Below are 288,358 nucleotides of genomic sequence, written 5' to 3'. Positions count from 1 at the left end.
CATTTAATTCGCGACGTATAAGTCCATCCTTTTTTACACTGATATCACAAATCCAGTAACTACTTCTTCAGGCATCGTGCACTTCGGAATCCGTTCAAAAAGCTCCACAGACGTAGTGCAGATTCGGAAGCTGTTTCTTTGGCAGCGATTTGAAATCGTAATTTGTCGTCGAAGTAATCCTGCGGCAACTTTGGTTTTGAAAATTTCGCCGGTAGACATTGCTTGACCACGGTCCAGGTAATTTCGTTTATATTCACTTTAGTAATGCAGGCTGCAGCTCGTCCTTTCAAGGCGCTGGTAAGGGCCATGAGCAAGTCTATTCCGTTTAAATTTTTCTTAAGAACGATAGCTTCGGTTATATTGCACCAAGCCTTAACGTCAGATTCTTCGTCGTCTGGATTAAAAGGTAGCAATTGCGTAGAATGAGTAGTGTTAGCAGTTGGTGTTTGCTGACTTGCAAGAACCCGAGATAACAACGCCTCCATAGTGCTTAGTAACTTTTCGGCATCCGATTTTGTCCGTTGACACTCAACTGGAGCACCATCGAATCCCACTTCTGATGAAAGGCCAGGAGGGCTTTCACCAGAAGAAGGGCCTTCACCAGAACTCATTTTATTTAGAGCGGGTAGATGGGCGTGGTAAAATAAACGATCCAGTCCAAAATGTTAATTACAATTTAATAATCACTGGAGTCACAGGAATAGTTCAAATACACAGCACTTTCACATAAAAATCAACTAAGATAGTTTAAACAAAACGGCAATATGGCGGCAATCACAGCGATTCGTCATAAGTGTGTTGAACGGGCGCTGTCTCGTTTTTAAGATGGCTGCTCGCCTCCAACGACAATGACGCTTCGCTAGGTTGACAGCTTGTCAACCTGATATAGGACGGAAACGCCGTCATATATATCCATATACAATATAAGTCCAATAATATTTATTATATTATTTCAGATCTGTGTACACTACACGGATCATATTTCAATGACAACTGTTGTTATGTCAACCGCTAAATAATATTAAAAATATTGAAATGCAAATTTTAATTAATTAATTTTTAATTTTATTAATTAATTTTAAGCCTTTTAATTGTGTATAATAATTTAATGTGTATATATTTCATTAGATAATAAAAATAAGACAGTCATAACTAAGATACATATATTTAATATTCAAATAGGTTCTAAAAGAACCTCCATTTTTGAATCGTTATATTCCAAAACCGACAAGAGAATTAATGGTTAGTGTTAATTATTTAAATAATTATATGCCGTACGAAAATAAGTGAATACTTCCAAGATTTTTCCATCTATGTCTTCGAGTAATAGTAATTTATTTTTGTATTTTATACTAAAATAATATTTAATTAATTTTTTTGATGGAAAATACCGAATTTAGAATATGAATAACTAATTTTAGTTCTAATAGATATCTATTTGATATTACAATTAATGAAAAATTTTTTTTGGAAAATCCGATTTTACCTTACGAAAAAATTCCTACAGTATTGTGCACTTTAGACTCCGTTTTGTTATTAATTGCCATTGATAATATACAGACTTGTCTATAATTTCTAACAAAAAACATAGTATTAGTAATTCTTATAAGTCACGCGCAAATAAATTTACTTAACACCTTATTTTTTACAAGCAATAATATGATAAATATGAAAGTGAGTCTGTCTGTTTGTTACGCTTTCATGTCTTATCTACTCAAGCGACCATAACTATTCAACTCTCTCCACGAGTTAGAAGATACGATTCAAGTGTTCTATAGCACTTTTCAGTATTAGTACGAAGTAAATACTATAAGACATGTTACACCAATTGAATTCTTTTTTTCAAGGTTAGACCTCTTTTTTGGCGTTATCCGTGGTTGAGTTATCTGTACATCTGTTCTATGGTTACGTCATTTCGAGGTTCCAGATTCGATTCGCGACCGAGTAAGTTCATTAGTTTTCTGTGTTTCTGTATTTGGGGTACTGTCGTTATTTCTGATTTTCCATAACACAAGTGCTTAGCTACTTACATTGGGATCAGATCAGATCAGATAATGTATGTGATGTTGTTTAATATTTATTATATTTATTTATTTTTGCCCTGTAATAAAACGATTAGACACCCTTACGCTACAAACACCCAATCAAAGATAGTTTTATATCTAACAATTAGGCAGATCTTTTTTTGAAATAATTATTCCATTGAAAAATGCTTAGTCCCGTACTAACTACTCTTTTTAATATTTCCCGGGCTAAAAATAATTTGTAAAAACCTGTGCGTAATTTCAAATATCCAATATAATAATTTAAAGAGCTTATCCGATTACTAGACGTCGCGTAATGGCCCACTGACCGCGTATTTTCCAACCATTCAACCGCGTTAACTCCGGTAATAATCAAATTAAAGGCCCGCACGGACAGTTGCTTCAGGTTACAAAATATACTAATTAAATTATTGGTTTATTCGTTTAAAAATAACTGTTTTAAAAAATTCCAAAATATATAAAAGGAAAATACTTTTTTAGATGAACGAGGCTTCGGCCTGATGTGTAACAATTTTAGCCTGACTGCACCGACTCTTGTCTCTTTCTAACTATTATTGGAGCAGGGCGTATTGGATGGAAGATGCTTTTTAACGTAATCTTGGTTTCTCTCTGTTTCAAGGTCAGCCATCTCACTTTACCGAGTTATAATCACATAACCGTTTCTGTGCCTCAAATTTATGTAGTCTTCGAAAAATTTTCAATGCATTTAAAAATATGAGAGATGGTAAAAACTTATTTGCACTCACAGCAGAATACAAGAAGAAAACAACTTTGTATATCAAATGATGTACAAGTCATAAATAATTATGAATAAATTGGAATAAAATTATAATTAGAATATGAAAAACATGATAATAATAAAAGACGTAGCAAATTAGCAGAAAATAATACAAAAAATTGACATTTTATAATTATATAATTACATTAAACTTTTACTTTACACACACACATAGCAAATACGAAAAAGGTGATGTCCATTGTTCAAAAAACAGATTTTTATAAAACAACCTCGACTAGAATTAAGCGCTACAACAAAATATCAAACAAACGAAAACGAAATATTTTAGTTAATTATTTTTGTGAAGTGTGATTTAAAAATGACAACATTAAATACGTTATACGAATTCATAGAAGAATAAATTAAATTAATAATTAGAAACGAAACAAGACATACAAATATATAAGCAACATGATCTTTTGTTTCAATAATGTTCTTAATTCACTAATGCTCCTTAGCAGAATTCTAATAAGCTCTATGAGTGTTTCTCTTCTAAATCATTAATAGATTTTGATATATTAATAAGTAAACGAGTGTTTTATTTACGTAGAAGATTTTATATACATAAAATATAGAAGCTATATATAGTTGTATTGCACTTATTAAATTTGAAAATGTAAAGGTATACCCGAATATTTTATTTAGTAATATTCTTAGGAATATCTATAGTTAGACATTTAAGCTTCAAGTACTCTCTGTAACATATGCAATTAGATATAAATGAATATGATTTAAAATTGATAAATAAAAATGTATATATGCTTTATACTTTATTGTTCACCACACAGATAAATAAAAATAAATATAACAAAGATATGCCTTGATGCGTACAATTTTGGCGACCTTATCGCTACATAGCGATCTCTTACCACCAACGACGGTGTACCAGCGGTGTAGGATAGGTCATGGAATATGATACATTATGTTATACTTCTCAAAATATTGTTCATCGTAGGTTTTTATTTTCAAATTTTGAGCTACTCGGCTTGGTCCCATGAAAATTCAAAATATAATAAATAGATTTCAAAACGATCGCAATAAAGTAACATTTTTTCGTAAAAAAAATCCTGATGAACGTTGCCAGTACTTATGCATTTTAATATCATCAATTTAATGATGAAGTTTTGCAAATAGTACAGATAGCATATTTTATTCATTACTTTTGGATAAAGTAGTAACATAATTCCTGATTTTACATATTTATTCGTAATATAACGTCATGTATATACTAAATGTAATCAATTAATATAAACGATAAGTGTTACTACCGTCGAGTCGAGATGGCCCAGTGGTTAGAACGCGTGCATCTCAACCGATGATTGCGGGTTCAAACCCAGGCAAGCACCGCTGATTCATGTGCTTAATTTGTATTTATAATTCATCTCGTGCTCAGCGGTGAAGGAAAACATCGTGAGGAAACCTGCATGTGACAAATTTCATAGAAGTTCTGCCACATGTGTATTCCACCAACAAATGTGTGGAATATGTTCCAAACCTTCTCCTCAAAGGGAGAGGAGGCCTTTAGCTCTGCAGTGAGAATTTACAGGCTGTTGTTGTTGTTGTTACTACCGCTAACGCTTATTATCTTATTACACCTAGTTTCTGACTTCACAAACTTATAGTACTTCCTGCAGAAAAATATTCATTTCTATAAGATTCCATTTTTTTTTTTAAATTGACCAATCAAATCAGATAAATTATAAACTTTGATAAATGTCACATCTCTAAACTTAATGCAAGATTTTGTTCATGGTTAAAAAATGTATACTCAATATTAGGTTTTTTTGAAGATTTTTAGTAATATAAATGCACTTTATTGGCATGGTATGTAATTAAAATGATGAAATGAACTACCGAGTTTCTTGTCGGTTTATTTATAGAACACTGAAACGTGACGATTCAAAGGCTTACTTGCAAAAAAAACATTTTGATATTAATATTTCGTTTGGCTTAATGTTTTTAGTTTTAGACATCTATTTATTAATAGCGGAACTGAAATTAATAACATTACCGTTGTTTGGTACGTATCTTGTCTTCTCATATGATATTTTGATCATATAATGTTATGATAGAAAATTATGATGATTCAAGCATGAAAATTTTTTTTTATTAAAAAATGCATTTAGAAAATATATTAATAACATAATTCTTACATTTCACCTCGACTCTTTCAGTTTTTTTTTTTGCATAAAAAGAAATAAATACTCATGTTTTTTAATTTTTCCGGCGAGTGTAGCTATTATTCTTTTTTTTCATAAGAAGAGTTGGTCTATCTAATATAGGAACCATATAGTAAATAAATTTCATTTTTATGAATAGTTTTCGACTTGTGGTTTTGAGCTTTGCATATATATTTGAACTCGTACAAGTAATTTTTTTTTTCACTGGGGAAATCTTCAAAATATATTCATGTCTAGGGGAAGCGGGTTATGTGAAATTCTTACCCACTAAAACCCTTACGATGGCCATCTTTGATACGGGTCAGAGAGGCTGCCGGACCGTTTTTACATACGCATCCGCTTCCTAACTCGATCAACAGCCCCAAAATAACCACTAGATGAATAATATAAAACTTAAAATTTTGTAATTTTATTCCACAACATGACGTACTCTCTGATTTTGTTATCATTTTTGATAATTAAAAGATAATAATCATGTATCATAAGATATCAAGTTCAATTGACAGATAACCTAAGATTGATTAAATGTTCGCGAACAATAGTAAAGTTGGTGCGAGACACAAATTATAATCTTATCATAAAACTGCCAGCCAAGGAACAATTAAAACCTTAGTATAAGCCCAAAAAAATGAAAAGCCCAAATTGTGACTTCGTGAAAAAATATTGGTATAGTTTCAGAATTGAATATACAATAAATAAATACTGGTCAACATCACATACATTACTCTGATCCCAATGTACCTAAGACACTTGTAATAGAAAATCAGAAGTAACGACGGTACCATAAACACCCAGATCCGAGACAACATAGTAAAGTACTGAACTGTTCCTAAATTGACTCGGCTGGGAATCGAATCCGGGACCTCGGAGTGGTGTATCTATGAAAATCGATGTACACACTACTCGACCAAGCAGATAGTCAATACAAGCGCTTCAATTATACTTAAGTGTGTATAATTTAAACTTTCTTTGTATCATCTCAGATTTGTTTAAATAATTTAAAATTCGAGATAATTTTTCATCTGAGCAATACATTTTGCTTGTAATCTAATTCGATAACCACATGTAAAGGGTTTATTCAAGCATAAACCATGACACAGCGGTTCAATGACCGCGTGATTCCCGACCATTTTGCTACGAATACAACAGTAATCGAATTATATGTGTAGGGGAAATAAATGGTTCCGATAAATGTACCATATTTTTCAGTAAGTATTCGTATTCCAAATTTTCAAAACTATCAAAGTGTAAAATATTGTCTCAATCCTGATTTTTAAGGGGAATTTCGGAAAGGTTATAGAGAAAACAGTATAAATATTGGTATTACTTTTTATCTGTGTATAGATAAATAAGTCAGATTCTATTTTTAATATACTCTGTTGAATTATTTTCATGAACAAGCGTTTGTTAATTCAAATTATCTATTTAAGTTGAAATATATGACGAATACTTCAACACATATGTATATTTAATTGAAAGTATTATTTTAATGGCCATTATTGTAAAAAACCTTATGATTGGGTTTTTGACGAAATTTGCCGAATGTATTTCAACATGTCGAATTTTATTATCTTTGTGTTACTAAATCCTAATAAAAACTCGAATAAATTGTTAATTGAAATAATTAACGATACAAACGATGTTTCTGTATTCTAGTATTATTTTGAGTTAAGCTTGTTTCCATCGGGGTCAAGGTAACTTTTATGTAACAATATTGATTTGTTTGATATAAACAGTGAAAAATATTTTACAGATACAAGAATTAAAGAAAAACTTTTCAGAGTTGTATCCGCAGTCCATTCATCCATAGGAAGAGTGTTCTTTTCTATTCCTGAAATACTTTGAAAAATTTATATCACTCTTTAAAAGATACTTTGATTAAATATATAAATTATATTGTTAGTGTATAGATGATAAAAAATTGTCCATCTGTAGTTGATTTATTTTTATTGTATGGGTAGATGAACACGGAATGGACCACCTGATGCTATGTGGTCACCACCGCCCTTAGATATTAAGTGCCTTAAGAAATATTAACACACAAATATACATTCATGTACATGAGCACCCACACACGCGCACAAAAATTCTTCTATATTTAACCACTTTGTTTTATATTTTCTAAAGCTTGTCGCTCCTCATTAGTATCAGTTTCAATGTCAGACTCAATTATAATATAAAAACAAGTCAACATTTTCGTTTAATTATTTTAATTTTATAGCCGCAACGCAAAGGCTGTTCCGAAGCATAGACCGTGTCGCAATGAGCGATCGACCGTCTAATTCCCGACTGCTCTACCGCAAAAACTACAATAATCAAATTAAACGATTATTCTTGCATCGCTTCACTATCACGTGTAGGCAATTATTATTTAAAGATTTTTCCCTTTATAAATTATTGATTGTAAATAAAGTATATAAAAGAACAATAAAGGGATAAAAATTGAAAATGCCCCAAGTCAAGGATTTGGATTACCTGATTACTTATTCCAGACGTCGGTCTTGTTGTGACATATTAAATTAAACGACAAAGTCTTCGAAACTGAAATCTTAGTAATTCGAGACTCGTGCAAACTCTCCGTTCGTTATAACGCGTCACGTAAAACAATTCCCAACTCCTTATCCGAACCTGTGTCTGGAATACAATAACACTCACTACAATTGTACAGACTAATTAAAACTTAGAGTATTTTTTAAGAGTTTTTAACATTTGTTTTCATTTTAATAACTTTTACAATTAACAAGTCTGGTGTACTTTATCGACGCAGTGCACTGTGAAGTAGTTCCTACAGACTATTATGAAACGCAATTAAGCCCTTTAAAACACTTTAATATGTTCCCCCTAAATGCATGAGAGTTCATATTAATGCACAAAATAATAACAGTGTATTGAAGAGAAATAAAAAAAAAGTAAACATTTTGTTTTAGCCTATGACGTCATTGTTTGATTCTAACTTGATACTCACCAAAAATAATGAATGAATTATTAAAAAATTACAATATATGAATTTTCTGATAGTTCACTACTCTATAATAATATAAGCTCAACCACTTTCTTCATTGACTCACACTCTTCTTGAACGGCTTATAGGAAGATAGGGAAACAAGAAATTTCGTTTGACAGACTGTGAAGAGGAATTACACAGATACTTAAATGAATTAATTATTTGATTGTAAATTAAACTTACAACAAGTATTGAACTGCGCAATTCCATTCGTGCAACTATCTAATATAATATTTTTAAAATGGATATTGACAGCCAAGGGGGAGTTTCGATAAAAGGGAGGCAAGCCCACGTGAGAGAATTAACGTTCATTGTAAATAATGTCTCCTGCGAGATCACAACTCGGCTTTCGATGTCATCGAGGTTTTCGCCGAGCGTATGTAATATAATAACATTATTTCATTTTTATTGTAGTATGTACTATACGTGAACATATTAAATAAACTATATAAACAAGAATTTATTTTAAGTTTTAACAACTAAACTAACTAAATATCCCAATAGGTTTTTAGTTTTATTAAATTATAACAGTTTTTTTATGCAATACCGTTTTTCATAGATCTTCTTTGTAATGATAAGAATAGCAGTCTTCCCCAAACTTGTTGATTTTACCGGAATGTTAATTATTATCAATAGATTCTTAGTTCTAGTGGTGTTTACCAATAAAAGTAATATTTTTATTTTTCTTTATCGGAATACATCATACAAAATTTTCAAACAATTCTTTTATTATTTCAAAATTGAAACTACCAAAACAACAATATACATCAACGTAAAATATTGCATCGATACAACGATAATTTTATGATAATTTAACAATATTTTTAATCTCAAGTACAAACATAAGCATTATTCAAGCAAAACAATTGCATTTTTATTGAAAGGAAGTAACAAAAAACATTAACACAAAGTCGTAAATACACGACAGCGTGTTGTTAATGGCTTAAACTTAGGCAATTTGTTGAAAAAACAGTAAACGATTTCAGTACATCGAATTTATTCTGGACCACTATAATATTATGTGAACTAATTTATATATTACTCGACTCGCACCGACTTCGCATGGGAGCAATGATAGTAAATACACAATAGAATGTCTTACAACGTTCACAGTATTTCAGTCATTAGACAATAATAACTGCTGCGTCTTATATCATCACTTTAGCAACTAAAATTGTCTGTGTTTGTTACTATATTGTGCGTGCCTCTTAAATCAATTCATCTATTTAAAAAAATCGCATCAAAATTCGTTGTGTAATTTTAAAGATCTAAGCATACATAGGGACATATAATGATGATAATGATAATGAAGAACAGATATATAATATGTCAATTCTATAATATTCCCTTTAATATTTGTATACAAAAATATATAACAATTATATGTTATGCATTTGTTGTATAATTATCTCTACTGACCTGCTGCGCGTTAATGAGGAATATCTTTAGCGTTGACCTAATTATAATAACCACAAGAAGTGACATTTGCGATCAATACTTACAGATAATAAAAAAAGAAGAGCAGTATCTATGAATTAAAATATTATTAGTTGATAGGACCTTATTATTACAATTGACAGAATATATTCTTTTTAGCCGATTCAATTGTTAAAATATTATTCAAAATAACCTGTTTTTGTTTTTTCTCTTTGTTTCAAAAGGTTTTGATTACAGGAACTGCGTGCTAATGTACGTATGATTGCAAAATTAAATGCTTTGCGTCCATATGTATCAAAAATAAAAATTTACATAAAAACTTATAGTTGTCTGCAACGAATAAAGATTTTTCAGAAACATCGTCAAAGCATTATTCTCTATTCATTGCAATTTCATTTGTCCATCCACGCATACTTGAAGAGTGTAATCTGTATAAGCGGCAATGAAAACAAGCAAGCCGTATACATACTAATTTATCTTATGAAGATTAACGAGGCTTAGTCGCTATAAGCATCAGAACAACAACAAAGCTCCGAACATATAACTTTAAACATCGAACTCTAAAATATACGGCGTCGATTTTCTTACCTGCCAGTTAAAATGTATCTATATAAATATAAAAAAAAAATAAAAAAAATTGTTTTTCACAACCGGAATGTTCCTGACATTATCTAGCCAGCCAGCATAATTTAAATTATTAAATTTCGAAAACATAATTGGATGATTTTTTTAACCCATAACAGGCTAGCGTTTTGCCGTAGCCTTGGCTGATGTAAAGCATCGACACGATCTACGATGTAGCGCTCTTTTCTAGATACCAGTTAACTCTAGATTTTAAGACACCGACTTTAACTAAGGCTAAGTATTTACACTTTAGCAATGCGAATGATAATGGTGGATTCAAAACGCTACGTACTTAGGCATAGAACTCCCACCCAGTACCTATAGTTACGTTTGCCTACGCGTTCGATAGTACAATGGGGCGATTGTTTAATATTAAGTACATTACAACAATAAGGGACTAAGTTTACAAACTTCCTTGGTGGTAGGGCTTTGTGCAAGCTCGTCTGGGTAGGTACCACCCACTCATCAGTTATTCTACCGCCAAATAACAGTACTCAGTATTGTTGTGTTCCGGTTTGAAGGATGAGTGAGCCAGTGTAACTACAGGCACAAGGGACATAACATCTTAGTTCCCAAGGTTGGTGGCGCATTGACGATGTAAGGAATAGTTAATATTTCTTAAAGCCATGACTATGGGTGATGGTGACCACTTACGATCAGGTGGCCCAAATGCTCGTCCGCCAACCTACACCATAAAAAAAGAAATTACAATCATGCCCAAGTTACTGTTGAAGTGTGTGCTAGTCTTTTTAGACTAACTTTGAAATAACACAAAATTAATTTCAATAATAGCGTTGCTTGATTTGAAACAACTCCGTGTGTTTCCCAAATGAGTCATATATCAGACTTGTTGGAATCCCAGAAGTTAGCAGCGAGACAACGAGGTACCGTAACCTCTCAGTTTGATAGATTACGACCTATTTGACGGCTCTAATCAGGTTAAGTGGTGTTTTTGCTTAGGTAAGGGTGTTCGGATGAGATGTAGATAGGACGTGGTGATGGGCGCCGTTGTGTAATTAATTGCGCGTACAAATTAGAATGTTGAACGTTTGATAGCTCCGTATCCAGTATAATATAGTACAGTGTTTTTATTGAGAAATCGTTTGGCTGTTTTAATACCTGTTGTGTGCAAAATGTTATTATTGCACACAAAACGTTTATTAGCTTTTATAATATTTCATAAGAATATAACATCAAAGCACTTATTTGCGACTACTATATACATAGGTTAGCTTACTGGGTAGGTCTTTAATGAATCAGCAGTTTATGCGATACATTTTTTTTTGTTTTCTTCACTTAGAACGAGACGTATAATATTATTCATTCAACTCAGTGCACGGCTATGATTTGTACTTAAAACATATTTTTTATTTATATCAACTGCCATATAATAAAATAATATACTTAAAAGTAGCAGCTATAAAATAAGTAAACATTATACATAAACAGTATTTAAGTGTATTAAGTAAATTTTTATGTGAATTTTAATCTTACTTTTCAAAAGTTCACAGTACAGTGAAAATGTCCATTTACGAACGAAACTCGAACAAAATACTCCAAACGTACCGTTAAACCTCTTCTGAATGCACTAAAACGTAGTATCGTATTAAAATTTAATTGCAACGGCCTTTTAAATACTCGCCGCTACGTAATGACGGCGCGCGCGGCGGGAGTGTGGTTATGCCATTATAAAAACTCGAGTTTGTCGCAAAAATTATGATATGTACACGACTTAATACATGTTTCATGACTGTAATGAATATATGAAATATTTTCAATTTCGCCTATATAAATACAATCTTAGCATATATCCATATTAATATTATTATATATGTGAAAAAAGTTTGTCTGTATATCGGCCTGTCGCTTTTTCACGACCAAACCGCTGAACCGAATTTGATGAATTTTGGTAAGAAGCAAACTTGAATTTCAAAAAAGGGCATAGTCTACTTTTTTGTCTAATACATGACAATCAAAGCCCTAAAACGCGAACGAAACCGCGGGCGACTACTAGTTTTTTTATGAACGACATGGGTACTTGTAGTACCGCTGACTTACACAGGATAGTAGTAGTAACACCTAGCCTAGTAACATGCCAGCGTTAAAGACGCATAATTGCATTTACGATTGAAAAAAAGACACTGGCAGCTCGTTCCACTCCGTATGTAGACAAAGGCCCTTTACAAAGTGTCCGCTTCGATGTTAATTTTATGTCAGTATGTATCCACGTTATTATAAACGCCATCGAAAAAGTGTTGTTGGTTGAGTATTAAATTTATATACTTTCTTTTATTATAAAATAATTTAGTATTTATTCCATTTTAGTACTTAATATTATTCTATATCAAAAGCAAACTTAAATAATCAATTTATTATATATACACTAGATATTGTTTAATTTAATAACGGTAAAATTAGAACAGCTACTTAAGAACATTTTCAAATTACTGACTTACCTGACATGATGTACGCTGTAAATTAAAGAAAAATCAGGAGCTTATTAGCAGGTTTTCTTATTAACCATCGCTATTTGGCCCCACCGACCTTATCTATCGTAGCAAAGTAGGAGTAGTATAGTAGTACCACGAAAAGGTTACTAACATAAAGGTTCATATAGAAAATTGTAAAATTACATGATATATTACACCGGCATAGCAAACATGAAATGGAAAATTACAAAAATCAAGCATAAATGACAAATAATGATAAAACTATTTTATGCTTTTTACGAATTTATAAGTGTGATTGAATGTATTTATTCCATAACTATGATACATAAAATCCTGGTGTTGGTTTAGGATCGACCCGAAAATGAGATGTGGTTTCGAAAAGCAATATGAATTCAAATTTTATTCAACGACTTACTGCCAACAACGATATAAGTAAGTTTCTCCGCATATATTTTCGCTATATTATTTGAGAAAATACAATAGTTTAGGGGAATTTGAATTTGGTTAAATATTAATCGTACCAGTATCACGTCGAGGTAACTTTTATATGAAGATCTTGTGTAAACAAGACAAATCCCTTTTGATTTTGTAACAAATATATAGTCTAAACTATTATATCAATTTTCTCTACTCTACTCATCTAGACCGATGATTGCGCTTTCAAATCCAGGTGAGCACCACTGAATCTTCACGTGCATAATTTGGGTTTGTAATTCAGTTCATGTGTTAAAGTAAAGCATCGAGGTAACTTGCATGTGTCTAAATTCAACAAAATTCTGGCGTCAGTTGGCCGAGACGCCTTGACGGATCTCATTTCTATAATCAATATCATGTTACTTTGTTTATGTTAGTAACCATTTAAAATAAATAGATGATATATATAAGAACATTTTTAGATAGTAATCTCTTTCTCTCATTATCTACTTGGTATTTGAAAGAAGGAGTCGCAACATTGACTAACGAATCAACTCCCAAACTTTGTTCATTGGTAAAGTTTATGTTTGATTTCCTCTCTGAATGTATGTAACACACGCTGTTAATACTGGATTCGCATAATAAAAACAAAACGTTAACGCTTATTATTGCACCTTGAAGTATATTTTTATTACAAGATAAAAAGTTAAATTATAAATGGAGCTCACAACAACAACAATAGCCTGTAAATTCCCACTGCTGGGCTAAAGGCCTCGTCTCCCTTTGAGGAGAAGGTTTGGAACATATTCCACCACGCTGTTCCAATGCGGGTTGGTGGAATGCACATGTGGCAGAATTTCTATGAAATTTGTCACATGCAGGTTTCCTCACGATGTTTTCATGAAAGTGGCTTTCGTAGAACATTCCAAACAACGGCAGCGGTCATTCGGTGCAGAAGGATACAGGATATTAAAAGCGAGAATGGAATTTAAAAAAGGTGAACGACCTCGTCGAATACTACAAGCATTCTTTAATATTATCTAATTAATTTACTCGTTATAAACCTTTTTAAAGCAATAATTAGAACCTAAATATGAATTTAAAATTCTGTTCTAAATGTAAATGCGTACACTGGTACATATGCATTACCCACAGAATCTATACAACGGCGATTTCTCTGACACTATACTGTTTTCGACAATTTATTATCCAAAAAAAAAACAATCACTTATATGCCATAATCTAGCTCTAACAGCATATGACAAAAAATATTAAAAAAAAATGTATACGTATGTATTTCAGTAAAAATATACTTAAAATACTTACCTTAATCTCGGTGTCAAATTATTTTTTCTTTTTGCCAACGTTAACATTTCAATAAATATTCGCTACTAGCGTACCTATATATTATTTGAATATAACCTAGTTTCTACTACGAGAATTTATGTTGGAAGTAAAGGGAAATGGTTTCGTATATTGAAAATGAACGTTACCAAATTGTTGATATAATTCTACTACATATGGAAACAGCTCCTCTGTGTAATAAGATCTTTCATTGAATCTAAAACATTATTCGCTTGATGTATAATATAATCCTACTTTTTTTAAGTTCTGCAGTGAGTGTTATGCTGTAGTAACGTAGTAAGTGATTACGTGTGTTCAATAATAGGATTAATACAAATTTTATTTAATGAAGTTTTGTTTTACTTATTTTCTTATTTAGTAATGTCGGTGGCTACCGAACAGGAGACTTACCTGGCGGTAAGTGAATACCACCACCCATGAACATTTGCAATATTACGGGACTGTAGGCTATAGAATTTATAGATCGCAGGTACAATGCTGGCCTTAGAGCGGTTGCTGGCCGTTTACAAATGTATATGCACTTTTCTTTAAGACTCCCATGAAGTATCGGTCCACCAGTGAATTTAATTTTCACTGAGTGCAAGTCAGAAAATGCCTTAAAATAGAAGGCGAAATTCAGCTGCTCAACTTTATCCAAACCATTCCTCGAAAAATTACCACTAAAAATTGGTTAAAGATGCAGAATATGAATCACTCTGCATCTTTAACTAATTTTTTAGTGGTCTCTCTATGCAAAATCAAAGGGTCAAGCAGATCGGAAAAGGATTGATAATCGAAAATTTAAGTTACTTTGTCTTGAAGGAGAGTGGTCTGACGAACCCAAGCGGGGATTGATGGTAACCTAATAGACGTCCGGATAAGAAGTCATGAGATGGTCCAACAGTGGAGGTGTGTGACCCTCCAAATTCGATAAACGCGTTGACGAAGTGATCAGTCAAAATAGGCTAAACTATGAACTTATTTGTTTTTTTTTTTTCAAAAATAGTTTTTGAATGCTTACATGAATTCGCTGTCTAAACAATGTATTAGAAAATTTTATACGAAGAGTTCGCAATAGTAATAAAATATTATAATTTATTAGCTATAAATCACATGTATTGCACCCATACGGCGGGTTAGTGCTAGGACGATATATTAACAAAGAACGGGTTGCTATTTTACTTACTAAAGTTGTATACATAAATCACACTTAGACTAATAATATAAATATGAACGTAACTCCGTCTGTTTAATTTAATCAAATCAAATCAAATCAAAATAAACTTTATTCAAGTAGGCTTTTACAAGCACTTTTGAATCGTCATTTTACAATTAAGTGAAGCTACCACCGGTTCGGAAGGTAGATTCTACCGAGAAGAACCGGCAAGAAACTCAGTTGTTACTCTTTTTTAACATTTAAACATACAAAGTCGTGTTAGTTAAATACAATTATTTAAATTAGTATATCCTGCTTGGCAGTCAACAGGTAAATAAGAATAATAAAATAAATAAGAGGTATGTTGGACATAGGTTACTTTTACGTTTGTTTTGGGTATCACCGGACCAACAACCCCCAAAATGCAAGCGAACCCATAGGTCATAACTAGTGTACAACTAGTATGCAATAAAACTTTTCATACTATTTCAAATCTCAGTAAACAGGAAACGGATGTTACCTTCTTGGATTAAGTTGCTTCGTGTCATATAAGAGAATTGTCATGGTCATAGTTAGAATATGCAGTGGAAATAATGAAACGGACAAGAGGTTTTTATTCCAAGTTATATTTAGGTCATTTTTAATTTAAATATTTGAACCATACAGTAAAGTTCAAAGAAAAAACTAAAATATATCTCGCCCCGTGCCTGCTGGTGACAGAAAGAATGATTATTCGCAGAAAAAAATGGATTTCACGGAATCCCTATTTAAAGGGCTCTTAATTTTTACATAAAGTTGTATTAAATAGTATAAATAATCTAATGTTAGAGTTATTATCTCATCTCTCCTCTCTGCACTTACTTTTTTTCTTACTGAGCTACTATAAACAAAGGCTGTCTGAAAGAGATCGCAATAAGCGATGAGATCGTCTTTGCATACCATCTGTATATTTTTATTTTTTGGTTTCTTTTGTTTACTTATATGTATTTTATGTTTTATGACTTCAGAGGCAACATATATACATGCAAACACTTTCTAAATTTTAGAGTTGGGAAAAGTATAAATATAAATTCACAAGAGCACTGTAAAAAAATCCCGACGATTTGGCTTTATTTTTCGTCTAACAATAAATACAATTGAAAAAAATCAGTTAATATTTTACAATCAACACCAGTTGCTCACATAACAGTTATTTAATTTAAAAACGCTTATTATTTTATAAATTATTTTTTCTGTAAATATACATTAAAAGTTGCAATAGTTTACAGTACAGTTAATAAAAAATAAATACAGATGTAGTCGTGATGGATTGTAATATTTTTTATTTTTACATTCCAAATTTCAATTTAAATAAGCCTTGGCAATTTACCGCATAATAGTCTCACTTTTGCAAAAACAAGAGAGAACTAATCGATTATACAATTAAACCGGAAATTGTTCAAAGAATTTATAATTGGCCCAGCCCGGGGCCTCGGGATCGCTGGCCTTATAGATTGACCAATGAGGCAGTCGAAATTTATGAATAATAATAAAACGCGATTATATTTACTTTTAAATTAGTACAATCTAAAAACATTACCTGACTGGCTGATACATAATCGCCGAGTGTAAACTAATAAATAAATGGCCATGACATTTGGTGAGCAGGATCACTTTATTGAGTAGATGTCGTCTAAGAAAGGAATGATGGAAATTTTACCCCTAAGAGGATGTAAAACGAGTTGATAGTTTGTATTGAAGTCCTTCATTTTTTCAACTAGAAACATGAAATATATTTTTTGGAATACTGATTAAAATGTAAAATTAAAGCATTTCTTGTTCATATTTACCACTGCAAGATGTCCGTTTCTATAGTAAAATTCCGCAGACATTTTTAACTTTACCTTTTCGAAATTCAAATCGTTTATAAAAAATACATTGGTAAATGCATATTATTCGACACAAGATTTTGTAGATGATAAAAAAGCTGGAAATTAGTACCTGTTGACTTCCGGGCAGGGTACATTACATTCAAATATAATTGTATTTAACTAATATGATTGTATTTTTTAAATGTTGAAAAAAAAGTAAGTACAGATTTTCTTGCCGGTTCTTCTCGGTAGAATCTACTTTCCGAACCGGTGGTAGCTTTACTTAATTGTTAAATAACGATTCAAAACTGCTTGTCAAAGCCCACTTGAATAAAGTTTATTTTGATTTTGATTTTTTTGACTGAAATACATAACAATAAGTTATACAAATAGGTTTTAAGTTAACATAATAGTTAAGTCTATCTGTAAGTATATTCAACTTCCACGCGAGCAAAGCTGCAGGCAACAGTCAATTATAGATAAATTACTTTATTCGTCGACGAGTTGAAGGAAGATTATTGTTAGTCGTCACCTGCTTCATAACAAAAGTGAATATGCATATAGACAGCCGGATTACGGCCACGTATTGCCAAATTCACAAACCAAAGTGCCGAAACTTAATTAGTATTTGCAGCTGCTCACTGACTAGTGCTAAATTTCTCCTATCGTCTTACCCAGAGGAATTTACTGCTGAAAAGTAATTCAAAAATTCCTGTATGTAAGACAAGGGTCCGAGTAGTCAGCATTTTATTATCCTTTTGAATTCTTTTTTTAATAATATAAATTAAATGCATACTAAGTATTTTTTACATTTTATAATAATTCGAATAATGATTTTTCCATGTTTGAACTATATTTTGACTCAAATACGAATGAATATTTTATTCATAGGCAAAAATAATAATAAATCAAAAATGAAACTCTAATTTAAAAATATATGTATCAATTTAAATCTATTTTTTTAGATCTATAAAAATGATTAAACGACATATATAAAGACAAAGAAAGATTTTTTTAATTTGTATTCTGAAAGAAAAATGAAAATATTTTTTATTAAATAATTACAATTAATTGCGGTTATACTCCCAGGTAAATTATCATTTACAATCAAATATTGTATGTAATGATGTCAAAACCTCAACTAGTCTTAGTAACTGTAGTTATTATCTTAATTGTTCGTGTATTCTGTTACACAAGTTTAATATTTACTCGAAAGCCTAACATTACAAGGATGCTCAACCAAGAAACAAACATAAGACGCATCCATTTAATTAACTGATGAGGTATCATCAAGCAATTAAGGTGAGTGTTCTATTTGATATGGTTTATGAAGATCCTTAATGACGTATTTGCTAATGTTACGTAAGTCTGTAACGATTAGGAAAAAAATTATACAACGTTTAAATTATGCTCATTCATTAATAATTGCTTGCCAACGAAATGACATGTAAATTAAATATTTAAAAAAAACCTACCGAGTTTTTTTCGCCAGTTCTCGTCAGGTCTGAGTTAATATTTCGGAACCGGTTTTAATATAGAAATGTGACTTAATTAATCTATTATGAGAAAAAAAAGAAACGAAAAAATAAATAACACCTCACTTTATAAATATACTTAATTAGTTTTTAAAGCTAATAAATAACTAAATTAAAAACAACACGCCTTTAAAACTTAGCAAAGTTACAAAAAATCAATACCTAATCAAAAACATCATTATGAAAATAAACAATATAATAAAGCCTCTTTAAAGGCAGTGAGAAACAATACACCTGACTAATTTAAGGGCTAAAAATAGGCAATACGAGTATAACGATATTATGATATTTTGATTACTTTTACACTTATAAATGGTTCTATATTAAAAAAAAATTAAAAGCGTTCTAAAAAAATTACATTAAATCCTTTTTTCTTGTATTCTATTTTATTTTATAGAACGAAGAGGAGGAAAATAAGGACGTAGCTTTATTGGTGATTACCGAAGCATAGTTTATACCTTCCCTCTGTTAACAGCACGATTCATCCCGTCTTCGTCGTTGTAATAAAGTAGCTCTTGCTCACCGCAGACTCAATTAGCTAGATTTAGTGCATACTAGTATGTTGCTTCTACAGCTTCCTAATGTCTGTACCTAATTTCAGGGGGAGATCGACGAGCTGAACAATAACACACGTACATACGTACAGCTGATAGTAAAGCTTGTTGTACACTATTAAGTAAGGTGCAATGTTTTCATGTATAGTATATTCCAACCATAACAAGAGAAAAGCCAAATAAACTTTGGGCTACTAGGTTACAGATTATTATAATTAGTAAACATTGTAAGAAGATGTGCATTTTTGTTTTGTTAGGTGTATTTGTTAGGTAAAATATTACAAATTTCAGTTTAAGGGAGTATAGCAATCTTTTGCCAAATTTTACGAATTTAATCTATTTTTACACGATTGAAGTCTTCGAGATTTTATTTGCTACTATTTTATTTTTTTGTACTACAATGAAAAAAAATTCCATCTTTATCCAATAGACCATCTGGGTTCACGAGTTAAAATATGAGCGTTCAATATAAGCGTTGCTAAATTTTAATAAAAACTATTTGAGCGCTGCGAAACAATACCTCGACGCGAACGGTAACTACGTACATATGTATGTATGTATGTAATTGTATTTCGAACAATATATTCACAAGTCGGCGTAAATTCTCAGCTTTTCTCACAAGGGAGGGAAGCGTGAATAGGAACTTAAACAACTTTAGATTTACATCTGTCAAACAAGATTATCTGCAAAATTCGTTCTTATGACTAATCTGTTAAGGTTTATAATAATATTTGTTAATTTATTACACGAAATCGGTAGCATTTGCGCGAATTAATGTCGCCTCTTAAGCCTATTTTAGAATACGCTCATCGAACAAATTGAAGCGGATTCCTACGGGTCTGCTTTTCATATTTATAATAATATCCTTTCGAGTGTGTAATGAACTTTATTTAATTTAATGTATTGTTTTAACTTTTCTTCATTTTAGGTGATATAATTAAATACTAAATTAAAGGTGGAATATTACTTTAAATAATAGATAAATACAGTAAAATCCATGAAGCGAAAAGCAGCGTGGGAGGGAATTTGAAGGGCGGCTTATGAGATTCATAACTAGAACCGTATTTCCATTGAACATGTTATACCTAACTAAAACTTTTGCTAATAAATATTATTTACAATGTTGGAGATCGAGTCACACACCAAATAATTCATTAATTCAATCCATGTTACAAGCGGTCAAAATTATTGCAAATACATATATAGAGTCTTAAAGAAAATATTTGTAATTTTATGATGTATTATAGTTTCTCTGATATTTTTAATATAATTAATTATATTATTGGATATAACTGAGAACAATGACTTACCCTTTTCTTAATTTAAAATTCAATTCGCGTTATTGTTTTCGGTTTTTGGAGCTGACGGAATTGTTGTTTTGTTCAAAAGTCCTTAAGAATTTTGCCCTTCGGACTCGGTTTTATTACTTCGTTATGGCTTAACGTTATTCAATTGGTAACGTCATTAAAATTAATAATGGAACAACAAAATAAATTAGTAATAAATGTATGTAAAGTAAACATATTTTGTGATGAGCTAAATCTTAATAAAACATTTCACAGAGAAAATAACCGAAAGGAGAACAAAAACGAAATGTAAAAAAAAAAATATCTATGATCACGCGATTGCTATTTTTGTTTTTTTTTTAATATATTTTTTTTTTCGTCTGATACTTACGCACTGATGACTAGCCTACATCTCGGAATAACAAGCATCTTCTTACTTTGAATAAGTGTTCGTACAGTACGAAATAAATTCTACTTTGGATTTACCGCTTTAGTGTTTTAAGTCAGTTCTGGAAGAGACAGACGTGAAAAATATTTATATGTGATTCGGTTTCTAAATAAACTACCACAGGGAGTCGTATATCACTGAATTGTTTATAGTCGCGTGAACCTACATTCTCATTAAAATAGATTACACGTTTATATATTAATGGATTAGATAAAAATAGAATTTAATTGTGACTTATACTTAAAAGGGTTCTTAAGAACCCTCTCTGCCAGAACTTTGGCAATTATTTGGCACATATGTTTTTGACAATATTTTAAAACTTACGTTTTTTACTTCAATATTTATATTGTACTAGTGATCCGCCCCGGCTTCGCACGGGTGGAATTATGATACGAAATATACTACAGAATTTGTTTAATTACGACAACGTATTAGATAATTCTAAAAATATCGATGTATTTATTATATTCTAAAACCTTCCTCTCGAATAACTCTATCTACTAAAAAAACCGCATTAATATCCGTTGCGTAGTTTTAAAGATTTAGGCATACATAGGGATATAGGGACAGAGAAAGCGACTTTGTTTTATACTATGTAGTGATATTAAATATTTTTTTGAAAATCGCTGCCTGAAGTTATAGTAAAAGAAAAGATTTGACAATTTTGATTAGAGTAGTTCTTTTTAATTAACGCTAAACCACACAAGAAGTCTGTGTAGTCTGCTTAGACAGGCCCAATTCCTAACTTTTATTAACGCTGGCGTAATATCACTCCGCGTTGCGTGCGCTAATGAATTTCTGAAGGTTTTCCACTAATCAAACTTTTCTCATTTGCCATGACGTATTTCATCATGCTAAGTTCTTGTTGATGGATCGCAGGTTTCACTCGCATTCAAGATTGATTAGTGGAATGTTACCGTGATATTACTTAATATATTTTAAGGGTTATATCAAAATATGGAAAGGAATATATTAACCTTACGATACGGTTCTGTGTTTGGAAAAATTGTAATGTAGTAATTAATTTAAATTATCGATTAAAGATGTATGAACACTTCAATAATTTGTTGCAGAAAAATCGCAGTTATTGATTACTTACTGATAAAGCCAACTGGTAAAATTATTGCTTCGATTCATAAGTTCTGCTAGTTCTGTATATCTTTAAAATAAGACTGACACCGTTTGACTGATCACAATTGGCACATTTCTGGTTACCACGTCTTCGTCTCAGCAGCACATTAACTCGTATTTTTTGGTCAAACGATACGAAAGACCCGATCGAAACTTAAACAATCGTTAAAAAATATATGTCTGAGTTGACAAAATGTTTCCGCAACATTCGAATAATCGAGATATTTCGATATTAAATTCATAAAATTCAATGACATGACGCCGGTACGAAGAAGACTTCAAGGGGCGGCCATGTTTGGCGATTACGGTTATATGAAAGTAAAAGATAAGCCGTATTGTTTAGATTTATTTACTTTCCCCGAGCAAAGCGGGGTTTCATCTAGAACATTTAGATATATTCGTGTATGTTGTTGTATACATTAAAAAAACATTTATAAAAATCGTCTGAACTACGGACTATAACATAATTTAGAAACAAAACGTGAAATAATTTATACAAAATTGGTAATTAAACTCCTTAAATTCGCATAAAACGCGCCAATTTTGTTCCTTCCCTTTCTTAAAGCAAAAGTAAAAGAACACTGTTAAAAGCATAAAATCGAGATCGCTTATCATTTAAGAATTTCTTTAGAATCTTCCTAATGGAAGCCGTATAGATTTCCTTGCAATAATTTATAATAAGGAGTTAATAATACCTTCGCGTAAAAGTAGCCCTCGTAAAAAAATGGGTTCACATTGAATTTATTCCTTTCCCAATGACAAGTGAGAACGTAAAAGCCAACCCTTTTTGGGAGTTACAAAAAGGGATCATACATAAAGGAATTGTATTGAATTCCTGTGCCTACTTTTATGAGTGACAAGTGCCATAATATTTCGATAAAATGTTTTCTGTGCTTCGAATATAATATGTGAAATTATAGTAAAAAAAGGTTAGTTTCCTTACGCAGTAAAGTGGCTCAGGTGGCTAAAAGGTATGACATTTTATTTTTCATAATATATCAATAATAATATTTTTTTCCCTCGTAATACTTTTAAAATGTATCTTAGTTTTCTTATATAATAAATCACATTGCGATAAAAAGAGGAAATGGCTCCGTAGATACCACGATAATATTTGCTTGTCAAGGATGTTCTCGAATCGAATGCGGTTGACATATTTGTAACTAGTAGTCTCCCACGGATTCGCTCACGTTTTAGAGATTGATTGACATGTTTTAAGCAAAAAATAATATCATTCTTCCTTTCTTTAATCTTTCCTCCATTTGTTTCTTGGAGTTCAACTTTGCGTCATACCAAATATCATCAAATTCGGTTCAGCGGTTTAGTCGTAAAAGAGGGACAAACAGACACAGTTACTTTCGCAATTTATAATATTAATATAGATTTTCGATTCAGCGTTTATATCTCTTTCCTCTTCGAAATATTCGTAGGAAATGCTTGTTTTAAAACATACCCCATGAATATTCACAAATCATCAATGGAAAAAGATTTAGCTTATGTTTATTCGCGGTGACATCACTTTTTATTTTTCCATATATTTCAAATACGCATCTACCATATTAAAAAAACAATCAATAAGAGGTACGGAATGAAGATCCCAAAAAATCTATAATTATAAATATTGTATAAATAAATAAAAATACAGATAAAGGCTATAACATATATGAAATGACGCCATAATTCTGTCGCAAAATGGACAAGAGACTTTAGCCCAGACTTGGAACATTTACAGGCTGTTACTCAATAATACACCGATACGTTTGATTAAACGCGATAAAAAGAAGAAGGATGTCTTATTTATAAATTAAATAGTAATTTAATAAAATTACTTATAAAATATAAGTACCGGAAAAGAGTAACAACTTCTTCGAATCAGTGATAACTTTATATTTAATATAGTCTTGTGAAATGTTGTTCAGAATTTTATTGTTCCTAAGAGCCGAAGTAAATGAAGTTTATTTTGATTAAATTTGATTATTTCAAATTTACCATTATATAATAAAGCATTTGTAAATATTTATTAAATCGGTATATTAACAAATTTTATATTCGTTCTACTGAAAATGAAAGACCAGGCAAGTAATATTATGTCTATTATGGTCTCAAGACAGACAGATTAACGTATTACAATAACAATATTAGCACATACATACAAACGATTTATCAGTTTAGATTCATAGAATGTTGCGATACTTTATCCATGTATTTAGAAGTTGAAATTTGAGTGTTAATATTATATATTTCTTATTCAATTGAAATTGATTTTTTATGAACGATTCAATAAAAAATATTCAAGAAATTGGATTAGTGGTGTAAGATATCGACTATATTTTTGAATTATTCATATTCAAATTTAATTGCTATGATATAATTTATTTCTAAACACATATTTCCAATTAGGGGATCTAATGTTATGATCCTTATACCTACAACTCCATTTGTTTACAGATTTAAACAGAAACACACTACCAAGCATAGTTGCATGGTAGCTTACAATTAATATACACGAATTGTGTACACATACATGAATACACATCATAAATCATTATAAATTACACGATAATAACATTCGTTGAGTAAATTGAAATAAAGCAATTTGTAAATGTATAAAATAATGGTGCATCAAGCAAATGAGTAACTTCTGTTGGCGTCAAGTTAAAAAGTGAATTAATCACCGCTTTTAAAAACACAATGTTTGCTTTAATTAAGCCGATTACAGCGAATTGCACCGTTCAGTTGCGAGACATAAAATTAACTTTCATGTGTGTTCAGGTAGTTCTCGTTGCCGTGAAAGGAACGGGACATCGTAACATGAAGAAATAAAGGTTTTTCAATTCTATTTCAAGATTTTCGTCCTCCGTTCATATAAAGCTGATCGTTCATAGTCAAAATAGAATAGCGCTATTATATATCTTGATGCGAGGAGAAATGTCTCTTTGCCGAGAAGGTATTGGAGCTTATTCAATATTATTATGTTACTTGGTGGTAGGGCTTTGTGCCAGCCCGTCTGGGTAGGTACCACCCACTCATCAGTTATTCTACCGCTAAATAACAGTACTCAGTATTGTTGTGTTCCGGTTTGAAGGGTGAGTGAGCCAGTGTAACTACAGGCACAAGGGACATAACATCTTAGTTCCCAAGGTTGGTGGCATATTGACGATGTACGGTAATATATCTTACAGCGTCATTGTCTATGGGTGATGGTGACCACTTACCATCAGGTGGCCCATATGTTCGTCCGCCAACCTATAACATAAAAAAAAAATTCAAGTCTGATTCTATGCGGTTTGGTAGATACATATTTAGCCGAATTTTATGAATTTTATTGAAATTAGACACATGCAGGTTTCTACTTTTCATCTCTCATGCGGCTGCTACGCAATTTTTTTCTCTCAAATAAATAACTTATCAGACTTTTATTATTATTTTGTTTAGTATAATGAATATTTAACATTTACTTTTAATTAAATGATAATATCGAGTTATTAAAAAAAACTCTAATTCTGACACAATTTATGTATGATTCTTTTCAGAAGAAACCGAAATAAGATTGACTTATACTCATAAAATTTTACATACACACACATTTTTCCTATAAATATACAAACTAAAAATATACAAACTAAAAAACTTTTATCTTTTCCTAAATTGAGTTGATTAACCGTCTGATATTAACATCTATATGAAACTTTGTGATGCTATATTTGATTATCTTACTGACCCAATTCGAACGCTATCCCAATGTCGTCCCGTTGAATGCTTTCCCGAATGTTTATTAAGGTCACGACGTTTTCAGAAATGGAGATTAAATTAAGTTAATTCAATAACCGTTTTACAATGTAAATGTACACAGCTAAATGTTTTGATAATTAATTCGCATTGTAAAAGATAATTACATGAAGATAATTCACAACTGTAAATAAAATTGGCAAACTATTATAAAAAATTAGGAATGCGTAGAAGCTTTTCAATTGATTGGGAGATGAAACTGGCCTAAACATCAGTTAGGTACAACGTTTTAAAAATCAAATGATTCCGTTGCATGCGCTTAAGATGTTTATGTTTTGTAAATATCGTTTGATTATTATTACTGTACTTAAAAGTTCGGTAACTTCGAAAAGACTTGGGTAAATTTATTTTTTATAATTATATCTTTAAAAGTGTGTGTATATACACATTTTATTAATAACGTACAGTCAAGTTTGTTCCTACATTACAGACTGTGACATTACATTAAAATTACTTCGAAACACAATCACATTTTAATTAGCAATAAGATGATGTGTTTCATCCTATATGATATTTGTATGTAATATAATGCTAGTTAAATATATAGTCTAATACTATAGATATCATAACAAAGCCCATGATTTCACCCGCATTAAATTTGGATTACATGCCTATTTGATACACACGATAATTGTCTGTCTATAGCTTATCAGATTGATTAATATTTATGGTTACTCCGCTCCTTAGGGCTATAGTGCATAAGCAATCCTAATAATAGTATAACTAATGCATATATCATATTGATGTTTAATTATTCGCAATAAATAAATACAGTTTATGTTTATTGTAAAAAAAAGAGGTTGTATTATAGTCGAACTCTTTTCAATCACACGATCTTACTTGCAATTAAAGACATCATTAATTACATACATATATCAAATATATATTTTAGAGTAAAGTGATAAAGTTTAGAATGTAAGTCAGCATACAATATAAAAAGCATTTTTTTTTAACTAACGGAAGTTTAGTAACTGTCTAAAATATAGCCATGTTCACCACTATTAAAAGTTTATAAATCCTTACTTAAAAATCGTAAAACAAGTCATGTAATGCATAGTTATCCTTTTTAAAATAACAGCTTATAAAATGCATTTAATATATTCTGTATGTAAATAAAACAAAATGCGTCAGATTTTCCTAGATCAATAATTTTATTGGAATCAATACTATTTTTAGCTTCATTAAAGTTATACAGAATATTTTACCTAATAGATTCCGAGCATAAAATGGATTCGTGATATATTCCACTTCGAACAAATGCCGTTTATTTTAAACACGTAGCGGCTTCGAGAACTTTTTGTCACTGATTAGCGCAAACATTTACCTTTGACTTGTTAGCTGGTATCGCATTGATTGAATTTTCATTATTCCAATGTATTCCACCACCAACGTAAAAGTAAATACAGATGGGTAATGTTTGAACGGAACCTTGTAATTAGGCAAAGGAATCCTTCTCTATTAAATCAATATTATAAAGACACAATAAGCATTCTGATTTTTTAATTCATTACTTATTTTAATAATAATAACAATTAATTATTATTTCAGATGATATACCTATTTTTATAATAGCAGTTTACTAGTACAATAAATAAAAATAAATGCTAACATTGTTTACCGTGACTGCTGCGCCATTCCGTTGATTGCGCAACAGTGATTGATATACAAGCGGTCAAGTTTGCTGGCGATCATGCCAAGTTTGCTGTTGGTGCTGCAACTGACTTTCCACGAACATTTCCGATACAATACAGTCCTGGCAGCGCCATTAGCACCCAGCAATTCATTGTTATATTGGACTCGGACAAAAAAGGAATTACCGTGATCTGAACATAAAAAAGAATCTCCAAAAGATATTGTTTCTCAATGAAAATGTTTTCTTACAACGTCTGTGATGCTATGTCGCTTGTACACTGTAATTACAATGTTTTAATATGCCTTACATGATCATTAATATTTTTTTCTTTTTTTATGGTTATACTTTAGTTTATTCCATCTTTAATACATAATACTTACAAATATTTTTAGTCAAATAAATTATTCTAATTAACTAACAAACCGAGTCTAATTTTCATTTGCAGTATGTTTATTTTTTATATAAAAAAAGTCATACACAATAAAATTTGTGTTCGAGTTCGAGAAGATCAAAGATCATAAAATGGTTATTGATCCGTTCCTTAAGGTCGTAACTGAAAGTTAGAATGCTAACTAATAATCGAATTAACGAACTTATACAACAAACAATATCAACCACACAATACGAGGTGATAGGACTGTTTATAAGCCCATATGGGTAGATAACACGCTCTCATCACAAATTAAACACAAACAGTAATACTTAATATTGTTGTTTTCCAATTTTCAGGGTGAGTGAGCTAAGCCAAAGTAACTACAGGCACAAGATAACATCTTAGTTCTCGAGAGTGGCGCCGCAACGCTGATGTAAGAAGTAGTAAATATTTCTTAAAGCGTCGTCCCATTTGCCTTACCACTAACCAATTTAATATAAGAAGAAAATTCTTACGCTATTTAATATACATATAATATATCTAAAATATATTACGCGATAATAATGAGATATACTATATTTTAATAAAAACTCTCATAACTACGCCTAATTTACTGATTTTAAATGTTGTACTAATTCAAACCAATTTTATTCAAGTAAACTTCACAATGAAGCGTTTTTGAATCGTCACTAATTAAATACTACCACCGTTTCGAAAATCAGCTTCTAGCGAGAAGAAACGGCAAGAATCTCGCATAGTTGCTCTTTTCATATAAACAATATTTACAATGCTGTTATTTACAGTAATTAGTGTCTTATCATGGAACCCGAGCCTAACTCCAGGCGTTTCTTTCCAAAAAGTACTTTTTTAATGAACAATATGATTTATTTATTAGTCTTAATAATCTTTTTTAAATTTTGAAAATGGCATACAACTAAATAAGCATAATAATTGACATCTATGTACAGAATTACGGTTGATTTCAAATCAATTTGTGTTGTCATACTATCGCCAATTTATTATTATAATTCAATAGTATAGAATCGGAGCTTATAACGTGCTATAACTCTTAACTACTAATAAGGCTTGAATAATGTACTTTAATTGCACCGCTAAAAATTTTAAGCTGACCAAGACAATGACGTTGAAGGCTCACGACTCTTAAGTAAGTTGTCTTAGCCAATAATTGTGGGTGATCCACAATTATTGGCTAAGAAATACCCACACCGAAATATTATCAATAATTTCCGTATTTAATTTAGTGCTTGGTGGTCAGCGAACATATCGTGAGGAAACCTGTATGTTTTAGAATACTAAACATTATCAAAATCAAAATGTATACGTATTTCAATATATTATCAAAGCAAAATAAACCTGCTAAAGCAATGAATATCGGGGCCATTGTCGTAAGACACGCATAATTAACACAAGAACAACAATGAAAACACGGTGAATTATATTGGATCATAGCTTGTAGGTCTTTTGTTAGTTCCCTCGCCTTTGTGTATCAAAATAATTTATTAGCGTTAATTAATTGTCATTAATAGTCTGTCAATATTACAAAGATTATTTCAAATATGAATCAGAAGATATCGAAATATAATTTCCTATTACAGAAATTTTTTCAAGATTTTGTTTAATTAATTCGAAATTCGAAGTATATTTTGACAAAATATTTGCAATGAACAAAGAAGCAGATGTTTAACAGATAAGCCAAATATACGACTTAAGCATACAATCTAATTATGTTTTAACAGAATTACCTACTAAAAATTTATTTTTATTTCTTTCGCTAGCTGAGTATTTATAAACGAAATGAAAATATTAAATAGAATAAGTGTTCAAATTAATTAAATACTTAAGAGTTAAGTTGATTTATAGTATAATTATTGACTTAAATAATATTTTGACAAAAATAAAGAAAATATTAGTTATATATTTACACAATGACCATGCCACTAAGCATACCAGTTTCTGAAACAGTATAATGGTAGAGAACTATAGTTTCCTATAGCTATACAGTTCTCCAAACTTCCCAACTAGATAACTCTGTCTTGAGGTATCGAAATCTCAATACCAGTCCAAAACTTCACCAGCTTCGAGAATAAGTTATAAGCAATAGTCCACAATTGTCCCCGAGCTGGACCAAGTCATTGGATCCTTTTGAGGAAAAACCTAAATCTAGCATGTTCGTTCTGAAAGGCGAATAAATACTTCGAGACGTTCGCAAATCATGTTAGATGAATTAATTCAAAACTGTATAATGCATATGTAATAAATACTAAGTGACGTCACTAATTAGTAATACGTATACAAATTTTGAATTAACAATTTTAGTTCACTTTTGATGGATCCATACATTGATATAGGGATTAATCAACTAACTTTGATAGCAAGAGAAAAAATATTAATTAAAAATGTTTTTTGACATTTTTAACAGCTGTAACCAGCTTCGTTCAACCGTTGTATCCTTGGAACCTGTTTATATAAGAAAAGTATTCAAGTGAGAGTTTCATTATGTTGCATCAAAAAATAATATAACCAGAACTTCAGTATCAATCTATTATAATTAGGATTATATATATATATATATATATATATATATATATATATATATATATATATATATATATATTAATACCTGTTGACTTCCAGGCAGGATATATTAATTTAAATAATTGTATTAAATAACATGACTGTATTTTTTTTAAATGTTGAAAAAGAGTAACTACTGAGTTTCTTGCCGGTTCTTCTCGGTAGAATCTACTTTCCGAACCGGTGGTAGTTTCACTTAATTGTTAAATGACGATTCAAAAGTGCTTATAAAAGCCCACTTGAATAAAGTATACTTAGATTTTGATTTTTTGATTTTGATATATTTTTTTGATTTTGCAAAAAGTCTGATTGATGTGAAAGTATAACCAGCCTACCTCTAAATTTAGGACGACATACTTCGCTGTCTGCTTAAATGTCATGCACTGAATATCACGTAATAAAAGGCATATCACAAGACTTTTCATAATGACATGACATTTATCGTTGCGAGTTTATGGTGCGGCTTTAACATGTTTAATTTTGAATAATGGTGATGCCTACACAGTAAATTGGGTTAGATTCCAACTCTTGTGTTTTACGAAAAAAGGGATTCCAAATGGTATTATCATTCGGCCTCTGATCAAACGAATACCAATTCCATTGCAAACAATGAACCGCTGTCAAAAAAAAAAAAAATAATAAATCATTTTTTGTTAATTGGTGATAGCTGTCACCTATTTGTAAACTTTAAATAACTTTCCAGTTCAAGCAAAATAACACCATACCTATTTTATCAAGCGCTACAAGGTCTTAATCTATTAGACACATTTACCAAAAAATGTTCATTATTTATTTTATCCTGAGATTCTCCTTGATGATCTCGTTCTAAAAACTAATAGACTGCATGAATTGGTCTTGACAGCTTTTCTCTTACACTGTTATTATAAAACAGTAAGCGTGTTTAGAAAATACTCCCCTCGCTTACAATATACGTCTACATAATACGCCTGCTGTGACAAAATCTTCGGCAGAGGGTAACTTTCTTTTGTTATGGAACGGCTGCTATTCCATGGCGCCGCAGGCAGTTGTGATTCGAAATCGAAAAAATAAAATTAAATGAATAATTTTGTGGAAAGGTTTTGTGGATATATTTTTGTTTAAAAACAAAATTGTTCATTGCCTTGTGAACAGTCAGCGGTCGGGGGATAACTTTTTCTCTAAATATGTTGGTTGCTTTATACAACAAATAGGTATGCCTTTTCTGTGTTACATTTATGTTTTTTTATTCTTCTGGGCATTGAAATTTTATCCATATAAGTATAAGTTGATATAAGGACATAGTTACTGTGACGCCAGTGCTTCTGTGGTTTTTTTTAATTTAAAATATTATTATTTCAATTTAAATATAGCATACCATTTAAAGCTCAAAATAAACTTTGAAGTATCTATCCCATTCAAATATCTTTCATCTTGTACTTTGAATAGCTATAAAGATGTTTGTTATATATAAATCTTAAATTATTGTCCAATGAATAAATTAAATTTTGCTAAATAAGAAATAATACCGCATTTAGTACTTTGTTATACAATAAAGTAAATTTGTATTGTATTGTATATAGTAGTTGGTATCCTGAAGAAAACCTACATTATTCATATAATTTGTAATGTAGTAGGTTCAGCTATTTGGAATGAAATGCCAAACCATTTTTTTTATGGAATAGTTTGGCGGACGAGCATATGGGCCACCTAATGGTAAGTGGTCACCATCACCCATAGACAATGACGCTGTAAGAAATATTAACTATTCTCTATATCGTCAATGCGCCATCAACCTTGGGAACTGAGACATTATGTCCCTCGTGCCTGTAGTTACACTGGCTCACTCACCCTTCGAACCGGAACACAACAATACTGAGTACTGTTGTTTAGAGGTAGAATATTTGATGAGTGGGTGGTACCTAACCAGGCGGGCTTGCACAAAGCCCTACCACCAAGTAAACAAATATTACAAGTAAAAATGTAATATTGTTCATCTTATTGTAAAGTAAATTATCGAGTCTCTTATGAGGGTCCTTCTCAAATCTGAGGTACATATTTCTGAGCCTCTGATATATATTTGACACTAGCTGACCCGGCAAACTTCGTACTGCCATAATCGAAATGCTTAAATTAGTCCAAATGTGATATGCATAGAAACCATTGCACGCAACGAATATATAAGTGATTTTTTTAAGGATTTGCTAAATAAATATTTCTGAAACATATTCCATTACAAACTTTAATATAATAAAAAAAGTATTGCGGTATAATACCTTGAAAGTGGGCATAAAATTTTCCTGAACCATATGTGTTGCGCCAAATGATGTCATGTGGAAACAGCTGTTGTATGTTTGAATGTTGGCTAAGAAATGTTTAGAATCATTTCCCATCCCAGAAACTAAAGAGCGTAGGGGATATGGTGGTGGAACCAATTGTGGTAATTTTAATTTGCCTCCTGCACAACATAATCCAGTAGATTCACCAATGTATTTTAACGCCTTATAATATTTACAAATTATTGTCATTTAACCAATTGTTACCGATTTGTCGACACAATAATCTATTGCCGGATCATAAGGGAATGCAGCTCGTTTCAGGATCACAGGAGCACTGCGTCTGCGGGATCTCTCAATTTCATTAAGTCGTGCTCGCTTTTGTTGCGTTCGATGTGCACGCCTAAGCCTGTATATTTCATTGTCACTCACTAAAGAACGCAATTGTGACATAGCAATACAACTATTTTCTCCATCTATCTCTCTCTGGTAATCAGTGCGGTTGGCACTGGAAGTAGCTCTACGCATACTTGAAAAACTTGACAAAACTTCAATCAATCAATCAGCCCATTTTCGTCCACTCCTGGACATAGGTTTTTCTATTGCACGCCACTGTGATCGTTCTTTGGCTACTCGCTTCCAGCTCCTGCCAGCCGTCTTGCGTAAGTCGTCGCTCCACCGTGCCCGAGGATGTCCTACACTATGTTTGCCGAGACGCGGTCTCCACTCCAGTACACTTTTTCCCCAACGGTTATCGCTTTTGCGACAAATATGGCCAGCGCACTGCCACTTCAGCTTACTGATCTGATGAGCTATGTGGATGACTTTGGTTTTACAAAACCTAAGATTTATCAAACAATCTATGTACATAAAAATGATCTGATAGACAGTAAACAACTGAAGTTAGTTAAAATTAAAGTTATTTTTGTACCTCATGTGAATTAATATGTAGTTATAAAGATAGGTATAACTATTTTTTCAATTTGATTTCTGAATAACGGGGGCAACATCAAATGTTTGACAATGTAGGGATTACCCATGTTACAAAGGCATGATTATGGAGGTGAAAATGACATCAATACCGAACATTGATACTTCATGTTTATGGAGCTCTAAATATAGATGTTAATTGATAACATCCGTGTTATTTTCCGACTGGAAGAAATTCGAGAAATAGATGTAACGAACTCATATTAAGCTCACCGCATGGACCATGTATCATATTTTTAAGGACAAAGTGAAATAACTCTGGATCAAGAGTTTAATCGGGAATTTCAGCTAATATAACGTTATAGATTTGATCCGGAGTTATTTTATGTATCAGCCAAATTAATACATGTGCAATGTGCATGTAGCAATCTGCTTTTTTGCCATTGAATGGAGTACATATGGCAACGCACCTCTCCAAATATACATATTTCTACAATTAAATCCATAAGTGCTTTCAATTTCTGCCGAAAAACACGTGCTGTTATGTCATGATGATCAGTTGTCGACTGTTCATCAAATAAATTGTTTTTAATATCATCTCACTGAGGATTACATGTAACAGATCCGGTCAACCATTTTTCATACATAAGAAATTGCGTCTTGTATTATATTATTTATATATTCGTTCATATATAATGGGCAACCAATAAACGAAGATGGCAACATAGTCAATCGCCCGATATCATTTACATTAGCATCATTCGCTATCGCATCTTGCAAATGAATATATTCTTCGGATCTTAATTTTGCTTGGTTGAAACGATTAAAATTAAGACATTCAGTTTCTATTTTGGCATACATATCAACGATGTACTGATGATATAGTTTACCACATCTCGAGATATAATTTTGTGCTTGTGGACGAACCATCAATCGATATGAATAAAAACTAATGGCACTAACTTTTTTCTTTATATTTAAACATGAAAATAAACGCTGTACTTTTAAATGTTTTTTTTTTTTAATTAATAAATTAAAATAAGACGTAATATCAATTGAAACTGGTAGATGAGTGTACTCATTTTTAATTAATACTTACTTTTAATTTGACAGTACAATTTTCCGTCTAAAAAATCTCTATTAACAAAATGACCCGCCATTTATTGTTAATTCATTTGTTACAAAACATGTTATAAATGAAGAACCACTCGAGCGATTTTGTGCAAACTTCACATAGACCATCTACTAAATAGTCCGAACAAACCCTGAAAATTTGGTTTGGATAGGTGAGCCCATTCTTGAGTTATAAAGTGACATCGAAAAATGCCACTTATATTTATTTATATAGATTAGAAAAATAGATGTAATGATGTTTTAAATAATGCAAAATCAATTTTAAAACACCAATGTTTTATTGTCTAATATCGACAATCATAGAAAATCAATGATAATTCTCTAAATAAATCTATTTCTAAGGAAAAACAAAGTCGTTGTTTATATAATATTCCTATCATTTTTATCATACTTACTCACCTTCTAAACCTTCCCTGGACTTCCACCAATAATTCAAGACCAAAATTAGCCAAATCGGTCCAGCCGTTCTGGAGTTTTAGCGAGACTAACGAACAGCAACTTATTTTTATATATATAGATTGAAAAAGTAAGGGTCAAACAGCAATCTATCGTCGAATAAAGATTTTGACTCTCCAGTTAAGGATTATTATTTTATTGGTATTTGCGATATTAGATTGTTTACTAAAAATACTTTATTACTTTTTGAAGTCGAATAATATACATATTATAAATGTATTATTTATGTTATAGTTAACAAAATATTTATTTGTTTTCTTGAAAGTTATTTATATTCATAAACGTGGAACCTTTTTATGTTAACTGATAGCTGAATAAATCTACAAATACATTTAACTTACACCACTAGTGTGTTTCGAATAAGGAAATTTAGTATATAAAATATATGTATGACAGCATCTCTCAATGATTTAACTTGTATCTAACATAAAATGAAATATATTTTATTAACACATAAAATATTTACATCGACAATATTACATCGTCATTTATTAACATAAGAATTAATAATATTAAACGCTTAAATATATACTAATATGAAATAAAACTAGTTACTGTATACATCTTGACCGCGTGGAATGGTGGCAAGAATGCTAGCAGCACTTCCCCGTTGAATCGCAATTCCGATCCTCTGGGCAAAAAACGAACCAGCCCCCCAGTCACCAGTGGAAAAAATAAAATGAAATGATAATGTATGTGGTAAGTTAAAATTGGCATTAAGGGGTTTCCAGTCTGTTATTCATATTTTGGTACAAAATATTGTAACTTTGTTACAATATTTGTTGCTATTATTTTTTTTTTAATTTTAATATGACTCTTGTTAACCTATTCAATAATAATAGATAAGCTATAATCGTTTAGCAGGGTAAGTTGTAGTGTAAAATATACAACAAAATATTAATTTAATAAATTATTTTAATGTCTGTAAAATTAATAGGCGATGAGTCCACATATAAATTTAACTTATTTTGTATTAAATTGGCAGAGAAACGACGACAACGACAGACGTTAAAGTGAATAAAGCAGACAACACACAGAAAAATGTGGGTTCCAATCAGGAACACTGTATTATCATGTGTCAAATTCAGATACAAATTCAGCAAACCACAGTAACGTCGCATAGTGGATAAAGTCGAGATGGCCCAGTGGTTAGAATGCGTGCATCTTAACAGATGATTGCGGGTTCAAACCCAGGCGAGCACCGCTGAATTTTCATGTGCTTAATTTGTAGTCATCTCGTGCTCGGCGGTGAAGGAAATATTGGTGAGAAAACCTGCATATGTCTAATTTCATAGAAATTCTGCCACATGTGAATTTGTTCCAAACCTTCTCCTCAAAGGGAGAGGAAATGACAGGCTGTTGTTGTTTTGTTGTTGTTGTAGAAAGGTACTTAAAGGTAAATCAGAGTCCTAATAAGCCGATTATTAAATAACGAAAGTCAAAAACACATGACTTATAGTTCCTGATATTCGCATTAAAACTAAGCATTAACAAAAAAATAAAATAGTATTTTAAACAATATATTGAACACGTCCTTAAAAACTCGCAATGAAAATAAATATTACCACTATTAACATAGACTAAATGTACATTATCTTGGTCAATAGTAGGTTAAATATTGCTAAAATAATTAAGCATAGTTCAGTCACGATCTCGACAGCTTGAGAGGTCACGTTACTTTAATAAGGTCACGTTTTCGCAAATTACACATTAGTTTCAGTTGATATGTTTATCTAACCTAACATTTGTTACCCTCAATCAACGTTAGCGCTAAAATTCATAGAAGTTATCAGTCTGACAATATTTGGGTACGTTCACCTGGGACGATTTAGAAAACGTTTTAAACTCAACAATTTATTTACTATTTATCAAAAGTCATAACAATAATTTACATTACATCACTTTTAAATAATTATTAAACCTTCTGTTATTTTTATGAAATTGTAACTAATTAGATTGTAAAAGTATAACACCTCGCCTCATTGCCTCCACTGGTGACAGGAGGGCTGGTTCGTTTTTTGCCCAGAGGATAGGAATTGCGATTCAATGTGGGAAATGCTAGCAGCATTTCATGTCATTCTTGCCACCATTCTTGCGGTCAAGATTTATACAGTAACTAGTTTTTGTTCACATTTGTATATATGTACATATTTAAGCATTTAATGTAGTTAATTCTTATGTTAAAAAAATATTTTAATTAGATGTTATCAGTTATTCTCAATAAAATGTATACCAAATCGTAACAGTAAAACTCTATTTTTAGGTTTAGTATGACTCCCATAATTCTACGAATTTTTTTAATTGGTTGTAATCAATTAATTATTGAAGTATGCAGTTCTCCTAAAAAAATTCGTCCAATAGCATAAAAAATGTAGCTATATGCTAGTATCTTGTACTAGGACAAATAATTTCAGTGTCTCTTCCGCCTCTGTTAATCAAACGTCTCCTCTTTTTTTGGGTGCTATTAATAGGGACGAAATGCAAGAAACAGCAATTTATTTTTTTTAATTTCTATAACGGTTATTTCAGCCACTTGCTTAACACTATACAAAAGAAGTGTCACAAATGAAAGATTAGTAGTTTTCAAAGTCTAACAGAATCACTGATTTTAGAATGAAAATGGCATAAAAAAAGAACGATTACGTTTTGAATTTATTTCTAAGGCAAAGAACTGTAAACTGGAAATCATGGCTCGCCATTGCTGAAGGCACCGGAATACCCACTAAAAACAGCTATACCTGTACGTGACGCCCCGACATAGAACAGTAAACTTGTATTAACCCTAGCCATTTCCTATTATCGATATGCTATTAAGTTTTTTTTAATAATACAACCTTATTACTATTATCAGCCAAGCATGGACCAGGCCTCGGAATTTGCAAACATATCCCTTAAAAACTAGATGTTAATAGGTTTGCAGAACAGACAAAGGTACACAAAGAAAACTCGTGCATTCAATCACAGTCGGAGCACACGCCGAGCTAACAGCCAGCTCTTAACCACAACAAGTGCAACTCTGTTAAGCCAGTGTCATATTAAAAAAGGTATGCTCGTAGTTAAAACCTGTATGTAAAATATTTTTCATTTATTTGCATAAACAGCAAATCAATACCAGCCGAATTTATTTTGAAATCGGGACATTTATATACTTATTTACTGAGAATCATTTTTGTTCCAAGAAACTTTTTAACATTATAGATTTTTAGTGCAAAATATATATGTATAGTAAAAATCTATAATATTTTTTATAGCAAGGAATTCCTATTTAAATAACGAAAGATTTCATATTAAAAAATATACCGAAACAAAGAGGCTTTTTGTGTATTATTCAAATAAAGTGTAAGAACGGTACATTATGATAATAAGCCAATTGATCTCTCGTGTACTTCAATGTGGTTTATATTTCTTTGGAAGAGATTCTAACTCAGTGTGAATAAAGGATGAGTCTCTGAAAAGTATTGCAAATCTGGGACAAAAAAGTAACTTTACAATAATTTTATGATATTTTTAAAAATGGATAAAGGTCAAATCAATACGTGTTATTGATATTTCGTTAAAAGACAAGAAAATATAATGGATCTTTTTCAAAGCAACTCTGACGAACAATGACGACAAGTTGAGCACCATATGACGTTTTCGTACACCATTCTTATTCTGTCGCAACATATTATAACGAAAATAGTTATATGTATAGCAGTTAACTACGTGATATCAACATTCATATTCTTATAAATCATATTTATACAAATAACATATGTATTAAGTTCTTCAAAAAACTCGCTATTTCTGTGCCTGTAATCCGATTTTAATTGACAAGAAAAATTACTATAATGATTTTGACTAGAGTTGATTGAAATTAAATTAATATCAAATTTGTGCTTGTTAAAAAAGTAAAAACTTCATTGTATGCTTATCAATGAAATTATGTAAGAAATAACTCCATATTTCACACGTGAAATCTTGACAACCGACTCACGTTGTTATGCCATTTTATAAGTGTTGAAATACTTAAATTTTATAATTATTGTAGCCAATGTGACATGAGTTTCGAGTTTCTCCTTACAGAATAGATGCTGCTAAGCCTAATGCCAGTGTTTCTTTTATTATGTAGTTATTACTATGTCGTGAATCCGTAATGAACATATAAATACGTTTATCGAATTATTATTGTTATTTATAGTGTTTTCAGATCAACACATTAATCGGTGAGTCCATCAGGATAAAATTTTCCAAAAGAATTCATTGTAGAATGTTGATGAACACTAAGATGATTAACTTAAATACACCTACTAAAAGGCTTTGAGTTTATATGTAAATTAGTTATTTCTAAAGTTACAAATGGAAATTGACATTTGCAATTAACGAGTTAAAGACAGTTCTTAAAGATAATTTGAAAATGCATTAATTAAATCTAAGAAATTTAAGATATAAGTCTTTTTACGATTTCGCTTATTATAATTATGATGCTCAACTTAAAGAATTTTTTTTTTATATGAGCTTGACATTTTGATATTCTAAATATTAAATCAGTTTATATTTCTGATTAAAGTAAAATATATTATAACATTTTAAAAAATATATGATTACCTAAGAGGATTAAATCAGAGCCAAACTTTATTGTGGCTATTAATCGCAAACTACGAACATTTGTTTTGGCTTAATTTTATATTTGATCTGAAGTATTAATTATTAAATAAATATTCATAGCAAGAACCTTTTACTTCTTTTTTTTAATAAATATTATAATTGTTCTAATTTATAAATTTAAGTTTTATTATTAAAGCCTATTAAAATTTGACACTAATCTATACTACTAATCTTTTTTTGTTGCCTAATGTAGCAAAGAAAAGTTTTTGAATACTATAAAATGTTGAATCAAAAATCAAGTTAGGTTAGTTATCTACGATTTAATTTTAAAATAATATAATAAAATACAAATATAAATAAATTACCATAATATAACTTTATAATGCAATGTGCTTAACTTTACTAATAGTAATTATTATTTTACTTGAGAAAGTATGAATAACAGTGTAGCATTGAAATAAAATAGTCCATTTTTAAAATCTTCAGTAATATTAAGGATGGAATATATTACACTATAACTTTAATATTATCAAAGGAAGGTCTAGGAGGGTCTGAAGGCTGACAAAAGCAATAAATCACTGATATATCTTCTTTAATACTGGTCTTCTGGAAACATATGCCGAACAAAGCTTAAATAAAATCACCATAGGGTTCAAAATTCGAAGACATCCATTCTTATTTGACCCCTCGTGTAACTATGATGAAAAACCACTGCCTACCTGGTGTACTTGGATATAAATTTCACATCGCCCTAATTTATCACAATAAGGATATGATTTTTTGATGTAATATATACGAAGGCATAAATCTTATATTCAATATAGCGTCAGACACTTTTCGTGTACACTTGAACATTTTCAATATAACTTATTTATTTTCGTTTAAAACCGAATAGAAAAATAAATCATATCATATAATATATTTCGAATTTTATTTTTATTGCTTTAAGATATATTTATAAATATCTTATGGTTGGTTCTGGGCTTTTTCTTCAATTAAAGGGAATTATTTAAATAGAAAACCTCTTCGTGGAAACAGTCTGGTTTTCTTACAATGTTTTGTATTCGATCACTGTAAACTTCAAAACATTTATAACTTCACAGTAATTAGAATGAGCCATTTAATACATTAACAATATGCTATTAACCTAAGAACTCCTTCGATGTTCCATGTGCCTATAATTACTCTGGCTTAGTAGCCTATTTCGATAAGGATGTACGTGACCTATTAAACAATTTTAATGTTTTTATGTTTCAAGATGCACATTGCTAGTTCTTACATAGTTGACGACCACTTACCGCAAGCGCAAGGGAAAATTATTGATGGAAGAACTTAGTGATATCTGTGGTTAAAAATTTAAAAGGAAATTAATAAATACTGTTTTGTACAAAGATTTATAATGTCATATTAAACAAAATTAGATTTACATTTTATATCAATATATTTTATCTGTGCAATTATACATCTGTCATCTCGAGTGACACCGGGTGACACACGTCCGAAAAGCGCGGGAAAAGATGATAAAAATGGGCTCGAGGTGAAGACGGTGTGTGTGTATAGCGAGCTAATATTTAAATATAATATCTAATTTTAGTAATAAATAATAATTATAAATATTGGACAATATCACATACATTATTCTGATCCCAATGTAAGTAGCTAAAGCACTTGTGTCATGGAAAATCAGAAGTAACGAAGGCACCACCGACACCCAGACTTAAGACGACATAGAAAACTAATAAACCTTCTACATCGACTCGGTCGGGAATCGAACCCGGGACCTCAGAGTAGCGTAAGCATGAAAACCAGTATACTCACCACTCGACCACGGAGGTCGTCTAATTATTATTAAACTTTACAGATACCAAACACTTATTATTTTTTTTGGCATTAAAACTAATAAATAAAATGTAATGAAATAAATTAAATTATAATGTGATAAAATGAATTAAATTATACGAACTGTCAATGAAATACAAAAACAAAGCACGACAAACTAATTTTAACAATTCTCCAACAGTCAAACTAAATAAATAAGGAAAGAGAAGAGAAGGACGCTCGACGAGAGCCATTACAAGTCGTAACTTTAAAAATACTGTCGGCGACGACGTCCTAAGGGCCAAATTCTTATCAATCTTCTCCCCTTCGAGTTATAAAATTATTATCTACTTTCAAATTCGATTTTACGAACCTTGCGTATAAAATATGTCAAGGTTACTTTAAGTTTTATTACACGTTATTTATGTTTAATGACAAAGCAGATTTTTTAATTAGAGTTCCTTTAAATAGTTTTAAATGCAAGGCTATATGACAAAGTAAAAAGTTTAACGGACGGAAAATAGAAGAAAAGTACTGCCCAGTATTATTTGAGACGAGATGAAAACGATTGTTAATAAACTGACGAAAAATGTAACCTCTATTCTAGTAGGAGTATTATTACATTACATTACATTATTTTACGGTAATAATACGGTAAATTTACACACATGATACCATTTTTTACTGTGTCAATATTCGTAAATTTTATTAATAGAGAAATGTTCAACTGCAGGCGACGGGAACCATAGACTCCGAAAAAATATCAATAATTTCACACTAGCAAACCAATAAGCTACAAAAAAAATAATATATTTCAGATGTACATACTATTTAGTGCAGTGCAAGTATTTTTTTTTTCTAGTTCTTAACAAATGTTGTTTAAATTTAGAAAAATGAAAATCATATAATTTAAATTTATATAACAGATTCGCAACTTAGGAGGTACCCGATTTCTCAAACACAAACCTTATTCGAAAAGTAAACTAAGTACCAAGCATCAAGTCAAAAATGATTTTCCATCCAACATAAGTAAACAAAAACAGAAACAGTTTTCGACATTATTTTAACATAAGTAAAAAATAAATCAATCAATGAAAATCAAAAATAAAATGGTACGAGTAAACTATTCCTTTAACTATGATAGTTTCTATATTATTAAAATCATAGCAATAAATCAGAATACAATGTTTAAACCGTACCGATTCCAGACATTTCTTAATTTTTGCGTTCAACGTCTAGGTCTTTAAACTTTAATATTATCAACGCGACAAAGAATATTTGTCTCCGTTCTCCACCTAATTGCAAAAGTTCACTCGCTCGGCTAACTTGGTATCACATTCAAAAGTACAGCGTCTGCATTAATAATAATTAATCAGTGTTACGCAATATTTCATGTACATAATATTAATTTTAAAGTCGTAATTTTAGAATTATATGTCGTTTGAAAACTCAATTAAAATACAAATCAACATCAATATTAATTGTTCACCTTTCAATCTAGTACGAAATCCCATCGCATTTTGAAGGTTTTTCCCCTATTTAATTCATATTCGCTATTAAATAAAAACATAAGTAAGTTTATAAGATCATGCAACTTTATTTTGAGACAACAAAATTTGAGACAACATCACATACATTACTCTGATCCCAATGTAAGTAGCTAAAGCACTTGTGTTATGGAAAATCAGAAGTAACGAAGGTACCACAAACACCCAGACCCAAGACAACATAGAAAACTAATGATAATCTATATCGACTCGGCCGGGAATCGAACCCGGGACCTCGGAGTGGCGTACCCATGAAAACCGGTGTACACACCACTCGACCACGGAGGTCGTCAATTACATTATTACATTGTTTTGAAAAATTGCGCCAAGAATTGTCCATTTGTAAAGAATATTGAACTTCAATGAGAATTAGCAGACGCATATTTTAAATTATTCTAGTTGATACGAACTGATTTCAATGTTTTCTTCTACACCGAGCAAATGAAAAGTTAGTTTTTTGCGTGAGTTAACGCGTGATCTTTTGTTAAGTTACGTTTTTTAAACACTCCATTAATACTTGTGTTTAATATCCTGTGACCAACGAATTCTTATGACTAAATCACGAGATATAAACTAAGGTAGCCGGAGGTTTATGTATAAAATAAAAGATAAATGTTGACATTAAAGGACTTTCCTATCGTCATTACTTTCCCGAGTTGTAATTAAGTCTCAATATTATCAGTATTTATGACTTTCATTATCTTTATATTATTTCAGCTATTACTATAGTAATGGAAAATATACTTGCCTGCCAGGACCACATAAATTAATGTGTCCTTACTCTGTAGTATTACTAGATAAATACTAAATAACTTACTAAATAAATAGAAAATAAAAGTGTAACTTAATATATTTTGATTTATGTTACTCAATATTATTTGATTATGTTACTATATATAATGTTAATTATACAAATGACAATATTACAGAATATATAAACAAAGAAATATACATCCATTTCATAAGCGTTCGGATAATATTACACGTTGTATATATTTTTTTATTAACATACTAGCTTCCGCTCGCAGCTTCGTTCGCTTATGAAAAAAGGACGTGGAGGGTGATTGTGCATATGTAAGCGATAAATAGTAAACAATGCGTTATTGCAGACTATCTACATATGTGCCAAATTTTCATTCTTATGTTTAACTGTGGCATGAACAAATACAATGTGTAACAAACATTTATTTAACCAAACATTCATGTTTACAATATTATTAAGATTCATGTTACTCTGATTATGTATATGATAGTTATCATACATTTAATCGGGTACTTTAATAACACGCGCTTGTAAAAATAGTAATATCTAGGCTAACCGCCTGGCCACGAGAAATACGCGAATATTCGCGCGGTGCGAACGGCGAAGCGTCTTGCGAATGCAACAAACGTATAACAATGTACATACTTCGCTGTTCGCGTCGGTGAATTTCGCGTGGCCAGGCGGTAAGTTTGTTTGTGAAATTAAACTATTATAAACGTTACGTTAAATTATTATAAAAGCCGTAATGACGCAGTGGTCACAACACGTGAATCTTAGCCGAATATCACAGGTTGGACTCAAGCCAAGTACCTGAATTTTATTTACTTAATTGGTGTTTATCATAAATTAATTCGTCGAAAGTCTAATTAAATTATATTATACAGTATAAAAATAACTGTTATCATAAAAAATTAGCTTAACACTTACAGAACTCCTAAATGTAACTTAATTTGAAAAACATTAAGGAACAAAAAACCAAAGGCAGCGTAAGACTAAAGTAGTTGAATTTAAACTAATTACATTTTTTGCGCCATTCCTATAAAAACAAGTCGCCTTTCTAAGACAATCACCGACTGACCTTTTCCGATTTGCATTAATTATGTTTGTAAATGTTTATTCAATGGAATAATTAGATTTATTCGACAACTGTAACGAGTAGTAGCTTGGATCTTTTTTAAGAATAAATTGGGCCAACATCTTTTCCCGCATGATAGATACTGGTATAATCCCGGTGTTGTGAACCCACATTAAACTGGAGGTTACATTTAATATGCAAGTTCATAGTGTAAAAACAATCATTCATACATATCTTTACTGAAAAAATATTTTCATGAAAGATCTTTTTTAGTTACTTGCACTAGTAATTAAGCAAAAATCTCATTTTAATCACTTATATTTTCACAATAAACTAAGGTAAATATTTTAAATATTAATCTAAATTATGTCTAGCTTAAGGGCAATTTATAATACTTAAATTTATGTTTATTATAAGCCTTATCGTTTGTTTTCTTATTATTGTTCGAGAAGCGTTTCCCTTTAATTAATCCCTTTTATCCTAAATGTCTATGAGCAAATGACTAAAGATAGCAGATTAAGTTCCAGATTTAATTTATTTATCATGAGCATCACTACATTCCTTAGATATTTTGTAAAGATTATATTTTACGATGGTTATATTGTATGTTAATATTAGAATAGTGTAAGAAATATTTACTTTGAAAACTTTTATCTACAGAGAGTTTTTTTTAATTTTATTATAGTCTTAATGTTAAACATGTAGATTTCCATTCGAAATCAAATATTACTTTAAAGATAAATTTCCATTGCATCATATATTAAACATAAATTACGGAATTTGATTTAAAAGTGATTTAAAATAAGTAGTTATTTTAAAAACAATGCAACCACCGTCTCTATTTATGCTTCAAAATCTGTAAATACTTTTATGTATTAGGTATTAAAATGAAGAAAGTATTGGCTAAATAGTGATAGAAAATTGATCGGTTAAAGGGAAATATGTCATGGTATTTTCCATGGCGTGGATAGATGCTCCCTCTCATAAATATAACAAGGTCGTCTGTATATCGTCCATTGGTTTATACGATATCAAGAACAGTTTCCATTGCTATGCTATAAAATTAATATGATTTTATGTAAAATTGTATAATGAGCCGTACTATAAGATGGCATTAAAAATTGGTATTTTTCCATACTATTTTTACGTAATATAAAAGTAAAGAAATAAAAAAAATTAAGATATGATGTGTTTATTAAGTGTAACTCACATCATTAAAACAAGAATTTCGAATAACAATAAACACAATATTTCATTCATCACATTAAACTTGTTCATTGCATTTAAATCCTTAATAAACTAAAATATTCTTATTTCTATTTTAATAATCTCAATACAATAGGACTTAGACAAATATATAAGAAACGAGCATTTTATCTGCATGTGAACGGCTTCTGATGGCTTCGTTATTTGCTCAACTATACTTTCAACTCCTCTAAATATAAAGGAATATTCTTAGCATAAAAGACATCATAAAATAGCTTAGTAACAGCTAGCCTTTTTGCCAAACGCTAACATGTTTTGAGAGCACTTAGTTCTTTTCAGTTTTTATGTCTTGTAAAACTAGCGCAGTTTCAAATGACACTCCACGCTGTATGCACACTGCACACAACATCATACTTACCAAGACCAAGGGTTGCATATTTGAGGATAATAAAAACAAATTATTCTCATATTTAATGTATTTACTAATTATATAGTGTAAATATATTATGCAAATATGTATACGAAAGTATTATTAATAATACACGAAAGTATTCATAAGTATTACACACCCACATAAATTCCCGAGTCAATGAAAATATCGTCCGGAATCTCCGAATTTAAATCTTATCTACATACATCTATCATCTACAATGCGTATGTTAACCAACTTTTAAAAAAATTATGATAAAAATTACTAAAAACTATGTTGTGATATTATTACCTGGTAAAAAACTTGCATACACACTAAAATAATATGATTACAAGTTAAGACACACCAAAGTTATTGTAAAAAAATCGTGTTTATAATTCCGGAAATGACATTGGAAAAAATCATCATCATCATCAGCAGCCAATATTTATTCGCTGCTAGACATAGACCTCTCCAAATGGACGCCACTGGGAGCTTTGGCTTTAGCTACTTGCATCCAGCTCCGGCTGAAAATATCGTTAGGAAATCACCAAACACCAAATGAAACCAGCAATGGGACATTTACCGTTTGTTAATTTACTGAATATCCTAAAATGTACATTATATATTTTTCGAATAAAATAATATATTTAAAATAGTTACTATATATCATCTGGGTAGGTGTCACACACTCATGAGATATTTTACCGCCAAACAACAGTACTCGGTATTGTTGTGTTCCGGTTTGAAGGATAACTAACCCTAAAGCCAGCGTAACTACAGGCACAAGGGACATAACATCTTAGTTTTGGTAGTTAGTGGCGCATTGGCATTGTAAGGAATGTTTAATATTCCTTACACCACCGTTGTTTATGAGCGGTGGTGACCACTTACCATCAGGCCATTAAAAAAATTACGTCAAATAATAACTTCAATAATATAAGATAAGTTTGTAGTCTTCTGATTAATTCAAAACTTTTACAAGATTGTAAGCAAGATGTGCCATCCCTGCAAATGTAGACGATTTATTGTGGAATAAAATATTTAACTGGTCTCTCGGGAGTTTCCATAAGACAACACACGAATACTGAATCAGATACAACGCACATATCCAAACATGTTTAATATGCCATTTATAAAAATATTAGCCAATTAATTAGAAAACAGATTATGACTGTGAAATATCATCTTCATCATTTGATTGATCTTAACTTCCTATGAATTTTGAGTGCATTTAACAATAGTGCATCTTGGTATTGCTTTTTCTGATGGTTTTGTTTACACTGATCGAGTTACGGGTTGCTAAGGACTTAATATTGATTGAAAGCGCTTAACACAAAACATCATAGTTAACTCTTAAGATGACCCGTGATTTGAAATAAGTAATTATATTTTCATAACATTTGAGGTAAAAAAATGAAAATGATGACTTTACAATATAGGTACATACCGTATGTACGGCTACACTCACACACACTCACAAGCAAGCATACAATAAAATTGGGGTTGATCAAAATATGATACGCCAAATAAATATCCATTCATTCAAGGCGCTTTTCACGCTAAATTATCGGTGTACGTTAGTATGAGTCACGCCCATTCGTACAAGATGACTCCGTGTGCGTGAGATCACTAATATGAAATTATAAATAGCAAAAAAACATATAAATTACCGAACACCAAATAGATCTATTATCCTCGTTATATATATATAATGGAATCTGACGTCACTTTTGAAAGCTGATTTTTTTTAAGTATATATAATACAACATTATAGTCGTGCGTATGCAGTAGTTCTTTATTATATTCTGAGACGTTTTTCTCTAACACTGTTCTTACAAGGCCATTAATTTGACGCTTCAGACGTCGAGAGCTAATACGATTCTTACTGGCATGTGTAAACAAAGGTCCTTATAAAAGGTTCGTAGATTTTTCTAATACATAAAAATGCGGTATTTTTACCTTTTTAGGACTAATTCGTTTAAGTTTAAGACTATTGCAAATATTTTTAAACAATAATCATTTAAATTGCGATGTCTATTAATAATTTTAATAGCTTCATCGAATTACACTACATGATAGAAATACTTACGGCTTATTTTTGCAAATCTATGTCAATTTTGAGTATCATCTGCGTTAATTAATATTTATCAATTAACCTTCCTCGGTTCTTCGGGTCATATTGACCCGAATCTAATGTTTAACTGGCAATAAAAGTTGTAATTATTAATATAATTTATTACGACTTCAAGACAATTATTAATTATGTATTCACTCCATATCAGTACTGTAAAATTAGAGAAAAGTCTCTTATTTTAGCAATAAAAAGTTTTTTTCATCTTAGGTTCCTCGGGTCAATAATACCCGAGTATGAAAAAAACCCTCGGGTCAGAAAAGCCCGTGTTCGTTATCAATAATGCTTTGTTGCATTCTAAGGATATAGTTACAATTTATAAATATTAGTCAAACCTCAATCATCACTGACTGTGTTATTGTTGAAAGTAATTTGAGAAAAAATATTTGTTTACATTTGCATGCGGTTACATTACATTAGTTTCGTGAGATGGTTATTTTTATTTGATTCATTTGTTGTTTGGATCGGACGTATTCTGCTAGTGTTTGAAATGGTTCACAATTTGGCTAATTCGATGATTTCGCAAATCCTAAACTACGATATAAATTCTGAAGATGAAATAAGTAGTGAAACGGAGAATTATCTCAAACCTGTATTTTCATCTACTTTTGCATTCAATTCAAAAATGGTTCTCATTTCGTACATTCCTACAAAAAATAAAAATGTAATTCTGTTGAGCAAAAATCGCAACAAAATAGAAACACATGATTCAAAGCAGAAGAAACCAAAAATGATCATGTACAACAAAAGGTGCTGTTGACTTTCTAGATAAAATTGTTTCGGCCTATAGTTGTAAACGAATGACTAGGAGGTGGCCAATAGTTATTTTTCATATTATGATTGATATTTCATGTTTCTATGCTTACTTATTATATTGTGACACCCATCCAGACTGGAAACAGTTTCTAGAGAAATTAGTCATGGGATTGGTAAATGATCACATCGAGCGTAGGCAAACTCTTCCTCGGACAAATGCTTCACGGGAATTAGTACTACGAATACAGTCAGATGTTACCGAGACAACTAATACTTCAACTACTCTGAGTTCTAATAAAAGGAAAGTTGCAGTGTATGTCTATCTTCAAAAGATGTAAAATTCTCAAAAATCTTTAAATATTTTAAAAAATTCATATGTCCAAAACATTATGAAATTTTGTGCCCTTCGTGTTGCCAAGATAATAAGTAATAAACCAACGTATAATATAGTTGTTTAACGTGTTTTTATTCGTATTTAAAAAAATTGTTTTAAAAATTATTATATTTTGTATTTAATTCAAAACAATTACTCCATATTTTTGACATCGGGTCAGTATGACCCGAAGGCCTTAAGTGTACATTGTATTTGAAGAACCGAGGAAGGTTAAATAAATGTAATAAATATTTATTTTATTCATATAGTATATAAATTTCCCAGATACAATAAAATATTCTCAAATGACACATGTTATTTGATGTCAAAAAGTAAACGTGTAGTAATGGAAACGTCTGCTATACCATACGACATCCACTTCACAGATTAAAATGTTTTTCAATTATGATTCCTATATAGACTTGAAATAAGAGCTACAAAGCCCTGACCAGTGTCTATATTTATTTACGTTCCTCGCGACTCGAGCGCAGTACACACCCAAACTAGGTTAGAATCGCACGTGTCGGCTGACTCGATAATTATTTATCGATTTTAAAGTGACAGTGAATTAATCGTCATGGAGCCAGTGAATCTTATGGAATTAGATGGGAATAAGTTAAAAGAATTTCTCGCTTCTTTCGATCACGTGTTCTCGGATTGCGACGGTAAGTTGCGTCAGACGTGTACCGGTCGATACTGTTTGAACGTTGCTATGGGAATTAGGCTATGTTTGACTTACACAGTCATTACGTCATGTTAAGAGATAAGTAACCTCTGAAATTCGTATGAGCTAGTTTATATTTCTGATATACATTTGTCGAATTCCATTTAACGTTATCAGAACATGTGATTATTACTAATATTGCGGGCGATATGTTTTATTCAGTTTTGTTTTTCGTATCAGCTGATTGAGTTGTGACATTGACATGATCACAGTTAGGGTCAACAGATTAAATAATAAAAATAACATTCTTTATTTATTAAATATTTATGCAATCAATTGAAATATGTACGTATCATACAGAAAGAATTAAAATTGAATTCTTTCTCGTTCAACCTTAACCATAAATTCTTTATTACACTTTAATTTAAATTATATACCTAACACTTAATTTGACAAAAGAGAACCAGTAGTTTTTAATTTTTGTCAACTGGTAAAATATACTTAGTCCAAAAATGATAACTATTTAATTCCATATTTACTATCGTAAAAGGGGAAGTATTTTATAAATAAAATGAGATAATATCCCACTAATTAAAATCTTATAATTATTAACTAAATGATATTAGTCCTGCTTTAATGCTGCACAAGTTTGACAATTGAGTAATTCGACAAGCAATTATATGCTGTATAATTTTAATACCGTTAAAATAAATTCCATACAAAATGTTCAACGGGAAAAACGAAGGTATTCATAATTCCAATCAACTCAACAACAAAAAAAATGTTTTAATCGAGTATGACGCAATAGAAACATGAAACACAAACATTAGGAGGAAATTAACGTAGGAAACACACTCAATATGTGAGTCATGACCCTTTCATCGTGATGTAGCATTTTAGCAGGATAGTTCTGAGAATTTGTTTGGATGATATAAAATGTGTTGTACAGTTGTATACTTACTAGGACACGATAGAAAATAAATAATTAAGATATTATATCCTTACTATTATTACTGATACAAATGTTTACAATTAATATTTTATTTTATATTCGTGTCGTTGAAAACGTCGGAACTGTCGGAAATAGAACTTATTCGATCAGTAAGATAAATAATCGTAAATATTGATAGCAATCGTAATTACCTAAAACTCTTAAATATCATAAAGTTTTATCTAATGTATTATATTATATATGTTAATGTGATTTGATTATTTGATTTTAGGCGGTACATAAATTAATTCGAAAAAAAATATTGTGCAAATTAAACCATTCATTATAGACGACATTACTTACTTTCATCTAAATTAAAAGTAATCGAAATCTATCACAAATCCAATCAAAAACCAAATTAGACAATTACGTTATAAAAAGATATTAAATCAAAACAAAATTATATATCATGATATGTCAACTTTTCCTTTATATTAAAGAGAGAAAACATGTTAAACATCGGTAATATCGTCACTAGTTTATTATATATCATATTATCTGCGTCAGTCTTCATATGTTAATACATTTGTGCTTCTCACGCCTTTTCCATATATGTTCTAAGTATCTATTTTACTACGAATTAAAATTGAACGCAGCTCTAATTTGCACAAATTGCACATTTACACTTATACAACACAACACGATGATATTCTGTATAAATTAAATCAAAATTACTATTATAAGCCTTTTTTATTTTGTATATATAAATACTAGAATACGAGTGATAGATAATAATCTAAAATAGACAATAATCTAAATCTGCTATAAAGTGCTTCCTGATAATGTCCCACCGATAGACTACAACGTCTTCTTTTCTCTTTTAAGAGGGAGTTTTATAGATTATTTCACCTCGATGCTCCAATGTGGCATGGTGTCAAAAGCGCTGTTCCAATACGGCTTGCTGTCAAATTTATTCTTTCAGTGCTTACGTAGCAAACATTTCTTTAAAATTACAATTCATATTCCTTTATCAAGTATATATTAACAGAATAAATAAAACTCAAAAACAATTTCATACTACTTTTATTTAATAAAATACTTATTTGGGCAAATAAATTATTTGTATACAACTGTTTTTGTTAGAAATAAGAAAAATTAAATCACAGGAAGAGTAAATAATACGCAAAGTTATTATGTGATTTTGGAAGTATCGTATGCAATAATTAATTGCAAACTGCTTACAAAGCATTACAAGCAAAATTATATTTCCTGTATTTTCCTTTCATGTAATTTTCCTTGAAAATTATAAACAAAAATAGTCAATTGAATGTGAATTTTCCTTAATTTTCTATTCAGTCCTGTACTTAAGTCGGTTTCATATTAGGTTCATCTTGTTAATACTTAGTTATGACGTCATCGTCATACAAATTCCAAGGTCGTGACGTCATCTGTACTATATGAATATTTTTAAAATCATTTCCCTTCTCAGGTGTCGTATGGGCTAAAACCCCATTACCAGGCGTGGGCAAGTTCTTCGAACTGATGCAACGGCTTGGAAAAACAGTGCACTTTGTGTCAAACAATAGTTTACGAACAAAAGAAAATTATGAATCGCTATTCCAAGCGGCTGGTATTAAGAGTGGATTTGTAAGTATTTAAACAACGGAATAATTACTGCATTACTTTTTTTCCTGTTAAATAAGCCTGTGTAACAACATTCAAATCTGACATCATAAAATAATTTAGTTCATTCAAAATACTAAAAATTGGTTTGAAAGAGAAGGAAGTATCTAATGTAACTAAAACAGAAAAAAATCAATAATAATTATCTATAATAGAACCTGTAATACAGTCGAGAGAAGATTACGAGCAGCTATTAATTAATAAAATTGAACATAATAGTTAGAGGCGGCAAATAGAATAAAAAAATTATGACTATTGCAATCCAGCATATATTCCTCTGATATAAGAACTATATGTACATGAACTATATGGCCGCGTGATATACATCCGACTCTCTACATTGGTATTGTAAAAATATAACAAATTTGGCTTAATACTCACTTACGAACCTTTAAACTGATCATAATTCCTTACGCACGTAATTAGATAGGTAACAGGATAAGACGAATTACCAAAACTGATCTATGTATTATATGATGTCGTTAATTTATTTATATTACAAAAGTATGATGTCGACGTGAACCGACTATACAGAACATATTATGCAACACATCCAATGAAATCCGTCACTCTCATAATCGTCGTCCGATGTGTTGTCAAGTCCAACGCAGAATCAACATTATGTGTTTTTCAAGACACTGGGATTTATTAATTTTCCTGTGACCCAATCTGGGCTTTTAAAACAAAACTTCGAGATATCCTTTTATCACCATTAGACTAACGAGGCCCTCAACAAATCATAATATAATCTGCCTACAAAATATAATATAGCATATAATCAAAATCCTAAAAAAATATATTACTCATAATTTCAATCTTATTTTCAATACGCTTCATATAATGCCCCAAATAAGGCTTAGGTTTTGATTGATCAGTCAAATATAGAAGCTTTTGTGTCAAAAGAAAGAATGTAATAGTATATACATTATATTAATATTTGTGGGCCCTTTGTGATAGCTGATTGCCTATTTTATTATCACAACTAATCTTTGTTCGAACAAATACGGTTACATATATTTGACCACAGATATAGAATATGCTAGAGGCTACATGTTCATTAGATATGAAAAAAGGCAGCATGTCATTTTTTTTTATTTACGATGACGTCACACCAGCAAATTAATTTTTGAGCGACAAATGCAAAGATAATTATAAGAATGCAATTAGCAATGTTTATTTTATCTAATTAACATACGCGAAAACGTCAGTCTTGACTTGTCTTCAAATTATATAATATGTAAAATATAATGATAATATAAGCATTTATTCACAAACTATGGAAATACAATAGTATATTTTAATACATCTCCGAATACGCCGTCTGCCAGCTGCCAACTGCTTCCATTTGTTTCCTTCGACTTTATCAGCGTGAAATTAGAATTTTGTTATAGAAAGATTTTATCGAAATATTAATTCATATTCTAAAGAGGGAAGCGTCTTTGTGTTCCTTTTGTACGATGAACTTTCACGTTATCACCTTTTATTCATATTCCTGACATACCAGTCATAATAACAATAATAAATAAAAATATTCTTCACTTAAGTAGATACTACCGAGAAGAGTCGGCAATAAATTAAGTTGTAACTCTTTTCAGTACTTTAATTTCAGTTATTCAGTAAAGTACATTTAATTTTTTAATAATCCTGCCTAGAAGTCAATACATTGTAAGTCCAAGTTCCATGATTTAAAATGTAAAACAGTAGGTTTGATGAAAGTAAATATTTTTTAAGACTGATAAGATAGGTTCATGTTTTTATTTTCAAAATTTAGAAGGACCCGGATGGGTTATATCATAATTATATCACTTAAATCAGGGCTGTAAATATTTAAATACCCAAATGCTCGATTTAGTCTTACTGGTATATAAATCCCGGGCAAATCTCACCTCTAGAGTCCGATATTTTTTGCGGAGACAAAGCATCAGAGGTCTGTTCAGCACGACGTCTCGTCCCACACTGATTTATCAGGCGATAGACCATTAATTCAATCGCGATTTATGCGAATCAATTACGTTAAAAACATAATATGAAAAATATATTGGAAAAATAATCCGAAGATATCCTGTTTGTTGAATATGCCGATATCAATAAAAAAACACGTGAACAGCTGTGGAGCAAAACACGAATAATTACATAAATGAAAAGCTTTGTTTATCTATTTCTACTCCTCGTAATTGCTTTTAATTTTTTGCAAAACAAAGAGACAATTCTTTACATTTATTAAATTTACTTTTTTTTAAACTTATACTTTGTGGTAGGGCTTTATGCAAGCCGGCCTGGGTAGGTAACACCCACTCATCAGATATTCTACCGCTACACAACACTAAGCAGTATTGTTGTATTCCGTTTTGAAGTGTGAGTGAGCCTGTGTATCTACAGGCACAGGGGTCATAACATCTTAGTTCCCCTGGTTGGTGGCACATTGACGATGTAAGGAACAGTCAATATTTCTTACAGCGTCATTGTGTATGAGTGATGGTGACCACTTACCATCAGGTGGCCCATATGTTCGTCCGGTCACTTTTCGTATACTCAAAATTGGGTTAATATACTGCCTTCATTCAACATAACATTATGTGTATGTTGTTATGAATGAAGGGTTATATTACATAGTACATTACAAAATAACTTGCCGTCGCTAATAGATAGAAATAATGCTACCCATGAGGCGCTCTGAGTAAATTATAAAAGTAATTTGAACTGGAACTTATTTAGCTCCCACTTAGTTCACCCCAGCTAAGCTAGGTTGCCTTAATTATAATGTTTATTGTATTACCTTAATTCGTACCGCATTTGCGTATTTATAACAAACAACTTTATATGAATGTATTTTGTTAAACGACTAATTTTAACAAATTAATTTTATAATAGTTTATTCGTAAAGTGCATGATCACAAAGTATACTCGTATAAAACAAAGCTTACCGCTGTATGTCTCTATGTTTGCTTTAAAATTATGCAACGGATTTTGATTATGCGGTTTTTTAAAAATAGTGTCATTCCAGAAGAAGGTTTTTGTACATAATACATGCACAGTATAGTAAAGAAACACTGATAATTTTTGAAGTTTCTAATGTGATGTCGTAAATAAACAAATGATGTAGTATATTTAGTATCATTATTGCACCCGTGCAAAGCCAGGCGGGTCGCTAGTAATATTAAAGCGAGTATGCAACTGAGACGGAACGAGGTCGATAAACGCACTGCGTTTTTCACAATGCCCAAAATGAAATGTTCTTCAGCGTGCGTGGCTCGCATACATCCGAGCGTAATGTAGTATTGTTCGTGCCAAGCTATGTAGACATAGCCTTAGTCTGTTATATAATACAAGCTTTATTTAATTCGAATTTTAATTTAAAATGAAAGTTATGTATTCGTATTACATTGTAAGATGATCGTAGAGAGTACATTATCTTGCCCCCAAGTAGCTTGATAGCATTTAGACTTCATCGTAAGCCGAGTCCATTGAGGCGACTCTACTTCGAGAGTTTGTTACTTTTATACTCGCCCTTATATACACTTTCTTATCACACACTGTTTGAGTTGTTTTTATAAAGGGTCTATTCGATTATTCATGTTTAGTTCAATCATTTGAAGCGATTTGTATACACAGCCCTTTCTTGAATATTTATAGTAATGATTTGACATACATAATATTATCCTACGAAATATAAAAGGCAAATTCGTTATATTTAACTTGTCACAATCTGAAACAAATATTGCGCAGGACCAACATCTTAATACGCTTCCTGAGACACAGGTGTGTTAACACCGCCAATTTCCACACTCTAAATCTTTTTATCAAAATTTTTAATTAGCTCATCCTGGAGTTTTGTACATTTTAATAACGAGTTAGTGAAACTTGCGAAACATATATTCTCGACGTATGTTACTCAGTTCACTGCACAAATATGCATTTTATTTATATTATTAGGTGTACGAAGTAAATAATTAATTGTATTATTTCACTTATAAAACATTGTTACGTTGCTGATCTTGGGCAAGCTGCCAGACAACAATTCGATTTTAATAAAAATTCCTGTTTCGTACATTTATACTTGTATGCAGAGTTAATTTTGGTAATAAACATCTTATATAAACATATAGTTGGTATAGTTACAAAAATACGATGGCGTTAAAATTCAATGATAATAAAATAATATGAAAATAATGATACTAAAATATTTTATTTAATATATGAATATTTTTGTTTTAGCTTTAATTTTTTTTTATAACACAGATTATTATTTTTTTTAGGATAATCTCACAGTCCCTTCGTCAGCGATATGCGAGTATTTGAAATCAGTCAATTTCAATAAAACCGTGTATTGTGTAACATGCCCAGAGACCATCTCAGTGCTGGAGTCACATGGCTTTAAGTGCAAAGAAGGGGTAAGTCGTTATTATTTAAATTAATTACAACAAACAATTATAAATATTTTAAATTAAGATGGTTATTTTTATTATGTGTTCCGTTTGACGTCCGGAGTCCATTATGAGAGTACATCGTCTGATTTCCGCTGCAGGTCGCTAAATTTCATGACTTCCGTTTCCTACTCACGCCTACGGCGCCCCCTATACCCCTTTCTGGAACTAAACTGACAAGCAAATACACGCCGCCAAATTTGTTGCGTCGTTTTTCCAAACGAGCAGTCGTTAAAAGTTAAATAATTATAATCAACTTTCGAGATTTAAAGTAGAAAGTTATTTTAAAACAAGTGTTGTTTGTCTTCCGTTTCTTGAAAAATCAAAATAAAAAGTTAAGTGTAAGTGTAGAGGGTAGTTCGAATTCTTCGGATATTTCATCGGATTCGTCGGAAAATGAATACGACGGACCACCAAGGGAGCGTCACAAGCGTGACTGATCGCGGGATCTGAATAGGAGGTTTGACTTATTGTCACAACAATTGGTGAGTCTTGTAAATAATATTTTAACTTAGAATTATACTAATTGTAAACCGGCGATACCACCCTCATTCTTCTATGCGCCAAATTATAAGACTAACATGTCTAATCTAGCTTCAACTTATATTCAAAGTTCGGCATATACTGGCAAAAAATTTTTACGTGTGCCAGAAATAGAGGCGGGTAGTTTTGAATATTTGAGCGTTACTGTAAAAGAATCTTCTGTACCGAAAGCAATTCACTCACGTGATGACAAAATTTCCTGTTTTTATTGACTTAAGAGTGAATGAAGAACTTCGACGTCTGGAGGACTACTTTAGTCCATTACGTTGGTTCCAGATGGAACGGAGGTGTTGCTCCGTTAACTAATGCCTTTTTGGCACAAAACGAATACGTTAATACTGCCTTACAAAGCCTCGTTGACTGGTCAAATTCATCGGACGTTCAGTTTAACTTATCGATTATTATTGAAAAATTGAAACAAACTTTTTAATAATTATTCTGGTTATAAGACAATTTCTCCCTATATTCTTCAATTCATTTGCGGTAAACGTGTCGAGGTTTTTGAATTACTCCGTAGGGACCGCTTAAAGTAATTAAAGGATAAATTTAGAGAAAATACCCCCTTCTTGTGATTATATGTTTAACGCGAGTCTATTAACAGCATTTATACAAAAATATAGGTGGTATATATAAACTACAAAATCGGGTACCATCTGCTACTCGCACACGGACCATAACCTGAACCGTCGCCTTCTACTACCAATACAAAGCCATTTCGAGCTAGGGCAAATTCCAATAAAATTAAGCAAACCGAAAACAGAGATTCTGAGCAATTCCATCCAAATAACTCCTCAGCATATTTGTTGAGGGGGAGGGGACATAAAAATGCACCTAACGTAATATTAAAATTAATAAGAGGTGGTAAAATTAAACATTAAAAACAGTAACAGGAATCACATTCAACTAAACATCTCCATTGGTTCTTCCGACATTGGATGTATAAAAATCGAAGTCTAACATCACATTTAACGTGAATCGAAATGCAGAATTTAATTCAATTAAGTTTAGAACCCGCTCCCCTGACGCAGTCTTTCATATCTCCATTTTCTATAATTCCCAAGACCAATCAAGGCGGTTGAATCACTACATGTAACCGAGACATTTTCATCTTTTCCACCATCAACAAGTCCCCGATTGCTTACAACATGGGGATTGGATGGTCAAACTGGATTTAAGCCAGGCTTATTCATCTTCCGATAAAAGAACAGCACAGGAGGTTTCTCCGGATCAGTTCTCAGGGTCGTCCCCTTAGATGATTTGTCTGTCATTCGGATTAGCTGCACCGCGTATCGCGGATTTTTGCTTCAGTAACACACTGGACGCCCGAAATACTTCGCAGGAACGGCCTTCGACTAATGGTCTATTCAGATTATTATGTACTTGTACACCAGGACCTCTGTCCTGGTGTACTCTCATAACATCTCTATGTTTTGAGAGTTCAAGTAAAGATGGCTATACGTTTTTGAGCAGCCTAGATTGGTGGATCAATTGAAGATTCAATTATGACACCAGCGAGATTAATAAACTTTCTAGGAATTGTATGGGATACAAAATCCAACACCAAGTCCCTGCCCTTAGAAAAATACAGAAAATTTGTCAGAATTTGCGCGTGCAGCTTGCGACCGGCAGTTGGAACCTAATGCAGGCGCAACGCCTCGTAGGATATCTCAACTTTGCAACCTTCATCACCCACCGGGGAAGGTTGCATTGCCGAGTCCTGCAGTATCACACCAACAAGCTATCCTCGGGTATCCTAGCTTATCAAAGCAGTATCCGGACGAGGTACGTACAGAGCTGGACTGGAGGTTAGAGCACATCAGTCAGAGGACACCCATTCATCCTCAGAGAATGGCCACGAACCACGTCATCACTGACGCGTTGGACATTCAATGAGGAGCCCTTATAAGCAACGAAATGATAAAAGGGTCATGGGAACACCACCAGACCGAATGGCACTGCAATTTGAAGGAGATGTACGCAGTGAGAGCAGCCATATCCTCCAGAACAACTTCGCTCCAAGACTCGAGAATAATTCTTCAGTGCGATAACAGAACAGTTGTTTTCTATAAAAAGAACGAGGGAGGAAGCTGGTCACGACAATTGCTAGATCTGACTCAAAATCGGATGGCTCTAGTGGACCACTTCAATGTTGTACTTCTCCCTCACCACCTACCGGTACTGTACAACACTGAAGCCGACCACCTCAATGTTGTACTTCTCCCTCACCACCTACCGGGACTGTACAACACCGAAGCTGACCACTTCTCGCGAAATCACGCCGGCTCCGAGTGGCATCTCACAGAAGAAGCAACCACGAGGCTGTTCAATCTGTGGGAAACACCAGACAGTTATATTCGCGTTGCGGACAGCACACGTAGTAACAAACTATGTTACTCTAGACTTGCTAGACGCAAACGCCTGTTTTTAAGACGTCTTCAGCAGATCCTGGCACGATCGACTGGCATGGTTGCTTCCACCGTCCAATCTGATACCCAGGGTGCTAGGCCACCTCAACTCAGCATCAGGTCAGTACAAAATAGTGGCACCCAAGTGGAAGAAGCCTTTTTGGCCTCGACCTTTAAAATTCAGAGATCTGAGCAACAGTCTGGCGGACACATTGACAATGATACTGCCTGCTTAAGTCAGCAGTCTACGCTTGGAAGCTTGTCTTATCTCTGGTGAGACGCGCTGAAGGAGACATCGCAGGAGAAAAAGCTTGACGACCTCCGTGGTCGAGTGGTGTGTTCACCGGTTTTCATGGGTGCGCCGCTCCGGGTTCGATTCCCGGTCGAGTCGATGTAGATTACCATTGGTTTTCTGTGTTGTCTTGGGTCGGGGTGTTTGTGGTGCCGTCGTTACTCTTGATTTTCCATAACACAAGTGCTTAGCGGCTTACATTGGGATCAGAGTAATGTATTTGATGTTGTCTCATATTTATTATTTATTAAAATAGAGAGTCTTCGATAAGGACATGCGCCCCTAACTGAAAAAGTGTCAGGGAAATAGCATTATCTCTCGTATACATGAACCAGCAAATGGAGCTAGATACTTCGATTACCTGTATTTATCTGTCATCGAACCATTCTAATTTATAAATCAGTTATAGGATCCGTTTGTGAAACTATAATTGATATAAAAATAGTGTCAAGCCCAATAGTGAAATTCAAATCTATTTTCCTGGCAAATACCTTCACCTCCTTAATTACCTATATAGGGTGCAAGAATTTTAATTTCGCTATTTAAAGCATTATAATACAGATTGTATAGTGTGTTATATCAAATATCCAGACACATGTCACTATTTTGCTGTTAGCTTCGGGCCGCAGAGTACATGACCTTACTCTTTTACGTGTTGAAAGTGTCCATTTTATAGATAATGTACTTTACATTACCTTGCGTCCCATATTTGGATCGAAAACCGATTCATCTTCATATCAACAATTAAGTTGGACTTTCGTGGCTGCTCCTGACCGAAACATCGATGCAGTATACTGGCTATGTTCTCTAGTGCACGTGACACGGCAAATCAGAGGGAATATAAAAAATCTATTTTTAACAACCTGAGGCCTTACTAGACCAGCTGCTGCAGCGATGATCGTGGTTGGATAAAAGGTCTTTAAGCTGATTCTGGTATTCAAACATCAGCTGGAAGTTTTAGAGCAGCAATGTCATCTTTAAATTGGGTAGAAAATTACCACATTAATGACATATTAGGTAAAGGTAACTAACTGGCAACATGAGCTTTCATTTAAGAAGTTCTATCAAAAACATATTATTAATACATCAAATGCAGAGATAACTACTAAAAAATCTCTTGCTCATTATTTGATTTATGTTTATTTGAATTCATTAGTTAAAGTTATATGATTTTCTTTAATGAATTTAAATTATTTACTTAATGCCATATTTCAATTAAATAATAATTAATCACATTGTTGCGTTTTAAATAATATTTTATTACAAATACAAGCCACCAGGAGATAACAAACAAGTCTCTCATAATGGACTTCGGACGTCAAACGGAACACATAATATAAAAATTTTACCTTCCAATAAAATTTGTATTATGTTTCCTAAGACGTCCGAAGTCCAGGAAAGGTCTTCCTGGGGCTACATCCATCCATTATGAGCCAAACAATGACAAATTTGGCGGCGTGTATTTGCTTGTCAGTTTAGTTCCAGAAAGGGGTATAGGGGGCGCCGTAGGCGTGAGTAGGAAACGGAAGTCATGAAATTTAGCGACCTGCAGCGGAAATCAGACGATGTACTCTCATAATGGACTTCGGACGTCTTAGGAAACATAATACAAATTTTATTGGAAGGTAAAATTTTTATATTATTACAAATAATAACTGCGGGATATTTACCACATACGAGAAAGGAGGTAGTCGTAGGTAGACATAGAGGAGTAGTAGTGAATGGTGGTGGAGTAGTAGTTGCCCTTTCTTGTTGGGAACAAACATGATATAGTATTGTTTGCTGATGACACCTCCTTAGTTTTTAAAATTAATAGAAAACAGGTACAGTACGACGACGTAAACAATGCTATAGCTGATATAGTACATTGGTTTAGCGTAAATAATCTTAAACTAAATAATAATAAAACTAAAATTGTGAAATTTAGTACGCCAAATGTACAAAATGTAAAAGCCGATGTACTCATCAATGGGGAATCGATGAATCCAATTGATTCTGCTGAGTTTCTTGGCCTTACTGTTGATGCCAAGTTGCAATGGGGCCCCCATATTGACGGATTGGCGAGTAGACTGAGTTCTGCGGCATTCGCGGTCAAAAAAATTAGATTATGTACCGATGTTGATACGGCTCGCTTAGTATATTTCAGCTACTTTCATAGTATAATGTCATACGGTATTGTGCTGTGGGGCAATGCAGCCGCTATCCATACCATATTTGTGCTACAGAAGAGGGCTATTCGCGCAATCTACAACCTAGGAGCTAAAGAATCGTTAAGGAATAAATTTAAAGAAATCAAGATATTGACTGTTGCTTCTCAATATATATTCTCTAATGTTATGTATGTACGAAAAAATATTAATGATTTCATGAGAAAATGTGATACTCATAACATTGGTACAAGGAACAAACACAAACTTGTTACTCCTGTTACTCGACTGCGTAGAGTCAGTAACTCCTTTGTGGGTCAATGTATACGGTTTTACAACAGGATCCCAGAAAGCGTTCAAAATGCCTCTGTTGCCAAATTTAAAAAAATTATTAAGGAACGCTTGTGTGCAAAAGGTACATTATACAATTAATGAGTTTATGATCGATAGCACACCTTGGGAATGATACGATCGCCTCCTGGCTATTTCATCTCATATTAAATTGTTTATTTATATAATACATAAGACAAACAAAAAAAAAAAACCCGCTGAGTTTCTTTCGCCGGTTCTTCTCAGGTCAGGGTATTTTCTTTCCGAACCGGTGGTAGTGTTTCAATTGACCATCAATAAGAAAGTGTAATGCTTCTATATTGAATAAAGATATTTGAGTTTGAGTTACACTACTAACATTATCAACATATACCCGCAAACTTCAGTCTCGTGAACAAGACATTCGTAGATAAAATGTCGAAATATCGAGCTCCACAGAACAAAAATAAAAAACATGGTAAATATATATTAATAATTGTAATAATAAACAATAATAAAAAATATAAAAAAGATACTTAAGATCAAAGATTTTTAGTAGATAATATGAAACATATAATTTTGTTTTTAATATTTTTATTATTCACAAATATTTCATTCATAAAAAATACAACCATGTTAGTGCACAACAATAGATCTTTAATGTTTATAACTTAGGTTTTTTTATTATAAAAAATCTATGACGTGTAGAACTGCATAATTATTTAATTTAAATTAAGAATCAGGCAATTATATCAAAGTTGAATACTACGTAAACCGAATTGTAAACATCAATAATTCCCACATGGTAATTGAATACTTAACCTAATTGGCGAATCGCCTTGAGCGCTCCAGGGGCGCGAATAATTTTAAATTCAAAATCTGCTTACATTCATTACAATATACCCTACATTGTCTATCATAGCAACTATTTGCCTCAATTAGAATGTTTCTGAAAGGTATCGATTGAATTGAATTTTGCTATACCTATTGTTATCATGGACGGTGAAAATTGTATAAGGCGATGTTAATTGCAAATTAATGTCAGTTATCAGCTGACTATAATGAGAAGGTTATCGATTCTTTATTTATGGTTATGTTTCGTAATATTATCCGAATGGACATTTCACCTTCATTGTAAAAAGTATTTTGATATGTATAGTTTGAGAAGTAATATCGATAACATTTGTTAATTTTAGTATAAAATGCAAGTGAAAATATATGGCTATTATTATTTTTTGTGACTACGATAAATTATCTGGCAATTATGTAAGATTATACTTTTTATGTTGGGGCTTTTAGTAGTTTCTAGTAAAGGCTCATGAACAATAGAAGTCAAAAACTGTGTTGTACTTGATTATAATTTTTTTATTCAAGTAGGCTCATAAGCTCTTTTAAATCATCAACAGTGTTGCATTTAATTTAAAGATACCGCCGACTATTTAAGTAGAAAAGAAACTTTGTAGTTATTCTTTTTCACCATATAAATTACTCTTATTGTTTATGTCAGTAAAGGACAATTATTTTTTTATACATCCTGCCAGTAAATACTCAGTCCACGCTTTTTATCTTTAATAGAATCTTGCATTGAGTAACATGCCTTATTTATCTTTTTTTTTGTATATGAGCTTTAATTTTTTTAATAGATGTTAAAAATAGCCTTAAAATGTTGTTGTAGAAACGAACATTGTCGCCCAGAAAGGATGTATTAACTCCGCGATTGTATTCAATGTGTGGATGTATGTGTGTGAATTTGTCTTATATAACTATATGAAACAGAAAATTTAACATGAAAATGAAATACATTTTGTACATATCACCTCTATCTACACTATCGATATAGTTCGCAGTAAACGTTGTTCAATATTGCCTGAACATAAGCTGATAAGACCGAAGTAGTTGTTCCTTACGGTCCATAGTTGTGCGACTCATTACATTTTTAACTATATATTATATATACTATGTATATATTATTTACTTATAACGTAAATACTGAATGTTATTCAAGACATTTTTTTAATGAGGTTCCATATTTAACCAAATATGGTAGTCAAATTCTGAATTAAATATTACTTCAAATCCAAATTTAACATAATTTTTTTATACGTGTATATTGTATATATAAGTGATCCTCATTATAAGTAAAATGAATTATGTAAGCTATTGCTATTAAATATTTATTACATGTATAATGTTATGTATTACAGCCCGAGGTCGGTAATTATTATTACGGGGACTATATAGAATACTTAACCGATGATGAAGAGATAGGTGCTGTTGTCTTCGATAGCGACTTTAAGGTGAACCTGCCAAAGATGTACAAGGCTCTTACTTACCTCAAGAGGCCAGAAGTACTCTTTGTTAATGGAGCGACTGACAGATACGTACCTTTGAAGCCGGGGTCCTTAGCTCTAGGTATGGAATCTTCACTCTGAATATCCAGGGGTTCATTATGAAAAAAAAAAAATTGACATAAATTTTTCATATAAAATTCTGCAAGGGTTTGCTTTTTATGATGTATAAGCTCTCGTTATTAAAGATATTCTTTTTATTATGATTTTAATACACGAATAATTACTCACTCATATCGCTCGTATTTTTTAAACAGGTACAGGGATATTTAGCGATATTGTAAGCGAAGAGTCGAAACGGCAACCAATATTGCTCGGTAAGCCGGGGAAGGCGTTCGGCGAATTTGCTATGAAACGAGCTGGCGTAACTGATCCAAGCCGAGTTCTATTCATCGGTGATATGTAAGTAGGATTTGTCAAACAAAACCATATAATACACATACATATATATATATATATATATATGTGGGTGTGTGTGTGTGTGTGTGTGCGTGTGTGTGTGTGTGTGTGTTGCTGTTACTATATTTTTAGCGTTTTAACTAATAACCCCCTAACTTGTGACAAATTGGTAATTTTATCACTAGAATCATCTTAATCACACTTAAACTTACTAATAGTGTTTTAAAGTAATTATGTATAGTACGACACAAATTAGATGTAGCATCGGAGAACGCAATAGAATGAAAATAATACTGAATACTGCCGATTTACACAACCAATAGAAATAGCTCGTTATCGCGCCAATCGACGCTATTCGTCGCTTTAGATTCTCGCGTCAGAGTAAGCAAGTGCATGTAAATTGACGTGTTAAATTGACGAATATATTATGTCATATGATATTACAAGTTATTACGTTTGAGCAAAGATCATACTCGCATGAGAAATAAATATTGCTAATTTGGGATATCGTACTCAATTCGGATATGATCGGTTTTACGAATTTCGCCGATGCTACATCTAACTTGTGTCGTACTATAATTCGTTATAAAAATCGTAACCAAAATAAAGTAATAAATAACTCTTATCAATATTATTTATGAATACATAAATACTCCTTCCAAGAAATTAATAGCAATCTTATCGACGAGAAATTAATATTATTTGCATTTAAGGTGATAATCTTCAATAAGTCAATAAAATGTTCAGGTTTTAATTAAATATTTTCATGTCTTATTTACAGGATAGACCAAGATGTAGGTTTGGGTAGGGCTTCGGGTTTCAAGACTCTACTGGTATTAACCAACAAAACAAAAGAGGAAATGATGTCTCACGAATCACTCAAACCGGACTATTATGCAGACTCCTTAGGAAGCTTAGTACCCATATTGTCTTAAGTGTCTTAATACCTAGTTCCTGTTAAAGCTGAAGAAACATTTCATACAATTAATGATGTATGTTTTCCTTAAAAGTGTACTATTTCAATTTTTGCACATAATAAGAAATAGCCACAATGTATTTAATAATTGTAATTTAACGTTGTAGTTTTTAAAACTATTTTTGTTGTATAATTGTTAGTTATAATGTACCTGAGCATTTGTGTCGTATTTATTTATATTTTCAGAACGCGCTTAATGTTTATTTAAACATACAATAATTCTTAATATAATATATCGCTATTCTAGCAATCTAAATGATTAATAATATTACTTTTGTACGTATATTTTTTTTAATATGTAATTACAAACCATGTAGTAGTAAATAGTAGTTTGGTACTTTATAATTTTTTGTAACATATGTATTGTTAGGCCTTCTGAATAAACACAAAACTACTCACAAATTATACCTCCTTATCAGCACTGGTTGTGTCAGAATAAAAGATGTTTATAAATAAATACACTCGAGACTTCTTAATGCTTCATAATTATTTTAATTAAATGCTTATTACCTTATTTTATATCTTTGTAATGAAGATTGTACTACTCTAATTGTTTAATATCTTTGTGTAAGCCTTAATAAAAAATAATGCGAAATGCATTCTTTCATTTAATAATTTCTTAATTTCTGTATATTTATTTATTTTTTAGTCCTGAATAATATAAAGCAACTCACATCAATTATAACAATCCATCAATACAACAATCATAACTTAATTATTTTTGGTAATTCGGCGTTCAACATTTAGTTTCGTATCGATTCACATTTTCTGTGATTATATATCCAAATTAATTAATGTTTTAATTAAAAAAAAACCTACTTACATGAACATGTTGTGACGTAAGCAATACAGCTTAGCCACGACGCAAAAAGGATTTATGTTTTGTAAGTTTATGAAAATATGAAATAAATTTTACGACTTTTGGATACATCGGGAAAGTTCAACACTGTAATATGATAGCAGATAAATGTAATTGACAGAAATTTAACGGACTGAAAAATCGGTAAAATATTTATGATGTTCTTCATTCAAAAATCTAATAAGCTGTACGTTCTGGTGAAGACATCTAAAATCGTAAAATCGCTGATTACACCCAAACATAACACGACACGACCTTTGTCAGCTTGTAGAAAATTGCCACTCTAGGACTTTCCTTTACGGTTCGTAAAACTGTCGTTTGAACTATATTGAATACTGCTGCATAGTGCAGTGGTGCTATATTTTAGAATGTTAAGAAAGTCGACGTCCATGCGCTTTTACAGCAGTCTTGCACCATCGTTACGAAAATTAGACTTTCGAATTAATAAGATCAAAGTATGTATTTTATAGTCTCAAGTTTGTTAGGCTACCTTTAATGTTCTATAGTTTTATATACATTGACCTGTATTATTTTACCTAAAATAACTTGCTAATTACATCGTTGATGTAAAAAAATATTATAATAAGGATGATATTTTTTTTCAACGAGACGTACATGGCCAATTCGGGACGATGAGGAATAGAAAAAAATACTCAAGAAGACTCGAGTCCGATTTTAAAGCGGTGAAGATGTATAAAATAATTCAATGCGCGTCGTGGTATGTTTTTATCTACTATTAAGCCATTCTAATTAGTAGAAACAAATATCTATTTTTTTTAAATTACAGTATTTTGGAGTAGCTTAATTTTGAATATTAGTGCGAGTCGGACACATAAACGAAGAATCCCTTCGTGATCTACAGAAACGGCAAAAAAAGTCCATATAAATATTTCTACTTTCCACTTACATAAAAAAAAAAAATGTAAAAAAACGAATTTCGAACTATCACGGTTCATGAAATATAGCCTGATGACAGACGGACAGACGGATATCGGAGTTTTATTAATAATGTGGTCTCAGTTAACACTTGGATACGGAACTCTAAATAGATCTAGGAGATCTATATGATACGTTAGTATATTATCGAGTTTAAGCAGAATATTAAAACATAATGTCTAATATTGTCTTAAAACATACATCCGGTATCAAATATGTGAAGTATCACTAGAATGTTCGCTTCGACCTCTCACCGTGAACATGTCCGCACCTCCTCTGATCCGATAAAACGTAACCCAATTTTAGCAATTTTACCGCCCCTAATAAATCTACGTCACACTTTAGGAATTTTGTTTGCTCCACCTGATCTCGGATAAAATATTTAGTAGGCTACATATCACGTAGCCTTCGAAAATCTAACGCCATAAAAACATCGTTCGATAAGAGTAAAAACTATTCATACAATAAGTTTCACCGTCCGAAAAACTGTCCAGCGTTGTTTACAAATAGCCAATTGCAAAAGGAGTAGAAATACATAAATCTTACATTTAAATCCCACGCGATTTGCTAATAGCTCTGCTATTTTATGTACTACAAACAGGTCTTGATTAATATATCTCTATTTATAAAACAAAACTTTACTTCCAACGTTTCTATACAAATTTCGTTGATATTCAAAACGGCGTTTTATCACAAGCATTAATTATTATTTAAGATCATGTCAATTCATTATCAGAGCAGTTTCTTTTTTTCTTCTATGTATGGAATAGGCTGTAATTTGATTTCTTTGTAAATGTTTTAGCGTGTCTCATCAAACTACTATAGATACCAGGATCATGAATCCTGGTATATATGGAGCATACATGTTTTGCCTCAGGAACAGAGGAATTAGTGACATGGCGATATATGTATACAAAAAAATAAGTTTACATCTACGCTTAGTAAAGTAGAGATAAATAACAAGTAAAATATTCATAATATAATTTAGTGACCGAAATTGAGCATCGAAATATTTATAATTATCTTTTTTAATAATTTATGTACAAATTACATCAAATTACATTTGAATTTATAGCTGTGCATAAACTGTGTATTTTACCTGAACAAATATTAAACAAAATATCAATATCATGTTAAGCATACTGTAATTAAAACAGTGGCGTTCGGAGAAGCACGTAAGTTTGCATATAATCAGTGTATTTGTAATTAGAAACAGTTAAATACTATTACTGAGGAATTCATAATGACGAAAGGAACCAAGGAACATGGTCATATACTTGATAAAACTTGGAGTTGTTAAAGTATTTAATTTGAATTAATTAAATATTGTACTTTTGCGGCGAATGTTATTGAGAGAAAACAGGCAGTTTTTTAGAAAAAAATATTAAAGTCTCAACCCGGTAACCCTTTCCGGTTCACTACATTGCATTTAATTTAAATAATTTGGTACTTCTACTAATGCTGTAATATTACTTAATCTATTTATCCTTGACAAAATTTTACGTCGAATGAGACGTTTATTTAATTCGTTGTTATCTTTTTAATTACGTATTCTATATTTGAACATTTATCATTCTACATATAGAAAGAACAATTAAAATAAAAAAACTGCAACAGTTAACGCTCGCCAGTGACAGAAAAAAACGAAGGAATGAAAATACTTTTTCGTATCCAATACGCATTCAGATAGCATCAGCTAGTGTTGAAATGAATTTTATATTTTCGCTGAAAATATTTATCTTCTGTAGGAAAGATGTATAAGTTTGAATATTTTATAAAATTAAAATGAAATCAGATTAAATTTCTTTTTAAAAATATGTATATAATAGTTTATTATGTATTTATATAATTAATATATTTTTTCGTGGCCTTTTATTTTGAAGTACTTATTTACACACAGTTCTCTATAGCAGCAGCTATTTGTTGTGCAAGACGCGTTGACTTAAGTAACTGAAAGTTTGTGAACTTAATATATTATGTGAGATGAAAGAAACATTCAATTATATCCCATCTATGTAATTTTTTTTTTGCGGACGAGCATATGGGCCATCTGATGGTAAGTGGTCACCATCACCCATAGACAATGACGCTGTAAAAAATATTAACTATTCCTTACATCGTCAATGCGCCACCAACCTTGGGAACTAAGATGCTATGTCCCTTGTGCCTGTAGTTACACTGGCTCAATCACCCTTCAAAACGGAACACAACAATACTGCATACTGTTGTTTAGCGGTAGAATATCTGATGAGTGGGTGGTACCTACCCAGGCGGGCTTGCACAAAGCCCTACCACCAAGTACACTATGTCCATTCACAAGAACAAACACAACACACACACAAAACGAAGTCCGTTATAATACTGAAACTAAGAAGGCATTCTGAAGAGGTGTAAACGTGAATATGTGTCAGTTTCACGGATAAGCATTATTCCGATTTTGTTTATCTATTCATCATTTATACCTCATAAAAATAAACATAGTACGACCATTGACGACCTTTGTCGAGCGGTGTGTACACCGGTTTTCATGGGTACGCCACTCCGAGGTCCCGGGTTCGATTCCCGGCCGAGTCGATATAAATTATCATTAGTTTTCTATGTTGTCTTATGTCTGGATGTTTGTGGTACCGTCGTTACTTCTGATTTTTCATAGCAAAAGTGCTTTAGCTACTTACATTGGGATCAGAATAATGTATGTTGTTTCTTTGTATGTTCATTATACATCAGGTGATGTCTGTCTTTCCGTACAAACATGCCATACACAAAATACATTCTATAAATGTTGTATAAGGCTATAGAGGAAGTTGTTGTATTTCCGATTATTATTTAAAGAAAACGTTCTCGATTCCCCATATAACTAGTATCTACTTCTGATTATCCATAACACAATTGCTTAGCTACTTACATTGGGATCAGAGTAATGTTCGTAAAGTTGTCTCATATTTATTATTATTATATGTAATATAATAAATCTGTATGCATTAAAAAGAGATTGAACAGAGCAGTTTAACTTTTCTTATTTTAATCTGTTGGGTGTAGTACTGTACTCCTCGCTAGGTTATAAAATAATTTGTAATAAGGAGTAACAGTCCCGTTCCCTTCTTTGAGTATTTCTTAATCATTTTGTACGACATGTGAAAAAGTTATAAAGATTTACAAAAAATATATATAATAATTATACAATATTATATTCCACTGTTATTTTTTTCAAGTGTGTGTATATATATTCTAATGCAAAGCAGAAATACCTAGTATTATTGTCTTCCGGCTGAAGACTGACTGAATCGGTGTTTCTACAGGCACGAGAGTCATAACATTTCAGAACCCAAGGTCGGTGTTGCATTGGCGATATCAAGAATGACAAATTTTTTATAGCGATATACCGTCATATGGCCCATTTGACCCGCCAACCTATGTCATAAAAAAGAATGAAATGAACTTATGCGCTTTATTGTATTCATAAATTATTATTTCAAAGTTTATTTTATAATATACATGTACATGTATAGAAATTTCAATTATATATTACAAATATCACTAAATAAGAATATGAACGATTGCTAAAGAAATTTTATCCTACTAATCCCATATTTAAACTTGGATTATATATTTATTTTTTATTTGAATTCCCTTCAACACCGACGAAATTAAATGTATTTTCGTTTGTGTAAAGAAAATTACATGCGAAATTAGAACTAATTTAATCACCCGACATTTAAACCCATATTGTTTAGTAACGTTAGTGGTCATAAAGTATTTATCTCAAACCACGGTTTGCCAAGGGCCCAGTCCTAATCTGAATGTAATTAAAGGGTCACCCTTTTACCCGAATAACTCGCATTAAATGCGCTTGTATCTGTTTAAGTAATATTTACTTCCATCCTTAATTTAATCTTGATGAAACTAGGCGTTTAATAATTTGTCGGATTTTGTGGATAACATTTAAGGGGATGTATTATCATATCGTTTATTTCATTCAAGCTAGCTTAGTCAAGTTAAAATATGTTGGTGTATTTGATTAGAGTTCTGAGTTTTTTTTTGTCCTAAAATAAGCGTGTAACAACACATTTTAATAAAAATTACGTTATAACTAAGATCGAGTAACAAAAAAACTTTTCCAGTACGAAGTTCCACTATTGCGCTTAAAGGATTTTTTTTTTATTGAAAGGAAATAATTGAATTAAAGTATGTTGGCTGGTTAAAGTACGTGAGAATAATTATCTGCTAGAACTTTTAAAACCGTTCACAATCTAATAAGGACGAACTTTATTTACTTTACAGCCCAATTTTAGGGACAATTTGCTATGTCTTGTGATGTGAGAAGCAAATAGTGTAGATGATGATGATGATGATTTATTACGGCCATATCATTCTTTAGGAGCCCTATTAAAAATATATATATATTATTTTTTATCATTATATTTTATTGTTACAATACTTTAAAATAATTTTTATTACAGAATATGATCGTTGTAACATTCTGACTATTTGTTGCTATTTTCACAATTACTGATTTGATTTAATAACATACTGCTTACTGACCAGCATTTTGCTTGTATGTATTACAGTGTGACTTGTTATTACGTTAACTTAATATAATAAGGTTATTTAATTTACGTATCCATATATACATAAAATATTATGTAATCGCTGTTAAAAATATAAAGTCATTTTAGCACGATTAATATAATTTTCGAAACCTAATATTAAACCGATGTTGTTGTAAGCTCAAGAAACAATTTCCACAAATTTGCTTTGCATACGAACTCCAAAGCGACTTCTAGTATCAACATAAACAATCTGATAACGAGTATTTAAATATTGAATGACGTAAACTACATTCCTTGAATACAGTAACGAAAATAACTTGAAAATATATTTTTTTTATAGACCGACAGGCAGCGTCATGAAATTGATGAGTATAATCAACAATTCATGAAAATTTATTAACTAACGTAACACCTGAATCTTTCCACCTCACTCGATGTCGGCGCCATGGACAAAAATTAATTCAATATGTATTCAATTTATTATTTTTAACGACACATGTTGGTCTTTAAAAATCAAATAAGTTTATATTTGACCAATACAAGTATGATATTAAAAATATAACATCATGTTGGCTGTTTAAGTTGTACGAACTGAGAAAGTAAATTCTACCATATAAGCGTTTTTAAGTTTATCGAATTCATAGGGTTTTCTGGTCACGTTGCATAGAAAAGTTACGTACGTTCTTTGGTAGCAAGATGGCGTGTTGCCAGACGTACCAGATTCTGTGTTCGGTCTTTAGAATAATCACCAAGATATTACATATTTTAAATAGCTTAAAATGTATAATTTTGATTTCTTCCTTAACAAAAACGAACTGTCAATCTCCACATTTTCTGTGGGTACCAGCTAATTAGTCATCACTACTAATAAAATGCTGTTATGGTGGCAGTACTTGCTCTATCATGCCTTAGATAGCACGCACAGCCATTTGTCCTGTTCCTGAACTTGTTGCAATAGTCTCATATCTTCCGCTACATTGCATAATGTGAGTGAAGAAATAGAGAATATTAATTTATACTGAATATTGTGCTCTGTGTAGTTTCCCGGTTTAGATTAATTATAAAAAATACATAATTGTTAAATCCATTTGTTGTCCATGGTATCTCTGAACAAAGCCGAGATGGTTAGCTAGAACATATATGTGTATATATATTTTAAGCAATTTTGTAGCCACATGCTATGGCTCTAAATTTTTACTAGGTTTAAATAAAAATATTTTATATTTTATTCGCAAAGAAATAATAACTTTCATTTATCCGTTTATTTATGAAGACAACAGTGTCTGGCTTATTCCAACGTATTGCTTCTGTACCGTACAATAAAAATACTTGAACACCACGTTAGGGATTTATGCTTAATATAGCATTACACATACCTATTCACGATCGCAAACACTATATGGCTGCTATGGAAATTAATTTAGAACCATTTATATAATTAATACTCGCCCGTTTGTGTAGACATCACATGTGTGGAAAAATTGCAGATGTCTATTTTGTCGAAGTCAAAGTATCCTTTACTTTCAGAAACGTTTGTGCTTTTGAACTTTGAAATTTTCTTTAAGTGCCTTGGAAATGAAGAATATTCAAGTTTTGTTTGAACAAGCGAGGCGTTGAAGCTTTCATCGCTTTCGCCATCCATTGGTTATTAAGTGCTCGCGCTTTTTATTAAAAGCAACATTGAATTGTTCTTTTTTCGTAGCACTTCAACAATCTTGCAGCAGACTTCCGAACGAACTTTGTACTCGTTTTCTATTTTCTCGATATCAAAGGCGTTAAACTACTCTTCGTTCTTTGCTACATCATAATAGTATGAGATATTATTTCTCCAACAATATTAAAATTGATTATTACTTTTTCTCGAAGTATAAGACGTCAAATGGCTACTATTAACATTCTGTAATTTTTCCACTGCTGGGCTAAAACTGCTTTTTGCTTTGAGGAGCAGGTTTGAAACATAATCCACCACGCTGTTCCAATGCGGATTGCTGGAATACACTTGTGGCAGAATTTCGATGAAATAAGACACATGCAGGTTTTCTCACGATATTATCCTTCACCGCCGAACATGAGATGAAATATAAAATGCTTGCTTGGGTACGTGGTGGTATATGCTCCAATCCTTCTCCTCAAAGGGATAGGAGACCTAAGCTTAGCAGTGGGAAATTTATAGGCTGTTGATGTGAAACGTCGATGATTTATACGGATTATTCGTAATGTCTTTTTCATCTTTGGACTACGTTGTAAAATTAAATGAAATAAAATTAGAGTATTACTCAGAAACTACCGAAAAATAGCCTCTTTTCTACAAAACAGAAACTATGAAAACATAAGGCGATGTAAAGGTTGCGTATATTAAATAACGTTAAGCTATTTCGTGGTATGTTTTAGGAATTTATTAAATCTATTTCGGGTTAACCTCGCTCGAAGAGGTTTCATGCATTATTAATCTCTGTACGAATGGGTTAATCTTGACTTAAATTTCTCTTAGTCACATCAAACAAATACTTGTCAATAAATTACTAAACATACTACAACATCTAGACATTTCGAAATTTGTATGTTTATGCAAATGCAATTAAATCAAATTTACATATAAACGAATTTATGACCGAATAAATACAACACTACACGTTAGTAGATTTCCTGACATATCACTAATTTAAGAAAATTCTTAAATTAATTGAAGTAGTGTATTTAAATCGTTTACTTTTAATTGTTTTATATCATGAACTTATTAAAGACATATAACTAATAACATAGCATTCACATTTGTTTGTTTATAATTGATAAAAAATGACGCTTAAGATTTGAATTTCTAAACTCATTTTATACATGGGACAGTATATGATAAGAGCTACTTTTTTATTTTAATAATGACTTAGTGAATAGATTAGGGTATTTTTTATTCGTGACAAATAAATAAGAAACAGTTGTATTTTTAGAAATCGTGTCGTGAATCTCGATATTTATCTTATATGTCGGCGCGAAACCACGAATTTAAGAAATCACGTGTCCAGAAATTATTATTTTATGATTATTTTAATAATTTAAAACTGTTTCATTGTTAAATGAATAATTTTTAGTGAATTTTGAAATGTTAAATTACTCTGAAATATTTTAATGTTTGTAAACAACTGTTAACTTGAGTGAATAAGTCTACCCACCTATTTTTATCATAAAAGATCAAGCGCCCGCCGGTATCGACAGACTTGGTCAAGCCGTCGGAGCGATCGGACCGTCTCATATTGGAATAAATCTGAGAGGATTATTTCCTGAGTTTTATTTCATACCACCGAAGATGGTTAAAGAACGAAACTCTGACACTCGTGACGTCAGCTATGCTGACGTCATGTGTTATTAAAAACGGGCTCGGGCATGCTGCTTCGTTATATATATATATCTATAATATAAAAATAAGTCGCTGAATGTGTTGCTAAGCGCAAAACTCGAGAACGGTTGGACCGATTTCGCTAATTCTTTTTTTTAAATATTCCTTGAAGTACGAGGATGGTTCTTACGGAGAGAAAAATTCAAAAAAAAATATTTTTTTATTCACTTTTCTATACTCCCATACAAAAGATTTATATTGTGTTGATAATACCTAAAAGTCAATTTGAACTTTAATACCATACGATAAAGTTTGTGTTAGTGGAGAGGTTGGAAAACAATTGCGTATAAATATTAATGTCAATATTTGTCAATATTTATTTTTTTAATCAAAAACAAATTGTCTATGGTAAAATGTAAATTGTCTGTGTTCTGTCTGTGTTCTTCAAAAAGGGAGACTCGATAGTCCCATATTCCTACTGAGTCACGTCTATAAGCTGTTTTCAAGAGTGATCACGAACCGTCTTGCGCGAAGATTCGACGAATTCCAACCTCCAGAACAGGCAGAGATTCGGACCTGATACGCCACCATAGACCACATCCACACAGTGCGGCAGATATACAGAAGTCCCAAGAATATAATCGGCTCCTGTGTCTTGCAATCGTGGACTATGAGAAGGCCTTTGACTCGGCTGAAATCATGGCTGTTCTAGAGTCCCTGCAGCGTTGCCAAGTTGATTGGCGATATATCCAAGTGATGAGATGTCTCTACGAAGCTGCCACCATGTCCGTCCGAGTACAGAATCAGCAAACAAATCTCATATCATTGCATCGAGGAGTGGGACAAGGGGACGTTATTTCCCCCAAATTGTTCACTAATGCAATGGAGTATATGTTCAAGACGCTGAACTGGAGAGGACGTGTCATCAACATCAATAAAATATGAGACAACATCACATACATCAATGGCGAATACATCTCTCACTTGAGAATCGCAGACGTCATCATCATCGTGGCAGAAAAGCTGCAGGACCTACAACAAATGCTGAACGAGCTGGCTGATTCTTCTATGCGTATCGGCCTACGGATGAACTTGGATAAAAACAAGGTCATGTTCGATGAACATGTTCTACCGGAACCGATTGCGATACACGGTACCGTCCTCGAAGTTGTTCAAAAATATGTACTACAAAAAAATATATACTACCTTGGGCAGACTTTGCGATTAGGTAGAAACAACCTTGAAGACGAGGTGAATAGAAGAATTCTGCTAGGTTGGGCAGCGTTTGGAAAATTACGTCGAATCTTTACATCGTCGATCCCACAGTGCCTTAAGACGAAAGTCTTCAACCAGTGCGTTCTACCCGTCATGACATACGGAGCCGAAACGTGGTCATTCACGGCAAGCCTGGTGGTGGACCAGGTTTAAAGTCGATCGCATCAGAAATGAGACGATCCGCCAGAGAACCAAAGTCATCGGATTATCGGACATAGCCCACCGGATTAGTAAGCTGAAGTGGCAGTGGGCTGGCCATATTTGTCGCAGAACCGATAACCGTTGGGGGAAACGTTTTCTAGAGTGGAGACACGTGTGTCGGCAAACGTAGTGTAGGACGTCCTCGGGTACGGTGGAGTGACGACTTACGCAAGACGGCTGGCAGGAGCTGAACGAGCCAAGAACGATCTCAGTGGCGTGCAATTAGGGAGGCCTATGTCCAGCAGTGGACGGAAATGGGCTCATGGATTGGATAATAAGAAATCTGAATTTGTGATTTTTATTGTGATTTTTTAGTGACTATTAAAATAATTTTATGTGTTTTATAATTTTTAATTTTTGACATAATGTACTTATTAACTTAAAAAAATAAAAAAATAAAGAATCGACTGTTAGGCGATACGAAGTTCGCCGGGTTAGCTAGTCTAGATATATATCTCTTGCTCTTGTGTCAAAATTGTATTCGCCAAGCTGCAAATCCACTTCCTCCTAACTATTGTCACTTATCAAAATATTTTCGATATCATTTTTATTGAGCTCGTCTATTACAAAACATATTCTACAAAAACAAATAAAATAGTTTAAATAAATAAGGATATACGGAAAATGTATACACATTATTCTTCGTAATTTGTCATTCTATATTTATGATGACTCATCAAGGTGTTATAAATGTAAATGATAAATATTTACATACCAAAGAATTTGCACTAACAAAAGTGAAAAAAACACTTTCACGGTCATCATCTATACTTATAATAAATCTGTAGCGAGGTCAATTCTGTACATGAAATATTTTTCCAAAATAACTATCAGAGGTTGAAAAGGGGTCAATACTGATGACAAAAATGCTATCAGTAAAATTTTTGTCTGTCTGTCTGTCTGTCCGTATAACCGTTATAGAAACAAAAACTACTCGACGGATTTTAACGAAACTTGGTACAATTATTTTTCTTATTCCTGAGGTGGTTATAGTATACTTTTCATCACGCTACAGTCAATAGGAGCAGAGCAGTGAAGGGAAATGTCAGAAAATGGGAGAAGTTACTCCATGTTTTAAGCTTCCGTCGCGTGTACAACCTTAATGGTTAAAGCTACATAGAAATTGTGTATTACGGAAATGTTCTCCTTAAAATTATGTAAAAAATATCCTATGACAGCCTTTATACATCTTTTATGGTTGACTCACAATAACACGTGTTACTCCCAATAGCTTAGTAGTTCGAAGCTTTCTGATTATATTTGTCTATTCCTGCGTTTATAACACTCTCAATCATCCCAAATTAAAAAAGTTAACAGTATTAACTATTAAATAAAAAAGAAGCATAGAAATCGGTATAGAAACAACAAAGTTATACATGAAATACGCTAATAATAAAGCTATCGCACGTGAATACTAAATCTATATTACTATATAAATCTCTAGAGTCTGTCTGTACACTTATTTTTATCGTAATTCGTCATAAGTATTCTTTTTATGATTGACTGACATAATTTTTACCATTTAAGACATTTTTGTCTGTTTGTATGTTCTGCTATAACTCGAGAACAGATGCACCGTACATCTTTATAAAATAGGTATAAAGGAAAAACATGTGCTTGCGCAAATTATGTGTGGATGTGTATGTATGTGTGTCATCGATAAACTCAGAATCTATTTGATCGATCATTAAGATTAAATGAATAAAGAGATTATGCTATTCCAATTGATGTAACTCGCCACTAGGTAGCGCTGCGATATGAATATATCAACACCGTTCAACCGATTCTCACGAAAATAAGTACTTTTTTCACGGAGAAAGTGATTATTTCATCCGTATCATTAAAAATAACCAACCGACCCTTACGAGTATCACGATGCATTTCTATGCCGTTCAACCGATAAGTTTAAAATATGAAATAAAAAATGAAAATCATTGATCATCATTGGTACAAATAGTTTATATAAATAGAAACCACCATGCCATTGAAGAAATAAAAGATCGGAACATCAACAATATATGCGCACCGTCATCCAAAAGAGCTACGGAAACAACACACCAACAAGAAATACGTCAAGAAACAAATAGAATCCGAATTTCTACTTTGAGAGTTGCCAAAACCGGTAGTCAACGTAATGATCAATTCCAGATCGTCAAACAAGCATATTCATCAAGAGATACTGAAAAACCTGACGAGCGAGCCCAACAACAGGATGATCAACGATTAAAATAAACTAAGTCAAGAACTAGAACCAAACTCAATAAATCCCGATATGATCATTGGTTCAATGAATATAGTATGCCCATATTGTCACGCTATAGTGTTATGTATGCTACTCTACTGGCAAAATGTATCTACCACAACTGTTTGAACCATCAGAACCTCTTCTTATCTACGTTACGGGAAATACTGAGGAGTCGGAATATTTCCTTAAGCATATTAGAAATTACAATTTTTTGCTTTAAAATGACATCATTTGGAGCAACAAATATTGTACAATTCATTAATTTCGCATCTACGTTTAAAGTGTATCATATGATTGGTTCACTTCTTCCAGTATCTAAATAAAATCTCCAGTTTCTGGACATTTATTCCATGGACAACGTAGAAAAAGATTGATCTTCGATGCATGTTCAGTACCACAACTAATCGAGAAATCATCGCTAAATTTAGGATTATGCTTTATGAAAATAAATGTTTAGTTAAAGATTTTAAAACTGCTCTAGAAGGTGAAACAACAAATGATTCAAAGTCATTATCAATGCAGATAGAGCGCCATTGAATGCAGAGCATAGAAGGCATTTTAATGTTGCCGTAGCTCCTGAAGTCACAGCTGTAGTTGTCGGTACAGAGATTACAAAACGAGGTGTTGTTATCATTAAGCGACCCAAAAACAATCAAGGTGTCGCTGAAACACATCAATCGTATGACAATTATTACGATTATCCAATTATAGATGGATATCATCTCGGACTGTATCAAGATATTCTCACGACAGGCTCTGTGACATCGAAGAGTTAGTTGCATGGATTTTTTTGCATATCGTATAATGATTAGAGATAATCAATCTAACCATATCCTGAAGTGTCGTCAACTGTTTTAACAATTCATTGTTGACATGTACGCTATGAACGATTAAACTTTAATATTTTTTTTTTATAAGAATTTGATTAGATCTCGAATGTTTCTTGATTTGTTGCTTTATTATTTAAATTTAAATGAAAAATTAAATTTTTTTTTTCTGCGACTAATGCCCAGCGAAGCGGGCGGGTATAGCTAGTTTTAAATAATTTCCGCGCCAAACGAACTGTCAATTTTTAACAAACGGTATGTTGATATGGAAAGGTGTGACTGTCGCTGTGTTGCCAGTAAAAAAAAAATTAAAAATATATACAAAAATGCATAAACAATAAAAACAATGTTCTTTATTTAGCAGAACATCGTATAGTAGAAAATATTATATTAATATTTGAATATGCTAAAAGACAGCTCACAAAATTCTTGTGTAGAGTGATTATATTATAATTAATCATATATTTGATATAATAATAACCATAAACATATAACAATATCAGAAGGCAAATTTACCCATCTGCCTTCCAATGTCATAAAAATAGTAATGATAATATATATAATCAGAGTTAAGGAATTTACAGAACCATTTATACTATTCCATTTTGTATAACGAGGTGATGCAAACTTCAGTTGAGATAAAATACAAAACACAATAATATTTATGGAGAAATTAAAATGGAAACAACGGTAGCAGCTATGATAAAATCCAATAATACTGATTTTTTATAAAAATAATACGTACCTTCTACTTCTTACATAAAACCCGTTCCCTGAAAATTGGGCATATCACATCGAAACGTGGCTGATACGAACTTGTATCAATCGGTCGTCGCAAATTGCCTACCTTTCTACCCGTCTCCGCCTGATTTATAGATCACGTTGGCAGTCCTGATAGCCTTTATTTTATTCAATTGTTCAATTCTAGTGACGTATGTTCCTGATAGATTATGCAGCAATTATAATACAGCGCCACTGAATTTTGATACAGTAGAAACGCTTAAAATTTGTTAAGAGAGAAAATTAGTATATTGGAAAAATCCCTGTAGCAAGAACTTGAGATCAGCTCTTTATGTTTAATTTATCGTTACAAATTATTTTTTTCTAAAAGTATAATATTGTTACTAGAAAGTTGAACATTGGAAGTATTTTGTCGAATATATAATTTGAATAATAATGATGATAAACCCAATACTTTCCGACATTCTATTGGTTCTTTGTATTTCATTTCGTGAATGAAAAAGAAAACAATTTTATTATTATAACACATTTCCCGAGATCTTGTCAAAATGTTAGGGCGAATAAATAATATAATTTTTCGTTAATATTGAACATGAATACATGTTTTCTAGGCTTATTTTTAGACTACTTTATTCAGAGTTTGACTATTAATGTCATTGTGTAGGTAAAGTAGTAAAGTTAAGGGCTAAGGCCTTCTCTGAGCACGAGATTAATTATAGAAAAAAATTAAGCATATATATATATATATATATATATAGTGGTGCTTGCCTGGGTTTGAACCCCAAATCATCGGTTAAGATGCGCGCGTTCTAACCAATGGGCAATCTCAGCTCATTGATTAGGTATTAGATGGGAAGAAGTTGGGAATCGATTAATTTATTTAATGATTCATCTATTGAATGATTCGAAACAATGAACATATGACCCGACGGTCGTACGGTGTGAACACAAACAGTAATGGCTGTTTCAGTAATCCACATGTTCACACAATGCGTCCTATCCTACATCCTACGTTTCATTAACTAAAACAATACAAGGGTAATTCATTACAATATAAACCTCAACGGCTATCTGCCAGATAGTGTCGTTCGTTGGCCATTATGTCGATAATTAGCTATCTGCATCTCCCTCATTACTATGTCACATTTACTGTATGCAAAATTAATATATCTGCTTTAATAATGGAATGGATTCGCATTTGATTCATATTGAGAAACAGTTTTGCCAATGATAGCTTTCCATACATTTGAACTTAATGGAAATTAAAGTTAATATTGTAACAAAATAGAGATAAAAACACTAATTACGTTTTTCTTCAGTTTGTTTCATTTGGAAACGTAAATTGTGATTGATCCATTTGAAACAGCTCACTCATCAATTATCGTATGTTATTGCTTGTCAAAACTACGTCTGCTTAATATAATTGTGTCAAGTTAATCATATGTCTTCAGCCTTATTCTTGTTAATTATTATCGATTAAAATTATATGTTCGTATATAGAATAAAGCGGATTATATCTGACCCAATTAACTGCTAAATGGATATTAATATAATTGATTCGACTACGATCTATGATGGATGATTTTTTATTGAAATTCGAATTGAATTCGAGCTCAAAAGATTTCGTGAGATTGTATCGTCTTTCTTTAGTGTACCTTTGTTAATGACATATCAAATAATTATATAATGTCTACCTTTTAGTGGCGACGTCTATCTTGTCTAGACCGTGTATCTTGTCTTTACAGTGACAGCAATAAGTGACTGATAATCTTCGCATTTGTCGACCAGTAGTCCTCATCAAATTAGAAAACATTTTTATATATTTTTTTAGTATTATCATTCAACACACGCCATGCCAAGTAGTTAAATTGATTAATAATTTATTAAATGTTCAAACAATCAAATAATACAGACATGTTTTTATAAAAACTCTCATTTACTGAAAGGTATTATAAATTAATTTGTTTGAAAAGTATATAAGGCAAATGATGTTGAAAGTATTTCGGACCTTCTTGGATCAAAGAAAAGAAATAATTAAAGAATATAATTGTCTCAGCTATCACACAACCATGCTTATTATATATGTGTTATTAGTCTATTAATTTATTCGGCAAACGATGTCATACTAAAGTGTATACAACACCGTCTACGAAACGCGCTGCGTCTTCTGGTCTTATCAAAATCAAAATCAAAATAACATTTATTCAAGTAGGCTTTTACAAGCACAATTTATCAATGAAGTGAAGCTACCACCGATTCGGAAACTAGATTCTACCGTACTACAGATTAGTAGTATATATTAGATTAGGCTTCGTAGTTTTTTTTTACAGTTTTAGAACACGATGAATGTCTTCTTGTTTAGTTATGGCGGCAATTTTAAATTAATACACACTGTACAAATGTGTGCGAAAATTTTGAGACAAAAATACCTAAAACCTTCTAAATGTATGTATGTAATATCTTTATCTATTATCTATAGATCTGCGGTCTTATAAACGTATATATAACATACTCTCTTAAAATATCTACACATCTAACCAAAATTTTCTCGTTAGCGAATCCTTTTCATACATTTCTATTAGTTTTTATTCCTTTGCCATATTTATTTTTGAAATAAAACGGCATTTACAGCACATACTTATTAAATTACAACAGCTTAAAATACTAATTGCAATTTCGATATAATGAGACGACATAAAATGCCGAATATTTTTTTTATATTTCCAAAAAAGACCTGGTTTTGAGTTGGCAGTTCGTTATTTATTACTTAATTTTTTATTACGGCCAGAAAAAAAACACAATTCGTAAAAAGAACGCAATTGGAAGTTTGAAAGAAGCACTTGAAACAAAACAATGTAAGGCTTATTTATTTATTGATTGTGTAATTGACATCCTCTATTTTTTCTTGGACAAATAAGGACGTATGTATTTATTAGTTTAGGTCATTACGTTTAGTTTCTATTAATATATATATATATATATATGTGGCGTCCACCTGCTTTTGGCGTCCGTATACCGGACGCCACTTTTTTAGCCGGTGGCATTGAGGTCCTATTCATCCTAGCTAGCCGTAGTACAAAAATCGACGGAAGCTAAAAATCGCTTTAAATAGTTGCAATAAAATATTGAAAAGTTCCCGAAAAAATCACCGCGCAGGTGAAGCGCTGCCGCAGCGCGTATATCGCACACTGTATATCGAGGGGAATTCCTGACTACGGATTCGCGTATTTGGCGTCCAAAATTGCGACGTTGCCATCTCGCTCATTACTTACGCGTTACATAATACCTATTCGGTGCTTGATTATTGTTTGTTTTACATCAGTCATTTAATGTTTATAAAATATATTAATAATGAATATATGAATCCCCGAGGACTTCGTGGAAGTTTTTTTTAAATATATTACAATAATTAATATTTATATTAATTATTCATAATAATAATATAAAGTATGTCTGTCTGTCTGTTATCTTTACACGCTTAAGCTGCTGAACCGATTTAGATGAAATTTAGTATGGGGACTTTGTAGAAAAGAACATAGGATAATTTTGTCTCCAAAATTATACCCTAACGAGATAAAAAAGGAAAGTAGAAGTTTGTACAGGGAATCTATATCCGATTAACTGATTTAAATTAAATTTGGTATGAAGATAGGATAGTTTTCATAAAAGAGGGTAAAAGTTTGTACAACATCTATATCAATCGTGATTGGTATCTGTACTGTTAAATCTTCTGTTATCTGTGATTGGTAGTTTTTATTATTCGGTGTAAACAAATCGGCGTAAAGCTTAGTAACTTTGTACAGAGGCCAAATAGCCATATACGGACGCCCAATAGCTGTATACGGACGCCCAATAGCTGTATACGGACGCCCAATAGCTGTATACGGACGCCCAATAGCTGTATACGGACGCCTAATAGCTGTATACGGACGCCTAATACCTGTATACGGACGCCCAATAGCTGTATACGGACGCCTAATAGCTGTATACGGACGCCCAATAGCTTTATACGGACGCCCAATAGCTGCATATGGACGCTCAATCAAAAAAAAAAAAACAGAAATCAAAATAAAATTTATTCAAATAGGCTTTAACAAGCACTTTTGAATCGTCATTTTACAATTATGCTACCACCGGTTCGGAAAGTAGATTCTACAGAGAAGAACCGGCAAAAAACAAAAGTTACTCTTTTTCAACACTTAAAAAATACAAAGTCATGTTAATTAAATACAATTTTTTAAATTATTATATTCAGCTTGGAAGTCAGCAGATACCTCTACGCTTTTTTATCATCTATTAAATCTTGTTTCGAATAATATGCCTTTTTTACCAATGTATTTTTTACAAACGATTTGAATTTACGAAACGGCAAAGTTAAAAATTTCTGCCGAATTTTATTATAGAATCGGATACCTTGCCCCAAGAAGGATTTATTGACTTTGTGGAGTCGGAAACTTGGTGTTATAAGCTTATCCTTACTTTTAGTGCACAAACAATGATGATTACTGATTTTATCAAAGTGATCAATGTTACTGTGAATATACATAATATCGTTGTAAATATACTGAGACGCAACAGTGAGTATTCCTACTTTTTTAAAAACATCCCGAAGAGAGTATCTAGCTCCAAGATTATAAATAAACCGGATTGCTCTCTTTTGTAAAATAAAGACAGATTCAATACCTACAGCGTTACCTCAAAGTAATATGCCATATGACAAATACTGTGAAAAAAACCAAAATATACTAGACGAGCGGTATCAACCTCAGTTAGTTGTCTAACTTTTCCAAACGCGTATGTTGCAGAGCTGAGTCTTCCTGTTAGGGATGATAAATGAGGACTCCACTGAAGTTTGGAATCCAATTCTATTCCTAGATCACCGTAGTATCGGCTACATCAAGACGGTCACCGTTTATAGATATCTTATAATTATGCTTTCTAACATTGGGTAGGGTAAAACCTACACATTTTGTTTTTTGAGCAATCAAAACTAAATTATTTACTGTAAACCAATTGTGTATCTGTGATAATGGACCTTTCACATCGTCAGCAAACAACACTATATCACAAATAAATACCTTTAACATAAAAAGGATCATTTATATATACCAGAAATAGAAAGGGACCCAAAATTGAACCTTGTACGATAGCCGATAGATCGTGTACAGTACTATTTTAGGTGGTACTATGTGGCTGTATGCTACCAACTATAAAATGAAAGCACTGTTCCCAGTAATTTCATTTTATTATAAATACTATCATTTTATTATCGTAAATATGAAATTTGGTAGGTAGATTTTTATGACATACAGGAAAAATAAAACACAGGCGATAACAAATGCAACAACAAAGTAATATGATAGAGAAGTCATAATTATTCCGATGAAATTTTATGGGCAGAGCCACTTGTGCTAAGAGTGAAAATGAGAGACACGATCATATTTGCGCAAACCAAATATGAATCTAATATAAAAAATTTGAAATCGCTCAAGTTTTTCGCTGATCCTCCGTGAGATCTGGATAACAGTCGTCGGCGTAATCATGGGTAGGTATTCGTATTTAAATATTATAACATATCGGACATCCGTATATGTATAAGCCTTACGAATATTATAACAAAATAAACGTTGAACTGTTTGAACAGAACAGCGATAGGAAAAGAAAGAGAAAACAAACCTAAAGCTGGCAACGTCGCTCTTCCAAATACAGTCCATCCTGTGAGGACGCTAAATAATCGATGCACTAGGTAAATTATGATCAATATATCTAGGATACCTTAAATGTATCATCATGGTTAGGAGTTCAAAAGTGTTTGGGCATGACTGAAAGACGAATATCGTGGAATTTTTTTATATCGGAAAACAACGTATCCCAAGGACCTGGAAATCAAAAAATTAAGCAGTATTCATTAAGACATGTTAAGTAAAGTAAGGGGAACTTGGGGACGTCGTAATGATGCACCACGTGCATGACGCCAAAAAGGTTGTAGGATGTATATATATATATATATATATATATATATATATATATATATATATATATATATATATTTAAGGTATCCTAGATATATTGATCATAATTTACCTATGGCATCGATTATTTAGCGTCCTCAAAGGATGGACTGTATTTGGAAGTGCGACGTTGCCAGCTTTAGGTTTGTTGTCTCTTTCTTTTCCTATCGCTGTTCTGTTCAAACAGTTCAACGTTTATTTTGTTTCAATATTCGTAAGGCTTATACATATACGGATGTCCGATGTGTTATAATGTGTAAATACGAATCTTTTGCTTCCTACCCATGATTACGCCGACGACTGTTATCCAGATCTCACGGAGGATCAGCGAAAAACTTGAGCGATTTCAATTTCTTTATATTAGATTCATATTTGGTTTGCGCAAATATGATCGTGTCTCTCATTTTCACTCCTAGCACAAGTGGCTCTGCCCATAAAACTTCATCGGAATAATTATGACTTCTCTATCATATTACTTTGTTGTTGCATTTGTTATCGCCTGTGATTTATTTTTCCTGTATGTCATAAAAATCTACCTACCAAATTTCATATTTACGATAATAAAATGATAGTATTTATAATAAAATGAAATTACTGGGAACAGTGCTTTCATTTTATAGTTGGTAGCATACAGCCACATAGTACCACCTCAAATAATACTGTATGGCCTCAAGATCACTGTCGCTCGGCTATCGGTACAAGGTTCAATTTTGAGTCCCTTTCTATTTCTGGTATATATAAATGATCTTCCTTTCTATGTTAAAGGTATTTGTGATATAGTGTTGTTTGCTGATGATACTTCACAGATTTTAAATGTTGACAAAAAAAAAACTGACTATGACGACATGAACGGTGCGTTATCACAGATACACAATTGATTAACAGTAAATAATTTAGTTTTGAATGCTCAAAAAACAAAATGTGTAGTTTTTACCCTACCCAATGTTAGAAAGCATAATTATAAGATATCTATAAACGGTGACCGTCTTGATGTAGCCGATACTACGGTGTTCTCAGGAATAGAATTGGATTCCAAACTTAGTGGAGTCCTCATTTATCATCCCTAACAAGAAGACTCAGCTCTGCAACATACGCGTTTAGAAAAGTTAGACAACTAACTGATGTTGATACCGCTCGTCTAGTATATTTTGGTTATTTTCACAGTATTTGTCATATGGCATATTACTTTGAGGTAACGCTGTAGGTATTGAATCTGTCTTTATTTTACAAAAAAGAGCAATCCGGTTTATTTATAATCTTGGAGCTAAATACTCTCTTCGGGATGTTTTTAAAAAGTAGGAATACTCACTGTTGCGTCTCAGTATATTTACAACGATATTATGTATATTCACAGTAACATTGATCACTTTGATAAAATCAGTGTTCATCATTGTTTGTGCACTAAAAGTAAGGATAAGCTTATAACACTAAGTTTCCGACTCCGCAAAGTCAATAAATCCTTCTTGGGGCAAGGTATCCGATTCTATAATAAAATTCGGCAGAAATTTTTAACTTTGCCATTTCGTAAATTCAAATCGTTTGTAAAAAATACATTGGTAAAAAAGACATATTATTCGAAACAAGATTTAATAGATGATAAAAAAGCGTGGAGGTATCTGTTGACTTCCAAGCTGAATATATTAATTTAAATAATTGTATTTAATTAACATGACTTTGTATTTTTTAAGTGTTGAAAAAGAGTAAATACTGAGTTTTTTGCCGGTTCTTCTCCGTAGAATCTACTTTCCGAACCGGTGGTAGCTTCACTTAATTATTATTGTAAAATGACGATTCAAAAGTGCTTGTTAAAGCCTATTTGAATAAATTTTATTTTGATTTCTGTTTTTTTTTTGATTGAGCGTCCGTATGCAGCTATTAGGCGTCCGTATAAAGCTATTGGGCGTCCGTATACAGCTATTAGGCGTCCGTATACAGCTATTGGGCGTCCGTATACAGCTATTGGGCGTCCGTATACAGCTATTAGGCGTCCGTATACAGCTATTGGGCGTCCGTATACAGCTATTTGGCGCCTGTACAAAGTTACTAAGCTTTACGCCGGTTTGTTTAATAATTTTGGAGACAAAATTATCCTATGTTCTTTTCTACAAAGTCCCCATACTAAATTTCATCTAAATCGGTTCAGCAGCTTAAGCGTGTAAAGATAACAGACAGACAGATATACTTTATATTATTATTATGAATAATTAATATAAATATTAATTATTGTAATATATTTAAAAAAAACTTCCACGACGTCCTCGGGGATTCATATATTCATTATTAATATATTTTATAAACATTAAATGACTGATGTAAAACAAACAATAATCAAGCACCGAATAGGTATTATGTAACGCGTAAGTAATGAGCGAGATGGCAACGTCGCAATTTTGGACGCCAAATACGCGAATGCGCGCTGCGGCAGCGCCTCACCTGCGCGGTGATTTCTTCGGGAACTTTTCAATATTTTATTGCAACTATTTAGAGTCATTTTTAGCTTCCGTCGATTTTTGTACTACGGCTAGCTAGGATGAATAGGACCTCAGTGCCACCGGCTAAAAAAGTGGCGTCCGGTGTACGGACGCCAAAAGCAGGTGGACGCCAGTTTAAATGCATTTTCGCCTTCAGTGGACGGCCAATTGTTTGCGGGATAAATATATATATATATATATATATGTCCACTGAAGGCGAAAATGCATTTAAACTGGCGTCCACCTGCTTTTGGCGTCCGTATACCGGACGCCACTTTTTTAGCCGGTGGCACTGAGGTCCTATTCATCCTAGCTAGCCGTAGTACAAAAATCGACGGAAGCTAAAATTCGCTTAAAATAGTTGAAATAAAATATTGAAAAGTTCTCGAAGAAATCACCGCGCGGGTGAGGCGCTGCCGCAGCGCGTATATCGCACACAGTATATCGAGGGGAATTCCTGACTACGGATTCGCTTATTTGGCGTCCAAATTTGCGACGTTGCCGTCTCGCTCATTTCACTTACGACTTGCATAATACCTATTCGGTGCTTGATTATTGTTTGTTTTACATCAGTGTGTAGAAATAAACTGTTATTGAAACTTATTTAATGTTTAATAAATATATTAATAATGAATATATGAATTCCCGAGGACTTCGTGGAAGAAAATTTTTAAATATTTTACAATAATTAATATGTATATTAATTATTCATAATAATAACATAAAGTATGTCTGTCTGTCTGTTATCTTTTCACGCATAAACTGATTCAGATTAAATTTAGTATGGAGACATTGTAGAGAAGAACATAGGATAATGTTGTCTCCAAAATCATACCCTAACGAGGTAAAAAAGGAAAGTAGAAGTTTGTACAGGGAATCTATATCCGCTAAACTGATTTAAATTAAATTTGATATAAAGATAGGATAGTTTCCATCCACGAAATCATCCTCTAAGGGACTAAAAGGGGGTGAAAGTTTGTACAACATCTACAATCAAACATACAATGTATATCAATCGTGATTGGTATCTGTACTGTTAAATCTTCTGTGTAAAAAAACCGGCGTAAAGCTTAGTACTTTGTACAGGCGCCAAATAGCCATATACGGACGCCCAATAGCTGTATACGGACGCCCAATAGCTGTATACGGACGCCCAATAGCTGTATACGGACGCCCAATAGCTATATACGGACGCCCAATAGCTGTATACGGACGCCCAAAAGCTTTATACGGACGCCCAATAGCTGTATACGGACGCCCAATAGCTGTATACGGACGCCCAAAAGCTTTATACGGACGCCCAATAGCTGTATACGGACGCCCAATAGCTGTATACGGACGCCCAATAGCTGTATACGGACGCCCAATAGCTGTATATGAACGCCCAATCAAAAAAACATAATCAAAGATCAAAATAAACTTTATTCAAGTAGACTTTAACAAACACTTTTGCATCGTCATTTTACAATTAAGTGAAGCTATCAAGCTACCACCGGTTCGGAAAGTAGATTCTATCGAGAAGAACCGGCACGAAACTCAGTAGTTACTCTTTTTCAACATTTAAAAATACAAAGTCATGTTAGTTAATACAATTATATAAATTAATATATCCTGCTAGGAAGTCAACAGGTATTACACGCTCCACGCCTTTTTATTATCTACAAAATCTTGTTTCGAAAAATATGCTTTTTTTACCAATGTATTTTTTACAAACGATTTGAATTAACGAAACGGCAAAGTTAAAAAATGTCTGCAGAATTTTATTAAAGAATCGGATACCTTGGCCCAAGAAGGATTTATTAACTTTGCGGAGTCGGAAACTTGGCGTTATAAGCTTATCTTCAGTTCTAGTGCACATACAATGATTATCACTGATTTTATCAAAGTGATCAATGTTACTGTGAATATACATTATATTGTTGTAAATATATTGCGACGTAACAGTGAGTATTCCTACTCTATTAAAAGCATCCCGAAGAGAGTCCCTAGCTTCATGATTATAAATAAACCGGATTGCTCTCTTTTGTAAAATAAAGATAGATTCAATATCTGCAGCGTTACCCCAAAGTAATATGCCATATGACATATTACTGTGAAAATAACCAAAATATACTAGACGAGCGGTATCAACATCAGTTAGTTGTCTAACTTTTCTAACCGCTTATGTTGCGGAGCTGAGTCTTCCTGTTAGGGATGATAAATGAGGACTCCACTGAAGTTTGAAATCCAATTCTATTCCTGAGAACACCGTAGTATCGGCTACATCAAGACGGTTAACATTGGGTAGGGTAATAACTACACATTTTGTTTTTTGAGCATTCAAAACTAAATTGTTTACTATAAACCAATTGTGTATCTGTGATAATGCACCGTTAACGTCGTCATAGTCAGTTTTGCCAACCTTTAAAATCTGTGAAGTATCGTCAGCATACAAAACTATATCACAAATGCCTTTAATATAGAAAGAAAGATCATTTATATATACCAGAAATAGAAAGGGGCCCAAAATTGAACCTTGTACAATAGCAAAGCGATAGTAATCTTGAGGCATACAGTATTATTTGAGGTGGTATATGTGGCTGCAAGCTACCAACTATAAAATGAAAGCACTGTTCCCAGTAAATTCATTTTATTATAAACTAGCGGTCGCCCGCGGCTTCGCCCGCGTAGATAACGGTTCATAATCAGTCTTCTAATATCCCTACTGCTGATGCACGGTCACATTTGAAGAATTACTGCAACCGGCGCTTGGATCTATTGTGATAAACCTCAAATTCAGCCAGACCAACATCAGCCACGAATCTGATGAGGTTCTTAGGGTCGGAGGCCATTATGCCCTCTAAGAACCGGAGTTAGAACATTTTATAGTTCTATCTTTTATAGTTTAGGCATCATACGCAAAAAATCAACTTTTTTGGTAGATTTTTTCCTTTTTTGTCCGAAAAACCCAAAATATCTTACGGACCCTATTTTTTTTTTTTCAAAATAAAATTTAGCCTATGTTATGCGGGATTAATTTAGCTTTCGAATGGTGAAAGAATTTTTAAAATCGGTCCAGTAGTTTTTGAGCCTATTCATTACAACCAAACAAACAAAGTTTTCCTCTTTATAATATTAGTGTAGATACTATCATTTTATTATTGTAAATATGAAAATTGGTAGGTAGATTGACATACAGGAAAAATAAAACACAGGAGATAACAAATACAACAACAAAATAATGTGATAGAGAGGACATAATTATTCCGATGAAGTTTTATGGGCAGAGCCACTTGTGCTAAGAGCGAAAATGAGAGACACGATCATATTTACGCAAACCAAATATGAATCCCATTTTGAAATCGCTCAAGTTTTTCGCTGATCCTCCGTGAGATGTGTATAACAGTCGTCGGCGTAATCTAGGATAGCAAGTAAATTCGTATTTACACATTATAACATATCGGGCAACCGTATATATGTAGAAATCTTACGAATATTGGAACAAAATAAACGTTGAACTGTTTGTACAGAACAGCGATAGGAAAAGAAAGAGATAACAAACCTAAAGCTGGCAACGTCGCACTTCCAAATACAGTCCATCCTGTGAGGACGCTAAATAATCGATGCCATAGGTAAATTATGATCGATATATCGAGGATGCCTGAAATGTATCATCATGGTTAGGGGTTCAAAAATGTTTGGGCATGACTGAAAGACGAATATCGCGGATTTTCTTTTTATCGGAAAACAACGTATCTCAAGGACCTGGAAATCAAAAAACTAAGCAGTATTCATTATGACATGTTAAGTAAAGTAAGGGGAACTTGGGGACGTCGTAATGATGCACCACGTGCATGACGCCAAAAAGGTTGTAGGATGTATATATATATATATATATATATATATATATATATATATATAATAAATATATATATATATATATATATATATATATATATATATTTATATATATATAATAAATATATATATATATATATATATATATATATATATATATATATATATATATATATATATATATATATATATATATATATATATATATATATATATATATATATATATATATATATATTTATCCCGCAAACAATTGGCCGTCCACTGAAGGTGAAAGTGCATTTAAACTGGCGTCCACCTGCTTTTGGCGTCCGTATACCGGACGCCACTTTTTTAGCCGGTGGCACTGAGGTCCTATTCATCCTAGCTAGCCGTAGTACAAAAATCGACGGAAGCTAAAAGTCGCTAAAATAGTTGAAATAAAATATTGAAAAGTTCCCGAAGAAATCACCGCGCAGGTGAGGCGCTGCCGCAGCGCGTATATCGCACACAGTATATCGAGGGGAATTCCTGACTACGGATTCGCTTATTTGGCGTCCAAAATTGCGACGTTGCCGTTTCGCTCATTTCACTTACGACTTGCATAATACCTATTCGGTGCTTGATTATTGTTTGTTTTACATCAGTGTGTAGAAATAAACTGTTATTGGAACTTATTTAATGTTTAATAAATATATTAATAATGAATATATTATGAATTCCCGAGGACTTCGTGGAAGAAAATTTTTAAATATTTTACAATAATTAATATTTATATTAATTATTCATAATAATAACATAAAGTATGTCTGTCTGTCTGTTATCTTTTCACGCTTAAACCGATTTAGATGAAATTTAGTATCGAGACATTGTAGAGAAGAACATAGGATAATTTTGTCTCCAAAATCATACCCTAACGAGATAAAAACGGTAAGTAGAAGTTTGTACAGGGAATCTATATCCGCTTAACTGATAGCTGTATACGGACGCCCAATAGCTGTATACGGACGCCAAACAGCTGTATACGGACGCCCAATAGCTGTATACGGTCGCCCAATGGCTGTATACGGACGCCCAATAGCTGTATACGGACGCTCAATAGCTGTATACGGACGCCCAATAGCTGTATACGGACGTCTAATAGCTGTATACTGACGCAAAATAGCTTTATACGAACGCCCAATAGCTGTATACGGACGCCAAATCAAAAAAACATAATCAAAAATCAAAATAAACTTTATTCAAGTAGGCTTTAACAAATACTTTTGAATCGTCATTTTACAATTAAGTAAAGCTACCACCGGTTCGGAAAGTAGATTCTACCGAGAAGAACCGGCAAGAAACTCAGTAGTTATTCTTTTTTAACATTTAAAAAATTCAAAGTCATGTTATTTGAATACAATTATTTAAATTAATATATCCTGCTTGGAAGTCAACAGGTATTAACTCCACGCTTTTTTATCATCTATAAAATCTTGTATCGAATAATATCGATTTGAATTTACGAAACGGCAAAGTTAAAAATGTCTGCGGAATTTTATTATAGAATCGGATACCTTGCCCCAAGAAGGATTTATTGATTTTGCGGAGTCGGAAACTTGGCGTTATCAGCTTATCCTCAGTTCTAGTGCACATACAACGATGATCACTGATTTTATCAAATGTTGCTGTGAATATACATAATATTGTTGTAAATATACTGTGACGGAACAGTGAGTATTCCTTCTTTGTTAAATCATCCCGAAGAGAGTCTCTAGCTCCATGATTATAAATAAACCGGATTGCTCTCTTTTGTAAAATAAAGACAGATTCAATATCTGCAGCGTTACCCCAAAGTAATATGCCATATAACATAATACTGTGAAAATAACCAAAAAATACTAGACGAGCGGTATCAACATCAGTTAGTTGTCTAACTTTTCTAACCGCGTATGTTGCGGAGCTGAGTCTTCCTGTTAGGGATGATAAATGAGGACTCCACTGAAGTTTGGAATCCAATTCTATTCCTGAGAACACCGTAGTATCGGCTACATCAAGACGGTAACCGTTTCAAGCTATCTTATAATTATGCATTCTAACATTGGGTAGGGTAAAAACTACACATTTTGTTTTTTGGGCATTCAAAACTAAATTATTTACTGTAAACCAATTGTGTATCTGTGATAATTCACCGTTCACGTGGTCATAGTCAGTTTTTTTTGTCAACCTTTAAAATCTGTGAAGTATCGTCAGCAAACAACACTCTACCACAAATACCTTTCACATAGAAAGGGAGATCATTTATATATTCCAGAAATAGAAACGGACCCAAAATTGAACCTTGTACAATAGCCGAGCGATAGTGATCTTGAGGCATACAATATTATTTGAGGTTGAACTATGTGGCTGCAAGCTAACAACTATAAAATGAAACCACTGTTCCCAGTAAATTCATTTTATTATAAATACTATCATTTTATTATTGTAAATATGAAATTTGGTAGGTAGATTTTTATGAAATACAGGAAAAATAAAACACAGGAAATAACAATTACAACAACAAAATAAAATGATAGAGGACATAATTATTCCGATGAAGTTTTATGGGCAGAGCCACTTGTGCTAAGGCGAAAATGAGAGACACGATCATATTTACGCAAACCAAATATGAATCTAATTTAAAAATTTTGAAATCGCTCAAGTTTTTCGCCGATCCTCCGTGAGATGTGTATAACAGTCGTCGGCGTAATCCAGGATAGGAAGCAAAAGATTCGTATTTACACATTATAACATATCGGGCATCCGTATATGTATAAGCCTTACGAATATTGGAACAAAATAAACGTTGAACTGTTTGTACAGAACAGCGATAGGAAAAGAAAGAGACAACAAACCTAAAGCTGGCAACGTCGCACTTCCAAATACAGTCCATCCTGTGAGGACGCTAAATAATCGATGCCATAGGTAAATTATGATCGATATATCTAGGATGCCTGAAATGTATCATCATTATTAGGGGTTCAAAAATGTTTGGGCATGACTGAAAGATGAATATCGCGGAATTTTTTTTTATCGGAAAACAACGTATCCCAAGGACCTGGAAATCAAAAAACTAAGCAGTATTCATTAAGACATGCTAAGTAAAGTAAGGGGAACTTGGGGACGTCGTAATGATGCACCACGTGCATGATGCCAAAAATGTTGTAGGATGTATATATATATATATATATATATATATATTTATATATATATATATTCAACAGATTGACTCCATACTTATCCCAAATAAACGAGACATAGTTAATAATAATAATAATTCTGAACTAAGTACGAGTATTTATTTAAATTTAAATTTCAAGTCATTAACATGAAAATTGCTATTAATATTCATCATATTAAATGTTTGCTTAAACTCAAGATGAGTTTAAGCAAACATGACGAGGCACCTTTCAGAAGACGAAAGAGATAATTTTGTCATTATTATTCTTACACTGTTAGTAGTGTTTAAACATTCCTGTCAGCGAGTTTAAACTTACTTCAGTACTTTGTTGACTGCGAACAGGATGCAAACTAAAGAAAACTTCTTGTGAACTGTAAAGTCTTAAATCTTTTACTATTTATTCGTACATATATTTTGACCCTGCGGTGTTAACTGTGTTAATATAATAATTTTTTTATGGTGTGGATAACCTCGGGAACTAATGATCTGATTATAATATTTTTAAGCTATATTATTATTTTAAAACTGGTGTGAGACACTAATTTTATAAAAAAATTCTGCAGCCTATAAAGTTTTCTGGGGCCAGAGCGCTGTGCACGATCTGGCTGAAATTATGAAATATTTTTTTAAGACACTGTTTCTTTATATATAAATGAAGTACTTTAATATATTTTAAAGCTAGTAATGATTTGGTTTACTAGCATCAATTATAGTATTTTCTATTATCTCTGTTAACTTGATTCACGTTTGATCGGATTGGTTTTAATAATAAATCTATGTTTATTCCGAACAAAGGCCCATAGAGTTAATTATGAAATAACCTAAAATTATGGCATTAACTATTAAATTAAACGTAACATGCATTTTGTTATTTTACGCACAACCAAATGAATGAATAGGTAATCTGTTTTAACCCGTTCTAGTGGTTGTAATGTTCGCGTGATGTCGGCAAACATCTGGGAGGCAATTAAGAAACACGGGAACAACATCAACATCCTATATTAAAACGGTTTTATTATTTATATTGTACACGCAAGACGTTGCAAACTTGTGGATAAACTATACACGTATATGTATAGTCCACCTTATCTTAGCCATGTAAACCAAAATAAACATATGTTTTACGAAAAACGTATTTAGTGGAAAACGTTATTCTATTATAGCCTTGAAGTCAAGAAAGACACATCTGAACGCGATTGTACTTTTTTTCGTTAAGTGTACTTCTTCGTAAAACGTTTATAAATCGCGTAAATAGCTCTCTTCATCAGAAAACACCTATATCACTTTACTACAACATTCTGATTGCGCTGCGCTGATGTTGCGGTAACATCCAATAAGATTAAACCACAACACCGATGCATAAGTCCGCCGCAACAAATTAATAAAGCTTTAACGGATAGCTTATAGTATTTATTAACGGGTACAATCTATAGAATACACAGGCACACAAATATGTGGGATATTAAAATCAAATAAAACGTTTATAATTACTTCAATATTTGGAAATTTATTGTTATATATTTTAAATTGCTCAATAGTTTACTGCTTTCTCCAATATAAATAAATAAATATAAATATGAGACAACATCACATACATTACTTTGATCTCAATGTAAGTAGCTAAAGCACTTGTGTTATGGAAATCAGAAGTAACGACGGTACCACAAACACACAGACCCAAGACAACATAGAAAACTACTGATAATCTACACTGACTCGGCCGGAAATCGAACCCGGGACCTCGGAGTGGCGTACCCATGAAAACCGGTGTACACACCACTCGACCACGGAGGTTGTCAATAGTCAACATACCTTATATACTCCATTTCATCTTTGATTTGTCAGAAATTATGAACATTAATATAAAAACTTTACTACAATAAATGTTTTTTTCATTATATAACTCAAAATGAAAAAAAATAGCCCACAACATAAATAAGATAAAATAACTCATAACTTCAATTAAATAAAACGAATTATTATAATTTAGCAATGTTTGATAACTTAACAGAGCTAATAACTATACATCAAGGCATCGAATACAAGCTGCCAGCTGCTGATACCAGTCTGCTGATTCGTAATATTAAACTTGTCTTAAATAGCTACAATTGTTAAAAACTACAAAATAAAAATTACATCGCAGAAAGCTATTGTGTTTTATGAAGTAAGCCTTTTTTAATTTATGATTAAATTCTTTTTAAAATTGCAGAAAATTTTATATTAATTGTTTGAATTAATATGGTTTTCCTCAGAAATAATTGTTCATAATAATTAGTTACGATGTTAGTTAGCTGTTCTTTTTTATTCTGCTGTATTTTTATTGTGAATCATTTTTTAAACTCAAGCCGTAAAGGTTTATAGATCAATAAAAGAAAAGTTGGTTTTGTTCTCTACTAGAAAAACCGGTAAATCTCGGATCAGTATTAGACAACATAGCTAGTTAAAAAAAAATAACATTAGGACAAAGAATGACGAGAGAAAGTCTGAATGTATTAGAAGAAGAATAAAATGCCTCATAAATGCACTCACCATCCCGCACTGACGAAGGGTGGCGGAACAAGCTCAAAACACGCTACAGATTAGGAAAAGAGCACTTAGCCCAGCTGCGACAATTTAGGCTGTTATAAGCGATGTATACCACACATAAATAGACTATAAAATAATACATATATATTTGCGACACTAACATCTAGAAACCGGTTAAAGCAAAAATAATACCCTTACAATAGCAAATATAATAATCAACTTCATATAGTCTGCAAAAAAAATTAAAATCTAGAGCAAAATTATTAAAGTGAAGCTTAACGTAGTATGAGATTAAGATAGCCACAATTAATATAAAAAGGAAACTAAGTGGTAAAACTATTACAAGCTAAATACAGTATTAAGTAGAGTATTAACGTATAGATCAGAGTAATTTATTACCGAGAACGGTGTCTAATCTACCGCTTTACAGCTCATTAGCCGAGGAAGTGCAGCGCTGTGCATCAATTTAGCTATTCGCGTGAATATTCTGTCGTTTAAATATAGATTTTAGAGGATTTAGAAAAGATAATAGATACAGTAAACACTGAAGCAAGAAATGCGAGCATACATGACATCCGATCCTTCTTTTACTTATTTTTTTAATCACTAATCGCAAATAAATGAACAAGGACATAATATATACATTTTGATTTCTTAACAAACGAATTAATAAAAAAATAATTTTATGTTAATTATTCCGGCACTAAATAGCTTATTCGACTAACATTATTGAATTTATTAAAATCTTATTTACGCCTAACATACTGATTGTTGATACAAAACACAACGAATGCACGCCAAAAGTTCTCCCATGTAAACAAACAACACAAAATCGAATGTAAGTATTCAGTATAAGGTCAAAATAAATCGAATTTCTTTTAAAGAACTCAAAATAGTAGGCACTCCATTAATTGCTCCAATTCGATTCGATGCACTACGGCTGGTTCAAATTTAGGCTACCTTTAAACGTTCCCTTTGCCAATCAAGAATGTATCTTATACCGTTGACATAAGAACTAAAAATATGAGCATTTATGTCTAACTACGCAGTAAAACCGAGCTCACACGCGGGTTACACCTGGCACAAGAGCGCTAATTCTGTTAACATTTCCACGGCGACCGAAAATCGACGCGAATTGTGAATTGAACAACCTCTAGTACATTTTCCGTGTTTAAAAATAGGACGTTAAACCCAATATTCGTTATGAGCGTATTTTACGCGTGTACTTATTAAATATTCACGCTGCCAGCAATTAAATATAAATTTCTTTTTTGAAATGTTCCGATAAAAGAAAATTATTGAAATTTAAGTCTACTTACTCATAAACCAATAAAAAAACTTAATAAGTATTGAATTATCTAAGAATTCAAAATATAAAACGCAAAAATCATCGATAGCATATGTTTATCTTTTATGAATACTCAAAGCAACCATTTTATGTTTAAAAAGGAATTGGGCAAGTGCGACAGACAGCCACTGATATAACCACTTACGGTTTTCATTTTTCTATGTTACTTGTCTTACAAGATAATGCTACTTGCCAAATTTCATGTTTTAACGACTAGGTTGACTTAATGTCAAGGTCAACGGAAAGAAGCTTTGATTTGCATTGCGAATGTACGTTCGTTATATGCGACACAGAAGATCATACCTTTTGAAGCTTAATTTTTTTCAAATCTACATGGCAAATTTTAATATTTAATATTTATATCAAATTCATACTTTTACACCTTCCTGAGAAAAAGGGTCTTGACTGACACAGATAGGGGAGCACGAAGTGATCTTATAAGTGTTTCTGTTTTCCTTAGGAGAAAGCCTAAAAGGAAAGAAACTTTTTCACTTTCTGAAAAATAGTCATAAAAATTACTTTACAATGTACAAACATATTTATTATATAATACATGTATCACTTGTTTACAATGCATTACCACAGTATAGATGAAAATATTCATTGGTGAATGTTTATTTTCTAAAATATGGAACAGAATTAAATCCTCCAAATCAGGTTCGACTTTCAGAATATTGATTAAACTTTACATAACATACATTGTACAATAATTCCCTTGTACAATGCTGTTATAAATATGCAAACATTAAATAAATAAGCGCCTAATCTAATAATATGATTTCTTGAATTAATAAATAATAAGTAAACCAATTTTGCGTTTTGGTAACTATTCCATATTCCGATCCGGGAAGAATAATATTTTTTCTACGAATGTGGACATAAGGAGATATAGCTTTGTTGGCCGGAGGGTATGAATGTTCGGATTCGCTCGGTTTAGCGGAATCCCAATAAAAGTTTCTTTTGGAAATTTCACGAACCATTGCACAAACGTGTTACGATCTTGACGATAGAAATTCCACCGGTACGTAAATAACATTGTACGCTCCACGAGGGCTACATTGAGAGAAACAGTGAGATTTAAGAACTGCTCGTAAACGTTTTACCTTTTTTTTTTTGGAGAAAAATCTACGTTCCATATTTAAATTAACAAGAAAATGAAAAATATTATTAGCAACAAATTGCTTTAAAAAAAGGCATTCTGATACGAGACCATAAAATAACTTATAAATACAATGACAGAATAAAGTTAGGTAAGGTAGCTCATTTTCCAAAGATTGTGAACCAATGATTTGTCGGTGCAGTACAAGAAACAGGCTCTAATAAACGTTACACTAAAGATTACATTGTTGTTACTTACATCGACTATTACCATCTATCTTATGATCTACGGTCATCAGTGTACAATGTGCGACGATAATGACGTAATTGCATGATAGCAATGATAATAAATAAATAAATAAATATGAGACAACATCACATACATTACTCTGATCCCAATGTAAGTAGCTGAAGCACTTGTGTTATGGAAATCAGAAGTAACGACGGTACCACAAACACCCAGACCCAAGACAACATAGAAAACTAATGGTAATCTACATCGACTCGGCCGGGAATCGAACCCGGGACCTCAGAGTGGCGTACCCATGAAAACCGGTGTACACACCACTCGACCATGGAGGTCGTCATAAGTCGTAATGATGATTGCAACGACTGCGTGGTGTTGACACGAAAAGCTTCTTAATATATTACCGACAATGAAGGTTGACAACACTGCTGAGAGTGATTTTTGGATTACAGAATAACGGACCGGGACGGGTATGTGGGACTCGACCGGGGCCATAAGGGCCCCGTGCCAGGGCAGAAGGCCCTGTCCTACCCACTAAAACCTCCTCGGGTTTCCACCGTACCGCGTTATGGTGGGGCTACGGGAACGCTATAGCATACTTCCACGGCCCCGCCTGCGGCGACCGCCGTAGGGTGGTCAAATCGTTGAACGCATGCCTAAGGGCGCGCCTTCCTCCGTTGCCTCCGTCCCGTAAACGTGACGGACCCACCCGAGTCCGCCACTGGAGGCTGGGCGCCAAGAATGCTGACGCCCTGGTGGCGGCGGATAAGATGACTGGCTCCGCCACCGACCACCGGTGTATCTCCACACCTCAAAACGGTGTCCACCACGTGTGAAATGGTGGACCACCCATCCTTCAACACTCATAACGAGCCCTCCACTATATACATATATATACACATTTATACAACTATTTACAATATTTACATACATACATATTATACATATTGTACACTCCTCCGCTATTTGCCAACGAGGCCGCATAGTTCAACCCGCTGTGCTCTGCGTGAGTCTTAGCCGTGGCCGACGAGCAAGCTTCCACCTAGCGAGCAAGTCGGCCCCGTTGTCCAGGGTGCGCCACGAGGAGGCGACTGACATGCGGGGTGCATGGACGATCAAGGAAGTAATCTGACTCAATGAAGCATTAATTAAAATGGTTGAAAGAGTAGCTACTGAGTTTCTTCCTGGTTAACATTATTCTTTAAAAGTGCTTTTACACACATTTCAATATGGAACATTTTTATTTTGATCATCTGTAAATACAACTCCTAACGCAAACTTTATATTGCATACGAATACCCATTAATATTTTCATGAACTTTTAATCTTGAGTCTTTGATTGCGATGTTATCTGCGATATGCTGGCACGCTAAAATAAAATTGATACAAATTAATAATAAGATACATCGAAGGCGCGTACGACGTGTCGCTACAATTTATCTTTAAAAAGTATGGTCATATAATATGTAGGTACTAAGTTTAAATGAGAATAAAAAATAATACACAAACACAATTACAAAGTCAGGAGTATAAAGTTTTAAAGAAACCCCTAAATATTTTTATACGCGTGTTACCCTGAGAGTATGCCGCGTGTTAAATTTTTTGCCATTTTTATGCTGTATCGATGCCGCAATGCGTCGGTCATTTATTTTTATGGTAATATTCTTCTGAATTATATTTATAAAATAATACTGAGAACTTTCACATAGACTTTAAAATAAACTGCAAACCAGGCTATCAAACCATTAGTTTTAGATAATACGTTAAATATTAGGTTGGGGAAAAAGTCTTTTCGCATATAGTATGTATGAACTTGTAATAAAATCTCTTTGGCTATACCATTTGTATCTGGCTGGTTTTGGTATCATTAAAAAGTTTTAATTTTAAAGAAGGCACTTCCAAATTCAAATTAGGAATTTGTGTGATTTTCATTTGTTATTGTTGTTGTTAAAATGAGTGAATCTAAAGAAGAAATTCGATACATTTTAAAATTTTACTATAAAAAAGGTAAAAATGCAACTCAAGCCGCGAAAAAAATTTGTGATGTTTATGGACCTAATGCAGTATCTGTGAGAGTAGCGCAAGTTTGGTTTAAGCGTTTTCAAGCCGAAAATTTTGATATCAAAGATGCATCTCGCTCTGGTCGCCCTGTTACGGACAAAATTGATGCCATTTTTGAAAAGGTGGAGCAAGATCGGCATATTAGTAGTTACGATGTAGCTGAAGAACTGGCAATTGACCACAAAACGGGTTTGACTCATTTGAATAAAGCTGGGTACACAAAAAAGCTCGATATATGGGTGCCACATGAACTCACTGAAAGAAACCTAATGAACCGTGTACTCATTTGTGATTCTTTATTACGACGTAATGAAACCGAACCATTTTTGAAGAAGCTGATAACTGGTGATGAAAAGTGGATCACATACGAAAAGAACGTGCGAAAAAGATCGTGGTCAAAGGCCGGTCAAGCTTCACAGACTGTGGCAAAACCGGGATTAACTCGCAACAAGGTAATGCTGTGTGTATGGTGGGATTGAAAGGGCATAATTTATTATGAGCTGTTACCGCCCGGTAGGACCATCGATTCAGAACTTTATTGCGAACAATTGATGAGATTGAAGCAAGAAATTGAGAGAAAGCGGCCAGAATTGATCAACAGAAGGGGTGTGGTTTTTCACCATGACAACGCTAGACCTCACACATCTTTAGCCACTCAACAAAAATTACGAGAGTTTGGCTGGGAGGTATTAATGCATCCGCCGTATAGTCCTGACCTTGCACCTTCAGATTTTCATCTGTTTCGGTCTCTGCAGAATTCCTTAGGCAGTGTCAGGTTAACATCACGAGAGGACTGCCAAAACCACTTGTCGCAGTTTTTCGATCAGAAGCCCCAAAATTTTTACAGCAATGGGATCATGTCACTACCAACAAGATGGAAAAAAGTTATGGAACAAAATGGCACCTACATACTTTAGTCAATTGTAAATAAACTGTAAAAAAAACTTTTTGAATTTTCATATAAAATACGAAGAAACTTTTTCCCCAACCTATTATTATTCCAAAACAAGGGTAATTTAATCAGAGTACCAATATGCCACCAACCTTGATAGCTAAGGTCCCCTTGTGCCCTATTTCCGTGCAGTAATACCGGCTAAAGCGCCTACCAAATCGGAACACAACAGTACCAACTATGTTTGCTTGGCAAGAGAATAGGTGATGAGTGAGTGGTATTTATCCATTAATCCAGAGAGATTTCCTCAAAGGTGTACCATAGACCATAACACAAACAACTACCAAGAAAATAATTAATCAACAAATCTAATTTCATGTCTTGTAACTCTTTGGCCATTGGTAAGATTATACTAGTATTAGCAAGATCTTGGAAGGATCTTGTAACAATAGTCTATACTAGAAGACCCTAGAGAGTAAAAAAAAAATGAAATAACTTAATAATTAAAAATCATGACTCTTAGTTACTATAATTAAATGATTTCATAAATTTGAGTCTGAAACTTTTTGACACATTGTACCACTCCATACAATTATATTTACATTCTCCATAATCCACACACTCGTCTTCGTAATTTGTGCTATGAAAGCTGACCAGGACACTCCAAAAGATGAAATGTTACTCTGTGAATTCAATTCCTCAGTCATTCAGTTCCACAGAATACAAAATGGTTGAATAAAATTTTGTTTGTTTTTAACCCCCGACGCAAAAAGAGGGGTGTTATAAGTTTGACGTGTCTGTCTGTCTGTCCGTCTGTCTGTCTGTCTGTCTGTGGCATCATAGCTCGCGAACGAATGTACGAATGAAATGGTCCCCCAATGCGAAGTTTTTTTTTAATACCTACTTATACATATAGTGGCGGGGGTTTCTGAAATTTTTAATTTATTTTTTTATTTACTATTGTTATTACTTACGGTTATAGAGAAGAAACAAAGGATTTATGCCGCCTCGTTCACGGTTCTATTACTTTAGGATGCTTACCCTAATATAGAGGAATAGTTGAGTCAAACGTGCGCTCACATGTGGTTACACACTCGGAAACAATTCAACAACTTTGATGACATTTACTTTGACGTCGAATTTAACGTCACACTAGAAATACGTGTATTCAAATGTCGTCACATCTAAGCATTTTGGTATTTACAAATATAGTTTTATAACTTTATTAATTTCATCTCATATATAACTTCTAACATACATTCATACGAAAATTTCTCAATTTCAAACATACAAATTCTGAATATTCATTTCTCGATTATATCTTACGGAATAGCTAGTTATCCGTTGATACAGGTCCAGTTTATTTCTTCGAGTATATTCAAATGAATTATAGAAGTTAATTAAAATTAAGTTCTTAATATTGATCGTCCCAATTAAATTATCAGCTTAGCAAACTATTATACCATGTTGATAAAAAAAAGAACAAAATATCATCAACTTTGCTTGAATTCGATCTGCCTTACTGCTGTCAAAAAAATTAACAATGTGTTAGAAGGATTAAAACCCTGAAAAATTGGTCATTTCGGTCAAACTGTAACTGTGGTACTATATGTCATTTTTATGTCCATGCCGGCACTCCCAAATATTTATATTGCCTGTGACAATGGCGTACTCTGCATTTTTTATCCTCCCTTTCTATTAGGGTTAAGCGCCCTCGTAAATAAAAATGAGGGATTTTATTATTTCACTTACGATCGACGTAACAACGCATACGTTGTTTATAATGAGCGCTGAGTTTTCAAATTAAATTTTGTTTAATCAAAAAGTTGGTGACATGCGGTCTCAAGAGATTACGTTTTCTGCTTAATTTTAGTAACAATAAACCTTATAAATTAGGTTTTTTCTTTGGTTTGATTTATTGATGTAGTAATTATTTTGTAAAAAGGTTTGAAAAAAAATATTACAAATACTCATCATCTATTAAATTGATATATTTAAAATAAAATTTTTAATTAAGTGTTAATTTCATTAATTAAAAGTATGTAAAACTTGGATCCTTTCGATATTAGTACCCGATCCGTCATTTATAATATGATTGAATCCGAGTGTCTGTTGCAATCGATATACATACATATGTCATCTTTGCAATTCAAAATGGAAATGTAATGATTATGTAACTTATATAATAAAAATTCTGAAATCGCTGATTTCTTTCCTAAGTTTGTTCTACACGCAAAGATGTATATAACAATTAAATAGTATTATACGGTATTTTTTTATATGTTTGGAACTGATCATTTTATTTTATCTAGACATAAAATAAAATGATCGAGGGCATACAAAATTAAGTCATTATAAAACACTCAAAAGTTTCAAAAATACTGAACTTATTTTGATAAAAATTAATATGAAATTTACCCAAATCAGAAGAAAATTCTATCCTTTAGATTTTTTTCTTGATTCACCCTACAATGGTTAAAATTTTAATAATGAAGGGGGTCTTCAATTTTAAAGTTAAAAATGGACTAACAAGGATATCGGCTACGCTAGGGATAATTCACATGTACTGGTAACAATACCTTTATTGTATATAAAAATGTTGTAAGAATAAAAATTATAAACGGATTCATCAATGTCATGTAAATTCGTTATTATGGTCAGTTGTGACGCACAACACATGGATACCACGTATGGCATAGTTGTCCAATACAATTTCTTAATAAAGGCACAAAAGTTTGTGTAAAATTTTACTTTTTTTTGTTTCAAAAAATAATTAGAAAGAGATTATTTAATATCCTTAACAATTGCCTTCTTAAGAAATTTCGATTACATTTCGAAATACAACAATTTGTGACAATATGAACTAAAACTAGTTACTGTATAAATCTTGACCGCGTGGAATGGTGGCAAGAATGCTAGCAGCATTTCCCCGTTCAATCGCAATTCCGATCCTCTGGGCAAAAAACGAACCAGCCCTCCTGTCACCAGTGGAGGCAATGAGGCGAGGTGTTATACTTTTGATGAAGCTTTTTGCGCCACTACTCCTAGGGCCAAGCGTTTCGACAGCAAATGGAACAAGTAATTAGAAATAATACACGAATATTTAGTTCTTTTTTTTTGCTTCAAAAATTTGTGACCAATATGAAAAATAATAATTCCGAATCGAACGAGGCATAACTGAAACAAACCTTTAAGAAAAAGCAGCTCCTTTAGTTGAAACAAAAGAACACGTTAATTTTATTTTCGTTTGTATTTAATAAAATATTAAACGCTCCCAGGACATCAATTATTTCCTTGCATAGATAAGTTGCTCACCTCTCTTTATACACAAAGTTAGGTCTCGGGGGTACAATCAAACTTTTGAATCTCTGGCGAACTTTGAACGTATCGGAAAATAATTCGTGAACTTCCTATCGTGTAATATAACTAGTTTTGTTCCGTAGTTTTAATATAAATTAATATAAACGTAAAATGGTAGAGGTCTTTTTACTTTAATTTTAATGGTAACACATATTTAAACTGCTCCGTGTGGTCCCGGATTAGAATAGGACCTCCCCAACTCTACCCGTGGCTGTCGTAAGAGGCGACTAAGGGTTTATATTAGGGCCCGCACGGTGGCGGGTAAAGCAGCATGGACAACGAAAACCATAGGAATGATAGGGCTAGGGCGTACCCCACAGGCGACGCGCAGGGGCAGCACCGGCTCCTGTGGGAAATTGACAACGTTTGTCGCACTAAAACGGGCGGGTGCGATGTAAGGAGCGACATCGAAGTGTGAGAGAGGTAAAATTGAGGTATGCGAGTTGGAATGTAGGCACGATGTCTACAAGAGGAGGAGAGAGCCATGTTTAAACGACTTCATAATATATATGAATTCTCCGACCGGAAACACCGCTGCACTTTCAGCACATACCATTGTCCGTATGGTATGGTAGCTCATTCGGCTAACAAGATTTCTTGTCCAAGTAGTTTTGGTGACTTTTCTACAGCAGTTCTATTAATGATCACTATCATCTTACCTGCTTTTATTGAGCCCCATGGAATTACTTGTGGCTGTGGTAAGAGACCTGACTCCAGTATTGAACGCTACACGCATTGGTCGTGTCAGAATCAGTGTTAAGGAGCCAAAGACACCGCGGCAAAAGTTGAAGTGAACAAATCGCAAATATTATAAACTATTGATATATTTTTAATTGTATAAAAATCTTTATTTAATAATTAAACCTTAATTTAAGTGTACCACTTCGTCTTATTGCCTCCTCGTTTATCAAGAGGGTTGGTTATTTTATTTTTTTGCCCAGTGGATCGGAATTGTTATTCAAAGGGAACAGAAACATTTTTGGCATCATTCCGCGTGGTAATGATTTTTAACGTAGGTAATTATTTTTATTTGTATACAAATGTGACGTTAGCATTTAAAAAAAAACTTACACATAAATAAGAGCAATAATAATCTTTATACTTTTTGCTTATTCTTAAAAAAGAGCTTCTAAAAGTTTGAACTTCGCCATCAGTTTCAGGTCTTAGCTTCAGGATAAGAATGATATCGATTAATCAGCTTTGTTCCAGCTTTAACTTGGCTTCAGGAAAAAATACTTTCTCAACAACATAAAGAATTATTCACTCAGTTTTGGTCAAATTTAAAGTATAGCAATTTGTCATTTGTTTTTATTTAGGTAGTACATGATTAATAAAAGTAGGTACCAAAATCATCGCTCTTCCGATGTATAGCAATAAAAAGCTATTAATTTGTGAGAATCAGTATTAAATTATCAAAATATAATTGAATTACTTACGTTGAAATGTTTATAAGTTCTCTAATTAACATTAAGATAACTCGAAAATTTTGCGGCAAAATTTTGCCATTTCGATATAAAATTTCCGTTACTAAATCGGCAGTCGACACAACAAAGTTACGAAATTAAATATTTAATCAATCTCAACGTTATACTTCATAAATAATTTTCGTTGAAATCAAAATGAACGTTCGCTCTCTAATTTAGAGGCAACTGATTACGGGCCGTAAACTCGGTGTAACGGCTCATTATTACTACCAAAACTTTACAGGTCACCACGCTAGGGTTGTATACTGTAAATACATTGCAAGCACTGTATTAAATATTTTAATACCGTAATACTAAAATTCATACCAAGGTGTAAGATCCAGTGTTTTTGGTTTTTTTTATTTGTTTTTATGGAATAGGTTGTCGAACGAGCATATGGGCCACCTGATGGTAAGTGGTTACCATCACCCATAGACAATGACGCTGTAAGAAATATTAACTATTCCTTACATCGTCAATGGGCCACCAACCTTGGGAACTAAGATGTTATGTCCCTTGTGCCTGTAGTTACACTGGCTCACTCACCCTTCAAACTGGAACACAACAATACTGAGTACTGTTATTTGGCGGTAGTATAACTGGTGAGTGGGTGGTACCTACCCAGACGGGCTTGCACAGAGCCCTACCACCAAGAAAAGTGGCAAGAACCCTGGCAGTGAACATTATGGAAGTACATAAACGTCTCAAGTAAAAAATATGTTGCATTTCACTGACATTTTACCACATGCATAACCACCCACAATTGAATACCTGAAAAAAATTACAAACCTCCTTAAGAGAGAGAAAAGGTGTACACCTACGACCATTTTATAGACTGCTTGTTATATTCCTGAAATAGAATATTAACAGCCAACTTTCACTTGTGTATAAAATATAATATTAAACTCTATATGATTATAGTTATATCCAAAGAATACAATACTTTTCTGAAGAAAAATTGAGGAAGATAGAATAACAAAAAATATATTCGCCTTAAGAGTTTACAGAAACAGCGCAGTCAACAACAATTTGAATAAAATTTAAGACACCGAGACCAATTTTATCGAAGGTTGCCTTACTCGTCCGATCAGATCAACTGTGAAGGTTGTATAAGGAAAAAAATATTCAAAAAGTAATAATGTAAATACAGTAACACTAAATTTATTTATAATTGCGCAGTTATTTATAAAGCACCATAAACACATGACAAGTTGTAATTGTGATGATCACTTTTATCAATAACTGATATTTTTTTTACCATTATCTGTTCACTCTTTCAATAAGCACATGTTTTATTTTGAATTTATTTTTAACCTTATGACGTATTATGCCATATGTGTACCAGCCACATGATTTGTGAAAAGAAAGGCGCAACGAATAAAACCTTTTTTTTTAAATAGTCTATGCAAAGAAAGAGGAGTTGAGATGGCCCAGTGGTTAGAACGAGTGCATCTTAACCGATGATTGCGGGTTCGAACCCAGGCAAGCACCGCTGATTCATGTGCTTAATTTGTCTTTATAATTCATAATAACTCAGAACAAAACCTGCATGTGACAAATTTCATAGAAATTCTGCCACATGTGTATTCCACCAACCCGCATTGGAACAGCGTGGTGGAATATGTTCCAAACCTTCTTCTCAAAGGGAGAGGAGGCCTTCAGCCCAGCAGTGGGAATTTACAAGCTGTTGTTGTTGTATGCAAAGAAAGAGACAGCAAACTTTTTTTGCTTATATAATTAATAAATTAAATAGTGACAGCCCTGAAACTGAAGGGCAACTCGTACCGGGCCCTTGTCCGGAGTTTGATAAAACCGTCGGAACTCTTTGCTTTGTTCCTTTTACCGCGAATTGCGTGCTAGACAAACTTCCAGATAAAATTTGGAATTGGGTTAATGTGCTCATTTGACAAAATACTTCCATTACGTGCCTACCTGCGTTACTTCAAATCGTCGCTGACGTCTTTTAAAAGATTTTTTTCTGAAAAATAATTCGAAAAGAACTTCGAATTCCTTTATTCCCTTCTTTGTATTTAAAATGTATATTCAAGTAATCTATAAAAATGAGATAGAAATAAATTGATGGCGTATTGTAGACGCAGGTTTTTTTTATGATACGTATATTATCTAACCCCAAAGGCATGAAAAGAAACGAGAAAATTAGAATAAAAGTATATATCGTTATTTTTAGAGTAAGAGTGATGAGAATTCGTATTTGTTCGTTTTCTTTTCATACATGTTTTAAGCCTTCAGGGCGTAAAAAGGGGATAAAACATTATTAGGGCCATCCGCTTTTAGTTATATCGAGTTAGATTTCTGAAGAAATACCTGTTAAATTTTTATTTATTAAACTTTACCAGGTTAATATAAAAATGTACTACCGATACTTTTTTTTAACATTAAGTGCTTAAATATATACAAATATGTATTAAAATAGTCACTGTATAAAACTTGACCGCGTGGAATGATGGCAAAAATGTGAGCAGCGTTTCCCCGTTGAATCGCAATTCCGATCTTCTGGGCTAAAAACGAACCAGCCCTCCTGTCATCAGTGGAGTCTTAAACTTTTTGCGCCACTACTCCAAGGGTCAATTGAGTCAACAGCAAATTAAACTTTCAGCAAATTAATCTTATATTAGTTTGAATGTTTTGATTGGTTTGACAATTTCAAACAAATTTGTTAAATTACCTTCACATTGGATTATACAAGTGAGGCATGGGCATATGTCCTCTTATGTATTCTTAAGAATTTAAGGCATATAGTAGCCGAATATTAAGGCAGAAGTATATAATCGTTATACTATCGACCGCCACTCAATATAAAATTATACAATTGTTTTAAATTAATTACTGCATTATATAATATAGCACTGGCAATTGCCAGCCACGTTGAATTCAGCGTTAAAATTAAATGTGCCTCTAATTAATTTTGCCTTTAGTTGCTATGGAGATTTATTGGCGTAACGTGGCGTTAAAATTAAATGATTGCGGTAAATACGGGAAATCATTTAAATATAAAATAAAATAAACCATTATAACGGATCAAATATATACGCGTGATTAAGCAAAACAGATTCAATAATTGTGAAAAATTATAATTTACGACCAAGTCTGCACGATTAGCGCTGCACCTTACCTTTATACGGTCAAACATTTCCCTTGCTATGCTTCACTAATTTATAATAATTATTCAATTTTATTATTTCAATATTAAATTATTTCTCGAATTTTCCGATTAATATATATATATATATATATATATATATATATATATATATATATATATATATATATATATATATATATATATATGGAAAACCTCTCTTTAATGGGAGAGGAGGCTTTAGCCCAGCAGTAGGAAATTTACAGGCTGTTACTTTACTTTTTAGGGTTCCGTACGTCTGAATACAAAAACGGAACCCTTATAGGATCACTCGTGTGTCTGTCCGTCTGTCGCTTACAGTCAATTATCTCCGAATCTATTAGACCGATTAAGTTTTTTGGTACACCTATCAATTCCTGTAACCCAAATACAGAGGTGTGACGTGAGCAGATGAAATCTGTCTGGTCATTTTTGGGGCGGAAGGGGAAAATAAAAAAAAAAAATTCAGAAAACTGCATCGTGTGGCATATCAAATGAAAGGTCTTGTTGAGAAGATCTTCAATGTATTTTTTTGTAAATTTAAAATAAATAGTTTCCAAGTTATTCAAGAAAATAGACGAAAATTGACCATTCCCCTCCCCCTTATCTCCGAAACTACTGAACCTAAAATTTTGAAAAAAATACTGAAATTAGTTTTCTCCTTATAGATTATAGGAAAACCTATAAGAAGTCCATGATATTAAAATAACATGGTAAATCACTCAATATTCTGCGTACCAACATTTGCAGGTGGAATGTGTGGGAGAACATATTTTTTAACTCCAATGTTAAGTTTTGTTGAATCGGTTTGTAGATGAATATTTAATGAAAAAAATAAGCCCACAAGTAACATCGTACGGAACCCTCTTCACGCGAGATCAACTCGCACTTGTCGCCTTTTTTTTACTTTATGTATAAATGTATATCTTTAGAAATAAACAAATTTCTATTTTAAAAATAAAATTAATATTAAATTGAATGAAATTGAATTTAATTAACGATTTCCTATGTTTTATTAACAAGTTTCTACGTGTTTAAAAAAATATATTATTAATTTCAAAAACCTGCACGAGGTGTAAGTTCATTGAAACTGATTAAATTATAACCTGACTTTTTTTTCATTTAAACGATATTTTAACGAGTTTCATTAATAACAAATGAAATATTTATTTGTCAAAATAAGTAAGTACCTAAAAAAAATCTATACTTTTCATATAATATTTGTATCAATCAAACCTCTTTATCTTCTAATATCAAATGAATAGTTCATCTTTGCGACCATGATCGTCTATAAATTAAATTCGACTGTAATAATAATAAACTTGGTCTTTTGTTCGGAGACCTTTTACGTCCAAACAAATAACTTACAATACTACTAATAATAATAATAATAATATATAAGTAATATTGTAAGCTATTTATTAGTTATTCTTTTATTAAGTAAGATCACAGTGGCTTGCATTTGGAGAGGCCTATGCCCAGCTGTGGATAAACATGGGCTACTGATGATGATGAATGCTCGTAGTGTACATCTATAGTATTATAGAAAAAGCAAGCAGCAAGCAAGAAATTATCAAATACTTTTAATACCGCAGCAGCCAGTACTAATAATTAAATAATTTATTAATTCGTCATATAATAAATAATGTTATTCTTAAATTATTCTCTCTGTATTCACGCGTTGCTAAAATATTTTAACTGGCACCTAAGTTTACACTCCAAATCGTATTCATCGAACCATTAAAATAAAAACTCGAATATTTCCTAGATTGTACAAAAACAAACTTCAAGTTCTATGAAGGTTGAGGAACGGATGTTCAAATAACTCTTAGCAAAGTGGGAAACTGTAAACCAACGAATCATTATATCTTGCGAACATCTCTAGTGATGAAATATTAATAATTGTGTTTTTATTTCTTGAATCAAGTTTCTATTGATATACAGTCATGCTAATACAGGCATTGGTAGAATATACCTAAGCCTCAGTTGCCACTGAAACGCTGATACGCCGTCAACCATATGATTTAAAAAGTAATTTACCTTTTGCCTTTCTTCCGGGCAGACAAATTTATATCAGAAAAAGATTATAAATAAGTTCACGGACCCTCTATTTGAAGTATAGCAATATATCAAAACAGAACATTGTTTTTATATATAATATAAAATATTATGTATATCATATAAAATATTATATAAAAAAAACAATGTTAATTAATGTAATTAATCAGTAGCAACAATAATGTAAAGGTTATAAATATATTCGAACAAGAAAAAGATATTAAAATACATTATCTATACTTATAATAAATCTGTAGGGACGTCAATTCTGTACATGAAATATTTTTACAAAATAACTATCAGGGGGTGATCAGGGGTCGATACTGATGGCAAAAATGCAATCAGTAAAATTTTTGTCTGTCTGTCTGTCTGTCCATATAACCGTTATAGAAACAAAAACTACTCGACGGATTTTAGCGAAACTTGGTACAATTATTTTTCATACTCCTGAGCTGGTTATAGTATACTTTTCATCACGCTAAAGTCCATAGGAGCAGAGCACTGAAGGGAAATGTCTGAAAAACGGGAAAAAACCCCATATTTTGAGCTTCCGTCGCGTGTGTAGCCTTAATGGTTAAAGCTTCACAGAAATCATGTATCAAAGAAATGTTCTCCTTAAAATTATACAAAAAATATCCCATGACAGCCTATGTCTATCTTTTATGGTTGAGTCACAATAACACGTGTCACTCCCAACAGCTTAGTAGTTCGAAGCTTTCTGATTATATTTGTCTATTCCTACGTTTATAACACTCTCAATCATCCCAAATTACAAAATTTAACAGTATTAACTATTCCATAAAAAAAAATCATAGAAATCGGTATATAAACACCAAAGTTATACTTAAAATACGCTAATAATAAAGCTAGCCCACGTGAGTACTAAATCTATACTATTATATAAATCTCTAGAGTCTGTCTGTACACTTATTTCTGTGGCAATTCGTCATGTGTTCTTTGACTGACTTAATTTTTACGATTTTTGAAAATTTTGTGTGTTCTGTATCATTATAAATTGGCATACAGGAAAAACATGTACTTGCGCAAATCATAGGCTATCTATACATACAAAAGTATATATAGATAGCCAAAGAATGTGTTTGTATGTGTGACATCGATAAACTCAGAAACTATTTGATCGATCATTATGAAAATTGGTATGTTTATCTATTGGTTTATGGAGAAAGTAATTATTTAATCTGTATCATTAAAAATAACAAACAGATGGCCCTTACGTGTATCACGATACACTTATATTCCGATCAACCGATAATTATAAAATATGTAAAAGTAAAGTAAAGTAAAGTAAAGTAACAGCCTGTAAATTTCCCACTGCTGAGATAAGGCCTCCTCTTCCATTAAGGAGAGAGATTGGAACATATTCCACCACGCTATTCCAATGCGGGTTGGTGGAATGCACATGTGACAGAATTTCGATGAAATTAGACACATGCAGGTTTCCTCACGATGTTTTCCTTCACCGCCGAGCACGAGATGAATTATACACACAATTAAGCACATATATATAGTGGTGCTTGCCTGGGTTTGAACCCGCAATCATCGGTTAAGATGCACGCGTTCTAACCACTGGGCCATCTCAGCTCAAAATATGTAATAAAAAATGAAAATATATTCAAAAAGCATAACAACTAACTTAATTTCCGTCATATGCCAATAAACATAAAACAATCACAACAATAATAATTGTCATTTTAAAATGAGATCATTATTATAAATTACATATATGGGAAGAAGTGATTATCTGTTTTGATTATAAGAAAGTAAACAATAATCATAATTGGTAAGTATACTCTTAACTCCAACAACAATGAATTTTTAGTATAAAATGTAAACGTAAGACACATAACAAAAAAAAAACAACTTATTTATATAAATAGAAACCACCATGCCATTGAATAAACAAAAGATCGGAATATCAACAATATATGCGTAGCGTTATCCAAAAGAGCTACGGAAACAACACACCAACAAGAAATACGTATAGAAACAAATAGAATCCGAATTTCTATTTTAAGAGCTGCCAAAGCAGTTAGTCAACGAAATGATCAAGTTCCAGATCTTCGAACAAGCATCTTTATCAAGAGATAGTGATAAACCTGACAAGCCCAATTACTGGATGATGAATGATTAAAAAGGACTAAGTCAAGAACTAGAACCAATCTCAATAAATCAGCCTTCAATTACTATATAAGTTATGATAAAAATATTATGAATCCCGATGTGATCATTGGTTCAATGAATATAGTATGCCCATATTGCCACACTAAATAAACTGCTGGTATTTGCTACTCCACTGGTAAAATGTATTTACCACAACTGGTTGAACCACCAGAATTTCTTCTTACCTACGTTACGGGAACTATTAAGGAGTCTAAATATTTCCCTCAGTATATTAGAAATTACAATTCATGCTTTTAAATGACATCTTTCGGAGTAACAAATATTGTACAATACAATAATTTCGCGTCTACGTTTAAAGTGTATCATATGATTGGTTCACTTCTTCCAGTATCTAAATAAAATCCCCTATTTCTGGACATTTATTTCACGAACAACGTAGAAAAAGATTGATCTTCGATGCATGTTCAGTACCACAACTAATCGAGAAATCATCGCTAAATTTAGGATTATGCCTAAAACTCCTCTAGGTAGTGAAACAACAAATGATTCAAAGTAATTATCAATGCAGATAGAACGCAGAGCATAAAAGGCGTATTGAAGCTTCCATAGCTCCTGAAGTCACAGCTGTAATAGTCGGTAGAGAAATTACAAAACGAGGTATTGTTATCACTAAGCGACACAAAAACAATCAAGGTATCGCTGAAAAATATCAATCGTATGACAATTATTACGATTATCCAATTATGATTATGCGAGCAGAAGATGGATATCATCTCGGACTGTATCAAAATAATCTCACGACTGGCTCTGTGACATCGAAGAGTTTGATTTTTATGCGTATCGTATAATTAGAGATAATCAATCTAACCATATTCTGAAGTATCGTCAACTGTTTTAACAATTCATTGTTGACATATACGCTATGGTAGAGAACGAAGAATTAAACTACATTCGATGCAACGAATCAAAACTTCGAGCCAAAGGGTACATTTATTTACGAGATACTTACAGATGACACGGTTGTAAATGTTATAACATCGATATTTCATAGAACCGGATAATAGAGGACGTTTTTGGTGTGATACACTTTTCTAGACTATAGAAATTTAATTAAAATTTTCATCGTACCAACTTTACATCGAGATTACATCAACAAAAACATTCTCATAAATCATATCTGTTTCCGGATTCAAAAAAAAGAAGATATGATCTTGATAAATAAGTTTATGGGTGCTATGACCAATCTGCAGCCTATCGAGAACATCATTGACGAATATTAAATGAAATAATTTTAAGTATTTGATTGGATCTCGCATATTTCTTGATTATTTGTACATTGTATCAGTAAGTAATTACAAAATGAAAAATTAAAAAAATATTTTTCTACGACTAATGCCCAGCGAAGCGGGCGGGTATACCTAGTATGTTAAATATAAATATAATTTTTCTTTTGACTTTCCATATATACCTACTTACTACAATATATGTATCTAATTATTTTATCTTACGTTCACTGACATAAATCATCAGATCCTTAATTTAATAATAAATTCAAAACTTATGTACACGAAATAAGAATCAATTTTGTATTGGCATGCGGCTTACTGCAGAACCGTCAGTTGTCGACGATTCGAAATCTTTTGCAAGAACTTTTCCAACAATGAGTCATACACGTTGTTTTGTGTCTGGAAAAACTTACAAAGATATATTTGTAGTAGTAATAATATAAGTTATTTTATATATTATAACTTACTTTTAATTGCCTGATATATCACGCAGGTAATTATTTAATTGCGCTGCTGACGTTATATGATTTATTTATTTTACTTAAAATAATGGTGATTGTGAAAGTCTTCGCCAATTGTAAAATTAATATTTTCTTAATTTAGTGTATCGAAAGAAACAATCTCACTTTTATATTATTTGTAAAATGTAAATTGCAACGAATTTTGTAAATGTATTACACGAGTCTATAGAAATTTCAGTAGTGTTAACATTTGAAGCACTTTTACTCTAGAGGAACACTTAAACTTAGAGTAGGAGACTGTTTACAAAGTTTTCTAATGTGATTTAAAGTAAAGTGATAGATTATGTCCCACTGCTGGTCTCAGGCCTTCACACTTCACACTTCACACTTATCCTACGCTATTCCAATACTTTTGGCATACGGTATGTGTAAGAAATTTATATGTACCCACAAATTTTTACTAAAATATTGTTATGTTCAGTGTATAAAAAGAGCTGAAAAATCATTGTTAGTCAGTCGGTCGTTATGCTGCTGGTCGTAAGGTTCGATCCGTGAGAACCGTACATGTAAAAACGCGCATATAAAGTTATTAAAATTTGTAGTTGTGAAGTGTAAGAGTGAAAACTATGTTCAATTTGTGAATTGTGTAAAACTACGTATTGTGTAATATTGTGTATTGTTGAAGTTCATTGTATTCAGTGAGTGATAATTTATGGAGAATGATTAAAAAGTGTTAAAGTGCAGTTGGTGTTTTTATTATAACCGCTACCCTTCTGAGATTATTTTATAAATCTCAGAAGTGGGATAAAACGCGGAAAAGTACTGACCGTTGTTTCACCTACGCCTAGAGAGATGGAAAGTCGGCAATCCAAGCGTTCACTACATAAACGCCGCAAGAGAAGGCGAGAAGTTGAGTATACTAGCACGTCATCGAGTTCGAGTGATCCAGTTATAGAACGACACCGTCGTTCTGGACAGAGACATACTAAAGACGGATCTCATAATGCTGGCCGGAGTCGTGGCCGCAGTCGTGGCCGCAGTCGTGGCCGCAGTCGTGGCCGCAGTCGTGGCCGCAGTCGTGGCCGCAGTCGTGGCCGCAGTCGTGGCCGCAGTCGTGGCCGCAGTCGTGGCCGCAGTCGTGGCCGCAGTCGTGGCCGCAGTCGTGGCCGTAGTCGTGGCCGCAGTCGTGGCCACAGTCGTAGTCGCAGCCAAGGAACCAGTCGTGGGCGCAAGCAGAGCAGCAGCCAAACGCCGCATCGAACTGATGTTCAAGGTACAGATTCTACCAATATTATTTCACGCGATAGTAATAACAGTACGCAATCAGATTTAGAAAAATTTATTAATACCTTATCATCGGCTTTAACCGGAACTAATAATACAGATAAATTCCAAAATACGGTAAATACAATACCAGAATTTGATCCATCATTAAAAAACCAAACGATGTCTATGTGGTTAAATAAAATAAATGAGTGTGCTTCCATTTTTGGTTGGTCCGAAAGACAAACTATTCATTTCGCTTTATCTAGACTTAATGGTTTAGCAAAGACGTGGTACGAAAGTCTACCCTCACTTCTTTATTCTTGGTCCGATTGGCAAAATAAGTTATTAGATGCATTTCCTTGCCATGAAAACTATGGTCAACTTTTAAATGATATGCTTTTAAGGAGAGCTAGATTCGGCGATTCATTAGGAATATTTTTACGAAAAAAGTGTTCTTTTAAATCGATGTAGTATTAGTGGTAGAAAAGCAGTTGACTGTATTATTTTTGGTATCGATGATCGAACAATTAGAATGGGTGCAGAAGCTGCACAATATGAAGATCCCAATAAGTTATTAACGTTTTTGAAAAGTGTTAAGGTTACAAAAAGAGTAGATAAAACAATTGTTAATAATTCTAATCAAAGTACCCAAAATGTTAATAATAATAAGCGAACATTCCCTGAAAGACGATCTAACGTACATTGTTACAACTGTGGTCAAACTGGCCATTATAGCTCCAAATGTCTTCAACCTATTAAACGTTGCATTAAATGTCGTCTTATTGGTCATTTAGCTAGTGAATGCACAAAAGAAAACACATCTAGTGAAAATAATCAAAACTCTAATTCGGTTAATACAGGAAATAATAGCGATAAAACTGTTATGAATATAAATAGTTCGAATGATGACGAAAAATACTACAAGAAAGCTTTCGTTAATGGTGTTATGGTAGAGTCGTTTATTGATTTAGGTAGTAGAAAAACATTATTACGCGAGACCGAAGCCCGAAAAATATTGATTACGTGGAATAAAAGTAATACTAACACTTTAGTAGGGTTTGGTAATTCGAACGTCACACCAATAGGTAGTAGTGATGCGCAAATCATTGTTGACGGTGTTTCTGGTATAACAGAGATTCTTATTGTACCTGATATATTTTTGCCAAAATATCCAATGTTAATTGGTCATTCGTATACTGAACAAAGTCATATTGTCATAATTAAAACTAGTGATACTTTAAAAATCATTACTAATATAAATGAAACGCACATTGAAAAATTCGATATTAAATTAAAATCTAATGTTGTTATTAATGGATTGACAATAGCTGATGTTTATTGTGAGCCAAATTATAAAGGTGAATTGTATATAGAAGGAGGTCTAAGATTAGAACCGCGTAAAGAATATTTTGTGTTAAAGGGGTTATATACGTTTGATAGTGATAATAGTAAAATACTTATTAAATCTAAACCAAATTCAAATGTTACGTTATTACAAGGAGATACAATAGCAAGAGCATTTAAAATAAAACAAAAACCAGAGTTAAGTGAAAACGTGTTGCGTATCGAAGAAGAAAATTTATGTGAATTTGATAATACTAAAAATAATATAGAAGTTAAAGATATAATTATAGACAATAGTATAGAAAAACAATATCGTGATATGTTAATAACACTGTTAAATAATTATAGAAACTGTTTCGCTTTTAATTTAAGAGAATTAGGTTGTACTAAAGATGGAGAGCTCAATATTAAATTAACCGATGATCGACCAATTGTGTATAGACCTTATCGTTTGTCGTTTGATGAAAAAAAAGTAGTTAGGAATATGATTGACGAGATGATGACAGCTGGTATAATACGTGAATCAAATTCTCAATTTGCTAGTCCAATAATTATCGTTAAAAAGAAAACTGGCGATCGGAGATTGTGTGTTGATTTTAGGGCGCTTAACCGGAAAACCATTAAAGAACACTATCCCCTACCTCGAATCGAAGACCAGCTGGACAATTTGTCAGGTTACAAATACTTTACTACTTAAGACCTTGCCTCTGGTTATTATCAGGTACCAATTTGTGAAGAAAGTAAACATATAACTGCATTCGTTACGCCAGAAGGGCAATACGAGTTTAACCGGATGCCCTTTGGCCTGGCAAATGCTCCAGCTGTCTTCCAAAGGATTATAAACAAAGTCTTAAGCAAAACGAACTCGGATGTAGCCATGGCATACATGGATGATATTATTATTCCTTCAAAAACGGTTGAGGAAGGATTACATAAATTAAAAACTATTTTAGAACTATTAAAATCATCAGGCCTAACACTTAAATTATCGAAATGTAACTTTTTCATGACCACTGTAGACTTTCTAGGTTTTGAACTTTCCGAAAGCGGTATAAAGCCCGGTTCACAGAAAACCGATGCAGTAAAAAATTTTCCTCGCCCCACCTCACAACAAAATATTCGTCAGTTTTTAGGATTAGCTAACTTTTTTAGAAGATTCATTAAAAAATTTTCCATTATAGCCAGACCATTAACTCAATTGCTTAAAAAGGATAGTAAATTTATATGGACCGATGATCAAGAAAACGCTTTTGTTCAACTGAAATCTAAACTAAGTGAAAGACCGACTATGGCTTTATATGATCAGCATGCGGAAACAGAATTACATACGGATGCGTGTAAAATAGGTATTGGTGCTATCTTACTCCAACGATCTGGTTCGGAACCGTTCCGTGCCGTAGCTTACTTTAGTCGTCAAACTTCCCATGATGAACAACGGTTTACGTCCTACGATCTAGAAACGCTCGCGTTTATTTGCGCTTTACAACGTTTTAGGGTTTATTTACTTGGTCTAGAATTTAAAATTGTAACGGACTGTAATTCATTGCGAGCTACTTTTGAGAAACGTGACCTTATTCCCCGTGTCGCGAGATGGTGGAGCCAACTTCAAGAATTTAATTGTCACATTGAGTATAGAGCCGGTAACAAAATGAGTCATGCAGATGCTTTGAGTCGTAATCCCGTTAATAAAAGTAAAGATAATAATATAACGTTAGAAGATTCTGTCTTTACTATTAATTGCAATGACTGGCTAGCTACTGTTCAAAACACTGATCCAAAATTAAAACGTATTATTGATATCCTCACAGACAAACAAACTGACGAAGTAACTGACATAAAAAATAATTACCGTTATATAAATAAACATTTATATAGGAAAACCGATTCAGGGTTAAAATGGGTAGTTCCCAAAGCATCTAGATGGCGAATCGTTAAGCAGTGTCATGATGATATAGGTCATGTGGGAATAGATAAGGCCCTGGCAAAGATCTCTAGCGACTATTGGTTTCCAAAAATGAGGCCATTTGTTCAAAAATATGTGCGTTCGTGTCTAGACTGTGCCTACCATAAAGCTCCTGCGGGTAAACCAGAGGGGTTTCTAAACCCGATACCAAAAATTCCAAGCCCATTTCATACAATCCATTTGGATCATTTAGGTCCTTTCGTACGAAGCCGAAACAGAAATACCTATTTACTTGTTGTAATTGATGCATTTTCAAAATTTATATTGATAAAACCAGTTCGCGGCACTGATACAAAATATGTAATATCAGTATTAAAAGATATATTTTATACTTTTAGTGTTCCAAACAGACTAATATCAGATAGGGGTAGTAGTTTTACGAGTCTTGCATTTAAAAAAATCATGAATGAGTTAAATATTAAACATATTATGAATGCTGTGTCGACCCCCCGAGCTAACGGGCAGGTTGAGAGATACAACCGCACTATAACAGAATCATTAGCAGTTGAAAATAACAATTGTCCTGAAAATCGTTGGGATGATCATGTAGCTAAAATTCAGTGGTCTTTAAATAATACATTCAACAAAGGAATTGGACGTACACCGGCTGAAGTACTGTTTGGTTTTAAAATGGTTAGCATGTCAGATAGTCGTATTAACGGTACAATCAATGATGATCTAGAGCGCGTAGTAGAAAGCAGAGATTCTATCCGCAACGAAGTAATAAATCACATATCTAAAAACCAAAAATATCAAAAAGAACAATTTGATAAACACAGAAAGCCACCACGTACATATCAAATTGGCGATCTCGTTCGTATTTCACGTAATCAACCTTCGACGGGTCAAAGTAAAAAGCTCTTACCTAAATTTCAGGGTCCATATAAAATAACAAAAATATTTGACAACGATAGGTATGAAATCGAAGATACACCGATAACAAAAAAAGTAAAGGTAGCTATAAAGCGGTTGTTGCTGTTGATAAAATTCAGCATTGGGTAATGTTCGATCGTCTTTCAGAGGATAGCGATAGCAATGAAAATGATAAGTCAAACGAGTCTAATAGTTCAAGTGACTCTAAATCTGATTGTGATGTTGAATCTAGTTAATAATGAATAACGAATAAATATGTATAAATGTTTATGTAAAAATATAATTAAGGAATTGTATGAAAATTAATGTAAGATAAGGTTAAGAACTGAATTATATATAAATAATAATTAACTTGTTTATGGTTATGAATTATAAAAAAAGCGAATGTGTAATTTATAATTGATTAAGGATTTAAGATTAAATTGAGTCATGTTTATTTAATCAGTAAGTAGATTCGGTGGGCAGATTGCCCTAGAAGCCGGGCAGATTGCCCTAGTAGCCGGGCAGATTGCCCTAGTAGCCGGGCAGATTGCCCTAGTAGCCGGGCAGATTGCCCTAGTAGCCGGGCAGATTGCCCTAGTAGCCGGGCAGATTGCCCTAGTAGCCGGGCAGATTGCCCTAGTAGCCGGGCAAATTGCCCTAGTAGCCGGGCAGATTGCCCTAGTAGCCGGGCAGATTGCCCTATATGTATAATAGTTGTAGTAATTATATATTAATAATTTTAGTTATGTATGTTATGTCTTGCTGTTATTCATTTATTTATTTATTTATTTTTCTTCTTCTTTTCTTTCTTTTTTGGAAACACGAGGTCGCGTTTCGGTGCAGGACGGCCGAACTGTAAGAAATTTATATGTACCCACAAATTTTTACTAAAATATTGTTATGTTCAGTGTATAAAAAGAGCTGAAAAATCATTGTTAGTCAGTCGGTCGTTATGCTGCTGGTCGTAAGGTTCGATCCGTGAGAATCGTACATGTAAAAACGCGCATATAAAGTTATTAAAATTTGTAGTTGTGAAGTGTAAGAGTGAAAACTATGTTCAATTTGTGAATTGTGTAAAACTACGTATTGTGTAATATTGTGTATTGTTGAAGTTCATTGTATTCAGTGAGTGATAATTTATGGAGAATGATTAAAAAGTGTTAAAGTGCAGTTGGTGTTTTTAACCGACTTCAAAAAAAGGAGGAGGTTCTCAATTCGTCGGGGCCTTTTTTTTTTTTTTTTTTATGTATGTTACCGAATTACTCGAAGATGGCTGGGCCGATTTTGGCAATTCTTTTTTTGTTTGAAAGGGCATGTTTTACAGGTGGTCCCATTGTCAGGAGATCAGGATCTGATGATGGGATCTTGGAGAAATCAAGGGAACTCCTCAAATTTTATAGGCACACCTATAGTGATTTCAGTTTTATTCAAAGTGCCTTGGTCATATGCTCACGAAAAGTGACATTTGATGAAGTGGAACTGATGATGAAGACCACAACTGGTAATCAGAACCTATTAGTAAGTAACTATTTTACGGGTTTAGTTCTATTTCTTTATTATTATAACCGCTACCCTTCTGAGATTATTTTATATATGTAACGAAACGAATTATTTCCAGTCTTCTTTCATAATAAAAGCAAAGCGGTTAAAATGTTATAAAATGTTTTGTTATTGGAGTCACCTGCATCCGTAAGCGTACGTATATAAAATTGACAGCTTACGTTAGATTGGGAGTATACTGAACTTAAAGTCATTGCACACATGCTATCAATTAGGTTACATCTTACCACTGAGATAAAAAACGCCACGTGCTTGTCACGTGCTCGAACCCCTTATTTATGTTTAAACAATGATGGATTTATGATTTTATGTCAAGATTTTTTACTGTGATTTTCTAATGTACATTTGTATGTGTGTTGGTGCTATGGATACTTTTATCTGATCATATTGAAAATAAATGTATCACTTTCAGTTTACTTTGTACGATATCACTACATAGTATACAATATAACAAAGTCGCTCTCTTCCCTATATCCCTTTGTATGTTCATATCTTTAAAACTACGCAACGGATTTTGATGCGGCTTTTTTTAATACAATGAGTGATTCGAAGGAAAGGTTTTTGTTCATAATTTTTAATAGAGTTTATTTAGGACATCGCATTAAAAAGAAGTTTTTAATGCGATGTCCTATATAAACATTCTGTAGTATCAGTATTGCCCGTGCGAAGCCGGAGCGGGTTGCTAGTCTATAATAAAAAGGGTATAAAAAGACTCTTCTCTGAGTTTCAGCCATTAGTTTCCAACGAGCAATAAGCGAAATTTAATTTATAGAATTATATTGAAACATGACTTGTTTTTCAGAAAGTACAACCTATAGTACCAAAAATCGTCGGTTATCTTTAACATCCAAGACCCTTTCACGTATACATTTTACAAAAGCTTTTATATGGTAAAACTTTTTTGTATAAATACTAATTCAATTATTAATAAGCAAATCCAACAAAATATGTAATTAAAAATACCTAATATAAAATATTTGATTATAACACGGCGGCGTTACTTATTACAACCCTAGAAGATTAAGGCGGTTTTTTCTTTCTTATTACTAGAGATATAATTACCATTTACTTGGTAATAATATTTAGGTTACGAATTTTATGTAAAACAAAGTCTGGGTTCTATTTTTTCTGGGAAAACTTATATTATCTCGAGCACTAAAACAATACAAGCCTTTGCTTTAAAAATCAGGTCTTTTGTTTGATTAAAGACTAGCCATATTCTGGTAACAAAGCCGTAATTTCAAGCGAAACTTTTAATTATGTCGTGTGTGTATTTCTGAAAATTCTACCAACACCCAAAAGAGATTTTATTATACAAATAAGACTTTTCGTATATTAGTAACACCATTCCATTCCATATTCTAATGAAATTTTAACTGTAATTTTCATTTCAATTTGGAATAAATATAATAAAAAATTATGTTCCAGATTAATATTTTTATTAATTATTTATTATTAAAATAATGGTTTAACAGGCTTAACACTTTCAAAAAATATTTATTTACGTTTATTTATTATAGTTTTAAACGCCTGTAATAGTAGGAAGCGTCCTGGTAACATTGTTTCGTTGAAACGTAATTTAGATTTTCTGAGCCAAACCATTTTATTAACGGTTAACCACCCATCCTATCACAAGTGGAGGCAATAAAACGGACATTAAATCTTTCTCCTTTTTTACAAAATCCAAGTGTTTCAACAGAAAACGACACAAAGGTACGTATTTTAATAAAAGACGAATATTTCCGTCACTCTCCGCTTTAGTGTTCTAAATTAATTTTAAAATTAAATCGTTTTTATTATCTGCGTATCAAACGTATTCGTAGACATATCATGTTAGGACGGAAAACTTTGTATAGTTAGCTAACTAGCTTAGTTAGTTAGCTTTTAGGGATACTGAGCGCAATGTCTGTGGGCCAAACCCAACAAATAAAGAATTTTTCAGTAACATAATATTGGAACAAAACAAAACAATCGCAACGACGATGGTCTTCCAATTTTTAGTGACGTATCGCTTTACAATCCCATTACATTAGTAAGGAAACAAATAATGCACCTCTATTTATGTACATGTAAATTATTTTTGTAGATCTTTCTGAACTGCACTTGTACTACGTTTCAACTTCTTAAATTAACGCTGTAATCGAGGTCACTTAAACAGGCATCACCATTATTAAATTTAGAACGGTAAAACTAAAATATCAAAAACCTTCAGGAAGAGATAACATACGTATAATTTATACCTTTGCATCATTGCTTATTTTTTCAGATACGCAGGTAAGGATCGCACGAAACATCCTATATCTAAAGCTCTGTACACAATATAAGCCTCCGACGGAGAACATAAGCCTGTATAGCTCGTATCTGAAAGCCTACTTTATATCTTAAAAGTAAAGCTGTGTATAAATTTCTTTTCCATCGGTTATTAATCTATCATTAGGGAAAAAAGAAAACTTAGTGTTCAATTTATATGAAAATAGATATATCGTAAAATAAATCCCTTAACGAGAATGCGTTCGCGAGTATATGAAAAAATAAAAAATTAATCTATCTTTAAAAATATTGTATTTTTAACTGTTTTTGATCATTTCATTTTTATTGATTGCCCACAGATAATTAATAGAGTTTTGTTTCTCAAAAGTAATTTACTCTCTTTTTTCGAATCGGTGTTACAAAAAAAGACATATTCTCTTTAAAGAATAAATCAATTATTATAAGTACAAAAAATATGGACCAATCGATGATTTTTTCCTTTCTTAAGTCGGTTGAAAATATAATTTAATGTACACTGGAAGCACCTTAATAAGCTATTGATAATAAGTAAAAAAAATACTTTCATTTTGCCATAATTATGTACCTAAAATAACCGCTGCAAGATCAGTAATACGTAATAACACTTACATCAAGATCGTGACACACTTCCGAAATAAATTTTGCAAATTATAACAACATAAAATTTATGTACCTTAAATATGAATACCCATAAATGTATTTATTCGAATATTAAGCTTTTGCTCCGTATACATTTAAGAAGATTGAATATTAAGTTATTGAAGATTGAAGATTTTTTTTTCATGATTTCATACATTACTATGGATAATTTTGTTTAAAAAGTGTTAACGACTGTTTATACATAAAATAATTACAAATTACCGTATCAAAATACAAATTAATGATTCTAAGAGCGACGTTCGTACTTTTACCAATTATAACTTTGCAGAAGTTTTCCTTCGGTAACATAAATCTGTGACGTGGAATATGTACACTTTAATGTTAGTATGATGATCGAAATACTTTTTATGTATTTGTTTTAATGTGGAATAAAATTTATGCATTTAATTAATGTTAAAGTTTATATAAGTTTATCTGTTCAAAAGTTCCGTAGAGTCTTACTTTAGTTATTAAAAATATCTGACTATCTTTCAGATTATATTAAAAATGTGGTCTTATCTCTGAAAATCGAGTTCTATAAATATTGAATTTAGAATATCTATATTTTTTTAAGTTAAGATTATAATTATGTCATGGCTTAATGACAAATCAGTATATCCATATGACTGAGTTAAAATTTCGTCTATGATTTTGTATCAAAGTAAAGCTTACTTACATCCTAGGCATTAGTATGCCTACTTCGGGATATAGTAGTGTAATCTTATAAATTATTTGCAATAAAATATTTATAAATTATCGTTAAAGGTAGTTATTAAATAAATGTAATGAATACTTTTTGGTTGGATATGGTTTATAAATATAAGTCGAAAATAATATTTTTGATTTTAACATAAGTGACTGTACATCGGATTTAGAAAACGAAAGAGAAGGAACATCGTTATAATAAACATCGTTTATTTAATGTTTCCGAATATTTGAAGCTGGGTTTTCAGTCGGTACTATAAATAGTACGACGGCTAAAATATTGCATTACAAAAATGAACAAAGCGATAATCAAACAAACGATAACATGATTCTCGTAACTGCATAATCGCATTAGGCAATAAATAACTTGTTTGAACGTAACTTTTGGGTATTAGGTATTATACACTCATTTATATTGTACCGCACAGGTACAATAGGCTTATTCTTTTGTTTTAAATACTGTAAGATAAGGTCATTGTTACTGTTTCAAGAAAACCAGTGAAATTTATTACTTCAAACGTATTTCAGTATTAAATATTATTAGCAAAATTATGATTTATGACATAATAATAAAATATGGGTCATTGAACTTTATACGGCCTAATAAATCTTTAAGCCAAAAAAACGAAATTGCATTATTTGGTATCGGGTAATCAGTCTATTGTTGTTCTATATTTGCAATCGCACATATATTTCAATATAGCTCTTATTATAATATGTATAATATTTATATATATATATATATTGGTGATTTTGTCCGCATTTGCGTAAAATTAGAGCAATGAAGCAATTTTATTTTTTAACTTTTTCTAAAAATATTCTCCTGATTACCTATTTGTTAAATATTAAACTGAAATCAGAAGTTATTTCAAGGAAATTGTAATACCTTTTCATTTAACATACCACAATCATATATCTACAAAATACATTTTTTCAGTTTGAAGCCTCGTAATGTTAATCTTTAGATCTTAAAGCGGAATCGGGTGTCGTTGTTCCCAGATTATTATATAATATTCAATCAACTGTACCATTTTGACGGGTAATTAATTTCACATTAACACCTCTTCCGAGTATGAAATAGATGTGCCACAATTAATTTCACATTAGAGACATTAAGCATTAACGCAATTATGAAAATTGCCTCTCAAATCTTCCAGCTCGCTCTTCCTTAAGGTTATTGAGTGAGACAGCAATTACCAAGATAATATCTTTAGCAACTTACAACATGATGCAAGGACAATTAGTAACCGAAAATGAGGCTTACCGACAGCTTTATTCGGGCTTTGTAATTTTGGTATTTCAATTCATTTCTAAGAAATCCCCAACTATTGTGTGTTAAGCTTCGTGCAACAAAGTTCCAAGTGCATTTATCGGTATTAGGACCAACGGTGCCTTCTCTCCCACAATCTATTTATAAACTGGTCCAGCTAGTTTGGTGGGTTTACCGAGGAACGCAGGTAGACTGGTCGTGAGTCATCAGGGATTAGCCCTTAAACGCTATACGCACTCTTATGCGATTTATATAAGGGTTATATTGCCATAGCAAGGCATTAACGAACAGTAAGATGTATTTGTCACGTGTAAGAAGGGAATCAATTAGTTTCCTTGCCAATTTATTGTTTTCATTCAGTCAGTGTTCGACGTCCAACGAGACAAGTGGAGTATTGTGTTTTGCATTAAATATTTTGTGTTGTGAAGTTTATTTCGGGGTCGTTGCTGTTAGGTAAATATTCTTTTGTTTATTTACTAAATATATAAAATTCAAAGATAATCATACACCTTCTGAATTGATCTATTTTATATATACCAATTCAGATGATTGTGTATGATTATTTTTTAATATAAGGACTATAGTTAGGCTTTGATTCTAGTTCCCAATTATATTGTTTAGTCCTAGGCGTATTTATAGTATTTATAACATATAAATATTTACCTTACTTCAATATGCGATTGAATAAATCTTTAAAATACTTACAATGTATATTTATTTATTTTCTGATAAAAAAAAATTAAAAATTAATTAAAATTAAACTGGTTTAAAAATTAATTAATTTATAGAATTATGGTAATTTCGTAATAAAAAATCATATAAATTAATAAAAATACACGAAAGCAGACGAAAATATATTCCGATATACAAGTATAGCCATACTTTTAAAGTAAAAGGTTTAAATAACATAAAATTGTTTTAATTAAAAATACGAGTCGAGAAAAGATTAGAAATTCGAAATTGAACTAGTACTCTGGTTTACAATATATTATGCACAATTCTAGATCAGACGGATTTTCAGATAAGATTATATATGATTCTAGACGAATTCGGTGAAATTTTATGTGCGTTAGCAGGGTCCTAGACGACTCAGACCGATAGGTGGCGCTGTGATCGACAAGGAAACAAATTTCTCATTTTATCCCGGACGAAGTTAGGCCGTGCAGGTCGTTTTACATACAATATTTCACTAGTTCCGCAATAATTTTATTTTTAGGAATTCTCTTTTGTCTTCCTATTTTTATTCATCGTAGAATACACTACGATTGTTTAATCATCCTTGATTGGAAATAAAAAGGATATACATACATATACATGTATATATATATTTTTTTTTTGATGAAACGATCGATACTCGTTTGTATTGTAAAATTATTTCAGTATTTTCTAGATGATAATGCTAAGATTATTCGAGCATAGACTGCTCTCTCTAATACTCCTCTTTGCCTCAATCTTTCTCATTTCATATAAATGTTGGTCTCTTTATGTGTCAATAATTTGAACAGATGCGCATTCTTATTAAAATATTCAACGAATTCAAAGTATTCGGCTTTTTAAAATCTAGTTTGTGACATGAAGTAACCTTGTATACTTACAATGGAGTGAATGAAACGAAAATATCAGCTGTTTTGTTTGTAAAGGTCATTTTGTACGGTGAACAATGCCCTATTATTATACCGATGCGAACGTACTGTCAGATCGATATAAACATCTAGAGTATTCATGGAATCCATTGAATGACTCTACCATACATTATTTAAATTGTAGATAAACTCTGAATGAGTAACTGTACCTAACTGTTTGACTATGTTCCAGAGATGATGAGGGCCTATCTTGTTATAAAGTATAATTAAAATAAATCCGATGAACGTCTAAAGACTTTCAGTCTTCTCAAACTTTTAAAAAGTTTGCTTATGACGTATATTTTCACTTAAACAAGCACAAAATTAATTATAAACAAAAGTATCGCCTAAATAATTTTCGAGACTGTATATTTTGAGGTTCATGTTTCTAGACTTGGCGTTATTTATCTTTGCTTTTACTTAATAGACTATCGTGTAGAAAATATATTTTTTATATAAGAAAATAAAATTTAAGAAATACAATAGGGCCAATTTCAAACCGGTCATTCTCTCGTTATTAAAACATATACTAGAAATTACCAAAATATAAATTCTATTGAATATTAATGTCTTATCTCGATTTTGAAAAATAAACTTCACCTACAAAGCTCATAATGTGCAAAACAAATTAAATCGTTATATAAAAGACGGCTTATAAAACACACACGATTCAACAGTGATGATTTCACAATTTTGCATCCTTCTTTTAAGTTTTTAAGAATAGATTAATTTTTCAATATCATCCTTATTTTTTTATTATTCGTTATATAAATACATTATCTTAAGAAAACTACTAGTAAATAAATATATATACTTAGAAACTGGAATCCGTGGGAAAAATGCATTATTTAAAAAATAATACAACTATTCAATTCTAAAAGGTACAACGATAAAAATTTAATGATTCTTGCTAACAAGTTGATTTCTATATAGAATCTATTAGAATTGACACCACCTGAGTGACTGCGAAATCATTGTCATTAAAAATAAATTACATAATTGCATCAATTGTCTTTCTCGATAACTACATCTTAATGATGTTTGTTAACAAATCACAAAAATCACCTAAATCAATAATATAATATTTTATAAAATGCTTTGAAACAGTGTACTCATAGATATTTTTTTTTTGTTACAGACCTGGTGGATATAGAAATGTCAAACAGTAGTAAGGAAGATGGAGAACAACCAACAACGTTACAAGAGGCAATTAATATGATTAAATTTATCAAAATGGCACATAAACAAGAAATTGCCAAAATTAGGGATTCAAGCATTAAACAAGCAGATATAATAAAGAAATTGGAATTAAATAGAAAGAAAGAACTCGAATATCTATCTTGTGAACTCCAAAAATACGAATTAAACCTTGCTCTAAGAACAGAAGCCGTTAAGAAACAACTTGCACAAAAAGATGACATAATTCTGAAACAGCAAGAAGTTATTGAAGAGTTAAATAGAAAGTTAAAACTAAAAGAAGATTATGTAGTCCCTGAAATAACAATACAAGTTGAGTCGAATTCTGATTCAGGTGTTGCTATGGAAAATGATGACTTACATAATTCACATAAATCTGAACAAATCAAAACTGAGACGAAAACGACTAGGAAATATAGCAGACGATTTGCAGATCCCATTAGCTTCCTACGAAGGGTCGACTTTTCTCCAATGAAGTACAAGCCGAGTAATCGGGAAGGTGCAAAAAAGAAGGAGGATAAAAAGAAAATATTAGAAGCTCCATGTAAAGATGCTATAGTTAATATGACGCAATACATCAACGAAAAAGCTACAAGTGATGACGACAGGCCATCTGAGGATACTTTATTCTCAGATGAGACTATCGAACCAGTAGTATTGAGGCCTAAGAAAATGAATGATAGTATGAACAATCATTTCTCCGATGACGGCAGTGAAGACACCAGTGAAGAAATATTTGACAGAGTCATGACAAGAAGTAGTATCAGAAGATCTGTCAAAGCAAATCCCAAGTATAAAAAAATTAGTAGAACAAAATCAAAAATGTTAGAGCATGTTAAAGTAAATATTTTAGATTAGAAATAGAATTTTTCCGTTCCAGACTGATATATTTATTTGTTTTTATGTAATAAGTTCAATTTAATTGGATGCCGAATAAATTTCATGTAATGAAAATGTATTTTATTTACTTCAAATCTTTTTATCTAAAACATTATTTATCAATTAAAGTTTAAATGTATAATATTTTATAATTTCAGTTTTCAAAATTATTTTTGTCTGATTAAAACTAAATTGATGATTAAAATTTAAGTGATATAATAATATATGAATCTTTACTCACTGTCTCCTGTATTACCTAAAGTCTCGAAATAATATGATATACATTTATATATATTTGATTAAATAGACTTAATTACAAAGAACAAATATAAAACAAAAAAATAATGTTATTTTGATCACATTCCGAAAGTTATTCTCAATCCTTAATGTATAATAATAATAGTAGCATTTGAACTAAAATTCGTGCTTGAAAATGTTCTCGATAATTCTAATGCAAATTGGACTCAGGTAGTCGTATGATATTGAATAGAAAGGTAAGACAGGCGAACAATAGCCCAGATTTAGACAAGGTGTTACCTCCTTAGAATTTATATTACAAAAGGAATAGCGTTTCGTTCTTAAAACCACAAACCAACAAACACATTGTAAGCGTGTAAGTTGATTCATTTCGAAATAAATTAAATATCCATGTCAGTTATAATATCGAATAACCAGATTTTATGTCTTGAAAATTCTCTTAAAATATATATAATATTTGCACTATTCGGGTATTTTTCAACGCTTTGATAAAACTGGTAAGTAAAAAAGATTTGAAAGAGACTTCCAGCGTTTTAGGCATTACTTGTTCGGTGTTAGGAAAAAAAGTTCAAGCTTGCTTCTAAATTTTATCAAATTTGAGTCAGTATTTTGGTCATGAACTAGAAACAGAGCAACAGGGCGACAGAGTTGTTTTGCATTTGAAATATTAACATGTATTTTCTCTAAGAGTAATAATAGCTATTAAGTTTCTTGTAAACTATTCTCGACGAAAACTGCAACTATCAATCAAATGAATTGACTTACGATGGAACTCATTTGAAAATAAATTAATATTTATATCAAATAAAATTTATCCATTAAAAACAATGTCCATCAAAATTCTTCTAAAATTAACATCATGACGAATTTATTTTATGTTTAGAGTGCTTACCTAAATTTCATAATATGAATAAAAAAAATGGCACACATTGTCAAGATCGAACAAATACAACCTTTGGAAGGAATAAGATTCCTAATCGAGTTTTAAAGAACGCCAGATCCACTCAGTATAAAACTTGAATGTATTAATCATTCTTGTTAGTAATTTAATCTAGAAAGCTGATTTTACAGAACAAGCGATGAGACAGTCTTTCCTTTTAAGTTGTATCTGAGAGACACTTAAGACAGACATGAAAATCTTCACTTATTTCAGTAATTTTATTAAATTCTGAATTTAAAGTCACATTTTTCTTCAACGTAATAATGTTTAAATGTATATATATCGACCAGAATAGAATCTTATATGTACAAAATCATAAAACATTAAATCAACATCATCAACATCAACAGCCTGTAAATTCCCACTGTTGGGCTAAAGGCCTCCTCTCCCTTTGAGGAGAAGGTTTGGAACATATTCCACCACGCTGTTCCAATGCGGGTTGGTGGAATACACATGTGGCAGAATTTCTATTAAATTTGTCACATGCAGAATTCCTCACGATGTTTTCCTTCACCGCTGAGCACGAGATGAATTATAAAGACAAATTACGCACATGAATCAACGGTGCTTGCCTGGATTTGAACCCGCAATCATCGGTTAAGATGCACGCGTTCTAACCACTGGGCCATCTCGACTCTAAACATTAAATACTGTATACATATAGTGTGTGTTTGTTATTTTAGATCATTAAAAACTTTCCTTATTCGAAATATTTTTAATGTGTTTTATAAATTATTCGTTCTCAAAATTCTTCGTTTCTTGTAAATTTTATATGTATTTTGAATACTATCGGACACAAAAATACGCGTCCGAGGAGCCGTAAAGGTCGTCTTATATGACAATATAAAAAGTTTTATGATTATCTTGATACCCCTCTTGGCTACTTATTCAAGTCCCTTACAAAAGTGTAACACTTTTGAAAATAAACTTGAATAAGTAGCAGGAAGAAATCATATTTAATAATTCATTTATTATGAAGTTAAATATATAAGCATTTCGTAGTAACCAAAAATATTTTTCATGACAATAATGGAGAAACATTACAATTTTACATTAGGATGTGTTTACCATATTTAATGCAAACCTGCTTGTAATTTTTTTCAATGAGACAATTCCAAAGTTCCAATTCAAGTTTTCAATAATGCACGCTGTTTATATGCCACTAATACTCACCATACTTATACTTATGAAGTATTATACCGCTTTGCATGTTCTTATTAATTTAAGTGTGTAAAATACAAACATTATAACAATAAAATGGAATCCACTTTATACGTAATACTGTCTAAGCCGGATGGCGAACTATTATACAAACAAATACCAACCTCTTTATCTTAACATAATAACTTGTCTCAAAAGATGTAGCTTAAAATGTTGAAAATGTTACTGAAACGCCAGTATTCTACAAGATATTTTCAGGTTTATTTTAACCACGTAGATGGCATTTTTATTTGAAAAGTTAGTTTTGCACTTTTGCTATGTAAAATATTCCAATGTTGAACGTGAGTTGTGTGTCACGGATAGCGCGCTCAGGGTCTTTTTAATTGATGCAGGCGACTGAGAAACAGGGAAAATGTGTCAACTTCCAACCATTTAGTCAATTTCAAAACGAAAGTTCTTTTGCAAAGTATTAATTAATCTTTCCACTCAGATCGCACCATTATACCTAACACCAAAACCTAAGAAGAAAAAACGTAACTCTATCAATCGGTCAGTTTCATCGTCACTTTGATCTTAAATGGATCAAAATTATTTTGATTTAAATTATATCCAATATATGCGGAGCTGAGATGGCCCAGTGGTTAGAACGCGTGCATCTTAACCGATGTGCTTAATTTGTGTTTTTAATTCATCTCGTGCTCGACGGTAAAGGAAAACATCGTTAGGGAACCTGCATGTGTCTACTTTCATTGAAATTCAGCCACACGTCCATTCCACCAACCATTCTGCATTGGAAGAGCGTGGTGGAATATGTTCCAAACCCTCTCCTTAATGGGAGAGGAGGCTATAGCCCAGTAGTGGGAAAATTACCAGGCTGTTACTTTTACTTTTTATATCCAATACAAATACATTTCACAACGTTGATTTTTGTTGAAGCTTTATCATTTGATTAATAATAAATGAGAATAACGGAACTACAGTCCTTTTCCGATTTTTAGCTTATTCACTGTTTTTACGATAGCTTTCATCTTTCTAATGGGCAATCTCATTTAAAACAGGTATCGTGTTAAAGAGCGATAGCATTAATCTAAAGCCGGATGCTTAGGCATATCAATTGACAGAAAAACTTAGGCTCGCTATACAATCGATTTAAATGAAAGGTCTGATTTTGATTTCTCTAAATATGCCTTGTACTAAAATATTCCATAGATATTATTATACAGATACATATTTCTATTAGATATTGGTTAGTGTAATAAAACCATGGGCACTCAACTAATTAGCCTAGCTTTCACATTATTTACGACCTATAACCGCGGTATCGTTTGAATTGCAGTCGTTAAAAAGGCTTTTTTTAAAATATTTCCTCGGAGCATATTATAACAGATGTAATTTTAGTAAACACAAGTTTTTGACTAATCTACATTATCTAGAGCAAATTTTACCTAAATATTTAGTTTCTATATTTCAAAACTATGTATATTTTAGTACGTATACGAATAAACGTTTTGTTCTTTAAAATATATGATCTTCCAACAACTTTTATTCGACACGTTATAACCGTACCAAGTAATAGAATAAAAAGTAACCACTCTGTTTTAGAAAGTACACCTTAGGGTATCGTAAGGACCGATTAAGAAAATGTTGGTAAGTTATTCATGCTATCTAGCATTTTTGCGCCCAAACTAGAAACCACTGAGAAAGGTATGTCCAAGAACAGTTGGCGTCGAGCTGGACGCTTAAACTAAGTTAAGAATTATGAGTACCACACTGCACTCCAAATGCGGCAAAGTGCTAACAACTCAATAATTATAATAATCATTTCATTAAATGTTTTTTAGATTAAATTTTGTATTAAATGCATAAAGTGAATAAATATATGTGATTTACTTTTCCAAGCGTGATATGCGCAATGGTACTCGCTTTTTTATCGATGAGAACTTCTTTTGTACATTATTTTGAATTTATTTTTTTGTATTTGATATCGTATATTTGTACTGAAAATACAAACATAATCACGTGTAATGGCTGTGTTAAGACATTAGCATCCCTTAGTTACTCTTAAAGACAATATTTGTAGCTCCAAAATGCACTAATCTTGCACATTACCCCAATGCTAATTAGATGATGCATCGTTTTTCAACAAATACAAGTTTCAAGAACACCGAACGCGTTAACCTTACGTAATTATAAAAATAATTAATTACATAAAAACTCAGTGGTAGGCAGTTAAACCTGCCATCTTTAATTAAGTTTGACGTCGTATTTTCGATGGTAGGTTGCCTATAACCGCACCCTGTAAACATTAACTAGGTTAAATTTGTTAGAAATTAACAAGTTGAAATGCGGTTCGTTTGTTCGGACTGTATATAAATAACTTTTTCGTATATTATAGTTTAACCATTTTTGATCAAAAACACGCGTTAAAGTTTATCTGATGAATCCTTTGAATCAAGTTTCTGTGAGTTTGGAAAAGTTCCCGATGAATTTGGTTTATATGCACACTAGACTTTAATTGCACCTTTGTGAATTACTAACATATAATATTATTTCGAAAAAGCTGGTATTTTTTTATTTTATTTTTACTTAAGTCAACGCTGAATGAAATATAGAACTTTTAAGTATTTTGAGTTAGAAAATATTACGGACGGGGATTTAAGTTTTTCTTTTATAAAGTAAATAGGTACATTGAAAATCCGCCGTATGTTTCGTATTCGACTAAAACATTAATTATACGGAAGTATTTCTTTGCGATGTGATAATTCTTGTAACTTTTTGAAAATTGGCAGAAAAAATGAACTGTTTTATAGATAAAGATTAATAATAGGTTGGGGAAAAAGTTTCTTCGTATTTTATATGACAATTCAAAAAGTTTTTTTTATAGTTTATTTACATTTGACTAAAGTATGTAGGTGCCATTTTGTTCCATAACTTTTTTCCATCTTGTTGGTAGTGACATGATCCCATTGCTGTAAAAATTTTGGGGCTTCTGATCGAAAAACTGCGACAAGTGGTTTTGGCAGTCCTCTCGTGATGTTAACCTGACACTGCCTAAGGAATTCTGCAGAGACCGAAACAGATGAAAATCTGAAGGTGCAAGGTCAGGACTATAAGGCGGATGCATTAATACCTCCCACCCAAACTCTCGTAATTTTTGTTGAGTGGCTAAAGATGTGTGAGGTCTAGCGTTGTCATGGTGAAAAACCACACCCCTTCTGTTGATCAATTCTGGCCGCTTTCTCTCAATTTCTTGCTTCAATTTCATCAATTGTTCGCAATACAGTTCTGAATCGATGGCCCTGCCGGGTGGTAACAGCTCATAATGAATGATGCCCTTCCAATCCCACCATACACACAGCATTACCTTGTTGCGAGTTAATCCGGGTTTTGCCACAGTCTGTGAAGCTTGACCGGCCTTTGACCACGATCTTTTTCACACGTTCTTGTCGTATGTGATCCACTTTTCATCACCAGTTATCAGCTTCTTCAAAAATGGTTCGGTTTCATTACGTCGTAATAAATAATCACAAATGAGTACACGGTTCATTAGGTTTCTTTCAGTGAGTTCATGAGGCACCCATATATCGAGCTTTTTTGTGTACCCAGCTTTATTCAAATGAGTCAAAACCGTTTTGTGGTCAATTGCCAGTTCTTCAGCTACATCGTAACTACTAATATGCCGATCTTGCTCCACTTTTTCAAAAATGGCATCAATTTTGTCCGTAACAGGGCGACCAGAGCGAGATGCATCTTTGATATCAAAATTTCCGGCTTGAAAACGCTTAAACCAAACTTGCTCTACTCTCACAGATACTGCATTAGGTCCATAAACATCACAAATTTTTTTCGCGGCTTGAGTTGCATTTTTACCTTTTTTATAGTAATATTTTAAAATGTATCGAATTTCTTCTTTAGATTCACTCATTTTAACAACAACAAAAACAAATGAAAATCACACTAATTCCTAATTTGAATTTGGAAGTGCCTTCTTTAAAATTAAAACTTTTTAATGATACCAAAACCAGCCAGATACAAATGATATAGCCAAAGAGATTTTATTACAAGTTCATACATACTATATGCGAAAAGACTTTTTCCCCAACCTAATAGAATAAGATTGTTGGCAATAAATATGAAAATAGTGATTCGGATCGAAATTATCATAAGTTTTATTTTATACTAACTAAAGAACTATTAAGCCATCCTTATTTGTCAATTACAGCGTTTCCCAAACGTTTCAAATTACATACTATAAGTAATATATTCAAAACGTATTTGAAAATTCGAGTCTTTTCTGCCGACGCAATGACTGGAGTCATACTCGATTAAATGATTAACTGCGCTTAACAAAGGTAAATTAGTCACGACACACACGTTATGTCTTTACACAAAAGTCTATTCACATATTATCCATCACTTGCCAATATTATTCTCAGCAAAGTACAATTCCGCAGTAATTTGTCCAATTATCACGAACGGTAGACAGCTTAAGGAAACACACGTTTCCAAGTTGCCAATTCAATTAACAAGTTTGCGCAGGACTGTACATCTGTTTCTGAGAACATTTCGAGAGGCCTGTAAGATATAAGGTATTATATGGCCTCCAGGTACTTGGATAAAGTTATGTTTTAGCAATACAATTAAATTAACTTCGCAAATTGAATTCTATTCGTGAACATATAACAGCGATCTTAATTAACCTTATATTTAATTTTAAGGGCCGATGTATTAAATAATACAGTTGATCTAATATCATGAACATAAACTGCTTCCGAAATGTAAATTTAATATAAATGTAGGTGTTTTACATAGAATCGCTTGCTATTTTTAATGATCGTTTCGTTTGGATCGTCATTTTACAAAACTATATTATAATATAAGTAAAGTCTTGTATTCACTGTAAAGAAACCCAGTAGTTATTATTTTCCATCATTAGAAATTCGGTTACTGAGAATTTTTCTACCGAAAAACCCAATCGTTTATGTTAAGACTCGGCCATAATTTGAGCTTAAGACCTCGAAATCCAACCAATCCAATGAGGCGAAGTTTAATATATATGTGATAAAGCATCTTCTTTCATTATATGATATTTTTTTTTCTTGATTATACACTGATCATTAAGTAAGGTTATTTGAAATCCACATTCCGTTCCCAGTTAAGAGAAGGCTATCCCGTTAGCGTACCGGATACTCTCCGTGTTATATTTCATGTTATTCGAGTTGTTTTATATGTATGCCGTCTTTATTATTTAATGAATGATAAAACTACTCTTAAATATTTTCAATATGTATATACTTACTTATTAAATAGTCTTTAAACACGATCATGTTTTTGGTATCTTATTAACTTAACATCAAGAAGGTGGTTTGAACAATATATTACATATAAAATCGGCCTTAATGTTAATTGCTACTCTCTGAATTGTTAACTTATAAACTAAATCAGTTAATCAGTAGTCCTTATAATACTTCTATTTTTAGAATCTCTTTTGAGCAATCTTATAAGTCTCCACAATTTCTTAGCGAAAATATTAACATTGATTAACATAACATAATATTTAATAAGTTTATTAATTTAGAATTATAATATTGTTTAAAATCGCTCTATTCGGTTAGCTGTTAGATTGCTAACTGCTTCATATTAACATACTAAATGCTATGGAAGTAGTCTTAAAAATGAATAAAAAATATTTTAATATTTGCCGACCTCCGTGGTTGAGTGGTGTGTACACCGATTTTCATGGGTTCGTCACCCCGAGGTCCTAGGTTCCATTCCCGGCAGAGTCGATGTAGATTATCATTAGTTTTCTATCTTGTCTTGGGTCTGGGTGTTTGTGGTACCGTCGTTACTTCTGATTTTCCATAACACAAGTGCTTTAGCTACTTACATTGGGATCAGAGTAATGTATGTGATGTCTCATATTTACTTATTTATGTAGGCTATTTTAAGTGTTTTTTTTTTAAATAACATTTTAAACATATGACAGCAGACTTTACAACCTTTAAAACAATTTCATGGCATCTGCGAACTTAGTTTTACGAACCGAGACGGAGAACAAACAATACTTTCAACAACTGTACCCAGACTCATTTCCTTCACACGTCCCGTTTCAACCAATGGTCCGCGAAATGCAAGACTGCCGAATTTACGAACAACTCAACCAACTTTTCAATTGTCAAAACATATTTTGAAAGCAACAACTGGAAACTGCAAACTACTATTATATTTACTTAGATAGTATTAAGGTGGGTTTTCGCGTGTACTTATTAAAGAAGAATTTGAAAATGTTTAGGAAGAGCGTGCATAGTATAGAGTTAAGTAAAATGGCTTAGACAAGCAACTCACTCGGTACATGGCTTTTACGATTTATAACAAGAGTCATTGTCATCGATTGGATATTTTACGTTGGTACTTTATAGAAGTATAAAATAACTTGACGTTCATGAGTTTATGATAAATATAACCTGATTTATACTAATTCTACATATATGTTAGGATTTATTTGATGATTCAAATAAATTTGAATTACTTTTATTTAGATCCTTATATCGAACTAATGGAACTATTGCAAACAAACTAAACCCATGAAAATCAGTTCATTCACCATTTCACTGGAAGCTTTCTTTTTTTAAGTCTATATAACCATAAACAAAAACTTTTTTGTTTTTGAAATACAAAATTATGATTTTTATTTAATTAAATCGTTACAGGACTATAGATTCTTATACTACCTTACTTACAAAATAACTATTTCTATTATCCGACTTCCGAATTCATAAATGTATTATATTTTCGAAAAATAAACTAATAATTCATACGTAATAGTACAAATAATATCATTAACATTACTAAGCATATCAGAAGTTAATTATTATTATAATATAATAATATTATTAATGAATATGTCGGTATAAAACGAAGTTGTAGTAACTTTCTGCTTTGGACTAACGTCAGATACTTTTATAGTGTATTATATAAAGTAATAAAAACCCGCATAACATAATTACATTTTTTTTAATTTCGCATTTTTTAATGATATTTATTAGCTTTGAGTACTCATGTTATGTGTAGTGTCATATTCTCGCACAAAATTATCTATCGTTAAGTCTTTGGGCTTATGATAGACTCAGAAAAGCCCTGGCAAAGTTGGTAGCAAGCAAGAGAAAGTAGATTCCTGCAAACCCGTTACTCGAATGAAAAGGGTATAAATGTTACTTATGTTGTAAATAATAATAAATCTTGTTTATTAAGTGTTAAGGGATTTGGAGATACAATTCGCTACAATTGAAACAATTTGTAAAAAATAAAGTAAAGAAGGTAAAGAAACCATATTATTCAATATAAGATTATGAAAATCGTTGAGCTAATACATGTTGAGTTCCAGGCAGGATATATTACATTAATGTATGATTGTATTTAACTAAAATAACTTTTTTCATGGTATGGGTTGGCGGACGAGCATATGGGCCACATTATATTAAGTGGTCATCATCACCCATAGACAATGACGTTGTGCGAAATATTAACTATTCCTTACATCGTCAATGAGCCACCAATCTTGGGAACTAAGATGTTATGTCCCTTGTGCCCGTGCCCTTGTAAGTAACCACCACCAATTATGTTATATTTTAAAAACGTCGAAAGAGCGTAACTACTGAGCTTCTTGTTCTTCTAGGTAGAATCTGCTTTCCAATCCAGTGGTAGCTTCACTTGATTATTTATTATATTACTTAATATTTTGATTAAAAAGTGCTTGTAAAAAAAGCCTATTTGAATAAAATATATTTTGATATTGTTGCTAACAATACTACCAGTAAATAGTAATGAATGTTTTGGTATTAGTTATCACATGCGTATTTCATTATATCAAACATTTATATTTATTATAATGAAGTGAATTATGTAATTAATACCTAGATTGGCTTTCAAATGTTTTATTTTATTTTTTGTTTTATGTTTTGTTTTATTGTATAAATTTAATTAAGATTTTCATTGTCTACTTTTTTACTAAGAAATTTTATGATTATGATTATAATTTTGAAATAAATAAAGCTATTTACGTTTTGTAAATCTTAATGAAAGTTAAAATAAACAATAGAAACTCAATAATGTTGTGTTGTTAGAAATCAATCAACTACAGATTTTTAATCAAATTTCAATATGGAATATGTTATATTGAAAGATAGATAGAGACAATCCCAAAATAGAGGTTAAAGTATATTACGCCTAATGTTCTCAGAACTTCATTTAACACAAATAAATGTAATTTAAATCTCTCTGAGATGAAATGTATAGCGTTAAGTGAATTTTTCATGCGGATTGCTTGCTGGGAGGATAATAAATGATTACACAAACAAATTGAGGCTATCTACTGGAATGACGTTTAAAATTTGTTCGTAAAGAACCCGAAGTATGATTTCTAGAAATGTTTCTTGGAGTAAACTTAGCTTATGAGATATCCGAATTAAAAATACATCTTGTGTCTTATTATGAGGCTGGTGAATGAATGTAATTATCATTTGAATTTATCCTTAATAGTTACCTATGTATGCTAAGATCTTTTTAATTAGTCAACTGATTTTGATGCGGTTTTTTTTAATAGCTAGAGTGATTCGAGAGGTTTTTGTATATAATACTTGGACAATATAGTAAATAAACACTGAATATTTTAGAAGTTTCTAATGTGATGTCATAAATAAACAAATTGTGTAATATATTTTGTATACTTACTATATATTCCACCCGTGAGAAGCCGGAGCGTGTCGCGAGTTACTTATAACAGCAATATTAACGCAGTTTATACGATTTAACGCTAACGATTTTCCTGCTGGTCTAAGAAAAACCTAAAACTATTTTCAACTTGTTTTCGCGCTAATAGGTTTACGCTGTTATTTATAAGTAGTTTAAACTTTGTTTCAAGACGCCTTTGGAATAACATTTAGCAATATCGGCACTACTTGAATAGTTGCGGAAAAAAGTTTTAATTTTATATCTATTAGTGGCATCTGGCCTTCAGTTATGGTAGCATAAAATAAATAGTAAGTAAATAGTATTTTGTTCTCTCGCGGTCTCTTCTTGGCACTATTATTATTTAATATTATTACTATTATGATTCAATAATAAACTTATGCCTTTGCAATTACAAATCTTTAAATTTCCTTTTTTATAGCATTCTTTGTCATTCTATCTTATTTGCTGAAATTTTTGTTTATAATTGAAGCACAGTAGATATAAGTAATTATAATATAGACACCTGAATCTTATATCGAGGTCTAATTATTTAAAGACGATATATTACAAATGTATTTAATGAATAAACAATAACCATACTACTAAACTTTTCAAAGATAATATTTAATAACACTAAACATCTTATACATACAGACGAGAATAAAACATTAAGGACAAAAGGGACCTTTTTTTTTATTTTTATTATTTTAGGGAAACAAACAATAAGATAAACTTATAGGATATGAATATACAAAATTACATATATCAGCTAAGTTTCCACTGGTAATTTTTAGCGGGTAACACTTTATAGCGGGTTTGAGGATTCATAAAAACACCCTGAGCAATTATGTATGTACAGTTACTATTAATAACAATTCAAGTCTAATTCCACAGATTATTAAATCGAAGTAAACACCACAAGTGTTATTTCATTACTGGTGTGTAGAACAATAGAATAACATGTTAGAACAAGGCAAATTGCGACCCGACTATAAAATGTATTAGTCCGAAGACTGACAGCTTGTTTGCGTATGATGGATTTGAATTTACGACTTTGAAACATTGTATATTGGTACGAAGTGCAATCGTCTATAGTAATGCAAATAAATGTCATGTATAAATTTTATAATAATTAACTTATGAAATTATGAAAATTATTACTATGTCTTTACTAAATTGTCCATGTATTATATACAAAAACCTTAGTACTCTTTAATCACTCTATCCGTTGCGCAATTTTAAAGATCTAAGCATGCATATGGACAGACAACGGAAAGCGATTTTGTTTTAAACTATGTAATTATGATGATAAACATTAAAGATATGATAATGATAAACATTATTAGTCCATATGATATTATATAATGATACTTCAATATATACAGGAGGCGACATTTATAGTCTATACAGAACATTCGAATTTAATTGTGTATCGTTGACTAATTTTTATATCAGATAAAGATTATCAGTGAGCTTCTGCGGTGTTCTTCGATGTAATCTACCATGTTCGATGTATCTATCTGTACAAAGTTTTGCTTCGCGTATTTATATAAAGATAGTCAAAAATATTAGTACTATAGTACTACTTCCTTACAGAACTTTGTATATATAAGTAATTGCACCTTTGGTGTGTTGAGTAGGCTAGATTTATTATGACATAGTTCTCGCTCGAAATTCTTCATACCTTTACGTACACATACCCTTTGTACCGCAAATTTACGTAACAGAGCCCATGTGTCTGTTAAGACTTTAGTAATTTGATGACGTAACAATGAAAATTATATACAACATAAATTAACACGTATATTAAAAAAAATAATCATTAATTTACATTACAGTATATTACATTACACGTAAATTTAGAAAACAAATACTTCAATATACTTTTTTCATTCAAAATTGAATATTTGTTAAATAAGCTTAAAAGTAGCGCTAAGCAATTATCGCTTAAGGCAAAATGATTATATTCGTATTCTCCTACTATCTGATACAATTAAGTATGTTTAATTAAAAAAAAAAAAAACAATTAAATATACATTTTAATAACATAACCGCTTAAAATCGGATAAATGTCATAGCAAAAATTACAAAGGACTTAATTATTAAATTATGATAGTTTTTTTTTTTATTGATGAAACTTATTTCTCCATTTCAGAGCATTTTCAACCGACTTCAAAAAGGAGGAGGTTATCAATTCGTCTGTATTTTTTTTTCTTTTTTTTATGTTTGTTACCTCATAACTTTTCACTGGGTGGACCGATTTTGATAATTTTTTTTTGTTTGAAAGGTAGTGCTTCCCGTGGGGTTCCATTTTAATTTAATTTTTTTCCGATGATGGTATCCGTATGAAAACGACATAAGTCTTAAATTTGCATTATGTATATGCGCGACAAATAGGTGAATAACTGAAAATCATGCTAAGCAATTTTGATGATTCTTTTTTTATTATAAAATATATACTTCAAGGGTAGTTTGGTGAAAGTTTGGTAAGGTTCTGAGCATAGCATCCATGACAAAGTAACGGAAAGGAAGGGAACGGAACAATTCTGAGGAGCACGTTAACGATACTCGGTCGAATATTTTATTTATAGGTTATTTGGATATTTAAGTCACCTTCCGTAATGTGGTTATGTTTATGTAATTATCATAGTCGAATATTATAATCAACTAGCTACCCACCCCGGCTTCGCACGGGTGCAATACTGAAACTAAATATACTACAGAATTTGTTTATATACGACATCACATCGCAAACTTCTAAAATTATCAGTGTTTCTTTACTATATTGTTCATGTATTATATACACAAACCTTCCCCTTGAATCACACTATCTTTTAAAAAAAACTGCATCAAAATGCGTTGCGTAGATTTAACGATATAGGGACAGAGAAAGCGACTTTGTTTTATACTATGTAGTGATGGAACTCCTAGACGGCTTACAGTTAGGGTGCGTTTTGGAGCAGAATTTCTTACTGTCTTTAATCAAATTTTGTGTATATGATGTGATACCATATGATGTACGACATATATTAGCTCTTTTGCAAAGTTTTTTTACTGAGGTCGAATACAGCTCTTTCGAGGGTACCTTGCAGTTTATGCCGCATGACGTATTAAAGCCGCATTTTCGTAAGTCTATTTTTGCTTTATTCGAAAATTTCTTTTGAAATTGTCACCGAAGTAGTTAGACACCGGCTCCAAATATAACAATAACTATAAGTACGTTATATAATCGCAAATCGACTTCTAAGTAGTCTAATATTTTTCATTTCATTTTACTTACGAGGACTCTGAAAATATGTTGAATACGCAATTATTTTTATTACTTTTTAGTACATATTCATTTGTTTTAAGATAATGTTTTGTTTGAAGTCCGTTTTTCTTTTTGTTAAAATTTTATATAATAAACAAAAAAATACATAGACTCTTTATATTTATTTATGCATGGCAATTAACTAAGAAAAGGTAAAATGTTTCGTTACTCGACAGAGGTTTTTGTCCTGTTTCGAAACTTAAGGATTCAAATGCTTTTCATACAGCAAACCACAGATTGGGGGAATGCTTGAGAAATTCTAGCAATAAAATATTTAAGTATCTTTTATGTTTTACCTTCACAGCGGAACAAGAGGCATTACGAGAACCTCTTGAAAATCTCGTATTTATAATACAATAATATCTTTAAACTAATTTAAATATATTCGGCAAACATGAAATGTTTATCAAAATTAATTTCATTGTTATAATTGATTATCAATTTGCGAGTCTTCATATTCAATGACAAATAATTAATTATAATTCATAACACAACATAAATCTGAACTCGTTGTCATTTAGTTTAATAAATAATTAAACGCGAAATAGAAGTCAAATTCGATTGAGCAAACATGCAATACAAATAACGACGAACTGCGGTGGATCTATATTTAATATTACAAAGAGGTAAAATTTGTTTGTATGTGTGTAGCTAATAATCTCTGGAAGAATTGACAATCCAAGAATTAAGTAGAAATCTACATTGTACGCGCTTTAGGGTTCAAATTATATATATACCATGCATAGTATTTGGGATATCACATTTATGCTAAAATGTCTGAAATAAATACCTTATAAAACGTATTTTTTTTTTTGGAGATATGAACAATTATAAATTAAATGCAACGAAAAAATATTTTATTCCAAAATGGACGGTCGGTATTTATGAATAAGCTAGCGATCCGACCCGGCTATGCACGGGTACAGTGCTGATACTAAATATACTACAGATTTTGTTTATTTATGACATCACATTAGAAACATCTAAAATAATCAATATTTATTTACTATATTTTCCATGTGTTATATTCAAAAACCGTTTTCTTGAAACATTCGTTGTTGTTGTTTCATGTTTAAAAAAAACCGCATCAAAAACCGTTGCGTAATTTTAAAGATCTAAGCATACATAGAGACTAACAGCGGTAAATGACTTTATTTTATACTGTGTAATGATGATTATACCCGTGCAAAGTCGGAACGGGTCGCTAGTTTAGAAATAAATATATAAACGTCATTTAAAGAGACTTCATATTAAGTGGTCAACTTTTGTTAGAGTTATATCATTAATACTTTTTACAATGTCAAATAGTACTCGTGGGTCAAAGTTAGTAAATGAAAGATTGTTATGAAAGTATTTATTGGACTTTTTATTTCAACTATTTATTTCATTATCATAGAATAATGGCAATTAATTACAGTCAAAATTGATTTCAAAATTGATGATCAAAGTTGATCATGGACCGTGTAGACATGATATCACATATTTTGTAATAGTATAAAATTATACTTAAAATAAAAAAAATACTAAAAACGTGATTTTTCATTTTATAAGGAAATAACTTCCATTGTAATTTTCGATAGACATTTGTAAAACTGGATATAACTGAAATAAACGCAGTACCTAAATTACGTCGGTGACGTCATCATAAATCAGAGAAAATTACATTCTTGAACAAACATAAAAAAATATGTTTTAAAATGCATGCAATTAATATCATGATATTAGTTTTAATTATAATATATTAGGTTAAATCAAATACAATTTATTTCAATATTTATTTTTTGAGAAACTAATATTAGCATTATTTCCTTTTATATCTTTAATCTACATCAATTATATGAGCCATACTATTTATTTAATGTAGGTACTAGTACTACTATGTTTCTTGTTACGTCAAAAATATTACAGTTTTTTTTTTTAATATTTAAAAGAGATAAGTGGGTACTTGAAGTGTACTACATACGAGAAGATAAGGCCACTCGAAGTGGAGTGCTTGAAGCTACACTTATAGACTGACCAAGCTTTTAAGCTTACGTGCTGCGGTAAGAAGGAACTTAATGCAACCTTTCAGTAGTTTTTATGACTAAACTACAAAAAAAACAATACATCACCAAACAGAAAAAATATATAACAATTAATTCGTTAGTTGATCTAGTTGATAATACAAAAATATACGCGACTCACATTAAATTTCACACTTATTTTGTAGTTATCCTCTCATCTAAATTAAAGACAGAAAGAAGGTGAGTAAACTATTACGTATCCTATGTCTATAACTGAGCTAAGGAGGGAAATTCCTACAAAATAAGTGTGAAATTTAATGTATTTTGATTGAAAGTCAAGTCAGTAGAAGCCTATGTGCCTGTTTACTGCTTAAAATCACCCAAAGCATTAATACTTGCATAAAGTACTGTGATTATAATTTCGATAACGGCTATTTCATGGGAGGCAAACTTACATGAGACATATTATAGTGCATCACCCTTGCATGCAAACACAGGTGCACTTATTATTCAGTCACTCTCATAATCCAATGGGACGGCAATTCCAACACAACCAGAAAGAGTTCAGGCGCAAGACCAATGTAAAGGCTTTACGTGCTTTCCGATGCACGGAAGTCTAAATACTTCCAACTTCCACAGTTTGCTTCGCCAGCTGTTACTGAGAATTTTTCGACTTCTGTCGAAAAATATTTTTCTAAAATCAATAAATCTGTAATCGGCCCAACCTGGGATTTGAACCTAGAAACTCGGGGTTTGTAACCTTATATAATTTGACTTTCTATCAAACCTCTATACCAACAAGCAGTCAAAGGTAAACTTATACGTCATGCTATAAAATCAAATAATAAAGTAAATTAAAATTTTGTTTTTTTTCCAAAAAAAAACCTTGAACGATACGAACGATTTAAAATAGATTTGATATTTTTTTTTCTAAGATAAACTGATAGGTATACTGATAGGTGATAGGATTTTTTTCGAGCCCTAAAATATGTTAATCAATTATTGTATAACATCGTTTTTTTTTAGTTTAGTAAGTTAAATAAAAAATAAAGAATATATTTGACCTCACTGTTTTTATGTGTTGTAGATTTCATTATTAGAAAGCGTTGAGGGACGATCTGTTGTTTAATTAAAAAATTTACTAATTACAAACAAAAAAAACTACTGCACCATTTCAATTTTCGGCACGTGTAATGGATACAGTTTGAACTTTCTAAGTGTTTCTGCTAGTTATGGTAAGTATTAAACTACCACAGGAAAACAAAATCCTTTGAAAGAGTTTTCAAGCACTTGATCTTTACCTTCAACGTGAACTTATGACCGGTTTTGCATATGAAGTCGGCAAGAACCACCGTACCCATTTAGCACACCTCAATCAGGTTGAGTGTGCTTTACTGGTGCTCCATGGCTCTCGGCTATTCCACCGACTTTTAATTCTCTCTACACTGCTTAGCACTTCTGCTCCCTTTAAGGTACTTTAAGGGATTTGCTACAAATGTATTCCGTTTTAGTGCAACTTAATGCTAACAAGGTATAAACTTAATATAATTTACCTCAGTTATATGCAAACTATATTAAGTCCAAAATATATATTGAGTAAGCCAATTATTGTAATAATGAAAACTTTTGCACGGATTGGGCAGCATTTGGCAATCGTTTACTATTCTTTACGCAATGAATAAGAACTAAAGTTTTCAATCAATGCGTTTTACCTGCCACAGCAGAGCTGCCGTAACGAAGACACTAACTGCGGGGCTAATCCGCAAATTAATGGTGCGTCAGCGTGCTATGGAGCGAACTATGCTCGAAGTATATTTGACGAATTAAATCAAACATGAGGTCATCTCGAAAATAATCAGATTTACCTACATAACTTGCATAAATAGCTGATGGAAGTGGTCTGGTCTCGTATGTCAAAGGACCTATGATCGTTGGAGAGAACTAAAGTGGAGATAGCAAAGGCGTAAGATCCATATATGTGGACCGATGACCTGAAGAACTGGATGCGGAAAGCCGAGAACCGGGAAATATAGCGCATTTTAGAAGAGTCCCATGTTCGGTAGTGGCTAATGATGATGAAACTGATGACTCTAAGGATGTGTTCGATATGTTAATGTAACCAGACACGTATAACTACGTTGCAACTGTTTTCAATTTCTTCTTAAACATTGTATTAATAATATAACTTAAAATATAAATACAATATGCTCTAAAAACTATATCTAGATTTAAAAGATACGTAAGACTTTTTATCTACAAACTAACGCGAGGGACAAAGAACATAGGAACAATTGGACTCGTAATATTGTTTGGTTCGAGTCATAAGATTCTACGGTTGAAATATAAAATTAAATACTTAAAAATTATCAACATGAGCCAGTATCGATTAATGATTAGAACACGTGAGCCGAAGGTTGCTGGTACAAACCTACGCCAGTATTGTATCCACGCGCACCTAAATAATGTGTACAATACATTCATTTGTGCTGGTGTAGGAAAACATAAAGAGGACACCGGCATATCTTAGATGAAAATCTGCCACGTGTGTATCCACAGCGGTTGGCTTCATTGAGCAGCATTTTGGAATAAGCTCTCAGCTCAGTTGTGGCTCAGTTTACAGGCTGTACATATTTACAGATACATCGTAAAATAAAAATAATAGGTGCATTTATTTACCGTACAAACATCATTACATGCCTTACTTAGCCAGTATCCTGGCAAAAAATCCAATTATCATGGGAAAATGTTCCCACGCGTCGGAACCAGTATTCTTGATGTCTGAAAGTATCAATACACTGACAGGAGCAATAAAAAATGTTGCAAAGTTGCTCATCAAGGCTCATTATGGGCATTTTTAATTAATTTTAATTGCTTTCTAATGTAAACCTGCATAAAATATATATATATTAAGCAATATACAGGTTTATTGGTAATTCGACGTATATCCGTTAGGAGGTGATAGGGGTGACTATTTACAATAATTTCAACCCCCATATACATAATCCAAAAGTGAACCATTTTTGAGTTATCACGTTTATTAGCTTTTTTCAAAATTTGTCAAAAATGCAACTGCAAAAATTTATTTAAAATAAAGTGTCAAATAAAATCTTTTTTCTTTTGTTTTTTAAAAATGATTAAACACTGGATATTTTTCAATATTTAAACCATAATTATCGGTCCAAATTTAAGAATGCGAGACGGAAAACGAATTTATTTAAAACTAAAAAAACATTATGAAACTTGGCCTGCAGATTATTTTAAAAACATTATCGCTTTCTTAGCTTTCTAAAAATGTGTAAAAAGAAGGAAAATATTTTTAAATCAATCGAAATAAAATAACCAGTAAGGACGGTGATGGAAATTCGTAGTAAAGGTCGCTCTTTAAAAATCTCACAAAATTAACTAAAAATAAAAACCAATGAAAAAAAAACTTACTTAACTAAGTATTAATAAGCGAATATAAAACAATATTCATCCTTAAATAAATAAAAATAATCTAACATCAAGAAGTTTCAAACCACGAAAGTTATAGTTCAGAAATTATTGCCACAAATGTGCTCGAATGCCACTAAAACTTTATTTTATTTGATGAAAATTTGTTACGCTAGAATTTTAAACACTAATTCAATACTCGTTAGACGCTATTGATACTTTCATGTTTTACACACAATACATGTTTATTTTGCTTCTTAACCACAAAAACTACCAAAACTAAGGAAGGTCCAAAACATTTTAAGGAAGGTTATAGAATATAATTCGTGGCAGCGACGATGTCTGTTCGTTTTTTTTTTCTTTCTTTTATGGTATAGGTTGGCGGACGAGCATATGGGCCACCTGATGGTAAGTGGTCACCATCACCCATAGAAAATGACGCTGCAAGAAATATTAACTATTCTTTACATCGTCAATGTGCCACCAACCTTGGGAACTAAGATGTTTTGTCCCTTGTGCCTGTAGTTACACTGGCTCACTTACCCTTCAAACCGGAACACAACAATACTGAGTACTGTTACTTGGCGGTAGAAAAACTGATGAGTGGGTGGTACCTACCCAGACGGGCTAGCACAAAGCCCTACCACCAAGTAAACTGCTTATACACTGTAAAATATTTTAAGAAACAGCATTTGAACTATTACAATGTAAGTATATATTTTACTCAAAATTCTTGTTTGTTTACAGAATGTTCTATAACAATAAGACAAGTTATTCAGTATGGAGACATCTCATAAAATATTTAAAAAGCAAATTTTCCATTTTAAATTTTTCTTTTTTTTTGCTTTGCACCATATTACATTAAACCCGCGGTGAGCGGACTTGCACGGTCTGAACGGTCAAAGGGAGTTTAATATGAGAGAGCCAGATATTTTCCCCACGAAATAAGGATTATTTCAACGATACCCGATATTATAATTTTATATCATCTTGTTTAAATTTAGTTTAAATTTTAGTTCTTAATTGTAAATTATTCTAAATTGAAAATAAAATACATTTAAAACAATTTGAAATAGTGCTATGAAAATACAAATCATTGTAATTCAAATTATTACATAATTATAATTGCATCTAAGCTATTCATTTACATTGCCTAAGCATAAGTAATGAAGGAAAAATGATCTTATTAAAAATAAATATCTATAAAAATAAAATTTGAATAAATATTGCTATGGGCTGAAAGAGCAAAATTTTAGCAAAACGCCACATCGAAAACCGCTGTACTCAAGGGACAGTACCCTACTTGGTACTTTGATTTTTTATTTACCCTCTAGATTTCCCTTATGATAAAACTGAGATTGCTTTACGTAATTCCGTTTTATATAATTTATTGATTATATTTCCGAGATATGCGTGTGATAAAAGTACCTACTACATTCTTGAAGGCAGATAAAAATTTGAATTTTTTTTTTAATTTGAAACACATGGAAATTATTATCCTCTCAGAAAATAATAACTTACCAGTCGTGATACAAGTATAAGCAAAAATCTCGTTCTGTTTATTGTTTTTAATTCGCAGAGTCACAAGAAAATATTTAATTTTGAGGTTATTAGCAGAAACATATCCTATAATAAAATACAATAAGTAATGTAATTGAAAATGTGCTTGCCTTTCCTTTCTTTCATAAATACATAAATAGTACAAAAAATAATCAATAAGACAGTGAGCATCTTTAACAGATTTATATAGAAATACTTAGTAAAAATCTTACAAACAATTCAATATTATTTTATCATTGTTTTATAGCAACGGTGAAACAATTCAGTTAGAACAGTCATAATCACCTTAACTAACATTATTAGTTATCATGTCTATAGAAAACTGGATGTCTAGTTAGGGTTCATCCACACATTGAATGAAACGTGCACAATGAAGTCGTTAGGAGCAGTCGACGGGAAGCAATTTGCAGCAGAGGAAATTCTTTTAAAGAATAAAGTCCACCACAAAAGGTTACAATGCACTTCGGACAGACTAAAATGATACTTCACACTAACAAATACGGGTGATTATAGAATAAACGGTAAATGGCAATTAATGAATGTGGTTTGCTGTATAGAAATGCAGGGAAGTTCGATACAGACAATTGCACTTGTTTCTATATAATGAGTTCTTTTATATCATATAATAAATATTTATTATTTGATAAATATGTTTATGACTCCTTCGCAATAAACAAATACAAATGTATTTTATTTACGGCAACATACACTATGCATCTATCGTATGACAATATTTTTAGGACTACCCTCATCATTATCATTTAAAAAAAATTAATCCTTGCTATTTTTTTTTAATTAATCGACGATAGTACTTTTTACTTGATCGTTAAATGTTTACTAATAGATACAGCAGCTTCCGATTTATTAAAAGTGAGTTGAAGTATGACGTTTTGCATCTCAAAACAATATATACAAACATATTTTTTTATAATTATTTTAAATCATTCTAGGCATGTCCAGATATGGCTTTGAAGTCTATTTTTGAAATTAATGAAACAAACAGTAAAAAAACGATAGAAGAAGAAATCATTACAAATGTAAGCAAAATAGTTTTATTAAACAATAATACTATAATAAATACTACCGAGGAACTCAAACGAACAATCTTATCACGTCTTGGTTCAGTTGAAGTGAGAAAACAGAAGAAGGTAAAATATCAAGAAAATAAATTAACTTTTACTGAATGTAAATATTTTATGGCTTCACCCGCTCCAATGGCTACATATTACAATCAATACCAGATTCCACAAGCTTATAACTTACCAGTTATGGTTACCGAGTGGAGTCCTTTAGTAAGTACAGTGCAAGTTCGTAATGTTTACACTTCACCTATCCAACATATACCAGTTGCAATAATAACTCCACAATTAATAACGCCAGTATGTCCGTACGCAGGAGCATTAATTACTGCAGACCCATTATTGAATTCGGTAGTTCAAAATGCAGTAGTACCAGAAACAATACCGGCTTTATGTACTTCATTATATAGTCAGATGTACAAAACTGAAGTTGATTACGTACAAGAATCAAAGAGTTCAACGATTGAAGTTTTTAATGATCAATATAAGTGTTCTGCAAAAGAATCAGCGTTACCTGAACAAATAGCTGAGGATGTTATTAATGAATCAAAAGTTATAGACCCTGTTGAGTTCTACTTAACGTTGCCTAGAGAGCTATTTCCAACAGCAAGGATGCTTGCTATTGATCCAAATCCAATTATAGATGAATTCTGTAAAATAACAACAATGAATGAAAATGTATCTTGGATTTTAGATTTGGAATTTGGTGTACCAAGAATACCAGTTACTCGGGCGATAGCTGTATACGATGTCAAGTTTAACAGTATCCATTGCAAAAATACACCGAGCGCAATACACCCAGGATTTGAAAAGTGCAATAGTGATTTTAAGAGAGTAATACTTTTTTATTACGACTGTATTGTATCCAATTGGTATAAAGGTTATATTATTCTGAATTATGATAAGTCTGTTGAGAATTTCCAATCGTGGCTTTTAATACCAATGCAGATTTTTGGCATGTGTTGGCCTTAGCATGTAAGCATGAAATGTAAAGCATGAATGTAATTAACGCTATGTAATTATGCTCATTTGTAAATATGAATATTTTTTTGAATATTAAATAATACTGCTTGAAATATTTTAATAAAATTGCTAATTGCAATGAGATTTGTTTGATTCAAATAATTTAGTACTAGGATATTGTAATTTGAAATTGTAATTATTATTGATTGAAATAATGAGACGATAAATAATTAAATCCAAAAAATATTTCAAATAAATGCAAGAAGAAGTTTTATAGTTAGCATGAAATGAATTTATCGAACCAAAAAGTTTCGCACCTTTTACACCAACTTTATAATTTTATCTTTAAGGAGCCTTTTACAAATTAATTATAGCACTAATTAGCTACATGGCACGCAAAATATCTCCCGAACACTGTGTAATTAAATTTCGAATTTTCTCTTATCGTCCTGGTATATTTTTATTATTTCGTTTACATTGAGTCGTAATGTTCTTTTAAAAACGAATATATTTATCTTTGTACAATGTTATACTTTTCTAATAATATTATCTTTTCACTTCATCGATTTAAAAACGAAAGTATATTTGGTTTTTGCTTTTGACATTACATTTTCATTTTATATTTTTAAAGATTGTTTTTCTTATTGTATAACCAAAGAACTCCGTTAGAATGCCTTGAATTAGGTTTCATATTTCGAGAAAAATAACATGTAATTTTTTTTTCCCGATGGTTTTAAAAAAAATGTTTCTATACTTAACTATATAAATAATTAAACTATCATAGAGGTTTAACATGATTTTCAAATAAGAATTCTAAGAACAATTCCAGCCAAAAGGTAAACAAACTTTGTATTATTAGGTGTTTATATACGCACATTTCGGTAGGTGCCATCCTCTCATCACATAATTTACTGGCTGATATAATAGGAACATTCAACATTGTTGTTTTCCGGTTCGTAGTGTGATCATTGTTCCCAAAGTTGGTGACAAATTGACGACAAAAGGAATGGTTAAAATTTCTTACACTGAACATACAACTTACCACCGCGTTAATTATTAGCTGTTCTGACTATATAATAGGCTATTTGACTTGTTTTTAAAATCCATTTTATATTATTTAGTAGAGGTTAAGGAACCCAGTGAAAGTTGATTTCTTTATTTCTAGTACATATTTGTCGAAAAATATCATATTAAATATTCCATATTTAAATAACGCGCAAAAACGCTACTTTGACAATATGGCGCTGCAATGGGGTCGGTGACGTCACTTTGCTGTATTTTAATATGTGGTACATATAGCAGAAAAGCAAGGTTTACAAGAAGGTGACATAATCATAAGCCCGGTCAATCAGTCCAGGAGTGTTTTGTGTCACGTGACAAACATTTGAAAAAATGCATTTTTATTTATGGATTTTTGAATAAATTAAGTATTATTTCCAACTTTCGTCACTAAATAACCATTTTTAAACTCATAATATACTATATATACACCGATTACAATAATTCACAATTTATTTTTCGCATTGTCAAATAGCCTATTTTGTATAAAAAAGAAATAATAATGACAGCACAATAGGAATTGTAGCTGCAGTGCGTTCGGATACGATTGTGGATGCGATATCGTGTAAAACATTTTAACATCTAATCGCTGAATCGGAATGCTCCCAGCGTCCAGGAATTCGATGCGGAATCTAATTTATTGACCGCAGCTACGCTTGAAATTAATAATTGGAACCAGCAATTAACGGATTTGCATGTTACGATACGGTAATGAAACTCATTGAATCGTCCGATTGGATCGTAACATTTGTGGCATTTGTAATCATTTGAATATTTAAAGAAGAAAATGAAGATGATTACAGTATTAATAGGTATAATTTTAATATATTTGTTGTTCTAGTTTTGACAAAAATATTTAACATTAGTTCATGTTAGTATATTTAATAATCGTTTGTAATATTTTTGTTGTAATTTAAGTTTGTATTTGTATATTTAGTATATGAATAGCGTAATATATATCTATAAATAAATTAAAAGGAATATTAAAAATAAATAGAGCATGTTTTTTATAGTCAATATTTAATTATTAACAAAATTACTGTGCAAACGAACAATACTTCAACGTAAACATAAACTATTCATTCAAACAAAATTATAATATAATAAACATTATTATAAACATCACTGAACTATATTTGCTAAATGCACATACATACAGAATTATTATAACGAATTGTGATTTGGTAATTTTCACATTTTTTGTTAAACTAATTAATTACCTAAGCTATACAGTAGTGATTAAATTAAAAATAATTATATTAATAATTTTGATCTTATTTGTGTACATTATGATACTTATTCGTAAGAACTACGGTATATTGTTAGATAAATTACTAACAATAATTGTATGCTATTTACAAATGCTCAGATTGTATATAGAAGAGCTATAATAAATAATACTGTATACAAAGTATTAAGCATAACGGGCAAGAAGACTTATTATTTACAATATAAAAAATATGTTAGAACAATTATTAATAATTGATACGAACTAATAAAATTTACAAAAAACACATGGTAAATATATTGAATTGTTTTCAATGAAACGTCGAAATTATAGCAAGTGGTACTGCGTGTTTTGCATACATTTGCTGAAACGATATAAAATATTCAAATATGATCGTATTTACAATAAGCTCTTTGATATTGCATCCGGCGTCAGTGTATGAAACGTAATTAATTTGATTGGAAACAAGCTGTGTACGTAAGGGCGTTTATTAAAGTCCAAGCCTGAACGGCTATGACAGATCATCACTCGATATTAATATTATCATTGATAACGAGTGATATCTGAAAAAGTTACACAATAATTATCACCTTTATCAAATTAACTTGATACAGAATCTCGCATTTCACAAGTTCTGTACAGCCATCGGTGGACTGTTCCGTTAATAAAACGCCTCAGAAAACGTTGAATTAAATCAACATTTTTGAAGGTAACTTATTGAAGTCGTTAAATCGGTAAATCGATAGTCGTTTTGATGTGTCATCATCAGAGTTTGTTACGTTTCAATTATTTCTTTAGTTGAAATTTTTACGATTGAATCTTGAGCCAATAGTAATATTAACGAAATTATTAGCTTTATCAACATCTGTGTATGCTGCATTGTTTTCATCACTGTCACTTTTAAAGTTTTGAATGTTTTGACAAAACACGATTAGCGCCGGTTTAAGAGTTTACTGTTTGTAATATCCAAGGGACAAACTTAGATATTCTCGTGCAAACTCCGGGCAAGTTCGCCTCGCCACATCCGATGCCCCAACTTATGATGCCTGCCAAAAAGTATTTATGATCCTTCCCCTTGACCTGTAAATAAAAAATAGATTTTAAATTAGATTGGAAAGTAATGTAAGTTACTAACTCTTATGATATTGAAAATAATTAATTTAACGATGAATATAAGTATACAAATAACGCTAAGAGCAGAAGTGTGAAACGTATAAAAACTTTTACAGGTATTTAAAACTATTTTAAAATGATTTTATAAAATCTAAAAAACCGTGTGTTTTTATAAATACTCTTTTACATCCAATTATGCGTTAAATAAAAATAAAACCGCAGACTAATACACTAAAAATTAAACCTCGTCTGATTCATTACCGAAAAAAATTAAATCATGATCAACACAATCAATTGGTGAGGTGTGAATAATTTGAGATGTATGCGTTGTACAAAATTCTTTATACAATTATAAAAATATTTATTGTGTAAAAAAGAACATCAAATAATTTATTTAAAAAAAACATAAAAGTCGTTGTTACGCATACCAGTTTTGTGATATAAATATTTGAAATAGATTTAAGTGTATTTTAAAATTGCAAAATTAGATATTAAGAATGGGCAAACATGAAATAGTTATTATATGTATTTAGGTCTGTTTTTCTAATCTTTGTTTTGTTCAATCATTAGTTTTAGAATTAAATTACCATTATAAAGATTTTCTTTTTTTTTGTCTGACGCAACAGATAACTCATACAAAATGGCAAAGTTTAATATTTGTTTTGCCATGTACTATGAAATACAAAAAGTTACGTAAATACTGTTGCTTTCAATTTCTTAGAATTTTTTATAAAACGTATCGAAAAATATAAAATATCATAAACAATGATATTTTTTTATGATTTTGACAGGCAACATCGACAATATTTAACGATTAATCTATTCGACATGGTTTTCAATTTAAAAAGTTAACAAAGATCTTACGATAAGACAATATTGACCCATTTTATGGATATGAAGCCTCAGATACAAAATATACTTTATTCTACTAGTATTACAGCTTTAGTTTTTATAGGGAATTTTGAATGATTGTTTCAGATTTATATGAAATCTGAAGCTGGCGTCAGTTTGGAATGTAGCGATTGAATTACCTGTAGCGGACCGCCCGAGTCTCCTTGGCACGAGTCGTGGCCGCCCCGCTCGTGGCCGGCGCAGAGGAAGATATCAGGAATGAATTCATGTCTACCCGCTCGGAGGAACATCGATTTGCATCGCTCGTTGGACACTATCGGCACTTGCACCTGGGAATCGAGTTTTAGGATCATAAACTTTAGATATACGATTTGTATTTCACGATACAATGCAGCTTCAATGATTCATGTTAATAACGGAACGTATATCTTTAACACATAATTAATTTGTAATATATTCATTTATGAGGATTTCAATAAACAGCTAAAACAATCTAATATTAATATTATAAGTGGAGTTATGGAGGATGCCTATCATGTTTTGATGGAGTGTGTCAAGAACGAAACTATAGGACGCCAAATCTTTTGTGATAAGCTGTTTTTTTGTAACGTTGGAGAATGGAACAGTATTTTGTCCATACCTGATTCTGTCTCGGCAAAGAAATTGTACAAATTGATTGAAAGTGTACAAAGAAGCTGAATTAATATAAATGTTTAATAACAGGGCGACATAGTCGCATTAGCGACAAAGCTCTTGATTAAAGAAAAAAATATATAAGTGTGAAAGTAAATCTGTCTATCTATCTATCTGTCGCTCTTTCACGACCGAATTTGATGAAATTTCGTATGAAGCAAAACTTGAACTCCAAGAGAGAACATAGACTATTTTTTATCAACATATGACAATCAATACCCTAAAACGCGAGCAAAGCCGCGTGCGATAACTAGTTGATAATAAAGTAAACATCTTTACAAGTAATCTAGATATATGGATCTATTTATATGATACGACGTTTTTCTCTTCAAACTTTGATTCAATCATTTTGACAAAAAGGTATTTTATCAAGAAAGAACATAGACTATTTTTTTTACCAACATATGACAACCGACACCATCAAACACGAGCAAAGCCGCGAATAAAGTAAACATCTTTGCAAGTAATCTAGATGTATTGATCTATTTATATGATACGACATTTTTCTCTTCAAACTTTGATTCAATTTTCTTGACAAAAGATATATTATTAAAGTCTTAAATTACCTCTTGCAAAACTGAAGGAAGAACTCCTCCTTCGGACAGTCTTCCCCATCCCGTAACCGTAGCATTCTCTCCCACTAACAGATCATCAGTCGCTGGTAGACATATTGGTGAAATATGGGGCGCAAATTGAACAGACGAATCCAACTTTACTAAAGCAAGATCGTATTCGTAGGTATAGAAATTGTACTTCGGATGAACTGCTTTTCTGGCGACACCTCTTTCAACGTAAGGATACTGCTCCGACACGGAAGAAAAGTCATATTCTCCCACACGTATCCTTATTTGGGATGTCAGGAGACTGAAAATAAAGTTTCTTTAATCAATACTTTTTCTTACTAGATATATTTTAGTGAAATAGTAAAGCAAGTGTTGTTATATATAATATAAATTAGATTTCAAAATCTATCACAGTTAAAATGTATATTGTGTAGTAATTAGGAATTAGTTCTTATAGAACATGATAATAAAACTCAGGACTTATGAAATATTTGGTCATGTCCTTTAGAAACGAAGAAGAAAATTTTACAAGATATGTTATGAATATAATAATATTACATAACCATACCATTTTCAATTCTACGAATTTTAATTAGCCTTCAATCCTACTATTCTTACTCATCAACACAGTGTCCGGCCGTCGCGATCCATCCCTCATTGATAATAGCTCCGCCACATCTGTGCGTGGAGGAAAAGCCGAAGAATGAGTTTCTTCGAACAGAGACCTGCCACGGCCAGCGACCAAACGAAGAATCTTGACCGCCCATGATACGCGTTTCTGGTCGTGGCCACATAGCTGTCACACCACATTCTGCAAAATAGAATATGACGATGACGATAACGAACTTTTATTAAAAGAAGAAGCAAGTTTGGGAGAAAGAGAAAGAGTGATAACTAATAACGAAAACTTGTATTTATTGGAAAGGGACAGATCACAGTCAGATAGTGCTGTTTCAATTTGTACAAAATAAAAAACCTCTTACCAACGCTATTGGTTGCTGCCATAGTATGCATCGGCGCTGATGTAGACTCGTCGGTTTTATTGATCATATTTTGAGACGGATCCTTGGGTTTCATATAGTTTTTATGTGGTTTGCTTGTAGTAGTGGTGAACTTTTTCGTTGGTTTGGGTTTACCCGCAGGCTTATCCCAGTTGGGTCTTGGTTTCGTGATGAAAGCTGGTTCCGTAGTTGCTTGCCAGTGGATAGTGTTTAAGTTGTTCGGTCGCGACATCATGTGCCCTAGAATATTTGTTTAAGTTAAACATACTTCAAATACATAACGTCTTTAAATACATAAAAAGTAATCTAAATTGACCTAAGAAAACCCTCTGAATTTCTTTTGCCATTTTTTCTTATATCATTAGGTATTTTCTTTACCGAACCGTTGATTGTCTTTTATTTGACAATCGATAAGAACATGAAAAGCTTTATTATTGATAAATTAATTTGATTTTATTTAATTTGGCAAACCACAATAACTATAACAAGTAATGCATGTTTTTTACTAATGCGATAGGTTAATTATATAATATTATTGATGATAATTATTGAGCATTGCTCAATAAATAGCCCTATTAAGAATAATAATATTTAATAATAAATAAAGTTTGTTTTACTAATTATTATTAATAGTTATAACTAATCATAATACATAGAAACTTTAGTGTATATCACATATTTTGACTCCTTTTTAAATTAAAATAACAGCTCCATCTACACTTTACAGTTCGAACTAAAGCAAAATATATCCGGTCACCTGATGAAATGCTGTTTTCTCCGTGCTGCTCAGACACGGCCATAGGTCGCGCACCCGACATTATGCTAAGACTAGACGAAATTTTGTTGTGGGGACTAGTTTCCACTTCACTGCTCGGCCTATGTACATTTTGGTACTTATTTACACTGCTATATGTTATTTTATTAACTATATCACTATTTTGTTCGCTATTCGCTTGTAAATTGTCTACAGAGGGCAAATTAATTTCAGGCGGGCGATAACTGTACGATGTCGGCGCGCCATCTATCGGTTTCGTCATGAACGACGGCCGCACTGTTTGCAAGTTCGGCCTTGAGGTTTGAGTTGAAGTTTCTATTGGCGCGCTCGAGGTGCTGGGTCGCGCGCTGGGTGGCGCTGTGTACGGTCGTTCTGTTATTGTCACTGGACTTGTTGTCTCTGGAAAACACGAATTGTCAATTAAGTTTCGTTTAGTTTTTTTTATATATTAATTATTATTTTTATAACCATAACATAAAACACTATAATTATATTCAAGATATAATGGTATTTTTATTTCATATGTAAGACAAAAAATAGAAGCATTTTTTGGATATACGTAATGTATACTTATACTGTACACGTGTAATGTACTCTTATATACTTTATTATTTTAATATTATTTAAAAAAAAACATATTAAGGAGACAGCTTCATTTTATTCGAAATACATATATAACCACACCATTGACATTAAAACAAGCACAATTATATTAAATCAAAAATTATTGTAGTAATAATAAATCTTGTTGTAATATACTAAAATTAGAAATGGAATTCACTTCATTCTTTTGTTACTTTAATATTATAACTTATTTCGGCTGTATAAATAAGTAAAGAAATATTTATCATTAGTCTCGGTAATCAGACGCACCTGCGATCAGCGGCTTGTCCGGTAATCGGCAACATGAACCGAACATGAAGCCGTCGACGCAGACCCCGGCGTGCACTCCGCCCACTCGGTTGCACTCCTGCACCCACATGCACGCACCGCGGGCCCCTCCAACCGAACACGACTTGCGCGACATCTGATAACCTGTAAACAATCGCAGATAACATCAGAATACAATTATTAAATTATCATTGGAGTGATTTAGACCATATAAACAAGCAACCTTGATCGTTTGTAGGGTATTTATACGGATTTGTCACCAGCGGGACTCGAGCCCGAGTATAACAAAGTTACTAATTTAGTATAATCATGCAAATAGTCGAGCCGTAATGGCCCAGTGGTTAGAACACGTGCATCTTAACCGATGATTTCGGGTTCAAACCCAGACAAGCACCACGATATATATATGCTTAATTTGTGTTTATAATTCATCTCATGCTCGGCGGTGAAGGAAAACATCGTGAGGTAACCTGCATGTGTCTAATTTCATTGAAATTCTGCCACATGTGCATTCCACCAACCCGCATTGGAACAGTGTTGTGGAATATGTTCCAAGCCCTATCCTTAATGGAAGAAGAGGTTTAGCCCAGCAGTGGGAAATTTACAGGCTGTCGCTACTCGCTGGGCAAATAGTATTTTTGATACATTTTTTTTATAAGAAAATATAATGTATTAAAATTCACATAGATGATATATCAAATAACGTGTCAAGATAGTTTAGTTACTACAGATATGAAGGTAAAGTTTTGTTTAAAATGTTCAATAGATTTGATCATGTCATTCTAGTATTGGTGAGTCAGTAGTCAGTGCCAAATAATGGAGATTGGTTCACAACGCCCGTAAACATTGGCGTTGGTAGAAATATTAACCATTTCTTACAATCACAACCAATGCGCCAACGACCTTGGAAGTTAAGATATTATGTCCCTTGGGTAAATGGTTACACTGACTCACGCATCCTTCAAACCGAAACACGGAATACTAAGATATTATTATCACTAATAAGAAATTTGTATAAGTTTCCTCGTGCACATATTCATTGTGAATTTTATAAAATAAAGTTGTGATTTTAGATAAGGTGAAATTGAAAATTATGCATAGATGTCGCTACTTGTCCTGAAGTAATTTAGTGTATTGGATTATTCAAATAATAAAGTGAATAGTATTGGTAACTTAAAAAGATAAAACAATTTTTAACTCTTTAGTAAATAACTTATACAAATATAAGTAATTATACTCGCAAGATAAATGTAGCATAAAATAAAGATAATTGATTAAAATTAATTGTTTCATTAATAATTAAATGAGTTTAAGTTATATCGAGTCGCAATCTTCACAAGTATGAAAGCTTAACCGATTTAATCTCGGATAATCCATCAGGCTTACGGAATCCCGATCCGAGTATCTACCATGGGAAATGTCCATTTCATTTTCTATTAACTCTCAATGGTGGCCACCGCAAAATTCGCCAATAAATACTAATCTTTTGAAGACTTGTCCTAATATTATATTCAAACAGCGGTGATGGAATACAAACTATATTACGAAGAAGATAAGGTTCAAATTAAAATTATTTTAATAGTAAATACGCCGTTATTGTATCAATTTCATTCGCTAATAACTGCAAAGAAAACTTGTATATAAGTACAATGTAATATAAATTCTATGACGTAAATTTTAAAGTTGAAAATAGTAACACAGTTTTATGGTTGTTAAAAGGTTTTTTCCACAGTCGCTATTAGTGGATGAAAAATGTTCATTCTCGTACCCTACTCTCGAGGACCGGACGTTTCCAAATGTCTTTGTTCATTTATTGGACCATTAATAAAATACAGTAATTCGTCGATATATTACGATATAAATTTAAAAAAGTTTTAAGTAGATTTTACGGACGAAATGAAAATCACAATCTTCCACGATTTTATTCGCGTAAGAGAAATATATTTACGCGAATAAAGTATAATAGATTTTATATTATTAGTTTGTAAACATTTACGTAAATTCACATTTTAGTAACCAAGATAGTGTTACTTTTTGCCCTAAACGAGGGTGTAGAATTTCAAAATCAATAGTAATTTACTATTTAAAAAAAAATAACAATTTGCGTAAATATATGGAATTTAAAACAAGTATTGAATATCGTCAGTAAAATTGATATATTTTTGATTTTAATATCATAAATATATATAGCAAAGGTAGGGCGGCATTAAAGAGCGCCGATAAGCTCGCAATGAAACTAGGCGAGCAGACAAAATAAATAATAAAAAGCGAAAAAAGTAGTATATTATAATACACAATTAAATTGATATAATATACTGCATAATTAATCCTGCGTTCAAAGAGGATCTTATTAGTCGTAAACGCTTTAGTAAGGCTTTTGTACATGCAAGTATAATATTTCCTCGGATAAAAATATTGCTATTAAGGAACTTACTACCTACCTATAGCAAAAATATCAACATAGTAAGTACCAAATGTGTAAATTAATTTAGATTATTATATTAGAAAATAACAACAATACAATACTTAATACATTACAGTCATACATACAGTACATACATACTTACAGTCTTTCGAAGTAATGTATATGCGAAAAAGAAACAGAAACAACAGTCAACAGTCCGTGGCTAAAATCATAATAATCTTAAAATCAATTCTGTTTTTAAAAAGAGAATATAAAAAAATACCATCCAATCAGAAAGGAGCGTCATTGCTTCCTTTGAGTAATAACCTCACAAATGATCTTCCGCTTCGCGGAATAGCTTTAGTAGGAAGCAACGTATCCTTTAAATATTAATAGAACGCTCAGGTTATTGTGTTGTATATATAAAGGCTTTCCGTTTAATTTTTTTTAATAATAACGAATGTAGAAAATGGGGTCAACTTTTTTATAGAAATAAACTGCAACACAGCTTTCGTTGAAAGTTACTTATACATAATATGTAAAGACTTTTTTTAAGCAAGTGCGAATCAAACGCGTCGAATTTACTACGACCGGACAAATATTTTTTTGGACATTTGTTTTTGGTGTTAAACTATCAAAGGTGTTCAATTTTAGTAAGGCTCAAGAATATATTTTTTTGGTTAGTTCTATATTATATTATTAAAGATTGAAAAAATTATAAATCTTTTTGTATCGTTTTAAAAAAACGTAGAGGGAGGAGTATAATTTTAGTTTTTAAAACAAGTTTATCTTGATTGAAAGGTTAATTATGCTAACTTACTATTGTGCCGTATTTCGTTTATGGTCATTGATTATGGTCTTATACTGAAAATAAAATGAAAACCTTTTATAAAAGTTCACACAATATGTCATCAAAGATATTAGGCATGTAAATATACTATCTAATTAAATATATTGTTTTTAAATTCAGAACAAACTTTATATATATTTTTTTTTAAATTAATAACATCACAAAAGCCTTTGTAATGCAATAGCCTTTGAATCTAATACTCTTTATAACTTTCGTTTCAGATTTCACACATCTATCAAAATCACGTGATCCTATATATGTATATGTTATTATAACAAAACATTAACAAGATTATGTTATATCAGTGTACTATGTAGGTATGTAAACAAAGAACTTTATATAATAACATGTATTACACACACACGTATCTTAATCTCACCTAATAGGCTTACTCCGTACTCATTACAAATTTAAACAAGACAATGGACTTACTACGGCTGTTATTGAAGCTCATTCTCCCAAGCTTAAGGATATTACATATTCATATATACATGGTTTCATATAACTTGGTTGGTGAGTTTATTAATTAAGAAAAGTTATCACATATGTTTTTCTTTCATAATCTTCTGTAATAAGGTTAAGATATTTGAATACAGTATTCTGCGGATTTCCGTTGAAATAGATTAATCAATAATAGGATGTGATGTGTCTCATATAAAGTAGCTAAGTGTATATGTGGGTTTTTTAGAACGAAATTATTTTACGCTGCACAGAAGAGTGAACTGGTAGGAATCGTCACGTATGGGAAAAAGCCTTATGACCACTCCAGGTGGCCTTTCCCTCTCTTTCTATCTCGCTATCACTTTTTACAGTGTTATCGAAACTTAATTTCTGTTATAGTTTTAATTCATACGGATCTTGTGCCTATTGTTTAATACATAATTTATAGGAAAACAACATCGTTCTAATCGGGTGTCTCACGATTCCTCAAACTTATATTTTTGAACTGGTATACATATGTATGTATTTAGGTTAATACAAATAAAGTAAAGTAACAGCCCGTACATTTCCCAGTGTTGGGATAAGACCTCCTCTTCCATTAAGAAGAGGGTTTGGAACATATTCCAACCACGCTATTCCAATGCTGGTTGGTGGAATGCACATGTGACAGAAATTCGATGAAATTAGACACATGCAGGTTTCTTCACGATGTTTTCCTTCACCGCCGAGAACGAGATGAATTATAAACACAAATTAAGCACATACATATAGTGGTGCTTGCCCGGGTTTGACTCGCAATCATCGGTTAAAATGCACGGGTTTTAACCACTGGGCCATCTAAGCCCTTAGTACAAGTAAACACATTATAATCTTAGTAGCTTAGTTTAAAGTTATTGTAGCTTTACTATTTAATTAATACACTTGACAATTTAATTGACGATTCAATTGCTTTAAAAGTCACAAAAATTGCTAAAAAATAAAATGTGTTCTCTTATTATGAATCTAATACAAATAAAATGTCATCTTTAGTAGAACAATGTGCATTGGAAGAAGTGGAATTCAATTGTAAATCACTCAAAAATAGCTGATATTTTGTAATGGTTACCGAAGTTGTTATTATATTTCGTTTTTAACGATGTCTCCAATTATTGTACCTTGTCTTGGCAATACACAGCGGTTTTGTGTGCCAACACTATTTTATATAATTTGTCGCGTCAAACAATGTAACAACAAAAACAAGACTCTTTGTACTGGATGATGTTATAGTTTTTAGAATTGCCTTTCTTCTAACTTTATGAAGTATTTATGGACACCTCTTTAATCAACATTAAAATTACTTTTCCCATAAAACTCGTATAAAATGTAAAAGTAAAGTAACAGCCTCTAAATGTCCTGCTAGTTTATTTTATCTTTTTACTCACATAAAACTCAAATTTGAATCGGTAAAGATTTGTACTTAATATTTTTTTGTTGTGAAATTGATGAATTTACGAATGAGATAACTGGTCGTTAGCTGCCCGCAGGCCTAAGTACTGAATACCACAATAATAGTTTCTCATAATACCAATGCGCCACCAACCTCATGTACTTATACAGGCTCATTCACCCGTCCAACCAAAACACAATAATACTTATATTACTTTTTGGAGATAATATGTTTGATAATTTGGTGGTACCTACATACACATACTTTCGCAAAACTCAGCCGTAAAGTAAGAGTTTTTCAAATTTTTATTAAAAGCAATACATACATATACATGTTATGCTATTACTACTAAGTATAATTAATAATGTAGCTGAGTAATTTTCACCAATTTTTTGAATAAAGATAATTTTGAAATTCCCCGTAGTATTTCCCACTCATTAAAACGTAAAAAATGCTAATGTATTTTCCTAATTTATAAGAGCTTATGATTAAATAATTAGAGGGAATTAAAGTTATGGAATCATATCCAGTAGGAATAATAAAAACCCTCTTCGAAATTACGAATGATGTTCATTATTTGTACAAAGTGACGTAAATACAATATACAAAGATTTAACGTACCGCTTTATTCGATTTAATTCTGTTCTGAAACCTTAAAAAACCCTTTCGATGTTTATAAAAATATTCTTATTTCCAATTCGTGAATAATTTGCAAAACTCACAAAGAAACCTCGACAAATAAGTTACAAAGAGCTCTTCAAGAAATGGCGTAATAACAATTTTCTCGAAAATATAATGATAAATTCAAACAAAGGAGTCCGAACAAGGCCCCATTGTTACTACATAAATAAGTAGCCACTGAAAATATTCTAACGATCCCTAATCATCTTGACGTAACACGAACAAAGACAGAAAAAACTTATTAGGGATAAATACTTTACGCCCCAAAACGTAATTATTGTGAAACGTTCCGCGTAACATTTACCTTGAGCTGTCAGTAGAACTAGATTACATAAACAAACGAGAAAAAATATTGTAGTTTCATACAATATAAAGATCGAGATGGCCCAGTGGTTAGAACGCATGCATCTTAACCGATGATTGCGTTTTCAAACCCAGGCAAGCACCGCCGATTCATGTGCTTAATGTGTCTTTATAATTCATCTCGTGCTCAGCGGTGAAGGAAAACATCGTGAGGAAACCTGCATGTGACAAATTTCATAGAAATTCTGCCACATGTGAATTCAACCAACCCGCATTGGAACAGCGTGGTGGAATGTGTTCCAAACCTTCTCCTCTAAGGGAGAGGAGACCTTTGGCCCAGCAGTGGGAATTTACAGGCTGCTGTTGTATACAATATAAAACACTAATAGTATTTTCGTATTGAATTTGATGGTCACCATTCCAAATGAAATGACCTAGACAACCATTTCATTTCTATTGCATTGAGAACTATGAAATCTTAGTGTTGATGATGAATGGCACAGAGAAATAGGTTTTATTACCTTAGAATACTCAGAATACAATACAGAGTACAGAAAATGCAACTCTATATTTGAAAATTATATAATTTAATGCGTATAAATAATTGTTACAGGTTTGATCAAAAATTTATATGGAATCGATTGTTGAATAGTTGTTAATTGGAATAGTACTGTTAGATTTCAAAAATACCGGACAAATTTCATCTCAAAATCCATTGCCAAAAAGCAATTAATTTTTACAACTAGCCCCCCGCTCCCCTATATAATATAATACTAGCGACCCGCCCCGGCAAAGCACGGGTGCAATGCTGATACTAAATATACTACAGAATTTGTTTATTTATGATATCACATTAGAAACTTCTAAAATTATCAGTATTATTTACTATGTTTTCCACGTATTAAATTATAAATATTAAAAAAAAAAACGCATCAAAATCCGTTGCATAATTTTAAAGATGTAAGAATTCATAGTGACAGACAGCAGTAAGGGACTTTGTTTTGTACTATGTAATGATACATGAATAACGTACGTCAATAGAAAATAAACAGAGATCAGAATCTAATAAATCGGTCCGGGTGGTCCCGGGTAGTACCTGACCTAGATCACCAGCCTTTAGCACTGATTGCCGCACTAAATATCAAACAGTAACCCTAACGTTCAAATCGAATCGAATATTCAAAATAAAAAAAAAACCCAACTCAAAATGAATCAAAATTACGATTACGCTCGTGATTCAAAAACAATCTTTGATTCTAAACGAATTAATCATGTTCAATATAAATTTTGTATGAATGATATAACAACCAAACGAACATAATTATAAAGTACGCTACAATCTAGTTCATTTAAATCGTAACAACAGTGTTTTGAAAGAGAAATGAAACTATTATTATGTTACATCCGCATAACCTTATCAAATTGAAGATCGGTAACAGGGCATGAAACTTCCCCCATTGTTTGAGGGGGAAATAGCTTCTTCCTAACAATAAAGCGATATAATAGTGAACACGGTTGCATAATCCTATTTCCTTAGCAAGACTTTGTAAACGTTATAAGGTTGATCCTTTACGGTTATTATCTTGAGAATCGTATGTGGGTTCCTATTAAACCAACCGCAGCGCCGGATACGGTACACGTATAACATTAAATATGGATGTGTTATTACTAAGGTGGCTTTATGACGTCATCATTAATTGCCTTGATAAAGAGGATTGTTAATTGACCTAATTAAAATAATGCGTTATTAAAGATAAAAATGCATAGAATTGTTATTTGAAATAAATATGTTCTGTAAATTAAGAGTTAAACAAAAGATCTTCTTTTAGTGTTTCTTGCAATGACATTTATTTGCCTTTTAACAGTAGTCAGTTTCAGTTAATACTAGTTAATACGATTGACCAATCTCTCATATGAAAGAAATTATTAAACATTTTTAATAAAATAAATAATAATAATATGCGTCTTAAAATCCATTCAACAATAACTCATAATTAAACCTATTTTATCTTACAATTACTTATTTATATAATCATGTTCATACATGTAAATAGTAATTTATAGGCATCTTAATCTTAAATATAATAGACATATAAATTATACAAGGAAATATTTCACAAACATTAAACTAGTCTAAACTGGTAATCTTCAGTCAGCGATTTCTTGCAAGCTCGGTGATAATTCGATGCGTCAAAACCAGTAGCTATTAAGATCCGGGATACCGTTAAATACCAAGGACGGTGCCTAGGTCTCCTACGTGCTACTAATGTTTCTCATAAATAACTCGAAACATGTGACTTACAACATTTCTCACCCATTTTTGATATGTTATTATGATACTGATAAAGGTGTGAGTGTTAAACGATTTTTTTTCTGATTATATTACCTATTGTCTGGCTAAATGCTAGATATAGTGTACTTTGAATATTAATTCACAATTATCTGATCAAGAAAAAATAGGAAGAGATGCAAAAATATATGGGGACGATTATTAAAAAGCTATTACATCAATAACAAATTTGAAACGCCCACTCTTATGTATCGTTTTCGTAACTCGCAAAATATATATGAAAATATAATAACAGTTTACGTTTAAATAAGTAAACAAGTTATGATAAGCAAATGGGATAGGGAATGGAAGGCAACTTTGGATAAAATGTAACTAAAAATTAAACATGTATATCGATACAGCAATATTAATTAATAAGTTGAAATAATAAACTATCAAAACGAAACCGAAGATATTTATGAATATATAGAATAATCTAATAAAATAATAAAACTGAAACAAATAAAATCAATTCGCAGTGAAATTCAGAAATTATTTTTATTAAAGAATTCTTTGTAACATATCTTGTCACGACCAGTGAAGCGTAAAAAGCTTTTGTTGTCTGCCATTTAAAGAGGATGAAATGACACAAACTTTGTGTATAAAAGGTATTGGAAGACCTTTTTCATTTTATTAGGAGAAAGCAAAAATATTCATAAGAATGTAAGTACAATTTCTTCCTTTTTTTTGAACTAGCAATCCGTTTTATATTAGTACTAGTAGAATTTAGTATAAGCTATAAATATTGGGGCTGTGCAAAATATTGACCATTTCTTACATCTCGAATACGCCATGAACGAACTAAGCTATGCTCCTCGTGCCAAAGACACTGACACGAGGGGCCTTCCAAATTGTGACACAATAATACTAAGTAGTGCCGCACACAATCACACTATTTAGAGTAATCATGAATTATCTAAAATGAACAAACAAACAGGAATAGGTCGTATTATTTATTTCATAGTTATTATTTATATTGCGATTCTATTACATAAATTTTGCGCAATCAGTGGATTGTTCCGCATGTGGGGAGGTTGCATTAAGTTCCCTTGTCCTTTTCTGTTCCCTCACAACGTATATGCAATTTTCATCAATAATCGGCTCAGTATTTAAGAAGTAAAAGCTTAACAAGCTAATAAACAAACTCACTTTCAAAATTATATTATTAGTTAGAATATTTTAACAAATTACTAATAAACATGTTTCCATAAATACATTCAACATCAAGAATATATTTCGTGATAGCGAATATATCGATTTGTTGAATTTATTCTTTAATAAGGCTTTGGCGCTCAGACTATAAATTGCACTAATAGCTTTCTGATCGTAATAAATGGCAAGGTTCTCAGTGGATAATCAGAAACCTAAATCAATGTCAATACGCATGCTAACAGATCGTATTGTATAAATATTAGCTTTACCTAAAACGTTATTACAATATTGTTATTTTCATGCAAACTCATAGTAATATGAATTTGCGCTATCTAAACCACAGTCACTCAGGATAGAATGTAGCATCCACAGTCAACATAACTTAGTTGCTGAGATATTTGCACTAGTCTCCACCCGTGTCTGCTTTCGCCGATACATAAGATTTGTATGATATTAAGTGAAAACAATCTGTTCTAATATTACGAATGCGAAATTAACTATCTGTTTATCTGTTGCTCTTCCACGCCTAAACCATAGCACCGAATTGATGAATTTTGGTATTAAGCAAGCGTAAACACCGGGGAAGGACATAAGGCTATTTATACCGACGAATACCTGACGACCGAGCGCCATGCAAAGCCGCGGGTCACAACTGTAATACTTTTTTTTTTTAAATTTAAACATACATTATTTTCATAATATTGTCTATTTAGTACAGATATAATCTGAAACTTTGATATTTTAATATTAATCAAGTAGAAATATGAAATGGTATTTTATAAAATAAAATAAAGTTTGTTTGTGTTTGGTGGCAAAAAGTAGTAAAAAGAATTAAACTTACTGTCTATGTAACTGAAGCTTCATTATTAATTATTTTTTGTGATTGTTTCGTTTTAACGAACATAAAATATATATATATATATATATATATATATATATATATATATATATATATATATATATATATTTTAGAGAAGTCTGTGTCCCAAATAAAAGTCCATCAAATAGGTCTCTTTTGCTATTATAACTAAACTAATTGTGATCACAATTGATATGGTATTTACTGGAATTTATCGGAAAGAAATTGAAAGGTTTTCATATAATACAAAGAGTACAGTAATATTATATGCATAAAAAATAAGTCGTGGGATCAATGGCTTCTGTATAATAACAAAGGATGACATTAGCGTTTTGTCAATAATGATTTCGAAGCACCGCAAATCAGATGAGAGAAATATAGAAGTGGCATGCGTTAACATGAGAAATAATACTCATCGTATATTACGAGTTTACGTTATTAATTTGTTACTATACATATTAACAGCGCAACATGTGTTTCTTCCTTCTTGTTGTCTGTTGTTGGTCTCTAGTTAAGCCACAAATTGAGAATGAATATCTTGTATAAAATTATTATTTATTTTACTTATTCTTTTATTTGAGTGCAAATATAAAGCCAATATAAAGACAATGAAATTAAGGAAGTATAATTTGTGACTACATTATTACGTTATTACATGAGCTATTTATCATGAGTCAGGCTCTTCTATGTTTGTATTATAAACGTGAAAGTAACTCTGTATGTCTATCGCTCTTTCACGGCCAAACCACTGAACCGAATATGAAATTCGGTAAGAAGTAAACTTGAACTCCAAGAAAGGCTACTTTTTGCCTAACACATGACAATCAAAACCCTAAAACACAAGCGAATCCGCGGGCAAATAGCTAGCAAATTATAATTATATGAATAATCACTAAATTCAACAATCGAATTTTAATGATCACTGATCGTTGATTTCAAGGCCATTTACTTGATACCATTTTTACGAGCTTTATTGTTCTATGAATATATTACATGTAGCTTAATTTGTAACGGCGTGGTATTATTTATTCATCAATTGATTTTAATGGCAAAAAATGTATAATTTTTCGCCATTATTTTTATATGTTATTTTTTATTATTACTTATATTTTAAGTTGTCTTTATCTATATATACGTATATGTAATTTTGTTTTCTTTTTGCGTCAATCACGTGAAAACCATTGAACTGTCTGAATGAAACTATGGCAAATCGAAGCGGCATCGTCCATCAACAGCCTATTTTTGTCCACTGTTGGACATAGGCCTCTCCCAGTGCACGCCACTGTGGTCTTTCTCCGGCTACTCGCATCCAGCTCCTGCCTGCCGCCTTGCGTATATCGTCACTCCACCGTGCCTGAGGACGTCCTACACTACGTTTGCCGAGACGCGGTCTCCACTCTAGAACACGTTTTCCCCAACGGTTGTCGGTTCTACGACAAATATGACCAGCCCACTGCCACTTCAGCTTACTAATCCGGTGGGCTATGTCGATGACTTTGGTTCTTTGACGGATAACCTCATTTCTGATGCGATCCCTCAAAGAAACGCCGAGCATAGCCCTTTCCATAGCACGCTGAGCGACTTTAAGTTGGTGGACCAGCCTTGTCGTGAGTGTCCACGTTTCGGCTCCGTATGTCATGACGGGTAGGACGCACTGATTGAAGACTTTCGTCTTAAGGCACTGTGGGATCGACGATGTTAGGATTCGACGTAACTTCCCAAACGCTGCCCAACCCAGCTGAATTCTTCTATTCACCTCGTCCTCAAGGTTGTTTCTACCTAATCGCAGAGTCTGCCCGAGGTAGACATATTTTTGAACAACTTCGAGAACGGTACCGTGTATCGTAGTCGGTTTCGGTAGAACATGTTCATTGAACATGACCTTGGTTTTATCCAAGTTCATCCGTAGGCCGATACGCATAGAAGAATCAGCCAGCTCGTTCAGCATTTGTTGTAGGTCCTGCAGCAACTTAAATACTGGCAATGACTAGATGAATAAAAACTTTTTATAATTTTATTATATAATTCAATATCTTTCATATTTCCATCATTTCAAAGACGCTACTCTTCTTTTTAATGTTGCTCTCGGAAAAAAGGTGCGAAGAAGTAAAACGAATATAAAATATATTTTTACTTCAAAACTAGCTTCGCTGGTAATATCATTGAATTACAATTGCGGGAAAGTTTCAAAAAGAAAATTAGTCTTAATTATTCCTCTCCGGAGCGAATGTGCTTAATTATTCCATTTTGTGCATTTAAAATTTTGAAAATAATTTGAATGAATTTAAATACTTTGAAGACATTATAATATTTCTTGAATCTTTTATATAAGGACATATTTATGCTGTAATGGGTGATATTATATGTCATGACATAAATAGTACCTATCCGTATTTTATTCAGCATAGTTGCAGCATGAAAACCCATTAAACTAATAATTTACTACAATTTCGACTCCTAGATTCGAAGCAGGATAATCAATATTTGGATACATACACAAATTCAATTCTTCTATTATTTCTATTCTATTCCTCAGTTATCTTTCTATTTAGAAAATAATTCTTTAAAAAAATTGAATATATTTTTTTGTGTTCAATCATTGACCTACACACTACATAGACAGATTTGAATAGTTTATCAGTTTACTAAAAAAAATGTTTTTCTTACTTTTTTGTAAATTGCCACTAGATAGCAGCTACATCAATTTCTATACCGTTCATTCGCAATCGATGTGAAACCACAACCCAAAACTATTGATATAATATAATCATGATGTTTGTTTTTACAACTAATATACATATGTATAACATATCATCGAGTTATTTCTGTAACACATCCAAATATGGTATTTGTTACTCTGCGTTGATTACAATACGACAACCGTAATCCGATTAATGTATATTTAAGATAGCAATAAATTTTCATTATAGTTAAAATTTAACTATCAATGGTTTAAGCATTGATTCATATATATTAGGTTTGTGCCGTATATGCACATAGGTATTAAAGTAAACAATTGATAAAGCTCACATATTCTATGACCAAAATGTTTCACGTCTGTGTATCTCTTACTCTTTGATATCATGTATAAAAGCCGAAACATTGCGTATGTAAAACAGTGCGTCACAGTCCGTATAATTGTACCGTCTCGTTAATAAATCGTGAACCAGTTAGTGACTTTCATTATCCTCAACATCAGCCCAGCAATAGGTTGAAAGATTAAAAAAGCCAAGATCCTGATTTCAATCTCCAAGTATAGTTACTAAAATATTATTGGATTTTTGTAGGAACATTCTAAGTCACCGCCCTCTATGGTCCGGAGTTTTGAATTTGGTTATGTTTGATATGTTGCATTTAAATTTATTCTGGTGGTATTGGATTTGTCTGTGCTTTGCATCAAAACTGATTCGGATGGTATTGGATTGGCATCACCGGATTATGAGATTGTAGAAACAGAGTATTTGTGCGCGCACTTAGCAAAAAGAAATTATCATATAATATAACACATTACACCATACATTACACCACATATAATGGAACAATTCTATGAGCAGAATGAAGTAACATATATCCAATAGCTATAACAGACATATTTATTCCCTTTGACATTAGTATAAAATACGTTATTACCAGTACAAAATAGTTTTATAAAACCTAAATATTGATTGTTATTGTATCGGCTATTTTAGAGCATACTAGTAGCCTATCCCGGCTTTGCACGTGCACACAAGTTTGTTTGAATATTTTTACCATTTATGTATAATTTTTGTTGCTTTTTTCCAACATGGTTTCAAAATTGTCTTTCTATTGCAACTTATTTACAGAAAAAAACTTTAATAAATTATATACCTAAACCTTCCTTATGGATACCTTTGTCTATTAGTGCCGAAATAACCCGATGAAATTCCGCCCGCTTTGGAATTTATCACGAACATACAGACAGACATACGCGGCCAGGGTATTTTGTTTTGCAATATTTAGTGATAGTGATTGCTGATGATATATTCGAAACAAATTCGAAATTCACCTCAGAATACGATCGTGAAATCTAATTGAAATCTAATAATAATTATAACGTTGAAAGGGCAAAATTAATTTCAATTTAATTTAAATCGTAAGTGTTTAAGATATCGCAACTGAGATACAAATTATCCTTACAGAATAGCACTGAAGTAACGTATTACCGCTACAAATCTATATGATAATTACATAGCAACAGGTTTTATTCATCATAATAAACATTATTAGTATTGAATGACAACTTCTTTTTAGTAATAGAATTGTTCGATCAATTTATTTTTTATATGAATGCTTATACATAATCATGAATTGAATCTTCGAAAGGATTAACGGATCTCAAACTTCGATTTGACTAAAGTGAAACAATTTTTTTACCATATTTTTTGCACATTATTTTTATTCGCTGATATTAGAACGTATCTTTGTTCGAATTTGATTCATGCAAAATTAAACTTTATAAATAGAATCAATATGATATCGTTTCGGTTGCAATGTTAGTGTCGGTTTTCTTTTAAATTAACCGTGATGACTTGCAAACATATACGCGGAAAAACAGAAAATGAGCACATCTATGCCGCGGCACAAAGCAAGACGTCACATGTTTCAGTCGAATGTGATTGTTAAGGTGATTTTCATATAAGACGGAATAAAGAAAAAAAAATTATAATTTTACGTAAGCTTAATAATTTACTTTCTTTGGATAATGATCATAAAATTTTGTTGTTAAAATTAAATTTTAACTAATATAACCTTTTTTTTTACGCAAGGAAAATCTTCATAGATACCCGACTCCTGGGGGGGATGTCGGGTTATGTGAGATTGTACTCACTAAAAACACTGTGATGACCGCCATCAGTGTCATGGTCTCGCCCTCCCCGCACCCCTCGCCGATGCGGACACCGGCAGTCCGGGGCCATAGCCGGGCTGCCGTCCTCCTCTCGGCCGTATGAAACGGATGCGTGAGACCCCCATCTCACACACCCACGGCTGGAGGGAATATTTATTCTGCCCCGGGCAATGGGGCTTGGAGGCCGGGAGGACGACCCGTGGGTCGTCTCCGCCGGGCGGGATCGGCCCTCTCCCGAGCCCGCTCCGCAATCTCCTTCTCGACCATGACGGTCTCACAGAAGGAGACTACGGCCTCCCACGCCGAATCCCTGCGTAGCATCGCCGACACGACTGCCCGCAGGGAGAGATTTCGCCCGATTTCCTGGACCAAGACCTGCCTCTCCGCAGTCCACGCAGGACACGCCTCCAGCGTATGCTGGGCAGTATCTTGGTCCGCCCCGCAGTGGTGACAAACCGCCGCTTCGCATACAATCTTACACAGGTACTCTCCAAAGCAACCATGACCGGTAAACACCTGCGTAAGTCGGAAGGTGACTCGTAGGAAGCGTCCTACGCATCCAGGCCTCGAAGGCCGGCAGGATCACACTCACGACGCGTTTATGCGCGTACCGATCTCCAAGGACACCACGTCGTGAGTGCCCTTCGCTGCTCCTGCCGCCTGAGCGCTCCGAAGGCACTGGCATGGTAGGACGCACTTCCGCCACTTTGACGAAGGGCGCGAATTCGGTCATAGACCCTCGCGTCCCTCTCCGGCAGGTCCAGAGGCGGGAAGCACGCCAGAAGAGTCGCCGCCTCGAAGGATATTGTGCGATATCCCCGATAATGTTGGTATATAAAATAACTGATTTTCTTAAATTGTATATGTATTTATAACAAGACAAATATTTCACAGTTTTTTTTAAGTTATTTGAGTCAGTCATTTCAAAGTTGTTAAATTTTCACTAGGAGCCCGGAGTTTAAAAGCTAGCAATACTTACAATTGAACGGTCTTGATGAGAGAAAATTAAGAATTATGCAACACAATAATTTATTTTACCTTGTCAAAGTTGTCTTTTGTCATTTATTTAAACCGTCATCGCGAACGGTTGTCAATTAATGACTTTGACAGTTCATGTTTGAAATTCGAATAACGGCGATCGATTTTTTTTAATAACATCCATAAAAATCGGTTATGCTAAATATATTTTTTTATCAAATTATATATTAGTAGTCGCCCGCGGCTTCGCTCGCGATTTAGAGTGTTGGTTGTCATGTGTTAATGAAAAAAATAGCCTATGTCAAATCCGCTCACCAGTTTCTCGTGAAAAAAGCGACTGACAGACAGACAGGCAGGCAGAGTTATTTTATTAGACATTTATAATATTAATATAGATTTAGTCATTAAAAATATTCTTTCTCCGCTCCCAATGTATGTGGTAAGTCCCGTAGTTAACTAGAGGTACATCGAACCGTTAGTTTAACCATCTCCGAATGTAATCTGTTCTGGCTGTTGACATCATGTATTTTTTGTTAGATGATTCGACCTTTCACGGGTCAACAACATTGAAATGTCATCATTTATAGCAAATGTAATGTAATGTACGTAATGTGTGGTACGATTATTTGTCTAACAAATTGCTTCCGCAGATTATAAGAACATTTCGCTTATTTTTTGTAAGTATGCTGGCAGACGGAGACTACGATAATAATCACTATTCAATACTCTAAACTGTTATATATTTGGATGATTCTCTGCCAATACTTTACAGTCTGTTACTTAGCGATCGAAGAAAAGCATTAGATCTTATTACGCCAAGCTGCTCTAATGCGGATTAGTAAATACATGTTCCTCTTCAACGCTGAGTACTAGATGAATTTTATAAATGTAAATTAAGCACATGTAAGCTTGGTTGTACTGGGCCCAGGTTTGAACCCGCACTCTCTAATCACATGGATTCAATTCAAAATACTATGACAGATTTCAATCAATAGGTAACTGAAGCACTCTATATAGAATATAAAAAATATTTTTTACTTTATAAAAGGCAAAGAAATTCCACGACATCTCGTGCTTGTAATTTTCGCAATTACAGATGAGTTTAGTTAAAAACTTTGAAGTGCTTTATATCAAAGTTTTAGGCGTAACGTTAAATTCAAAGTTTGGAATATTATCTCTGACGTGCTTGTTCTCAGATAAAGTAATTCTGTTAGAATTATGTGAGTGTTCTTCCTTTATTTTAATTCAGACACATACTTTGCCAAGTATACAGAATACTTTAGATGACGATGTGGTCTCACATTATGTTCTTTAATCTCAGGAATACTTTAACAAATTTCAAAATATACAAGCTAAGAAATAAAAATACATTTCTGAACTCAATTTGTGAAGCAAAATGTGCGCGCATTTTAATGTCACTCGTACGACATAAACAACTTTTAAGTTAGAGTTATGTAATTTATGTTTGTGTAACTTATTTGGCTGGTGTGCGAACATAAGGTTTTTTGGCAAGCTCTACTGATATTTTCAAAGAGACAACTTTATAGCTTGTTTGTATTACTTAATAATTTAAATTAAATGTTTTCAGTTGACACACTATTTTGAAGTAAGAAATCCTGCGAGAAATACTGAACAACAAAATTTACATTTGTATGAAAGTTGCGTTAGAGATATTTTACGCAAAGAAAATAATTTTTGCATAAACAAAAGTGATTTTAAATATAATTTCACACTAAAAACCTTGATCGTCCTGCAATTTTCAATGTGACATCTCTTTTTCAAATTGAAATCTGAAAATAACTTGTCATAAATAATTGAATTTGAAATATGTTTTCTTATTAAATATCTTCCATTCATAAGAAACCTCGACCGTTTTTATGGTAGCAGATCTATGTAGCTAATAAGCGGAAGCTACTGACGCTAAATAACTATGACTATTATTATATTTTGGTGGAAGCTAAGCAGGTGTATTATATTATACTAGAAGTGTCATCTCCTTAAAAACAAATTAAAAATAAGACTGTGTTTTAATCAAACTATAAAGACCACGATGTAATCTTAGTGTCTGAATTTACGTGACATTCTAGATCTATCTATGGGTGACACATTGTCGTTTCCAGAAGCGGTTAATATATCTTACAGTACCCATATGTAAAGATGATTACCATAATTAAAAAAGTAGAATTCATATGTATATAATAAAAAGCTGACGTTAAAAAACCTGTTACCAAAACTGGGTAATAAGTGACAATAACATCTTTCGGTTTTAAAACAGGTCTTTAAACGGTCCTGTATAATTGCAGCAATTTTATCGTAAATGAGAGAAAACAAGGAATGGTTAAGAAAATAAAACTAAACGATTCACTTTTGTATAAACTTTTTCTTTTTAAGGTGCCAATATAATATTATACTTACGCGATGTATAATATGTATATATATGAACATATAGTTTTTGTTTCATATATCTGAACGTTGGTAATATAAAAATATTACCGACTGCTATTGAGATTATCCAGAAAGTAAACCCTAATAAATATTATTGATCCGACCTGCGAACTCGGATTTACACACTCAGAAGCCGGTGACTAGACCCCTGAGACTTTTATTTATTGTAGTAGTGTATTATCAATATGGTAGTAGCCAGCATTGTGTAAGCTTGTCTAGGTATCACCCGCTCATCAGATATCCTACCATATTATGTTGCGGTTTGACGTGTGAGTGAGTCAGTGGAACTACTGGTATAAGGGTCATTGCATATAAGTTTGAAAGGTCGCGCATTGGCGATATAAGGACTGTTTAATATTTCTGACAGTGGCAATGAACAGTCAAAATTTTAATTATGCCATCTATCCCTCCACCAAAAAAATTCTAGTAAATAGTGGATAGTCGTAAAAATTGGCTCGTTTTTATACAACATAGATACCTCTTCAATGTTTTAAACAGGTATTCGTAGATAGCCATACCAATATTTATCATGACCATTATCCTTCAAAACAAAACATTAATTTTGTGAATGAAATATAGTTAATGCATAACCTTAGCCCCGAAGCACAATGCGTAATCAAGTAACTAACTTATTACGACTGCGTGAACAGCTTACATTAACGTCAATTTGTCCAAACGGTACCTTGATGTAGACTGCGTTCTAGCTATCTATAGACATCTTGAATTTACTTACATATTTTCAGATTAATATCATATATAAATAAACAATTATTATCAGCAATATTTATTAATCAAACTGTAATGTATTCAAAAATTAGGTTTGAATAATAATTACGATTTTAATCAATTAATCAATAACAACAACAACAACATTCTGTAAACTTCCCACAACTGGGCTAAGGTCTCTTCTCCTTTTGAGGAGAAGATTCGGAACATACTCCACCACGCTTTTCCAATACGGGTTGATGGAATACACATGTGGCAGAATTTCTATAAAATTAGACATATGCAGGTTCAGGTGACGATGTTTTCCTTCACCGCCGAGCACGAGATGACTTATAAACACAAATTAAGGATATGAATATTCAGTGGTGCTGGCAGGGTTTGAACCTGCGATCACCGGTTAAGATGCACGTGTTCTAACCACTGGGCCATCTCGGCTCAATTAATCATTTCATTGTAATATGCCTCATTGCTACCTAAAATAATCATCACCCTTCTTAGTAAAACATCTCATTTCTCGTGTTTTATTGCAGTGTATCATATATGTTAAACCAAATCCCACTTATAATTGTCTACGTTTCATGTAGAGTTCCTTGTGATTTTCTTACACTGCTGAGCAAAGAACAAATACAAATTAAGCACGTGAAAACTCAGTGGTGTTAATTCATTAAAAAATCAATCTACTAGGTCATCTCGCTACATTATATTACTATTATTTTTATGTTAATATAATATTAAATTAAATTACGTCACGGAAGTCTAGTTTTGTGTACGAATATTACCAGCTTTTCTACATTGTGCTTGGAAGTGTAACGATTCTGAGATATTTATATCTTGTATTTATTTCATTAAGCAAAACTTATTTTGTCTAAAAAAAACCCAAATTTCCTCCCGATATTTCCGATAAAATACCTCCTTTTCCAAATTACAAATTCGTCCCGATATTTCCGATAAAATACCTTCTTTTATTTTCTTTGTCAACATATATTTTTTTCTTTTTAATTAGTTTTAGTGTCATTACTCAATTAATTTTAACAGGAGAATATGAAAAACGTTCCAAATGTGCACTATCATAATGATATAATATTTAATTCAAAGCTTTAATTATTATGGTCGAATTTCAAGCACTGGGCGAACAGTAATTGCACGATGTATTGATTAAACTATTTTAATATTAAAGTAACAATTAGTAAGATTATATTTTGTATACACGAAATAGAAGAATATTTCATGTATTTAACGTAATATTATTTTAAAATGATACATTTTGAAAATTCTTATGAATTCAGTGCTTTTGTATATTCTTTTATATTTTTTTGTTAGTTTATTTTGCTTTTGAATAAAAGTAATAACATTATGTTATACAGTACATATAAATTATATTACATAAAAAATAAGCTAATTTACAAAGCAAATGGCATTGCAGCGAAAACTATTTTGATGATTGCAATAACACCTATAATGTATTGTTTTGTATAAAATACCTATTTTTTATTGATATGTTCATAAATTAAGAAATAAAAAAAACTGCAACATTGCAACGTTTTAAGCTAAAACTTTTTGTATCTAACAAAAAATTAGTCTTTTAAGCAGAACGTTTAGGGCAGTCGGCTACTGATGCGAAGATAACGTTCACCAATATTCATTCACAGATTAATAAATCTGTGTTTAAAAGTATCTGGTTTTTTTATATAAAATCTGGAATTTATTATTTAAATTTTCATCGTTTACCCTTTGGTCATTGGCCCTTAATAAGACTTATCATGCACACAGTAGAATATAGTTTATAATAGCTTGCAAAAGCTATAGCTTGTGTTGTGTAGTGAATAATTAACCTTAATAGTAACAACGCTTTTCTTTGTGGAATTCTGTGTATAAATAACTTTAACGGCGGGAAACCATTATTTTTAATTTATCTACATGAAACTTTTTAAATTATAACCACAAACAGCTAACGTAACGGTCGTTTCGATTGTAAATATAAGAACAAAGGATTTTACAAATGGAGGAAATAAAACGATTATAAAATATAACAGAATCGTGCTTTTAAGCTTAAAATCTTTTAGGGTATATATTACACCCAGTTCCCCAATAATGTGTCCCAATTGACCAGATTATTTTATGCAAAACCGTGACACAATATACTCAAAAGTATTTTTTTATTTTGGTTTGCTTCATGTACATATTAGGATATTGCATATACATTTTGACATTTGTTTAGTCTCTATTAGTGGTTTAAACAGAAGTATCAGTATTTAAACTTTATACTATTTCGTTATTAACGCTTGAATTCAAATGACATATTTCTACATTAACAGTTTTTATTTAAAAACGACTTAAGCAGACAATTTCAAACTACAATTTTTTTATAACGTTCCATTATAATAACGACTAATCTCAATTATTTAAAGTAATTCGCAAACGGCTTATTAAATAAGGGATAATTAATTAGACGCTGTTCCGCGCCGTGTATTGTACTATATATGGTATTGAGAAATTAGGCCGATACACATCCGACGACGAATAAAGATAATTTAGAATATAATTAATCTAGATAACGTTGAAACATTAACGACCAGTTTCGCTCGACAACTCACTGTTGTGGAATAAAATTAAAGAACGCTCGACTTAAAGAATAAGATGAATGAATAATGAATCGTGTTAGTAGTAACAGATCTCTGTTCGGATATTATCGTCGATATCTTTGATTCAATTAAAACGATTGACACATACCGCATTATTTATAATTTATAAAGTTGATTTGTTAAAGTAACAGCCTGTAAATTTCCCACTGCTGAGCTAATGGCCTCATCTCCCATTAAGGAGAGGGCTTGGAACATATTCCACCACGCTGTTCTAATGCGGGCTGGTGGTATGCACATGTGGCAGAATTTCAATGAAATTAGACACATGCAGGTTTCCTCACGTTGTTTTCCTTCACCGCCGAGCACAAAATGAATTATAAACACAAATTAAGTACATATATTATACAGAGGTGCTTGCCTGGGTTTAAACCCGAAATCATCGGTTACGATGCACGTGTTCTAACCACTGGACCATCTCGGCTCCTCATTTAGTTGTTAATCGACTTTAAAAAAAAAGAAGACTGTCAATTCGGTTGTACTTTTTTATATTTGTCACCTCAGAACTCCGTGATTTGACAATCAATTTAAAAAACTACATTTGTTTGTTTATATGTAGTAAAAGTTTTTTTTTGTTTAAAATATGTATTTAGTTAAATCAATGATGACAGATATCAATTAAAGTTTAATTAAGTATCCTCTTTGTAACGTTTATAAATCAGAACATAAATGTCTACAAATCTTATTTAATCTACGCACATAATTAAATAGCTATTGCTCTATGGATCGTGGGAAATGAAATAATTTTCTGGTGAAAGTTACGTCTCGTATTTTGTATAAATTTAACTGAGCATTGTTACTTACATTCCTATAATTACATGTAACATATAACAAAATAAGCATTTACTTATCCAAATATACCATCAATTCACATTAATGCGCGTGCGCAGAGCGTTAAAACGCACCCGATTAAATCCGGTCCAGTTAACCTCTCAGGAATCATGAATAGCATCGTTTAATTTCACGCTTCTCAGCCATTTTGTATACTGTAAGCAATACTCAAACTAATAAGCTTTAATTCATATATAAATCTTCTATACTTCCTGCTTAACGATGTATGACTTTTAATTCGTGACGTCGAATCATTTTCATTAACGATACAAAACACTTATATCCTAATAATACGCCTCCAATAGCCAAATCAAATTTCAGATAAACGTTGTTAGTATTTAATTATTAGGACTTAATATTTTTTAAGAACTCATTAAATATAATTTAAATATAATATAGTTAGACAAACTTATCATTTTTATTACTTTAGATAGGTTCGCCGGTAGAAGCTGGATGAGGGACCAGAGCGGAAGGTGAGGACCGAGCAACGTGGCGTGCTCTGGGGAGGCCTACAAATGGCAGCAGTAGGCTACTGATTTGATCTGATTGACATACTTTTATCTACATGGTGTTACGTGTTACGTTTCCCGTCTGTACGCTTAGATTATATATTAGATTTTAGAGTTATCACCAATAAACAGAGTAATTCAAGAGAATGGTTTCTGTTTAATATGTTAATATTATAATAGAGAACAACCAAGAATTAAAACTGTTTTACGGGAAAAATAAAAGAATTTTGCTATTTATGTTTCTTCTTTAAACTGAAAGTTGTATACAATAATTCGTTCAGGTAGATTTCAAAATAAGTACACTCTAAAGAATTTGATAGACATTTTAATTCAAAATACTTCGTATGCAAAAAACAAATCTTTTTCTTAGAGCACACAAATTTATTCACTATTGTACTTATTCCTTGCACGAGTACGTATTCACTGTCGTATGCAGCATACGATAAATTGATTTTACTGATGTTCATTATAGTGCATACTATACCACGTAAAACTTATTTTTTCAGTAAATCTGTTTTCTGTAATAGATGAGTAAACAATATTTAACAACGCGAGAACTATTAATTATCATTTGAAGACTGGTGATAAGTTTTATCAATATTAGATGGATGTTTATATTGGCCACACTTATCAACCTTGTTATGGTTGTATCACGTAAAGCACTTAACAGTACGTCAATACTTATTAATTTAGTATACTTATAATCAATATATTATTCATAAGACGTTTCATGAATTATGTTACAAGAAAAGAAATTATAGAAAATAACATTCAAATGATGATCGAAATAATATTTGAATATTGAGTGAATTGCTTAATTTTTGATCACCCAAGCTATATGTTAATAAATGTTATACTCATTCCATTCTACGCAAGAATATATTTTCCTCTCATAGGATTCTTCCATTTAAAAGTGCTTTTAAAAGCCTACTTGAATAAATATATTTTTATTTTTTTTTGGAACAAACTCGCTGACAAAAAGAATAAATAAAACTATTTAAAAGACGTGTATTGTTTATTTTATTTATTGAATATTTATAGATCACAAAGTAACTTTAAATTCTTAGATTAACAGTAATTTAATATTTCCTTGTAACTTAAGCAATATTACTTAATGTAATAATACTAATGGCAACACGAATCGCATCAGCACCAAGATAACATTCCGGGAAGAAATTGACTAATCTATTCATTCCCACGGTAAAATAAGCTCTTCTACTCTTTACCTCATATGTAAGTAAGTATATAATGAAACAGTAAATTCAGCCTAACTCAATTCCCTTTGAGAAATGATTAATGTAATTTGAATGCAAGGTGAGAACAATTCTAGTGTTAAATAATCGTAGTGGTAAGTTCAATTATTAATTTCTAATTCGAAACGATGGCTGTTTTTACAAAGTCACGAAAAAAAATAATTCTTTGTCTCTCAATATAAATATTTCTTTATCAATTGTATTTATTATAAGGCTTCGAAACGAGCTATTATTTGGAGACAATTTTAACCATCTATTTAGTCAATGAACGAAATGTTTAATGAATTATTTCATTAACAAACCAAGTAACACCTATAATATAAAACCTCCTTTAAAATTCAGTCCTAAGATTTGACCCATATCGAGTCGTTGTCATATTAAACCAATATTGAAAAGTAGTACATTTTCATCTTCGAAATTTGTGCAATTCGATACGAATTTCATTCGATTTTTGTGAAACTTTCACGGTTTCTAAAGATTGAAATAGAAAATTTATTCCTTTACTTAGTATTTCAAGGTAATCATAAAACGATTGATCGCACAATCGAGACGGAACTGTTGGAGGTATTACCAATATATACATAGTTTAAAAATATGCTTCTAAGTCTGCAATATAGTTATAATTAAATAAATCATACAAAAGTATTAAACTAGCATAAGCTTTTAAGCTATAAGGAGAAGTGACTTAGGAAGTAACAAACAGGAGGTTCAATATAGGATAAAATACGCGCCTGGAAACTTGTCTAGAAATAAATCGACTATAAAGCCTGCTTAGAGAGATTTATCATCAATAGGAATTACGTTCAGAAACATGAATATTATACTTTGAAAAACAGCAGTACGATTAATTATTATTATTTCTTTATAAAGGAACATATACCAGTCTTAGGATATTTGCAGTTTTTCTTAGTAGAGAGATTTACAAATGCTATTAAAAGGACTACATTCTGGACCATTCTATATTTAAAAAAATGACTTTATTTTCAAAATAAGCCAAATCGATTTTGAATATATCGTTTATTAATCACATCTGACTAACATTCAAATATTCAAACAACAAAAAAATCATTAAAATGAATAAATCTGCTCATTACAAATATAATTAATAATGATATAAAGTGCAATTAATTCCCATGCACCGCAGTAAGCAATAAAGCGAGACGCGAACTATAATAATTCAAGTAAGGAGATCATAATATATAGGCAACAATTTGAAGTCCTATCAGCAATGCTAATCGTTGGAATTATTTATCCGCATAAAGAGCCTGACAACAGACGCGGTTGTAAATTGCCTCGTAACGCTTCGTTTTGCCCCCGGCTGCGCCCACTTGTCTAATAGACATTGATTTTATTTTTACGTGTTGTTTATTAAGACAGATTAAATGTGTATTTCGCAATAAAAAAGATGTCTAATGTAAATCTAAGTAATAAATGATCGTATGAAAACCCTTGTCTCATAATCAATTTATTTTCATAGTAATTGTATTTCTTGATAAATAGATCTCTGCGGACGTGTATTTTATTTATTTGTTTTTCGTGCCTGTTATGTATCTTTTTCATTATTTGGTTTGTTATGTTTAATTGTCGGTATGTTTTTAATACTAGGCAGGTATACAATCATAATTTAAGGATAACTGGTGTCCAAGTCTATATTTAAACAATAGTGTTTCCAGAGTTTGTAAATTCAGTAATTTAGACACTGGTTGTCACATCGAAAACCATTTAAGCTAAATTTATCAAAAGTGGAATGAAATTAGTTTTTTCCCATCATCAATCTTTTTACAACATAACTCATAGTCAGAATAACATAGTTGTAAGTTCGATGCCCGCCTTGAACAAATATTCATTCCAATCTATGTATATTTTGTTCCAACGGATGTTCCCACAATGACGCGGAAAGTCCGGTAACTTGACCCAGGCTGTTATCAGCAATATCTAATAAAAACCGGTAATATTACATAGGAAAATTATTCCAGTAAAATATGTGAGACGTTTATCGATCGAAACTGGCGACAACCAGAAATGACTTAAGATGACTATTGAAATGCAAAAAGAAAACTAGTATTTATAAAGGCCTGTTATAAAATTAAGATTGCAAATTAAAATATCTAGTCAGCCTTCCACCAACCCGCATTGGAACAGCGTGGTGGAATATGTTCCAAACCCTCTCCTTAATGGAAGAGGAGGCCTTATCTCAGCAGAGGGAAATTTACAGGGTGTTACTTCACTACTTTTACTTTACTTTATCAGCCTGTACATGATCTACTGCTGGCGTAAGACCTCCTTTTTGAGGAGAAGCTTTGGAGTTAATTCCACTGCGCTGCTCCAATGTGGATGGGTTGATACACATTTTAATTTCATTGGTCACATATTTATACATGCAGGTTTCCCCATGATGTTTACCTTCACCGACAAGCTCGAGATGAATTATAAACACAAATTAAGCACATGAAAATTCAGCGCCACTTGCCTGGCTTTGAAACCGTAATCATCGATTAAGATGTACCCGTTCAAACCACTCGGCCATATCGAACTCACAATATTATTGTATTTGTAATTTCAAATTATACGTTGTCCGTGAGCTATTAAGTAAATTGTTTACGAATAAAATTTCAGCTAAACAAAAAAAATGTAATTTTACTTTTCTATTGAGCTAAGTAATGCAATATCAACAATTCACATGATCAACAAAATTATTATATTTTTTAAAGAGCAAATAAATTGACCGTTAAATATACCAAATGTATGAATCACTTAAAATAAATAACGAACGTAACTAACCGTTGATGACTTTATATAAAGCAAAAATTTAAATCAAATTACAACCATGTTACTTTCAATCATTAACTATTCGTGGAATAAATTTTGTACAAAATGTTTTAACGGGTTAATGTGACAAGATATTTAATTCACTTGAACGGAATTATCTCTTAATCTAATGTTACTTGATATCTCTTTGATACGATTGAGAAATTATTTCCTGTTTTGTGTGAATGAACCCGCACTTTGTTGTACATTTATATTCAAATCAACTACTTATATGAGAAAATAATTAATTTAAGACGTTTTATGATATGACCCAACTTCACCTGATGGCAAATGGATGTAGAGTCCAAACAAATAATTAGTCGTTCTGTCAATTTTATTATATCTCAAAAATTAGACTTCTACAATTGAGGCATCTCTCGAGTTTAAAATATTTTTAATATACAGTAGTTAACCACATGAATATTTGGTGAAGAGTGTCAGCGTTAATCCGCAATTTACGATTAAATAATATTATATCATTTGCTTCAAAGAAAATGACTTCTGATACAGCAAAATATGATTAGCAAGGGCTTATCCACATCTTGTTATATTTAATTACTAAAAATGAAAAAAAAAAAAAACAATACTAAGTTAATATAATACAATGACTAGCTTCCGTTCGCTGCTTTGCCCACGCATATACATACATACGTCATATTGGCAAAGTCGAATCCACATACAAACTCATTCAACCGTTTTGGAGTAATTAAGTATAATTAATTAACAAACAGCTAAACAAACTAACTATTGTAATTTATACCATTAGTAGATTAATTACGTACGTGTCGAACAGCTTTTTGGGGTTGATATGAAACACTCTTGAAGCGGGTTAAGTAGATAGTTCGTGTAACTCATTCCTTTCATATATAAAACAATAATCGTTCTTTTATTTCGTGAAAAATACAGTAGCAAATAGAAATGTTATCTTCATCTCGCTTTCTCGAGATGATTTGTGGCGGATGCTGTATCGGACGTTGTCACAAGAGACACATGTGTAACACGCAACGAAGATATGAGATCGTTAACAAAGTGTTGACTTCGACTAGTAACTCATCTGACTTTGTTGTAATTAACTTTGATAGCTGACTATGAAATATTTTCTTTATTGTTTTTATTATTTTTAATAGAAAATTCTATATTTTTTTACTTCAATATTTGTAGTAGTTTTAATTTAAATAAAACAATTAATATCGCAGTATAATGCACTTTAATAAATAATAAATAAAATGTATTTTTATACTTTAATGTAAATCTTTACATTTAATACCATCGCACACCATACCTACATATTATATACATTTTCTTTTAGACATACAGACATAATTATTTTTATTGAGTTTTATATGAATAGAAAAATCGGAAGCGATCTACCACAATAAAGCTATAAATAATAACGAAACGTGGAATTTCTTAATTATGAACAAAAAATTCTTTGAGTTATTTTGTCTTAGTCATCACGCAATTCGTCTATTTGTGAAATATTCCTTACTAGAATTTTATAATTGAGGAATTCGTTTAGACTCTTTTAAGAGGTAAAATAAAAACATTCCAATGCGCAAAAATATTTAGTGTAACTACAGGCACAAGGGACGCAACATCTTAGTTCCCAAGGTTGGTGGCACATTGACGATGTAAGGAATAGTTAATATTTCTTACAGCGTCATTGTCTATGGGTCATGGTGACCACTTACCATCAGGTGGCCCATACGCTCGTCCGCCAACCTATACCATAAAAACAAAACATATATTTCATGGCTAATTTTTTTAATCTCTAAGCAGTACTCTTCTTTCTAATCGAAATAAAAAATCGCTAATAATGTTCTCCTGATCTATTTTGTCCATGGTGACCAATAAACACCAATTAGATCCATATTTCTTCACTGACACAATACGATCCGAGTGTAGAACTCGAAAACTCTTTATAAATCCCACCTGGAATTTGAACCCACGATCTCAGAAATCATACCCTATAATCTAGATACTAGATGTCAGTGACTAATATTACGTCGATCAAGAAAATATGTTTACTATCAAAACGGGTCGCGAATAAATTAAGTTACCCTTTTAATTCGTCTTGTAATATCTAATAACCATACAACAAAATAAAGTACAGATTGTATTTGAGTTATCCTAAAGAATCTCGGTGGTGATTGATATGACTTTTAAATGTTTTAAGCGTTATCATTATTCACGACGCATTTCTTTATAACACTAAACGATCTTTCGAGTTTTAGTGATGTTCCATAAAGTATTTAGTAAATAAATTAATCCCAGCGCAGCTTCTGAATAATAAAACTTATTTCGTTACGCATTAACCCGCTTTATGGATTATTAAAACCATAGAATAATAAGTGTTAGAAATGGCACTGAGCACGGTACGTAACTTTAATGCTAATAACGAAAGTAATAAAAAAGTCATTCGCATGTTCATTAATCAAATTTGTTGATGATGTTGTCTTTGTACACATTTATTGATTAAGTTCTTAAGCTAATTAAATTACTAGTCTCGACTTCATTCGCGTAAGTTGAATCGAATTTTGTAAGAATTTCATGGGGAAATTTTTTTTAGCTAAATTCCCAACTATTTTTGTAGAAAAAAGTAGTTACTCCTTACTATCCCAATTTGTCAGTACTCGCCACAATCGCCTTTTTAGTTTTTGGAAACTAACAAAAATACCGACAGACAGACTAAAGTTATGTGGTACCACATGCCATTCATAGAAGTTCTTTTGATATTACAAACACAGTAATAATTTTACATATACAAATATATTATATAACATATATGAATCCTTAATGCATTTAGGACTACTGCAACAGTGACGAATTTACATAGGAATTTAAAAAAAACTTGGGTAGACTAAATCATACAGACAATCGTTGTACGTAATTAAGAGATTTAAATTTCGAATATGACTTTTGAATAAGGAACTTCACTTCTACCTTTCCCTACTGTTCTGTGACCAGTATAATGTCCAGCGGGCGAAATGAAAGCGAAACGGTCCATAAACGAGATGGTATCATTTTTATTTATTGCGGTAACTTCGGGTTTTGGCGTGTGATATCTGAAGAAAAGTTACATTCGCGGTTACTACTCGCTTGGGGCTCCATATTTTGAACAATATAAAGTTTGACCCATTTCGATAAAATAAATAAATTATTTCAAAATCAATGCGTGCAATTCAGCATACGTGCCGTAATTGCTTTTTCGCATCAGGAAATTTATAGAAAGGTCGCATTTAACGTTAACTTTAAAACGTGACGTAAATTAAGCGCGCAATTTTATTACTCAAAAAACTTTGTTGGTAAAATATGTGATTAATGTTTGAACTGTGTTGAGATTTCAACTGGGGTCGTGGGTTCGAATTTGCATCGTCATTCAAGTCCGATATTTTAAATTTATTTATTTAAATGCAATGATAATTAAAATATATACATATCTTTTATTTGTCAAGTTGACAGTCGATGAAAGTAAATTCAGTCTTACGATTGAAGACGATCAATTGGTATTAAGCAAAACAAATCTGTCTCTGTGTGTGTGATTTTGTTGTTTAAAAGCGATTTCATTTAGAAATATTAAACATATATATAAAATTCACGTATCGATGCTATCTAGCCTTCGTCATACAAAAAACAAATGCTAATTTTGTTCTTATTCAAGGTCAATCTTTTGTGTTCTTTTAATAATTCCTGCCAAGTATCGCCAAGTTATGTCCAGGCACGTATGCCTAGATTTTATCAACATAATATATCCCTCGGCTGAACTGTCGAAAGCAGCGCCAAGTTTATCTAATCTCATTTGGCACAAAAGCGTGATTTCAATTGCGCCTCCGTAAGTAGGTGACACACGGGACGAGAGAAGCGCATATTTCATGTACATGTATTTAATTATTAGAAAAAAATATGAGACCGCTTTTTAATTAGCAGATAAATCTGTATTAATATAATATTATAAATGTGAAAGCAACTCTGCCTGACCATACAGCTGCCGAATTTGAGGTAATTTGGTATAAAGCAAACTTGAACTCCAAGTAAGAATATAGGCAACTTTTTTACCTGACACATGACAACCGACACCCTAAAACACGTGCGACTACTAGTATACGATAAAGTAATCTAAACGAGCGTTATAATTAAATTATTTAGCTACAAAACTTGATTGACTTGATACTGTAATTGGAACTTAATCTCTGTAGACATTCTCTTTCAGCTAATCTGAAAGACATACATTTTATCACTGTCACCTTTGTATAAAATTAAAAATGAATTTGGCTGACTCTGATGAATTAATTTATAGAATATATTTTATTATCATAAATTTCGGAAGAAAATATTGACATAGGATATATAGAAACTTCTTTTTATAAAACAATATTTTACGACCTATAATCCTAGTATTGTGTTCAATTAATATTATATATAAAAAAAATAGTACAACTTACAGCACTGGCCAGTTTTTAAATCGTATCAAATAAATATGATATCTGTATTACGTATACGTTTTTGAGCAGATGTACCGAACATTTTCACTGAACCAAATTATTTCTTTATCTGTTACAAACGCTTGGTTTTCTATTACACCGTTACGCTCGCCTAACATAACGTCCGTGTGTTCGTCTATTAACCGTGACCACTTCTAACCGGCCATTTTCTCCGTTTCACCTTAATGAACAAAACAATTGAACGGCCGCTCGCTAAGAATGAGGCCTAATGAGATAGATAATACAAAAAGGAAGCGACATTTTACAAAAATTGCACAATATTAAAAAAAAAGTTGTTATAAATAACATATACTGTAACGGTGTGTAGGTAGGCAACTGGGAAGGCTTCGTAATGTTAAGACTTAAGCGTAATGATTTGGAACATAGTCCGCTACACTGTTTAGCATAAACCGGAGCAACCTTCTATTATATTTTATATGTAACAAAATGAAATGCAAATCAATGTTCTATCTCGTTTCATATAATAATAAAATGTATAATATAAAATTAGGATGCGAATACTTGTCTATATTTGTTCTCAATATTGGTACGTGTATACCATGTGTACAATCAACCCTATCCTTCAGCTGAGAGCAAGACTGACAACATAACACGGGTACGTAAACTTAATCGATAACTTAGTTGCAAGTTAAGTTATGTAAGAAGTAAAAAGACAGCGCTTGATGCGATTGAACTGAGCTTAACAGAAATGTCTTAGTGGTACTAAAGAAAACCTTACACTTTTATTACTACAAGTAAGACAATACGTAATATTATCGGGTCATTGGGCTATATATACGTACGTATTGGGCTATATATATGTACGTATATTTACATCGTACGTATATATACGTACGATGTAAATGACTGTCGAAGCCGAAATCGATCACGAAAACATCACCATTATTACGTTAATGCGAAATGATTTATAATATATGCTGATACATACGATACTAAACCTGGTAAATTTTGTAAATTTAAAGCAACACACACGCGTATAAACTTAATAATAATAATATTTTCTATAAATTTATTCTGTGTTGATTTTATATGACATAATATGTTATGGAAACTCTCAGCGTGTCAGTAACTATTGCAATTTTTTTTTAATTATTGAAAAACAAATTGGGAAATTATTGCGTCTTTACTGTAGCTGATACCAAAAACAGATAAATACAAAATATTTAGGAGAAATATAATTAATAGAAAATTAATAAGAGAATTTAACTTTTGAGTTTCTTACCAATTATCTCATGCGTAACATAACTCGTATTTCTTAATTGGAAAATATTTATAAAATTTGTCATTTAATTTTATATGAACATAAAACAAGTCTCTTAAACTCTAAGAAGGAATTTTCGACTTTTTAGAGTTATAAATATAATGATGTTTAAAATGATTATACAAATTTGGGACGACCCTTCATGAAAATTAAAAGTTTCATAATGAACAAAGTTTTATATCCTTCAGGGATAATTAGAGATTTTTTGTATGAAACAGAATTCCTGTTTTTCATTCGAAAGAAAAATTTAAATTAATAAAGTTTTTCTCCGTAGGAATCATACATTACTTGAAAATTATTAATCAAAAGATATCCTCCTTGAAGGTTTATTATAATTTTGAGCTGCTTTCATTGCGGCGGATTTATTCGCGTAATTGCTGCTTCTAATTAATTTGGTGCTTTTTAATAAAAAGAACGAACGCATATTAGCAATTATTTCCATTAAATTCCAAAACATTTATAATAATTAAATAAATAGTTAAAAACAAATAGTAATACATAATAGTGGTAATACTAAGCACCTATATCACAAACATTTCAAACACACAAAATCTAATTTAAGGTTTACAACGTTTATAATATACAAGCTTACAAATATAAAATATTTTTCATATTTCTACTGTCAAGATATAAAACCTTTTTGGATAATGAATGTTCAATATCCTCACTTAGTGCTCATACGCACTGGAGTACCTTATATAACGTAGTAAGTAGCGTGAAGTAACAGCCTGTATATACATATATAACACACTGCTCTCTAAGGCCCTCTCCCTTTGAAGAGAACGATCTGAATTGTTGACATATCGGGCAGAGTTTCATTGAAATACTCGCGACGTTTTCCATCACGAGATATATTATAGACACAGATTAAGCTTATGAAAATTCAGTGATGCTTGCCGTTCTAACTGAGGCATCTCGACTATTTTAAAGAATGGAACTCGTGCGTGCTACACTTTATACGTCTTGACTGTGCATTTTATATCAGTCAAATAGTAGGTAAATTTTACTGATTAGATCTTACACTGGGTGTCATACGCAGATATTTAAAGTAGTAAATATAAAACGTAGTACGTGGTAAGACTCAGTACATATTTACTTTATGACAATTAGTTTGAAAAACGAAAGATTTATATTTGATTGATAAATGAAATCGAATCTTATCTCTATAGTATAAGTTATTTAATCAGAGAAAGTGTAATATTCCAATGCAGTAATATTACGTGTTGTACTTTATCTTCCATCAAAATTGATTTTTGACACGCTTTCTGGTATTAAAGTTAAATAGATATTCACATGAAAACGTAATATAGCTGGAAAATTGAATAGAGTGAATATCATTTATGTATGTCTGAGGAATGCTTGGTAAAAATTTCGATGATTAAAATCGAATTCCCAAAATATTTTACGTTATACGATTTAAGAAACCTCCTAGTGGATAAGAAGTTATATATTATTATATACTCAGAAAATAATCGTAAAGTATCGTTAGCGGTTGAGCGATGTCAGTACAGCGACAGATTGGGGAATTGTTTAGAAGGGGATTAATGACTTAATCGTTAGTGAGAAGCAATTACAATTACCCCGTGAATTCGACACTAAAGGCCAATAGACGTCATGACAATTACTTAGCTATATATCTAGAGTAATTTTGGTTATCTGACCTCTTTAAATAGATAGAATCAATTTACGAAAACCCTGATGATACTGTATGTTTTGTTTTATATGTTTCAAAATTATTATATGAAAAAGTGGAGTAACTCTAATGTTACATGCTATTCGGAATAGTTACGAGGATCACGAATCTCATACCACTGATCATACCAATACACTACGGATTGATAAACATATCGCGTTTTAGAATTTCTAGTTTCAGAATAAACACCAAAAGAATAACTGCGAATTGAAATCATGAATAATGTAATAATAATAGAACTAGCTAGTTTGATTGAAGACCTTCGAGAAATTTTTAATAATCTGTTAACAGGATTGACGCATTAAATACAACATAAATATGTAAATAAAATCAAGTCAAAGACAAAAATCTTTACACAATATATAATAGAACTGATTACATTTCCTTATTGATAATTAAAACCTACCACTGATTCAGAATTTATCAGCTCGGACTTGAGAAGAACCGGCGAAAGAAACTCAGCGGGATATTTAAAAAAAAGTTACATGTATAGTAATATAATAATATTGTACATATTTATTTATACGAACATTGTATACAATATTATGTATATATATTTATATGTATATAAACTTGTAACCATGTTTTCGTCTCCTCAAAGGCAACCAACATCCTTCCAGTGGATGTGGAAACTCCGTAGATACTTTCAAACAACGAAATTTAACTTAGCGGTTATAATTTAAGGAAAAATCGTTTTTAATCATTCTTTATATAAGATATATAAATTTAATTTATATGAAATAAAACCTTATATTAAATATAGTTTGCATCAGTTGTTGCATATTTGTAAATTAATATACATTACTATCAGTACAGGCGACCCCGATATTATCCGTGTCAGGTCGATAAGGGCTATTACAAAACTTAACTTGTAGTTATTTCAAACTTCCATACGTCTGATACATACCATAGATTTAACTATGGAAATGACATTCCAGTATGAATATTATTTCTCAATCGTCGAAATTAGATACAATTTTAATGAATGTAAATATTTTGAGGTCTTCATTAATTTTGAGATAATTAGTTGTTTCACGCTAGCATTTTAGGGGTTTTATCGTTGCTATAATTAAAAGTAACCTTAGACCTTCTCCGGAGTCTAAGCTAGCTTCATATAAAATTTTGTCACATTTGGTTTCATGGTTTGGCCGTAAAAGGGCAACAGACATACAGACAAATAGTTACAAAGTTATTAAAAGTAGCAAAAGCATTTCTCATTGAAGCATAGACGTGCTTTCTTGGGCGAAAATAGAATCAATAAAACAGGATTCTTTCAATATAATACCTATTTAAATATAATTTCGATTTTCTTACTCGGTTGTTCTCCTTTTATTTTAATCAATGACCTATTTGGGGTTGTTGTAAAATAATTTCTGTACCTCTCATTAACAAAGCATATTCCAATAAAAATATAATCACGATTTATTGTCTATCTCTATTTTCTAAAATCCGTTTCATATAAAAACCGGAACGTTAAACATCATGGTTTTTCAATAATCTCTTATTGAATTACATAAGATCTGCTTATCTGTTTCTTAATGAAACAACATTTATGAATTAAATTAGTCGATAGACTTGAACGCTTTTACAAATAACATTTATATAAGATACAAGATAGATAAAAAAATGCTTACGAATATATTTTATTTGCAATAAAACAGAAGAACCGCTTGATGTACAAAATTTTACACATCGTAAAGAACGCGTTATTTCGCGTTTTATTAAACATTAAAAATACGATCATATTTGTTTGGGTATAATCGTAAATTTAGGAGAAGCAAAAATAAAAACGTTGAATCGTAAAATCTTAAGCTGGTTTATTCGTTTTATTTATTCGAGAAAATGAGCGTTGAGTAAAATATTCTACTTATTACACCCTCTTGAACTTTTTTACATAAACGACGTTGCGACTTACACACACACACACTCACACACCCATACAATTTTATCATCAGTTATTAAAATATTGTAAGTAAAACATAACAAAGAATTATATCATCTACGCCATGCTTAGTACTAAAGGGTTATTTGTTTACGTGTGTTAATCGTACTAGTATGAGATGCTATCTAGTAGTATCTTTCATTGAAAATCGTAATACGTATTTACTTTTGACTCATATACGCAGTTATAGGGAAAGTATAAACCGGAAAATGCTGATCTGACATATAAATAATAACACTTAACAGACAGATTATCTAATGATCCTGATAGTACTTGTAAGTATTCACTTCGGTTCAAGATATTACTGACATTGTTTCGAGTTGTATCACAGGCCTGCATTGGATTGCAATAATGTAAAGTGTGATCTGTTCTAGGATGAAGCGCGCGTACGAAACAATATCAGAGCCACTCTATCTTTAACAATATCAGATGTATTTGATAAGGAAACAATTATTCTTTGAATAATTGAAGTTGAATTATAAAGCCTTATAAGTATAATATTATAAACTATTAACTATTATCATAACAAACCAAGGATTTCCAAAACACATATTTGATTGCAAGAACATTAACATAACATAGAGTCGAGATGGCCCAGTGGTTAGAACGCGTGCATCTTAAACGATGATTTCGGGTTCAAACCCAGGCAAGCACCGCTGATTCATGTGCTTAATTTTGGTTTTATAATTGATCTCGTGCTCAGCGGTGAAACATCGTGAGGAAACCTGCATGTGACAAATTTCATAGAAATTCTGCCACATGTGCATTCCACCAACACGCATTGGAACAGCGTTTTGGAATATGTTCCAAACCCTCTCCTTAGTTGGAGAGGAGGCCTTAGCCCAGCAGTGGGAAAATTTACAGGCTGTTACTTTACTTTACTTTATGAAATATTATATATTTTAATGCCTTATATGTTAATTTAACAAGATATTTTCCAAATTGTTGTACAACTATCAAAATCACGGCACGTGGTTACCCTACAGCAGGGGCCGTCAATCGTGGAAGCTCTTAAAATCTCATCTCTCCGTAATTTGTACGAAAGTGAAATCTATACTTTCTTGGTATTTGACACATATAGGTTAATAAATTCACTTTCGTGACCTTCTCAGGGCTCGGATAGTGTTAAAAAGTAAAAGTTACTCATAATTGCCTCCACTTCAGGGCAAGCCTGTATAATTATCATGGTTTATACGACCGGCGAAAGTGTTTTCTAAGATTTTCATTGAGATTACTTCTTTACGATCATAATTAAAACTTTTATTATGCTCTTCATATGTTTTATAGTCGCTTCGATTGAGGAAACATAATTTATATGTAAAACTTCCAAAATTTAAAAAGCAAGCAAGCAAAGCAACTGGTTTGAATTAATTTAGTTACAAATTTAATTAAACTCTTTTGCTAAATACTTTCTTACTTACTTAACTAGATATTAACACAAACTTAACTAGTGATAGAATTAGAACAAACAAACAGTCAATTTAACATATAACATAAAGGCAGTAATTTTAAAAGCTAAATTCAGTATTATAATTACAAATAATTTACATAGTGGGCTACATTCGTGTTTAAATTAGTCAATCCTTTGAGATTGGTAAGGTTTGGGACATAACCGTAAGAGGCTGCATTTGCATTATTGTGATTAATTAGTCAAAATTAAAGGTTAAACGTTGCTTTCACTGGCAAATCATTTTATTACTTAGAATATATTAGTATAGAACAATAATAAAAACAGAACAAACATTGTTTTAATTATATTTTCTTAATTTTTTCGTATTGACTATTCACAACCACGTTACGAAAATTTAAGTCTGACAAATAAAGAATCAAACGTTTTTATTAAGTTGTTTTTGTCGAATTACCCACTGACAGTTGTCAAATTTAATTAATTAATTTCAAATTAACATATCAAAATGTTATGTCTAGATCAAATGTCAATGCGCAGAACGCGTCGGCAAAAAAATACACGTTAACCAGTTAAGTAAAAAGGATGTTTGGCGAGTGTCAATCGCACACCAAGATGAGTGCTTCGCTCTATATCACTTAATTTGTTAAATAATAAAAATACGTACATTATTATTTCAATAAAATATTTAATTCACAAAAAAATGTATCTATATTTGTAGCCTAAGAGTAAAAATGTAAACATATTATCAAATATTCAAATCTATCAATACTTATAGATTTGATTTAAATATTTGTCCGAATATAACAAAATTATCTTAAGACATCAATCATCAAATCATCATCATCAAATGTAGGACATCCTATTTCATAATATATGAATATTAATAAAGATCTAATAAAAACAAAACGTCATAGTTTGAAATGAAAGCTTTCGAAGTATTAATTAAATCTTTACTTCTGAGTCATTTAATGTAAAAAAGAGAAAGTAAAGCAATGGCCTGTTAATTTCCCAGAACTGGACTAACACCACTTCTACATTTGAGAAAAAGTTTTGGAGCTTATTCCAAAGTCCAGCTCAAATAGACGCGAGATAGCAAATGTTAGTTTCCTCACGATAACATCGAACACGAGATGAATTACACATAATTTAACACTTGCAATTGAAGTAGTGCTAACGTGTGTTTGAACCCGCAATCTTCGTTTTTGATACACGCGTTCAAACCACTATCAACTAGTAAATAACTAAAATATATACATTTTATTTGAAACGGAAAAATATTTTGTAACTCAATACTAAAATCCTTAGCTCTCAGCGGCAAGAGTTGATCCTAGGATTAAATTCAATCTTCAAGTGTTAAAGACCCATCAAATACTTTAAAGCTTCTATGCCGCCATAAGACATAAACAAGAGTATAAGCCGGGTTTATGATCCAAGCCGGATAATATTGGCGTATCTGTGATGTACATACATTGCACGAGATGACTATGTAATGTCATAAAAACAATATTTCAAAACATTGCTACGCTAAGTATACTGTTTGGTTATAATTTTTATAGTTAAATATTCTATTTACTTTCATGATAAGTTCCATTTTCGAAAGTCATTAATTAGAATTTTCATTCAGTGTTGACATTTGTAATAAAATGACTTTGAGCATACTAATGATTTTTGTAGGTTTAAAGTTATTGTTGCTCCTAATCAAAACTCTTTAATATAAAAAATCATATAAGTTCTGATAACACGTGTAAATAAATCAGGAATAAATCTGTATCCACTTTATACTCGTTATTATTTATATTGTTTTATTTGAATTCGATATTCAATAAAAATAAATGATATTTAAGTAACAAACACTTCAAATGTAAAAAAATATATGCTCGTATTCAGTTACAGTTTAATACAAATATAAGTTTATAGCATTGAAAGTGCTTAAACTCATTATGCAAGAGAGAGTCGAGCCGACTCGATCATTCGGAAATAAAATGCATCGTAATAAAACTAAAGAAAGTGTATCTTTAATGTTTAAACGTGAAATGTGCCAATGCAGAGTTTAACATAATAATAAACGATGATTTTATTTCCCAAATAAACGTTAAAACCTAAACTTTAACTTGGTATTGTTTAAAAGAAAATTCCATTAATTTTAGAGATTTTTACGCTGCCGGAGATTTATAAAGGCTTTCTTTTTTACAACTCCCAAGTGCGACACAACATGATACTTTGTAGATTCTTATTAGTCAATATAATCATATGCCATGAATAATTTTCATTGGAAAGTTTATTATAGTATATATAAGTTTCGTTTTTCGTTTAAATCTACACACAAAACTTTTAACGCTTACTATACTTAAGTCATATAATATATTATATATACTACTAGTCGCCAGCGGCTTCGCTCGCATTTAAGCGGTTTAGTTGTCATTCGTTAAGCAAAAAATAAGCCTTTGTTCTTACTTGGAGTTCAAAGCTTCATACTAAATTTCATCAAATTCGGTTCAGTGGTTTAATTGTGAGAGAGCAACAGAAAAAGTTACTTTCACTAATATAATATTAGTATAGATCAGTCTAATAGATAATGATAACAATAATACTTAAATAGATCTTCAATATAAAGTTATTCATGATTATTATTGCCTTATTAATTCAATGCATGTTTTGGAATACATTAAAGATACAGACTAAATAGATTGCCATAGCATATACACAATATACAGCTCTTTCAAATGTAAATTTTCAAATTTATGCTGTCTAATTCAAGGATTAATTATCTACGATGAGGATCATATATGAGTGGTTTGAAGGTATGTTTGGTATGGTAAAAAATGCTCCAAAGTTTTTCCTTCAAAGGAGAGAAGGTGTTCGGGATATTGGGATATCTAGATAGATAGAAAGATACTTTATACCCCAATAAAGTCAGGTTCTGCTGAATACCATTAAACTATCAACAATTTATTGGACATAATAAATAGAGAGTATTATTAGAGACCACTTTGTGGATACAAGTTATGTATACCTGAAGTTAGAATATTCTAAACGTTCGCATGTAAAGATATTGATCTTAATAATTGAGTAATCACGCGAATTACTAATTAATTACTTATTGCCGAACAATATCCCTATTCGTATCTCGAATCTATGTTTAAATTAATAATGAAAAAGTGAACAAACATTGCAAGTAAAAGTTACATAAATTTACGTAATATTAGAAAAAGTCTTATAAATAAAAATAAATGTAAGGGCTGTGTATTATCTAAATGTTACGCTGCCTCGTGTATTATCCATATATCTCGTACGCGGATCACGTCAGACCAATCTTAGTTCACTTTCGTTTTGAATAATTTCGTCGATCTTTCAACGCTCAACCAACCGTGAGTTGTCGTAGTTATACTTTCGCTTGTATGTGTATATTTTTGTACACAGAATAGTTATGAATAGGAATAAGCGATGCAATGAAAGGTCGTAAATTATTATTAATAAATTTATTTGAATGGTTTGTCAGGCATTCAAAAGATCTTATCGTTTCAATGACATTTTGGTATTCGAATGTTTTTAACATTCAATTGATAGTGAATGAAACTTTCGAATATTCATTCAATTTGAAATATATTACATACAAAACTAAAATATTTTCGACCACAGATTCTTTATAGTATTTTCTAAAATAAATCAAGGAAATAAATTATTCCTTAACGGAACGTCGCGTCGTATTCATTCGGATAAGTCGTAATTAATCAAATAGCTCGAATCGAAGTTATTTTAATTCGTTTATCTCTTATACAAATATCTTTATAAAACGCTCTGATAGCAAAGAACACAAATAGAATAATCATTTTTAATTAAATTCGATTAAATCATGGAAGATTAATTTAATCGAAAATTTTGAATCTGCGTAAATTATTACAATTATAACAAACACAATTCTCAACCACTTTCATTATTCGAAATTGGTTTGAATAATACGTTTCATGTCATTTCCAAGACATCTTGTTCAAAGGTTGTTTGTGTCGAGATGTCAGATCATATCAGAGATGAACACGCCGTAGCTGTAATAGACCTTTGTTGAATGTTTCTTTTTGTTAGATATCTCATGTCACTCAGATTAATGTATACGAATCACTGCGAATCGAATTTGGCGTACGTTCAGAGAGGCTGAATAGGGAAAAATAACTTTAGTCTATTCCTCGAATTTTTTTTTTTAATTCGGCTATTTTTGTTACCTTATTAATGCAACATTACTATTGGTTTTTGTCTGATAGCTTTGCCAATTGCTTAACAAATATGCGTAATATGTTTTATTCAATAATCTTGAAGTATTTAAAATTACCTCTAGATCTTAGAAAAATCCGCCGACTGCATAATTCTTGTTACTTTTCTGCGTTTATTAATCAATTTTATTACTATTTACTGAATATAATTAATATAAGTAAATTTATTGAAAGTGTTGCAAGTGTGAAAACTATAAAAAAATACAGATTACAAAACATTAATCCGTCCATACTCATTTAAGGTTATAATACATTTAAACATGTTATATATAATACAAAGATCGCCTAAATCGTTTCAATGTTACAAACCACTACGATAGCAAATGTAATACTAACAGTAATTGCTTCATGAAGATACCATTGTCTTTTCTAAAGACTTAAAGCATTTCTCGAGAAATATATAAATTAAACCAGATTGACTAGTAAGAATAACGACCTAACTAACGCTGTATTACATTTTTATATACCTAACAATTTAGTAGTACACGTGCATTATTTGTGTGAAAAGACTGAAAGTAGTGCATAAGAATGCTTACTGTAAAATAGCTCACCGGTGCCCGCCCGGGGCGAGGCGCGAGCGGGCGCGTACAGCGCTAACAGCGCCAGCGCCCACCACCATGACATCACAACCACACCTGGAAATAAAAAATAATAATCGAAAAATAAAAAAAAGGTTTTATTGTACAATTTACATTTACTCAAATTTAACGCTCGGAAAGTACTTAGTTCGAATGAGTACTAAGAATATTTTTTTTCATGATGACTTTATTATGGCCATAGATAAAGATAGATCGTAAATTATCTATCGTCTGAGCAAAAAGATCTCTAGTAGCTCGAGCAAATTACTTACACGATAAGTTGTCTGAATTATTACAAAGCGTCTGCAATTCTTGGTTAATTTATTTCAATTCTGATAAAACGCCTCGCTGATGTTTAGAGCGACATGGTAACATTAAGTCTTTTAGCGTTTAGCCTTTATCATAAAAGCCTACTTTACTTTTGTAATCCTGGAATTAATTGCGCGAAGTCAGAAAAAAACAACTTTTATTTGTTCACTACTGTTATAAATCAGAGCGTATTTTTACTCAGTTTATCTTCAAAATCACAAATTCTAGACATTTTGTTGAATCTTAATCGATTAGTTTCCTACTGTCCCTGAAAGTACTTCCCTTTCCCTCGTATTAATGATTGAATTGAAAATATCTATTAAAGGAAACACGTCATATAAAAATATCGCAATTGCCTTTTTGATTATTTCAATATCACGCAACAGATAACAGATTCGAAATTGTTCTTAAAGGCTTAAATGTCACAGCTACAACTATACAGAGTGTGTTTTTAGATACGAATCTGGTCTCAATTTATTTTTCAAAGCAATCGAATTTAAATTGAATTTAAGATTTATTCCTCATTCAAGTGTTCAGATTTGTTGTCCCAGTTTTAAATACGGTTAGCTATAGGTTCGATAAGCCTAACTAGAAAGCACTTGTTTACGTCGGCCTGGCGTAGTTACTCTGATAAGGGATTTATTTCGCATAACCGGGTCGTGAAAAGTGGGTGAAAATATTGATTATATTATGTCGTTTGCGTATTTTTTCAACTTTAAAAGCAGTACTGAAATTTTTAACATAGTTACGTTACGAATATTTTTCAATAAAGATTGATATTACGTTCTTATATTTTATTGTCTGTTACCTATTGGAAGGCTATTTTATAAATAAATATTGTATTCATTGTCATCGTTTAAGTTTAAGTGAGCATGAATGGCTGAAATTATGACTGGGTATAATCTTAAAACGTGGGTTCTTACCTAGGTAAGCCCCATTGAGTTTTCATATAGGTAATTTTTGGTATATTATGTTACTCTCTTGCATGGCTCAATCAACAGGGGCAATATACATGTATTTAAAAAAATCTGCTATAAGTTGATTTGGCTTTTGATCAATTCATAATAGACTTTTTTCAGGAGTGAGTCACAGTCTTCTTACATTATATAGTTAATATATATTTATATATAATATAATATATAATTATGTATCATTAAAAGTTACGTAATATATTTCACAAAAATACTTCTGAGCTTAAATATCATGATGGTTCTTAAGAAAAATAATGTGCACGTAAGGCGTTAAAAGAATGTTATATCGGAAGCAGAAATAAGAACGAATTTTCCTTTGTGTAGGAGTTTGAAAACTCTATTTTCCTGTCATCGTGATTGAAAATGACATTACTACAAAACGTTAGGAAATTGTATTGTTTTCAAAAATAGCCTTTCGAGAAACTATATTTGACGACACTGATTTAAGATCTTGAGACGACGCTTTGGGAAAAAAGAACTGGATTTCTTTGTAGCGAGATTCGGAACTTAAAACAGTTTACTTGATGAATTATACTTCTTCTTGTGTAGTTTTTCTCACACTCATTTAACAGGTACATCAAAAATGATTTAACGCATCAAATTTTGCCGAATGGGGCCGAGATGGCCCTGTGGTTAGAACGCGTGCATCTTAACCGATGACTGCGGGTTCCAACCCAGGCAAGTACCACTGAATATTCGAGCTTAATCTGTGTTTATATTCCATCTGGCCTTAGCCCAGCAGTGGGAAAATTTACTAGCTGTTGTTTTTGTTGCATCGAATTATTGAGAAATTAAGTGATCCGAGTTTGGTTTTAAAATAAACAGTTTAAGTAAATATTTAATACACTCAAGTAAAGTATTAGATATTAAATGATCAGTTCAGATCAGTATTATATTTAATCCACATAATCCTAATTGTATAAAATTGATCAAGGCAAATGCAATTAAGTTGTTAATATATGTGGTTTAGAGATTTTAAAGTTTAAGAGACTTCATACGTTTTCACATTCGAAGTTATTTTCAAATCTGAATTCATATCATGAAAGGCATATACGGTTTCCTGTCCTTATTATCCGCAGGTACGGGAAATGCCAAGCTTCTCCACTTTCGCAAACTTGGACTACGAAAAATTGTCGACAATTACAGTTCCAAAAGTTCTTCTTGCTACTACTTCCGTTCTATTTTAATTACTTTTTTAAGAATGTAAAAACGCATACAAGTTTATTTTAAGAGTGCTGTATAATATCCATTTAAAAATTATCCTTGTTCAAAAAATAGGTTACTAAATAATTTTTAAGGTCAGGGTTTAATCTACTGACTTTAATTGCCTCAATAATACGAAAAAGTATTTTTAATTTATATGGAAATAAGTTGTTATCTTCTTAGAATTAGTACAAGTTTCAAGTTGATTTTATATTTATAGTACGTAAAATATAAACATATCTATTAGCAGAAGTTTAAAGTACTTATAAACAAACTCTTCGTTATTTCCCCTTTAAGGCATTAACAAATAAATCAATAAATTCGAAGCGACGATTCGCTGGCGCTCAATAAATCTAATTCAAGAGAACGTTCGTCTTCTTACTGAATAAGGCTGACACTTTTACAGTATACACTATGAAATCTTTAAGTTAAATTTATTTGTAACGTTGGAAAGTATAATCGAAACCTAATAAAATCTAGTGTATGTTAAACTCAGTGGAATATTTGTAAGCTGTACACTCAAACAATCTAAAATATTTTTATAAGGAAACCTTCATTTTTGTAACAAACTAGTAGTCGCCCACAGCTTCACTTCGTTTTAGGGTCTTGGTTGTCATGTGTTAGACAAAAAAGTAGCCCATATCCTTTCTTAGACTTCAAGTTTGCTTCATTCCAAATTTCATCAAATTCGGCGGTTTCATCGTGAAAGAGCAACAGACAGACAAACAGAGTCACTTCCACATTTATAATATTAATATAGAAAATAATAAAGATATCTATGTTCAAAAACGGTGTATGTCCTGCTGAAAATCTGACCCTACTCAGCTCATCTTTAATACAATAATAACAAAACGAAATTGAATTCCTGAAATCTTAACTTTCGCATCAACTTATGAGTAAAATGGGGTCACTATGATATGATACTCCAGCTTACTCTTAACATACGTTCCTAGAATAATAAAGAAATCAAAACAAAACCATTTACTGCTTCTCAAATATCAAATAACATTTACTCGACATCAAAAACCAGCTTTCATTTTACCCCTTTTGTAAATAAGACGATACGATCAAATAAACCCGACTCATAAAGGATATTCGGTTTATATGAACCGCATTCCTCTTTGTCATACATTAATGTACATTTATGTAAACAACAACAAAATGTTTTATTAATGGAATTTATCAAAAGCAAACTGAATGTTTGAAGAAGTTACACAAGTCAACTTGACCGATTGATAAATTAAAATCTCACGTCAAAAAACACGGACTAAATACTCGTTGATACCCAGGCAGGATATATACAAATTTAATTATACGTTATCAACATAACTCTGTAATTAAAATGTTGGAAAGAAGTAATGATTGAGCTTCTTGGCGATTATTATCGACTAAATGTATATTCCGAACAATAACTAAGTTAATAAATACTGTAAGTTAGTTAATAACTGTAACATATGAAGATTAAAAATTGTTATAATTAGTCTTATCTGTTATTAATAAATATATTGGTTTATTCAATTGAATGTTTTTTTCAATTCTGCATTATTGTATTCAATCCAATCACTTATTTCATTTTCAAATTAAAAACTCAAAAATTCCATCATCAATACAAAGAAAAATAGTCAAGAAAGTTTTACTCCGGTAACTTATCAGATCATACATTTAAACGTATATTTAATAAATGCATATTATAAAACAATAATCAGTGAAATTCACTTTTATCCGAAGCGAAGCAGGAAATCGGAAGCGTTTCGAAGCGTTTAGACACAAATTGCGTGCCCACTCATGTTATTACCTCCGAGTGATATTATACTCCCGTCATTAGTCTTATTAAACGCCATTGTCTGTAATAATATTTGTTCCGCTTATTTCATAGCTGTCGGTATTAGGTTTACGCTTCACTGTGAATGCGATGATTATGAGATAATATATAAAGTGATTGTTAATATTATTATGAAAAAACAATTCAAATTACACAATATTAAAATCAATGACAATTTTATAAAAAACGATGTATTTTTTGAAAACATTTTAATTAATCATATTTTCAAATAAACTTAATCTTAACGTAAATTTATTTCTTGCATTTCCCTTAACTTAATAAATAAGGTATATTAAAACAAAAAAAAAAAACAATTTAAAAACATTAATTTGTAGCAAATAAATCAGAAATCATTGTTTCAGAAACCTACTTAAATGACTTTAACGAATTAATGCTTATATAATATATTTCTCTAACTTATTCAAATATGGCTGAGACCTTAAGGGCCGAGAGCCCAAACAAAGCGAAAGTAAGCCCATTTTCTTTTGTGTGTGAAAATAGTTAACGGGCATTCGAGTCGAAAGTAAATTATAGTCAACACGTTCCGAAAAATACCATAACATGCATGTAATAATATATTTAGAGCTATCACTGGTTGGTCTCCATTCATGATAAATTAATTATTGGTGATTGAGTAATGTTAAAAATGCTACGAATAAACTTTTAAAAACATTAAGAAACTATAATTAAATGCATCATTAAAACAGGTTAATAATACAAAACTTTTAAATTTCCTAAAAAAAGGAGCATTAAAATGACAAATAAATTAATATCCTAAATATTATACGAACATCGTACATTTAAGTTAATAAATAAAGTTATAAAAATGTTTAAAGCTTCAATTAAAATTATAATCGTCGGAAATAGTAGCATTTGTTTCAGTTGTAGACATTTGTGTATATCATCTTGCATATCTACTGTCAATGTATATAAGCATATCTACTATCATAATATATATCACGGAACCAGTTTTATAAAAAAGAGATAGAATAGTACGATTGAGAAAAAATCAACCGTAGTATTCAATCTCCTTCGTGTCTTATCCATCGCACGTGACATTGGCCAAATAATCTGTGTCCTCGTAGCACAGATAAAAATCACATTTTAAAAAAATATTATATTTTCTTGCTTCGTAAAAATAAGCATTAAATTATTTTTATTATATTATTATTTATGGTATTTCTACTATTATGATTTATTCTGCAGAATTGCTCCAATACAACAATCTTAGCACACTATACCATGTATATATAAATATAATGTTCTTATAACAAATCGTTATGGAATGTCTGTCTGTTTGAAAAGGATGACTGAATATATGTTTATATATTATATTAAGCACCGTGAAGGCCACCGATTTTATAATAGTATATATTCCTTTTTATTTGGGAATAATAATGAATTTTTTTAATAATAATGATACATCAAAATTTAATCGAGTCTTACACTATTGTTAATTACTAATATACTCATTTTCACAAACGTAAAATGTAGAAATCTTAAGAATCAATACAAAAAAGTAATTATAATACTAAAAATACAAACAAATATTTGACGGGCGGACTTTGGCTACTTAGCCACCTTTTCCAGACAACCCAAAATTGTGCATGTAACATACCTCTAATAATAATAATTTTTCATGTATTTCATTCCTACTAAAATAACAATTGTCAAATTTCTCCATAATTGTAATGTAACTGAATTAAACCAATAACATGTAAAAATACTTAACATAAACCGCTTCCTAATAAATAAAGCATGATAATGGAAACAAAGCTATTCGCGCACGAAATAGTTTGGACAGATATGTCAAAAATTTCATAAGCACCATCACAATAACGCAACATAAGGTATAGTAGGACACAAATTAGATGTAGCATCGGAAAATGCAATGGAATGAAATTAAAACCGATTACTGCCGATTTACACAACCAATAGAAATAGCCCCCTATCGCGCCATTCGACGCTATTCGTCGCTATAGATTCACGCGTCACAGAAAACAAGTGCGTGTAAAGCGACGCGGCAAATTGACGAATATATTAGGTCATATGATATTACACGTTATTACGTTTGTGCAAAGATCATATTCGCATGACAAATAAATACTTTGGGAGATCGTACTCAATTCGGATGATCGGTTTTACGAATTTTGCCGATGCGACATCTAAGTTGTGTCGTACTATACGTGAGTCTGGCTCACTGGCCAGTTTCAGTCGTAATTAACTTTAATATCAATTGAATGTGCCAACAAAATAATATTGAGATAAACACTATCAACCTTATTTAGTTTGATTTTGACTTTACGACTAATAAGTATTAAATCAAATTAAGATAACAGGCCTTTTATAGTATAAATACAGTTTAGAAGGTAAGTTACATGTAATCTTACCACGCTAAAATACGGATTAATACACATGTGCATTTCGTTCATCCGACATGTGCTGGTTTTCTCATGATAATTTCGTTCTAGGTGAATAATAAAACTCATTAAAACTCAAAAGTTGCTCTTAGTTTAAGATTCACATGTTTTAGTCATTAAGGTAAGTAAGATCGGCTAGCATTGGCTTAGCTAGTATCAATGATACAGTTCAGGTGCTTGCCTAAGTGAAGCGGGAAACTCAAAGTTATAATTCGGTTTACGTCACGGACTGTTACAGTAATTAGATGAAACGCTTTATTAACATATAATTTACATAATTCATGTATTATTAATTTATTGATTATGATAAAATATGAAATGTAAATTGAATTGTGAAAATGTTGCCAATTATGATACTTAATATAGAATCAAATTATGTTTCAATTACCTTTAATAATTTCAATATTTTATTTTATTTTGTATTACAATTTTTTTTAAAAAAATAATCTGTTTTTTATTTTTTATTTGTACAAAGTATATTTAAGTTCTTGAACTATAATGTACTTTTTAAATTTGACCTAGGTATATATTTGCATAAATGTTTTAATCAAAATGTATCCACATATATACATTCCAAGTGTTTCACACATATTGCCATGGAATAGTTTCAATTAAAATTGGCGACTCACTGGTACAACTAGGGTACAACTAGACAACAAACTCATATTCGATAAGCATATTGAGAAAATAGTGATGAAGTCGTATAAAATGCTCGGATTTATCTTTCGGCAAGGGGCAGATTTTAAAAATATTCAAACCTTTGTAATTTTGTACAATGCTTTCGTTAGATCACATTTAGAGTATGCGTCAACTGTTTGGAATCCACAATATGCAAAATACGTCAACTTAATTGAAAATACACAAAACAAATTTATCAGGAGGTTGCGATACAAATTTACTTTTCCTGACTCTGTCTTTTTGCCACTTGAAGAACGTAGAGAACAAAGAGACCAAATGTTTCTTTACAAAATATTAAATAATTTAATTGATTCTCCATATCTGCTCAGTAAGATTTTATTTAAATGTCCTCGTTTTAACGCTCGCTCTCAGGATACTTTTTCAATACCTATTTGTAAAACTAATTATTTCAAAAATTCTTTTATCCTAAGATCTTGTAATAGTCATAATAGAAAATACAACCACATTGATCTGTTTAAAAATAGTTTAAGTAAATTATATAATCTTGTGAAAAATACTTATTAGTAATTAACCATAACCATATTTCATTACGTTAAAATTTTTCTTTGTCATAAATAGTTATATTTTATGTAACATCAAAATTAGTCCACTTCCCTGTTAAAACAGTAGTGGAAACTTAACTGGCATAAGTGTTAAAATATGATTATTATATTAAGTTGTAATATACGATATGCTGTATGTTTCCCTAATAAATAAATAAATAAATAAATAAATAAATATTGAAAATATTATTCAAAATGAATCTTGCCAACGATGTTATAACTGACACACGTACACATCTAAGTTAGAGCCTTGTTGTACGTATAAATATTTAGACTTTCATGACATTCGTCACAATGTTTTGACAAGAAAATATGTGGTCTCGCTTTCTCGTCGGATGATTGACGCGTCGCTATCAACATTTTGTACTTTCCCATATGTTGACACAAGTGTTTTGTTCGTTTATCTTGCCCTAGTAACGACGTAAGTACCTATCACCAATAAACATGACAGGGCTTTAAAATAAGGCATTTTATGTATTTATTACAATAGTACAAACCGTCTGAGTTCCTCTACTAATATTATTAATACGCAAATATGGATAATGTGAACCCAACAAAACTAATGGTGTGCTATAATTATAAGATAACATTGTGATATATACATTATTTTTTCTATGATACGAACGTATGATATATCCTTTCAATGCATTTAAAATAAATGAATATAGCTAACAGTGTTACTTTTATTTTTGTCTAAGAGTTGTATTTCTTTACAGCACAATATAGCAGCATCATAACAACGCAAAAATATTCGTGTTGGTTAACAAAGGTTCGAAGCGCATTATACCAGCCTGATCTGCTATAGCTCGCTATAAATATAGAAGCACTTGAAAAAAATCCTCGTGATCTTTTCATTCAGCCGGCTCGGCTTTTAACCAGAACTATTTTTTTTATTTCCAGTAAACGCATTAACATTTACTGCCTTACAAAGTAGTCGTTGATAACTTTTAATTACATTTTATTATCTAGAAAGTCGGAACTTTAATCATTTCTCATCTCGGACGGTGAGAAAAATTCCAAATCCGGTAAACATTCTCGCGAACTCGTATCAAGATCTGATTGCTTCAAGTGTAACATCAATAGTGTGAATTTAAGTCATGATCTAAAAGAAAATCAAGCAGAACTTGTTTTCAAGTGGCCAATGGCAATTACAAATAGAAGTTGAAAAACTAGAATAATAAAAATAGGTTAATTGGTACTAAACTCAATTTCTAATGATTCGATACATTTTAAGGATAGAACAGACTTGCGCAAATTGAAACATTAGTGGTAGCGTCGAATAGTGAATTATAAAGCTGTTGCTACACGAGTGCTTCAAGAGAGATAACATAATATACTTCGCAGTTTCTTGGCAGAGGTGTGGCCTGAGATTTACGACTGATTCTACGTTAGGACTACTTTCGTTCCGCTAGGTAACTCAGGTCTATTCGAGCCTTTATACGTGTACTCGTTACCGTATATAGTTAAATATTATACAGATAACTCATATTATGTTATGTACAATAATATTTCACTGCAATAAAAATCTGTCTGTCATAATAATAGAGGGATACTTCGAAAAGTGAAAGTAACTGAGATGTTTTGTATAAATATACTAATCATAAATCTGATGTCAACTAATCGTAGATCACATTTTTGTACTATACGTCACTACTTATTGTTTCTTATAGGCAGTACGCAAGCATTAACATAAACTGCGTTGCTTTATAACTGAGATACAACTGAATCGATTTCGATTAACAATATATATTACTCTTTATTAAACATATTTTTTCTCTAACTTCTGAATAAAATTGAACGCATCCAAATATAAACTAACCAATTTTTAGCAATCAGTAATCAGTGTCTATGATAATAAGTATTGCAGAAAGCCAATTTTAAGTAATACTCAACCAAGTCGTTACAGCAAAGAACACAAGTGCGCGCACAACTCAATATACGTGAGAATATTTTGTCCTAAATGTTACATTTGGAAACGTTGCACCCATATTCGACCTTCTAATATCATTGTCATCGAACCCAAAAAAAATATCTCCTACGAAAGTTTTCTACGTCTTATAGAAAACTGGTCTTTTTAATAACAAAACTTATGATATCGTCGATTAAATTATAGATAAAATAAATCCTTTTAAAAAACCATAGCCAATATAGAAGATCACTTAAGATATTTAAATTTAAAATAATAGGTCTTAAATTACTTGGAACAGGCTTGGCTACGATATCGGGCACGCCCAACCAATGTATAGAATGAACGATCAATACCAATCATGTTAATGATAAACCTACAGTCGGAAGAAAAGCAAGCCTGTTATATAAAATACTATATTAATTTACCATTTAAAAGTTATTTAAAAATTCCAAACGATTAAGGGCCAGTTTTTATTTTTATTAGTTTTCTTTTAAACTTCAGTTTTTAGTCATTTATTTTATTCTATTTTTAAACGAACGACATACAACTAATTCCATCCGAACTAATGTGTTCATTCATAAAAAAATACAGTCAAATCGAGAAACTCCTCCTTTTTTGAAGACAGTCAAAAATCTGTCTTAAATAAATGTGGATAAATTTCGTTCCATTTTCTTTTTGTTTTGTCCTTTATTTAAGTAAGTATTTTATTAACATTAAGGGCTTATGGATAGTAGCAAGACAGTAGCAAGAATACTATCAGTATATCCCCGTTGAAGCGCAATTCCGATCCTCGGGGCAAAAAATGAGTCTCTTCGCATCGATGGAGGTAATAAGAGGTATAAGTGCAAAAATCGTCATTAAAATGTCAGTTTTGTCTTTATTACCTCGATCGGTACACGGTATCACTATAACATCATTGTAACGTTTTTCTTTTTTTTTTAAATCATTCCTTTTTCGAATTTGAATCATATTATCACGATAGATAATAACTAAAGTAGTAAATAATATAGTAATATTTAGTCTATTAGTGTGTAACACTTGCCGTTTAGTTGTTGATGTTAGTGGTTGTTTAGTTTAACAGTTTTCTCTCTTTCTGACATCATTGATTTGACACATCATTGTTAAACTAATAACCGCCTAAACAACATCAATAGGTAAAGCCGTTATCGGTTATGACACAATACAAAATTTATCGGTCCATTTAACATGATCATTAAATGAATATATGTATTTCTTGCGTTCGAGTGAAAATTTAACGATGCAATTCGCAATTTTGATTTCATAGCTTCAAAGCTGAAAGCAATTTATGTGATTTTTATCTTTAGAAAGCGAAATGAGCTAATTGTTCTGTATAGTATCAGTTTTCACGCATATCTGGGTTTGTTTGAACATTATAATGTTAAGGTATGAATTTTCTCCTTTTCACGGCTCGTGTTGAAGATTTAATCGGACCACCCGTTGTAAGCTGTTCCGCACTCACTGTATTTAATATCTGGCTTACATTACGGTGCGTTTAATTTCGTTCGTTACGAACTTGATTCTAATTTACATTTAAAACTACAGTCTATGTTTGTTTTATATTCTATGGTAGTCTCTAATACTACATTTTATTATGTTAACTTTAGTTGTGAGTAAAATATTTTTAAATTTATATGCAAAGAGGTTTATTATGAAAAGACAGTTTTTTTTTCTTAAATAAATAAAACTAATTAAATATTTTTAGCCTCTACGTCGCAAAAAACACTTTATGATTCTTAATAACCAAAATTATACTTTTTGTTGATAAATAATCCAATTTAGTGTTCATTGTACTTAATATAACAGATATCCAACAAATATAGCAGATTAAATAGTTTTAAATAAAATTGTATTAAATGCATGTCATAGGTATAAGTTACATATATCATAGAGTACGAGAGAAAGTAAAAAAATAGATGCAATTAAATGTAATATATGGTCATGTACATGTTACAGTTTACAAGCACCAATTACGGACCGTAGAAAGTAGTCCCGGTAAATTTATTAAAACCCATCAGAATCCAATAAACTGTATTTATGATGTACAAAGTTATTACGATTTACGACTTGTTAATTTAGTCGTATTACATACCACGAGTTAAGGAGTTTACGTGAAATCATATTAAATGTTTATAAAGAGAGATCTTATTCCCTTTAGGTTTTTGTTTGTTCAACTTTAAAGCTTAGCATTTTGAGTAAATTATATCGTAGGGAATTTCAGTGCAGAGAATAATCTCAATTGGGATTTGTCAAATTAGTACTGCATATACAAAAATATATAAATATTTGTATTTGAAAATAATTAATTTTTGATAATATAGTAAGTAATATTATGATATATACGATAACACGAATCAGCGGAAATAATAAATATAAATTATTTCGTCAATGTAACCGTGGTAACTATGACGTTACGTCTCTTATACATTTACCCTAACTCTCGGAACTTCACACATCTCAATCACTTCGAACCGAAACACGTCAATGCTAAGGGTTACTGCTTGGCAATAAATACATGAGTTTTTGGAACCTACTCAGACCGGCTTAGTAGAAAACTGACATTGGTTTAACTTCTTCTGCTTCAGAGTGCCGATATGTTATACGAAAGGTAGTATATATCTCATAGTTATGTCATAAAATACTGTTTTTTACAATAATTACTTTTTGTACTGATTCAAACTGAGTTTAATTACATATTTAAAATTTAAAACTCTACATCTTGTCAGTGATTATAATAAAAGGTGGATTAAACCGGCATTGCAGCAGCAAAAAAGAAAAAAAAATCGCCACTGAACGAATAATTTCTACCGTAAATTTTTCTCATTTTCATTCAAGTACTCACAAACTATTCTGATGTAGCAGATAATGACTGAATTTAGTAGCCGACCTAGTTTTGCTTCAAATTTAAACCACGGTTTAATTGTTATGTTGTGAGACTTCAATATCGTATATAAGTCTCTATTTAGGATAAAAATTGTAGAAGATTTTTCATCAATGAGAAAAATATCCATAATAACGAATTCTGTATATTAATTAAACTCGTAGTAGTTCACTTTTTAATTCAGATACTAATTATCTGATTTGCAATTCATTTTTTTTACATTCATATCTTATTGTTGCATTCATACATATATGTACATATTTAATTAGGTACATACAGTGAGTGAAAATTTTATTTTGTTGAAAAATCACTTTTACTTTTTATGTTAGTAATTAATAGTGAGGTCGATTTTATTGGCTTACGGACAGTTTACACTTTCATTTTTGCGAAATATATTTTTATGATTAATTAGTTTAATATAATTGTATAAAATAAATAATATAGTATCGTCATCTCTTTATAATATAAGTAAGCATGAAACTTAAATAATGGTAAGTCACCAATACCCGCAGGCACTGGGTCATGCGTTGTAAAAGATATTTTACATTTTTTTTTTCATAGAAAAGGCGCCTACGTCGTCCTTGTAACCTAATATATTATATTTTTTCCCTGGAATTACAACTACTTAACTCTCAAATAGGAACGCAACAACAACACATAGGTAGTAAGTACCCATTCTTTTGATAATACAGTAATTCGTTACATAATATGTCTAAAAATAGTGAAAGTTTATTAAATGTAATTAATAAAGGAATTGATAATTCAAGGTATTTTTAAATACTAATATTTTTCATTAAAATAATTAAATGACAGGCGTAACAAGCATCTTGTTATCTCAATGAACTACTCTAACATCTACATAACACCCAGCCATCAATCTCCATCGTTAACTTCTATTTATATAACAGATTATTAAATTATTATTTATTAAATTGGCTGTATATTTCGCGCATACGTAGCGCAATAAACGCTACTAATTAAAAAAAAAACACTTTCAAACGTCATTGTCTGTCGAGAATATGATAGATTCATCTGTCATTCTTATCTTATGAAATTTCTACTATTTTGACAGAATAATTCGTAGTTATATTTTTTTAATTTTATTTTAGGAATAATAATTTTTAAATGTCGGTCAATTGTAGGGTATATATGAACTTGATGATACAAGCACGTCAGCTCGTGACGTCGTTGAAGCCCTACGCTCTAATTCCTCTCATTAGAAAACCAAGTTTTACTCGTATCGTGACATCGTTTAGACGTTTCTAGAAAGGGCATGGCCAAGATTAACTGAGGATTCGAAATAAATAATAAATGTACAGGTATATTTTAATTACCACAAAATAAATATTAATTAAGCACAAAAAATAAAAAAATAATCACCGGGATTTGTTTTCTTAGGGTTTTTATGGCTTTACATAACTGTATTTAAGAAAACAAGATATAAATTTCTGATTATAAAATTTAAAAAGGTCTTTGTCGACTTTTCTGAACGGATAAACATACTACTTATCGAATTTTACATTTTGATACAAATCGTCACATGTTCCTTCCTACTCCTTCCCCTTGCTTTCCTGCAGTATGAATGACTTATAGTTAGCCGGATAAGCGCGCGTTATTTATTTTGACCAATGAGCACTCACGGTTCTAGGCTTGATCGCCAGGTAATACCAACTTATTTTTCGAGATTATTCAATGTTAATATTGCTAATTACTAAGGTGAGACTTCACATGGGACTAGGGTAACTCCCGTTTCCTGACCTTCCTTTTTTAAGACTTATTAACTTTAAAATTGATATGATAGATATCAAAAACACCTCGTGCAGCGTATTATAAGGTGTATTAAGATACGGATCTGTCATTTCAAATAGTTTTCTTTCAAATGCAACAATATAAGCAACCGGTAATAAATGGTTCATTGTGACGGCAAGGCGTATTGAATACTCCGTAGTAACACGTATTTATGTGCTGCTATACAGTTTATTGTGCCATCTGATAAAAAACCAGTCAGTATTTGAATGGCCTAGCTGTTAGAATGACTTACTACTACTAAATCTCTAATACTTTTTGCATCCAATATTATTTAAGTCCCGTTTTACTAGATATGGAAATATGGTACTAAATTTAACAGAACGTAAAATAATATATGATAATTTTAAAGTTTTTTAATTAATATTATGGTTGAAAGTACTAAATTAGATCAGCTTCTACCGTTAAAATAATACGGAGGATTGTGCGGTTACCCGCATGTACGCACAATAGCCAATGTTGTATCTGCAAGTATTGGACGTTGATAATGCATACGGCGACAAAACGGACCAGCTGATATATGCTAGGTAACCGCTTACAAACGCTGTTGGTTTCCAGAGCCACGTATACAGGCTTAAGTATACCATATTTCTACTGCGACCCGTATAAGTTATGTGTAGGTATTTTATTATATAACTAATTGCTTGGATAAATGAGTTTTATATACAGTAAAATCCTATTTTTAAGTAAGTCTTACTCTAAAACAAAAAATATTGAATAAATATTTTGAACAATACATTTTCTTATTAATTATCAAAAACATTTGTTATTAAAAATAAAAATAAAACCTTTTTTAATATTCTAAACGCTATACAAACTTCACGATCTTAAATAATTTAATAACGTCGTTTTTTTTTCTTATTTGCATTATGTCATTACAAAAGTGAATAATAGTACTTTAATACTTAAAACAAAAATCAAACATAATAAAACAATCTACAAAGTTCTCAAAGCAATTGAAAATAAAAAACCCAAGCCCAACTCAATATAATATGATCGTTAGAGCTCTTGTGTGACTCAATAAAATTCATTATTTGAAAAAATCAATACATTTAAATTTATAATTTATCATTCAATCATGATATTCATAGTGGAAGATATTATAACCGAATGAACATCATAAAATATTATCACCCTATTACGTTTTATAGCAATTCTAATAATAAATATTCGCTATTTTGCATATAGAATAAAATGATCATATTATATCAAATTATTAACATGAGCGTTTTATACACTATAACGGAGAATAACTATATCTTATGCTACTTCTATGTAATCAAATTTACAACTAGCTACTCATCCCGACTTCGCAAAGGTAAAATAAATTTAAAGACTGTGGTATTTTTTAAAGTATTTTGTTGGTATTTTGTGGTACAAATTTATTAACTGTTTTGTCTAGTAATGGTCATAAATAATATAATTGGAGTATATAGAGATATATAGGTATATATTCTTGGCTTGTTTTTTTTTTTCATTCATATGTTAATTTTTTTTTGTTACCATTATTCATAGCATAGCTTAATATCTTAAAACTTTGTAATTCTAAATGTCATAACAGATTACGAAATATATGCAGCAATATGCATACAGAGATATCTTCAGATTTTTTTGGTATTTTTTAAGAATGTGTAAACTGTACTATACACCTATTTATTCTCATTTTTATTAAACCAAATAGAAACAGCTCAGGTCGAAATGTACTCTTCTTTTTTTTTAAGTTTAAGATTATTCAGAAAATACAAGCAAACAAAACTTACCTCTTCATAATATTATTATAGTAATATGCCGTAACACCTATAATGCCGTAACACCTTGAGGTACACTAAAGCAAATTCATGTTCAATGACTATATTTATCAATCTGAGTACATGATCCTAGTTAATATATTTATTAAAGGTACTTTGATTATTTATTTAAATGAGTAGGTGTAATAAATTGCTTGGGGTGCATGTCAGTCGCCTCCTCGTGGCGCACCCTGGGCAACGGGGCCGGCTTGAGCTTGCTTGCCGGCCGCGGCTAAGACTGACGCGGAGGAAGGCCGCGGGGACGCTCCTAGTACTTCTCCGATTGGTGGCGGAGTGGACTGTGTGAGCGGCCTCGCTGGCAATTAGCGGAGGAGTATATATATGTAATATATGTATACATGTGAATATTGTATTATTTGTAAATATTGTATTATTTGTAAGTATTGTAAATATTTATATATAGAGCGGAGGGCTCGTTACGAGCACTGAAGGAGGAGTGGTGGTCCACCATCTGATGCGTGGTGGTCCACCGTTTATAGGTGTGGAGATACACCGGTGGTCGGCGGCGGAGCCTGTCATCTTATCCGCCGCCACCAGGGCGTCAGCATTGTTGGCGCCCAGCCTCCAGTGGCGGACTCGGGGGAGTCCGTCGCGTTTACTGGACGGAGGCAACGGAGGAAGGCGCGCCCTTGGGCGCGCATTCAAAGATTTGACCGCCTCACGGCGGTCGCCGCGGGGGGGCCGCGGAAGTATGCTTTAGCGTTCACGTAGCCCCTCCATCACGCGGTACGGTGGAAACCCGAGGAGGTTTTAGTGGGTAGGACAGGGCCTTCTGCCCTGGCACGGGGCCCTTATGGCCCCGGTCGAGTCCCACATACCCGTCCCGGTACCCCGGCCGGGCGGGAGGCGTAAATGCCTTTCCCTCTCGTAAAACAAAAAAAAAAAAAAGGTGTAATAAATTGCTTCATAAAATATATCTATATCTAAATAATTACAATCCTGACCTGATTTTGGGCAACGCGTTCGATTGGCTAACTTAGGTGATATTGCACATACTACGAATACTCGCAGTATCAGCGTACGAGTATGTTTATGCGTGTGCGCAACCACTATTCTCTCGAAGATGAGCTTAACTTTTATTGGTTCGAAATTTAAAACACGTGACCTTCTTAAGTTGAGAGAGGCGGCGATTATATAAAATACATTCTGCATAGTTTTCACAGATGCTTTTAATAGTTATTAACAAGACAAAAAAAGCAGTATTGAAATAAGAAATATATCATAGTGAAGTGGTTGTATTCAATCTAAAATCTTATCATATCCAATACAATTGTTTGTTTAATAAGTTGTGATTGCTGTTTAGTTTTGTTATTTTAAACAATATTACTAAAAAAATCGAAAGAAAATAAGTAACCAAAGAGAATAAAAGGCACAAACGCATGTGATTTGTATATTTTGTCGAGACTTTGCAATTTAGTACATGTTCTCTATCTTTTTTGGTCTTAGACATTATTTTACCAGTTTATTTCAGTACAAATTGTGTGATGTACAAATTCTTCCTGTTTAACGACATCTTCCTCATATATAAATCATGAGATGAAATAAAAATATAAATTAACCACGTGGAAAATTTAGTTCCACTCAACGATCCTTTTCAGCTCTTATGAAAATATAAATGACTCATGAATATTTACTTTCGAATAAAATTCAAACTTGATTCAATATTTTATGATTGAACATTTCAAGGGAAACTTTAAAGATCTCGTTTCGTTTCTGAAGTAAAAGTTTTATTGAAACGGATATTGAAACTAACTTTGAAAATCTATTCGATCTGAATATCGCTACCCTTTGCAATATTTTATTTAGGTCAGAAAATTGCTGTATTTGAAAATATAAATTGTAATAAAAATATTAAGTAACAACAGTAGTGTAAGCGGAAATTTAAAATGATATTTTTCAAAGTATATTTGAATCCGTGGCCTCGCCTGAGCGTTAAGGGTTTGATTGAAGGTTTAAGGGTAAAAAGAGCTTAAGTCATATCAAATGTCATCAAATTCGATTCAGTGGTTTAATCATGAAAGCGTAACATATATACTGCCAGAGTTACTTACGCCTTTATAATGATAATGTAGATTATTTAATAATAATAATGTCAAATGTAAAGCGTAACATATAGTTGCTTACGCCTTTTTAATAATAATATAGAGTATATTATACTATTAATGTCAAAAATCGTATGTTTAATCGACGGTTATGACACGTTATGCTAATATACTTTTACGTCGTCTACCATTCAGAATTTGTGGCTGGATTTTATGAGACTTAGGAGCTTTACGGCTACCAAGAATCATAACACTTTATTATTATACACACGACGAATTTTCTGTCGTGAATCGAGTTTATTTAAATTACCACTACTATTAAACACGATAAATGGATATAAAATATTAACCGAGCCTTGAATACCATATATAACTAAGTAAGTGCGATTGTAAGATTAATAATAATAATTCAATCTGATTAAAATATTATACAAATATGTATATTAAGGTTTACGTATAATGTATTGGTTATGTAGTATGTAAATAATAAATTATTACCAAAAAAATATTTTAAAATCAAGCTATTTCAATAGTTTTCGTAATTTTAATTAAATGTTAGTCAAGATCGAGTTTGAAATGAGTTCATAAATAAACAATAGTAGTGGTTCTCGAGTATGATAACCAAGTTTACGATTACTGTTAGGCACACGCGGAACATAAACAAAAGACGCCTACAAAACGAATATCGTTTACTTAATCAAGTTCATATTATCAGATTTGTATATATACGCATATCGAGAACTATTTACTCCTTTAATGGTATGCATACATACATAATGAAATATAATTTGTGCGAACAATTAGTTCCTTATAAATTTATCGATGGATTAAATTTTATATGTAGGATTGAACATAAGAGGATAACCATTCGTTTAGAGAAACTGATACTAAAATAATAACAATAAATCTTTTGTGACCATTATTTTGTTAGGATAATATAACTGATGATATATTTTGCTGATAACAGTTTGGCGCCCTTAAAAATAATAATTTAACTGTCTTTAAGGTTCGAATGGAACGTGGGCTTTATCGCAAAACAAATGCTCCACATAAATCACAGCTGATATAATAAGTAATGAATAAAAACGATTGTACAAAATTTGTATAGAAATAAGCAAATTAGTACCGTAGAGTTATATTATTTAGAAATGTTTATAATATAATTAGTCGCCGATGTACGTTAAATATTATACATCATTATCATTGCATAGTATAAAACAAAGTCGCTTACCAACGTTGTCCCTATGTATACCTAGATCTTTAAAATTGCGCAACGGATTTTGATGCAGTTTTTTTCAACAGATACATTGTTAAAAGAGGAAGGTTTATATGTATAATACATGGACAATATAGTAAATAAACACTCAAAATTTTAGATGTTTCTAGTGTGATATCGGAAATAAACAAATTCTGTAAAATATTTACCATCAGTATTGCATCCGTGCGAGTATACCGTGCTAGTATTTTATAAGTGTTTATAAAGTCATTCATCGGATATAAATTCTATTTAAAATAAGTAAATTACTGAAGAAAATGACATTACGTCAGAATCATTCGAGACGATCCTAAATAAAGTGCTACTGAGGGTCCTAGGTTCAAGTGCTTTTCATCAAGTTTCCTCACGATATTTTCTTTCAACAAAGAGCACGATATGAATTGTAAATTCAAATTAGGCTCTTGAAAAACTCAAAGGTTAAGCGGATTTGACCCAACGACCCTCTATTCAGCACTAACACATAATTCGACTAAAGTGGTAACAGGAACGCAGAATAACAATTCGACAATTTTATTGTGATGGCCACATTGTTTTAAAAATATTGTGAGAAATCGCTTATAATCGAATAGTAGTAAGTGATATAATTATGAAAGAACATTTGACGTTTATTAAATGTACAAAGTCTCCTTACTTAATTCCCAAAGAGACAGAAATAACCAATTATTGTTTGGGGGTATTTCTCTTATTTCAGATATTTGAAAAGCTAGTACATAACTATTAAATAAATATTCATAGCTAAATTGCAGCTTAACTAGCTCGATCTCAAGTATAATTTATCTCCTATGCTTGTAAAGTTTCGACGTCTAGCTGTCGAGTATTTAACACTAGACAATACCGACAATATCAAAATCGACACGATCTAGATCCAACAATACCCTGATTACTATCTAACCTCTGACTAGACCATTGTGACAGGACTTTAATCAGATATAACGAATGTCTTATTTAAATCTATGAATCGTTTAATGTAACACTTTCACTGTTCCAAATGAAATTATATTCGAATCAAAAGTTTGATCAGTAATTCTGACAAGCACTCCTCATTAGTTTTATTCTTGACTGATTATAATCAAATCAATATAATTATTGATTGATTAATAATATCAGAATAAGTAATTTATAATTAACTTTGCCTTGCGAACGGAAAACTTGAAACTTTATCATAAAGATAACAAAATGCTTTCCTAATGTTGATCTTCTAAAATATATAATACAAATATATATGTATTGGAGCATATTTATAGGTTGCTTCCTAATTTGCACCAATCGGATGCCATTCTATTTATTTTGTGCGAAAACAAGCATACGCTTTTCGAAAAATTATTTAACAAACTTTTATCACCCCTGCTTGCCTGACGCCAACTATTGACGAAAATTATTTTGCAAGTCGGCAGGTCACCTTACAAGTGACTAAGGTGCTTACGTGCTCGTTCGGTTGATTTTCTCAGCGAAATTTCCCTTAGTCAGCTCTTACGACACCCGGATTTCAAATGTGGTAAATAAATTCTCAGAAAAGCATCGTTTCCTTAAATTTTTTTTCTATTTATGGATATTAAAGTAACAACAAGGAGTAAAAGTAATTTAACTTTTAATTTACTGGGAAGTTGTACTTTATGTTTCAAATTATTGACATAAGCACTGTTTGCGTAAGCGATTTGTATAATACACATTTGTATAATACACATTTAACTTAATTTTGTTAAACTTTAAAAGGTTTTAGCAATAAAAGCCTATTTACTAAATGAAAAAGTATTCACCATTCATCAAAAACTTATTATAGTATTCGATAAGGATTACTTGAGATCATAAATCGATTCTCTGCGAATTAATCGCATATAACGAGATACAATACCTACTCACAAATATACAAGGTAAAATAGCTTTTAAAAATATCGGTGTAAGAGTGAAAATTGTTCAATTTCATTTTGATATTAGATTCAATGGTCGAAGTGTTAAGTGAAAAAAAAAATTGTAATTTGGACCGCTCCAAATTCGCCGAGGTTCATTCTTCATAGAATGGAAATTATTTGGGTGCAGAGAAAAAAAAAGAGAGTTTAAATATATTGAGTTAGTATATTTTTAAAACAAACACAATTATATAATCAATATATGTTATTTGATACGATAAAATTTAGTTATGTTTGGTGTCGCTTAAAGGCTTAATAACGAAATAATGTTAGTTTTATGTAAAATTTAATATTTTTGTGCCCCCTTTTTTAATGCACATACAATGACAGATGATTATCCGTACAAACTAAAATATTGTAAATAATCTTTATTCAAACAAAATATTGTTTTATTAAATTTCCTTTATACCGAATTTGTCTGACAAATTAACTCCAGTCAGTCAGTCCATATTTATAGAATCAATTGCCATAAAATGCATTGTCATCGTAGCTGACAAAACTCTAAAATTTCAACGCCATGCTTTACTTCTTATTCGCTTTATAAAATTTGACCTCAACCAACTAACAAATTTTGCAGGAAAAATAAGCTTATAAAAAAGGTTATCATAATAAGTCCACAGAAATAATATTACGATTGCCTCATATAAATCTTAGGTAGTACAAAATACCGGTATATTTTCTTTGGCCGTAATATTTGACCTTTGATAATATAGAGTAAAGTGCGCCGTTATAAGACTCATAAAGGTAATAAAATGTGATTCGGTTATAAATTGCGTAGAAATAAGCGTGAACCCTTATGATATAAGAGACTGTAATATGTATGGTCCGTATGAATATTTTAGTGACAACGAAATGTTGCCATAGAAAAGCTGAAAAAATGTTTATACATATGTTTATATGCATAAATTAATTTATAAGTAAAAATCATTCATACACGAAATTCTAATAAAAAAAAATTACCTGAGCCACATTGTCTGCACAAAAATTACCTAGTTTAATTTTCAGGTGAAATGGGACGTGGTGACATTTTATGGGAATACCTAACCATTCTTATACCTTCTATCTATACCATACCTTCTATCAAATGATAACATTAAACATATTAATTTATCAAAATATATTTTAAGTATATCAATAAATTTATATACAATCGTGATTTTCTTCTCAACGCGTAAAAATTTAATGAGGCATGTGGACGATAATAACCTGTTGAGTGAACACCTATTAAATGATTAATTGCAGAAAATATATTTTTCAAATATAAAACAATAAAGAAAACTTACGAAACAAAGGTGTATTTCGAGAAATTAATCAATTTTAACAATTAATCAAAAAAGTAGTAATATCATGTTAGAGGTAATTAAGATAATAAATCGAGTCTCTAACAATAAAAGTACGTAAAACGAATCTCTCTTTTAAGACTCATCAAAAATTGGAAAACTATCTTCAATAAATGAATCTCGTGACACGCCATTAAAAGGCTTTCTCTAAACCACCTCAGGGAAATGTAAGCAGAAGAAAAATGACCGAAAACAAAGCCGGTGACTAGACACCGTAACTGATTTTCTTTCAAGTAAAATAAATAACTCCATTTATTTTATCGTCACGTACAATGAAAGGAAAAACTTTAAGAGATAAAACAAACGTAATGGAAAAGGAAAGTCTCACTAAGAAAATATTACCGCTATGTTTTTAGAATCAACAGCTTATTAATAAAGGTCAAGTGCAAATGTCTCCTGTGTGACAATGGTTCCGTACTAAATATCAATACATAATTGTAAATGATGATAGGACTTCGTTTTTTAATTTCAAATTTAAGTCAATAATAATCTGTTACTATATAAAACATACTTGTGGCTACTATAGACTAGCTAGAATAAAAGTTTGTCGTTCAAAAATGAAAACTACTCGCTGAAATGTTGAGACATGTATCTGTATAAAAAAAAAAATCATAGTTCGATTTTTTTAAAGATAAAAACAGATTATTGAATGGATGTGTATAAAAATAGACTGTTAAATGGGAAGCTTTATCAAAAGAATGTATATCGAGTAGAATAAAGTTTCACAGATAACAACAATGAACCTACGCGTTCTTGGAACTATACAAAAGTAAGAAAATATGGTTCGACCCGTCAAAGATACGCACAGCGCTGGCAAGTTTACATCGATCGAAGGACAAGAATAAAATAGAATTTCCATCAAAGCCAAGGATAATAGATCATAGTCAAAAAACGTTAATAAAAACTATACTTTAATTTTTTTTTAACAACATTGAATGTTAGAGCGACGATAATTGGATTGATTACTCATATACTCGTATAATTGAAACATAAATAAAAGGTTTGGCAAGAAACGTTTTAGCCAAACTACAAATACAAATAAAACAAGTGTTGCACATATAAAATACAAATGAAATCTTTGAAAAATAATAATGTTGCTGAATTATTTCTTTCAGTTACCATAGTGAATAAATGATCGGTTTTAGCGTGTTAATAATAAAGTTACAACTACAGTGTAAAATCCAGAACCCATTTTCTGAAGATACGTTATATTATCCTAATGATAAAATATCAGCTTCTCGTAAATAAATGCAACGCAGTCGACACAAAATATATTATGTTTTTATTATTGTACGTGGATTATTTTCACTAGATTTGCATCATGGATTGAAACGACGCCTCTAGAAATGCTATAGATAAAAAAGATTCGCTTATTGCCTTTTGGTATGCCTACATTATCAACTTCCTATTTGATGACATTTTTTGTTTTATAAATAACTGCGTGTACTTATTTACGCACGTGAGAAGTTGTACTTCTTCGGCAATATTAAAAATAGATTTTAATTGCATTAATATTATCAATAATAGTTACCATCAAATAATATGAAACTATTATTATGATAATGCGTTGATTATATTCATAATAATTTTGTCTTTTTTACTAATAAAATAAACACTTTAAATAACATATATCATGAAATAAGATTTAAATTGAAAATCATAGTTTGTTCTTAAGATAAGATTACGTACGAACGAAATCATTTCGAACTTAAACACAGATATCTTTCATAAATAAATGATTCAGCGAGCTCTCAGAAACTTACTTACTCGAACGAGCGCTTAAAAAATTACAAAACTTGAAACTGGAGCGTCGTGGATCTCATTATTCCACCACTAACACATTTTTCTTAAGAGACAAGACAGAATTTTTTTTTTTGTTTTTAAAACATTGCCTTTATTTTTATCATTGCTTATATTTCTTACAGTACCACGTCCAGATTATATGATGACAATATCCTTAGAGGTTGAACCAAACCTACGAATTTCACATTGCTAACTCAATTTTCACGACATTTAGGTATAGTCTATACAATAATAACAACAACAACAACGATTTCGAATTGAATTATAAACACTTTAAATTTCAATTAAAGACATGCAGCGCATGCAGCAAATTCAGTGGTGATTGCCTGGGTTTGAACTCACAATCATCGGTTAAGATATGCGCGGTCCAACTACTGGGCCATCTCGCTGCATGAACATAGGTGGTAATTATTTAATGAAAATCAGAAATTTTAAAATACCATTATAAATAGATTGCATAAGTAGAGCGGGATGCGGGCTACTAATTGACTTCACATTTCAGTGTAAATTCTGAAACAAAGTAGTTGTGGTCACGATCCCTTTTTGCAGTGAAAGATAAATTGTAAACTAAAGCGAAAACCTCACAGAAGTTTGCACATATTTCAAGTCCCTTATTTGAAACAACTATATTTTTTAGCAATAAGTCTTCCTGACTGACCCTTGTCAAGGATATCAGTGCTGTTCAAATTTCTTATAACCTGTTTCGATTGGTTACAGTCGAGAAGTAATTGCGTTGACATCAGTTTCGTTGTAAATTTTAGGAAACATGTTTTAATATAAAATTTTATCTAATAGTCCACAGGTTAGAGCTGATCATTGCGGGTTCAAACCTAGGTAATAACTTCATAACTTTCTTGTCATTAATTTGTGTTGTAGTTGATTTTGCAATTCGCGCGATCATGAGGAAGCTTGTAAGTGTAGAGTGAAAAATTTGCCACATCTGTCAAAACGAAAACCAAAATTGGAGTGTCCTAATAATAATATAAAAATAGTAACAGTCTGTAAATGTAATGTATGTAAATTTCCCACTGCTGGGCTAAGGCTTACTCTCCCTTTGTGGAGAAAGTTAGTCTGTGACAAAGTGGAATTAATTTAAAACATTCTCTATGATAGGACAGGGGCTCTAAGACCAGCAGTGGTACATATACAAGTTAATTTAGTATGTTATTTCGTGCGGTAGAAATATTCTTTCCCAACTATAAAATGATCCTACAATTAAACTACAATTGTTTGAAATTCATTGATTTTAGGTATTTTAAAAATAATAACATTTAATAGGCATATTTAATTAAAAAACTTAACGCTTCAGAGAATTTAACGCTACATAATACCTACCACAAACAAAATTTGCAAGCCATTCTATCCAGACAGACGGATGTTGTAAATGCCGCGAGTTGGCAAATAAAACAAGTCATTTGACACTTAAACCATGAAATGGCGGAGATACTCATCGGCCACCAAGCACAGTAACCTCGTAGCTCGAGGCTTGTACCGCCTTATCAGATACGCTACTCGTCAGATGACGTTCACGTGACACACCGACGCTTAGAGTTAACAACAAATCATTTTATTTATTACGAAAACATTTTATCAAAATTTTAAACTAGTATTGTATTTATGATTCTAAGAACACAAGAAACTCATATACATACCGTAAGTATTAAAGCAATTAAAAATGTAAATAATTTTTGGTTCGATATTTAAGTTTATTGTATACAATTTATTATTTTAATAAAAAAATAACTTCAATTAGATTTTTAATGTTTCTAAAGGACAATTAGGAATTAATCCAAGCCCCTCTTGGATGTTAGTAAACCCAATTTTACTACCACAAAAAACCAAACATTGCTGTTTATTATTTAGTATTACTGTGTTCCAATTTGATTCAGCCAGTATGAATAAAGACATTATACCTTCTTAGTTCAAAATTTCATGTTTTATTCTGAATAAAAAAAAATTGTAAGAGTATTATAATTATGTGGATAATGTATTCTTTTTTTAAATTCAGCTAATAGCTCGGAATGTACTGGAGGCGTGTGTATAGAAGCCGCTATCTCGCGGAGTGGCGGGCCGGCCGCGCGGCACGTTTGCTCGCTTCCCCTTTCGCTTACTGACAGCTTTGTCTACACGATAGCCAGGCGTTATACTGACTGTGCAGAAACTGATAACTCGTAACGTTGGTCTGAGCGTACGTAAATGTGATATAGTGTACCATATCGTTAACTGTAATTTGCAATTTGGAAATTATTTAGATGCGTTAATAGTAAACACAAACAATATTAGTAATGTCAGTTGAAATTTATATATATTCTTATGTTATTAAACACTCAACGAAATAGCATACAAGAACGTAAATAGCAATATTGTATATAAACTTATTAATAAAAATATTTGATATTTAATAAATAAAATAAATTTAATATAAAACACTTTTCACTCTAATAGCTTTATGTTATAAGCTTGGATATTTTTATAAGTATCTCATAAAGTTACAAATCAGTGTTGATTTCTTGGATTTAGGCTTGGACTGCTAATAAGATTAGCTTTTTATGAAATTTGCTGAAGGTGGCAAACAGAATATTAAGAAAAAAAGAAAATGACTGATGCATACATATCGAAACAAATAAATGTTAAATGTATGAATTGTGTTTTTTTTAACTAATTTTTAAAATTGAAATATATTCTTTTTATTTCTCATTTTGAATTGACTGTGTCTATATTTGCAGTAACGAGACGGTCAGGCGTTAACTTCAGATAAAATTACCGGAGCGAGGAAGGAGCGAACTGAGAATACTTGACTTCATTTCACAAGTACAATACAGACATATAGAAATATTATATAGAGTCAGATATGTGTACATTGTATTTATTTATAGTCCTTATTTTAAGGAAATTGTAACACAAATGTTACTTGAATTAACATGAATCATCATGAAATAAATACAATGCAACTTTTAACTAGAACATCGTATATTAGCCACAACTGAGGCTCAAGAAATTAAATGCTCTTTTATATAAGCTACGTAAATAATAACATTTTAAAAATATTCTCTTATTAACTAATTAGATATTCCATGTAAAAGTCATGCAAGCATAGCGAACACATACGAAAAACTATTGGATAACAAACGAAAAGAGTATGCTAACTAAAAATAGACGAAGAACTGTCTATCTCAGTGAGTTCCCTTGAGATGAAACACTCGAAACCCAATACAAGACGATACGAGAGATAAATAAACAACAAGTAACGTATAAGCTTTCTAATACTTCCACGAGTGCCTTGGAAAATATATAAATGTTGGAAAAAGATTGGAAAGCGATCAATGCTTTCTATTACCTCACATCATTTTAAGATGATTTTTTGTTTATGTTTTGATGCATCGATAGTAACAGTACATTCCAATATCTGCGTTTTTTAAATAATATCTTTATTTAAAAATTTATTTTATATAACTGACCCTTAAAAACATAGTGGAAATGTAACATTCACTCATTATAATCCCTTTAAGTTTTCGTATATTCTTAAAATAAATATTTTATGTTGATATTCTTATATATCTTCCCACCCAATGTCAACTGAAACTCACTTAATGTATTTTAGCGCAAAGAAATTCAATCATCGCTACCAGATAATTTATATTTATAACGTCTTGGTTATTAAATATTAACATATATCTTCATATAGTGTGTCAGTCTGTCAATCTAGAAATGGCCTAGAATTACTTTGTCAGTGCGGACACCTCGGGGTAATTGTTTTTTACATAATTACACAAGAACGGCTTGTTTACTATGATTACACCATGTCATGCCATAAACAATTTACAACGTGTTAAGAGTTGCCAGCTTTATTTTTTCTTAATGGACATACAACAGCGAGATTTTACTAAGTAAAATTACTTCAAAAAGGTAACTGGTACTTTTTTATATAAATAAATGTCAATATACATGTAGTCTACCTTCTTTTTCTTATGGTATAGATTGGCGGACGAGCATATGGGCCACCTGATGGTAAGTCGTCACCATCACCCATAGACAATGACGCTGTAAGAAATATTAACTATTCCTTACATCGTCAATGTGCCACCAACCTTGGGAACTAAGATGTTGCGTCCCTTGTGCCTGTAGTTACACTGGCTCACTCACACTTCAAACCGGAACACAACAATACTGAGTTCTGTTATTTGGCGGTAGAATAACTGATGAGTGGGTGGTACCTACCCAGACGGGCTTGCACAAAACCCTACCACCAAGTATAGTTATACTATCAATTCGTCGCTTGCCAATTTGCAACTTGGATATTTACCTTGTGCTTCTAATTATTATGATCCTCTCATTCACTTTAAAAACTGGACGCCAGTTAAATTAAATATTGCTGTTTAATCACAGAACACCTCCACAAAGTCTACCAGTAGGCTAAACAACAAAAACCATTTATGCAAAGGGAGATCGAATATATAATAAAATCCTAACATATAAAAAAGCTACAAAAATAATGATAACGGTTCAAATTTTATGTTAATACAATATTATGATATTCGAAACTTTTTTTAGAAGAAAGTTTCAAAACTCGTTCGTTTGACTATAAAAGGACTTACATCTATATTAAATAAATACATTCTCACAATACAAGACCGATTAGCCGAGCCACAAACTGGATATAATTTAATATTTACATATTAATTACGGCTCAGAGTCTGTTGACTTATCTCCACCCACACCTTACTATAAATTAATCAGCTAAAGACACACCGAGGTTACTGACAGATCAATACGAGATACGCTTGTATACTTTCATCAGCGCTTGGAATTATTTAAATTAAATGGATTTGTATTCATTTGCTTTGATATATTGAATTAATTATTATCAAGATTTAATTCTAATAGTTTTTATTAATTATTAATGATTACAATGTTTTAGTAAATAAGGGAGTAAAAGACAAATCACATGTGTCTTAGAATTGGGTAAATGTCCTCTTAAGGAGCTTTTTGTATCTTTCTTCTCCCTAATTAGTTCATATATGTATTTTAGGATTTCATTTCAATTAAAATATGTAATCCAATTGAATCTAACCATTTTCGTTATACGCTAATCTAATTTATACAATTAACAGTACTAGTTAATATACTTTTAAAAGCAGATAAACAGCCCATTGACTAGAACTCGGGAATCTTAAAAGAATATTGGGAATAGGTACAAGCTCGAGTAACCATTGCTTTTTATGTTGTCAATTTGTTTTTCTTTTTTTTGCTTTGTCGAAAGTAAAGGGAAAATCTCATAAAGACACTTGTATATAGCGGACTAAAATTACATCAAAACCTCCCATATCTATAGATAAGATTTTTACACAGTTTCTTTATTTTCCACCAAACTGTATTGGAAGGAATTGGTCCAATAAGCTCCAAACCTTCAAAGAGGACAGGAGCCCTTTCACCGTTCATTTCAGGCTATTACTGCACTTTTACTTTTTAAGGAAGGATTAGGTGTAAAATCGAGGAGTGTCGCCATATATAATCTCTTTCAATTTAAACGTCCGTCCATTGTGCCAGTAACTGGCCTGCATTATTAAGTTATCGGCAATAATCTGTTGGGTGGATTAGCCTCATTCCAACTGAAAGTGCTTTGGTATTACTATATACATACGTACAATTATAGGTCAGTCTATGGGGATAATTTTCTTAATATTATGTATCCAATTTAAATGTATGTCTGTAGCGCTTCATATGATTAAAATTCGTACCTTCTCATTTTCCCCTTTCAAAGATGATTTTTTCGAAAATCCTTTCTTAATGAGCCTCGATGTCACGAAATTTCAATGAAATATATCAGATTTAACTCTCGATTCTCAATTCAATACGAAATTGCTTCATTTTTTATACATTTATATACAACATTGGTAAGTCATTTATTGAAATAACGAGGATTATAATTTACGAATTTTATTCTGATCGACTGTCTCGCGAAACAAGTTTCAATATAAAGAGAACCAATAAATATTGACATTTTCATTCTCTGTATTCGGCTTATTTACAACTCAATGATAATACCACAATACGAATATTATTCACTTCTTTATTTAATTAATTAATTTAATTTTTTTACAGCGAAAACAATGATTGATAGGTTTAAGGAGTTTATGTTCGCTGATGACCATAAAGGAACCATCAAACATTTTATCGTGAACAGTTTAAAAGAACGTGTTATTACAGCGTCAAAAGCAATTGTACTATAAAATCTAATATGGCAAGGTTTAACTATAACAAACAGATGGCTCATTTGCTACTCTGTCGTATTTATAAAAATAATAAAAAGGGTTAAACGTACTCTAAGGCATTTCACCGGATAGGCTGGAAATAGCTTATCGCGATTATATTGTAATATAAAGTTCACATAACTATATTATTAACAGATAACTACAGCTTAAACATTATTATACACAATAAATCACGTTTCACGTATTTTAATATTCATGGAATGATATTATAAATATTATATATTGAAATATATTTATCAAAGCATGACTTTCATTATCTGAATTAAAACGGCTGCATTTAATAAGCATATTCTGTTAACATAAAATTTATATTATTCAAATAAGACTGCAACAACTAAGACAAGGGAACCGTTAAGAACATTTGACAAAGAGATAGTTGTAAAGGTTACGAGATTACAAGCAGAATTGTATAAGATTACACGCATTGCTGTGTTGCTTTCAATTACGGGAGCGTTCCACTTTGAACTGCTTTGAAATTTGTTGTCTTAATTATAATATACTTCATATTCAAATGTAAGGTTCAATATTCATTGTTCGCGTGAACTATGAACTTAAGATTTCTTATGGTATCGATAAAAATACATAAATCTAAAATTTCATATTAAGATAAATTTAAATTAAGAGAATGAATTTGCATGCTTGTTGGATCCAGAGTTTGATGTTTTATTTTATTTCTATATCTAAATTCGAAACCAAAACGATGTATCGATCAGACGACATGTTATGACTTAATACGTTTTAGTTTTGACAATATTCTAGTATCACTTTTGTAATTACATAAAATTCTAATGAAATGACACTATCTTCCTTATTACTGCTTACATGCAACGTATTCCATTGTTGTATTTAAATTAAAACCTCCTCGTTATAAGGGTTAAGTAATTACGAGTGTGTAGAATAACATTACACGCATTGTCATGCAGTTTTTCATTACTGTATTATTCAATTTTATTACTATTTACATCTTGCTTTTAGACCTCTCTTGTTATTGTTATTATTAAAAAAACATTCTGGATTATAGTCACTACCAATCATGAGATCTTATACCGAAATATAAATAGAAATACTCAGTGTAATTTTTGTGTTATTCGTGACTGAACCAGTAGGAACTAGCTCGTAACATCATGTCTTCCAAGGTTGGTGATGCATTATTAAATTAATGGATTAAAGATTAAAGAAATGATGATTAAAGAAATGATGATGAATAGATTAAAGAAATGGATAACATTTCTTAAATGGCCGATGTGTTTTGGTCCATAGTGATCACTTATCTTCATACATTCATTCAGTTTGTTCGCATTTTAAATATTGATTAAAGATTTGAAGAAAAAAAAAAAACAAAAGAACAATTTAAATTAATAGCAAACGAAAAGTTTGTAACAAGTTCGACATTCCTTTTCTTAAAAGAAATCCGAAGCGACAAGTCCTTTGGTAATGGTTCTTATAATTATAAAGTTTACAAAAGGGATTCGTGTTCCTGCCGTAACTTCGTAAAGGTGAATTTTGTCTTTTGTCTAAATGTAATACGCTCGTGTAACGCTATTTACTTCAAAATGTTCATAGCTTCATCTCGCTCTGTCTTATGACTGAGAGTTATATGTATTTAATTCACACATTTACTCGAATTAAACAATATGTATAAAACACGTTACTTATCAACCATAAAATAACTTCACACATCAAAGAATATATAGCATCTACGCTTCATACTTAAATATTTAAATTTATAGCTAAGTTTGCTTTAATATGAGTTTTGTAGCGGAGTTGTGTATGATGTTGTAGATGAGGTTTGATTAAAACAAAGTTTCTTCCACTACTAATTTATTTCTCGTAGAAATAATAAACACGAAGATAGGCAGGCACAGCACAGAATAGAAATGAGAAGAAAGAAATATGAAGGTAAGTTTAGATGAAAGAAGGAAGTATGACTTAATACAAAGACTTAAGGTGCAAAATCGTGTAGCAAAATTTAAGCGATAAGCGACGTGCGTTCAGTACGAGATCTAGGATTCGACTGCTTGACGGAAGGCGGCCGAACCGATGCGCATACGTTTCTTTGTTCAAAGTAACGGTAATTTATTTAGAAAAGACATTTCTATTACACGATCGCGCGGCGACTGCCTTCCGACATTACATAAATTATTATATTATATTTTAATTATTTATATGATTTTTAAAGTGTAGATATTTATACTGTGTATAACATGTATATATAATATGTATTTATTATGTAATTTATATAAGTATATATAAGTATTATAGTATACATATATAGTATAGTTATATGTACATATGTTATAGTAATATTTGTATTTATGTTACCTTTATTATTTAATGTATGAAAAATATATAAGATATTATATGATTATATGTATAATATTTTATTTATATAAGTTATATAGGTTGTAGGGATCTGGTAAGTGTCGCGTTCGCCACACCACTCCCCTCCAGAGACCGTCCTACGGGCGATAATAATCAGGTATGTGTACTGTTCTGCCCGATCGTGTCCTTTTGTTATTATTTTCCTTATCTTTAATTTTATCATCGTGATTTTTTATTTCAGGTGGAGTAGCAGGAGGAAGAGGTATATCCCTTGGATCGTCGTCGTCGGTAAGCATGTATGCAGGCTTCAGTCTTTCTATTGTTACAGAGGTAGGTTTTCCTCGGACAAGTATTTTGAAGACTTTTTCGTTCCTCGCCAGTACTTCATGTGGGCCAGTATAAGCCAGTTGGAGTGCTCCTCTGTTAGCATCTTCTCTGAGGTACACATGACTAGTCGTTGCAAGATCTTTGAATATGAAGATAGATTTCTTACAGTGCCTGGAAGCTGGTTGCGGTTGAAGGTTCTTCGCAATAATCCGAAGTCGTGCCATAAAATCGGTTATGTCATCAGACTTATTCGTGGATGGTTGAAAAAGTTCTCCAGGTAATCTAAGCGTCTCGCCATATACCATTTCTGCCGAAGATGCTTGAATATCTTCTTTAATTGCATTTCGGATTCCAAGCAACACCAATGGAAGTGATTCTGTCCAATGTGAGTTTTCATGACAAACAATGGCGGCTTTTAATTGGCGGTGAAATCTCTCAACCATGCCATTACATGCAGGGTGATAAGCAGTAGTTTTCTTGTGTTCAAAACCAACCATTTCAGAGAGGTGCTTGAAAAGGGCAGATTCAAATTGTCGTCCTCTGTCAGTGATTATAGCGGTAGGGCATCCAAAGCGTGCTATCCAGCCGGATATCAAGGCCTTAGCTACTGTCTCTGCTGTTATGTCCATAATAGGAATAGCTTCTGGCCATCTCGTGAATCTATCTACGGCTGTAAGACAGTATTTGTAGCCGTTTGAGATTGGCAGTGGTCCTATTAGATCGATATGGACGGTGGTAAATCTGGCACGTGGAAGTTGAAAATTCCCAGGACTGGTTGAAACGTTCCGAGTAGTCTTCGCTCGCTGACAGGCTTGACATTTCTTTGTCCATTCACGGCAATCTTTCCGTACGCCGGGCCATACGAAACGCTGAGCTACAAGTTTAGCAGTGGCATTGGCGCCAGGATGGCTGAGTGAATGTAAGCTTTGGAATACTCTGTAGCGAAACGGTGATGTGACAAAGGGTCTTAGAGTCTGATTTTTGTCATCGCAGTACAGCTGTATTTGCGTTCCAGGAATGATTGTCTTACGTAGATTGAGAGACGATTCTCCTTCTATCAGTCGTTTCAGCTCAAGATCGTCAGCTTGTGACTGTGCTAGCTCTGTCAAGTCTATTGGCTTTGTCAGTTCTTCAATCCTCGATAATGTATCTGCCACGACATTGTCCTTTCCAGATATATGCCGTATATCAGTAGTAAATTGTCCGATATAGTCGAGGTGGCGAAATTGTCGTGGTGAGCATTTATCCTTTCTTGTTGTAAAGGCGTAACATAAAGGTCTGTGATCCGTGAAAACGGTAAAATGCCTTGCTTCTAGCATGTATCGGAAGTAACGGATTCCCTCGTATATCGCAAGTAGCTCCCTGTCGTACGGAGAGTATTTACTTTGCGAAGGACTTAGTTTCCGTGAAAAGAAACCGAGAGGTTGCCAAGCATCATTTTTGTATTGGTGTATAGCAGCTCCTATTGCTTTGTCTGAAGCATCAGTTACGAGCGCGATCTTTGCATTCAAGTCTGGATGAGCTAAGAGTGTTGCGCTGCATAGACTGTTTTTGCATTCTTCGAATGCCTTAAAAACTTCACCCGTGATGTCTACTGGATGTGAGCCTTTGACCTTATCAGTGAGAAGAGAGTGTAGAGGTGCTTGAATTTCCGCGGCACCTGGGATGAATTTGCGGTAAAAATTCAGCATGCCTAAGAATCTTCTTAATTCTCTCACAGTCTTAGGCACAGGAAATTCTTTAATTGCCTCGACTTTGGATTCCAATGGTTTGATGCCATTTGATGAAACGGTATATCCCAAGAAAGACACTTCAGAAACTCCAAAGACGCATTTAGACGCATTTATTACCATCCCATACTCCCGAAGCTTATGAAACAGACTTCGTAAGTGATGTTGATGTGTTTCTTCATCAGGGGAAAATATGAGGAAATCGTCTAGGTATGCGTAGACAAAGTCTAAGCCTCTGGTCATTTCGTCAACAAAACGCTGGAAGGTCTGGCCGGCGTTTCTGAGTCCAAAGGTCATATATGGGAACTCATAAAGACCAAACGGTGTTGTTATGGCCGTCTTTGCAATGTCCTCAAAAAATACTGGAATCTGGTTAAATGCTTTCACGAGGTCGATTTTGGAGAAAACACGACAACCCGATATGTTATGCGTGAAATCGTGAATATTCCGAATCGGATAGCGGTCAGGAATTGTTCTTGCATTAAGCATCCGATAATCACCGCATGGACGCCATCCACTTTCCTTCTTCGGGGCTAGATGCAAAGGTGATGCCCATGGACTCTCTGATGGTCGAGCTGTTCCATTTTTAATCATAGCTGCGAACTCTTCCTTAGCTATGAGCAATTTATCTGGAGCCAAGCGACGTGGCGAGCAAGATACTGGAGGTCCAGGTGTAGTCCTGATATGATGGACCGTGTTATGGTTAACAACCTTCTCGTTTCCTGCAGGACGTGTGATCTCCGGAAATTGACGTAGCAGTATATGGTAGTTTGAATCACCGAGCAATGTCTTCACTGAAGAAATCGTGCTGGATGATGATACTGATTCTGCTGAAGTCGTCAGGGTTGTGGTGCTATCGATGAGACGCTGGTTACGGCAGTCGACTATAAGACCATAATATGACAAGAAGTCGACGCCAATTATAGCCTTAGTGACATCTGCCACTATAAATCGCCATGTGTAGTCTCGACGCAGGCCAAGATTCAGCTCGAGGTGAGCAAAACCATATGTTGAAATAGAAGTCCCATTCGCGGCATAGAGTTGGTAATTGGTCGGAGATCTTCTTTCACGTAGTGCTGTGCGAGGGAAGACGCAGAGATCGCTACCTGTATCAACGAGAAACTGCATCTTCGATTTTCGATCCGTTACGAAAAGGCGACCAGATACGTTATGGCTATCGGATGTCGCCATTACCGATTGCCTTGGTAGTTTTCCGACTTAAAATCGCATGGCTTCACACATTTATTGGCATTCTTTCCGTGTTTATTGTGATACCAACATAATGGAAATTTTCTGTAGTTGGACTGTGATCTCATTTGTACTGTCGGGCTACGTCGTCTTCTTGATCTCGATCTTGGTCTGTGACTGCGAGCAGACAGAGCTTTTACTTGCTTTGTGAGCTCATCTATTTGTTTCGCCATTGAATCAATGGTTGACTGGGGAGCAGATGTTGAAGCGACTTGAGGTGTGCACGGTACCAATTCATGTAAGCTGTCGGCTAAGTCAGCCAAAGCTTGAAGGTCATAAGTTTTCTGAGCCACAATAATTGGTTGAAGAGCAGTAGGCAGACGACTTATCCAAATAGTTTTAATAAAATCGTCTGGAACTGATGGACCTGCTAATCTTTGCAGGTGTCGGAGAAACTGAGATGGTCTCCGATCTCCTAACTCTTCGTGAACAAGTAATTGTTTTACCTCTTTCTCGCGCGAGGCTGACAGACGCTTGATTAATTCAGTTTTAAGTCGTTCGTACTTCCCTGTCTTTGGTGGTGAAATAATTATATCCTTCACTTCTGCTGCGTAACGGTGTTCTAATGTCGAAGTAACGTAATAAAATTTTGTATCGTCGTCAGTGATTCTCGACAACACAAAATTGCCTTCCAGTTGTGAAAACCAAACTGCAGGTTCTTCTGCCCAGAACGGTGGTGGTCGCACTCCGACTCGAAATATGTCGGTCGTGTCGTGAGGTGTAAATGGTCGTCGTGACTCGGCATTTAAGTTCGAGTTACCTTCATTTTGTGGTTCCATTTTATTCCACCAAATAATCTAGTGTTCCTTACTTGAGTTGGTTAATTAATCCTCTTCGTTTTCAGCTTCTTTGTTTTCAGCGGGGTCACCAATGTAGCGGAGTTGTGTATGATGTTGTAGATGAGGTTTGATTAAAACAAAGTTTCTTCCACTACTAATTTATTTCTCGTAGAAATAATAAACACGAAGATAGGCAGGCACAGCACAGAATAGAAATGAGAAGAAAGAAATATGAAGGTAAGTTTAGATGAAAGAAGGAAGTATGACTTAATACAAAGACTTAAGGTGCAAAATCGTGTAGCAAAATTTAAGCGATAAGCGACGTGCGTTCAGTACGAGATCTAGGATTCGACTGCTTGACGGAAGGCGGCCGAACCGATGCGCATACGTTTCTTTGTTCAAAGTAACGGTAATTTATTTAGAAAAGACATTTCTATTACACGATCGCGCGGCGACTGCCTTCCGACATTACATAAATTATTATATTATATTTTAATTATTTATATGATTTTTAAAGTGTAGATATTTATACTGTGTATAACATGTATATATAATATGTATTTATTATGTAATTTATATAAGTATATATAAGTATTATAGTATACATATATAGTATAGTTATATGTACATATGTTATAGTAATATTTGTATTTATGTTACCTTTATTATTTAATGTATGAAAAATATATAAGATATTATATGATTATATGTATAATATTTTATTTATATAAGTTATATAGGTTGTAGGGATCTGGTAAGTGTCGCGTTCGCCACAGTTTTATTTACGACAGCAATCTGAAAGTAGCTTAAAATTAAACATATATTTTTAACTAGTTATCGCCAGCGGGTTCGCTGGTTTTAGGTGTTGCTAGTTGTAAGCCATAAAAAGGTAGCCAATATCCTTCACGGGATTTAAGCTTCATACCAAATTTAATTAAGTGGTTTTTCCGTGAAAGACACACAGATACAGTAAGTTGCATAGAATTATATAAATATGAATGATGTGGTGTTGCTTAACATACGGGCGTGTCAAGTGAATCCACGAAAGGGTTTGCCAATATTCGTGACCCAGTTGTGAATCATCACTGATTCACATTGTTCCATAATGCATAACTGAAGTTATTTGCATAATAACGAAACTCTCGGCGATAAATTTTTTTTTAAATATTTTACTTGATAAAGGAAAATACCTTTAGTATTTTTATTCTGTGTCTGTAACCGTGTCCGGTTTTTAATAAATATATCAATTATTAATAATTTTAACGGAAGCTTCACTCGCTTGTGAAGTAAAATTTATATAGTTTGGCCATATCCTGTGATTAGTATAACCAATCAAATATTTAGTAATATTTACATTTACTTAAATATAATAATAATATATTGAAATGAGGAAAACAATAAAAATTGTAAAAAAAAAAAAGAATTTAAAACGATTTTCAAGTACAATTCTCTACACTCCCGACGCCAATCTTTTTATGCTGAATTCACAAAACTCCCTCGAGGTAGCTCGTGTCATTAATCTTTCATGCTGTCTAAATTTTCACTCGCCTTATAAATTCGCTGCCATTAAATGCCATGAGCTGAGATGGGCCAGCGGAGAGAACGCGTGTAACTTTACCGATGATCCGTGGTACACATTCTGCCTTGTACCGCTGAATCATATACTGATGTAAAATGCAAGTCGGAGCTCGGAACGAAAATAAAATGTGAAGGATCCGGTTTTTAGCGATAGTCTGTAAAATGCGTGTTTGCCAAACTGTATTCGAACAGCGTAAGTGACGTAAGCTCCACAAATGTCATATATATCACAACTTATTTGCCAAGTAGCGAGACATTCGCGAGCTATTCCGCTTTACTTTTACTGTAACACAAAACATGCTTTTTAACATAATACACAAAAGAGTTTGCAAGACCCACTCTATACTATAACTGGATGTGCATCTTATTTATTGTTGTATTGATTCATGTATTTTGTTTATCCTTAACGCAAATAAATCATCTATCACGACTGACGCCCACGATTTACTTTTTTTAATTAGATAATTGTAATTTGTATTGGTATTCATTGTAAACATACACATGCAGGTTTTCTCAGGATGTTTTCATTTACTACCGAGCACAAGATGAAATAAATATTAAAAATTCACTGGTGCTTGCCTAGGTTTGCACGCGCAATTATAGGATTGGGCAAGATGCTCGCATTTTAACCACTGTGCCATCTAGCCTCTTTTTTTAATAAATATGTACTCCGACATTAATAAATTAATCAAGACGATATAACATACGTATATGATAAAATATTTAATAGTTTTATATAAATATAGTGCCTTTAGTTCATGACCGATATAAAACGGTTAAGTGTTAAGATAAAAAATATTTCACACGTTTAAGAATGCACTTAAAAGTTGAGTCATTATTAAAATAAAGTATTAGTGTAGTGGCATTCTTATATAAAAGCATTACTGTCAATGACACCACTGATATTGGTGACTAAGTATAAATCCACAAACACAAGGAAAATGAACGTATGGAATTCTTGGAAGGACTACGTTAATCGAAATTTACAGATTTATCGAATTCCAAATTCAAATTCAAAAATAAAAAAAAGTAACTTGACCATATACACATATAAAACTTTTCATTAATAAACTCGATATAAGTTTTTGAGACGGAATACTACGAGATTAATGATGACGTTAAAATTCTGATTTTCCAATATGGAAAATCACTATAATGTAATGTAAAAAATATTATAAATTCTAAATTTTTTTATGGCATATGGGCCTCCTGGTAGTAAGTGGTCGACATCTGGCGGCGGTGATATATCTCTTGTGCCTATAAAACCTGTAATTAGACTAGGTAACTTCTTCTTCAAATCGACACACAAAAATACTAGTTATTGCTGCTTGGCTGTAGTAGATTGTACCTAACCAACTACACATATCGGTTTACACAAAGCCCCACCAATTTACCACACAAAAACTTATCGGTATTATCACACTACGGCTGAATAGATTTGCCAAAGTTTATTTTTCATGATAAGCACAAGTAAAATTCTTAATTAACCCGTGCAAAGTACGGGCAGCTAGTTAGTTAATAAGCTAACGTAAACGGATTGAGTTTATGTGTAATCATCGCATACATATGCGAATAATCCGATTATCTTATCTCGCTTGTAGCATTATATAATTATGTATCTCTAAGTAGGGGCCATCGTCCCACATTTCTCACTTAAGGAAGGACACATGTCCCCATATAATATCCATGTATAGCATTTATGTTAGCGGTATGCTCTGACCTGATTCAAACTGAGTGAGTTTCGAGCATATACCTTTCATGCGTTGGCCTCTTCCGTACCCTTGAAGGATCAAAGTGTAATTTACCTAGAAAAAGATTTACATATAATAATGTACATGTAATACAATATATACGACCTACTTCTCTAAGAAAAGAAGACTGGTTTGATTGTTCATAACTAAATACACAATAATATTATTACTGGATTTGAAATTAATTGGATAACGTGTACAATTAAAGACCTGTAGCCGATGTTAATACAAAATTTTAAAAACAGAAATTTAAAAGTATCATATACACATCGAATCGATCGACCTTCGATATTCATTGCAATAAATAAACCAAATGGCCATAATATTGCTAAAATACTAATACTATACCAATATATGTAGAAAAAAAGTAGCATGAACTTTTTTTTCATCCAGTGGAAAGTATTCATTCCCTGCACCTATAGTTATAACTAGCTCCCTTGCCCTTGGAATCAAAAAACTAAGTACAGTGTTTCTTTTTAGACGCATTTGAGGAGTGGGTGGTCCTTACCCAGATGATAGAAAATCATAGGAGTTACTTGGTATACACCAAATTAAACACCAACACCAAAATTTTCACTATGTACCTTTAAGAAATTTTTAGTACTTATTTGAATGGTCTATTTCCTCTGATAACTTTCACTGTTTTAATTTTCTAAAGGAATCAATTGCACTGGCAACATTAACATAGATTAATAAATACAAAATTTTACTTGTAATTTTATAATGCAACTTAATACGTATCACCAAATAAAACCCACTCAATTCGCGTTCACGATATCGCAAAGTTCAATATTTCCAAACCATAAATTATAGGAAAGCGGATTATAAACAGCGGAACCGAGACCAGGAATCCAGTTACATTGTTTAGACGACAACTCTCCCACCAGATAACATCGATAGATTATATCGATAATATTCAATCATAACCAGAATTACAGCCATTATTAAAATTCTATTGGGAACGCTCCGACCCGGTGCGGTGTCGATTAATGAGCGACATGTAATACAATTTAATGAGACCACTATTACGACGATACAATAATAATGTATTTGTTTTCTTTTATACGAGAAGTTTTCTTGATTGAATTTCTATTCAAATTGCAGCGCTAAAGTTTATCGACGATGTTTAATTGAATGAGGAAAGTTCGACTTAACGAATCTACAGTAAAGATTTTTTTTAAGTATTTCTAAAAACCGTAATATCGTCAAAGGGAGAAACACTGAGAGAACAGAATTTCAGAGAAATTAAAGAAATGCAGGTATTCTAACATTTTTAACCACTAGACGCCCTCATCTGTTAAATCTGTAATTGTTAGCAACTAAACAATCTGTAATAATCTATAGACTCTTGTAGTATAAATGTCATGCACATACGTCACGGAAACTAGTGTTATATTTTGGTATCGTAGCAAGTATGTTACTAACCGAATAGATCTATAAACCCAATACAAAAAATTCACATACATTTTCTATTGAATTCAATAAAACGGTTACAATTATACGTTTATGTACATTGATAACTTCACAATACAATGAGGTCATGATATGTTTAATCAAAATTAATAATTACTTTTCGTAACACATTTGTTTCTTTAATAGCAGAGTGGTAGGCAATTTTAATTCAGCACACACACACATATTCGGTAGGAGTGTGGTTGCTTCATATTATGCGACAATGTGTATAATGTGACATAATTACTAATGTATTGAGGTATAAATATGCAAAAAATTAGTACCGACATATTTTAAAACACTGTTTAAATTTCATAACGCAATTATTTTTGGAAATTCTGAAATAAATTCCGTTAAGGAACAAATATCCTTAGATCATTAGTCTATATAAATATTGTATTTTATTAAGAGGAATTAGCAATTACTAAGAATAAATCATAAGGCTAAGACTATGATCGATTTAACAATATACCGTAAACAAAAAATAAATAAAGTAGGTCTAGGTCGCCCTATAAAAACCTGCGGGTTATGTTATTATGGTATATAACCCATAAAACCTATTTAATACATAGATAAATATTTTATCTTAATCTTTAAAATCTAAATACATTTATTTATTTATTTACGTAAGTAATATAAGTAGGTATTTTTTTATATTCAACTAAACGATTGATTATTTACGATTAATTTAAATCTAAATAAACTCGCTGACATTTGTTATAGATACGTACACGTATAGGCTATGTATAGCACACCCTCAGCCTTCATGTGATTCGCATCCCGCGCCCTACTGACCTCAATATCTCAAACAAGCGTTATCATTCAATTTTCCGAAACTAAAATGAACAAGACCGAATGGTTCAAACTTTCTATGTCACTTGTTTTATTTTTCCAATATTTGTTTTTATCAACCGTACCAGACGTCTGTTTATACATGTTTTAAGGCCGTTTTCACTTTCATCCGTGAGGCAATCGCGTACAAAAGTCATAGCGGTTAAAAACGCTTTTTTGAACGATGATAAATACAAAAATACTTTCTGTTAGCATTTTTTTCTTAAACAAATTGTAAGTATTATTGTTGAAATGTTTTCTATACATTTGTTGGAAAACAGAAACGAATAAATTCCGAGATAATTATTATTAATAACCTGCGTATTATTATTTGAGTCGTTGCGTTTTTATTACAATTGTACAGTCACTTAAAACGGGACAGATGATCGAGTATTGTTTTTTAATATTTGATTTTCCTTTATCTTAGTTTAACCAGCTTTTAACAGTGATGGATAAAATAAAAAGATTTTAAAACGTGGTATTGTTTAGAAATTGTCGACTACTTCTAATGAAAGCTATGACCAGAGCCGACTACTTTTTATAATGGGACCTCTATGTCTTTATTTATGCTTCAGCTCACATACAAAGAATGCAATTATTCTAGCTGTCTGTGATCTAAATTACTATCCGGCTGTGCAATGAAAATAAGAGGATGTTGATAATGTGAATTCGAAGCGAATAGTACTATTTCAGATTGAAAATGTTTATTTCAAATAACCAAAAATATGAATTTTAAAAGGGTAATATTATAGATTTATGATTGGATGAGCATTGCATAAGTTTAAATACATATATATCAAGGGTTTGTATATCATTATCACGTAGTTGCTCCGCGAGTTTTCGATTGCGTTAAACGTTACTGCTCCCTTGAGTCGTAGCGTAATATTGCTCGTAAATATTGAGAATATAACTTTTCCCAATAAACAGAATAAATAACACAGGAGGATTTTTTAAAAATCAAACTCGTAGATTATTTTATTAACGCGTTAAAAAAACTCTTAACTTTATTATTATAGGACAAAAAAAATTACAAGTAAATAAACTATAAAGTATTATTATTTTGTAAAATATTATTAATAATGGAGTAAACATGATATCCTAATACAACAACATTGCAAAAAAGACACAACAACAACAACAACAACAGCCTGTAAATTCCAACTGCTGGGCTAAAGGCCTCCACTCCCTTTAAGGAGAAGGTTTTGAACATATTACACCACGCTGTTCCAATGTGGGTTGGTGGAATACACATGTAGCAGAATTTCTATGTAATTTGTCACATGCAGGTTTCCTCGCGATGTGTTCCTTCACCGCTGAGCACGAGATGAATTATAAAGACAAATTAAGCACATGAATCAGCGGTGCTTACCTGGGTTTGAACCCGCAATCATCGGTTAAGATGCACGCGTTCTATATACGATTCACGAATACAGGGAAATACTGTAATTTATAATAATAATTTTATTAGGTGAATCATCCAATAACCTAAACGTATACAAATCTAACCAGTATACAACACACTATAATACATACTTACGCATATAGTGGCACACTTAACCGAAAACTTCTAGTAATTTACTTAAGGTACATAGACCGAAATATATTTAGATTCATTCACAAGCTACGCTGCAAATTAAAATTTTCATTAATTCACATTCACAAGTACCGTGTCTCATTGCTCTTGTAAATAAACCTTAAAATAATGAGCTTTCATTTAACGAACGCTCCAGTCCAATTTAACAGCATGCGTTCCAATTTACTTTTTAATTACTTGAAATTATTGAAATTAAAAATACACGGCAATGTCTGTTAATGCTTTATACTCCGGCTGATTTTGACGAGTGGCATATCGCAAAATTCTTGGAAATTTATATGATTTATATTATTTATATGAACATTATATGAACTTATCTATAGATAAGCTGCGTGCGACTACTAGTATCTTATATGAATAAAATGATTATCACGTCCCTAACAGTTTCCCAATTTACTTGGGATATGACGCAGTATATCTTTGTCCTTCATGACACATTAGTCATACAAGCGATATGACTAAATATTCGGTAAACTTTGTTACGTAACCGTCAACCTAACATTTGCTCTACTTGAGAATGCTATTACAACGCTCGATCTATTGCTCCTATCTTGGCTTGGTTTCCTAGGATATACTCTAAAGTCGCCTTCTACGATACCCTGGAGAGCTGGGGTGCCTATATTCTAATCCCGGAGTCACAAGGGATCAATATATAATAGTCATACAAAGATATTTCGCAGAACTTACTCATAAACATTATTATAAAAAAAGAACTATAGATATATGATAACATATTTCTTAATGGTTACCCATACAAAGGTAATATAATCTGTGTGAATTGAGTTCAAACGTTTGAAACCGCATAATACGATCGTATCAGAAAGTGTTATAATTTATAGACCATAATAACAATACTTATAACTTTTAAAGAATTAATCGAATCAATATAGTGTATGAACTCAAATCGCTTTTCAATATTTCACATGTGAGATACGAAATAAAATTTTACAGAATATCGCTACTGCACTCTGCATTCCCTATTTTATCAATAAGTAAAGCTTTTAACCGTATAATATTTGTTTTCATACGTTTAGGTAGGGAAATACTTTTTAGCTATTAAAAGGAGAAATAGTTTGTGAGTAGTAGAGTTGTTGTTTGGAGTGTTCGAATTTAACTGGTGTAAAGTGTAAAATGAGTCAGTGTTTTGAGGCAAGGGACAAGATCTTTTTCTGAAGCATTGTTTGCGCTTATCCATGGAATTACTAACAATTCTTACAGCGCCAAACTTTATTTGTGGGGTTGAAAACATACCTAACTAACTTCTCTTAATAAAATTCAAATAAAATTAGCATATTCGGTTTATAAGCAGTCAAAATTCGTATACAATTATTTTAGGACATTTTTTTCGCTACGAAAATTTCCCAGAGTTTAAGGCGTTATTTACATAGAAGACCAATCCCTAAGCAAAATATTTTTCTTTTTCATTCGTAGCTTTCTTTGTATTAAAAAAATATCTATATTCTATTCTTAGAAACGACTTAACACAGAGTATAAGGTCGGGCAGCCCGAGGCGCTATTACGAGGCACTAAAGTGCGACTAAAATTGCCAAAGAAAACGATAAAGTATTCCAAGTACAATTGAGAATTTTGTTCATAAATCTCAATTTAATCATATTATTACGAAGCGTTCGCGACCTTTAATAAAATTCACTGAAATCTAATTTATAATATCAACAGAAAAAGATATATGTACTCGAAAATAACTTAATTTAGTAATAATAATATTATTGCGATACCAAACAAAACAAAACAAATAATATCGATAATTACTATATTTTTTTTTTTATAGATAAATATTTAAAAAAAAAGATTAATCAAAGTCTAGGTATCTGTGGCTTATTGATTACATCAAGAAGTATCTATTTTTACAATCGATATACCTATATTTTTAAATTATCACAAAAATTACAAGACCTTAGAGATTAAAATTCCTCGTATCGCATGGACCAAAATTTTTTAACGTTTATTGCATATTTCCCAAATGTTCGGCATATTTTCCAAAGTGTCTCTACTCGACAAAAATTGCGATGTATAAAAATCATCGATGTTTTGTTAACAATGTCCTCTACTTTTAGGGAATAAAATAAAAACGTGGTTTAAGGAAATAAGTGAAATCGTTTTATATATAAAACTGTATATACAATAGAGTTTACTCTCATAAATATTACCAAATATATATCGATTGATGATTCAACATAATTTATTTTATGCATTCGAAATTACCCAATGTAGATATATTATGAAATAATACAAAACAATATCACCATTTTTATGTCACACAATACTGTCTATAGAATTAAATATATTGTTTTATTATTTGTTTATGCATTATGTAATCACTCAGTGGATTCTTTAACGGTACAAATAGTAATAAAATTATATAATATGTTAGCAAAGTTGATACTAATCCAGTATTACATTCAAAATCCTTGCGAATAAGACACCCTCAGTGTTTTATCTGCCTCTATATATACTCGTACTTATACTAATATTATAAATGCAAAGGACAGACAGAGTTACTGTCCGTTTCATCTTCACGCTTAAACCGTTGTACCGATGAAATTAAATTAGGTATGGAGATAGTTTGAGTCCAGTGGAAGGATATAAACCACTTTCTGTTTAATTCATCCCTCGAATTAGAATTACTTTAAATGAGTAAAATTGGAGGTCATTGTTAGGTCCCTTTTAGTAATGTTGTATTAATTTCACGCAGGCAATGCTTTAAATTAATCAGTGTTAGGTAAATATTCGCAAAATTATCTTAGCCAATATGACTAATAGTTATATAAGGTGAGTGCATTCAATAGCTTTTTCAAGTAACATTAATTACATAAATTTACCCGGAATATTCTTAATAATTCTCAAAACCAATGCAAGCGATATTGACCTTTAGACGACAAAAAGATTCATCAAAATTCGTCTTGAAAACGAAACTGAGACTCCTATATTGAAGTCGGTTAAAATTGAACGATGACGACACAACTTCTGTAACAAGCAAACTTGATGGTGATTAAAATAGACGAGTTTCATCTCTCTCTCGAACCTTATTCGTATAGCGTTATCTCTTTCTATCTCTCTCTTATACTAAATAAAATCGTTCATAATTATTTATTCCGTTTATATCCTATTGCAAAATTACCTCATATTTATCGCATTTTACGATTTAATGGCGTAAAGTTTAATTTACTTAATAAAATGCTTCATCAAAATTAGCTTACCCCATAATGTAAGTCATAGTCGTGTGATATTATACAGTTCTAGTTGATTAATGAGCTGTTATACTCGATCTGAACTAGACCACAACACGGGCATCGAATGGCACACATTTATTTTGTATTTACATTGTAATTCTCTATGAATCATTATTCCTTGAATGTAAATTTAAACTCACATAACTATAGAGGTTATAAAAAGTTTTTAATTAATATTGTGACTAAAATTTTAAATATTTTATTACATATATTAGACTAAAAATCTAGCCGTATAAAAATAAATTAATATCCTCGATGTATTTATATCAAAATACATCTCACACTATGAAAAACATTTGTTCGGAATATTTTGTTCAAAAAGGTCCTGCAACATAATTGATCCACCCCGAACCGACTCGGTTAAAGTAAATACGATGGTTTATAGAATTTGACAAACGTGTTGTCCTGAAAATGAGTTATTTTTTTAACTTTCTGCGGGCGGAGTCAAATATGTATCGAACCATTCATTCGTTCATTCGTATAAACCAAGGGTCGTCTAACCTTTTAGCAAAAGGGACAGAACAACTCTTCCACTTAACCGTAAAAGCCGAAACCTAGCTAAGGGGCAAATGAAAAGCGTCAATAACGGGCATGTCCCGCTTGGTATTGATTGTGCTCACGGACAGTAATTTCGAGTTCTCTATTATGAGCTATTAAAATATTTTTATAACGGAAATATTATGCCAATTTCATAAAATATCGTTATTAACCAAAACCAATTAAAAATATAATATCTCCTTTTATGTTGACCGACGCGGTTATTATAAAGAAATAGGTTTATTTTACGATGTCTATTTTATAATTTGATTGAACACAATCAAAGATATACAAACCAACAGAACGACAAAATTACACTCTATGTTACGTTTCACATTCTGTAATTTATAAAGTAATAATAATAATAAATAAATAATAAATAAATATGAGACAACATCACATACATTACTCTGATCCCAATGTAAGTACCAAGTGTAAGCTGAAGCACTTGTGTTATGGAAATCAGAAGTAACGACTGTACCATAAACACCTAGACCCAAGACAACATAGAAAACTAATCTACTACATCGACTCGGCCGGGAATCGAACCCGGGACCTCAGAGTGGCGTACCCATGAAAACCGCCACTCGACCACGGAGGTCGTCAAAGGAATGAATGATTATGTTTTTGTGACTTTTGAGTTTTTTTTTTTACTTTTATCTTACTATCTCCAAATACACATCCTTAGTGTATCAATGCTGCATGTTTATCTTACCAGAAAGCATTACAATAATAATACGATTACAATTATACACTATAATAAACGATCAACATATTCGTCTCTCATTTTCCATTATGTATTATTTGAGAGTTAAAGCAACATCGACTTTGATATATTAATTGTGCAAAAATATTTAAAAAAAAATTAAAACCCCGTCATATTGCCTCCACTGGTGACAGGAGGGCTAGTACATTTCTTAGGCAGAGGATTGGAATTGCGAAGGAATTTTGCCACCATTACACGAAGCTATGATTTGTGTCGTAACAATTTTCATTTGAGTACTTTAATGGAGTATTATGTTATTTCAATATTGTCTGGTGTACCTTATAAACTGAAAATGTAAATGCATACAGTGTCTAATTAACACATCATATCAAGTGAAAGTCATAGTTACTTTTTCCCAAATTCACTTTTACTGTAATTTCTTTAGTTACGTAACATAGTCTCCTAGGAATAGTCAATGAGGCGATTAATTCTATAAAACAGTTCGTGATCGTGACTCGACTGAGTGTGACTACTTATACTATACGTGACTAGCACTTAGTGAAATTAAGAGTGTTGATGGGTGGCAATTGGCAAATGAGTTATTTTACATTTACACATTATGTACGAAAAGATATTACTTATTACATCTGTAACAAGTAATGTTTATCTACAAGGGTTTGTATATATATATATATATATATCGAATAAAGATAATTTTGTATCATTCTTATTTTTGGCATTTGAACTGTAAAAATTTAGCCAGTAACAGATGAAATGAACTGAATGGTAAAATATTATATATTATAATTTTTTTAAAGCCAAGGTAAGTTTTCTAGAATTTTATGATGGTTTTTGCTAATTGGCATAATCACTATACTAAATCAATTGCCATCGACAACTGTAAAAAATTTCAACTCGATCAGACAAACCTATTATTACCTATATGCCTGAGATAACAAATACAAAAAGAATTTTTTTACATAATTTGTCACTATTTAAAATAACCTGATATAACTCAGAGGCCCAACTTCAAATAAGTTCAGGCTAGCACAACTGAAGTTTAAAGTAGTTAAATTGCGTTTGTAATTCATATAAGGCTCGGTGGCGAAGAAAATTAGCGTGTTGAGTGAAAATCTGCCGAACTAGAACTGTGGGGTTGAGTAACTCCGAGCCTAAAGAAAAGCAGTCAAGTACGATATGGACCTACACAAGAAGAGTTTCGTATCAGTATCTTTAAAAAAAGCCCAAAAAAATCATATCTTTTGTATGGGAACTTCCTTAAATGTTTGGTTTAATCTGTTTTTTAGTTTTACTCTTGAGTACGAAACCTTAAAAAAGGCTGGCATTTCCCTAGCAGTGGAACATTACAAACTATTCTATCTTTTGCTATTTTTCTTTCAATCACAGCATATAATTATGTATAAATTTAGTTGAAAAGAACGTTATTTTGATCTTTTACCGAATACGTCATGTTTTGAAACTCTAAACCCTAGTTTTCAACCTACGCTTCTAAAATAGTCGCGTTTATGTGGCAATATATCTTAACAACAATGTCAGTTTGAATTTATTTACCGGATAGTTATATGAACTAGTTTGAAAAGGTTTTTATATCGCTATATTTTATAAGTGAAAAGAAAATGTTAAAAGTTTTATTCAGTATGCTTTCGCCTCTAATGGTTTGTGTGGATTCTACGAAATATACTTCTTCGTGATAGAAAATTTTTACTTCCAACTTTGTTCTTTCCAAAAATACATACGGGCTTATTAAAAGTTTTGACAGGTTTCGTAAAATAATTTTGAATTTACCTTTACTAAGTCGCAGAAAAAATATTATAATTTTATATTATTAATCTTTCATAATATGGAGTATTAATGAATTAAGTCATATACAATATCAGGCCGAATATTGATAAATTTATTCTATTTATCAATGTTAATGGTCATTTCATATTTCGAATTTACACATTAATTATCTCTTATCTCTCGTGTATTCGCCATGAGTAAATACATACATAAACATGTTTAAAAATAATCGAATTTAGTTGTTAATACTTCATGATAGAGCAATTGTTAGTGAATTTGTAAGCATTGTAAAAGTTAAGAATCCGTGAATATTTTATCGGCATAATTTCCTTTCTCTTTTAAAGGTGTTTAAGTCATTTCCATTTCATATAGAAAAGCGTTTGTTTTCAAGTCGTGAAAATTTCACTTTCGTCGACAAATGTTAAATTAAACAATATCATCACTATTTACAAGCCTTTCCTATAAGATACAAATATTTTCAAAAATATTTTAATTATTTATTTTACATTTCATTCATATTGACTTTTCGTAAATAAATAATATATTTAATATTTATAACCTATCTTTTTAAATATCAATTATCAAATAATGTTATCAAAAGATTCCTTAACAAAACCAGAAATGACATATGAAAATAGATACACGTATTAAACCTTTAAAACACCTTTTTATTGTATTCGATTGAATAACGTCCGTAAATATAAATGGTAGGATAAAACAAATACTCGTTTAATATGATATAAATCTATAAATCTGTATCTCTTGAATAACATATCAAATGAAATAAGTCATGATGATGTAAAAATAGTTTTCGTTTATTTGCAAAATATATTTATATTTTATCACTTTTTTGATAATGAAATGTAGTCCGACAAGTAAATTGAAGTAAAGTTATTGTTTATATTTTTCCAAGTTATGAAATGTACTCTTACTTATCTGTTGAAGATAAATATATATGACGTTGAAGACATTTCATTAGACATTCTAGACATCTAGAAATCTTATACAAATAGTTTTCGTGTCTCTGCAGCTTTTACAGCGTTCGCTCGGCAAGCCAATTTTCTCTCCGACGACGTATTTTAAAATATAAAAACTATTTAAGTTTCAATCCAAAAATTGCGCAACATTTTTTTCATACATACTAGTCCATACTACATATGTCAATATTAAAAATATTAACTATTAAAAAAGATAAATATCACATCAATCGGATTATTAGTATTTGCGTAAAAAAGGACTAAAGTTGTCTTATGATATTGTCACTACCAAGTTGAAGTTATAATATTAGGTATAGCAAGATGAGAAATCGGCAATCCAAACTTTACTTTTAATATTAATTTAAATAATTGTATTTAACTAAGCTGACTTTGTATTTTTTAAATGTTTAAAAGAGTAACTACTGAGTTTCTTGTCGGTTCTTCTCGGCAGAATCTACTTTGCGAACCGGTGGTAGCTTCACTTACTTGTAAAATGACGATTCAAAAGTGCTTGTAAAAGCCTACTTGAATAAAATTTATTTTGATTTTGATTTTTTGAGAATGGAATGGATATATATACTCGTATAGATGAAAAGTCAAATAAAATACATTGCACAATAAATGAATGTTTAAATATTTATGAATAAAACAACGAACCATTGTCACTAATTAGAAAAGAGCCCACCCTACCCAAGAGTACATTAAACAAAAGAGATAAAGCCATGTCAAATCATCGGTGAAAGTGAGACGTGCATGACAATCGGTTGTCGTGTGTAGTTTTGTCATTTGTAGCATCAATTTTACTCTCATTAGAGAATTGCGTGTACAAACGCTCCCAGCTAACAGAGATGGCGCTTTTGTATTTCATTCGATTGATATGCTTATTGAAATATCTGTTACATTTTATCGTTTATAATCACAATTATTGTGTCATTTTGAACTATGTATAATGTAATATGTATACGTGTATTATAAATAGATAATCTTAAACAATGACAAACATATTAACATTATTTAACTAATTTTAGCTAGGAAAGTTGTATAGACAACAAAACGAGGTTAAGCAATGGTTGATCAATTAAAGTATTTTTTTCTAAAAAAAAATTGGCAAATCTATAAAAAATATTCAATTATTTTGATAATTTCAAAGAATATCAAGAGCGGAACAGCTTAACGATCAATTTTAATTCATATTCATCGATATATCAGATAAACTCTAATTAATGTTAAAAATACAACTGTTCAATAAGAGTAAAAGTAAAAATCAATTAAAAATAATCTGCATTTACATGCGTTTAAAAATAGTACTCATATTCGTGTAGACTCGAGATTGACATCGTGTGGGAACGACTTTATTTTAATCAACTTATCGTGGATTTCATTACCTTACCCACGTAATTACGCCTTAAACCATCTTTTAATAGAATTTTGTTTATCTTCTTTAGTTATCTCTCCGTTCATTACATTCTCTTATTAGTAATATCTCTGCTTACGTTGAATCATTTCGACGTTGTAGCATCCGGCTTAGAAGCTAATTTTAAACTTACTAAAATCACCTTTGTTGCGAGGGATTTAAGATTATTTTTGCATAATCAGATTTGTCAGATCATACAATTAGTATAAATAAGTGTAATAGCAAATGGAACCAGTCCAAGATCTTAGCGATGCTATGAAGTAGGTGCGAATATTACTATTAGCTAGCGTCGCATATATTTTCAACGATGAATTAATTTTAGCCTATTTATTTTCGAGCTTACAAAGTATCTTACCAGTAATACTAATGTGAACCTCCATACTTTCATACCACAAATTTATAGGGTGACAACTTTTTAAATTTAAATTGAATAATTATTTAGTATGACTAACTATACAAAATTTATAATTTTGTTTTTTACGGATTGTGAGACAATAAGTTTGAACTCATACATATATGACAATCTAGCTGACGTCATTTACGGAAAGATATGTATCTATTTCCACTTTAAGTAGGCTATTTTCACATAAACAAATTCATCAATTCGTAATATTGTATATTAAAATAGTATATTCCAAGCATACTACATATTAAGATGATGAATATTTTAAGAAAATATTTTACATTAAACTTTTCTCTTTCTATCTTTTTATAACGTTATAAAAGTAATTATATATGTGTTTTATTTCAAAGTTCAACCTACCGTGAAGTTGGCAGCGAGCCCTACCTTATAAAAATAGATAAAAACCTCCATCGCAAAACTAATAGACTGTATTATGTCTAGACAACGCCAGCTTTAATGGATCGGCGTCCAATGAAAATCTTTTTAAGATGCTTTCAAACAAACTTTCTTTTTAACTTCGTATTTAAGTAAATTTTTCCTCTTTTCTTTTTAATATAAAAAAAATACAATAAATATCTTTAGACGAAGTAAGTTCATGTTTGAATCTTTGCTGATATTTTTCTTCATATTAATTGTGTGAATCTTATTGTCATGAACTAATCGTTTATGACACATTTGTTCTTATCCCATTGCATAGAAATTCGGACAATATTTACAACGCATTGATCAGGCTGCCTCAACTACAATTAAGATCAAAACTCGTTTTCCGTTAAAATTCACTTGTTTTAAGCCCCAGGGAATCTCAGCTCCTTTATATAAATATAAAATTATACAGTTACAACTTTATTAAGTCTATGTATACATTCTATCCTATCTCTGCTTACTGATTTACGCCCGTGTAGCCTAAAAGGAAAAAATGATTTCGTATTCAATGACCCATCGCGAAGTCAATGGCTTGGAACAGGAGCTATATTCTAGGGGAAATTCAAAGACGCGTGAAGTAACGAATTAATGTATGACAATCTAGATATAGATTCCGAGGTCCTGGATTCAAATTGAAAGTTCGTCCGATAATTTTTTTTTTTTTTGTCAAAAAATAATTTTTAATGCCGTTCCTTGCTTGGCCAAAGCTTTATAAACTATTATATATCCTCCCTTGAGACTGGACTCTTTTTATTATTTGAAAAATCAACTTAGCACTGGCAATAGTTTTACGTTAAAGGTATGCTGTTTTTGTAGGAGAAATATTTATTTATAAATATTTATATTATAGTGACCTACTAGTGGTAGTAAATTGCCCAGTCCGTTTGGATACATAATAAATTATCTTAGCTTTGGTTAGTAAGTTTAATTACATATTAATTACTACACAATATTTCTTAATATAAAAAAACATTCAATGTGAGTTGGCCTGTTTATTAATAAATGGTATAAGTTATATTACTTCACGCTACGACACCAAGGAGCGAAACAGTAACCATAAACGTCAATCAATCTGGTAAACTGTACTTGTTTGTAGGATTAACTTGGTGATAAAAATGTCATTCGTATGAAACAGGTTATACTTTCACAATTAACTAATGTGTAAAACAAATTAAAATATAAAATTAGATAACGACCCCACTCTCACTAATTACTGACCTCTCGTTCCTTTTGTTATTTTTTAATACAATTTTTATAAAGGAATTGAGAAATTACTTATATTCCTATTTAATGTTGCCCCTCTAGCTACGTAGGGAGTGGCTGTCTTAGATTTAGGGTATAAATAAGTTCATTGGGGTTCAAGCTTCCTTAATCAACTTATCTTGGATTAAAACCAAATTCCACTTTTTTTTTTTTTTTTTTTTTGATGGTATAGGTTGGCGGACGAGCATATGGGCCACCTGATGGTAAGTGGTCACCATCGCCCATAGACATTAACGCTGTAAGAATTATTAACTATTCCTTACATCGTCAATGTGCCACCAACCTTGGGAACTAAGATGTTATGTCCCTTGTGCCTGTAGTTACACTGGCTCACTCACCCTTCAAACCGGAACACAACAATACTGAGTACTGTTGTTTGGCGGTAGAATAACTGATGAGTGGGTGGTACCTACCCAGACGGGCTTGCACAAAGCCCTACCACCACTTAATTCTATTTAAAAGTTTGGCTGTGAATTTAAAAAAAAAAGCGAGGAGAAAAGAGGAAAAACGGGGACAGGCGGACTCGCTTTCGCATTTATAATATTAGTACCGATTTTGGAATAAGTGGATGTGCATATTATCGTTCCAACATTTTAAGCAACTAAAAATGTGATTATTTTCGTCGCCATTCTCATAATCGTTTTATTACATTATTACGAGAATAATCGAGTCGAGATAGCCCAGTGGTTAGAACGCGTGCATCTTAACCGATGATTGCGGGTTCAAACCCAGGCAAGCACCGCTGATTCATGTGCTTAATTTGTCTTTATTATAATTCATCTCGTGCTCAGCGGTGAAGGAAAACATCGTAAGGAAACCTGCATGTGACAAATTTCATATAAATTCTGCCACATGTGTATTCCACCAACCCGCATTGGAACAGCGTGGTGGAATATGTTTCAAACCTTCTCCTCAAAGGGAGAGGATGCCTTTAGCCCAGCTGTGGGAATTTACAGGCTGTTGTTGTTGTTGTTTTTGAGAAAAATCTCTAAAATATTTCAAACATATTGAATTTATATTTTGCATTTCAATGCCAATATTATGTCATATCATTACACAACTTAATCCTTTTTCCAGTACTATATCGATAAAATTTGACGACCTCCATGGTCGAGTGGTGTGTACACCGGTTTTCATGGGTACGCCACTCTGAGGTCCCGGGTTCGATTCCCGGCCGAGTCGATGTAGATTACCATTAGTTTTCTATGTTGTCTTGGGTCTGGGTGTTTGTGGTACCGTCGTTACTTCTGATTTCCATAACACAAGTGCTTCAGCTACTTACATTGGGATCAGAGCAATGTATGTGATGTTGTCTCTCATATTTATTTATTTAATTTCATTATTCGAAAGAGATTATATATCTCAATCAAAAATAAACAATGTATAAACGTACAAAGTTATCATTTCATGTTTAAATTAAAATACCTATATAAAAATAAATCTCATAGATATTTATACTATATAGACCATTTATTAAGAATTATATACTACAACATCACGCTACGATACGATTAGATATAAATCAACGATATAATTAACATATATAGTCATTATAAAAATTATATCGACATAATCTCACCGCAAGGAAACTTTAAATCAAATTAGAAAACTTATCATTTTATAGTGATTCTAAACCTAATATATTAAATATGAAGTCCAATGCAACGAGAGAACCTTTAAAATATCACTTGGTGGTAACCAAGTCACCATATTTCCGGTAATAACCACTAGACTTAGTAATTAGCAGAGAACTAGTCGAACGCTATAAATCGCAAACAAACCGTTATTACAGAAGTTTATACCTCTAATAGAGATAAATGATTTCAAAATTTATTAGCACAGACGATAATTAGTCGTTAGTACTTTATGATTTTTTATAAAGAATTAAAATTAGTATATTATTCACAGGACATTTTTTTTATTATAAATAAAAAATAAACATTAGTTTTTAAATAATTGTTTCTGTTAGTTCGGCTGTTGAAAAATTAACTGTATAACTAAAATACAATAATAGATTGATTCAATTATAATATTGGATTGTGCTTGAAGATTTCTGATGTAGTATGTAGACAATGTTACCTACTACAATAGACGTGGACAAAATAAAGCAAAGCGATGAATAGCGGTCGATAGATAGTTATAAATAAAAAAATGCTTTTTATTTTTTGAACATTCAATTGATTTAAATCGCGAAAATAATAATAATTGTAAACATTGTTTTAGATTAATACCAGTTTTTGTTGTATTGCTCCCAAAAAAGGTCGATGCATGTACATTGTTTATGTGAGTCATTTGTAAATAATTTTAATGTCTGCTTGGTCGAATTCCTTCAAATATAAAAACGAAGGACGTTGTCTTCATTTGAGATAATTTATAGCTGTGGAATTATCTGTTTGCATTCTGTTAGAACAAGGAAAACATCCCGAGGAAATCTTGTCTCAGAGAAGATTCTAAGGAATTTACACCCGCTATTCCGTAGAGCAACCACGTGAACAATTTAGCTCAAATTCTTCTCGGAAGTAGCGGTGATTTATAAATAACTCGCAGTTTTGTTTAACCCTTCGGGTGCCTGGTGGGTCTGACAGACCCGTCACTTCAAAAAATCAACGATAACTTTTAAATTTTTGTAGCAAACCCGCTGCACTCCCGAGTAGCTTCGCGATACAAACTAACGGCTATTTTGACTACTCTCCCGCTGTCCACAACGTACACCCATCCGAACAACACGCATTTTGTGTGCGCTCGGGTCTCAGGGACCCGACCAGGCACGCGGCGTAACTTTTAATCTTTAAGCTATTATTTTTGTTTTGTCTCTTTAATTTATATTGGGTGGTAAATTATTTATGGAAAAAATAGTGATGCAGTTATAATGACTGGGCGATTAATAAATGATGAAATTCGCCAAGCTTTAGAGAGAAATTTTGAAGAAAATGAAGATCAGGATGTAGTTTTTGATGAAAGTGAAGATGAGTCAGATACATAATTCTGATGTTGACAAGGAAGAAGTAAAAGTCTATAACGAACCAAATAACAGGGATATCATATATACAACCATCAAAATTGATTTATTTGTCTCAGCCATTAAGTAATTTTGGTCACAGATCAATATATAAAGTCCTTGATTATTATTTCTGGATTCTCAACACTACTGGCATAAACGCAAAAGTTATTCATATGTTAAACAATTCGGATACTAGAAGGAACTTTATAAAAAAATGGGCATACTGCTCTACATCAGACTGAACGACGTAATAGTTGTAAGATGCAAAATCTTATCTTACTTTACGTAAGAGAATCAGCTCTCATTTAGGGGAACCCTCAGAGCCACCACCCAAAAAAAATAATGCTGGTACGAAAAAGCGTTGTTATGTATGTCCTAACCAAAAAGATCACAAGTCTAAATAGATCTAAGTGTCTTGCACAAGTCATATTTGCTTGGAACACGAAATTTTTGATTGTCAAAATTGTCACATAAATACAGAATAGTTACAAGCAATACCTTTGTTACTTTTATATCAAAATATAAAAGTTTGTAAGTTGATTAATTAGTGCCTTAAATTAATGTAAAGTTTGATAGTTGACCTCAATTAAAAAAAATAATATTGTCGATTTAAACATAAGTGTTTATTTTTATTACGTAAAATTAGAGACTTTTTAATTTTTTTAATATAACTTTGTAGAAGAACTTTAGCTTAATTTTATTTTTCATTCATATAGCTAAACAGCTCTAAAATAAATATAAACACATTATTTGGCGTTCTGACTAATAAAATAAGTAAAAAACAAGCATTTTGTTACCGGGTCCCACAGACCCACCAGGCACGCCATGTAAGTTTTACCCACCAGGCACCCGAAGGGTTAACATTAATAAATATTTTATTTATAATATTTATCACACACACAAGCCATCACTTTTGTGAGAAGAAATCTACAGACGCTAAGAAAATAAGTAAAAAAAAAAACAACGTCCCACATTTGTAAAAGAATATTTAAAGATTGAACGAACAAAGAAAATAATCGTATAACCGCGCTAAATAAAAAAGGTACTTTCACTAAAAAAAACATTTATACGAAGATGCAAATATTTGAAATCTCCGACCTGGAAGCACGAATACAAAAACAAGGTTTAATCGTTGCGAATGATAAATTGCCTCTGTTTGTTGTGCTCTTGAATCGCGATTGTAATGAGTCGGTTTAACGCTTTTATTGCAGCTTTGAAAACTTATAAACTAGGTATTGCTTGGGGCTTTGTATATTCAGACTTATTGCTTTTTTCCCGCAACGTCTATTCGAAAGTGCTTTTTTCATTTTGATGTTTTATATTGAAATTTTATTATATGTTTTAATTTGTTTTAGAACATGATTATTAAAACCTCTGTTATATATTATGTACCATCACATACGTGGTGAATAGTTAATAATTGTAATATGTTAGGAGGAAAAACGAAAAAGAGGATTGAAATGCGGTACAAGAGAATGGAGTAGAAGGAAATCAAAACATATATCTTTAGTTATTGATTTTTGAAATATCATTTAAATAAAATTTATCTATTCCTTCGAATTTATTTAAAGTTAGTATAAAGAAGAATCATTATTAAATTTATCTTAATCTTTATCTTTCAGGTTAATAAGAGGTTATTAGTCAGTTAACAAAAGACAAAAAATTTAAAAGAAATTAAAATAATATTATTCTTTGTATATTCTCTGTATTACTATCTATACACTAAACAAAATGCTATATACTTAAAATAGGGTTTTTGAATGCCTAAAATTTCATATAATCTTGTTTATCTCTTGAATACACATAAAGATTACTTAAGGCAAATAAATGCATGAATTAAAAAAATGCTGTGTTTGAACGGGAAGGCAATGTTGCCTTATTTATACCATACATTTTTATTAAAATCAAAAAGCACAAAAACTTCAATACTAAAATTTACTTCAATTCCTCGAGCCGTTAAAATTACAAGCACAGCAAACACACAATATCAGTAAAATAATCATTTGTAGTATAAAAAATGTCTTTAACAAAGTCATTTAATAAACTTAAAACAAAATTACACGACGTCACTTGAAAAGTAACTGTTTCATGTCATGTTCAGAATAATTTAATTAAAATATTTTATATTATTTCGGTATTATACGACGCTCATAATAGACATTTTACTAAAGTTTAATGAGATAATGTTTTTTTAGTCCGTTTTCGCATTGAAATATGTTTTAAACAGTTGTATATTTAATTGTTCTCAACAAAACTTAAGATAATTTAGTATCTCACATAAATTAGACTTAATTATTATTTCAAAATATTTTTTGTGAAATAAGGATCTATTTATATAATTTCCTGTTATATTTAAGATCAGTGACTTTAATCTTACACACATAAAGTGTTGTCTTCGTTAAAAAAATCTGAATCAGGTACTTTAGTTACTAATAGAATTGACATTTCAAATCAATAGTTAAGTTAGTGCTTTGTAATATTCCACAATTTATCCTCCTATCCTCCTATCTCCTCTTCATTTAAGAGAAACCGTAGAGCTTTGTCCAACAAGTTACTCCAATTGTAGGTTGGTACAAATGTTTTCCTCGCTCCTCGTTCCGGACCACCGTCGGAAAGTCAAAAATAAATTCAATGAATCCAATCATGCTTAAATTTTTATATATACTGATAGATTAAATGTATTATGATGACGGTACATTAAAATGAACACAAGTCTATCGCGAATTATAAAGCTACCCAACATATCGATTGAAACTAATTCGCAAGCTGCGGTTTATTATAATGCTTTGTTACAATGAAGAGAATAATTTTATCAAATGGTTGACCTTTTGAAAAAGTATTTTATGCAGTCACGACGCTGTTATAGTTTTATTGAATGTTCTTGTATTTAAAAAGTATGCCACTCAATAACCCATAAAAAAATTTAATTGAATAAATTGTCGATTTCAAGCTGTGCTGCTGATAGAAGGACAAACCAAAACACTTTTGCATATACAATATACATTACATGTTACATTTCAAAACTAAACACTTTATAATATATGTAGTTGTTTATTTTCTTTAGATCGTTTACGTGTTATGAAAAGGCAGTAAGTGCGTACTGATACTTAAACGTACCTACATAGCTATTTTCGTGAAATTGTGTGGTAAATAAAAAAAACATTATTTACTTGTCATTATATTTTTCATTAAAAAAAGATAATAATTGTCCTCAAAACTAAATAAGTTTAGTATTACAATGATAGTTCAATACGTTATATACGTTCCAATTTATTTGCGCCATAAATTCATTTATTTGGGTATCGCGAACAGCGATCTATTTATTGTGTCCGCTATAAATCATTTATAAGAAAAAAAAAAGATAATATATTGACCGTTAACATAATTTATTACATATCTAGGATATAATGATATACCAAGAAATAATACAAAGCTATTGGTTAGTTTATAAAAAGAAGGTCAAACTAAATAAAAATATGAGTGGGAAGCAGATTAGAAAGATCGGAATTGATGATTATTGCACTAATTTATAAATCAAGAAAATCAAAAAATATATCTATATGAATATCGCAATGAAGTATATGGAGGTGCCTTGACGGTATTAGAGAGAAACTTTTTACCTAAAAGATATGCGAGCTCACCGAAGATACAGCAATAAAAGTAATTTCATAGTACATTGATAATAAATAATTATCGAATGAGGATAAAATATATTTTATTGTTTGTTTAACTCAACTAAATGAATAACAAAGTTAAACCTATGACATTAACAACTGTCATGTATTTCAAGATCTGACTGATGATTTTTTATGCATATATTAGCGGGCGAGCATTTGGGCTACCTGATGGTAAGTGGTTACAACCGTCCATAGAAAACGGTGCTGTCAACTTTGGGAGCTAAGTTCTAAGCATTACGTTCAAAAATAATAGTAATAGTATTAATACAAGTAATAGTATTCCAAAAGTATCTTATGTCAATATTAACATTGAATTTCTTGGATTATACATCGAAATATATCGATTATACGAATTTGATACATGTTGACTAAAAAACCATTATTACTATAGTAGACCTGCACTAAATTAAAAAAAAATAATAACTAAATTTAAATAATTAATAAAAACTTATAAATAATAATAAAATAAAAATTAAAAATGTGAACGTACCGGGTGCGCGGGCGGCATGCATGTGTCGAACGCGCGCGCTCGCGGCGCATCACCGCACTTGCACTGTCTGCAACACGCCCTGCAACCAGCAAGAGATACATTAAAAACATACTCCGCTCATTCACTCTATGAAATAAAAAAAAGATCTTGTATTCTAAATTCAAACCATTGTGTTCAGATTCAATAAATAAATTAAAAAAAAAAACTAATTAAATAATTTTGCACCACTAGTGATCGATTATAAGTATCACTGATAGTTTTCTAGTATGTGTTACAAGTCTAAAGTACTACGAAACAACGCGTATTTTTTTACTAAATCAATATTACCACTTCAAATGAAAATACATCAAAACCAAAAAATAAATTTGATTTTGTATTCGTTTCATTTTTGATTTATTTGCCTTTCGTTATTATCTTAGGTATAATAACAATAACATACCTAATTAATTATTAATAGAGACAAATTAATAAATATGTTATATCGTTTCTTGCAAACTTAGTAAGTATATGATGCTATAACTATAAGGGGGTATCTTTCCATTTAGTAGATTTACGGCCTATACTATCATCTAACTAATATTCATTCGTAATATTTGAAGTCGTTTTTAAAACCAACATACATCAAAAGAAACCGTTTCTTATAACCCACATTTCAAGTCGATTAGTTTTAAAAGATAAAACTAACGTGACTTTAAATACAAATTTTAATCTATTTAGAATAAATTATCAATTAAGATCATTCGAGACACACATAACTCGTTAGAAATTAAATATAATAATTTATAAAAAAAACTGACTCCATTTAATATTATGCCTAACTATTTTCATCCCGAATATTTAAATATCAGAATATTAGAATTAAATATTTACCGAATATAAAAACGTATGTATTTGGTTTCAATAGTTATATAATGAGTAACATTTAAAATAATTATTTCGTTTATTTGTTCGCCGATCATGTAAAAATTACTGAACGTAAAATGAATGGTTTAGAGGCTATAATGTTTCAGAAATCCGTTTCTCAACCCTTTTATGAGATTCAAGGCCCATTTAATACCCAGCGAAGCGGGCGGGTAATTCTATACAACATGACGAAACCGTCCCTAGGGATACCTTTTTTCACGTGATTGACGTACAAGGAAAAAACATTGTAAACTCGTATGTATAGACAGATCTCCTATGTTAGTGCCTTCGCTGGTGACAGGAAATGATTCGTTTTCGCCGAGAGATTTAGAATTGCAATTTAACAGGAAAATGCTGCTGGCATTCTTGCCGCCATTCCACACGGTCATGATTTGTACATTAGATGTTTTTAATTTCACGAGTATACCGTAAGTCCTCAATGAAGTAATTCTTATGTATAAGCGAATAACTACTAACAGAAACATGATAAAAGTATGTCATGTCTATCTGTTCACATGATATAAAACATATATGTACATTATGACTAAAAATCTTACCTATTTCCTAGGTTTTAATAATAGTTATTATTTGTTATCAAGCATGTTTGATTTTTTAATTTAGATATAACTGTCTAAAATTGAGTTATAATAGTTAAAAATCCCATATAAAAAATAATATATAAAACTATACATTAAGAAATTCATTAATTTATCAATGTAAATTACGAATTCAAATATTCACATTATATTAAATATATGTAATCTTTAAAAAAATAGGATTCCCAAATACCGTTATTTCGTCATTAAAAACTGCTAATTTTATAATTAATAATATAATCTGTGGAATTTATTCGCGTTATATTAATTCTTCTTCACGCTCTGGTTTCAATATTCTTTAATGAATTAACAAGAATACGAAAATATCGTACAATTCTATGGAGAGAGTAGGTTTTCTTACACATCAATGTCAGAGGATAATTAAATCATATCGCTTTCTTCATTTACATACATAATACTTATTGTTTTTAGTATTTTAGAAACACACTTTCTGCTTTATTTTATTTAATACATAATTGGAAAATTGTTAGACGAATCTTAATTAAACAAACACATGATAAAATCTCAATCCATGAGTTGTGATATTCTAATTTCTTTACGAAAAATAATCAATACATATTAATTCATTGTAAATAATACAACAAAATACTCAAGCGTACTTGTAGACAAGCACTAGTTTAATATAAATAACTTAGACAAATAGCTTATGGTAAAAACTTAGGCTTCCGTAAGACAATACGTGACGCTACTTAAAGATAACAAGGTCGATTTGCGGTGTGCAGATTACTCCTATTTTCTCATAACGGTTCAATCATAGTCACTTTAGAACTGAGGTCTGTTCTGCAATTGATATATTATACACAGCACTAGTATAGACAATTAGAATAATGTTCGTAAACTTATATAAAATTACTAAACTATTTTTATAGATATATAGTTAGTACTGTTTTAAAAACGGACATACTAATTCGTTTTCTATAACGAGAATGCTTTGTAATTCGATGTGTAACATCTATTAGTGTGCTGTGGGGATAAAACCGTTTCGTATGCCGTGAGGAAAACCGGCATGATGTTCTCGTATGCCATTGTGCCCCAGTCTTTGCCGCCAGTATTTTGTTTGTGCATAAACACACGTATATAACATTAATATTGCTACTATATATTAGTGTAATAATAACAAATGATGATTTTAGGTTATATCTTTATTAGTTGTTGCTGTTGTGTTGTGTTGTTTTAACGTTTAGCTATCATATATAAGGCAAAAAAGTAGCCTGTGTATGTATAAATGTATGTAAGCCTTGGAGTTTGCTTCACACTAAATTTAATCAAATTCAGTTCATTGGTTTGGTCGTGAAAGAGCGACAGGCAGACAGACAGAGTTAGTTTCACATTTATAATATAAGTATGAATTGATTTCAGTAACGGAACTCTTATTTTTTATTTATTAATTTTCTTTATTTACAAATTATTTCAGTGAACATTAATTTCGATGTTTCATGCTGGGCGTCCCGTGACGGCCACATTTTAATTATTGTAGTTTACACACTGTTTCTCCGTATAAATAGGATAAGCGAATGAATATAGTGATTAACGATACGATACAATGTTGCACACCTCGAATGAGATGCGGCGTGGCATTGTTCTATTATTGCCAGCAAGAAAAAAAAGTAATTCACAGCTTTAATTATTTCCAACAACTTTTTATGTAGCACTTACTCATTTAATAAAAACTACTTAAATGACACAAGATAATTTTGTGTGTAATTATGTAAAGTATTTTTTTAGGAAACTACTAGAAAACAAAAGTACCTACCAATATTTTTTGAATACGCACTAGATAAAACTCTTTTAAAACTTTATAAATCAATTTTTCAGTAAAATTTCTGTCATTTTTTTTATACATTTTCTTTAGGCCATGCGGTCCATATATTATTATAAACCTTACAGTAAATCATCTTTCGTACGTGGAAATAGTTGGGGATATATATGATGGATATAATAGTAAGGTTAGTTTGAAAACAGACCGGCAGATAATCCTACACTGAATTAGAACTGCAGGAACACCGCTATTGTTTAAGCATGCTCACAAATAATGAAAAGTAATAATTGTATATAATAGATTGGTGTATTAATACCGATATAAGTTTAATTGGTTACATGTAAATGATATTATTAAGAGGCGAGATGGCCGAGCGGTTAGAACGCGTGCATCTCAACCAATGATTGCGGGTTCAAACCCAGTCAAGCATCACAGAATATTCATGTGCTTAAATTGTGTTTATAATTCATCTCGTTCTTGGCGGTGAAGGAAAACATCGAAAACAAATTTAATATAAATTCTGCCACATGTGTTTTCCACCAACCCGTATTGGAACAGCGTGATGGAATATGTTCTAAGCCTCAAAGATAGAGGAGGCCTTAGCACCGCCGTGGGAAATTTACAGGCTGTTTTTGTTGTTGTATATAATAGATTGGTGTATTAATACCGATCTAAGTTTAATTGGTTACGAGTAATTGATATTCGCACTACAACACATCCCAGGCACGTTTTCATAGCTTGTCGCTTTTGTTTAATTATCCATGCAGAATTAAGTTCCGAGGCTCGAGTTTATCTTGCGTAACGGCACGTGTGATTTTGACAAATCTTATAACTGGACCGAGCGCGGGAAACTGGAAAAGGTTTAATTGTATTATAATTACTCGGGTCGCTGACCGAACAGCTGTTATGTGAGGTCAGTCCACTTTTCAATTTTATAATCATTTTGAATATTGAAACAAAAGAAATATGATAATTGGTAGACTTTTAGTGAATTTGCGTTAAAACACGCGAATTCTTTTAAATGAACTTAGTGTACCGTTACATATATTCTTTACTGACAAGTTCTAAAGGCATGGAAAAAATAAATTCACTTATATGTTATATAATTGGGATCGTTACTCAGCAATAAGACAAATTATTGTGCATATTAAATAGTTTTTAAAAGTAATTTTATTAGCAGTAAGTAACAGTATTAGTATAAAACTCATACAGTACATGTACATGTTAAATATATAAACTTTAAAAATTACTACATGTAAAAAAGTAATTAAATAAACCTAGGTAGGCAAAAATTTACAAAATATATTTTTTTATGCAAGTTTAAGATTGCTAAATGGTAAAAAGGGATTTTAATTATTGGCCAGGTAAATAATTCTGACATTATAAGTGAAATTACAAAACTTTATCACTTACAGGTAAATAGGAAACTGAATCTTGTGTCTGAAGTTTGAAGAATATCCAACTAACCATAGAGTATAGCATATGACTTGATAGATAAGTCAAAGTTTCATTTAAAACACAGAATTAATGCTCAATATTTGCGTGTTTGTATTTCTATATTTTTTTAATTTAAAAACTCAATAAATAATAATTTCAAGTCTCGATATTATCTCTCTTATTTCAGCTTATGCCCAAAGACATTGTTATACTAGGATGTTAGCAGACACCCATTATATACTGGCTTTGAAACAAATAAAAAATAGCATATCCAAAACCATCTTTTATTTATGACATACTTTCTTCTAGGGACGATTTCGCGTCGCGTAGATTTCACATGATCGAAGCACAAAGAACAAAATATCGTTATAATTACTTAAGTAGCTAGTATTACATATTATAAGATTGTATGTACAAGCTATTTTAACTTTTCAAGGATATTTAAAATACTCCATTTATATGTCCAAAGTTTACAATATATAAAAGCACCTTATCGCAAATATGTAAAATCATTTATTTCCCAGTTTTTCCCGTACCAGAAGTTAGTCAATGCGAGTTCTTTGGAAACATGAAAATTGAACTTTTGTTTATAAATTTAAAAAGGTATAATTATTTTTAAACTTGCTTAATTAATTGCAAGGGAATTGTATGTTTTGTAAAATTAATATTGATGTAAAAATGTTCTTATTTTGTTAAATAATTACTCACCCATTGTTTTATTTCATCATTAGTTGTAATTAATTAAATTAAATCTTATAACGGGATTAAATACAATGATGAATAAAGAAAATAAATGATTATATTATAAATCTAATATCCGTAATTAATATTACAAATATGAAATTTAGGCATTCGTTGGCAGTGGAACGGAAAAAGATAAAGGGTAATTAAAACCAGTAAAATGCCAAGATAACCCCTTGATTTCCTGCGGTGGAGAGGTCTCCCAGGCGTTGGCAAAACTGCGGGCAGAAACTATTTAGTTCAAAAAGGGCAGTTTGACGTTAGTCAACATTATCTACAATACCATTTTTCTTGATGAATTGCGAAATAATCATAACTGGGCTTTTGTATCCTTCTAAGAAACAAAATGTGTCTTTAAACGTGTTGTTACGACCTCTTAGATTGAATGGACATTAAACTACGTTTAAAACTTAAGTATTATTAGTTAGCCGTCGGTTCATACGAACTCTTACACAGTGTTCAATAAATATTTAACGATGTCGTAAAGTACCCACACACGACACTTGACTTGATAAGGTGACCGCTTAATTTAGATAAGTCGTTACTTTTATCTAAGCGCTAGAAAGCCTTAGAGCACGGAAACATTAGATTGGATTAGATTTCATTGTATTTTGTAAAAGTACTCATTTTTAGGAATATTATGTATTTCTTTCTAGAGTTAGAATTAGGTTCTATTTTAAGTTCAGGGCGTCAAAACCGACCGATCGAAGTAAAGATCAGTTTTCATGCTCAAAGTCATCTTGTTTTTGCCAGTGAAAGTAAATAATGTGGCCATTAAACTAAGAATTGAATTGTAAATAATGTGAGAAGTCCTGCATCAATAAGAATTAAAGTTGACAATTTACCAAATGTGTGTCCAAACCACACTGTTAGAAAGCCCGAAGCCTTCTCTATATAAAAAAATACATCTTAAATATTTGTAGGCTATATCTTAAATTATAAAGGTATAAGTGTTTCAGTATCAAATAATCCTTTATCACATACAACATAAAAAAACCTATTTCATTGTATCTGCTAGTGGATAAAACCCGACAACTATGAAATATTAATATAGAATATATATATCACTGAATTCAAAGATTTTAAATAAAATCATTTATTTAACTACAGAGTTTTCTGTCCAGTGCCATGGATGAAAAAAAAAAATGTCACATTCATAGAAAATAGGTAACCTTGGTAGGCTTTGTGCAAGCCCGCCTGAGACGGTATTCCACTCATCATATATTGTACCGCCAAGCAGCAATACTTGGCATTAATGTGTTCCAGTTTGAAAGGAGAATGAGCCAAGATAACTACAGACAAGGGACATAACACCCCCATTCTCAATTTGGTGGCGCGTGATATAATGAATGGTTAATGGGCAGTGGTGGTCTACTTACATCGTATATACGATAGAAGTATATAATAATATTCTATTTTGTCTCGTATATACGAGTATAAAAATAGAATCAAGTCATTTTTTTTATTTAAGTAGACTTTTACAAGAAGGTACTATCATCAGGTAGGAAGGTACATATCAAGAATTACCAGTTAAAACTGTGGATTAATAAAATAAAAATAGCCTTTATTTTACCACAAAACATGCTCACAATAAATAATAAAATTGTGGATTATACAAAGTAAAATCGGTACGAAAATGAAAACTATCATTTTTAAAAAACATCATACAGTTGATAATTTTATATACAACATCCAGCAATCATTCAATCCCTTTCGTTTTTCTTTATCATATCATAAATTCTGCTACAAAAAAATAAATGACTTTACGCATGAGGTTTTAATAAAGAATCAAGTCGATAAATAAAAAGGTTTTAATCTCGATCACATCCATCAATTTCAAATAAAAACTGGTAATCGTTAAAAAGCATTATTTTATAAGTGTGTTCCTACCCTTACTATCTCTATTAGGCTTACAATAGTGATTACATTACACGGACATCATCAATCTATAAAATCTATAGGCTATGATTACAGCCAGCGAGGCAGCTCCACTCGAACCGGTGGCGCGGGTTCAGGTTCCGGATAAGACAAACGCCATTCGTCACATAAGATATAGTTTTTAACCAAACATATAAATAATGACTGGCAACATTTTAAATTTTGGGAGTATTTTATATTACGTTATTTTTAAGAGACTCGATTTTCTTCATTAAAGAGACAGTCGTAGTAGTATTATGTAAAATATAGCAAAAAAAGGTAGGAAATATTTTCATACTGAGGTTTAAATCTTGTGTATTTCTAAAGAGCAATATGTATATTTAAATAAACACACTCATTTATTACTTAAAAACTTTTCAATAACTGAACTTCCAAACATGTATTTCTTAATATTAATACATATGATGAAAGGCTAATTCTACCTTAAACTTATCAAAGCAACTAAAGGAGCTTCTCACGTCCAAAGTATCAAGTGAAACAAATAAACTTCAAACATATTAAAATAAACTGAAACGCGTATAATGAAGCTCCATTACAATGTTAATTAAATACACTGTTTATATTTACTTTGTTGATGAAATGAAACTGCTCAAACCTAGTTCAATTTGCAGTTACATTAAAAATATGTCTATTATGACGGTACTTTCTATTATAAACTCGTAATAATTAATGTCGATATTTACTTACATAAAACTAGCCCCTGTTTTAATTAAATCGAATAACAATTTATTGTAGTTAGTTATACAATACATTGTAGTTTAATAATAATAATTGTAATTTTGTAATAAAAAGTGTAATTTTTGTAATGATAGGTAAATATTCAGCTATCTAAGGATATTTTTCATTACCAATATGAGACAACATCACATACATTACTCTGATCTCAATGTAAGTAGCTAAACCACTTGTGTTATGGAAAATCAGAAGTAACGACGGTACCACAAACACCCAGACCCAAGACAACATAGACAACTAATGATAATCTGCATTGTCTCGGTCGGGAATCGAACCCGGGACCTTGGAGTGGCGTAACTATGAAAACCGGTGTACACACCACTCGACCATGGAGGTCGTCAAATAATTACAAGTTTTGTATCGTGGAACAGAATTAACAGCAACATTTTTCAAATTGCAATTATTCTAATTTTTCGGGAGGTAATTTAAATGTTCTGACTTTAGTAAAGACAAAAAGTTTTAATGGTTTTTTTAAGAAAAGTGGCATATGATGCGTTTACGACTCCAAATTGTATCTGACAGATTTTAATATTAGTACTATTGATTTTTATTGCATTAATTTTTATTTTAAAAATCTTATAGAGTGAATGAATGGCAATTATATGTATAATTTAAGTACGATTTAAGTACGTATTATTACGGTACCTTGAATTACATTACATAATTATGAGAGGAGCTTGTGCTAGGCCATCTAGAGTAAGCCAGTGTAACAACAGGCATGAGGGAAATAACATCTTAGTGCCCAAGGTTAATGATGATAAGGAATGGCTAATATTTCTTGCAGCGCTATTGTCTATGGGCGCCGGTGACCCTAACCATCACTACCACCATCAATGGCCACCAATTTGCTTATCCATCTGCCTATATCATAAATAAAATTCATAAACAAAAAAGATTTATGTAACTTTGCAAAAAAAACTGTATTAAAATAAGAATGAATTCTATGTTTGTACGTTTTAATAATTGTTTAAAAACCTACATCGTAGTAGTCTGCGTAATTGAAGAATCGTGTTAATAGTGTTATGTTACGGTGATAGGTTTTCCAATCGATACTCAAAGGAGATTTGCAAGTTTCTCACCCGTTACATTGATGGAATTAATGGTGTCGAGAATCGTATTACTGAAAGCAAAGTTCACAACAACTTGAGTATCGAATTTTATTTTATTCAGTGCGTTATTATTTTTTAACAATAATGTTATGTTGGTTTGAAAGAACTATGTTTAAGTAATAATATTATATATTAATATGAACAGTATCTCTTCAGTATCTTCTCATCTTTTTAAAGATTTTTATTTTATTAACTAAATGAAACGTGATAATTAAAATATATACCAATATTTGCACACAATAAAAATGTTAGTCTTTACTGTGATAATTGTTGTTTCTATAACAATATCCGCTAAAAATAACTAAATTCAATGAGTCCGCTTCCTCTTCTTAATCTTGAACCTCTTTTTTAAAATCATATGAAACATAGAAATACCACTAGTAGGCCATCATTAGCCTCAAGCAATAATTTCCTAAGATACACACACATTGCAATTTTATTGTATTTAATTAACTTTATGAGCACTAATAAGAGTAGTTGATACATTTCTAAGTATCACCGTGTGCCGCAAAGACTACGACATAGGTTCTCCACAACTCCGTGTATTATAGGACAAACACGCGATCTTTTGATAAATAAATCATTTAAAAAGAAAGTATTTAAAAGGGGCGAGTAGTTAGATGTTTTTAAATAGCCAGATTATTAAAAACTAATAATATTAGATACAAATGAAATGACATAAAACAATAAAAAAAAAACAGAAAGGTCACTGTCTGGGTATAACGCACTGGTTTTAATTCTATTTGGTACAAAAATATACCCTTTATTTATTTTTTTCAATATGTTATCCACTTTAAGCTACATTATGTTAACTTTACGATTGATCCTTATAAGTAAACAATGCAATTAGCATACAATAAATTAAAGTAATTTATTGAATACAGTAGGCATTAAATTTTCTTAACATCTAGTACAATTATTTTGATAATAAAATAAGGGAAGGCTTGTAAAAAAATAAGTTATTCTAGCATTTTTTTACTTACATATTTTGACTTAAAATATATCTCAAAAATAAATGGTACACTTGGATGTATTAGAAATTTGTATCTTATCGTTGCAGTTTCAAATTTGTTAACATCTATGGGAGATTATATCAGCTAAATGTCACTGTTTTGTATATTTATATATAAATATAAGACTATTTTCAATATTCTATTATAAAGAATTATACAAAGTGTTTATTTTTATAAGAATTATTGCAAGTCTGCGCATGAGGTCGCCGCACTTGTAACTCTCACTGTGCGGGCTACTGACACACTGAAATGTAGAATCACCATGCGTTTTAAAGATAATTTTAAAATGTATTCTTGCTTTTGTGTTATTAATTTAAAGCTGTACTTTCTGTGCTATAAACCAGTACCTTTTAACTAAACCTTTGAACCAGTAATCTTGGTTTAGTTACAACAATATTTTACACTTGTACTTTATTATTAGATTTTAAAGCTACATAATATATCAATTATAAATTTCCTTTTTTGATACGCATACTAAAAATAAATAGAAAAAGTAATTAATTAAATAACATCTGACTTTTTTAAATTGGAGTAACCATCTTTATCTGTTATGTTGTTACTATTATATAAAAATAATGAATAAATAAATATGCGACAACATCACATACATTACTCTGATCCCAAACTTGTGTTATGGAAAATCAGAAGTAATGACGATACCACAAACAACCAGGCCGAAGACAACATAAAAAACTAATGAACTTTTTTGCAGCGATTCGGCCGGGAATCGAACCCGAGACCTCGGAGTGGCGTACCCATGATGACCGGTCTACACACTACGGAGGTCGTTATATTAGCAGTTTACAGTTGCGTATTAGACACCCGGTCTGTAAAATATGGATTAAACTAACAGATATTAAACATATAATGTAAAAAACGAAAATATGGTAACCCTCCATTCGTAGGAAGCAATCTTCGCTACGCCGGCTGTAGATTCGTTGCATTTTGCATGAGCATTAGATATCTACTCTATTATTCTGCATTCTGTTACACTCAATCGTTTCTTGTATGATTATGTTATTTCTTTAAATGGACTCATAAGATTTTTTTTAATACATCAGCTATTGACTATGCAAATATTTTACAACGCATTTAATAAAATTACACAAAATAATTCAATGTATCTTGCTAGTCAATCAAAGTACAAATTCGAGTATTTAATTTATTTTAAAAACATCTTTTAAATACTTCAAAATAAATTCTTAAAATGTATTTTTAACAACAACGTTATAAATTACCGAGCTATGAAATATGAACGGTCTGATAAAACATTTTTGTAATTTATGTTACAATACGATTACAACTTTGAAAATAAATAAAATAAAAAAGTTATCATTATTTATAAAGATAGTAGTAAATTAGTTGTAAGTGGTACTTTATGAGATGATAAATCGTAAAATATAATTTTTACTTGACAGTTTTTATCGACATTCACGCGATATATAAAGACATAAAATCGATATATTTGAATGACATTACTATACATTTAAATATTAACGAATTTATACCAACAAAATTTAAATTTCCACAGGAAAAAAATACTCAAAAATAATCTTGTACTAATTTAATGTGCCCGTTTAATATGGGCGGGTGTTGTTTCAATATAACATTGAACTGAATATTCCTATAAGTAGAACATATTAACCATCTGTCGTATAATGATATATGTGTATAAATAAAAAAACTACATACAGCTGAATAATATCCAGCTTTTGTTATCTTCTCGAAAGACGTTATGGAGTCCACAACTATTTAGAACAGTATTGCTTAGTATTTCTGTGTTTCTTTTTCTCATGACTGATACTAAAGATATGTTTTATTATGTTCTCGAATATTTAAAATGTAGTCATTTTCTCTGTCATAGTTTAGTTTATCGTAATTTAAAAAAGTTAATCTAAATTTTTATCACAGTTGTATTTTATTTAACGATTTTTATTTTAAGAAAAATATATTCACCCCTATTTGTTAAAACTCCAATTGATCATAATATCAAAATCACCGGTCGGCATAATTAAGGATAATAAATTATTGCTAATTTTTTTAGATAAATATATCTCTAAGTATTATAAAATATTCCAGTATAGCCTTATTATCTTCAAATTTTCATCGTATTGTTAGTGAACCTTTCTAGATAATTGGGCTCATATATGTAAGCTGCAAACATTGTCTTCATAAATTTATTAGTCAACGGAGAAACGCAGTATACTATCGTATAGTATTAAAGAAAGAGTATTATTAATTGTAACACACTGCGAAAGCTAATCTTTGATACTGTCCAAATATAAATAACATTGTAAGATTGCTCAGTGGAGATGCGTCGCGACGCTCGAACGATTTCGTGCACTTTTTCATATGACAAGTCTGATTTCTAAATAATTTAAATACGCGCACGAGATCTCTAATTAAAACCAATCGGAATTGGATTTGTATCGTCGCGTGATGATTTGTATTGCTTTTATGGGTGTCGATATTATTTATTAATTTCGTGTGCAACTGACCTAATAAACATAGAATTCACTTCGTAATTACAAATCGAAATTTCCTGTTTCACTTTTTAACAATATTACTTTCATATTTATAACGTATGAGTCTATTTTTGAAATAAAGTTTATTAATATACAGCATCTGAACAAAACGTATTATTTGACCGTTGAAAATTATGGTGCTTTTGATAAGAAAAAAAAAACAAAAAGCACGTCACTTACGATTTCAATGGCACAGTAACGGAATCCGATTTACACACAAAACCATGTCACTATCACTGGTCACTTACACGGCGCGTGCGTGGCGAGCCGGTGCGCGGGCGCAACTGAGCGATGAGACGTACCAGCTTTCTGTAAGTGATTGCAATTTTTCTTGTTAGCGTTTAAGGTATTGATGCGATCTTCCGTACTATAAACAATGGGATATTGGATAAAAAACTGAACGTTAGTTTTTTAACACCTTAAATTTTATTCGTATGTTAATATTTATGAAAATAAATATTAATTATTTGCATTTCCAAGTTTTTTTTTTTCAAGATATTATCAGACTTTTCGTGGGATCTTTGCTTGTGTCAATTTTAGTCAATTTTTACTGTCTTTATTATTGTCTAAGATATGTTATTATCTGAGGGTAGTCGCTTTTAAATTTAGGGAAGAAATAAGTGTTAAAATATCGAGGACTTGTCACTTGAACGGATGCAATTTAGTTAGACTTCAAGTTAACTTGTCTGTATAAGAAAATAATGATAAATGTTAGGTAGTTATTATGTTTTTACATAGTTTTTTTTTAAAGAAATACTAGCATATATTTATTTTTTAAGTGATGCTTATTTTACATATTCATTCTGAAATAGTTCATTATGTCGGAAATCTGTTTGTGTTAATCCAATAAATAAAAAGATAGAAGAGAAATAAAAATCATGATTATCTATCATATCAAGTGTGATAATTCTATTCTAAAGACATCAACGCGTGCGCATGCGCAGTCATCAAGATTACTCAAAAACAAAGTCTTAGATATAAGTCAAAGGCTAACCGAGATTTAAAAATTCTCCTTTAATGAATGTTTCTAAGTGACTGTAGTCAAATAATTTTCTTCATTTTGATACGCTTAACAAAAAAAAAAACAATACTATGAAATAACAATATGCAAAAATCTGTTGAAACAAAAAAATAGAAATATAATGTCTCAGTCTAAAATTGTATACATAAAAGCGGCACTTTGTAAGAATCAGAAGTATCACTACAAAACCTCAAGATACTGTTACGGAGGCTAGATTCTAGAGCGCTTGATATCGCGTGAAAACCGTTACAGACTTACAATTATAACAATATGTTTTGGCTTGCACGACAGACGAATCACTTTGATTAACAATATGACAGTTTATACGTTAAGGAAATTGTGTTCGTTGTCGTTCTTTTTTCAAAAAAAAATCAATCTGCTTCTTAACAATGGCATATAAAATAAAAACCAATGCCTTATATCCAAAAAAAAGTAAATTCGATTTCGTTTTGCGTATGTGTATATTGGAAGATGAAGCAATTGAAAAATAATTTCTTGGTGCTTAAAATGCTGCTGTTGGATATTTTAATGTAACTTTGATCTAGTTCTCCAATGTCCCAAAAAGCAGCAAGCTAACTTAACTGAAACGCACTTTCACAATAACACGGAAGAATACCAGATACGAGTCACCGTGACGGTAGCTCAAAAAATTTACTGCTATTTTACATAAATCCTTTTTTCATTAAATATACATTTCAATATATAAAACTGCCAGTATTATTATAAGACTCTAAACTACGAAGACATTAGACTTATATTATACTGACAGTCTGAAACATTGTTTGCACTGTAACTTATGTTTCATGGACATACATAATAATTGGTCTGTTATTTTTTACATATTTATTTAAAAGAATATAGATTCAATTATTAATAAAAAAATAAATACGTTTTTCTTTTGACTTTGCAAAAATTTTAACTATAGTCATTCTTGGAATACTATTCTGAGAACAATGACTAAATTCTACTAAAATATAAATTGAAAGATCGTTCATAGTATTTTATAGCAAATTAAATAAATTGAAGACAGTTTCATTAAAAGCATGACACATATAAGTTACCACGGTAATAAATCCATCAAGTGCGTTCTGGTGAAAGTGATCGCTGTGATTAGTGCTTCGGCGTCGCAATAGGAAGATTCTATCTGCCTTAGTTATCTAAAACTGGTTAGGTTTGGTGACACCGTTGTGTAACAAGAGGCTGATTTGACGCTCTAATAGTTTTTAAAGGTGACGCAGTTATCTCATTTCTAATAATATATACTCTTTTAAAAATAGCTCGAACATTTTGTATATAAATATTATGTAATTATTTCTAACGGTATTAAATTTATTTAAACGTTAATCATCTATAACGATATTTTAGTTATAGTAGTATGTAACCTTAACCTTCTCTTTTCACTTGCGACCGAGATGGTCACTTGAAAAATAACCAGTTTTTTTTTGCTTAAACTAACAGATTCGAAAACTTTTATACGAATGATTTAATTGTGCATATGAATTAATGAAAGAATTGATAGTGACAGCCTTGATTGATTTACGTCAGAAGAGCCTATTTGCCTGTCATGAGACGTGAATTGATCACACCGATGCACAAAATATATAAATACAAAGTATATATATTCTGAATCCCGACTACATTTACGCTTTTGCGTGGTCATAAAACGGAACGTTTTTGCTGCAATATTAATTTGCATATTCATGAAAGAAATTTAAAATTATTATAACTACATATAACAATGTTGTATCTATACAGGAAATATTTAAAGGCATAACATGATAAAAAATGATACTACATGTATTTTAATAGTCTGTCTTTGAGCAGAAACTTATATAAAATTAAAATCTATAATCGAAAATCAGAAGCATATTTTTAAATTATTTACTATTCATTGT

At 31.6% G+C, this 288,358-nt stretch overlaps 4 protein-coding genes across 4 annotated transcripts; 3 read left to right on the top strand and 1 right to left on the bottom strand.

The window, feature by feature from the left end:
- The first annotated feature begins 50,543 nt into the window (after window positions 1-50,543).
- On the top strand, window positions 50,544-67,782 carry LOC124543564 (phosphoglycolate phosphatase 2-like). Its single transcript, XM_047121800.1, has 6 exons — window positions 50,544-50,731; window positions 53,151-53,308; window positions 57,601-57,735; window positions 65,669-65,876; window positions 66,070-66,214; window positions 66,993-67,782. Exons 1-6 carry the CDS (start codon window positions 50,644-50,646, stop codon window positions 67,144-67,146), a joined length of 888 nt encoding a protein of 295 aa, XP_046977756.1. The 5' UTR covers window positions 50,544-50,643; the 3' UTR covers window positions 67,147-67,782.
- Window positions 67,783-131,650: 63,868 nt separating this feature from the next.
- On the top strand, window positions 131,651-135,394 carry LOC124543937. Its single transcript, XM_047122267.1, has 2 exons — window positions 131,651-132,074; window positions 134,382-135,394. The coding sequence occupies exon 2, from the start codon at window positions 134,399-134,401 to the stop codon at window positions 135,296-135,298; it is 900 nt and encodes a 299-aa protein (XP_046978223.1). The 5' UTR covers window positions 131,651-132,074; window positions 134,382-134,398; the 3' UTR covers window positions 135,299-135,394.
- A 22,281-nt stretch (window positions 135,395-157,675) lies between these two features.
- Window positions 157,676-158,764, top strand: LOC124543883. The gene has a single exon (XM_047122203.1). It carries the CDS (start codon window positions 157,676-157,678, stop codon window positions 158,762-158,764), a length of 1,089 nt encoding a protein of 362 aa, XP_046978159.1.
- Window positions 158,765-160,859: 2,095 nt separating this feature from the next.
- On the bottom strand, window positions 160,860-285,751 carry LOC124543438 (serine proteinase stubble). Its single transcript, XM_047121668.1, has 10 exons — window positions 285,623-285,751; window positions 272,666-272,744; window positions 210,039-210,137; window positions 166,913-167,074; window positions 166,022-166,438; window positions 165,247-165,504; window positions 164,882-165,074; window positions 164,267-164,564; window positions 163,187-163,336; window positions 160,860-162,122 (listed from the first exon to the last, which is right to left on the bottom strand). Exons 2-10 carry the CDS (start codon window positions 272,685-272,687, stop codon window positions 161,985-161,987), a joined length of 1,737 nt encoding a protein of 578 aa, XP_046977624.1. The 5' UTR covers window positions 272,688-272,744; window positions 285,623-285,751; the 3' UTR covers window positions 160,860-161,984.
- Between the last annotated feature and the right edge of the window lie 2,607 nt (window positions 285,752-288,358).

This window comes from Vanessa cardui, chromosome 3 (genome assembly GCF_905220365.1).
Source record: "Vanessa cardui chromosome 3, ilVanCard2.1, whole genome shotgun sequence".
In the NCBI taxonomy this organism is placed as follows: Eukaryota; Metazoa; Arthropoda; class Insecta; order Lepidoptera; family Nymphalidae; genus Vanessa; species Vanessa cardui.
Note: the sequence above shows the minus strand (reverse complement) of the source record. Positions and strands in the feature narration are given on the sequence as shown.

Coding starts and splice junctions, on each gene's coding strand:
- LOC124543564 (XM_047121800.1), top strand. CDS start 50,644: ATGGAGCCAGTGAATCTTATGGAATTAGATGGGAATAAGTTAAAAGAA. Junction 57,736..65,668: donor GCTTTAAGTGCAAAGAAGGG/GTAAGTCGTTAT, acceptor TATGTATTACAG/CCCGAGGTCGGTAATTATTA. Junction 66,215..66,992: donor GTTCTATTCATCGGTGATAT/GTAAGTAGGATT, acceptor TCTTATTTACAG/GATAGACCAAGATGTAGGTT.
- LOC124543438 (XM_047121668.1), bottom strand. CDS start 272,687: ATGCATGCCGCCCGCGCACCCG. Junction 210,138..272,665: donor GCATGCCGCCCGCGCACCCG/GTACGTTCACAT, acceptor TTTTATTTCCAG/GTGTGGTTGTGATGTCATGG. Junction 165,075..165,246: donor GGCAGCAACCAATAGCGTTG/GTAAGAGGTTTT, acceptor TCTATTTTGCAG/AATGTGGTGTGACAGCTATG.
- LOC124543937 (XM_047122267.1), top strand. CDS start 134,399: ATGTCAAACAGTAGTAAGGAAGATGGAGAACAACCAACAACGTTACAA.
- LOC124543883 (XM_047122203.1), top strand. CDS start 157,676: ATGGCTTTGAAGTCTATTTTTGAAATTAATGAAACAAACAGTAAAAAA.